The sequence below is a fragment of the Grus americana genome, chromosome 3 (assembly GCF_028858705.1).
Source record: "Grus americana isolate bGruAme1 chromosome 3, bGruAme1.mat, whole genome shotgun sequence".
Classification (NCBI taxonomy): domain Eukaryota; kingdom Metazoa; phylum Chordata; class Aves; order Gruiformes; family Gruidae; genus Grus; species Grus americana.
This window is the reverse complement of record NC_072854.1, coordinates 35,845,115-36,133,472: the sequence shown is the minus strand read 5'-3', so window position 1 is coordinate 36,133,472 and position 288,358 is coordinate 35,845,115. Positions and strand designations below refer to the sequence as shown.

Below are 288,358 nucleotides of genomic sequence, written 5' to 3'. Positions count from 1 at the left end.
TTTCCACTCTTCATCTAACAGACTTCTCTTTGAAAAAGAAATTTAGAGGTGTGCTAGATTTTGAGCACAGGGAATCAAGAAGCCAATGTGAAGACATAAAACAGAATGCCTTTCCAAAAGATCAAGCACACATCAGTGAAATACTGTATGAAGCTCTACACCTTGTGTTCTGCCATAAGTCACACCAGATGATCATGAGGGTCCCTTTTATTCCCAAACAACTGCGGATTTATTGTCACTATAACAAGGCCTCTTCACACTACTCAGGCAGTGTAAAGTGCCTTTTAAGTGTGCATAAATTACATTTACTCTCACTTAAAGGACACTTTATCCTGCCACAACTGTGTTAAAGATCTGTGATTTATGTTAAAACCAGCCCCTTAAATATTCTAGTTCTAGGTTCATAGATTTTAGGTCCAGGAGGGATGGATAATGTTCTCCAGTCTGATATCCTACACAATACAGACCACATAATTTAATTCAAATAATTCCTCCTTCAGCTTTGGTTAGGCAAATCACTTATACTTCAAAGAAACATCCCAAATTGAGATTTATTGAGACCAAGGATATTCACCATATCTCTTATGGAGCTGTTGCAGCAGCTACCTGCCTACAAACCTAAACCTTAATTTACAAACCTGAACCTTAATTTTAAGCTGAATTTATCCAGCATCAACTCATAACCAGAGAATTTTATCATAACATTGCTAGATAAAAGAGCTCTTTACCATCAAAAACCTCCCTGTGTAGATAACTACTGACTTCCTTTTTAACTGTCTCTTTCTGTTAAATAGATTGTGCTGCTTTAGAGTCTTTATGCAGTGCAAGTTTCCAAGGTCTTGAATAATTTTTTTAAACACTTCCTAATTTTCAACATCTGTTTATAAGGTGAACACAACAGAAATAACTAGACACAATAATAGGAAAATAATGTCTTCTACGTAATGTTACCTCTCACTTCTTCTGCCTAGTTCACCCGACTTTTGTGTTCCAGCACTGTTATAACCAGCATCTAACCAAAATCCAAGCTTTAATGGACAGGAATGTGAAAAAAGGAAATGCTTTGCTCTCTGTTCAAAGTACCCCACTCTTTATTATAATATCCATGCCAAGAACAGAAAAGATCGTTGTGTTGGGTTTGCGTGGCAGGATTTTGGTGGCGGGGGGGCTACAGGGGTGGCTTCTGTGAGAAGCTGCTAGAAGCTCCCCCTGTGTCTGATAGAGCCAATGCCAGCCGGCTCTAAGACGGGCCCGCCGCTGGCCAAGGCCAAGCCAATCAGCGCCTCTGTGATAACATATTTAAGAAGTAGAAAAACACTTAGAGAGAGAGAGCTTTTGCAGCCGGAGAGAGGAGTGAGAAGATGTAAGAAACTCTGCAGACACCAAGGTCAGTGCAGATGGAGGGGGAGGGGGAGCTCCAGGCGCCGGAGCAGAGATCCCCCTGCAGCCCGTGGTGAAGGCCATGGTGAAGCAGGCTGTCCCCCTGCAGCCCATGGAGGAAGGATGAGGGGGTGTAGAGATTCCACCTGCAGCCCGTGGAGGACCCCACGCCGGAGCAGGTGGAGGCACCTGAAGGAGGCTGCGGCCCGTGGGAAGCCCACGCTGGAGCAAGTTCCTGGCCGGACCGGTGGACCCGTGAAGAGGGGAGCCCACGCCAGGGCAGGTTTGCTGGCAGGACTTGTGACCCCGTGGGGGACCCCACACTGGAGCAGTTTGCTCCTGAAGGTCTGCACCCCGTGAGAGGGACTCCATGCTGGAGCAGGGGAACGATGAGAGGAGTCCTCCCCCTGAGGAGGAAGAAGCGGCAGAAACACCGTGAGATGAACTGACCGTAACCCCCACTCCCCGTCCCCCTGTGCCGCTGAGGGGGGGAAGGTTGAAGCCGGGAGTGAAGTTGAGCCCGGGAAGATGGGAGGGGTGGGGGGAAGTGTTTTAAGAGTTGATTTTATTTTCTCATTGCTCTACTCTGTTTTGCTTGGTAATAAATCAGATGAATTCCCTCTCTAAGTTTGGTCTGTTTTGCTCGTGACAACAATTAGAGAGTGATCTCTCCCTGTCCTTATCTCGACCTACAAGCATTTCGTTATGCCTTTTCTCCCCTGTTTAGTGAATGAGGGGAGTGAGAGAGCGGCTCTGGTGGGCACCTGGCCCCCAGCCAGGCTCAACCCACCACAATCGTCCTGCAGGATGTATTCCAAGTGCTTAATTCCACTTCCAGGAGAGAAATCTCGTGCTTTTCAAAGAGCAGATTAAGTAAATACTCCTTATTGTTCTTTAATTTTTATTTATATTTTGGGTGATACAATTATTACCCAATATAGTAGAATTACTACCATAAAACAACAAAAGCTCTATTTTTACTGTATTGAGCACTGACAAAATGCTTAATAAGGAGGTGTGATTCCATGTCCTGGGCAGGTGATTGGTTTTGACACCTCAGATCACATTTCAGAAATGTTGGAAAATTCTTCTGCCCTATACCACTGGGAGCATTAGAAACATCCCTGAAGGATTTTGAAGGATTCATTTTTACTGAGACTAAGTGAAAAAGACAGGGTGGCACCACACAGGGCTATTGAGACAGCCAAGGTGAAAGAAACAATTAAGCAAGTAAAATTTAATAAATCCCCAGGTGAGGCAGCAAATTTCTGCTGACTTTTTTTTTTTTTAAAGAAATTTATTCTCTGTTTCCATACCCTCCACATATCTCTAAAAACAATACCAGTATCACTTATCTCCAGTCTATGCTGGAGATGTCAGCCACTCCAACACATCACTGAAAGAAAGAATCCGATGAATTGCATCTCGCAAAGACTAACTGTACTATTACAGCATAAATCTACATGTTTTTACCGGAGTGCTAGTGGCAAATCAGGCAGTAAAGATCCTCAATTATAAAATGTCTTTGGGAAACACTGATTTCTCATTGTTCATCACCATCTGTCAGAGTTGCAATGGGTATCATCAAAAGCAGCTGCTGTCTTTTCCATTTCAGGCTCAGAGTATATTAAGAAGTCTAGAGATGTTCATTGTCTTGGCACTGAAAATGGAGAATTTAACTTGTGTGTTTGATACTTAAGTTTTTGAACCATTCCATACACAACATTAATGCACAAGTGCTGTCTACTCCAAGTTACACCACCAATGAAAATTTATGATTACATACAGAGGAGCTCAGAAAAAAGGGAACATTTTGAAATGAAAACATGTGCCTTAATTTCTGACACATCTGGATGATTTGAAATATTCTGAGTGGTGCTAATAACTTGCTCTACTCTTCCTTACTGCCATTTAAAGCTATAAAGCACCATCTAGATATGGCTATACTCCTTCTGCCTCTTTGTCCTCATTTTCATTACACAGCCAATGTTTGAAGGAATGCTTTGTATTCCTTTAGGAATGTCTTTGCAGCCAGGAGTAGTTGTATTTTATAGTTCTGATGGGAGAATCACAAGACGATTTTTCCACTTTTACTCGAGGGAAGCAAGAAGGAAAGAAGAGAGTCAATATTCATTGACCACTGTTAAGGGATGCTGTTGTTCAACCTTCAATCTCGGATTAACTCCATCTCCACACAGTGTTTCCTAACAAAGTAATTTGGGACACTGCCCCAAAGTGATCTAATCCAAGTTTTGAAGTAACTTTTCTCAACAAATTAGCAAATGTTCTCTGCTTCTTTTGGGCACACTTTAGTTTACGGTCTGGGTCTTAAACTGTGCCTTCCATTGAAGCACGTTTGTGCGAGAAACTCTACCTTAGATATCACTGTGATGGTCACAGAATAAGATTTTTGATAGATACAGAGAAAAATTGGCAAAAATAAGGGCAAGGCTCAGGAAGACTGCCTGTAATTAGGCCAGAAAACAAATGCAAAGAAAAAAATAGAAAGAAAAAGCTACTGAGCAAAAATAAACAAGATTTCTCTGTGTTATTTACACCTCGTTATTTATTTGCTGTAATATTTTAACTAAACTATTTTTAACAGTATGCTGAGCCTCTCCAGAGCATAGACCCTGCTGAGACATACAGCTCCTGGGTGGCTACAGATGAACTACTGCAGGTGGGACACAGCAATAGCTCTACGTGGTGAAGATCCTGCATATTTTCACTGCTGGAAGATTGTGCTTTGACCAGGTGATGTTAATTAAACAATGTTTTTTTCCTAACACCCATAAGCATTTTGGAAAGTCATAGACAAAGTGGGATTTTAAAAAAGATTTTATTATTTCCTTCTCCAGGGAAATTGAATTTGTAACAGAAAGTCCATGAGGGAATCTTGTTACAGACCATTATTTTTAAATATTGTGGTTTCTCCAGTTTGTACAACCCAATGAATGTACACAGTGCAATCTAACTGAAATTTACACTTAAGGAACAGGTAGGATCATTTTGTTTTCTTTGATGGTTTGTACTTGTCACAGACAACTCTATAATAACCCAGTTAAAACTGGTATAAGGCATTTAGAAGCTAGGAATACAATCCGATCTACAGACATAGGTGATTGATTATTTTTTAATCTCAGCTTTACATAGAGGAAAAAAGTGTTGTCATGCACAGAAAAGGCAAATAATTTTCACTGGCTCTGGTGCAACTTGACACTCATATTGCTGGATATACTGAAGTGGTCACTGACCTGGGGCCCAAGGTAGAACAAAGATGAGAAAAAATGATGCAATCAAGTCTGCAGGTATTACTTTTTACTCTGTAAGGCTATATTCTCACATCTTTTCATAGCAGTCAGGCTAATGATTTACAAATCTGATTAGATATGCATGTTAAGTTACCTGTCTTTAAATTACTGTATAGACAGAGTAGCTTAACATGATTTGGATTTTGTAGGCAAACTGGTAATGCTAATACAGCAATGGATTGTTACAGGCAGGGGTCTCTGACTTCGCAGTGTTTACAATGACCATTTAATCTGTGGGCCAGAACCACATCCAGCTTTCTCTCACTAACTTCACATGTTACACTGGAGAAGCTCTTACAGCAGTCCACCTGCCACGTCTGAGCTGGTTTTACTGAGACAAGAGCATAGAAAAGCAACATATCACTCAAGGAATGCAAGTCCCAAATATTAACTGTTAAAACAAAATCACAGAGATTTCCACCATGACATGTTTGAAACATTCTGTTGAACTATTTTCTCTTCCTGTTCATCTAGTTAAATTGGATTTTGTCAGAGTTCCTGTGACAGAAATAGCCTCAAAAAGACTTTGTATTACAGAGTCAGATAAATGGAGAAAAAAAGTATAGACAGCAGATAGAGACAAGGAAGACTGCCATTAGAACTGAATACAGGAAAACTTCTTTGCTTTCTGCAGCGTGTCTTTCTTCCAGCCTCTTGATGGTATCAGCAATACACAAGATAAAGAGATCCAAATTGTGCAGACGAGACAGGGGACTCAATGGCAGAGTATCTGCAAAGGCAGCAGGAAACACAAAGCAAATTGCTTTGTCCTTTCACTCCCAAATTGCTGAGCAGGCACATTATGAAGTCTATTTTATACTAGTTTCAGATTATGCAATAAGAGGTATGGTTATTATGAATGGGCATAATGAGAGCGATAATAATAATAATAGTGACTTAACTGTAGAGGAAAAAAAACAAGTTAAGAAAATACAAGGTAGACTTTTAGCTCAGCTCATCATTTGCCTGAAGGCCCTCATCTAGTTTACTGGCAAGCACAACGCTCTGTCAAGGATTATACTACCAGTGCAATGGTAACCACCCATATATGATAGTCTTATATCAATATCACAGCAAGTGCATAAAAAGGTAAACACCCTTTAAAATTCCTCAGTATTTTGATAAGAAATATCTGAAGTGAAACAACAATGACAGTTTGCTAGAATCCAGATGTTTCTTCTGCAAGTATAAACACACGTTAAAATACAGAGACAACAGCATGGTATTTTTCGTGACATCTGCAAAACACTAGGATTGGTTTCTCATTTGCGAGCTTTTCCTAAAACTTTTAAGCTATTCAAAGATTTCAAGAATTATGTATTTTTTCCAAAACTTGTCTTGTACATGCCTACCCCTATCAGCACATCTAATTAACTCTCTAAAGTGATTTGTTGCAGTGAAAATACTTTGTATGTTGTATAAAACTAATTAGGCCCAACAGGAAATGAAATGCCACCAGAAGTTTGAATGAAGCTGAATTTTAGGTTGAAAATTTGCATACCGAACTGTTCATTTTATTAATAGCTTTCTCCACAAATGTTTCCTCATATCCCTTTAAAACACCATCATATGTTCCACGTTACTGATGTCTCCATCTGCTCTGAGGTGCTGATGTATTCTAGGAAGCTGCAAGACCCCAAAGTTAAGAAAAGAGATCTATAAAACAGGAAACCTTATCATAACAGGATTTTCTATGAGTTCAGATCAACCCTACTGGTTTTAGCACAGCTGAAGATACAGACTATCAATCTGCTGGCATCCATCAGTCACTGTCTTAGGGGCTGCCTGGTCTGTAGAGGAGCTCATGCTGGAGCAGGTTTTCTGGCAGGACTTGTGACCCCGTGGGGTAGCAAATACATTTCAGTCTCACTTTGTGGCATTTTTATAAATTTATTATCTGTAAAAGGTTATCATCACAGACAATTTCTGAGAGGTCTTAAAAAGCTCCAAAGAAAGCTGAGTGGAATCAAGCGATATAATTACACTCTTCAGGTAAATTGCTATATGAACTATGCACTATGGATATTCACAAAACCTGTGCAATAATTTTAAAAGAGGTACTTCTGTCCTGTGTACAATAGGCATTTGCTTGACTATTATACTTCACAGGGTCTAAAAATGTTTGGATGACACAGCCTAAACACAAGATATGTTTTTAAGTTTGTGCAAAAATATAACTTGAACTTCATTGCTCCCCATAGCCATATCTGACTTCATCTGCACAGCTAGCCAAAACTGTTGTCAGTAAGGTTCAATAAGGAGAACCTCATCCACATTCAGTCATCAAGGAGATGCAAACACTGGCTCCAGAGTGAAGACCTAGGTGAGTCAGAGTCTCATATTGTCTACTTCAGGGGACTTCCTCTTCAGAACTGTCCCTTCACTGATCTTTTTTTATGCAACACATGAAAGTAAAAAATAATTGGAATTTTATTGTTTTAAATCTCAAAAGTATAATGGAAATTGCTTTTTTTTTTTGTGGCATAGAGATATGTGTGTATGAAAGATACTCTTCTAAACAAAGATACTCTTCTAAACAGAGTTTTTGAAGCTGCACAAGTCTTATTTACAACTTAAGATTAAATTAAGTGAAGCATGTCTTGAACAAAAATAAAAATATCTACATATTTATGAAATACATTAGATTGTACTCAAGGTGACACCAAAAATAACTAGGAAGGTAACAGCTAAGATATTCAAGGTAGACCAAGGTGGTTATGTCTCAGGCTTAGGCATATGACGTTTCCTGGGAGCTGCTGGAACAGCCATCCCAGACCCATGCCACTATATAGGTAAAGTCCAAAAGTGCATAAAGGACCAGCGAGAGCAGGACTGTGGTAACCATGCTTGCCCTAAAATGATGGTGGATTGAATGTCACCTGAGCAAACACCTGAAATAGGCAGGGATCAGCAATCTATCATGTTTTATTAGTCACTGGCACTCACTGTGAAAGATACTGATATGCATTTTCTTCCCCCTGTGCCATTTCTTGATCATCAGTGTTGTCATACATCTTTGCAAAGAGGGCAACTTCTGCGTACAGGCCCCCCCACGGGTGCCCTAACCGTCTGCAGAAGGTGCTGAGGGCTGACCATGCATGTGGAGGGTGCTGGGTCCATTCACGCTCAGGGACCATCACTCAGCTCTCCGACAACTGAGCACACAAACCCTGCGGCAGGCAGCAAGAAGAGGGAGAGCTTGGGCGTGTGTCCTGCTGCTGGCTGGAGCCACAGACAAACTGGACATTGTTTCTCCTCCCCCTGGATCCTCACTAGGGGTCTATGAATTTGCCTTGGTGGTCCACAAGATCCATGAATTTGCCCAAACTGCCCTGGTCTCAGGAAGTACGCTGGAGCATGGCACCCATACACAGTGTCCACGCAGTGCGGGGACCCCTGAAGTTCACTGTCCCAGAGGATCTCGTTGATATCTCCCAAAAGAAGAACTGTTGGAGGATGGCTTCTGAAACTCCTTCACCACTTTGTTCTCAGTGTGCTTGCTCTCCTAAAAAATCATTATGCAGCAATGACTAGGTGCTGAGGTCTGCAAGACTTCATAGGATGATGGTCATTCATTTGTGTTTAGAGGTGGTCCCCAAAGTCGCATTCACTGAGAGCTGAATCACAATACAAGCTCTTCACAGAGGGCTCACACATTCACAAATTTTGCACCCATTGCTGGCCATCCCACAGACAATGCAATTTCTACCTTGCCCTCTTTCTGAGCTCATCTGCTGCATCCAGAACTTCATGTGAATGGGGATAAAAGCAGTCATAGCAGAGAAGACTATCAGAACCTCACGGCACATGTCTTCTTCCCTAAGAAAAGGACAGCCAGGAAAGGCAGAATGTGTTCGTCCAGGATGTCTCTGTGGAGCAGTTGCCTGGGTGCAGAAGCAAGGCTGTCATTCCTTCAAACTCTGTGCACCACGGGCATGCTTGGGCCAGCAAACCTGGCTAACTCTAGTAAAAATTAAACCATCACAGAGGATATAGAGTAGATGAAGGGTCCTCCACACCAAATGCCTCATATTCTGATCCACTCCTATTGCACTGTACCACTTGCTAAGGTAGATGTAGCCTAACTTAAGGAACTAATCACTTCCCCTCAGAGAGCAGAGATTAGGCACTGGAAAATTCAGCCCATCTAAGCTTCAAATTGTCCTCTGCAGAGGCCATGGCATCAACTGAGTTCCTAAAAAAGGTAATGCAGTTTGGTCTTTGTTAAGTGTTACAAAACTAGGGCTTTCTAGGAAAAGTCATGGAGTGGATTGAAAGAAAATTAAGGTGCTCAGCTTTTTGAGCTGCAGTGGAGATGTGTTTGTCAGGGATGAAGTCAAAAGGTGGTAAAAACAGCTTAAGTCTCCCTACAACTCAGTAATGGATGTTTTAAGAGATCCCCTGCAGTCCATTTTCTGATTAACATCATCACCAACACATGCGATACGCATCGAGCCTCACTCTGATTTTGAAGCCACAAATGGCTGCAGCTCAGCCTACACTATAAGCACTGTCAATTGAAAATATGGCTTTAAAAAGAAGTATTTTTATTAAACAGCAGAGTCAGGACTGGGTCAGTTTGGTCCTGTGCAGTTGAAACCCATCCCCAGCAAGAGTTTTGCATCCTACTGCTGTGATCTAGGAGTTGTGTTCCCCCTGCTCAGGGAACGACCTCACTTCCCCCAGCCAAGGAACCTCCATCTATGTCACTGTTCCTGTGCTCCCTCACTCTGCACCCAAATCCGGCAGCGTGTTCCCCAAATAAAGCAAGGTAGGGGAAAAGAACTCTTTTTTTTTTTTTTCCTTCCCATAAGAGAAGTTTCCTGTGTATTTGTAGTGCTACTTGAGCTTCCTTCTGTTGAAGCTGGGATACTGCCGATGATGAGAGGACGTTTTATTTACCTCAGATCACAAATCTTAGCGATGACCAATTTATTCCTGCACGTGCTTGGAGACCACTGGATCTCTGAACTACAGATCAGTACAGAATTGATGTGCAGCTGTCAGGAAACTCTCAGGAGTTCCCCTATTATTGCATAGAGGATTATCTGGTTTCAATTCTGCACTCAGTGCAGCTGAGCTGGCAAAACCTTTTCTAAAACCCAAACTTTAAAGCAAGACTGTAAGCATTGGTTTTGTGCCAGCTAATGCAAGCTTACCTTGCAAGTAAGAATCTGGCACATGGAACAGTTCCTTAGGAAATTACAACTCCAGCAATAAATTAGGCTCAGAGATTAATAAACAACAATAGCATGCAATATATAGAGCGGTGTGTACAGCTAAGGACATATCATAGACCCATAGTAAGACAGAGAAGGCAGGGAATTAAACATGCCAACAAATTCGATCTGCTCCATCCCAAACTAGGACTAACTACACCTCAGATAATACTGGTGGGAGATGTTTATTCAACATAAGAAATTCAACTTTATTCAACTTTAAGAAATTCATTGGTGGATTCAAGTAAGAAACTGCCCACAACCCATGTTATGGAGAAAAGTACGTATTTGCACTGATATCTATCTCACAGCTGGGCAAAAAGCAATCTACACTTACCCTTTCTTTGAACTGTGTAAAGGACTGATTGAATTTACTGAAGGTATCAGCAAGGGAACTGAAGTATTTTAAAGATTAGCATGAGTATGTATTTTAGAGAGGGGACTATCCAGCATAAATCACTGCTGTACCCCAGCAGACAGTCTCTCAGGGGAAAGAGATGCAACAGGGAAATTTCTACCCCCTACTCCAACATGACTGATAAACACTCCAAACTTACAACTGTCTCATGCTGGAAAGATGCCGCAAATATAAAAGTCGCCTTTATATTTTTAAGTAACCCATATTGCCATGCATTGGCACTGAAGTTTTGAGAATTTGAGCTTTGAGAATTTTCCTAATCCTCTGCAGAGACTTTTTAGCTACTTCTAGCTTTTATGGATATTGTTATTGTTCTAATCGTTCCTTCATAAATGCTTAGAAGAGGAAAGAGTCTTCTCCTGAGAACACTCTAATAGTTTGAGATTCAATACATTTTTTAATTAGGACCGTGGGCACTAGGGCAGCTTAAACAAACCCCAGAGTTAGAATAAAATTCAGAGGGCTTTGCCAAAATATCTTGGAAAATCTTAAACATTAAAAATTATCACCAGTGTTTAAAAGTTGTTCCGCATGAAAATGTCTTTGACAATAAATGATAGGAAAGACTGAATCTCAAGTATATATCAAAAGTTCTGCTATCAGAAAGTAACACAGAGTACTACTGAAAGAGCAAAGAGTTAATTTATGTGCTATTTATGCTAATTAGAACCTTTCTTACTTTCTTTACTGGGTTTTATGAAGATACTTACCTGAACATATGCAGATTAATATCAGTGATTCTTAAAAACATAGGCATTATCATATAAAATAAAACCTGATGCTTTCTGAATCCAGTGCCTCGTAACACCTGAGACAGGTGCCAGAGGCATATAACTGGCAGGCCTAGACATAACTAGAAAGTTTATGATTCTAAAAAGTGCATAAAGGTGTTTCATTTCTGCAGATTACATCTAGATATCAAAATTCCACCATCAATTGCACCTATTTCTATATAGGTTATCTATTGGCGTAACTGATTTATACAGGTGGAATTGAATTTTATTATTGGTTTAACTGAGAGCAGAACATGACCCGTCAATATTCATAAATCAAAAAAAAAAAAACCTTTAATATAACAGGTGCTCAGCACAAATAAAGAGAAAAGTCTATGTGGAAACCAATCTGTTACCTAAATAGAAATCACTAACTGACCTCAATGGGTAACAATAAAAACAATTTGATTTACTGTAGCAGGCTGATTCCACATTGTCAGCCCTCTGGTTTCTAGATACTACCAGGCTCAGCTTTTCTACTTCCCTCCCTGAGGTTTGAATTTGCAACCAGTCTTTCCTAAGCTGCCTCTCAGAAATTCCCAACAGATTTCTGTGTTGGCAATGCTGAAACTGAGAAGGGACAAGCTTTGATCTGCATACCAAGAATCAAATGTTTTGACATTTCTTATTATAAACAGTCAATAAGTTAAGTTTAATAAGTTTAATAATTTGAGTTTTAATGACACTAGGGTTTTTTCTCCCTTTGCTGCTGTATATAGAAGAATTAACTTAGCAGCTATTTGCCTCTTGCAAAGAGCTAAATTTTGGGAGTACAGATGCTTTCTCCTGTTCATCTTTGTTTTCTTCCTCCTACATGGGACTTGTTCTAGGAGGAGAAGGAACCCAAGTTGTAGCCTGTTCAGCTTTGACCTGTAGTTTCGTACTATTTTTGATGTCCCCATCCTTTTGCTGTAGGAAAAGGGTATCGTTTTACCAGAATGAGGGATAGACAATTTAACTTTCAACTTCCTGTGACTACCTTGTGAAAAATCCCAAGTAAGGCACCACTTTAAAAATAGAAAGCCCCGGTTATACTTGCAGTTCGTGTAGACTGAGATGTGTTCCTCTGTCCCCACTGGAAAAAGCTGGGACAGTGCTAGTACCAGAGAGGAAAACAGAAGTTGATGTTTTTAAGGGTTTATCAATGTTCAAAGAATATGATTAAACTTCTTGAAAATCATTTGTTACTAGAGTATGGGGATTCCTGTGGCATCCTGAGGAAATTTCAAGCTGTAGAAATGTGCTGATAAATATTGTATCTCATTGCTTATTTAAATCCTGGATTTTGTTAGGTTACCATTCCATAAAATACATTGAGTGAATTCCTAAGGTAACACAATATATTCGCCTTTTGATGTGCCTGAATCTTTACCTTCACTTGACAAATATTCAGAACAGCAGGTTGAAAAAACAAATTTGTTCATCACAGAAGCTTTCCTAAGGCCTCTTGTGCACTATAACAAAATGTTCCAGTTTTAACCAGCATTATCTTGCAGTCAATTAATGAATAAATCTATGAATGTTCTCAGTTAATTCAAGCATTTAAATCAATTCCGATGATTACTAACACATTGTAGTAAACGTGTTCACATTGTGAAATATGATTTCTAGTATCCGTAATGAATAAGCAGGATGATGACACACTCACACAGCCCTCTCCTTTACTGCCCAAAGGAGAGGGAAAAAACCAAGCAAAACAGTCATATGTATGACAAATTGATTACTTGCATTACATTTCTCTTATTATGAAGTGTTTTGATACAACCAACTTATAATTCAATTGGATTGTTTGCACTGAGGTCCACTGCCTGAAAGCAATAAGGATATGAAAACACTTTTGAAGTTTAATTAAAATAGGATATAACATAGTATTTTCACAGTTTCCTCTTAAGATGTGTGGGAAACAAGACAAATAGATGAACTTGAGGAAAAACGATGGTCAATTATTTTGGTAGCCATAATAAAATATCTAACGTTCAAGACTTACCTAAAAATAAATTGTGCTGTGTTGCTTTTCAAATTATACCATCAACTTTGCATACAGATTAAAATGTGTATGCTATGAGAGTATTGATCTAAGGGGGAAATCAATATATTTCAAATGAATATTCTGTAACTGAATCAAACAACCATATTCCTCCTTCAGATTGCAGTGGATATAGACACCAGTTGAAATATAACAGTAAATTATCTCTATAACCTTCCATTCACCTAAGAAAAAATTTTAGGCCAGAACTGGATCTAATGTTATTTTGGAAGAGGGGAATTTAATACAATATTTTTAGTGTGTCCTATAGATAGATCATATAAGAAGTAAGAACTCATCACAACAGTGTATTAAGGAAGGATAGGACAAGCAATGTAGAGATTTTTACCAAAGAACTTAGGAGAAAAAAGTTTTTTTAATCTACCCAGTGAAGAACTCCCTCAAAAAAAATTCTAATCAATAAATTTTCAGAACTAAAAGAACAAACTCATGAATGAATTTGACATAATAGAACAGTGTAGACTAGAAAATGTGTGTGGGGGGGGAAATCACATATTTCTTGAAAGATAATGGGATATGCTTAGAGCTTTACATTTGGTGTATTAGGAGGGTTATGTGTAATTCTCTTTGGAAATAATGTATTGCTCTTGTTTTATTTTAATGTGTAATATGCTGGAGCTTCTTGGTACTCCTGTAATTTCTGAAACCCAACTTTGCCTTTTACAGAGGACAAACAGGTAAGACACGAGCCCTTTGGAACACAAACTGTGTGTGTGTTTGGTTCTGTAACATAATTTCCAGAATGTAAGCCTATTTTCCACTGTATTTGGAGTTTTAAAAAGAACGAAAAAATCCTGTAGGAATGGATAGTAATTGATCTAACATTTTCTTCTTAGGAAATAAAATATATGTACAAAAGAATCAGAGCAAATTTGGGTTAAAAAGTCTTTCTCTTAAAATTGTTTATATTATTTAAATTATCCTTCGCTAGCAAGCATCTTATGTCACGAGTCTATTCCCAGTGTATTGTTCCAGTGTGCCATGGCACTGAAATGAACCAGGTGTATGGAGAGTGATTTTCTCAGACAAGTCTTATCTATGCGATTCTGGATTCAGATGTTGTTGCAAGGCAGTTTTATATATGAGCATCCCACTTTTTTGGACCTAATATCTTTGATCGACAGCCCCCTGCTGTCATACTGCTATAAAAGTTATATCAACATCTAGAGTCCTTTTTGAAATGAGGAAGAATCTGAAAATCTACATGCATAATGATATATCCACCCACGGTTATACATTCATTGCCCTACGTGGAACCCAGACCCTGTGGAGCCCATAGCAGAGGTTAGTTAGTCTAGATATTGTGTGTGAATGGGTATCACCTGCAAAGGTGCCTTTTATTTCTGTCTTTGAGCTGGCAGAGACTTAAGGGGGTCTAATACTCTGCTCTGTAGGGGAAGGAACTCACATATTTGAGTGCTGGACTTACAGATGTTCAGTTAAGTACTCTTCTTAGGAGTGATTTATAATCTTAAAATAAAGGATTTGTTATACCAGAGGTGTAATAGAAACAGTACAAAGCATTCCCAGTGAAGACTGATGAAAAAGACTTAATTCAAATAAGGAAACTAATGTTGTTTTTGAAGCTTCCATTGGCTCATGGATCAGCTTTAGCCCAGAGTCGTTGCTAGACTTCTAATGCTCAGATTTCTGCTCTAAAACAGACTGTGCTCGTACTCCTGCCCAGTAAGAATAAAACTCAGCTGCCAGCCTGGAACAAAAAGATAAGAACTTCCCACTTGTCTCAGCATTTTGACAAAACACTGATGTAGTTTGTGCTGACCATTTGGCATTTCTGATAGGCAGCTTAAGGAGGCTCTTTCTCAGACTGTTGAGCAGTGCTAGCAAATACCAATAGCTAAAGCATACTTAAAAATGGCTTATGGATATTCAGGGACTTTAAGTGATTTGCTTTTAATACTGAGAGAAGAATGCAGTTTCATTTCTGTGCTTTCTGACATGAACAACAACTCAAGGGTCCCTGCTCCATCATTGAGCCTCTTATGTTCAATGGTCAAATTGTTGGGTTTTGTTTGTATTGTAATTGCATCCAAAGGCAGTAATCAGGCCTGTGCTCTTGCTGTCTCAAGAACAATGTCAACAGGTAGGAAGAAATGGCCTGGGAATAATTAGTTTAGTCTAATCTAGTTACAACGCAGCGCTGTACTATAGCTTACACAGTAGGCGCAGTGTAGGTATAATTTTCTGGCTGTGATGTCCAAACTCCTCAAGTGAATACTGTGGACTGCACTCACCCAGTTAGGTCCTGTACACTTAGGTGAAGCACCTAAATACAGTAGGGTCTTTCTCTGGAGGACTAGAGTCACTTCTCTCCCTGAGAACTTAAGACATCTCTTTTAGAAGAACCTCATTTAGATCTTAAGAGCTAGGACTAGTGATGTGCTTAGATCAGGTGAGCTGACTCCCAGTGTATTTCTGATGTATCTTATTTAAAAATGATGCATTCATGTGTCTTAATGAACCATAGTTTATTCCATCTTTACACTGAAGTAAAATTCTCTGTCCACATGGGGTTAATACATCACAGCTGGTGCACTGTGAATCCACATTGTTGTGGCTAAGCACTTGTTACTGCCCAGGAAAGCAAATCCTTATGGTAACAAAGAACAGGAATGAAGGAAAGGGAAAAAAAATGTTTACTGTCTGTGTGAGCAAGATAACACAGCCTAGGAGAGTGAGATTCAGTTCAAGATTAACACACCCAACTCCACATCTAGGTGTTTACAGGCACATTAGGGTTGGTGAATGAACATTCACAAGAGTGCTTCTGCTAGCTCCAAAGCAGATAGCTGGCCAGTTGAATCCCTTCCTAGGCTGACCAAACCCCCCACTGACTGTCACAGTAACTTACGCACACAACATGTGATCATCTCAGTTCAGATGCTGTAGTCCTGAATTGAATCCCACCTGGAGGATCATCATGTTGCTGATAAAATTGTTCAGGTGAAATCTGCAAAACAGTTTCATGGAGGTCCCAGGATCTTACAGATGTACACCTGTGCCTCGAATTGCCATTCAGGTTAAAAAAAAAAAAACATATCAGTACAGTCCTTGTCAGTATTTGATTTTTATTTTTTTTTTCCTGCTTCCTCCTCACACTGCTAGAAGAGAAGAGGTTGACTTCCTCTTTGCTGCCAGAACAACACCTGCCCTGTTTTCTAGTTTTCTTTCTAGGGACATACTTGTGTAATCATAATAGATGCACAAAAATTGAGAAACTGGTAATTCTCCTTCCCATCATGAGTGAACCTTAAATGAATAACTTGCCTGCTATTAGAAGCATTAAACAAAATAGAAGCAGCTGCCCAGTCCCTGGAGATGGAGAGGACATGAGTCCTTTCATATTATTTCCATTTATTCATGACATTAATTAAAAATGTTTTGTGAATGTGAGAAAAATTTTCCCAGTGGGAGCAGACCTCTCTTTTCTTTTTTTCTTTCTTCTTTCTTCTCTCTTCTCTCTTGTCTCTTCTCTTCTCTTCTCTTCTCTTCTCTTCTCTTCTCTTCTCTTCTCTTCTCTTCTCTTCTCTTCTCTTCTCTTCTCTTCTCTTCTCTCCCATTGATCTTGGTAACAAGACCAGCAAGACAAAGGATGTGAAGGATGGTCCCCTCCTTTGCCCTGGAGTGCTTGGAGAGAAACAAAGAATTATGGTCATATTCAGTGCCCCAACCACATAATGCGATGGATATCCACGCCTTTGCTGATTTAACTGAAGTATCTAATTGGAGTAACAGCCTGCTTCCAGTTCTAGTTTCTGAAGACTTTTTTTCAGCAGTCATTCAGAAATTCTTCAGCCAGCCAGTTTTGTGGTTGGGGAAGGAAAGAGGGAAAAGGACAAAACAGTCTTCTTACTATAAAGACAAAATTGTTAAAATGTGTGATATTAAAGTAATTTTAAGTTTCAAAATGTCACTTCTCTGGAGTCACATTTTTATCTAGTGTTATCTGTTAATTCTGTTTCAAATGTTAAAATAAGTCACTGTCTCTTCACATCTGAACAGGTACTGCTGTACTATTATGCTGTTGAGTGTCTGAAATATTCCATGTGATGCAGTCAGGATAAGTTGCAAACTGCTATTTAGCACTAGGCATTAAGCACTGGACTGCTTTCTTATTTACTGCTTTACTAACAGCTTTTCCAATATTAGGACACACTGAACAATTTTCAAATACATACGTGTTTGTAGAGAAAGACCATATCATTCTGGAGGTAGCACAATACAAGAAGGACCTGAGAAAGGGAAGAGGATTTTCTAAACAATAGCAATTCCAAAAGATGGATTTTTACTATTTCCCTTTTAATTGATTTCTTACCTTCGAATTAGTACCTGGGACTCATTCAGAGTTTTGTTTACACTTTTCTCAATACCTCAGTCTTCCTAACAATGATGCTCGTCTTTTGGATTACCTTTAGGTCTTTTGTATTGCTTGATGTTGTTCCTCTCTGCTATTCACACTCTTAAACATGTACTAGTTTGAGAACTGGGGCTTATAAAAAAGTCAAAAAATCCCCAGATAGCCATATACTTAGGACCCAGTGATGGGTTTCATAGAGTAAGCACGGGTAAATGGAGTTTATTGACTTCTAATTCAGGCAATATAGAATTCAGCTGTTTCTAATAGCCTGGTCTGGGAATATCAAACAGGCTTGTTTCCCAACCATTTTACCTGCTTCTGTTAGGAACTTATCCTTAAATGGAAGGAATAAAACAGCATCTACTTTATTTAGCTGACAGCAGCTTTCTTTCTTTTCTTTTTTTTTTTTTAATTTTGTAAATAACTTCTTCCAAATCTCCTGTTTTGCAGGCATCTTTTTCCTCACCAGTGTCCTCCTGTATTTACTGTCCATTTCTGATGGCATCTGCATTCATTATTTTTATTTTTTCCACTTCTTTTATGCTCTTTAATCTCTGCTCTATTGGATTTCCTGCACCATTCTTCTCCCGAAAATCCCTTTTTTATTTGCTTCAGTAATCGCTGCCTCTCACACGTACCCTTTTACATTCCCAAATTACTTTTCCTTGCTCACACCTTTCCCAAGGGCCTTTGTCTCCTCCACGCGCTCCCCTCATTTATGTGGTCTACACTGAAACAATGCTCAGACTAACATCTAGGAGATCTCATCCTCTAGCAATGCAATGGGTGGGGAAGTCTCTTCTCCAAAGCAAAAATTAGATGAGAAGCTCTCCTCCTAAGAGACTGTTTAAGTAGTGAACAATACCAGCAGAAATGAATTTACAGTACATTTTCTACTTTGACTAACACCCACCTGTGTCAGATACTTATCTTTGGAGAGGATGAATCATCCCCTGGAGAGTCTCTTTGCTCTCTGCTGTCTGTAGGTGGGAAACCAGATGATTAGCTTAGAATAGCTGCCTCACAGAAGAAAAGGAAAAAACCAGCAGGCAAAGCCCAACCAATGCCAGAGGTTAGAAGTTCCTTGGCCAAGTTGAAGCTCATAACTCCCAACTTTGTTCTTAGGGAGAACAGGCCACTCCAGAGGTACAGTTTGTCTCACCTATCATAACCATCATCCAAGGATGAGAGAAATTGCCTTCTGAAGGAGTATTGTATTTGGCTACAGAGGGTGGGTAAGATGCTTAGCTTAGGTCCGTAAGACTAACTTTTAAACACCTGGGTTGGTCAGGGTATAAATGTTGAAACAGGTACGTCACCACACAGTATGCGTGAGGGTGAAAATATGAGTAGCAATTCTGCATTCTGTTGCACACCCAAAGTGCTAGCAAATTGGAGTACTGCAAGTTCCCCTGAGGGTTTCAGTGACAGCACAGTGACTTCATTTTGGGACTAGCATCTGACCAGTCTTCGTTGCAGGCAGCTCCAGAGTCAGGATGATCTCCTTAGAGCTCTCAACCACTTAACTACTGCTTGTATTACTTATGCTCAAATTCAGGACCTGTCAAAATTCAGACAATGATGACACACAACCAATCCATTGATGAAGTTTATTCTTTTTTTTAAAAACATGATGTTAAAGATAAGAATTATTTATGATGAGCATGCATGCAAATCGGTAAGGAAGCATGTTGCCCTCATGAGTGACTGAAGTGACAAAGATGAACTTTGAAATATGTTTGAAATGTTGTATGCTGTTACTGCACATTTTCACCACGCTCAAAATAAGAGGTCAATTGCAGACAGGCCAGAAAATAATGAGATAGCATCGCCATTTACAAACATAACGTGCAACGTGAACTTCTGACTACCTTTCACTGACAGCTGTAATATGGTAAATGAGTATGACAACTGAATCAGTAATATGCTATTTCACTCTGAATCCTCTACAAGGTCTTTCTCTTACAGCTTATGATCATTTTCTACTCTCTAGAAGAGAATATGGAGTCTTCATCCAAAGGAAGCATTATAATATATTCCAATAAGCAGAAATCAGTGTTAGAAGATCAGAAAGCAGACTTCTCTTCTCTTTGAACATGAAGATATGTTTGGGACTCAGGCCAACAAACTGCCCATGTAAATGTCATCACTGTCTCAAAAGCAATGACTTTGCTACACAGGATACATAAGAGGCTGGAAAAAAACTCCAGCTTCAAGCATCAAAACTTCTCGTGATGTCAGTGATTGATTCTTCTACATCTTGCCCTTATTTCTGAATGATGCACTACTTTTTTATTGGATAGCAGTTTATAGACAGAGTTCTTCCACCATTTTGATTAGAGAGTCTCCTCAAACATGGTAGTCTGGGCTTATGATTCACTGTGACAGATAGCTAAACCCTAAGAATTTTCTATTTTCACTAAGGAAAAAAGGCACAAAACACTTGGTTACAGTTAATTCATCATTTGTGTAATGTAAATGTTTACATCATCCTAGCAATAGCATGAACAACCAAACCATGCCTAATTTAGAAGTCAGTTCCACATGTTTTTCAAATCAAACATATTATGAAGAAAACTAGAAGTGAAAAAAGATAATTGTTCTTATGTCTAACATGCATTTGAATGACAAAAGTACTTCAGACAGAAAATCTGTTATCAGAGACAGTTTTTACTATCTGCATAGGCATGACCTTGATTAAATGAGCATGGAATGATATGTATCATGTGAAGTGTCAAAACACAAGGTGGATATCTAGTAAGTGTTTAATGTTGCTAAAGTTTTGGCAAAGACAACTTCTTTGAATCTGTTTAAAGAATGAGACAGTGAGACAAATCCTAACAGCAAAAAGGACCAAATATTTCTCCTTTATTCAAGCCTATAGGAGCTTGGCTTTTGCACATGACCCATAATGAAAACAATACAGCTTTTTGATTAATATCTATTGGTGTTGCAATAACACTGACCGTCTTCAACTATCACGGGGGCCTTTCAAAACCAAAAATGCTTAGTAATAATATAGTTGTTGTCATATAAAGGGATAAAAAAAACCCCAAAAGGGATTCAAGTCATATTTTCTCTTATTCTGCATAGAGGAATTAAGTTACCCAAGCAAGTCAGTAAGTGTTGCAAATACAGCCCATGAATGGAAGCTTCATCTCTTCCTAACTCTGACCCAGAACCAAGCTCCAGAGGAAAAAATGTCCCCCCTCGAGGCCTTCAAAACACTTAAGCATGGTTCACTGACTGTTTAAGGAAAGAGCATTCAGCTGAAGGAAGAGTGCAAAAACATAGCTTTAAGGTAGGTGTCTCAGCAGACTAAATCTACGCCATGGTATCTTAATGAAAAGACTGATGAAATGCGCCGCTGCTAGATGTGGGCAGGATGGATGTGATTGTCTCTATTGATAGGAAGATGATCTAGGCCATCCTGTCAAGGCAATCTGCATTCTTTCTCATGGTAGGGCATGCTGCAGCACCCAAATCCTCCCTTTATCTCCCGCTGGACACGTACACACAGACTGCTCGGCAGAGACGTGTGCCCGTGCCCCGTGTCACAGGCGACACCTGTCCCTGAGGCAGGGCTTGTTGCACTTGGCCGATAGCTGCCCTGGGCACCTTTCCTTGGATTCTGCAGATTATTCTGTTCTTTGGTATGGTTTAAAATGCTTCCTGAAATACAGATACATTATGATTTTCACCCATGCTGATTTCTTTTGCAGTATATGCAAAAATAGTCAAACAAATTTCTGAAGCTTGGGCTTCCAGTGATGTATCTGCGCTAACTAGTTTTTATTAAATTATAGATTTTTTTTTGAGCTCTCCTGTCTAACAGATGACTGAAATCAGACTTTCAACATTACATTCAGTGGCAGTTTGGGTTTTTGTTGTTCTTCTCTTCTGTCTTACACTTGGGAACTTCATTTGCAGTTTTATTTCCTGTTGTACTGTCCTTCATGTTGAAGGAGTTATCAAAGTACTCCTCAATGGTATTTAAATTCCCTCAGTGCTTCTTTCTACGTAACCACTGAGATTCACAACCTTGCAAAAATATATTTTTCTCTACTAATTGATTGTGATGTCTTTGGACTTCAGCATTTATTCAATATTAAATTGCAGCACTATGTTCTGCTACAAATTAGGGAAAACGAATTTATGTTGCAATAGAGTAGCTCATTTGTGTTTTGTTATGCTCAGTTACTAAGTAAAGGAAAAGAACAGTACTCCCAACTTAGGAAACTGAGTCATGAATTGCAAAACATAAAATGCAAAAAAACATTTCACTGTATGAAGAGGTTGAGCCTATGGGATTTGATACTGTTTAGCAACTTTGTGTCTGCCCTACTTGTGGTCTCTAGAAATGCTTTTCATGTCATGGGGACCTGTGCTCCTTCCTCTCTTTCTACTGTCAAAAAATAAGCGTAACAAGATTAATTTGAAACAACCACTTTAGATGACACATGTTAATCTGAAATGTGACCTTTATTAACCACCACCTCTACCAGGCTGGAGAGAGTGGAAGTGGAAAGACAAGAGTGCCAGAGATGAAGCATATGCAACCGAGCTCCAGACACTGGTGTTGAGGCATCACATGCGGTGATTCACAGAATCTCAGCTGGGGGGTTTTCCCCCCACGCTCACTCCCCCTCAGCCCGTTAGCAGGGCTGCACCAGCCCTGCTTTGCTGCACAGCCCACTGCATGGCAACGGGAAGAGTTCAAGCCGTAACAGCTCATACCAGGGAGGTCTCAGTAGGACGTAAAAAAAGTTGTTTACTTTTAATTTGTAAGGATGTGGTATTAATTGTAAGATCAATTTCCTTTTAGAGCAGCTAAGCAGACTGTTACCTCTTATCTTAAGGACTCTGTCCACATAAAAATTATTTTCAAGTTTTACACAGTAATTTTTAAATTTTTTTATTATTATTCTTTTTGCTATAGTTTTCTCCTATTTTCTGTCATCTATCTTTTTATTCAACTAAATGGCATGGAATTATTTACACTTACTACCTGGACAAAGAAAGAGTTCTCTGTACAAAGAAAAAGCCTATAATGTTTCCTTTGAACAGCGCTAGCTTTTTATCATGCCAGAGTGGATACAGAGAGTTTCTCTGGTCAATTACTCACTCACCAGCAGCAACCACCACAATTGTGCTCTTTCTGAAACACATGAAGCTAAGATCTTCTGGATAATAGAAAATGGATTTCCTTGTTCTGAAAAATGACCATAATGAATTTGAAATCTTAGTAGAATGGATAGCCTGTGGACAGCACTTTCAACTAACCACTGGAAGAAGTATTATAAAAACAATAATAATCAGAGATCATTTCTACAGGAACCAACCAAACCTGTCGCTTAGGGACATATGTGCCAGGCTGCCAAATACACAGGATAATAAGTTACTTTTTCCAGACCCTGTCTTTATACACCACTGAAAGTCCTTTTATGACCTGTTTATAGTGAATCACCTTTTCTTCAGTATTTATTTCAATATCTTTTTCTGCTATTGCATTCATTATGATACCCTGGAGAACACATAGTGTGTCAGGGTGATTCAAGAGGTCCATCATCTCAGGAAAATCCACTGCTCAGAGCTCCCAGAGTCCAATATGCTTCTTAAAGAGGTGCTGACAATTATTAGTGACCGCCGAAGGCTACACTTCCATTAGGATACGTCAGTGGTATCCGTTGCCTCTGCTTCTTGAGTTTTCCCTAAAGACTGCAATAAAAAAAAAAAAAAAATCATTTATCTTTGCATATATGTGAGTAACAAGACATAGATCTATCTGTTGAACTAGGATCAGAAAAGGGCATGCAAGGACATCTACTTCAGTGCATGGCCAATGACCTGCTTTAACATTTTGATTGCTTGTGCCTCTGTGATATGTTTAGCATCTGTAAATTAATATATGCTACTACCTTAAAACAGAGATACAAAGCTTAATATTTCTGGGAAAACCTTACAATATTTTTTATGGAAAGAGTAAAGGGAGTTTGAGATGTTATAACTAGGATAATAAGTTAGAAATATACATGTGACTTAGAAATGGCTGTACTAGAGTAACTTTTTAAAAGGAGTGTTCCTTTTTTAAAGTATTAATGTTTTTTAAACATTGTTTACACTGAAACAATTGTCAGTCATGTTCATGTAGCACAGTCATTAAGCATGGCAGAGTGTAGGAATGCTTAAAAGAATATGATAAAGATAATGATTCAGGAAGCCTATTTAAAAAAAGAAGTTAGACATTTGAACTGATGCGAATCACTTGAGTGAACTGTTGATAAGACATTAGATGAGCTAGCTGTTGGATTTGCAAGCTAATAAGCTTCATAACAAATACAATATACAAAATCATAAACAGAATGTTTATACCAAAACTTGAATTACCAGATTTTAGAGGCAAGTGAAAAGTGACATATATCATAAAGTCCTTTCATGTTAGTTTAATGTTAGTAAAATTCACATATAGGTACACACTCTGAAATTATTAGCAAAATAAAAATACACCTGAAGGCTCAGTGGAGGATAGGTGTTTCATCCCTTAATGTCAACACCCCAGGCAAAGACTGTGCGTTCTAACTTGCATTTTGCTAGAGGTACAGCTGGGAAAAATAGTTTTGCTCTTGGCAAATAAAGAAAGATGTTGAGGGAAAAAAATTAAAGGGAGAATGAAAAAAGATGGACTTATAAAGTGCTCAAAAAGAGGTTTTGAAAAACATCTCTGCTCAGTGGATGGGGACAAACAAGGGATTTGGCAGGTTGGTCAGCTTGCTGAGCTGGTCAGCCTGCCAAGAGCTGGCAGGGCATATTAGTCATTGCTGCTCTCTCATTCAGTAGAAATTACTCTCCAGAATAAATAATCAGATACATGATTTTGTAGCTCCCTCTGCGTGCTTAGTACCATAAAGGACACATACAACACACTGAGGGCCATGAGAAACAGTTTAGAAAGCAATGATCATGCTGCAAAGTACACAGCAGCTATCACAAAAGGAAGAGCTATCTAGAAGGCAGACCTGCTGCAGGCTTTGCACACAGAAAAGTAAGGGCTCAAGTATGATGTCTGGGGGGATGGACAAACACATAACTTTGTGTTCTCTCCTAGAAACTGACTGCAGCAAGAATGTGGAGACCGCCTCAAAGAAATGGAAGTGGTGGAAAACACTGTAAAGCCAGTTAAGCCTTAAGACTTTAATGGTGTGAAACCCGGCAGTTCACAGGCCCCCTTTGTGCCGTGACAAAATGCACTGAAGATGGAGGAAGCAATCAATTGGTTTTACTTACAGTGTAAGTGATGAATCTCTTCATGGCACAGCATGGGCTGACCTCCCAGTGCACCTCCCAAGGGACAGATCTGCTTCAAGATATCTGACCTTATACAGATAAAGGAGTGCTTTGGCTCATCTGTTTGATTGAGTGATACTAATTATTGTTTTGCCTAGGCCTATGATATAACAGACTTAAGCTTTAAACATACCCCCCAAAAAAAGCTTTTTTCTTGCCATTCAAGTTATGCATGATGCCATCATGCTGGAAATTAATTAAAAGTATGAGATGGATATGAAAAACAGCAAAACCAATAATAACAGCAAGTGTTAAAGACATGAAACACCATCTAACAACCATGGTGATGCAATTTACAAATATTTGTCATTCATGCAACCTACCCATTTTATTCCCAGAACAGCTGGGAACCCAGCTGATGACTAATAACAATTGACACAAAGAGACTGGGCATTGCTGTTGGCATTGAGTACAAAAGAGCATAAATGTCAGAAAATTATGAGAGGCCAGTTGTTACTAAACCATCATTTTGTTATACTTACATCTAACTTGATCATGTTCACCCATCAGAGACAAAAGTCAGTTTAATCTTAACTTCAGAGGAAAAAAGAGAAGTGATAAAATCAATATAAAGTACTAGAACTGTATATGCTGGAAGAGACTTCTGGTGGTCATCTAGTCCCAACCCCTCTCAAAGCAGGGCCGACTTCATTACGTCAGGTTGCTCAGGTCCCTGTCCAGATAGAAACCCCACAACCTCACTGAGAAACCTGTTCCAGTGCTTAGTGGGAATTCTAGCTGTGATTTTTTTTTTTTTCTTCCCTTATGTCTAGATGCAACCTGTGCCCACTGCCTCTTCTCTTTTTGTTGCACACCTCTGAAAAGCATCTGACTCTTTTTTTTCCCTGTTCCTCCCCTCTGAGTTGCTGAAGGCAGCAAGAACATCTGCCTCCAGATTAGTCCTTTCTTCTCCAGGATAAAGGAACACAGTTCTCTCAGCCTCCCCTTGCACATCATTTGTTCCAGCCCCTGACCATCTATTAAGAGACGACTCCTCCACTGATCTCACTCCTGTGCCATTCTCTCTCTTACTCTCATAGGCAGCATCTGGACAGGTTTTCAATCATCCCACCATCCCCCGTCCAGTCTGTATCTCCCTTTTCTGCCTTAATGGAAGCTGTGGGACTGTCAAAAATCAAAGTAGAACACATCTGCTCCTCTCGCTCTCTGAATCAATCATCTCATCACAGGAAGCACTCAGGCTGGCCAGGTATTATTTGCCATTGGTAAATATAAGCTGGCTGTTCCCAGTCACGTTCATGTGCTGGACATGTCTTCCTGGAGGACCTCCTCCACAGTCTTCCCACAAACAAAATTAGAGTGACCATCTAAAGTTCCATGGATCCCCCCCTTGTTGGACTTCTTAAAGATAGATATAAATTTGTCTTTTACCTGTTGTTGGAAACCCGCACGACCCATTTGCTATCAGTTTCAGAGATAGCAGAATGGCCTCACAATGACATCAGCCAGCTCCCTGAGTTTCCTCAGATGTGTTCTTTTGACTTCTGCATGTCCAGTTTACCCTACCTGGTCTCTAACACAATTGTCCCTGGCTCTGGTTAGTACCGCTCTCCCTCACAAAGCATGGAGACCTGCGTGGCATGAAAATAGATCTTGCCAGTAAAGACTGTGGCAAAGGCGACACTGAATACCTCAGCCCTTTCCAAATCCTTCATCAGTGCGTTGCTCACCCATTCGGCATTTTTCTTCTCCTGCTAACATACCTAGAGAAGATAGTTTTGTTGCTCAACAGCAAACCTGACTAGTTTCAACTCCAGCAAGCTTTCATTTTTGCAGTTTCATCCTTGCATACCTTTTGGGCAGCATATTCCTTCTTCCACCTATTGTGCTCTTTCCTGTGTTTGATTTCAGTCAGGAGTTCCTTGTCCTTTCTCTAGGTAGAAAAAATGTGTTTAAGGCTTTTCTGTCAACATCTCTGGGCTAATAAAATTCACCAAAATAAGCTTTGAAATGTGAATCCCCCTTTTTAATCCTTCTCTCTTATTTTGTTCTTGACTGGTGCAGAGATCAACCCTAATTTTTTATTTCCTGATTGCATGCCCTCCACTCAATTTTTTTGTCCTCATGTTTAAATTGGCTCCTCACAGCTGGATTATAGCTTGACTTTGCTGATTGTTTTGCATGACTTTTGTGTCAACACAAATACAATCCTCATCTCAGTTCTCAGCATGTCAGTCTTGATTACTGCAACACTGAATAAACATGATTATTTTTGGTCTTGACAAATCAGTCTTGCCTTGTTCATGTATTTTCAGCATGTTCATATTACTACTGAGATAATTTCTCAGCTTTGTTCTAACTGTGTTATGCTTTGCCTTGCCTTCCTGTCATGGTTTAACCCCAACTGTGCTTTCCTGGAAGAACCCCCATTTGTGATTTTTTTTCTTTGCAATTCACTTACCTGTGCCTCTAGAGTTGAGGTAGGTTTTCCATCCCACTTCCTCATGTCCTCTCCATGGTCATGCAGGTGAAACCACTGGGTACCTCATGGTATGTACCCTTTATATCCTCTCTCTTGAGCAGAGGAATGCTTACTTCTAATAGCTGAGATACTAGTCTATACAAGTGGGGAATTGGACATAACCTCCTGTTGTTGAGATGGCCCTGTTTCATCATCCATTACTAAACGAGTTGACTTTTGTATCCATTTCTTCTTATGTATAGGGGCGACTGATACCAGTATGGGTTGGTTCTCTGGTTCCGCTGCAGTGCTTATATCACCAGCATTTGAGTAGCCACAGTGCCTGTCACGGGGAATGGAGAAGCCACAATGCCTGTCACAGGGGTTGATCTCTGGCTAGTATTCTTAAATAGTTGTTTAACCCTAAACAAGACCTGAACTACATTCAGGAGACCTAGCAATAGAAGCATGCTTGCCTGAAAATCAACATTCTCAAGAGCTGTTGTAATTAGGCTGGAGAAGAAGAGGAAGGTGAAGGAAGGTGTCTCCCCCACATATTGGTTCTCTGAAGAGAAAAAGTAAAAAGTATAATTATTCGTAGCTTCTGACAGATGGCTTCCGAAGCATGCAGATGAAGCCGTCGCTTTGTTGCTGTTGAACACAGATTCAGCCACCGAGTACAAATACAAATACAAAACTGGTGTGACTATCAATGATTTCATCATACCATAAGCCAGTAGTACACTGAACAACAGAGCGATAACCTTAATCCAACACCCAGAGGTGACAAACTACACATAAACACTGATAACCAGTATATACGGCAAGTAAAGTGTTACATGACACAACTCTGAGAACAACTCTGTGAACAAATAAACCAATATTGTGACCAGTCGACCAGTGGCGATTAAACTAATATAATGAATGCTTATAACAAATTAGTTTTAACATGCTCTGGGCAGATCTGTCATTATCTCAACCCTTCAAGCCCCACAATGGGCACCAAAACAGACTGTCGTGGTTTAACCCCAGCCGGCAGCTGAACCACACAGCTGCTCGCTCACTCCTCCCAAGTGGGATGGGGGAGAGAATCGGAAGAGTAAAAGTGGGAAAACTTGTGGGTTGCGATAAAGACAGTTGAATAGATAAAGCAAAAGTCATGCACACAAGCAAAGCAAAACAAGGAATTCATTGGCTACTGCCCATGGGCAGGCAGGTGTTCAGCCACCTCCAGGAAAGCAGGGCTGCATCATGCGTAATGGTGACTTGGGAAGATAAACGTCATCACTCTAAACATCCACCCTTCCTTTTTCTTCTCCCAGCTTTATATGCGGAGCATGACATCATATGGTATGGAATATCCCTTTGGTCAGTTGGGGTCAGCTGTCCCGGCTGTGTCCCTTCCCAACTCCTTGCGCACCCCCAGCCTCCTCACTGGTGGGGTGGGGTGAGAAGCAGCAAAGGCCTTGGCTCTGTGTAAGCGCTGCTCAGCAGTAACAAAAACATCCCGGTGTTATCAACACTGGTTTCAGCACAAATTCAAAACATAGCCTCATACCAGCTACTATGAAGAAAAGTAACTCTATCCCAGCCAAACCAGCACAATTCCGCATTGATTACTTGTTTTCCAGAATAATAACTATTACCTGATAGTTTTTGTCCTTTTAAGCCTTTTTTTTTTTTCTACCACCAACTGCTCCAATTTTGCAATGGCAGCTACTACCATTAAGTAAGCTTATGTTGTGATACTCCAGACTCTACTTTTAATTTTTAATGGCATCTTAATGTCTATCATATGCCTCCTCTTACCCTTGGGAGTAAGACTTCATGTTACTTCACTGTTCTACCACCTTCAAATCCCTGCTTCAGAACTCCTCCATGGCATGTGTAAACTTCACAACTGTTTAGGTTGCTGATGCACTGACATTACTTCCTATCACTTTCAAGGATATTTTCCCTTGTTGTCCTTGTCAGCCTGTATATACCTATTTTCTTATACTTAGATTGCAATTTAATTGCATCAAGAGGTGTCTTCCAACATGGTGTTCTGATATATCATTGCCACACCTGGACTTCAGAGAAACACATACAGTTTAATTGTCAGTATAGGGAGTAGGAGGTGGAACAAACTGGTAAGTCACTCACCTGTTATCCATCCCTGGGTACTGCAACTTCAGGTATGTCTACACTTGATCAAGTATTTACATATAGGTGCATCCATGTTAGCTTCAAATTAGCTAGATGAAAAAGTGCCAGAGAACAGATAAACAAAGGCAGCAGATCTGCTATGCCACCTCAGTAGGTGTATAGATTTGCAGCAGGCTAACCTGCTGGGAGTTCATTGCTGCATCTAGCCAAGGAACTCTTCTTGAAATACGTATCATTTACAGCAAGCTTCATATGTCAATAGAAACTGTAGAACTGATAATAAAGACAGAGTGCTATGAATAAAATGAAGGTGATGAAGGAGTGTCCCACCTTTCATAAAGGTGCTCTTCACAACTTTTTACACCTATACCTATAAGGAACACTTGAAAACCAAACAACAACAAAACCTTAAATAATTCTGTCCTTTGCTGAATACTTTCCCTGGAACACATCTGTAGATGCAAATCATCTTCTCTTGCTTCATCTGAGAGAAGAACTGAATTTTTAAGCCTATGTTTACTAAAAGATACCAATAGAAAAGTTAGATTTGAGTTTCCTTTAAGAAAGTCATGTTCTCCATTACAGTGGAGCAATTCCTTGCAAACTGTATAATGGACTTCAAGAAGATAGATTTTGTTAAACGCAAAGAACTCATAGGCAAAAACTCATGGGAAGCAAATTAAGAGGAAAAAAAACCCGAGAGTTAAGTTTAAGGGCTGGCTATTTCTTTCAGTAATGACATTAAGGGTGCAAGCACAAATTATCCTAATGCAGGATACCATGTACAGTAAGAAGCTAATTTGTCTAAGCCATGAGCACTATTCCATTAATAGCAAGGGGGGGGGGGGGAGGGGAGGGGAGCGAGACAAAAAGGAGAAAGAAAGCAAAAGGATGCTGAGAAGACTGAAGTGGTTAATGCCCTTTTTGCATTTGCCTTGATTAAAAAGTCATTTTCAATAGATAGCTATCATCATAAATACCAAAGAGTAAAATCTCCATCTACTTTAGAGATCTACATAAGCTATATATAATTTGAAATTGTCTAAGACTGATGAGCTTCATTGTACAGCGTTTAGAGAACTGACTGAAACTATCTCAAACAAAAACTACCCACAATTTTTGGAGTTCACGGAGAACAGATGGGGTCCAAAAGACCAAAAATGAGCAAACATATTGGAAGTTTTAAAGAAAAAATAAAAGAAGTGCTACGGAGTTAGACACCAGCAAGGATGGAGTATCCAGAAACATATAGTAACAAATAATCAAACTAATTTATAGACACTTGGATGATGACAAGAAGATATAAACCAGCCAGTTTATAATTTGTAAATTTGATTGAAGGGCTCCATGGGAGAATAATAGGCTTTGTGGATAAAGGAGAAGCAGAAGATGTCATAGTCTTTAGCAATGTTTGACACTTTTATATGATATTCCTGAAAACAAGTTAGGAAAAAACTGTCAGACTCAGATTTTGATGAGAGAGTATAAAGCTATTAAGTATTAATTAATGGTTCTTTGTCAAAATGGAAGACATGCCAGTGGAATTTTGAGTACTACTCACTGTTTCTGTTAAGAACTTGTACAGCAGAATATATCTATGAAGTTTGCAGATGACGCTGAACTGGGAGGGGATGAAAGAACACAGAAGAACAGGATGAGAATTTAAGATGATCATATGAACTTAAGAAATAGTGCACTGTGTGTTCTTCAATAAAGTAATGTGAAAAGTATCACAGTATAGATAGGCAGGCTGCACGTGCAGGAGAAGGCTGGGTAATAGTTCTGCAGGAAAAGATTTGAATTTGAGAAGATTTAATCTTAAGTTGAAAACTAATGAATCTAGTCATGCTATTGGGAAAAACAGACAAGCACTCTACTAGAATATGCACACACTTATATACATATATGTATACAGACAAGAATATAACCTACCAAACACTGCAGGCTGTTCTCTGGGTTTTTTCCTGCCTCAGCCTTCATTGAGTAGTGCACCCAGTTTCAGGTAGTAATAAATATGCTCCCAAAAAATGTGCATCAACTGTAAAGGGTTCAAAGTAAAAATCTGCACCCTGCGGTGAAAGGTTGAATGATTTGAGATAGCTTACTCTAGAGCAAAAGAATGTAGAGAACATATATCAAACCATAACAACAAAAATAATAATCAGTTCCCCATGTCTTTGAGTGGGTATGCAATTAAGCAAGGAGCGTGACTGAAGCCTGGGGTGCATTAAGAAGAGCGTGGCCAGCAGGTCGAGGGAGGTTGTCCTCCTCTCTCTACTCTTCCCTGGTGAGGCCACATCTGGAGTACTGTGTCCAGTTCTGGGCTCCTCAGTTCAAGAAAGACAGGGAACTACTGGATAGAGTCCAGCAGAGGGCTACAAGGATGATTAGGGGACTGGAGCATCTCTCCTGTGAGGAAAGGCTGAGAGAGCTGAGTCTGTTTAGCCTGGAGAAGAGAAGACTGAGATGGGATCTCATCAATTCTTATAAATATGTAAAGGGTGGATGTCTAGAGGATGGGGCCAGACTCTTCTCAGTGGTGCCCAGTGACAGGACAAGGGTCAACGGGCACAAACTGGAACACAGGAAGTTCCACCTCAACATGAGGAAAAACTTCTTCACTTTGAGGGTGACAGAGGACTGGAACAGGCTGCCCAGAGAGGTTGTGGAGTCTCCTTCTCTGGAGATATTCAAAACCCACCTGGATGTGATCCTGTGCAACCTGCTCTGGGTGATCCTGCTTTAGCAGGGGGGTTGGATTAGATGATATCTAGAGGTCCTTTCCAACCCCTACCATTCTGTGATTCTGTGATTCAGAAAATCTCATAGGATGAATAATGAAGCATAGGAATAGGCTTGGAAAGGCTATGAGAGACACATGTCTGAAAGTCTCTGAGAATAATAGGTTAGACAAATACTGATCAAGAATAATATGGGCATATAATATAAATATATAAATATATAATATAAAATATATAGTCATATAATATATATAAAATATATATAGGCATATAATAAAAAATATATAAAACTATAACATATAAAATATATAGGCATATAATACATAATATAAACACCCTGGGGAAGGAGATGGATGAGTTAACATCCAAAGGCATCATGCTGCCTAGTTTTGCCTTAAAGACTGAGGAAACCAAAAATTAATGAGGCATCTATCATGTTCAAAGTATTTCAGACTATTACATATTATTTTTCTGAAGTTTATTATGGTGTTACTGCTCAATGTTTACTACACTGAATTAACAGAATAAAGTACTAGTAAATAAGAACCTAAGTCTGGTTTCAGCCAGAGCACAGAGAGGCAGGACTCTGTAACGAGACAGTTTGAACTTTCCCTTACAGGAAAATGATCTGGTATCTCATAATGAGTAATTTACTATAAAAGGTCTATCCATTTCTTGAGTGTAGTAGCTAGTACATAACATTTGAGCTCATATTTTCCTGTCTGACATGTATTCCTTTCATGCATAGAGCACAGCTGTGGATGTAAGATCAGCTCCACACCCCAGCATATGCTGCCATCTGGTAGCAGCAATCTAATCTGAGAACATACAGTTCTAGCTCGTGCTCCAACTAACAGTTTTTAGGACTAGGAGGAGTGGATGTCCAGTCCATAGAGGACCTGGATACAGAGGGAAGGGTCTTGAACTTCTCTCTCCATCATGGGTGACTGTTCTTGGTAAAATAGACTACTGGGCAAAAGTGGGACTGCAAGGCATCTTCTGTTTCCTGTTGTATCTATCTTTGTGGTGGTTTAGGGTAGCTACAGAACACCAATCATCAGAGCAAAACACATGGCTGGAAGAATCCCAGGTTTCCATACTCCTTTAAGGGTGTATATAAGCTAGATGTCAGGCCATAGTCAACACCAGCTGGGCAGAGGTGCTTCTGAGTGTGTTGAGACAGACCTGGGGTAATTAAGTTTTTCACATGAGATTTCAGGCACATTCAGAGCCCAAAAGAACAGTTTAGTGGCAGTACTGAGGATTCAGATTTCACACTTAGAATTATATCTGCTGAAATACTTTGGCAGCTATAGCCTTTGGTTGATTTTTCCAACTCCAGTTGTACCTTGATATATTTTATTCTCCTTTAAGTAACTATCCTGCAAGGATATTTCAATATCATTAATTCAGTGCAGGTTCTGAGAAATATCATACATAACAGATGATACAAAAAAAGGAATATTTTATATTCTGCACAGTTTTATTAGTTTATATTATTTGACCTTTAGGTATGACCTCATTCAAACTTCTTTAAATAACTGTACTTTAGCTATTATTAAATGAGAAGAAAAAAAAACCTCTTAAAAGAATACTATAAATGCTGAGAAGTGTTCAACAGATAGAAAATGGCAGGATTAAGGCTGCCTTTAGATACGTATTATGATATAGATAATAAGTACAGGATTACATTTTCTTTACAGGGGACCCCTTCCTACTTCAGCATGAGACATGATTTGTGTTTGTTTCATACACAGAATTTCAGTATTTTACAGTGTCTTCTCACCATGTATTCCATACAGTATTCAAACCTTTCTCTGAGGGCAGAGTTATAATTTTCCTCATGAGCTTTTCTGTGGTGCTTGTTTCAGTGTCTGAGGGCTTCATAAATTCTAGTCAGGCTTCTCAGCAATCTCTGACATGAGCACAACCTAGCAGAAAGACCAGAAACAAGGCACAAAGACTTTTAAAAATAGCAATATATTCTCTAGCTGTGGATATTATTGCAATAAGGTGGACTCATTGTAATGTCATTTTTCAGAGACCTCATTAAATAAAATCTCCTTTGTTCAAAGCAAGTCACCTGGGTCCAGTGGGTTTCAGCTGTTTCAATGAGTTCCCAGAACTTCTGCAAATGAGATCACAAGTTTTAACCAAAGACTTAAGGAATAGAACATCCAGATAAAAGTTTTTAAAAGAGTTATTTTATTTACTCCTGATACTCTTGGGAACTATGTTTACAGGCATGGACAGTAAATACTCCAGAACAGACCTGCTTTAACCATGACACCATCCTCCCATTCTCTCTGTCTATTCACTGTATCTTCCATTCCCTGCAAGACATGGGAGAGTAGTCCAACATCTCAGCTATTTGCCTCTCGTTTCATATTCCCAAAGACCTGATTCATGCAGTGAAAGACTGTGATCCAACACCCTACTTATTTAATCGCTGTTTAGTAGCTGTTCTGATACCCATCACAGGCTTGCAGACATACACGCACGATCAGCCTTTCACAGATCCCAGGATGATTCCTCCTCCCTAGACTTCTTGTTCCGACTTTCCTGGTGTCTGGCTTTTGCTTCTTCTGCCTTTGAGGATGTTTGTCTACCACTCTCCATGGCCATTATGGCACAGGATAGGCAATGACTGCCTAGGAAGGCACTCTGCAGAGAAGATCCTGAGGGTCCTGGAGCTGTACATGAGCCAGCAGTGTGCCCTTACAGCAGTGAAGGTCAACCATGTACTGGGCTGCATTAGCAAATGAGCATAGCCAGCAGGTCGAGGGAAAAGGTTATTCCCATCTATTCAACAGTTGTGAAGCCACATCTGGGGTATTGTGTCCTGGCTTGGGCCCTCCAGAACAAGAGGGAGACTGGCAAACAGATTGAGGCCAGTGAAGGGCTGCTAAAATGATTAGGGACTGGAGCACATGAGGTGTTAGGAGAGGCTGAGGTAACCAGATTTGTTTAGTATGGAGAAGAGAAGGCTAAGGCAGGGGCAGATCTAATCGCTATCTCCACTCAGGAAGATCTTGTCTTGCATTAGGAAGAGTATCACCAGCAGGTCGAGGGAGGTCTTCCTTCCCCTCTGTACTAGACAGAAACTTGAAAACTTCCATTCAAGTAATTGTCATTAGTCAGAAGTAGCTGAAAACAGGTGATTCTAATCAAAGTGTCAAGTAAGGAGGAATTTTTGTCCCAAATTACACCAAGAAACCAAACTCTCTGTCTTTTTACAAGTGTTTTCCTCTCCATCTCCATTTTCTGTGATCTTTGCATGTTCTTGCACACAAGTGCGAAGTCACTAGTCACAGGTTACTGAAGCAGGGACTGAGACGACCTGTGGTGCTCACATTCGTGCCACAGGCAGCTGCTGCTGGGCACTCCCAAAGAAGCAGACTAGTGAATGGGGTGGATATTGGCCCTGACGCAATCTATACCTGTTAGGTTTATATAAATTGTGATCATGCTTTGTGACAGCTTTCTGTCATGTCTAAAGCATTAATAGAGAAAAGAAAAAGAAAAAACCCTGAATCTTCTGCAAACAAGGAAATGGCATGTGCAGTCACATTTCTGAATCTAGTGATTCCTTAGTCAAAGTCACAAGCACTGGCAGTGAAAAGCTGCAGAATGCATAAAACCCTACTGAATTTCAAACTTTCAATCTCAGTGAGCCCTTAGACATCCTCATGTTTTCACTGAGGGATTTTTTTTTTTCAGGAAATAACTATGGAAAACCATGATTGTCCTGTGTGCACTGGCATGGAAAACTCTAAAGCGCATGTGTGGGAAGTCTGGATGCTACCTTTGCGTTTTCTGTGCATGAACAAACCCACACGTAACAGCACATTTTTTTCTGCCAAGATCTATTTTCCTTCCACTGATAGACAAGGGGACTTAAGCCAGTGCTGTCAGTGAGAGAAGCACATGAATTTTGTGCCATCTCCTCCAAAACTTCTGTTCCATCCACCGCCCTAAATAATCCTGTTGTATTCAGAAGTATTTCTCATCTTAGAGCCTTGTGTTGTATAATTGTGTAGTAAATCTTGAGCAGGATATTTGTAGCTCTGCCTTGGGCAAAATTCCTGGAGCACTGAGATGACTTAACCTGGACTCCTGAATAGAGTGATGTCTCATTAACAATACTACAGTATTAGCGCTTTATATGGATTAATGAGCTCCAGATTTATTTACACTCTTCAGAGTGTTGTTTTGGATTGTTTATAAACAGCATCAGTAATATTCAATCCACTCTTGCAAGACAGTTCTCACCATCCCATGGACTAGAAAAAAATGGAGATTTTGCAAACGTGGATGTCACATAAATCAAATAAATATTGCAGTGAGCAGGGTCCATGGCTGTACACATGATTTCTTTGTACAAGCGAAAAACTGATGCTTCAACACTTCTGAAATTTCTATCCAAGGAAGAGTATTTATGATGAGGAAAGGGTGAAGCCTCTGTAAAATTGATACTTCCTGAAAGTACAAGGTACAGTCCCACTAGGGACTGAAAAAAAGAACCTACAATACAGACTTCAGGCCACTAGCAAGTATAATGTTATATATTCTCAGTGGCCTATTTTGTTTAGGACTAGGATCCTAAATCTAGCATAGTCCAGTGTTTCCAAGCACTGTTATACTCAAGCCACAAGGAGGTGATCAGAAATATAGATATAACATTTGCATGGAAATAGTAAGCCTTTGCTCGACTCTTCTTCTCAAATGAAAGTCAATATTCCTTGCACTATTTCTACCCTTGTGCATTGTTCCTCCCAGCATGGCCAGTACTGCAGTGGCAATTCATGGCTATTTCTACTTTGGTTGTTAGGAATTTGCAAGGCAGATGATGTGTCTCATGGTAAAACCTACATGGAGAATTAGAGTCAGTGGATCAAAATATTGCAAAAAGGCAATAAGGATACATAGCTTTAAAATCAATGAACGTATCAACAAATTATTATATTATTATAATTGTAGTGCATAGTACTATGTCTCAACTAAAGGATAACAAAAGATTTTTCCATTACTTTCCAGCATACTAGAAGAGGAATTCCTCAGGGTACTATCAGAGAAAAGGTTCATTGAACTTTTTATCATTCCAGTGAAGACTTCTCATTTTTTAAAAAAAATCTTTCTTATACACTGGCAGTAAACATACATATGAAACTCTTACAGCCTTTAAAACACACTTATTGGAAACTGACTATCTAATAAAGAGATGTCAAGTCTTTTATGAGAATTACCTCAATATAGAAAAATAGTGTTAGTATAATAAAAACTTTAAGAAGATTGTGCAGTGTTTGAACTACACAGCAATCTGGTCATTAAACTTTTATTCAGAAGAATGAAAAATTCACTGTGCCTTGTTTCTGCTATTCAATTTCTCTTTGACAATATGGAATTTGGCTCATGTAGTAAAAACCAGGCTCAAATTATGTAAAGTTTACAAATGGCAGGTGCAAGTATAGGGTGCAAAAATATCAACGTAAAGTGAATTCCTGGACAAGGATTATGCTACAAAACTGTAAAGGTAAAAAGTACAGTTGAAAGATATGTTTTAGTTATCCACAGACACACAGAAGTAACAACAGAACACCCAAGATCATTTTGCAGCTTTTTCATACTGTCAGATTTCCTCTTTTTTCCCCCACACATTGTACTAAGAGGAATACTAATAAGTTTAGACTTGGTCTTGCAATGCTTTACTATGGCATTTTTCAATCTAAGCTTAACTCTCAGTTTCCTAGGTTTAGAATACTTGCTTTGGGAATAATGTTGTTGTGACTATGAAGTTATTTGCCCTAAATTAGACTAACGGTGCACTTGGCAATAATGTACTTTTAAATTATGCATAGTTTAACTTTGGTGTAAAAATCAAGCTAATAAAGAAAAATCATTATTTCTTAGATGAATAGTAAACAATAAACCAAAAGGAACCATTACTGTGGGATTTTTCTTATTCTTTGATGATGTGAAGTCTCAGACCTCATTTGGTTGTGATTTTTTTCCCATTGTTTCTCTCCCACTTTTGCTTTTTTTCAACTTTGTGGACAGAAGTTCTGTCTTCTGCCTGAAACAATGACCAGCATAAGACAGAAAGTTCATATTGCTCAGGAAAACAGAGCTTACTGCCTGGCAATAGACACCAGATTCTCCTTGTCAACATATTCCTGGGTATATACCTCAAGCCCCCTTCTTCTACACATTTAATTTCTCTCTCTCTTTATAAACACACATACGGGTAACCCACATGTCCCAGTCTCATGCCCTCTCCTATTCCCTGTGAATAGGCCTTATAAAATAAATAAGGTTTTGTTTTTTTTTTTTTTTCTAGTAGATTTATGCTAAAGCTTGTGACACATATGTTCATCCTAAGGAAAGCCAGATTGAAGGGCTTATAGTTTGTCCTCTACACACCCTTAACTGAGAGAAAACCTTTGGCTATAGAGAAATGGAGCTGGGATCTGAGTAAGAAACCACTTTGGGAAACACAAAGGATCCATTTATGTGTATAAATATGTCCATGTCTTTGTCTCTACAACCACCATCATACCACGTGCTATAAAAGGATAAAGGATTAAATCAGGACTGGGTAATTTTACATATCTGCAGATAAAACAGAAAAGTAGGTACGAGTAAGTGCAAGTAACTGGAATTTGATTTTGTTGGGTTTTTTTGTAGCAAGGGGGGAGTGTAGTTGGCAGATGAACTGAAAAAAGGAATAAAGGACAAAAGGAATAAAGGACACAAGGACAAAAGAACAAAAGGAAAAAAGGAACAAAAGAGGAAGAAGAGGAGGTAGATTTTGATCTAAAGAAACCTTTTCTTTCATTTTAAATACATTTGAAATAAACAACAAGCAAATGAAGATCCAGAAAGGTGTCTGTTGTCCCTCTTTCTTCCCCAACACACACACATTTCCTAGCACTAAGGTACGTACCCCATTCATAAGGCAGAGGCTGAACCTCTGCTCTGATTCAGACAGAGCGGACTGCAATCAGCAGGCACCTCCCAGCACTGTCTGCAAAGACATGGAATCCGTCTCTCTCGTTTGCTCACATTTGGTCACTGTATCATCCAGTAAAACAAGAGAAGGTGCCAACACACCCTCCCAGTCCTTACCGTCCTGCAGGTAGAACCATTCTCTCCATACCAAGCCAAATGTTTTTCCAAGCATGGGAAAGATCTGAAAAAGGTCACACAAAAACCCCAAAACCTAGTGTTGAATGCCCCCTGAAACCCTGGTTTGGCTGCAAGGGTTTTACAGCGAACACGATAGGAGGATCTAAACCTTCATATCCCTGACCTTTTTCGTAAGTGAGAATAATTAAATTTTTCATAAGGGGGGGGAAAGCTTTAAAAAGAAAACCAAAAGGATCAAATAATTTTCGTTTGCGATTTCAGCTTGAAATGTTTGCTAAATTCAGGATAGATCTGAAACTAGTTGTAGCAGTTGTGAAATTAGGGGAGGAGGACAAAATATTCCCGGGTACGTATCACATCACGTGGCTCCACCTTCTCTTCAACGTTAGTGTGAGGGCATTTCTGGGGTCTGTCGATGTTACTTATATCTTGACAAAACAATCAAAAGTTGATTATATAAAAGTTAGGATGATTTGATTATATTTGTAACTCAAAGTTATAATGTAGCTATAGAATCAGATTGGGAAAATTAGTTGGTAACCAAGGTAATAAATAATAAAGCTAACTGACCATGACAAGGTACAATGCTGCTATGTTCCTTGTACAGTCCCTACCCAACCGGACAATAGGCCCGGGAATATTAATCTTATGAAGTAAGTTGTTATGGCCGGGTGCATCCACAGCAAGGATACTGCGCGTGCCTGCACGAAGAGGGTCATCCAGCGGACACAGGTGCAAGACCACTGACGACCACCAGAGACCTTTGAGGACCGCCGACTCAAATCACTGAGCATGCGTGACAAGGAGGAGATTATGGAAATGATTTCCCAGAAATGATTATCATAGGACTGCCTTTTCTTGGAAATATAATGAATATGTGTGTTTTGATCCTACATAACCTGCGTGTTGATGATCACCTGGCATGCACGTTGGGTGGAGCTATCCCCCGTGCATCCAGCGCTGCAATAAAGAATGCCTGCCTTTTAACACTACATTGGTGTTACGAGGTTTATTCCCGGATTTCGGTGACATCGATGCCCGTGATACAGAATGACAAGCTTCAGCGGTCTTGAAATCACTGCTTGCACAGAGTGAACCCGGGAGCGCACAGATAGAGGCAGCGACCACAGACCTGCCCTGGGGGGACTACTCCCTGGATGGGACAGCCGGGGACAACTGATTGCACCCCAATCACTGGACCTGCAGCAAGGCACGTTGTTACCTGGCATGCAATTCTGGGATTTGTATCAAACAGCCTACACACAGCCCTTTTCTTCTTTATGCTCCTATTTTCCCTGTATTACATTTTGCAGATGTGAAGGACTTGCTCTGCAGCTTCAAACTCATAGGCTGCCAGACAGCTGCTGGGGAGCACGGGTGGGCTAAAAACTAGAAAACTATTCTAAAAGTGTGATAAATTCTCATATGGGACTTGCAATGCTGAGTCTGCCTCCTGGAAAAAGTGGTATCAGAAGATAAAAAGACGTCAGAGGCACATTTTTGTGGGAGTAAAGAGTCTGACCCAAAGTCTTCAGAAGTAGAAAGAAGAAATCTGCTCATATAATCAAGGTTTTCATATTAAACAGCTGAGGGACCAATACATCTAAACAGATACTGTCCACTTATTTTTGTCTAGAAAACAGGAATTTGTTAATTGCTACTCCCTGTTCAAACGGAAAATATGTATTTACTCTCATTATAAAATGAGAACATGTTTAAACTCAGGCAGTTTTCTGAGGTGGTCTAGATTTTTTTTAAGGAAACTTGAGACAGCTCTGCTGTTCTCCAAGAGTATCTGGAAGTGCATTATAGCATTGCAAAAAGTATTTTTAACAGAAAATAAAGTGGATGTTTAAATCGCATGAAATGGAATAACATTGTTCCTTATGAAATTATAGGAAACAATTATCTGAGACTGTCTAGCATGCAGTAAAAATGCTTTTCAGTATACTTTTACTTATCTTGGCGCTGCTGAGATGTTTACATACACAGTAGTTTGTCTTTATAGGAGGCCTCAATTATCCGGTGCCTACTGGTTCATATATATTATTTTGCTTCCTGAAAAACCGACAAAGATAACCACCTGGGAAGTTGAAAATAAATTTCAAATGTAAGATGATATGTTTAAAGAGGTAGACATTTTAAAAAATTTGCCTCTAGTTGAGTAACTGCAATTTTGAACGCAATTATTTTTCCCTGAGATCACACTTGCAGATACGAGCTACAAGAAGCCTCTTTTAAAAGTCTTGTTTTGAATATGGATGAGTGAGAATCGTTTATACAACTTGTATCTGAAGGTCATTTAATTTTTTTCAGAATTAACCCATAACTCCTGGGAAATGACACTGCATTCTAAATTAACGTCAAACACCCTACAGTATTACCGAGAGAAGATTCAGCTCTGGCCATAGAGGCTGTATGGTATTATTACATTTCAGAAACCATTTTCTGTTATAGCACAGGAACACGGCAGGAAGAAATACTAGCAGAGTTCTATATGTATGTAAATGTATATGGGAATGACATCAGTTACAACTAAAACACTCCATCTGAATGCTTCTTTATTAATCAGATTTTAATATTGCTAAACTAGTGAGTCTACTCGACTTGTATAACTCATGGGCTATTGAAAGTTTGAGTTGATTTCCCTTTATGTATCAACATTATATTTACATAAAAATCGCTAATAAGCCAGACTGCAGCTTCTGCTCTTTGAGTTCTGTTTGGATAGCTAAACATGCGTTCCAGTTGTGCACTGCAGTGCATTTTTTTCTGGCTGAGAAAACTTAGAGAAAACTACATTAATCTATGTTTCAAAATTAACAACAACAAAAGCAAACAAACAGCTCTAAAAACCCTGTGGAGATGCATCCATCTGCTTGGGGTAAGAATAATCATGGAAAATATAAAACCGAAGCTATTTTGCAGAATCACCGTAACATGTAACAGAACAAAGAGGTAAATGAAGTAACTCATTGAACCCAGATGTTTTCTGCTTCCTCTCACTACATATATTCATTGCAGCTTAATATTTTTCCTGAGGTATTCTTCATTTCAAATTGTTAACAACTTGAATTGTTTTGCAAAAGCAGATGCTGAATGATATATTCTGAATTATTAGGAATCACAAGGACAGGTAAGATTGGATCTGAGCTTTCATTTCACTTCATAATAATGCTGGGTGGTAGCAGTGAGGACATGGGTCACTGAAGAGCTTTGCTGAGTATTTTAGAGGACTGTATCAGTAACACCCTTTACCCGGGGCTGGTTGGAGACTTAAGCCAAGCAGGGAGGTATCTAGTGCAGTAACAGCAAAAGAGCTCCAAGAAAGAAGATTTTTTACCAGGCAGCCTTGGACCTAACGCACTGTCCTAAGGCTGCTATGCTTAAAAACAGTTTATCTTCCCATGCTGCCAGCGGCGTTGCCTGTCACAGCAGCAGCAGGCAGTGGTGCTCTCCCTGACTTTGGAGTGTGAGGTGACACCTTCTTGTTCCAAGTTTTCCCCTGCCACCACCCCCCATGGCACCTCCTCCCCTCCCATCACCCTCCCCACTGGCCTGCTGAGGCAGCACGGACACTTACACAGCACCCCCCCCCCCAAGGCAATTTAAGAGCAAACTGGTTGGTAATGGGCTTGAATGCACTGTGTGAAGGCCCCATTTCTTTTCAATCAAAACATTTTATTCCTTCAGGGGTCTGCATTTAACGTGATAGGGAGTTCAGTTACTCTGCAGCTAATAAATGTATACTACTACTCACTGCTGTCCTGGAAAAACATACTTTGGTTGTTTTACATTTCAAGGCACACAGCACTTATTTTCCCAAGCCTGTTCTATATTCATTACATACTTACATGTCCCCTGCTTCTCTGCATTGTAGGGATGCTTGCCATAAAATACATTTCCTTGGATTCCAGTATCTTCAAAACACCTCAGGTATATTCACAAAATCCATTTTATTTTCTTCCTAGTGAAGTTTATTAAAATATCCACTGCTACAGGCTGTAGTACATGGAATGAAGCTGTAACTCATACTTAACTACCTTTTTCCAGTCATGCTTCTGATAGCCGAATAAATTTAAACTCTCTTTTTGACTCTGCTGATTTTTGGACATGATGTTTCCCTTACTAACCAGGGTCATTTCTTTAATGGCCATCAGTATTCTTACAGGACAGGTGATTAACGATCACTTTTAGCCTGTCACAATCATATAATTATTAGTGCCTTTTAGGTAGCAGCAACTGTGCTTCTGAAATACAAAGTACTTTTCTATTAAATTGTCCAACACTTTAATTACTCCCATTTTGTCTATTCTATTTTCCCATTACTTACCAACTCAGCAAAGCGCGACCTAAGGTACTTGGCAACTACCATAAGGACTTCCATCCAGGGTTAATTAATCCATAACTCTGGGCATCACTTCTGAGCTGCACTTCTTGCCTCTCCTGCAGTGAAAGAGCTATGAACCACACACCGCACACGTGCCTCGCAGGGATATAGTCAGTTGGTTTTCTGTTTCCCAAAGCCTGTGATTAACCAGTCTGGGTTTTGTGACCTCTTCCCTCCACCCCCTGCTCTGCACCCACGCACCGTGTGGCTCTCACTGTATTTCCACCCGCCTTCTCGGTGCTGAATACCTCTGTGTCAGCTTCACGCTCTGCATTTCACCCCCTGGCCGTGCTTCAGAGGGCAGTCGGCTCAGTCCAGAATAGAGAAGCATGAGAGACCACTTGATTACCATCACAGAAATAAAATAATATTATATTAAAGATGCTAATCTCCTAAGAGAATAAAAGAGCATAGGAAAAAACAATACCCAGACTAGACAAATTTCAACTGAAATCTCTGTATGTTTTTTAAACAGAAAGGGTAACTTACAGATGATTGCTCCATCCCTAGATGCCTCCACATCACTAGTGGATGCCTTCTGAAAGACTACTTTAAATCAGACTATTAGTGTGTGGCCAAGCAAAAAAATTGGTTTTTTTAAAGAAATAAGTAGTGACAACAAGGAAATAAAATTGCCAGTTTCTTTCCTGCTTACTGATTGTGAGGACCTGGCAAGAGGAAACTGTAGAACCTGTGTAACTGGAAAAGTTGAACAATGCTTTTCCCTTGCTATATTTGAAAATATTTATCAGAATTATTTTGAGGACAGCACTAAAATAAGCAAGAAACAGAAGTGAAATTAAGAACATAGTTTAAGCACCTCAAATTGCGCTTTTGCTTTGTTGTTTTCTGTTACTTGTATTGACTACATTTTTCGTTAATGTGAAATAGTAGTAGCTAGGACACCTCTTGAAGACTGTTCAGGGGATCTTTTAACTTCTGTTTACAAGGACAGAAAATTGAAGCAAATGAAATATGATTTGTATGAGAGACGGTCTGGATGGAAATAAACACATATCGTATTCCCTGTACCTATGTGACTCGGTTACATTACAAGGTACAGAGAAAAGAGATCCATAAGGCAAGGAAATGAGAAACAAAAGCCAATGGGGAAAAAAGAAAGAGAAATAACATCAAAATCTGATATTGTTCCATGCCTACCATCAGTTTATTTAGCTTTGCAAATTATAGGTTTGACCTGATTGTTAACTTTCCCAAACAATTTGAAATGTGTGTCATCTTTTTTCTGTTGTTGTATAAACTGCCAATGAATCAAGAAACTATGTCAAGGCAAATCACTGCATTTGTATTAGGTATTTTATTTCTCTTGCTTTAGTCCAAATACCTTTGGAGTATACAGATATCCAATATTCAAACATGCAATATAAATTTAATTTATAGTCTCTTGCATTTCCAATGCATGGGAGATTTTAAACAGAGTGCAACAGTTTTAAATATTTATAAAAACTCATAGGATTGTAAAGCTATTGAATATTATAATTTGCTTCATACATAAACATGACAGTAAAAAGACAGGAAAAAAACAGTAAAAGAGTTCTACCTCATGGCTTTATTATTAAAGGTTGTCTGAAAACAGTTTTAATATTAAACAAAAAAGAGTTTATCAGAAAGGCACTTGGAAGTTCTCGGAAGTGGGGACGTGCAGGCAATAAAAGCTGTCTGCAGGGACTCCACGTGATGGCTCAGACTCACAGCTTGCAGCTGGGCAACTGAGAGTCTCCTGATGAGGAGGAGTGAGCTCTGGGCATCCACTCTGCAGAGAGCAGGGATCTGGGACATGAAGCTGTACCTCAAGCTCTGCTCATTGCCAAAAGCAGGACAACTAAAGTGGCCGTGTTTTGTTCGTGCCCTGTAAACCAAACCACTCCTCACTGTCCACCTGGAACAGTGCTAGAGATTTCCCCAGACAGAGGAAGTCAGAACGATGGGTGGGTGATCGTGGCTGTCCTCCTTGGCTCTGACTAACTTCTCTTTGAGCTTTGCCAAGCGGCATTAAAAAGGTCAGCCTTCCGTCTGAACTATTGAATAGTTTTATATCAACTGTGCTATACGCAGTTTCTAGCTGTAATCACAGCCCTGGAGTGGGTATGATGCTTTGTTTTCTTCTTCTGACTTATTTAGATATAAAGTATGTTTGTGTGTATATTTACATACAATAATTTGCATGTGTATATAGTTAATGACTTCTGGATAGCTTTGCTGTGAAACCACCTTGAGGCATCTTGTTCCCAGCTGCCTGGTGAAGAAGACCTGCTTCTGCTGAGGTGGGCTTTTTGGAAAATGGTGGTGGCTTTTGATCTCAGCAGTCTCCTGGGATGCTCTGCATCAGTATTCAAAGTAGGCAAAAAGTCAGTTTAAAGAATAGGAAACTGCAGTGAACCACATGGGTGGAGATTTTGCTTTCTCTCCGCCTGAGAGGCAAGGTTAGGACAGGCACGGGTGGAAATGGGCACTTTCCTCAGGAGCCAGTACTGCTGTGATCTCAGGAGCAGACCTGTTACCTGAGGTCCTGGGGAAATATTAAAGCTGAAGGAATGTTTTTTTCTCCCTTTGTGCTAGAATCTGCAAACAGTAAGACCTAAACAGTACATTCTTAGGGAAAATAAGCTGTTTTGTTTAGAGTTGAATATACCTCCAGAATCTGAGCCTAGTCAAATCACACAGACTGATTACTTTTTTTTTTTTTCTTTTTTGTTTTCTTGGTAGTACAGGCACTGAGACAATCCCAAACTTTTAAGTACACTCGCTATATTATTAATTTGAGTAGTAATAACATTTTCTCCAGTTGTAGGGTGATCTTGTCTGGGAAATGTTGGAGAAGCAGGCTACCGGACATCCTTCTGATCTTTTTAGTGGAAAGCAATTCTTGCTTCCTTTAAATCTTTTGGAAGAACAAAATCGCAATTCCCCTGGCTCCCTTCTTTGAAAGAAGAGAGGCAGTTTGTGGCACCAAGGATGAAACAACACCATGCAGCCTAATAGCAATGGGAGGCGGAACAGGGTATGATAGGGTCCTTTTTCAGCATCTAAACCACAGGCTGAACTCGGTGAATAGATGTCAGTATAGACCAGTGAGATACTCATGCATCCTACTAAGGTCTGATAATTTACCTGGTTCTTATGCTTTGTCTAATGCTCTGTGATTTCAGGAGCTAGTGAAAAAACAACAAAAGTAAAAAAGAGAGTTCACACTTCTACCCTTACTTAGAAATAATAACACAAGAGTGACTGCACTGAATCAGATCAATGGTGCATCTAGTCCAGTACTCAAAAGGAAATGTCACTTCAACTATATAAGACCAAAGCAGGAGTACAGTTATAACTTCTTTATGTACCGGGATACCAAAATGAAATTTAGCAAAAAGAATGGCTAAAGATGATTCAAACTTCTGTTCTGCATCTCACCTTAAAGTTCAGTGTTGCCAGTGTGTAAGTGCAGTGAGGCCACAGACAAAAAACCCAAGTGCAAATCAAATATGACTTAGGAAATGGATTGAAACAGACAGGAGAAATAGGCCTGTAACTAGGAATAAAAAGCAAATCAGTGCTCCCCTCCAAAACAAACAAAAAAACCCCTGCAAACAGAAAAGGTCATTTATATAATAAATCCAGACGATAATTGGAATTTCTTACAACCAGGACTCCCATCAATATTGTACTGCTAGGACATGAGTTCTGTAGACTTCTTGCCAAAATGAACAGCAAGAGAAGAAGAAAAGTTTTAAGAGTCTGTTTTCTTCTCCATGAGACAATTATCAATTGTTTTATTCAGCTCTTAAATTACCTAATACGGTTAAACATGATGTAAGAGTACACAAGATATTGCATTACCCAGGAACATGTCTCAGGATGAGGAGGAGGAAAGGAGGGAGACACTCGGAACTACATTTTCCCCCAGCAGACCTCGTAGTTCAACTACAACTGGGAATCCCATGTCCTATAATATTACTTGTGAACAAAGAAGAAAAATAGTAAAAGGCAAGATCGTGTTTACCACTGCTTCATTAGTGAGCAGCAGCATTGGTTACACACTGCCTGACCGGGCCCAAGGCAACAGAAAAAGAATTAATCATTTTGTTCAAAACCAGAGTACGGCCGATGCAGGCTGGGGCCAGGGGTCTGCACAGGGTAGGGATGAAACACTCCACAATCACTCCAGGGAAGCTCTAGATCTCAGAGTTTCCATCTCATCCACGAAGGCTTTTGTTAACTTGGATAACTTTAAATACAATGCCTAGAAAAATACAGGCAAACTGATATTTTATTTTTTCCCGGCAGTTGTATGGCAACTGACCCAGCAGTTCCATAAAAAGTTAGCTAAATAAACTGAAATGCTGCTGCCAGTCTAACATGTTTAGAGATTTTAATTGCAAGTGAAAGAACACAATATAAAACATTGCATGAACAGTGGAGTTTGGCTGACAGAATAAAAGGGAAACTTAACACCTGTCATAATATTTAAAGGAGGACATAGATAACAAAGTGTCTTCCTTAATATCCTTTACCACCACATCATTGATCTCTTCAGAAAATACAGAACAATATGAATCTTTTACAATATCCTCACTGTGGCTTCTTGATTAGTGGTAATCCAACGTGAAGTTTGTGAAGAGAAACCAATATATGAACTGAAGCAGTCCTGTGCTTTGCCATTTTTATTAGTCTTCACAAACAGACCTTTTAGACTCTAGCAATGGGAAGTATCACTCAGAAACCCAGTTTATCTTTCATCAAATATAAATCATACAGATGAACACAATGCAGTAGTCAGTCTACATCGTAAAGTGGAATCACTGCAGTCCTGCACAATATAAAATTCTTCTGGAATGATTCAAAGTAAAGAGAAAAAATTGACTATATCTGGAAAGCAGGGGCAGAGACTGGACCACCCCACATTCCAACTGGGCAGGAAAATGATAGATTATACTCTCATGATAAGATTTAAAATATATGCAAGAAGTTCAGAGATACTTCCATAGACTCACCTTTTTCTTTTTTGATACGATCCTCTTGCATTTAGTTCAAAAATACATAACCTTTAGTTGAAAAAAACATGATAAAGAAGAAGTAAGAAATGCAATAGACCACTGCCTTATGATAAGAGCAATCACATATGAGAGAAAGACACTTCACAGACTAGAAAATCAAGAACCTAAACCCATGAGGAAGCCTCCAGTTAAATAATTTTGTTTGCATTTTGTGTTGGGTTTGTGTGGCAAGGTTTTGGTAGCGGGGGGGCTACAGGGGTGGCTTCTGTGAGAAGCTGCTAGAAGCTCCCCCTGTGTCTGACAGAGCCAATGCCAGCCGGCTCCAAGATGGACCCGCCTCTGGCCAAGGCCAAGCCAATCAGCGCCTCTGTGATAACATATATAAGAAGGAAAAAAAAACAGTTAGAGAGAGAGAGCTTCTGCAGCTGGAGAGAGGAGTGAGAAGATGTAAGAAACTCTGCAGACACCAAGGTCAGTGCAGATGGAGGGGGAGGAGGAGCTCCAGGCGCCGGAGCAGAGATCCCCCTGCAGCCTGTGGTGAAGGCCATGGTGAAGCAGGCTGTCCCTCTGCAGCCCATGGAGGAAGGATGAGGGGGTGTAGAGATTCCACCTGCAGCCTGTGGAGGACCCCACGCCGGAGCAGGTGGAGGCACCTGAAGGAGGCTGCGGCCCGTGGGAAGCCCACGCTGGAGCAAGTTCCTGGCAGGACCAGTGGCCCCGTGCAGAGGGGAGCCCACGCCAGGGCAGGTTTGCTGGCAGGACTTGTGACCCCGTGGGGGACCCACACTGGAGCAGTTTGCTCCTGAAGGTCTGCACCCCGTGAGAGGGACTCCATGCTGGAGCAGGGGAACGATGAGAGGAGTCCTCCCCCTGAGGATGAAGAAGCAGCAGAATCACCGTGAGATGAACTGACCGTAACCCCCATTCCCCGTCCCCCTGTGCCGCTGAGGGGGGGTGAAGGTTGAAGCCGGGAGTGAAGTTGAGCCCGGGAAGATGGGAGGGGTGGGGGGAGGTGTTTTAAGAGTTGATTTTATTTTCTCATTCCTCTACTCTGTTTTGCCTAGTAATAAATTAGATGAATTCCCTCTCTGAGTTCAGTCTGTTTTGCTCGTGACGATAATTAGTGAGTGATCTCTCCCTGTCCTTATCTCGACCTACAAGCATTTTGTTATGCCTTTTCTCCCCTGTTTAGGGAATGAGGGGAGTGAGAGAGCGGCTCTGGTGGGCACCTGGCCTCCAGCCAGGGTCAACCCACCACACATTTATAATAATTTGTCCTTCATTTGCTCCATCTGTCTATGGGACAGGATTCAGGATTTTTGGCTTGTCCATATGGACTAGAACAACACTGAGATACTTGTTAAAAAATAATTAGGAGAAATCAAGTTTGGGTTAATAAAATAAAAAATTTGAATTTATAAAGTTCACTTCTAGTTAAATGCAAACTCTCTACCACATTGCTCTGTCTCTAAAGTTGCTGCTAGAGCTATTTCTGCACAGTGCTATGGCACTCCAGGCCCATTTAAGCAAATGCAGCAAGCGCAGCAGTCCTCAGGTTACGTCACTGAGCACCCCTGTGTTTTCCTGCCAAGAAAAATCTCACTTGCGAGGGCCATGTAGTTTGGCACTACAAATTTGAGTAGCTGCTGATGGGCAGCAGGATGACGCCAGCGACACGTTTTTCTTGGAAAAGCAATGGGTTTCCCGGGACATGTGAACTCAGAAAACACAATTGTTATGACCCCTGGCTTTTCATCTCTTGCAGATGAACAGCATCTCACCGCTGCAGACCTACTAATCAAGGGAAATGTGACTTTTAAGCAACTTGGTGCCTTGTACAGTTCATATGGTGCTTGGGTGCCTTGCACACTGCAAGACCTGGTCAGAGATTTCTTGCAATTTGGGCAGATCACTTCTTTGGCTACAAAGTCGCTAAAGCTGCTTTCTCTTCACACCAATCCATTCCCTTTTAAAAACGTGATGCCTTGGGAGATGTGCGAGCTCGTATTCGGAGTTTTTTCCATACTTCCTCCCGCAGAACGGATTATTTTCAGTTCCTTTTGCATTTTTAATTCTCATCTGTCTCTGATTTTTCTGTCTGATGGTTTTGTAGGCATATGTAACTACAGAAGAAGAAGTCAATAGCTGATTTTTTAGGAAGACTGAAGTCATCCACAAGCCAGTACAGATGAAGCATATGATTTTTCATTTATTCCCCTTACTGGTCATTCAAAGTTTCCTTTGGAAACAGGTGCTTTGGCTGTGGCCTTATAAAATTCTCCTGGGCTTCTGGAGGCTCCTGTGGTGCCTCTGGCATTGACAGAAGTGTCCTTCAGTGCTTCCTCTCCAGGTTTGTTTCCCATCCTTTGATGCAAATCAGCACGGTTCAATTCAATTTTAAACAGAGCAATTGGTTAACATCAGATGAGAATCCGCCGTACTCCAGTTTAACTTCCTGGAAAACAGCTAGTAATTCAAGTCTTTCTTGCCTAGCAATCAGCAGACAGCCATATAAGCACTTCTTCAATTAGATGCAAGCACACGATCAAATGTTAAAGGTCCACTGAAAAAAATGACTATAAAAGCAGACTTCAGAATGGTAATCCTTATGCTAAAGTACATAATGCTGTATATGTATTCAAAGATCACTCCTGCGTAAGAACAATAGCTACTCAAACTCCCAGGGTAGAAAATGAATTGGACAAGATTTTATTACCAGGCAGTAGCAATTCTTTTTCTTTTCTTTTCTCTCTTAAATAGCATATACTGGCTATCATTGCCATTAAAAACATGCATTTTTAAAAGCCCTTAAGCCACTGTTTCTAGTTACTCTCCTTGAAGATGTACTAGCTGGTAACATGGGAACTTTCATCATATATCAATTAGTTAGTGAAAGAGAACTACTGCACATGCTAATTTACTGTTTTCATTAAATGGAGCTGAACAGCATTAACACTGATGAACTTAATGAAATGAATATTACATCTCAGTGGATACTCTGACTCAAAGGCAAAAAAATACCTGCAGCTACAGGAATTTTCCACACTGAATTTTGAAAGAAAACAGCAGTTCATACGCCTCATGCACTCACACATACAAATCCACAGAAAATTTCCATTTAAAAAATATTTAATTCCTTAAATGAATTTATGTTTTTGGAGGGATACAATTTGGTTTATCAAATAGAATAAAAATGCTGTGTTTCTGCTAAATTTTTTGTTGACTGCTTTATATCACTTATCCCAGAGCCTTGCAGTCACAGGGCTTCAAGTGTCCATTCCCACTGCCCCTGGCTGTCGGACTGCTGTTAGCAGCCATCCACAGGAACACAAAATAATGTCACAAGACATGAAAACTGTATGAACTTCCAAGCAAAGGGAAATAGGAGGGACAAATATGTTTCTCGTTGGTTATCGTCACTTTTGCTTCCAGTTTGCATGAATTAAACAGCGATGTCTGCAAAAGGGCTTGAGAGCTTCAGCCAGTGTTTAAGTGGGACTTGCATACTTGTCACCCAAATGGTGACTCCCCAGTGCTGTAGACTCACCTCTTGGGTTCCTGAAGGCCAACTGCTGTCTGTGTGTTCAGAATAATACAACAATAAGGAATTTCTTCAACCTTTATTACCTACTCAAAATTCAAATCATGAAAATTTATTTTCTTTTGTCAGTTTAAAAGGCAGAGTGATATCAGGTGGAAATATATGCAGATAAGGTAAATAGCACCTGACTCCTTCTTAGCAGGTGGCCTTACAAGAAAATTTGAGTCAAGCAAGTGAGACAGGGAGGGAAAGAGTGTTAAAAGATGCATAAAAGCTAAGAAAAACCTCCCCACTGCCTAACAATCAAGAGGCAAGAGGTGAATACCAGAGAGGATGGAGTGGGTCCCCAGCTAGATTTGGAGTAACACGTGATTCTTAATTGCACATGAGAAATTCCAAGCAGTCATGAAAAAATGCAAACCCCTTGTCCTAAAGGCAAAGGTAAAAATGGAGCAGCTTTGCCTAAGCCTAGCAAAAGCCAGTCCAGGAAAAAGTATGGGAATTCAAGCTTTTACTTACGACTAATTCTTGCCTATCAGTGATCTTCAGTGGAGGCATGATTCAGACTGTTTCTGACCTATCCGAGGCATGTGCTGGAAGCTGTCAGGGCTGCACATCGTCACCAGTGTCTCTCCTTATCTGCCTGAAGGAGATCTGCAGAGGAGTCTGTATGAGAGACAGCAGCTCTGCTTCTTAACTAATGTAAATTAGTATAGCTTCATTATCTTTATAGAGCTGTGACAAATGTATATCAGCTGAAGATCTGGCTTATTCTGCCTTGTTCTGCTTCAAGCGAATACACTGTTTATCTCCATTTTAATGCAAAACACCCTATTAAAGCCTTCATTTTGACACAAGTGGGCTGCATGAGTGAGAGAGAAATCTGATAAGGTTCCCAACAGTTGGCAACAAGATCCTCAACTAATGAGTAAAAAATCTGAATCACGGTCCTGCTCTTCTGATGATGAATATTTCCAGTCATTGATGAGTGTAACGCAGGTCTCCTCAGAGAGCAGCTGGTTTGGGTAGGAGGTGTTGTGCTGCAGGAAGGACTTACAGACTGTGAGCCCATCTCTGAATGTCCATACAAGGAGACTCAAGCATTTACGTCAAAGCTTTGACCTGGACTGACATGAGCTGCACGGCTACACCAGTTTAATACAGTGCTGTTCATTGCTGCATAGTCACATTATCAATCCATCCTCCTCCTGACCCCCACACCTCTTCCCAAAAAGCAGGATGCCTTGCCACAAGCTAAGCTAAGAGGAAGGGCTTGGGCAACGTGCTCCCAAGTGGGGCCCATGTGGCCTCATAGCAACTGTGTTGGGTTTGCGTGGCAAGGTTTTGGTAGCAGGGGGGCTACAGGGGGGCTACAGGGGAGGCTTCTGTGAGAAGCTGCTAGAAGCTCCCCCTGTGTCTGATGTAGAGCCAATGCCAGCCAGCTCTAAGACGGGCCCGCTGCTGGCCAAGGCCAAGCCAATCAGCGCCTCTGTGATAACATATTTAAGAAGAAAAAACACTTAGAGAGAGAGAGCTTTTTGTAGCCGGAGAGAGGAGTGAGAAGATGTAAGAAACTCTGCAGACACCAAGGTCAGTGCAGATGGAGGGGGAGGAGGTGCTCCAGGCGCCGGAGCAGAGATCCCCCTGCAGCCCATGGTGAAGGCCATGGTGAAGCAGGCTGTCCCCCTGCAGCCCATGGAGGAAGGATGAGGGGGTGTAGAGATTCCACCTGCAGCCCATGGAGGACCCCACGCCGGAGCAGGTGGAGGCACCTGAAGGAGGCTGCGGCTCCGTGGGAAGCCCACGTTGGAGCAAGTTCCAGGCCGGACCGGTGGCCCCGTGCAGAGGGGAGCCCACGCCAGGGCAGGTTTGCTGGCAGGACTTGTGACCTCGTGGGGGACCCCACGCTGGAGCAGTTTGCTCCTGAAGGTCTGCACCCCGTGAGAGGGACTCCATGCTGGAGCAGGGGAACGATGAGAGGAGTCCTCCCCCTGAGGATGAAGAAGCAGCAGAAACACCGTGAGATGAACTGACCACAACCCCCATTCCCCGTCCCCCTGTGCTGCTGAGGGGGGTGAAGGCTGAAGCCGGGAGTGAAGTTGAGCCCGGGAAGATGGGAGGGGTGGGGGGAGGTGTTTTAAGAGTTGATTTTGTTTTCTCATTCCTCTACTCTGTTTTGCCTAGTAATAAATTAGATGAATTCCTTCTCTAAGTTTGGTCTGTTTTGCTCGTGACGATAATTAGTGAGTGATCTCTCCCTGTCCTTATCTCGACCTACAAGCATTTCGTTATGCCTTTTCTCCCCTGTTTCGTGAATGAGGGGAGTGAGAGAGCGGCTCTGGTGGGCACCTGGCCTCCAGCCAGGGTCAACCCACCACAGCAACCATCAGAAAGCTTTGAACTGATAACACAACACATCAAGCTCAGTCCCCTGGAAATCCAATGAGAAGAGCTGTGTGGTAAGGGGTCCCCCCCGAGGCAGTTAATTTGCCTGTGAGCCATATAAAATACACAGATATCCCATCCCACATTCAGTGTTCCGTTGTAGGGATCAGGCTGGGCCGTTACTCACTGAACTAACATGTCAGGTGCCCTGGGTAAACACCAAATATTTCCTTACATCTTCAGATTCCTAAACACCTTTCAAATCTGGGCTCCAAATCCTCTTCGCTTTTGAAGGAAGGACTTTCTAAATTCTCATCTAAGAACAGCTGTCTCAGACCTTTCTTCTTGGAAGAGGTAATCTGCAGCACTGACAGCTCACCTTGCAGTCCATCCTGGTCATGAGTAAATATTTGCTGAGCCTACAGTACCATCACACTAATTGCCTGATGGGCATGGAGAAGACAAAACAGATCTAAGAGGCAGCCTTCCCTCTTTCCAGTTTCAACAAACATTTGTTGTCCAGTCTGTTGTTCAATGTAAAAAAAATAAAAATAATTTATAGCAAGAGTCACTTCAGGTTTACATTCTCTTCTGGAATAGTGTCAGGGACGGTATTCCCGATGAGGCACAAGTAAATATTCAGCTGCCTCAGGTGGTCCTAAATGCCTGGTGCTGCCCCTCTTGTTGGGTCTGCCCTAACTTCTAGCACCAGACCTGGCAAAGCACAGGAGGCAACCAGCTCTTCCACCACCACAGAAAGACAGGCAGTGATTGCTAATGCAGCGCTGACGTTGACTGAAAACTGTGTAAGTTTTCAGATGAGTAAAGTCTATGCTAGGATTTCAAGCATCCCACACTGTGGAAGGATCCAGGAATCCTGCAAAAATGACACCACCCAACTGATTTTTTTCAGCTATTTTTGAACTCCCTTCCTTTCCTTATCACCATTTTAAAGGCCAATTTCTTTGTTAACATGTAAACGAGGATTTGCAAAGGTCTCGTATCTATGTCCTATATGAGAAAACAGCTAGTGGTTTGCATGACTGATTCAGAGGTTGCTGCCATCTGCAATAATATTCCAAATACCATGTCTCATTTCAGAAGAGATATAAGAGTCATAAATATGTGACTAAGCGACATGAGAAATTTGACACCTAAGGAGCAGCATTTTCTGCATGATCTCAAACTTGATAGAAATAAAGTATACATTTTTAGTGCTAAAAAAGATTAATTTCAGCATTCTGCAGAAATGGGGCCCATTGAAATTTACCTGAGAGAAAATTACAAACAAATTCCACATGTGAAGAAAATAAGTACATATTCACTTCAGGCATTACTAATGATCTAAAATTAGGCTGGAATCTAATTGAATTAGAATTGGAACCAGAAAATACTTCCAGTAAGCCCAAAATACTTTTTGAGATAGCCAATATGTGCAATAGGAGTTTTCCTTCCAAGAAAGTAGCTTACTAGAAAAAACGCAAGAGAAATTTTCACAAGAAGTCTTTGTAATCAGAAGAAAAAAAAAAATTTGCTTTCTAATAACAAAAGGGAGTCCTATCAGATAGAGGATTACCCTCACATCTGTTGGAATTCAGAATTCTCTGGTATGACCCCTTAAAATGGATGACAGTATTCATTAAGAATATATCTGCATTTGCTGAAGAAACTACCACAACAAAAACAACAAAGCAGAAATAACAGTGAGTGTAGCCAATACACATATATATTTGATTTCGTTGTTCACAAACACCATCTGGAAAAGCCTCATCCACAAAAATGAAAGAATGGGAAAAAAAGTGTTTTCTTCCCCGTATTGCATTAACATCTGAACTTTGTAAGGAGATGGGTCAAACTGAATGGCAAGTTAAATTTTACAGCAATAACACAAAGCATAAACACCAACAAAACTAATCACATATGCTTGTATTATATCATCTCATGCGCTTTGGTCTTGTTCAGAAAAGACCGGAGAAGTATGGCTGGTTGGGAACACAAATGGGCATCTGCCTGCCCTGTGGCTACTCTGGAGAGATGCTTTTCCAGCCTGTTCAGAAACATTTCCACTTGGTGAGACATGCAGCCCTTCAGGCAACTTGTTCTAGTGGTTCACTACATCCACAGTCTGTTCACCACCTTGCGCTCATAGAATACATTCTTCTCTTTTTTGAAGCCACCTCACATACTCAGAGACCATTATCACATGTCCTACAGTCCTTCCGTCCTCCGACTAAACAGTCTTCAGTTCTTCTGGTCTGTCCTTACAGACTCTTTCACTAGATCTCTTACTGTTCCTACGGCTCTTCTTTGAACATGAGTTAGTCGATATCTTTCATGGAAATGATGATTAAAACCTGACCAAAGACTGCAGCAGGGGTCTTGACATTACTAAGCAGAACCCAAGGATTGTTTCGCGTGCTGGTTGCACTTGTAGATTTATACATCCCAGAACGGTGTTTCCCTTTTTTCAGTACCATGGACAGCTCCAAAGCCATTATACTGCCTAGATACTCACTGGAGAACTGATCTGTAGAACAGAATAAAAATATTTCAGCTGGAAGGGACCTACAATGATTATCTAGTCCAACTGCCTGACCACTTCAGGGCTGACCAAAAATTAGAGCATGTTATTAAGGGCATCATCCAAATGCCTCTTAAACACTGACAGGCTTGGGGCATTGACCCCTTAGGAAGCCTGTTCCAGTGTTTGACCACCTCTCGGTAAAGAAATTATTCCTAATGTCAAGTCTAAACCTCTCTTGTTGCAGCTTTGAACCATTCCCATGCATCCTATCACTGGATCCCAGGGAGAAGAGCTCAGCACCTCCCTCTCCCCCTCCTCAGGAAGCTGTAGAGAGCAATGAGGTCGCCCCTCTGCCTCCTTCTCTCCAAACTAGATGAACACAAAGTCCTCAGCCGCTCCTCACAGGACATTCCTTCCAGCCCTTTCACCAGCTTTGTTGCCCTCCTCTGGATGCACTGAAGGACCTTCACATCCTTCTTAAATGGTGGGGCCCAGAACGGCACACAGGACTCAAGGTGAGGCTGCACCAGCACTGAATACAGCAGGACAATCACCTCTCTTCACCGGCTGATTATGCTGTGTCTGATGCACCCCAGGATGCGGTTTGCCCTCTTGGCTGCCAGGGCACGCTGCTGACTCATATTGAGCTGCTGTCAACCAGCAGCCCCAGGTGCCTTTTTGCAGGGCTGTTCTCCAGCCACTCCTCTCCCAGTTTATACTTGTGTCTGGTGTTACTCCATCCCAGGTGCAGAATCCAGCATTTGTTCTTGTTAAATTTCATGCCATTAATGATTGCCCAATGCCCCAATCTATCTAGATTGGAGACTGGAGTCTGGTGGTACCCATTCACTATTAGTTCACTTGATTATTCCTGCCTATGTGTAGCACTTTGCCTTTGTCTTTATTGAATGTGCAGATTTTTTTCTGATTATTTCTCCATTTTCAATTCTTTTCTGCCTTGCAGCATAACTGTAGTACTTGTCTTTTTTAGTATAAGCACCCTATCTATTCCTTCACCCAGATCGCTAGTGAAAACAGACTAGAACAGAATGAAGACAAAGCCCTGCAGAGCTGCATAAATATATCTTCCCCTTTTGTGAAGAAACCGCTGAAACTTATTTCTTGAGCATGATTTTGCTTGCAGGATAGGGTTCTTTCATCTAAACTATGATTCTGTAGCTGGCTTGCGAATATCATGTTAAACATTGTGAAAAGCCTTACTGAGAACCAAGGTATAAAATATTCATGGCTTCCATTCTACCTACAAATGCCAATATCCCACTGTAAAGAGAGTTACCTGGATTTGCCAAGAACAAGTTACAAGAGAAGAGAATTGGTGGCAACTCATGTCATTATAGTTTTCCAGTTACTTATGGATAGGTTGCTGAATTATTTGTTCCAGAGCTTTTTGAGTATTAAATTTATGCTGAGTGGTACATAGCTCCCTTGCTTCTCTTCTCACTCTTGTTCCCCCCTAAAGAAAGGAGGAAAAGCAACGATGTTGTCAATTTATGGCACTTCATCCATCCTTTGTGAATTCCCAGAGGTGGCTCTGAGACCTTTTTAGCCAGTGCTTTTTCTGTCAAAGAATGAATTTCATCATGTCCAGAAGAGCTAAAAATATCTTATTTATCTAAGTATCTTATTTACCTTTAACTAAGGCAGAGGATTTATTGCTAGTATTAACTTTGCTAATCTCTCCTTCTTGCTGACTGTTGTACTGAAGATTGAAAGGTAACACTGTCTACCTTGCTTAATAGTTATTTAGAAAAAAAAAAAAAACAAACCACCACCAACAAAAAAACCACCAAACCCAACAAACTGTGTACCACACTTTTTATCCTTTATAAAAAGTAGTGATGGCAAATATTTCCTCAAGTTCAATTAGAGATTCACTTTTCAAAAATTCAATACCACTCATAATTGCAAATGGTTCAGGCATGCAATAGAATGTATAATTGTCTATTGTATTTCCCTTAAATCCTGGTTAACCTCTCGCTGCTTCTAAATTAGAATAAAAGCAGAGACATGAAGAATGAGAGTAACTTCAGAATATCAATACAAGTTGTCTGAAATATGTTGCTGAGGATGTAACTTGCATGTTAAAATCAACACTTCAGTTGTGATACAGAACTTGAAAGAGGGAAATTAATTCAGTAATGATCATGAACTTTAATTTTCTTAAACTGTTATTAAATGTACTGTTATTAAATGTTATGTAAATCATTATTAATTATATCCAGAACTGAAAATACTGCTATGCAGATAATATTTCAGTGCCAATGAACATAGAAAAGACAAAATGATGGCTTTTTTTGCCATAGTTGTACTGGGAAAGGGAAACTTTGACACCCTTTGGTGAGTAGAAAGTTATTAAACCTGAGAGGAAAAGTCAGCCCTAGATAAAACAAGCTTTTTGATCCAGCAACTTCTAAAAGGCAATTTGCACTTGATCTGACTCACATATTAAATAAATACAGTAGATGATTAACTCAAAGAGTAATTAATTTTTTAAGTCTTATTTTTGAAAGAACTAACCCTCCCAGAACTAAATTAAAATGCACTTTTAGAACTATGCAAGTTGAAAATGCCATTAGCTTTAATATTTTAGGCCATGGTATCTTCCTTCCTTATTTTTTACCGAGATCCTTGTTTGTGGATCCAGAGAAAAATTTTAACTCAATTTCTAGGACGTTATTTTAGCCTCAATTCATAAAGGCATGTAAGCACATGCTCAGTTTTCTTTTAAATCAATGAGGGTTGACTGTTTTGGTTCAGGATAGGTCTGTGTTTACCTCCTTTCCTGAGTCATTCTCAGCCTTCAATAGTAAAAGAACCCTAGAAGTAACTATTTTGTATTTAACAGAAACAGGGAAAACAGGCTACAACTGTATAAACACATCATCTTTTTCTCTGAGGATTTGGGATGATTAGAGATAGCCAAAAGTTGTGTAGAACAGTTGAGGGGGAGAGAGAAAGAGAGAGCAGCTCCTGTTCCTCACTGTTTGAGGTGTGATGCAAACCAGTGAGGGATGAATTGCTGCAGTTACACACCTTATAAGATATTAGGTGTGAGGACTGTGGGTCTGCGCAGTGCTCTGCTGAGGCACCTGCAGGGCCTCTGCATCCATCTGGATGGGAATTAGCTACCAAATACTGTCCCCAGAAAACAAAGTGCTATCCTGCTACGTTACATTAGTCCTCCACTTAATACATCAAGAAGCAAAAACAATAAAGCATGACAAAGTGTAGCACTTTAGGGACAGTTGCAGTAGGAGGAGATATTGATAGTCAAGGTTAGGAAAGTAGAATAAAAACTTTTAAGGACACTTCACATATCCATTAAAGCTGGAAGGCTGGGGCTGCTCTGCTTGCAGCTCTTGTCAAAGCTTACACCAACTGCTCAGAATTGGAGTTGAAGGCCCCAGCTGAGGAGAGCACTCAGCCAAATTCTTAAGTGTTTTGTTGACGAGGGCTAGACTGAAGGATGTGCTTAATGTGCAGGTGCCAGTGCTCATAGAAACCCAATTGAAAATGCATATCCCACAAGGACTGCAATGCAAAGTTTCACATTTGCTTTCTGACAGCAGTTCTGCTGGTAGAACCTTCCTGCACACGGTTTGCAGAAAGGCAACACAAGCAGCAATGTGACAGTGACAGGAACAACGGTGTGTCATTTAAATAAATACATAAAACTACTTATCATTTGCTGTGCCTGCAACCCCAATCGAAAGATATTCAATGGAATACTGGCATCATGTGGCAAGATGAAAATGCTATAAGTTGACTCATCCTTTTTTTATCCTTGGATTAATACAGAGCATTCTGTAGGGCAAGAAAGTAATCCTTATGCTCAGTTTATAAATGAACTTGGATCATGACAAACAAATAGAAAATCTCCTGTTGGACATAAGAGACCTGGAAGAAAACCTGATGTTAACTACGCCTTAGAAGTACAAAAGCACGTGGGCCACCTTAGCATATACAAGGCTGTTTCAGTTTGCTTACCTTCTGTATGACACAAATTGACCCAAAGACACAACCAAGGAGATGTGCCCTTAGGATGCTTAACATGCACAGACAACAAAAGCATGCAATGCCCTCCTTAATAACGTAACATTTAAACTAGGGCTTCTAAATCGTCATTCCTCAATAGTCATTAGCTAAAATATAGAAAGGATCCAGGTTGCTGCAGCCACAGCAATGTCCCCACTGCTGTTTCAATACCTACCTCACTGTCAGCCACCCTACTGTCTTCTTGCTTCTCTTCTCTCTCTCTTACACACACACACACACACACACACACAGAGCAAGTCTTGCTCTCAGCATTGGTCCAGCCTCAACAAGACAAGTGCTCTCACCCAAGAGCTGGTGCTGCTCAGGATATTAAGCCACGCTCCTGGAAAGAAGGGAATTGTCTAGGGCAGAAAAAGTCAAATCAATGGAGTCCGACCCTTCATCGTGAAGAGGTGGGCCCATGCAAACCTCATGAAGTTCAGCAAGGCCAAGAGCAAGGTCCTGCACATGGGTCAGGACAATCCCAAGCACAAATACAGGCTGGGCAGACAGTGGATTGAGAGGAGTCCCGAGGAGAAGAACTTGGGGGTGCTGGCTGATGATAAGCTCAACATGACCCAACAATGTGTGCTTGCAGCCCAGAAAGCAGATCAGAGGGCTGGAACACCTCTCCTATGAAGACAGGCTGAGAGAGTTGGGGTTGTTCAGCCTGGAGAAGAGAAGGCTTCAAGGAGATCTTATAGAAGCCTGCCATTACCTAAAGGGGGCCTACAGGAAAGCTGGAGAGGGACTGTTTACAAGGGCATGTAGTGACAGGACAAGGGTTAATGGCTTTAAGATGAAGGAAGGTAGATTTAGATTAGATATTAGGAAGAAATTCTTTGCTGTGAGGGTAGTGAGGCACTGGAACAGGTTGCCCAGAGAGGTTGTGGATGCCCCCTCCCTGGAAGTGTTCAAGGCCAGGTTGGATGGGGCTTTGAGCAATGTGGTCTAGTGGAGGGTGTCCCTGCCCATGGCAGGGGGTTTGGAACTAGATGATCTCTAAGGTCCCTTCCAACCCAAACCATTCTATGATTCCATGACTCCAGCCATTTGTTTGTTTTGTAAAATATCAGCATCACACTACGCTTGTTCAGGTACCATGTGTGGGAAGATTGAAAAGGACTTTTGTAATGGAAATGTAAGATTAAGAGGCAATTTTTAGCCTACCCATTTGCAATATGAAGTTTTTCCAACTAAGTACCAGGATTATCAAGTTCCTTGAAGGAATTACTTTCAAGAAAGCAGCTGCCAGTAGAAGAAATCTAATAGGATAGTGCCTTAACTTGGAAGATGTCTTTCTGCACCTTAAGGGCAGTACAAGTGTTTTGAATTAATATTTTTGTACCCATTAATTTATCTTAGATCAAAGAAGTCTGCTAGTAATGTGCTAGTAATGTGCCCTTTGGTGCTATGCAATCATTTCTGTATCTTTCTACTATTAGATATGATGCTATACTTAGAAAAAATACATTACATACCCTACGGATGCTATAAACCTGGTGAGCCCTGATAAGAAGGTTTTTTTTTTTTTCCTTTTTTTGTCTTGAAAAGAATGAAAAGCCATTTTGCATTTCTTTCTTGAAGGAACATATTTACTTCAAATCTTGAAAATATCTACCAGTTCAGAAAGAAGTACATTTGCTTCTGGCTATCTTCTTTGGATCTGTGATGAGGTGATAAGGCAGAGACATAGAAGTTAATGTATTATTTGATTGCAATTAAGTCAGCATTAATTATTCAGCACTCTTATTTAGTGAGAGTACAGCTTCAGCCTTCACAACATGATGACTGTGAGGCAGTGATATAAACTCCCAGCAACTTATCTTTCAAGGGTTATCTGTGAGAAACTAAACTGAGGCAAAAGATCATGATATAGTTCCAAATTTCATCTCTCAGCTTTCAAATTTGGGTTGGGCATGGTTCTGTTATTTCTACAACTCAGTAGATCTTCACAGTAATCTCCAAAGAGCAAACATGCCAAATCACACACTATTACACAGCAGCGCTGCTGAGCCAAAGATACATGAATAAAAGGATGCAAAATAAAGTTGCCGAAGAGGTGTTGACTTCTTAGTTGTTACCGTGTTATCAATCTTCTACATAACAAATATAAATAGAACTAAAGAAAGTATGCCTTAGTGCCCCTTGTGAGGTGGGAGTATTTCTTATTCTTCCACTGCATTTTGTGATCTGATGAGCTAAATTCATGTCATGAGTTAGAGGTAAAGCAGACATGGTTCAGTTAGGGACTTTACAGCCTCTTTCTTACATTCCTGGTAAATAAATCATCATAGTGTCCAATCTTACCTCTTCCAAACAAAAGGTTTCTGGAGCTTTGCTTTTTCATGTAGAGACAATTCCAGTTTCATGGAAAGCCTTAAGTACACTTAAATGCCTTAAGTACAACAAAACCTGTGTGTGAAACTTCATTACTGGTACAAAACTGAACTGCTCTGAGATGCACTGTTGGCTGCAGCTACTATATTCAATCAAGCTAGTCTCATCTGAGAAAATGAGGATAAATACTGCCAAGAAAAAGGAAATGTGAACTGTATTTTGGCTGTTTGGTCAGTATTTAAAAGTGATCAACACATCCAGGGGGTTACATACAATAGGAAAGTAGTAAGAGTGGCTATAAAAGAAGAGTTGAAAAAGATACATATTCATCAACCTCAATCACCTTGAAAAGAAGATATGAAAGACAGAAAATCAAATTACATGCTAATTTTTGTTTTTACCCAGGTCTTCACCAGCCTGCCTGATTGAGCTTGTCCAGGGTACTGCTGCAGTTGGTTCAGGTTTACCTCAGCTGCTGCTGTCACCAGCACTAATTACAGAGATGTTCGTTTTGCTCCTACTCAGCAAAACCACAATGGAGTGTGGTCTAAGATATGTCTCTGCAACTGCAACCGCTCACGTTTTGCTACAGTTAAATTAACAGTAAGCTACAGCTGCTGTGAGCTGTAAGATGCCTTTATCACTATAAGTTTCTGATTAGATGGTCATGGATGATTAGCAAGGATAAAGTCTGAAATATCAGACAGGGAAGGCAGAGCAAAGACACTTCCTTGGGAGGTGTATTTGTGTCACTTTGTGTTAATAATTATATCCTCAGTATTTGCACACCTGGTTTATCTCTACAGCTTTTATCGAACCTTTCATCTCGATACTACTCACTTTCCAGCCTAAATTATACTTCTTCACCTGTGGAAGGTCGAATGAGGACAAGGACGCTGCAGGGCAGCTACTTGATTTGCTTATGGCAGTGTCCTCAAAGCTATCATTTGAGAAACAGCCTGGTTCTTTATGTGCCAAAAGTAGTTATTTGCCCCTTTTTGAAGGATCTGGAGATGCGCCAAAGATTTGTAGACATTCTGCTATAATGGTGGCATGGCTCTGTGGGCTATTATCAGAAAGAAGAGCAGCTTCCTGCAGCTGCTAACACACCTATTTGTAACAAAAAAATGTCCTTGCTTTCAGGTAAACCATACAGCATTGTACACTGGAAGTAAAGACAAACATGATGGACTTGTATAGAAGAAGAAGAAAAAGAAGAAGAAAAAAATGGAAGGGGTATTTACAGAGGCTGATTAAACTTGTTTTTTCTCCAAACACAAGAAAATAAGACAAACGTATCTTTTTTGGTAGACCTAGATCAAGAGACATCTCAGGCACCTCTCCCTGCTCTGCCTGCACCAGCATGCTGATCTCTGGGCTGAATTAACCAGGGCTTCAGCGAGAGGCTGCAGGAGGCAGGGATGGACCTTGACTGCTGCTCGTGCAGTGGGATGCAGCTGCCTGTGCTGCTACCCCCACTGTATGAATCTTCGTTGTGCACTGGGATGCAAAAGCAAAGCTCAGCCTCTTCATACCCAAGTTAACTGTGTGGCTAGAGCTAACCTAAGTGGTAACGGGGTAAGGCATTGCTACAGATCAGAAACTAGTGGAAAGGAAAATGTAAATGGAAACCAGGAAACACAGCAGGAACAACTAGACAGTATTCGATGTGGCAGTGATTGGGAGCAAGCTGAAGAAGTGTGTACTGCTGTTGAATAGGCACGTTCCCCCAAATCACCAAATTAACAGGGTACACAAGACTTGATGAATTTCAAAGGAATGGGAAAGGTGGCATGTCCTCGCTAGAAAGCCAACAAAGAGGCAGGCATGCCCTTTTCAGACACACACGCTTTTCTAGTGAAACTGTGGTGGTAAGTTTTTCCTTTTCCCACAAGGCTGAAATTTTAGAGAACGCAACCAGAATGCAAACTTACACACAATTCAGCTACAGAGAATTTTTTTATCAGTTCCAGCTCTAGCAGAAACATTTCAAAACACACCCACAAGGAAATGCACTGAGCAGTAAGAATCAAGGCTGTCATTCAAAAAATCCCCCACTGCCAACTCTGCCGAGTGTCTTCATGGGACAGGGAAAAAAACACCATGGGAGCTGCTAAGGACAGAGTGTTAGGAAAGACAAAGACCTTCATGAGAAGGTAGAGCAGATGGATGGACTTTAAAACATTCTTCCTTTCCCACTGCTGAGAAATATTACAACTTAAAAATAATTTCTCCCCCCCGCCCAAGGTTCTACTTTTGCTTTTCTACAGAATAAATAAATCTTAATGACTTCTGCAGTTAGTTTTATTCTGCTGTAGGTTAAAGGGTGAAATGCATGGGTGAAAAATGGTTAGGAGGGATAGTCTGAATCTTGACAGCTCTCAGGTAGATAGATATAAACCTGCCAGATCCTTTTAGGCAAATCATAAAAATCATCATAAAATACTTCAGGTTGCCTCAGGTTACCTCAGAAGCATCTAGTGTAGCCCCCCAGCTGAAAGCAAGGCTAACTTCAGTGTAAGATTGGGCTGTTCAAGGTCTTGTTGAGTTTGGAAAATCTCTGGAGGTGGAGGCTCCACAGTGTCCCTGAGCAATGTCCTCCAGTGTTTAGCCAACCTCTCTGTGAATTTTTCCCCCTTATATTTAGTTGGAATTTGGCTGGTTTTTCTCCTTTCTTTGTGAATCTCTGAATAAGACCTGGATCTGCAGGCCCATTTTCTGTAGAGCTTCTCCCCAACAAGCTAGTTCCTAGCCTGTACCATTGCATGGAGTTGTTCAGTCCCAAGAGGAGGATTTTGCTGAGCATCATGGGTTACCATTGACTTTGTCCTTCCTCTTGTTCAGATCCCTCTGAATCACAGCTCTGTCCTTCAGCATATTAACTATTTTCTGGGTTTGTTGTCATGCACCAAACAGATGAGGGTACACTCCTTTCTGCTGCTCGGGTCACTAATAAAGATGTTTAACAGTGCAACCTCCATGATTGACCCTTCAGGAATACTACTCCTAAAGCTATCCATTAGCTTTCAATCCCTTGACCACTACTCTCTGAGCTCAATGGTCCAAGAAGTTTTTCACGCAATTTGTAGTTCACTTGTCCAGCCCACATATCCTCAGTTTGGCTACAAATAAGCTATGGGAGACTATCAAAGCCTTGCTAAAGTACAGTAAAATGTCATTCTCTGCTTTTTCCTCATCCACTGTACTGGTCATTTCATTACTGATGGCATTACTGAGGTTAGTTAGATATAAATTGCCCTTGGCAGATCTGATCTGGCTGTTGCCAGAAATGGCTTTCAGAAGGATTTCCTCCATAATCTTCCCATGGACTAATGTGAGGCTGAGTGTTCTGTGGTTTCCTGGACTCTCACTTTCCCTTTTTGAAGGTGAACATAACAGTTGCCTTTTTCCACTCACTGGGGACATCTGATTGCCAAGATAAAAAGTAGTCTCTTGATGGCTGCTCCATAGCACCCGTGAATGCATCCTAACTGGTACTCTTCTTCTCTTGACTAAGATAAGCTCTCTGGCTAAAAGTGTTGTTGCCACACTGATTTCAGCGTTTCCTGACTCCACTGAACTTTCATAATAGTTTTCAGAATCTGGTACAGAAGCTTGCAAAATCCATCACTGCAAGAAAAAAAAATCCTGACTGGAACGTCAGATGCTGAACTAACAATTATTTTATGCATTCAGAGCAAGCTCAGGTATTGATTATCATCAACTACTGCTGAAGAAATCAGGATCTGAATCTCAGTCTTTGGTCTTTTGTTTTCCTTTGATGTGTCATAAATATAAAATTTAGGAAACCTAGTTCATAGAAGTAGGACACAAACGATAATAAGACTTACCTTAGAGACATACAGCAGCGGTACAAGCTGGAAACGTGGGTCAAAAGCAAAAGTTGCAGGAAAGTAATCTGATCATCTACCAAGACTTTATGCTGAGCAAGGAACATGTAGTGGTGGAAAATAAACAAAAAAATGGGAATGTACAAGGCCAAGTGTCAGTAAGGAGTTACCAATTTGGTAACAAGTCATCTGCTTCTACCTAGCCAGAACTAAGTTCATAGGTGAAACATAGTGGGAAATCTGTCCTGACCATACTTTATGTCTTTTTGGTTTTTAAGAACCTATTTAATCTCTTCAACATTATATTTACAAAACTATTCCAGTAAGCACACACTAATTCCGAAGAAAAAAGCAAGCAAGGTGGAGAAAAAAAATTCTTATTTTGTCAAGTGGCATTGAATCTTTGTCCAATTTGCCACGTGAACAGTTTGCTGGGCAGTGACTCTGGTATGAACTATGGTGGGAAATTTGAGCTATATAGTTTCTGTATCTAATTTCCACTTTTGGCACTGTTTTTTGGGTGGTTGGGTTTTTCTTCCTATTTAAAAAAACCAAGGGAGTCACATGGAGACTAATTTAACATTGCCATAGGTGATAACTTACAACCTAATAAGTAAAACATTTATTTTCCTCATTGCAAACAGAGTTTGATTTCTCAAGGGCACTGTGGAAGCGTTATGGAGGACTGTACCTGTTTTTTGCTGAGGGGAAATTCTTCAATTTGCAATGGGGCTTTCCAAATCCACTGCAGTCTTGCAGGTCAAGAAAAGACTTCTCCATCCCTGTGCACAACACAGCACATACAGGCTTTCTGGGGACAAGCTTGGGAAGAGCCTGGCTCAGCAGATCAGCCTGATGCACAGAAAGACACAACCTCTGCTCAGGCACAGGAGCTGAAGGGACAGCTATGAGACACTGAAGAGCATCCTCAGCCTTTCTGTGCTGTGTTTAGCCAAAGATCCTTACACAGTAACACAAGTTAATCCATTTGCCTGACCCTTACAGTCATCCAGATTCCCTTTTCTTTTGAAGCAGGATGATGCCAGCACAGCCTAAATAAATGAGTTCTTAACACTTTCCTAAAACAGAAGAGGAATTCAACCATTGCGGAAACAATAACTCGTAAGTTAGAGGAGACAATGAGCTTGATAGGAGAGCAACCCAAATGAAATCAACACTCAGTTCAGTCTTGTGAAAAGACAAACATATCACTGAGATATGCAGATCCAGGTTTAACTGATATCAGTCTTCTGCCTCTGATGGAAATTGCATACTTACAGCTCTGACTTGGGCCCAGAGTGTCTGTCAAACACGGGTGCAACAAACACAGAGGGTTTTGAACAACCAAGTCACAGAGCAGACAGCTCAAAACACCTTGGTCACCTCAGCACTTTGATGACATGCACAAAAGGACATTCAATACTTATTCCTCTCTTTTTATGGCTTGCTACAGAATAACAAAAATTGCTTTAGAACATAACACCCAAATAGCTTTGTGGGCTGATTAAATGCTTTATTACTGTGTCAGTTATTAAGTTATCTCAGGGTTACCCATGGCTTTATATGTTTCAAATCAATAGAGATTATCTCTTAAATAACCTTTAAGGAGAAGAGCAAGCAATGCAGCACTTGACTGAATGGCATACATAAACCTCCCAGGAAACAGTTTTATCCCTTATTAACCTAGCAAAATCAGGACAGGCTGTCAAGGTATGCAGAGGCAAGCTTTTTAAACCAGAAGGGGAGCATTGAGTATCTGAGGGCATTTTATTATGAGCAACACAGTGATAACTAACATCACCCCAGTGAATTCAAGAAAGGACACAGAAAATGAACGTCACAAAAGCAAAGGCATCCAGAAAGGTACCCTTCTCCCTCCACACCCACCGCCCAATATTAGCACTTTGTGCTGAGCCTTTCGTGCAAAAGCAAACACAGAGGCCAGTCATGGAGGGCCAGGGAAAGAAAAGGGACAGAGAATGAAGCCACTTCTGAACTGGGTGCACTCAGGATAAAGAAAATTTTGCAAGGAAATGGAAAGGAAGGAGGGGTTGCCAAGGTCTGTCCCAGTCTTGTACCCTTTGCAGTACCCACAATGGATATCTGGAACTGTTGCTCAGATAATGAAATGGTCTTGCAAGATCAATCAACCATCACATTTCCTTCACCCCAAAACAGCCCAGCTGTGGATGTTTAAAAAATATAATTCTAAGGAGAAAATAAGCCAGACTAATTAGTATACTTTTATGATAGTACATGTAATATGTACTGTTCCAAAATTTTCTGGACTTCCGTAGTGCTCCCATGATGTTAGTGCTGCACAGTTTTACAAGAGAGTTGCAGACAAGCAGTTATTTTAATACAATAACATGTAAGAGAACCTGTCTTCTCATCCTCTTCATCCTTTCCCATTTAGATCTGTTCTTGGTTTCTCATTTCCTACTCTAAATTCCCATGAGGTCTATATAAAACCACAGGATAATAGTCACAGATTCTGATTTTTGGAAGGAGGCAGCAAAAACAATAAGAGCCCAAAACAAGTGATCTTGACCAACTGGAAAAAAGGGATGGAAAAATGGGTAAAATTCTATAAGAATAATTTATTTAGATGAAAAAATCAACTACACGAACACATAACTGGCAAGGAAAATATATAGGAAGATCTGAAGGTTATTTTAGTACAGAAAAGAAGATCAAGGTGGGACAGTTTTTGAAGGTTATGCAAAGTACAGAAGAACAATTTGATCCTTCTGTCCACGGTGGCCAGATAAGAAGTAATGGCTTAATGTGCAGCAATAATGATTGGTTAAATATTGTGATGAACTTTAAATTGGTAAGGAGAGCAGATAACCTGAGGGGTTGGTGCAGCCTCCATCACTAGGTGGTTTTAAGAGCAGAAATAAGAAAGGACCTGCTTTGGGCAGTGGCAGAGGCTGGGTAACCTCCCCCCCACCACCCTGGCCCATCCCAGCCTACTTTCTTTGTGACTCTTAACCACCTGAAAGGACAAATTTCTCCTTAGGAATACAGTGCAGAAATAGAAGCTATTCCAAATGGAATATGAAAAAAAGACCCCCCAAAAGCAGAATATTCTGAGAGCATCAGTCAAGTGATTGAATCAGAGATAGAAGAGTGAAATTTAAATAAATAAATAAATAAAGTAAGGAGTTTTTATATCTTTACCTAAATGATTGTCAGGTTTGAGGGGGTACTGCTTCAAGAGTCAGTATTTCCGAAAATGGTGAAGAAGCACATTTGTCATAACTGATTTCATCCACCGCTTCTATGGACAGTAGTAAAGGCCTTAACAAAGAATCTCAAATAATTTTTCATTGTTAAAGATGCCTCAGACATGTTCAGCTTTCAAAATTTCAACCTGTTTATACCAAATTTGCACACAAAACCACACTATTAGAAAAAGCATGAGAGGAGAAGCGGTCTGGGTACATGAGAGAAAGGACAAAAATGACGGGAGTGACAATTTAGGAGTGTTCAGTGAGAAATAAGTCAGGCTGCCAGACTTAATATGTCCTGTCCTCTGTGCATGCATGTGTGCACATGAACATGAGGCCTGGGGCTTGTGGGGGAAGGCTTTCCTCTAAGAATTTGTGTGTGTGTGCGCGCGCGCTAACATAATAGCTAAGACACTTAGATAGCAGCCTGTGAATGATTCATCTTGTTTCTAATTGTTGACACCTTCAATCACATATTTTGCTATTATTTAACATAATATTTGCTAATAGTTAGTGCCCAGTTCTTGCTTTGTTTTCTGAGCATAGGCAACCTCAGGTACTTCAGCTCCTCAGCACACCAGAGCAGTCAGTCTGATGCTTTTTCACCCTCAGCTCCTTATGAGTACACCTGAAATATCAATAGTCATTGCAAATATTCACTCTTAATTAGATGGATAAAGAGTGTCAAGCTCAAAAGCATTAGATGGAGACAGGATGATTTAGGTGCCCCTCTCTTATTTAGGAACCACTTCAAGGAAAGAGGACTCTATGTGCTCAGAGTTAACTACATCTCTGTAAGCAGGGTTTAAAGCATGACAGAAACCATAAGACCACTGTGCTGGGGTTTGTTCAAAGCTACAGCTCATTTCCTCAAAGGAAAAAAAAAAGCATTTTCCAGGTGTGCAGCTTCTTTGCTATTTCATTAGCATTGGCCACTCAAAACATTTTAGGAAGAACAACTTTAGTGCTGTACTGCTTTCCTCTGAATGTATTGCAGCTTGGGACTGACATTTCAGCTCTCTGCAGAGTTTGCAAAGACGACCTGAAGTAGACTGCATTTCATCTGCTTAGGTATTTCTTACGAGTAGACATCCTTATGTCAATCTGAATAGTTTTACTTGAGTTGAAATGTCCTTTTGAAATGAAGCTTTACATAATGGAAGCAGTAGACAACCTTGAGATGAACACCTTTCCTTCCCACACCACTTAGTCATTCTCTCCTGGCATGGAGGTATTAACAGATGTGCTCAATTGTGCTGCCCCACGTGATGTTAATGCTTCAAGGCAAGAACCAAAGACAACGTGCCTGGAAAAGAGATGGCAACTGTGACTGTTAAGGACTTCTGAAAAGGAAATTTGCTGCACAGACTTTCACTGGTATGAAGCAGTGTCTTGCATACTGGTTGTTTGCCAGTTGTGAAGGAAGCAATTGCATATGTTCTCGGGTATCAGAACAGATATTGCTGACATTTACACTAGTGACCACGATTTGCTGAATTTTTTTATAGATATAGATGAATAACAAAATCCAAGAGTTTAAGTACATCTGAGTCACTTTCTATAGTCACATTATATAGTCATCGCATCCCATGAAAGATATAGTCCCCTGTCATATAGCTATACATACTAAAGCTAAAAAACTGGCAGCTCACAGCCTTGATCAAACTATTCAAGAGTCTCTGCTCTTACATACACATTCACTAGATGGGGGCACAGAGGCCAGTGCAATAAACCTACTGAATGTCTTCCTGTGGTGTGCCAAAGCAGTAAAACGAAAGGTGCAGCTGTAGGACTTCAGCACAAATCACAACAGCAGTAAATACAGGGTGGCAATGGACTTCAACATTGACATAAATATACAGGAGGTACTAAACTAGGCACCAGTCAGTCTTCTGGACTGGCTGATACTTGCCCCAGAGCTCTGGAGGGTTTCAAATGTGAAATTGCAGGGCCAATGTGTAATCTGTCATACAAACAACCATCACGCCAGAGAACGGATGACACAACTTGCATCTATGGAAAGGACTATTTGGGGTTGTTCAGCCTGGAGAAAAGGCGGCTCCGGGGAGATCTAATTGTGGCTTACCAGTATCTGAAGGGGGCCTACAGGAAAGATGGTGAGGGACTGTTTATCAGGGAGTGTAGTGACAGGACAAGGGGTAATGGGTTCAAGCTGAAGGAGGGTGGATTTAGATTAGATGTTAGAAAGAAATTCTTTACTGTGAGAGTGGTGAGGCACTGGAACAGGTTGCCCAGAGAAGTTGTGGAGGCCCCATCCCTGGAAGTGTTTAAGACCAGGTTGGATGGGGCTTTGGGCAACCTGGTCTAGTGGAGGCTGTCCCTGCCCATAGCAGGGGTGTTGGAACTAGATGATCTTTGAGGTCCCTTCCAACCCTAACCATTCTATGATTCTATGATTCTATGACTCTGCCGGGGCCCCTGGGCACCACAGACTCTTGAGATTGACTTTCAGTTCTGGTGAGACAGTAGAGCCTGTAATGAAGAACAAGAACATGAAGCACATGGATAGAGACAGTCTGCTGGGAAGGAGCCAGTGTGGTGTCTGTACCTGCTGCACTAATGAGCTGATGCTTGAGTAGGGTATCATGAGTCTGTAGATAAAGGTGATCCAGCAGATGCAATATATCTGTATTCTCTAAAACTCTCTGACAAAGTTCTTAAAGAAAAATTATTACTGGAACTAATATGACTGAAGGAAAGATCCTTTTAAGGATTTTATGTTCCTATTGTTTTAGCAACCAAGCTTCCCACAGCCCCCCAAAAACCTGTCCCCTCAAATCTGCTGCTCTGTACAACACAGTGGAGACACAAGTGCCACTACTCACCTTTGGAGCACCTAGAAAACAGCCCTAAAAAACTCCGCAAGTCTTTTATCAGCAAAGCCAAGGACCTGCAAAGTAAAGAAACACCAGCTGGAATCTCCACTCTGAATTTCTGAAAAATTTAAATACCTTCCCTGGGTGCCTGTAATAAGCCATGTTTTCACATTTCCATTTCTGTAAACCGTGAGCCTACATGAGAACTCAGCATCAACTTGGGGAAAATAAGGCATTACTCTAAATGGTAAAATCAAACTTTCCTCTTGTTAATGCTGACAGTAAGTAGTCCACCTCTCCAGTTCTCCACACAGCAGTAAATGTACTTGATAAGCAAATATTCTTTTACTGCACATTTTCCTTTCTTCTCTCCAACCCATATCCCATTCACTCACAGCTTTGGTGTTGGTGGGTATTGCCCTACCTACCTTGTTTTGCATTTCTCCTGAGAAACTATCTGATCTTATGACTTCACTAATTCAGCTGTAGCAACCTCAGTTTATACAGCTGCTTAGTAGACAGATGCTTACTAGGACTCAGCCCTGCTGCCATCACCCATAGCTTTAGCAAGCCTTATTTACCACACTGGGATTGTCTATGAGTATTTAGCTCCAGACATAACCCTTTACCACCTTTCCAAACCCTTTGCAGAAACACAGTGGGAGAGGGGAACAGGGGCATACAGGAGTGTCGAGTTTCCTTCTCAGCCCCTGAGACTGTATAGTTATAGCAACTTCAAATGATGAATAGAAAAAATACAGTAAAATCCCTTGTAATCTGCACTGTTCAGCAATAGATGGTACCACAGAGCTCTTTCTATGCCCATCCTGGTTAAATCCAGTTCCACAGTGGCCTCCCTATTCCAAGAATCAAGAGAGGAGCTCACAGCAAGGAGGATGTGTAATTTCCCATCTCTTCCCAGAAACCCAGCACTATTCAAAGGGGAGGAGGTGAAAACCAGAGGTGCAGGATCAGCCCCATATCTCAGGCCTAGTTTCCTCCATTCACAGCCTGCCTGGAGACAACAAAACCTCTCCTTTGCTCTTACTCATTCTTTCTTCCCCTTTTCTCAGGCCTAATATGACAGATGGTGGCAGCCAGGGCAGGTGCTGGGGCTAAGGGAGCCACATGTGAGTACATGGAGAGCAGGGGCAGAGCTGGTTTGGGAAGTGGGGGGACCCAGAGACATGTGAGGGTCTGTCAGCAATGATGTAACAGTAACAGAGATGGATTCATCTTGAAACTACTGTTTCAACATGAGAGCTCTGGCAGCCTTCAATACTTTAAGAAGATTGTTTGACAGCATGACTAATATTGACTTTCTTCTGCCTTTCACAAGCAAATACATGCTATTTTCAACTTATTACTCTCTCTTCGTTGCTCTTCTAAAATCTATTTTAAAATAAAAATATGGCATTTTTTCTTAGTGAATTAAGAACTCAAACACTCATGTTATTTCAGCAAAAAGAAACCTACCACGAAAATCTTATTTGCAGGAGTTATAGTTCTGAGAAACTAACAGTGAATCTTGCCACAACAGGTTTTGTTTTGGTTTTTTTTTTTTTTTTTTGAGAAGTGAGTGTTCAGTTATCACCAGGCCATTGTGATGTGCCAGAAATCTACCAACAAATAAAAGGAAAACTGGGTTCCCATCCACACAGGCATAAATCCCTTAACAAATAACAGAAACTAGGCAAGCATTTCAGGTGGAATCCATTTTACCTAACTGAGGCACTCCAATTAGCAGGTACATAAGACTATGCCAGCAGTTCCATCCTTTGCAGTCAGTGGAATAAAATAACAAGTGAAAACACCTGTAAAATACACTTGACAAATTGCCTTCTAGAGGTGCTCGTTACCTTGTCATTTACAAAACACAGACTGACCAGGAAACTAAATGTTGTCTCAAGCTATGAATACTAGCCATAAAGGAGAAAACAACCCCTGAGCAGTGCACTCAAGTTATAGTGATCTTCTGTTTGTTGCATGCTTGAGGCTGCTCTTCATCTTTGTATTTGTGAGACCTGAGCAGCAAAGGGAAGGAGGTTTCAACATCCTTCATGGCTAGGATCTTAGAGAGTGTGTGGGGCTGCAATGGAAATGAAGATTATTTCAGACAATCAGAGATCTATTCTGGAGCTAGTGGCACTCAGTGGTAAGTTGGGTTTTTTTGGAGGTGAATGGCAAAATCAGGCTTTTGCTGTTGCAGAGAGGCAGGCACATTCCCTTGCCTACACTCTGCTCCTTGTACATGTTTGTCAAGCAAAAGATATAAAAAATAGTGTCCCCTGAAGACAATGAATTTGTGCTAGAAGATAAGAAATCTCACCTATAGAGCTACCTTTATGAGACAGAGCAGGGACAGAATAGCTGAAAGTCCCAAGAGGTCTGCCCTGGGCATTGCTCATACTGAGAGATGGCAGTCATGTCTCCAGGGCAGCACCACAGTCATGCTGACCCCCATCAGAAACGTGGAGGGGACTTGTCTCACAGGTACAACTTCTGACACAGGAGACAAGACGTTCACCAGGGGATAGACACTTTCTAAAGTAGCTCATTTCTGCTCCTGATCTTCAAAAAGCGATAAGCAAGATCATCCTCTGAAGTAAGACAGTCTCTGAAGTCTGTGGGCTTCCAGCTCCCTCCAGGCTGGTGAGGGCTGACATTTAGGATGACTTTCACACAACCACATAGCCTCAGAAGGTCAAAATATTGTTCAGACCAAGCCTTGAATGAGAGCTATTTACTGTCCCACAGGGAGATACAGGCTGGTCTTTCCCACTGGAACTTAAACACTGGTGAGCAGTGACATTTTTGTGCACTTCATGTCCAGAACCCACTGACAGCTAAGATCGCATCCCACCCCCAGAATTAACACACAAAGTGCAAACTGTGTTCGATCCCCAGAAATATCACACAAAGTAATCCTCCAGCCATACAGCAGCTTCAGCAGCTGCTATTACAGTACTCGCTTCCCTGAGCTCTGCAGTTTCCTCCTGCCTCTCCTCACTCCTGGCTTGCCCTGGCCATTATTTCCCTCTGCAGAAGGCTGACAAGCAGTAACAAGATTAGTGCTGTTTGATTAGAGTGTGACTATAGAGATAAAGGATTATTTCACTCGTCAGTGGGCTGTAATATAGAAACAAAGCTAGTAACGTGGGAAAAAACCCAACAAAACAAAACCAAAACCTCAATATACGGTGCTAACACATTTGTTTCATATGCTCTTTTGCTATTAAGCATATTAATTTATTATAAAGTTACCACTTAAAAGCCGGGCTTTCAGACTGACCAAATTACATTCAAATTAAATAAATTAGCCCAGGAAAAAGATACCACACACACTTATATCCAAATTATCGGTATGGTTTTTATGTCATCAAAGATACAAAGGATAAGAAAATAGCTAATTTTTTTAAAGCCTCATAATAAATCCTTAAGCTTTACACACATATGATTTTACAAGAGCAGATCCTGCTATTAAATTTTCAATTTCAACAAGTGCCACTTCTGTGTCTAGATGACCCCAGCAACTTGTTTACAATCCTTACTTTAAAGTGAATATTTTAACTGGTATTCAGAAAAATGTCTGAGTTATAACGGTTGATTGCTTTCTTCAGTTTTGCAGAAATCTTATTAATCACATCACATTAAGCATTTCCAGTTTGTTACTTTTTTATTCTTTAACAAAACATGGACAGGTCCACCGGTGCCACCACGAAACCATCTGGAAAGGTTTTCCATTGGTTGCTACAGGGAATACAGACTTAGATCAGAAACCAAAGCCTAAAACAAAACTGCAAACCATTTTGAATAATAAGAATACCAAACTGCTACAGTTCTACTCCAACGTACAAACTGTATTGGCCATTCAACACAGTTTTGCCTCTAACACAGTAGCTAAGCCACAAGACCAGTTGGTTATAAAACCCAACAATTGCAATGTAATCCAATTTCAGGAAATATGAAGCAATTTCTCTCCAGCCAAGAAGCCCATCACATGCCCCACCTCAAGCTGTGCTTATGAGATCCCTGGAAATAGAATTTAGCCTGGGGCGTATCTGCATCCAAAGCTCTGTGCAGACACCTGAAGCTCAGTGGTAGAGGCGTGCTGTCCCAGTGGGGTTCAGCCGTTATACAGACTAAAACGGGGCTGTTAAGCCTGCCTGTCACGTGCAGTGGAATGACTTACAGTACAACACAGGCGCGTTTTGAGTGCCTCAATTGTGAGAAAGCGCTGACTTGTATTACTTCTTCTTATGGACAGGGAATAGTTGTAAGTTCTTCAGCTCAAAGTAGTTGCTGTCATCTAGGAAGTCCTTCATTGCCAACAAGAACAAATGATTTCCTAAATTTCTGCTAAAAATACCTTTTTTTTCTTATCCAGGGATTTCATCTATTTGATTTATTAATTCGATATACAGAAGTAAGCACTTGTTTGTGGTGAACAAAGATGACAGAATACAATTTTTATCTAATAATGCTAAAGTGAAAGGACTTACACGTTTTTGCAGCTGAAATATTTACTAAAATATTTATAGTCCAAAAATTTTCATGAATTCAATGTTGCTGTTTCAGTATATTGCTTGCTTTTTTTAAGATAGAATAGGTCCATATAATAAAGCTCAGAAGATTTTTTTAGGAACAGGCTAGAGGAATACTCAACATAAAATATCTGCTGCACTTGCACCAGTGTCATCACTTGGGGAATTCTTTCCACGCTACATCTGTTTATGAATGTACTTTGGAATTTGGCACATTGTAAGAAATTCTTCTAGCCCTTGCAAAAGATATAGGTTACTATAATCAATAAAACTATATTAAAGCAAGGTAGGCCAGAATATTACAAGAGAACGAAACCAAGAAACATGACCTATTAAAAAAATAGAATTGGATTAACAGCAGGGAGACACTTGAATTAATAAAATTATTTTGCTTTTCCTTCTAGGAAGACTGGAATAATTGAAATGTAAATTCCTTAAATATGTCAGACAGCAAGAGGGAAAAAAAAGAAAAGCAAACAAAATGCACGAGGTTTCTAGGAAGCTACTACAACCTTCATAATCTAAAAGTAGAGTGCAGTCCTGCAGTTCTTTTTTTGTATATAGCTTGTCATCTCATGTTTCTTTTCAGTTGTGCTTTAATTCACCTCTACTTTGTGGATACATCCCTCCAAGAAGGACTCAGACTACCTTAGTGCATTTCCCTGGACCCCTGCCTGATCTTCTCAACCTCTTCTAGATCTTCAGGACAAAACCCCTATATATTAGTACTAATTCTGGTCCACAACCTGTCTATAGTCTATAATGTGAGTTTCAATTAGATGAATTATGAATTAACCTTTAGGCAGCTTCTCCATGTTCAGGCAGCAGAGCTTTGATCTCAGACAATAGATAACTGAAACAAACAAACCCCAGTCTTGATTTCTTTACGGTTTATTTTTTAGACTTTTACATCCTTACTGGAGGACAGAAAAGTAGTTCTTCAAAATGACACACTGGCTATGGATTTCATCAGGGACACAAGATGTCTTGTGAATCTCCACAAGCAAAGATGGTTCAGAATCACAAGTCTTGGGTCATGATTTTTAAAATTTTATTTAGAGCTTCTTGATGAACAATGTTGTAAAGTTGGTACATTAATCACTGATGACAAGCATAAGCAATGTCCACGTTTAGATACAGCTAGAAAAGACGCATCCTCTGTATGATACTTTCAATGATGTCTTGCAATAGTTGAGCACAACTTGCAACATGAGAACACCTCTATATTGTCATTTATTCCCTCTTGCATGTGTCACAGTAACACGCTTTAAAATAACTCCCTGTCACCGGTTATTAGGGAACTAAGTGACAGAGTCCAATTGTCCGTATTTATCAAGATCAGAATAAAACATCTTACCTGTAAGTTGTTCGATAAGAAAATTGAGATCAGAACGAGCAACTGATAATCACAAATAAAAAAATAAATAGGCAACCAAGCTGGCCAAAAAAAAAAAAAAAAAAAATTACAAAGGAAGGAAGGTGGAAACATGCCTTAATGACAGTCCTTCACATAAACACTACCTGGTTTGACCGAGACCCTCTGGGTTGCTCTCTGCCATGTGTAAGGCAAATTATCCTTACATCTCCCTAATCATCACTTCATTCCTCTTCATGTCAAAACATTAAATATTTGTTAAGCCTCATGTTTTTCAAGTCTTGTTAGATGATTTTTTGGTCCACAAAATCCTTTGTAGCCTGTATAAACTCCACGTGCAAGGAAACTTCAGAGTCCTGATAACGCCAGCACTAGCAGGAACTGGAGTCTACCTGCTGCGATACAATACATGCTCATCTTCTTCCTTACAAACAGACATTCAGAACTGTCTGCACTTTGCATCATAGCTTCTTTCATGAATTTGGATGATAAACACTGCCAAATGATGCATTTCAATATTACATTGATTGCTTCATTTAAAAGGATACTTGCTCCTCACCTGGTGCAACTCACCGTACCACGTGGCCCATGGGTAACAAGCCCTAGGACATAGTGTACAAACCTCGACAACAATATAAATAAACAGTGCATGTGTGCATATAAAATGTACACAACTCACTTTTTAATGTAGTATTTTAAATAAGCCACATTTTTTTTTACTGACTCAATCTAGTTGAAAGCCCTAACAATGAGAAAGCACTTTTAATACTTTTGTGAATATCTATGACAAAGGCTGACATTCAATATTAAACAAAGACTCATTCCTTGCTGCTATTTTATTTCATTCTTTTTCCTCTTGATAACACACATGCTAGATTACAGGGAAAAACAAGATTAAGGGTAAAACAAGTAATCCATAGCTCTGCTGCCCAGAAGTTCCCACTTCTAACCCTATCTCCTTTTTATTAAATATTCCTCTTTTAAAAGATATTTAACAGCTGATATTATTCTAGCTTGATTATAATGCATTATCTGAAAATGCTGATTCATATGTTACAGGTTGAACTGTCAGAGACAGGGTATAGCTGGTGTTTGATCACTTTAATCAAGGAGGCGCCTACTCCAATTCAAGAGCAAAAATTTATGTACCAAAAGCAGAAGCACTTGCAATTTTAATTAGCACTATGTAACACTTATACCAGTATTCACAACAAAATCATTCTGAATTCATCAAGTAAATTAGTCTTTTTGCTAGTGTCCATTCCTGCTATACACTGACTTGCCTGTTAGCTGATCTTATTTTTTAGAGAAATGATATTGTACAAAGAATATAATAATTTTCTTCTATCAACCTATCTCTACTAATGTGAATAACCAATGACAACTGATTATACTCCATACAGGAAACATGGATTGTATTGTATTTGCCTGGACTCCTTGTAGCAGCACAGTGCAGGTGCTCCTTTAGAGTTACCCAGCTGTGGCTGGTACAGGGTCAGATGCTGCTTGTTTGGTATCATCAGTATTAACACACACAGCTGGTATTCCTCCTATTCTGTAATGCATTTTTTGATGTATACCATATGCCAATTAACATCTCATAAATTACCTTGTTACCAGCAATCTGTATTCACCATTTTGACTTAATTTTTCAATTTGATACACGCCCAGCAAAGAGGGTTTGTGTTGGCAGAATTGCTCTGCTGTGATTGACCCTGATGGACCCTGCAGAATGGTGCTGCTCCCAGAAAAAGATGACTGCCTTGGCTACCATGATAGCCATTGCAGTGCCAGGCAATGAATTTCCTACTCCTTCTGGTTTTAAAAAAGTTTAAAATGTGCCCCTCTGCCCTGTCTTCTGTAACCTCTAATTGGTGGTTACGATAATCTTGAAGGACTACAGCAAGGAATATGGGGGCTAAGAAGAATATTGAACTTCTTTCTTTGAATATTTGACTTTTTGAATGTACATAAGAAGTAGGCAACACCACCAAATAGCTATCCTTTCAAAGAAAAGGGTGAGCCTTGCCCTGTTGTTAATGAATAATCATAGACACATGCCCTGAGGAGATGGCTACACACAGTGTTACCAGACTAGACAGAAGGGCCTCCAGCTAGGTATTTGTAAGGAGCCTGCTCTGGAATATCAAGGTGGGACTTGAACCTACAACCCTCTTCCCAGCCTTTTGGGATAGCCAGTTTTAAACAACCCCTTGCTCAGTGTTTTATCCATTTGGATCTCATTCTGACATGCCAGACGGTCCTCATACAATGGTTATCATAACTGTGCTTTGGATTCCTTTGTCAGGAACAAAATCCAAATTACAGTATTACAATATCTCAATATAGCACATCAATATTTAAGTCCTTTATTTGGTCTGTTCCTAATTTAGAGACATCTGGCTTAAAGGGAGCTGATTCTACTTCTGGTATAATGCTATCGGCTTCCACAGAGAGCAGCTGTTCCATTTTATACCAGTCATATCCAAATTTTTCCTAAATAGCTGTCCAGTTCCTAGATCCTTTTGTCATCTCATCTCAGATGTTCATGAATGAAGAAACAGCTGGGATAGCTGAGTGCCTTTGCATTTAGCACCTACTCCAGACATGTGGAGAAAACACTCTCTTTAACATGCAAGGCAAATATAATACAAATTACTAGTGCTGCTGAGGCTGCAAAAACTCTTAGCAACTAGTACACTGGACAGCGGCAGTAAAAGGGATTGGATGAATGAAACATCCTGGGGGAAAATCTGGATTCGTGTTCTATCCCAATTATTCTGCATGAAACCTCAAAGAGAAGAAGGAACCCTCAAACTCCACGTACAATTGAGACAGAAGTTATTGGCAAAAGGTTGCCCAGTGTTTTGCAAGCGCTGGTATATAACAGCTACCACACAGCTAAGGGGTCTCTTCTCGGTTTTTTAAAAAATGGGAATATAGGTTCAAGACAGTGTTCAAGCCATGGATCCCAAAGCGATGAATGAGTCAGGAGGGCTGGGCTTTCAGACTTTTATCTGCAACATTTCCCTGTTCATTTTACGTACCTGTGCTCTCCTCCAACTCTTGGTGACTGCACACCTCACCTGCCTCAATTTAAAAACTGCGTTCCTATTGCACTGCATATGGGATCTAACTATCTAAATCTAGGTCTATTTTGACCTAGATTGGTGAGATATTGGTGAGAACTTACAGGAAACAATAGCGTTTTAATTTTATCTTTTACAGGCTGATGTACTCTGTTATGTCCTTCCCCACTAAACTTTGCTCTTGTTTATGCATCTTGGCTGGGTAAGCTAAAGGGCTAGTCAATCAGAGGATACTATTATTATTTTCTGCTGAGCACCTTGATTAGGCTCTGAATCTCAGACTCTGACTTTGTTCTTAGAGTCCAATTATTAGGAAAGCCTTGAGAGGCCTTGATAGCTAACAAATGCTTTTCCTTCATATCATTTTTACAATGAGGAAGCCTATCCCCACCCTTGAAACCTTACTGCAATTCATTCCTGCATTCCCCTTGTCTGCTTTAACTGTCTTCTTGTACACTTTCAGACTTGAAGTGCTTCTCATCTCGACTGTTGCTCATCCTCTCTTAAAGCCTTCCCAGTAAGTACACCTCATGTCAAGTGGCATGTATTCTGTAATCCAGAAACTGCACCTTATCAATCAGTTTGCTTAGCCTTTGTGGTATTTCTAAATCAAATTAAAACTTTTCCTCCTTCTCTGGACTCTTTGACCTCTCTTCTACACTCTCCTCCATGCTTATTCTACACCTCTGATCTTGCCCTCCCCTCCATCTCCTCTATTTGCACCATACTGTATATCCTGAAGACTTTCTCCCTGTCTGAACCTCTGTTTTATATTAGAAACCTGCTTTACTGTTTAGCCTTTGACACTGAAACACATTTTACTTTCCCTTTTGTCTCTCATCATGCAGGTCCCCTTTCACTAGCTCATTCGTGAGAGTTTAGACTGCTAACTCAGAAGTTGTTAAAATTCCATCCTACTATTCTGCTCCTTGCTGTATCCATATATTGCCAGAACATTTTTGCTGGCATATGACTCCTACACAGCGCCCTAATATATGTTGCTGTATGTGTACAACACCAGGGCATAACAAAACACATGCTATTTTTTTTTTGCTCAGATAATTTTGTTTTATTTTCTCTTCTGCATTTGCCAGAGTGAAAATCATAGCATGGGATCATAAATCCTCCTACTATGGCTACCAGAATGATGTGAATAAATCATCAAGCTGGAACACGTGATATTCACATGGCAAACCTGTATGAATTCTACACACTTCTGCAGAAAGAAAGAGCTACATTGTTTTCAGACCAGGAAAATGTATTTTTCTGTGGCAACCCTTCAATTTTACAGAAATGCAAACTCTGTTTACTTTACTAGACTTCCATGATACGCTATACGGTGTACCCAGTATTATTTTAAAACTCACCAGAGAGCCAATGCAAAAGTCCTTTGGGTCCAATGGTTATTTCTTAACCCATTTCCCCCTTCATTGAGAGTTTTAGTCAGAGTTTGGAATATGCAATAAACATAAAGGGGGTCTTTTACAATACAGTGGTTTTGCACCTTAAAAATCTGACAGTGAACTGAAACATAATTAGGTGAGTTCTTGTGCATCTACATTTTGCTGTAACTTGCACGCATGCTTCATCGTTGAATCTCAGTTTTCATTACCAGATAGGGCAATATTTCTGTTATTAAACTATGTCTTTTTATGATTTAGAATACAAAATAAGCACCATTTATATATTTATTGACTTCTGTGCAGACACAATTAGAATAAAAAGCAGAGATAATAATACTCAAGGAAACTGAATTGCAAAATAATCCTGTTGGGGAAAGCATTCCAGTTTTAAGATCTGTGTTTTAAAAGGACAAATAGATTTTAGTAGCATTTTTAAAAATAAAATTGGTTATCCTGTGGGAAAGGAAAGTTCTTTTTTTTGGTTGTTTCTCCTTTGATTTTGTTTTAAGGATGAAATAGGAATTGTGAGACATAATTACTGACCAATAGCTCTGCTTTTGTGAAATTATTATCTGATTGTATTTCTCTCTCCGGTGTCGATTCCCTAATGTGTCACATAGGGACAAAATTCCTCAGCTCAGAGGAACATTGGACTCATTTAAGCCACGTACAATTCAACTACCTCCTGTAACTAATTAGTAGGCTTTGGAGACGTTTTCTAGAACAGTCTATTCAGAGCCATTGCAAAGCCTGCATAATCACAGATTAGAAAAATCAGCATCACCTTTCTCGCCAGTACCAGCAGATGCCAGGTAGGGCAGGGCAGCCGAATTCAAGGGGTGCTGCCAGACGAGCTCTTGCTGACTGAGCAGCGGGGGTTCAAGACGAAGCCGGCAGGCCGAGCTGCCCACGGCCCTCCTCTGCCAGAAGCAACCCAGCTCATAGCAGGAGCAGCAGAAGGTCCGTCAAATTAGCACACAACAGCCTGCGACCTCTTTTTCCTCTACCATCATTAAACAGCTGGTTCTGTACATCTTCTTCTTGACTCAGAAGGCGGTAACTAGCTGTGGTGATTTGCTGCAGCTTGTGGCGCTTGACAAGGCGTGGAAGAGGAGTTTGCAGTCAGATGTGAGAGCTGCGGCCTCCTCAGGTTCAATATAGGCCGCAGCCACCTCCATTTTTCTTTTCCTACAGATTTGCTGCAGCACTAACACCTCCGCTACCTCCAAAATCATCCCTTCTCCTTAATTTTCAAACCACAACTTGTACAGAGGCATTAATGATAACAGAGGAACAGAAAAAGAAATATGTGCTGACTCAATGGCACTAAGTCACAGACAAAACAAAGACTTAGCTAAAAGGTAGTATTTAAAAGTTGAGAATACAGATACCTGGTGCATGCAGTCACTAGAAAACTAAGACTATTGAACTAGGTTTTCAATAACCATGAACCCTTAAAGAATCCTGCTAAAAGTTTTGAAACAAAGAAGTAATGCTTATTTGCTTTCCTCTGTAAGGCTGATCATATTTTATCTTTTCCATTCTATATTAGACATCTTACATCAAAAAGGCAAAATGATACAGTTTCCTGTGATGAGGCAGAAAGGGTAAATGAAATTAAATGAATAAACAAGTTTCCCTGTTGAAAATCTCATAATTAACTTAATGGAAATAATGAAGTACATGGATTTTTTTCAATTATAGCACACCATTAGAATGTAACAAAGGCAGAAATATATAGAAGTAACACTGAGATTCTGCATTGTATGGAAAGATTTGGGGGGTTTTGTTTGTTTTTAATACTTTCCCCTCTTCCCATGTTATTCAACCTATTTACTCAACAGCAAGACAGTTTTCTAGGTGACAAGCATACTAGGTACGTACTTACTATAGGAGTGCAGATGGTATTGTCATTAATTGTGAATTCATTTCTGAAGTAATAAAAGTTATTAAGCTACTCATCAGATATGAGCCTGTCCAAGTCTGAACTCCTGAGTTACTGCAGTTTATGACATCAGTCACAAAATCCATGTGGCTCTTGCAGGGGACATAAAGAAAAGCTTTATCAATATTTTTGTTTTGCACTGTTTCCTAATGTTCACATTTACATGAAGTGTAATTTAAGGGTTTCGTGCTTTTTGTCTTTTATTATAATGCATTCACCAACAGAATGGTTTCCCTGTAAAATGCAACCAGTTTGGCAAACATTCTAAAGCACTTCATGCGTAACATTGTATAGAACAATTAGAAAAGCCTATTTGTTCTTCTACAAAACCTTTTTACTGCAGAAAGAAGGCAAATTGGTTAAGCTTTTGTGATTTCTGCCATTAAACTTGCTCCTATCAAAGTCTGCTAAATAAAATATGTCAGCCTTTCAATGCAAATGAGTTTTGCTCCAATAATCACAACACATCCCAGGTGGCACATGCTGGAAATGTTTGGAACCAAAAATTACCCAAACCTTTTGAAGATTACTATTTTCTCTAGGTTTACTGCATAAAAGATTAAGAAGTAAGACTGTTAGGTGTATTTTTCTAAGAAGAAAAAAGTTTTTGAGAGAAAGAAACTTTTCCTACTTCAGACTGAATTTTCTGAATCTATTTCAATATTATCAAGAAAAAAAATCCCACTGCTTAGCTAGGGCAGGATCTGGTCCCTAGCAATGACAACAGGAGAGATTTAGAATTTAGAAATGAACACAAGTTGATTACTACTGGTACATCAATAATCTTTAAAACTTACATTTAGATCCTGTTTTTAAATTCATTCGTTAGTTTTGGGACCTGAAGGAAAACAAAATTAAATTATCTTTGTTTTGTGAGTTTAACCACATAAAGTTATTTCAAACCCAGTCTAGTAGGAAAAAATTTATGCAATTTAAATACAGTTTAAACCATATAATCTATTGCAAGTTTTTGAAGTAATATTGTATGTTTATGTAAAAATTATTCCAAATCTCCCAACTATCACACTATTAGAGAAACTTGATGCTTTACAATGTCTCCAGGGAACACTTAATTATTCCCGCCAAGTAAATAACTGTACTTATTCTTACAGAATACCCTGTACCAGAACACTCCTTCCTTTCCCAGGGCATAAGTTTTGGTCTCAGCCTGCTGGAGATCTTTGTCTTCAATCAGATGGGCACTTGTGGTCTTTACTATTATTTTTTTTTTTTCTTTTCTGAGGCCGTTGAGGAGTTGCAGTGTTGCGTGTTTCCTCTGTATGCACATCCTGCTGACTGGTAGTGAGAAAGGCAGGGTTGCCCCTTCTTAACGTTAATGATCAGAGCTCTGCTTAAAATACATCATCATCAGATGATAAGAGGAGACAAGATGTGCTTCTCATTTCTTATTTGACATAGAACATGAAATATGTTCTTAATATATTTTTAATTGCATGCCCTCCTATAACAGGTTTACAACCCACTAAATATAACACCTACTAAAAAGTCTCAGTACTTTAAATTCCCATACTTTTTCATAAACACATTGGAGCATGGTTGAAATATTAAGAAGAAAATACCAGGGCTGAAAAAGAGTATACAATTGATACAAGAGTAAAAGATCAAAGCGCACATTAAAATAAAATTAAAATTGTGATCTCTCATACCAAAATGCTATTGCATGCATAATTTCATGAAAATCCTATTTAATTTCACTGCATTTTTATGCATTCAGTAAATCTACCATGGAAAGGCAATAAATCAGAACATTTTACCTGAATGTTTCCAATAAACTTGTCATATAAAGTCAGGAATAATATGCCTGGAGAACATCACAGAATTGTTTCAGTGCTCAATATTGTGTCAGGCCAGGTCTCCAGATTTATTTGTTTTTTCAGAGGAAAAAATATATATAATTCAGGATTTCTCAAAAAGCAGAAACAAGCAAATGTGCTTGCATAATAATAAGAAAAATGTAGCTAGTGTATTAATGAGTTTGGGCTCCCATGATGTTTCTTTAAAGTAAAGCCACACTGGCAGTGGCTATTTCCAAATTAGCACTGTTGCAAAATGGTAATTAGGAACAGTATTATCTTTTTTGAATCACATATAGTAAAAGAAGCATAGTTACGCGCAATCCAAATAAGCCATCAACAGTTGGGTAGAAGAAAATTATAGCAGGTTGGACTAAAAGGACAGAAGAGAATTTCCAGTAAAGCTTGCTTTCTGGACCAATCTTATTTAAGAATATAAGTATTTTCCGTAGATAATGAGAGATTATAATGAAATCAGTGGACAACAGACACAAAGTTGGGAAGTGCAGTCAAACAGAAGAATGTAGCAAAATAAGTAGAACAGAGGAGGCTATACACTTGGAAATAATGTGTTAAAAACGCAGCTAACCAGCTGAAAATCACAGAGGAGGGGTACGTTAAAGGAGTTTGGATCCATCATAGGATAAATGAACCACCAATGGGACATTGTTCTGAAAAAGCAAACATGTATCAGGGAAAGTATTGCTAAAAGAATATAGCAGCATAAATTTCCAAGACGACCCTGGTGAAACATATGTGCTGTGTACATATCAAGACTATGTTCAAGATGAGCTCCAGCTACATAAATAAAAATAAAGGCTGTCAGGGTAACAGGAGGGAAGAGAGCTCTCCTGAAAGAACTCAATATCTGTGCTATTCTAGGATTATCTGAAGGGATCAAAAAAAAAAAAAAAAACCCAACAACAAAAAAAGCACATTTTGCACTTAGATCAAAGGGTAGTGATGTTTTCTGACAGTCACTAGCTCTACTGAGTATATTGATCTTGAATTAACCTCTGAGAAACCCCTATTTCCGGCACACAGAGAGCTCCTTGCTGCCCAAGGTAAGTCATGGGGTTGCTCAGAGGCTTAGGATGAAGTTTAGATAGGTTGAGCCCAGGACATCCATAGGTGTTGGCTTTCATGCTAAATTTGGAGGACAGCCCAAATGTTGAGTATCTTACTTTCACAGCCTGCTCAAGAGACCCCACACATTATCCCATGCCACTCGGAGGGCACTGGAAGACCCTGACTGACACCAAGCCATGGTCTCCCTGTATTTAACAAAGCTATATTTTCCCCTCAAAACACATGACACTTTCTTATTTGCTTTTCATTACTGACTTTATAGTTCATTTTGGGGGGACAAAAGTAGTAATTTAGAAGAATGGCTTAAGTAACTGAAATTATTTGCTAAGTTCTTGACAATCATAGAGTTAATGACGTAATTTGAAAGATCAATTCTCTGCTTTGGGTAGGGGTTATGATTAAAGAAGTGAATAACAATAACAATGACTGGGCTAAATAACTCTAAAGTTTTCAGATAATTAAAAATAAATAATGAATATATCAAATCAAAGACTGAGTGAATCAACCAATTAATCAATAATAATTTGCTCCTGAAATTTGAAATTATCAAGTCACTGAATTAATACAGAGAATAAATCATGAGATTGACATAAGAAAAAAAGTCTTTTTTTTTAAAAAAAACAAACAACAAAACAAGAACAAAAAAACCCCCCAAAGCAACAACCCTTATGCATAGAGATACTGCCAGAAGATGTATTACATCCAATACTTCAGAAAACACAAAAGCAAAAAAACCTGTCCATCCATCTCCTTCTTACCCAATAACTAATGCCCTGTCTGCCACTATGGCCTTGACTTAACAGTTGAAAAATCTGAATGTCCATTCTTAGTGTAGCTCTTTGACTCAGGGAGCTCACGCAAAAGGGCAGTGAGATAAATTTTGCTAATTGCAGAGAAATAATGAGATTAAAGCAGTTGGCCTTCATTCAATTCCTAAAATCTCACTGCGGCTAAAATGAGTTTTTCCTCATGCTTCTCTCACGGAAATTAACAGATGACTTAAAAATAGAGGTAACTATTGAAAAATTAACAAATCCAGCAACATTTCTTTCATCTAAACTACACTTATTTAGATAATAGTCTAAATTGAAAAAAAAAAAAGAAAGAAAAAAGGGGGTGGGGGGACCAGTCAGGACAAGTAGATGTTTAAGGTCTAAGACTTTGAACAGCATTGTTCTTGATCGGAGTTGTTAGGCACAGACAGGAGGAAGACTTTGAGGCCAGGCCAGGAGTGGAGCCAGAAGAGGCACAGAACACAGGACCTGTATGGTCAAGCACAAGCCAAAGCCAAGGAAATAAGAAAAGAAGCCACCAGCCTAAGGCCCAAGACAAAAGAGGATTCAGAGGCTGAGATGAAGGTTGGTCAACTTTCTACCAATCTATATACTAGGAAAGAGGTTAGGCCAAAAAATAGACATGACTGCTGGAGCAGGACCCAGGGACACACTGTCTAAAATAGCATCAGACAGCTTCATAGATGCGGGTAGTAAATTTCCTGAGAAATTTACTGTGATTATTGCTCAGGGATTGCCACTGCAAAATATAGCCTCATTCAGACTGCATTCTATCAGTCTATCAAAATTGTTGCTCCCATAAATCAGACTCAAGAAATGTGTTACTAGTAGAGCAGTCCATAGAGATGCATGTGCCTGTGGCCCCACCCTGAGCGCACTAACGCTCATTCAAAAGCAATTTGGTTTTTAATTTTGTAGTATCTGTTAAGAAGAGCACAGAAGTGCATGTGAGCATGAATGTGCTGAGTAACCTTTTTGCTATACCTTTGAGTCATTGCCTGTAGGCACACATACACTGTGGATGACTCAAAACTTGTCCATGACATATGGGGCTCCGAGTCCGACCAAAAGAACCCCAGAAAGTACAGGCACAAATTAGCCAGTGCTTATTGGTCACCCAAGGCACTGAGATATAATACTTGATAAATTGCACTTGGGTGGAGGCAGCAGCTTGGGATGTGTCAGTAATGGAAACACTACTGACACCTCCTGTATCATCACCACCTATAGATGTCTCTTGATGGAGACAGAGCTTTTATTGAATTCCAGGGAGTGCTGAGGATAGTCTCCACCCCGGTAGTCTTATATTGGATCTTGACACAAGTCATTTATCCAGTTTAAGAATCTCTAGCAGGAGATAATCATAGCTTTCCCAATTACCAGTGGAAACAACCTTGGGGACTGTTTCCTGTGGTGAAAAGCAATGCCCTTTCGACAAGGAAAGTGTTGAAGAATGAGTCCATGCTTGGGATATGAAGTTCTTGGTGGAACACAGGTAGACTAGTTCTCTGAATTAGATAAATCTCACAAATTGCAGGGAACCTATACATACTGTGTCTTTGCAGACAAAGCATGAACAACAGAACTCAAATCTTTTTTCCCCTTCCTAGTGATACTATCAAAAGTAGAAAGACACTTAAAAAACAGATGCCATGATGACATTGCCAGGGGCTTGAAAAATGGGCTCTTAGTCTCCCTTATCTCTTGAAAAAAATCCCCAGAAAGGGGAAGGCTGTGAAACAGCAAAAGCAAAACATACCTAATGCAGCTTCAAGCCATGGGATTCATGAACTGATGAGACCCTGCAGAAAAAGCACTTGCTGCTGGGCTACCCAGAGAAACTGAAGGCTGGGATCTCCTGGTGCAAGGTCATTAAGGGAATGACATCTCAGGGGCTTTCAGAACTTGGAACTTTGCTGGTGCCCAAACGTATGACACATTCCAGACAAGTGCTGAAGACTTCCAGCCTCTAGCACTACACAGCCAGAGGACAACTCTAGGATCTGCTTGTGCAGCAAATTTTTAAGTTTAGTGTCATTTTCCTGAGATGTTCTTTGGCAAAACAGATATTTAATATGGTGACTGTGTTCAGCCACTAAAGATGGAGATTGGTGGTTGATGACAACATGACACACAAAAACCAATAACAAAAATAAAATTAATGAAACTTTCATGACCAAAGCAAACCAGTAAGTGATGAAAGGGAAGCAATATTGACAAGAACAGAAGTGCTAGATATAAAATGTTCCATCTATCTTGAGCCACTGCTCATAAAAGGAAATGAGAATCACCATACTTTTTTTATGATGTTCTTCCACAGAGCATTAAAGACAGGAATGTTTGAGAAATAACCTACAAATACCATGAATAAGAACAAGCCTTCAGTCTGGAACAGTTTTGCACACACATATCCAGAAATTCAATGAGCGTGGAGGGTCCACTTTGCCACTTTATATAATTTTGATATCAGAAAACTCCTGGAGGTTTTTTTTTTGTTTTTTTTTTTTTATTCTGAACATGGATTAATCCATCATATCTCCCCTCTGGACATTAACTCCTAAACTCAAAGCATTTTTGAGTTTTAAAATCTGCAACAATAAATTATTTTATTATTCTGACAACTGCTGTTATAACTGCTCTTCTCAAACTGGCTTACTGCTGTGTTACGTTTTATTTAAATTCAGAATTATTTATGGGAGGAGCTTATCTTTTTATTATTCTTAAATTCCATGTTCACCTGTAATGCAGTCTAGTAAGATATGGCAATACAATTGAGGAGAATGAATGGGCATCCTGAGTTGTGTAGAAGTCCATTACTGAAGTGAAGTATGTACTGACCTAGTTTTTCCTATTCTACTTCTATTCCATCTGCAGAGGTTAAAGCAGGAAGTGACCTGTTTCACCCCAAAAGGAAACAGTATCAGCCAAAATAGTAGACTATTCAGTTGAAGCCTGAAATGAGAAATTAAGCACACCTTCAATGTGGACACCTGGGAATCCAGTACACTGCTGCAGAGATTAATTACTTCTGTTTCTCTCCAGGAGTGATAGCAAGGACAAAAAAAAAAAAATTACACAAATGCTACCACTTTTGAACACCCTATAAAGTAAACAGAGAGGCCTCCTCTTCCTTCCTTCACTTTCTCCCGAAAACATGAGGATGCCTTGTGTGAATAAGTGTTTTGGATATTTACTCTTTGTTAAATAGACCTTATTCTCTTTCAATTTTTATATGTTCTCACACCTGTGGGTTAAACAGAATGAATACTTCAAACTAATTTGTGCTTGCTTCTTTTTTATTACAGCTGAAACCCCAAGATTCTGACAGAGAGCAAAGCATGACTTCATTCTGTCTGTACTTTAAATCAATCCTTTTTGAGCAGTCGTTCAGCTAGAGGATGCTCCATCTGACAACTCTGTTCTGCCATGTGGATTCATGCAAGTAACCTTTTAAACTTCAAAGTGTTACATATGAAGCAGAAATTCAGAATCAGATACAATATTTAAATACACCTTTTACATACCTGGAAGCTGCTATTAATGGCTCCCCTAAGTCTTCATTAGCCTAAACAATTTTAATTTTCTAGTGTTCCCCCAAAAGTCGAGGTTAGATGTCTACTCTTGAAGAAGTTTAAGACACAAACAACCCCACCACCAATTCTCTGCTAATGGTCCTTATTCTTCTTGGGGCCTTATCAGGATCAGGACATAGAGAAGAATGATTTCCTGTTTTGAAAGCTCACTCCTTTTATGCATACCAGTCCAATGTTTATCAGCTCAGGGCAATCCCAAGCACAAATACAGGCTAGGTGGAGAAAGGATTGAGAGCAGCCCTGAGGAGAAGGACTTGGGATTGTTGGTAGATGAGAAGTTCAACATGAGCCGGCAATGTGCACTTGCAGCCCAGAAAGCCAAACATATCCTGGACTGCATCAAAGGAAATGTGACCAGCAGGTCGAGGGACGTGATTCTCCCCCTCTGCTCTCATGAGACCCCACCTGGAGTACTGCATCCAGCTCTGGGGTCCCCAGTACAAGAAAGACATGGAGCTGTTGGAGCGAGTCAGAGGAGGGCCACGAAGCTGATCAGAGGGCTGGAGCACCTCTCCTGTGAGGACAGGCTGAGAGAGTTGGGGTTGTTCAGCCTGGAGAAGACAAGGCTCTGGGGAGACCTTATAGCAACCTGCCAGTACCTAAAGGGGGCCTACAGGAAAGCTGGAGAGGGACTGTTTACAAGGGCACATAGTGATGAGGGGTAATGGTTTTAAACTAAAGGAAGGTAGATTTAGATTAGATGTTAGGAAGAAATTCTTTACTGTTAGAGTGGTGAGGCACTGGAACAGGTTGTCGAGAGTAGTTGTGGATGTTCCCACCCTGGAAGTGTTGGATGGGGCTTTGAGCAACTTGGTCTGGTGGAGGGTGTCTGTGCCTATGGCAGGGAGATTGGAACTAGATGATCTTTAATATCCCTTCCAAACCAAAACCACTCTATGGTTCTATGACTTTAGTAAAGCCTTTGACACCACTTCCCCACAGCATTCTCTTGGAGAAACTGGCTGCTCATGGCTTTGATGGGCGTACTCTTCACTGAGTAAAAAAACAGCTGGATGTCTGGGCCCAAAGAGTTGTGGTGAATGGAGTTAAATCCAGTTGGTGGCTGGTCACAAGTGGTGTTCTCCAGGGCTCAGTACTGGGCCCAGTTCCCTTCAATATCTTTATCAATGATCTGGACGAGGGGATCGAATGCACCCCCAGTAAGTTTGCAGATGACACCAAATTGGGTGGGAGTGTTGATCTGCTTGAGGGCAGGAACATCCCCACAGAGGGATCTGGACAGGCTGGACTGATGGGCTGAGGCCAGCTGTATGAGGTACAACAAGGCTCAGTGCCAGGTCCTGCACTTGGGTCACAACAACCCCATGCAATGCTACAGGCTTGGGGAAGAGTGGCTGGAAAGCTGCCCAGCAGAAAAGGACCTGGGGATGTTGGTCGACAGCCGGCTGAACATGAGCCGGCAGTGTGCCCAGGTGGCCAAGAAGGCCAACAGCATCCTGGCTTGTATCAGGAATAGTGTGGCCAGCAGCAGTAGGGCAGTGATTGTGCCCCTGTACTCGGCACTGGTGAGGCCGCACCTCGAGTACTGTGCTCAGTTTTGGGCCTCTCACTATAACAAAGACATTAAGGTGATGGAGCGTGTCCAGAGAAGGGCAACAAAGCTGGTGAAGGTTCTAGAGCACAAGTCTAATGAGGAGCGGCTGAGGGAACGGGGGTTTTTAGTCTGGAGAAAAGGAGGCTGAGGGGAGACCTTATTGCTCTCTGCAGCTACCTGAAAGGAGGTTGTAGCTGGGTGGGTGTTGATCTCTTCTCTAGAGTAACAAGTTGCACCAGGGGAGGTTTACATTGGATATTAGGAAAAAGTTCTTCACTGAAAGGGTTGTCAATCATTGGAACAGACTTCCCAGGGAAGTGGTTCAGTCACCATCCCTGGAGGTATTTAAAAGACATGTAGATGCGGTGCTTAGGGACATGGTTTAGTGGTGGACTTGGCAGCGTTAGGTTAATGGTTGGACTTGATGATCTTAAAGGTCTTTTCCAACCTAAATAATTCTATGATTCCATGACTAGACCTTTTGAGGTCCTTTCCAACCTGAAGTTTCCTACAGTTCTAAAAACCATACAGACACCTCTCAGAGATTGACTAAAACTCTGAAAAAACCCAGGGGAAAGTCACAAGATAGTATTGAACACACAAGTTCAGCACATAGTACTTTTTTATTTAACTATAACCTACTATATTTACTACTTATGCATGAAGTTGCATTTAAAACTGTCAGCCAAGTATATGGGCTTCAATAGGTTTTCTAAGCTCTTATTCTTATTCCAGGGAAGGCTAGAAAAACAGAAGCTGAGCACACAAAAAAGCCCTGCTCATAAAGAACTCTTTGGACATCTTATTTGTCCCTTAATCTGCCCTTTATTGCTTGCCAGTTGCATTTTTCTTTACGTTTAACAAGCTCTACTTGCAAGGGTAAACAAGTTTCCTCCTAATGATTTTCTGATGGAAGAAACATAATTGCACACCATAAAAATCTTAGTAGCTATTTTAATTGCTCCACAAATTATCTTTAAGTGCTGTGCATGATTTATAGTAGCAAACAGTTCCCCCTCCTCCAGCAGCTAAGTAGAGCTGACTGGGAACTTTCAAGAAAACATTTTTTTCGGTAGAAAAATATCCACCTGAAAGATCAGCCTTTTTTCAGGGAAGTTTTAATTAAAAAATAAATTTTGCTGGGAAAGGTTTCTTAAATTTGGGTAGAAGTTTTAATCAGATTTAAAATACCAAGTTAATTAGATCTTGATCACAGCAAGAATACCAGTTGTGAGAGACAGCAACAGTCAATTTGTAAGCTAAGGCAGATAAGGTGACAAAAACAGGTTCAAGATCTTGCCTCATCCAGATTGCAGAAGAATTGAAAGCTTGAACTTGGGTCTAAGTGAGAGATCTATCCTGGTTGAAGCTTTATCTTTTCTACTGTACTGGAAGGAATTTAATGTAAAAAACTTAAAAGAATTCAGTAAATGAAATTTTTGTTTGCTGATGAGCCCTATCATATAAAATTTAGGCAGCTGTGAGACAATAAGTAAATACATATACTTGCATAATTACAGTAATTTCCAAACCCCTCATCACCTTGGCGTTTTATAACAGTAAATGAAGTGGCAAGTTTGATGCAGAGCAGCATCATTTTCAGATCGACTACTGCTGAAAGTAGAAATATGACAACATTAACATTTTAGAAAGTGAAAGCTGTTTCTCTACAACAAAGCTCTACACTAATTAGGCCATAATTTATTGAGCAGGAAATAGAAATCAGTGAGGCATTAGAACTTTTAGAAAGAGACAAACTTTGTAGCTGTTCCATCAGAGGATTATATTCTGATATAATTACAGTTTATTTGTTCAAAGACTTGTATATTAATGGGTTCCAACTCATTAATGAATAACATTTGTTTCTATAGAATTAATTGTTGACATGTCTAAACAACTTTGAGCTGTACTTAATGGAATCTGATCTGCTGAATGAAATCCTTAATTATTAGTACTGTATTGAGCCACTTGTAGTCTAAAGCTTTTTTTGAATACAAGTACTGAAACAATCTTGCTCTATATTTAAGTTGGATATAATTATTTTCTGAATGACACAACTTGACTGGGATGTAAAAAACGCCTACAGATTTTCAGCTGAAAATATATACAAATGCTAAAACAAAACAGAGAGATAATAGGCAATACAAAATCCAGTAATTCAAGTAACCTATGCAAACTTCAAGAATGCGAGAATAAAGATGTAAGGACACAAGATCAGTAGTAAGTACTACTCAAAAATCAAACTTGGATACTTATTTTGCTGTTCTGTGCCACAGACCTCACTTTGGAGACACTGACTTCAGAAACCCTTCAAGTTTCAAACTGGAGGCACCAAAACCAAAATGACAACCCATTTCAAGCACAACTGGACAACAGCTGCTTGTAAGATTTAAAGCAAATATAAAAATAACAATTCAAATAATAGAAGTTTCAGTTGCTATGGCATATCAATAGCAAAGTATGTTTGCATAATTTATGTACAAAATTATGGCATGTAAAAGAAATAAGTAAAAAATCAAAGTAAATATACAAGTAAAATGTAAATAAAATATAAAGTATATGTATATATATACATATATATTAAAAACAGAAATAAAACAAATATGTAATAAAAAAGTGAAGATCTGAAGTAAGATTCCCATAGCGAAAAAGAGAAACTGCAAATTTGCAGAAATTATATTTCATACAAAATAAATATTAGAATTTCATTATAACTCTGAATTAAAGGAAATTTTGATATGTCAGCACTTTCAATTCACTCCATATTCATCTTATGCTTTACATATTTTCTTTGAAATGATTCATAAGTTAAGTTAGTGGGTTCATGCTTTTTGTCTTTATAAGTTATAGAGTTTCTGTGCTAGAGGAGGATTGTCCCTAAACCTCTGGGCAATCTGAAGCTTTCAATGTGTAAAAATTGGTACTGGCTACAGCTGGCCTTGATTTTTAGATATTAAAATGAAAGTTTCAAAATCCACTTGCTTATAAATATTAAGAATCTTACAAAATTAGTGAGTTTTGACAAGAAAAAAACACTCATAAAAATAGATAAAAATAGAAATTGAATGACTAATAATGAAGTTCTAATAAAAGTACAGAATACAGTAGCTTCATTACAAGAAATATAGAATACTAACTCTAATGTAGCAACTTTACACTCAACATTTGTAAATGAGAATTTCCCTCTCCTGATTTCATGCTAAGATATCAGCACTGTAAAAGTTAATCTTTGAAGTGCTGTGAACAGAAATCTACAATAACATAAAATTCACAGTAATCACAGTTTTAACATAATTGCTGATCAGCTTATTAAAACTCAAGAATTCAATATTACTTGTGATACTTTCTTTTTTGTATTATGTTTATTTACTTTCTGGATTTCTTGCACACTACTGAGTGAATCCATTTTCACTTTCAGCTTCTCCCTTCTTTAATATTTCAGCTGCAACTATTTCAGGAGAGAGTCTTTATTGAAAAACTAGTATCTTCTATTGTAACTTTTTAAATTATCGTAGATTTTATAAAAGTTTCTTTCTTCCATAGTATACTTTGAAGCCCTATTCCCAGTAAAGCTGTCCTTTTGAAGGTCAAAACAAGATTCTCTTCTTTTTCTGAGTGATTCACCTTCCCCTGAGTCTTAATTCCTTTACCATCAGCTGCTCCCACTTACAGTTACTATTTCCTTCAGGATGATAAACACCAGAGTTGATGTAAGGATAAGATCAGTGGTGCTATCAAAGATTTAAACAGGTGCTGGAGATGGAATCTGAATAGATAACAGGACCCCTAGCTTTGATGATCCCTTCTCCAAGCATGGCTCATTTTCCTCTACCTTGGGGACCTTATGCTGACTGTCATTTAAACTTCCCCTTGGAAGTTTCCCCTGGGCTCATACCTGCTACAACTTGAGTAAATTAAAAACTGATGAAAGCAGCATTAGCCAAAAGTAACGATAAATGTTGGTGAATTGACTGCAGAGAGCTATCCTGGTGTGTTGTGCAGAAGATGGTGTTAAGACTGACAATCTTTGATACTGTCATAAGTGATCTGCAAGGAGGAGTAAAGATTATATTAGTGACACTCTCAAACATATGCAGGGCATAAGGAGAGAACTTAAAAATCACATGCAAGGCAAAGGAATCAACAGGAAAGATTAATGAGACAAATAAATAAAACACAGAATTTTTCAGTTAACAGAAAAAATAAAATTAATGCCTCCAGGAAGAAAATAATCTCGAATATACTTGAGGTTTCAGCCCAAGATGATCTCCTGCTTCCAGCTGCTGATTTGTGCTCTAGCTCTCACATGCTATGTACTTTGGAAGCACAGGCACCACCTCTACTTTTCAGGAACCCTTTTACTACAAATTCCCTTTTTTCTCCTTCATGGGAGTTCAGCCCTCGTGGCTAATCACCCATCTAAAGCTCTGCTCCCCTGCTTCCTCTAGGACTTTCCCTGACACCCTCTCCAGGCCTTCTGAGAATCTCTGGTGACATCTCCTTCTGGGCAGAATGACATTTAAAGGAAAGGACACAAACCTCGTAATGGAATTTGTAAACACACACATAAGCAGACGTTAGGCAAAGCCTAACACACATACGCAAATTTCTGGCGACAGGCACGTCTGTGCAAAAACCTATTTCAATCTCTGCATGACCTTAGAAACCCGAAGGCCTTTGCCTGCACCACTGAATTAGAGTGTCAGGGCAGAGAAGTTAAATCACCTGTCGCTGAAATGTCAGAACATCCCCGGTACTCTTTTGGCACTGGTCCTCTAGCACATCCCCATGTGATTCCCTATAACCCAGCCCAGGTGCTGTATTCCTGTTTATCAACACTTGGTAGCACATTACCAAGACAACATGTGAAATGATCATCAGTCTGGAAATCAGTAAGATATTTGTTCACTTATTTATAACTTCTAATCTTCCTTTAAAGTGCTGCTGACATGAATTCTGTCACTGAGCCTAAAAGTAGATTTGATGGTTTGGTTATGATAACTACTTTTTTTATTTTTTATTTTTTAAAATAATCCATCCAGAAAAAGTATAGAACAAAAAAGGAAAACTACACAGGCTTCTTCATCAGTGTCATCTATAAGGTTTTTGTCTTTTCTGTTCTTTGGGGCAAGAGTGCTATGAGAGCTGAGGACTCATGCCTCTGCTTTGCTGTTAATTCCTGTATCATGTGTGCCTCCTGAAGTTAAACTAAATTAAAAAATCAGAAACAGGAAAAAAAAAAAACCATCCTAAGTTACCCTGAGTAAGGAATGTAAAATCTAACTTAGTTATGTCTGTGTGCTTGCAGCAACCAAAAATAAAGGTGAAACATCTTGCAAAAATAAAATAGATAAGAAAGCCTCGGGAATGTTTCATTTTAAAGGTGATCACACAATTTCAGTACTTGACCCAAACAGATGCAGATAAACTCTGACTGTACAGTCTGCCTAAACCAAGGCTGAAGACATGCGGGAAGATGTTAACAGTAAGCGTAGATGTGATATCTGTGTGCAGTCTAGTCACAGAATGCAACAAAGCCTTTCAGCCGTCAACATTTTCCCCTGTTAAAAATGAAAACTCTTAGCTTATTTCAAAATAACCATAAGGGCACTTTGTGTGGAACAGGATCATTAACTTAGCAATGAAATGACTTGAGTGTAACCTGCCTCTAGTACCCTTTTCAACTTTACTAGAAAATAATGAGTGAAGAACCAGAAAGTATCAAAAATAATTCCAGTGATATACATGACTGGCATGTATTTCGTTAACTTATTTGTTTCAATTATTGCCTCAAGTGATTTTCATACTACAGCATAAATTATTTTAAGTAGATTTTCTTTCTCATTTGGAGCAAAAAAATTAGAAATGCCAAACAGAATCCTAAAGTTCGTTGTCAGTTTACTTCTTGCAGTTTTGGATGTCACTTTTGGTTTATATAATCATTAGGAGGAAAAAAGGAAAGTAGAGGATGCTGCTTGAGAACATACATTAATATTACACAGAAATGCTTGCAAAAATAGCTTAGTGCAACAAGGAATTTGGAGTCAAGTGGTATCCATGTGGAACAGGCTTCCTTTGTGCTTCTATTAGCTTCTAATATATGAGTCGACTTTTAAAGGATCAAATAGTACAATCTGTTTTCTGAATAGTAGAACAAACTGCCACACCAAAAACCTGCAAAAGAATCTATTCCCTTAAATTCTAATGGTGGCAGACTAACATTTAAAGTGTTGCATAATTTCTTATAAATTCTCTCTACTCAAAAAAGCCTTTTATACAAACACAAATGAGAAAAACAAGGTCTCCTTTGAAATAAAGGGTTTGTTTGTTTGCCTTAAAAAGTAGGTGATAATTAACAGGAAAAATTAACACCAAGTGGGATTTTAGCACTCTTCATTGCCCAGTTATTGGGGTTCCTTCAATTTTATTTTTTTTTTTTACAAAAACATATGAAAAACTGCAACTGGCTCTATTTAGGAAGCAGACTATGCTTAGTTTTTTTAAGACAACCTGTAGTGAACTGCCCTGCTAAGGGTCTGGGTGCCTGCCCCGGTGATCCAAACCAGTTAGTGCTGCAGATCCCAGAGGTGCGCAGTGCCGAGGACGCTCCACTGGGTTGTGGGAACATCTTTCCCACTGCTCGTGCCAGCTCCAGGCTAATGGCAAGGACCCCGCAAGGCTTCATTAGTTGATTTGGTCATGCTGCCTGGACCCTTGGACACTTTCTGAGAGATCTCAGCAGGGTTTGTCTTTTTCTTCCTTTGTTTTTCTCATCTGTCTTTTTTTTCTTTGTACTGTGAGGATAAGACAGCCTCAGAGTAAGGTCAATGCGGAATTGGAACTGTTTTTATGAATGGCAACTAAAATAAATTGAAAGTTTAGCTGAAAGACTCTCTGTATCTGTAAGGCCTGAAGAATCTTGATCTTGATAGGACTCTTTACCAGATGAGTAACGAGTACCAGTGAGGTACCAGCGAGGCATGCTGATAAAACTCGGAGCCTGAAAACAGGTACTGAGAGTCCCCCTGTGGAAAGAGTTAATCCTCCCCCTCTGTCCAAAAAGAAAAGGAGGGGTTCAAAGTAGTAAGTCACTAAGAAAGATAGTAAGCTACAAGATTAATCTTTCATTCTTTCTTTTTCTGGCCTAAGACATATTTCCTCATCTGCGGTATGAAAGACAAAGCCCAGAATACTTAATGGCCCAAAGTAACAACTTTCCAGAGGAAGACACAGTGAAGGGCTGTGAAGGTCAGAGATGTCCCTGTATCTCCCTCAAGTAACAAAAGGAGTAGTATATAAGTGTGTTCAAAGCCTTTTGTGCATGTAAACCCTTCTTGTTAATTCCATATGTCGAAAAGATAACAGAAAATTAGGCTGAAATAGTTTTCACTTGCATTCAGCAGAAAAATGAAGTAAATGCTTCACTAAATCAATGGACCTCCTTTATGTTAAATGAAAACAAATTAGGCACTCTCTTTCCCTTGTAATAATACCTTTGCTTTCAATGTTTTATCTTCTTTCTGTACAACATAGTAATTTACAGGAGTTTCAATTTCTGTTGTTCTCTCCAGAGTTTTTACTTCATAATATTCCTCTGGCTGTGCAAACTTGGCTGAATGTATCGGAGCGTATACTTATGAAATTCATAGGTGTCATCATGCCAGGGCCAGGGGACGACAATTACGTTGGAGGACAGAGTTGAATTGCAATCTTCATAGGCTGGAAAGAAGGTCTTCAAAAAACATAACTAAATTCAATAATGATAACTGCAAAAGGCTATGTTTTGACAGAAGAAACACCAGTAACAGCAGCTGACAGGAGAAGGCAAGAAATCACTGAAACTTCTTGGAGGAGTAACCAACATGAGTGCTAAAATCTGCAGTGTAGTTTCTCATGCTGTTGTCATGGAGAAGATGCTGATGAATGCATGTGTGCTGCTTTTTAAGCCTCACATGCTGAAGAGTTGTATTCTGTTAGGTGCCAGGACTGGCCTTCATCAAGTCATGTGAATCTCTTGCAAGTACAGGAATAAGAAAAGAAAGAAGACTGCCCTTTTGAACAACTCCAAACGAAGATCTTGTCTTGGAACTATTTCTGTTCACTGGAGGATTTTCCTGGCTGGCAGAGACTGTTTCCTCAAGAATAATTTGAAAGAGTTTGTCTCAAACATGAACTCAAGCCTGGTAAGCAGGTGATGTGCAAACAGTGCTCTTCTCGAGGATGAGCCTCTCTTTAGTATAACTATTTTAATGGTGGGCATAACACCAAATAATTCGGGACAAATTTGAAATCAGCAAGTTTAGAAGAAACCATGTTGAAGGAATGGCATAATTAAAGCAAGGATGAAAACTAACTTAACTTGTTCAATTAAAGAAGCAGGTGCAGACTAAGTAAATTTACTTATAAAAGGGAAAACTAAAGAGAAGCACAATTAAGGAGGGTGAAACAATTTATATAAGAGGGAGGTGATATAAAGAAGGTCTCAGTGAGGTACACCATCTGGATGAAGTTGCAGAAACTCAAATCAAGGCAATTAAGAACTGCAGAGCAGAAAAAGACCCTTTCTGGCATGCGATAGGAGAAAAAGCACAAACCAGGAAAGCTACAAGTACGTAGCTGGGCAAAACTTCTCTGAGCTCTAAAGGGAAACGTACCTATAAGGACAGCTGCTCAGAGAATGAAAACAAACACTGAGGGAAAAACTCTACAAGTTCATCCTTTGCTTTTCCTGATTTTGTACTTAGCATTATGAATAATTAAAAATATTTTAAAATTTGCCCTTTTCTCACTATTAAACTGAAGCAGAGTAAGATGCTAATGTTAATGTAGTCCTTTGATTATTACCTGACCGTAGTTCTTAACTACTCCTCTCTCAAGCTGGTCACTGAAATCTGTGCAGGGACAGAATTGAAGGAGCTGAAACTGAAGTCAGATTTGTGTCTGTGAGGGAGTGAGGTGACAATATCTTAGCTCAAAACCAATCTAATTTTGCCCTTGTCTTTTCCCTCTTTTCCGTGAAAAGGTTAAATGATGTTTTTTTACAGTACTGATGTCCCTGCACATTGTGGCTTTTTGTCATCCAGCCATATGATATTCGCACACTCCTCATCCCACCCAGCACCCCCAGCAGTGTCAAAAGTTCCTGCTCATCTGTACCTCCCTCCTCACTCTTCTCCCCAGCCTATTTTTTAGGTCGAGCTGCTTCTCCCCTTGTCGCTGGATGCTGAACCTAGCTAAAGGAATTATTATTGTGCAAGAGCTACAAGAGGTTCTGCATGTAAATACTGTGCTTTTAATACCCTTACTCAGAAGTCCCTGCTATTTTACCTCGCAGACAAGGAGCACTGCAGCATTCCCTTGCAGTCAGGAATTTTGGAGAACGCCCTGCACTTCCACGGTGTAAAACAAGTTATGAGTAGGGCTTTCCACCTCTGAGAAGTAAACTTTGTTTTGGTCCACTTAGTTGTCCCTGCAGGCCAAGCATGCTCATGGGTTGTGGAACTAAAAAAAAAAAGCAGCAGCTGTAAGATTTTTTTTTGGTCTGAAGAAACAATCATTCTGAGTCCTCTGTTCCCATACCAGCAAGAGATCTAAAGACTAAATTCCCTTGTCCAGATCAATAAAATATGAACATATATTAATCACTCCCAAACCCATGGCTTTTTAAAACAGGCTAAGCTGAACTGAATTTCAGATTAAATATTTTATACAAATCTGATGTTAATTCTGAAATTTCGAAGCTAGATCCTTTGGAAATACAAAGATAAACATAATTACATTACTGACGACTTTCAAAGTGATTTACATCATGGTGTTTCACAGATGGCTTTCAATCAAATTAAGGATTTAAAAAGCATGAAACTTTTAGTGATGGCAGACACAGATAAGGCTGAGGAACTTGATACTTTCTTTCCCTCAGTCTTCAACAAGGTCTCCTAGGCCCTTCTGCTTAGTAGAAGTGTTCAAGGAGAGAAACTATTAGGAGTAGCTGAAGATTAAGTTAGATTTTTTCTTTGTGAGATTTCAGCCCATATAAGTGCATGGAATCAGGTGGTCTACATCCATGGGTGCTAATAGAACTGGCCAACGTCCTTGCAAGGCAAGGATACGATGTGCCTGGATGGGTGAAAAACCACATGGGTAAAAAATTATTTACTGGTCAAGCTCACACTGTAGTGGTTGTACTTTACCTGGATGTCTCTGGTAAGTGGAGTATCACAGGGAGCTATCCTGGGATGTGTCCTGTTTAATGTCTTTATCAGTGACCTGGAGGATGTCATGGAGTGCACTCACATCAAATTTGCAGATGACACCAAACTGGGGGTCCTGGTCGATATGCTTGAGGGAGGGCTGTCCTTAGAGGGATTGATGCAAGCTGGAAGAATGGGCTGACAGAGACTATGAAATTCAGGAAGGACAAGTGCAAAGTGTCCAGCCTGGGAAGGAAGAGCTCCTTGCAGTGACACAGGCTGGGAACACCTGGCTGGGGAGCAGCTCTGCGGGCAAAGGCCTCGGGGGCCCTGATAAGCAGCGTGCTGAATGTCAGCCTGCACTGGCCCTGGCAGCGACGAGGGCCACCAACATCCCGGGCTGTGTCAGCAGGAGCACAGATCTAGGGAAGGGATTACTCCCCTCTACTCAGCCCTTGTTATTCTGCATCTAGGCTACTGCTGCCCATTTGGGGCCTCTGGTAAAAAAATGTTGATAAACTGAAGTGTGTTCAACGGAGGGGCACCGAGATGGCTGGGGCTAGAGCATCTGTGCTGGGAGGTGGGTTAAGGGAGCTGGGCTTGTTCAGCCTGGGAAGGAGATGGTTTCAGGGGGACCTCTAACAGCAGCCTCTGGTGCCTGTGGGGAAGGTATCAAGGGGACAAGAGGCAGGCTCTGGGTGGTGGGAAGACTAAAGACACTGAGCATGAAACGAAACAGAGTTTCAGACTGTATATAAGGAAAAAATTTTCACCATGAAGACATTCAAGCAGAAGAGTAGGTTATTCAGAGAAGCTGTGCAGTGGCTGTCCTCGAAGGTTTTCAACACCTCACTGAATACTGAACCAGCAACAGATAACTCGGTTTGACCCCACAGCTAACCTTGCTTTGAGCAGGAGGTTGGACTGGAGACCTCCTGAGTGCCCCTCCAACCTGAATTCTCCTATGATCGTGTGAATCTCAGCTGAATGTTGTGCCATGGTAAACTATAAAGTGTTACTCGGTATCAGCTAGTAATGCATAGGTAACTGAAAGAAAAAAATAAATACTATTACAGGTACAATTTCATTTCCACTATTACCAACACATACAAGCAATAACTACCTCAAAAAAAAAAAAATCAGTAAATCGCAAACATTTTAAAAAGATTCCAGATTAAGTTTACAAAAATATCCTGAGACAGTTCACTTCAAAATCCCACCCACTGCTGTCATTAGTAGGCATGTAAAATTCTTGAGTGAATAGAACAGTCAATGGAGCAGCACTAGAATAAAAATTTATTTACCTTGTCTCATAATTTTTCCACTCTCATAAAAAGAGACACTCTACCATGAAATTCTTTTTAAAACAGATGGAGACAGGTATAAAACGTAGTCACCTGGGAAGCTAAGAATGTGGCAAAGTAACAAATTACAAAATCATAAACTGCTATTAGGCTACTAATTAATAAGCACTGCTAATTCAACCATGTAATTCAACCATATCTGTGTGTTTGTGTATATACATATATATATATAAAAGCCTGAACAATTTGCATTTGTAGAAAATTAGCATTTTGCCAAATTCTAAAATATGTACATTTACAAAAAAAGAAATCAGCAAGACAAAGGAAATATCCTGGAACTGTTACTTCTAAAACTTTAAGGGTAACTCAGGTGAAACACTCCAGGGAGTGATGATAGGTTAGGCCAAGTTCTTTTTTTAGTGTTTCCTATTCTTTAGTTCTATGACTTGTTATGGGACTTTGAGATTATTCTTTTGAGACATTTAATAGTCTCCACTCAGTAAAGACCACAGGTTACTTTCTCTGGATTTGAGATTCCTCTTTGGAGGCCAGATATGTAAAAGTTGGATGCCAACATACCTATTTAGTAAGTACTTTAAAAGTCCCAGCTGCAGGAAGGTTTCTTCACAAATCCTCACCCGTGACAGCTAACTCCAGGGACTGGCCTGGTCATCTTGTTTTGTTTCAAAACTAAAGAGAATGATGTTTACTCAAGTTACATCTAACAGTCACTGGACAAGAGTAGAAACTGTCTGAAAAGCACGGACTTAGGCCTAGGATTTCCTACACTTAAAACCAGGTATCACACAGGTGGGATTTAGTTCTCACATTAAGATGCTTAAATCATGTTTGTGTCAGTGAACTACATATATCAGCTCATGCTATCATCACTGCTCGATTCTGTTGCCTAAGCAGAAACATTTAGTGGCAGTGCCACTAAAGATGCTCCAGGCTATCAGAGGCATCTACATGGAGAGAGAAAACGTGACACAGGACTTACAGAAGACCTGCAGTCCTTTGTGTAGCAGCTGGAGACCCAGCCCAGTACCATTAGGGTACTTTGTGTTTCATAGCTTACACATCCCAACCTCACGGAGAAATCTAAATGCACAAGTCTACCTTTGTGCATCTTCATCTTGAGGCGAATCCCATCTTGGTGAAAAATCTCTTCAAGAAACATGAGACAACAATCCATCTAATAACTATTCTGGTTGCAGAGGTTATTGCTGCAACCAAAGCTGAGAGATGCTCACTACCGTGGTTTAAGTGCACTCTTTAATTTTGCACTGAGACAGTTAAGGAGAGCCCAGGTTACCAGTGAATAGCACTTTTGCAGAGGCTGGTGTGTATCTAAATTGCTACTATGGCGTTACAACCAGCGACAGTGGGAACTCACTCTGTCCCAACACTTTCAAAGCTGCATAACAAACTGTTTCAAATCCTTGTCAGAGTGTAAATGCCATGTAGTGATTCCATCTCTGGACACAAACCCCCCTCTTTTTACACTGTGCAAAAGATTTTAAAAATAATGTCTCAAGTCAGCAGTTACTACAAAACTTATCAAGGATGCATGTATTTACCAAAATATTAATTGCTCTTCCAGTGGCCTATAAAGCTTGCTGGTGAGAAAACGCTGCAATCTGCAAAGAAGAAAGTATGTGTCCCTTTGTGTCGGAGCTGCTTTACTAATAACAAAAATATTTTTTGCTAATAGATCAGCAAATATGTAGTGGTGTGAAACCTAGTGTTGAAACTGTTCTTTAGAACAGCAGTCTGGAAACAATACACATTTTGCTATTATACAGATTCCAGTATCCTCCTGTGTTTTCTGTCTTTTCTTTACAAAATACTTTTGAATGAAGCTTTTTCAAAAAATGAAAATTACTATATCAATTAGATACCAGTTCCTTTTGTTTATTTCTTTCCTTGCGCTTTTTGTAATCATACTTTCAGTGGTGTGGAGTGAGGTAGAACTGATCCTCTACCTAACGAAACAAACAGAAGTAAAGCAGTAACAAAAAGGGCACAGTAGTTTCTGAGTGGCTACCAAACGTTCATACTTCTTTATTTTCTTTAATTTGGCTAAACTTATCTGATTTTCTAATGTGAACATTCAGGAACACTTGTTTTGCAACTGAAGCAGATTTCTGTTAAAAGTTAGTTTGCTAAAAGGAAGCATTAAACAAATGTTACCATATAACACATCAAATACGAAGTTTAAGAAACAGAACAGTGGCCAGTGTCTACACAAGTATAAGAATCACTCTTTGGGGAGCCAATTCAACATCAAAGTAACATGTTTTGTAAATATTCATATATTTTGCATATATAGGAAACAAAGGTTTATTATCTGAAATAAATGCATTCAAATTAACAAGATAAATTATTTACAGTATTAAAATAAGTGGTGTTTCAGAGGATTCTTCTGACAAAAATGGATCTGAAGAAACCAGAAGGACTAATGCTAAAAATGTTTTATATTTATGGTGGATATGCACTACTAGGAGACATAATAAAACTAAAATGTTATTTATCTGTTAGAAAAAAAATGCTGTTCATCATAATAGTTGCCCTCTAAATTTATTGAAGACTCTGGATCAGTTAAGGTATTGTTGAACTCATATTTGAAAGGCCTTCTATGTTTAGATGATTTCTGTTAAAATATTAATTATTATTATGAATAAAATTCCATCACACAGAAATAAAATTTTATAAATCAGACAATACATAAATATACAAAGGGAATTTAATCAATATTCATTAATTTTGAACATAAAAGTTTAAAGTAATCATTAAAGGAGTGAAATTTATTCAGATTATACCTTTGAAATCATTAGTCAACTCGGAGTGAATTAGGCCTACTGTGCCTATATTTGTGCATACACAAGTAAAGCCAAGCAGTCAGTATACAATGAATGTAAGAAAGCTGTAAAACTAAGCACCAGATTTTAATTTGCTCAGATAACGGCTTTTGATTCAATGAGAAACTAAGTCTGTCCTAGAAGAATTCGTAGTGATGTTACCAAGTTTAAAAATAAATGTTTTTATTTCTGCCAACCAGCCGTTGTCTCTAAAGCACACAGAAGCTACACAACTCTTAAAAGACAGGCATTATTTGCCTACATGGGAAGCTCTACACACAAGTTGTGTCTTGACTTTAAAATTCATAGTGCTTATTGTAAACAGCAGATGAAACAACTTTCTTTGTTGCCATTTTCACTGTGTATGCAAACACCAACACATTGTTTTCCATTATGAGAGAAGGCATTTATTCAAAATGGCACCTGGATTACTACATTTTTTCAAATTTAAAATTGGAAATAAATTGTCATTTAAAGTAAATGTTTTCCAATAATGGCAATTTTCTTGTCTGGCTCTAAAACTTTTCAATGCACAACAAATGCACTGTTAAAAAGTAGGCTGCTTGTTTTAATCAATTTGCATCTGAGCTGAGTTCAAAAGAACACTCACTCTCCATAAATATAAAGAAAACAAAGGGAATTCATCTGAGAGGTGAAGAATAATTTGATCAAGGTTCTTCAGAAATTTGATTTTTTCTTCTCCATCATAGTCTGAGCTTGAAACGTTACTTTCTTCTGTCTCATTTTGAAGAAGTTGTTCCAGAATCATGCACAAAGAAAAAATATTCTCATACTGGGTAATGTCATACATGGCCTGCATCTGGGAATAAAGAAAAATCGATACGTAAGCACAGTGTGAAAATGCTTCTGCAGCCCACCATCTCAGATGACAGTTTAAGGAATAATGTTATAATCCGCAGTAGTATTTATATAATCAGAACAGTTATATGCTCAGTATGATTACTTCTAGAAACGTTTTCCTTTTTGTGATAACAGCCAAACAACTAAGTCTCCATCATACCACCAAATGAAAAGTCAACATAACCTCCTGTTTATGAGTCAGAGAGGGTTTTCTCTACCAAATTATCCACAGGCTGTGACATACAATAATGCTCTACAGATAAACAACAGCAAAAGCTTTGTTTGTTTTAGGCATATCATTAAAATTGGCTGATTTCTGGTTTCTGAGAAATAAAATGACAAGTAAAAATTTTTTTTACTCTCAAATACAGACAATCATCCATTCAAGTGATGCCTCTAGAAAGCAAATAAAAAGTCCAAATTCTCAATAGAAAATACACAAACCAGTACTACATATCTGAGTCACTTGCAAAGTGGAAGAGTCAGTTTGCCAAATAAGCTCACTGACCAAACCATGAATTCATTAAAAGCCTTACAGCTTTATCTAATATAAATTTACCTGTCCTGTATTTGGAAACCGCAATTTCAAACCAAAGCTTTCAGAATCTCTGCCGTACATAGGGAATAACTGGTAAGATAAAAACTTAAACCTTGGGGAGTTGTCTCTCTGGAATGAAATTCTGTGTCCTCCTTAACAGCAAAATCTACTGATAATATGAAATGACCTTGTTCTGAAAAAGGCTGCAATTACAGCAGCTAGATGATCAGAACTGAAAGGTAAAAATCAGGGCTGCTAGAAAATTAATTATATAGTTTAGAAAATGGATCAACAGCTCTAGCAAGCCTAAACAACTGTTTAGGCCTGTGATACAAAGCAAGATGGGTCTAGGCTTCAACATGGGTCTATGAATCAGTATCAAATAATTTACCCACCCTAAACTGCATACTGCTAGACTTTCCAAAGTGTGGAATTTATTATATAATAGTTGTTTTTACAAACAATGTCAGCCATTTTTGATTCCACTAGAATCTAACAAAAAAGACAGCTCTGCCTTCCTCAGGTAAGGCTGCTCCTAGCTACCTCTGCAGTAGATGGTGGCTCAGGGATTGCTCACCGTCCTTCTGAGATGGTAGTTCTTAAATCTAAAATCTGTGTTGAAGCTCCCTAGGGTAATGGCTTCCACGTAACCTCCCACCTCAGGGACAGCTCGAAGACACCGTAGCCATCCTGTTGCAAAGCCTCAATGTAACAAAGTAATTTTGCTGAGTTTTCTAGACATCTTGAAAATTAGGTTAATTGCTTAAAAATTATTAGCCCTGGTCTTACATGGTCCAGTTCCGTCTCTCTGGAACCTGGTAACAAAAACCTGCAGTTCAAAACCTGCTGCCAGAATTCAATATCGACATTCTTATCACAACAGACAACAAAAAATATAAAAGGAAAAAATTAAGTATTTGCATACTTTTAAAGTCCAATTAAATCAAATTGTATAATTAGGGAAAATCTTCTTCTAAAGCAGAGGTAACAAGACAGTCTTGTTTCTTCAAATACCAAGCACCTGACTCCAGCACAACCATGCCTATACACTGATTGTTTTGACTACTAACTAATACCAGTAAGATAAATGTGGGGTTTTTTTGCTTATTTGACTAAATTACAGCTTTCTAAGTTGAGAAAATAACTGGTATTAGTGATTTCCTGAATTTCTAGAGAAAAGATGATTCTAAAGGCCTACAAAGTCTGCTCTTCAGACTTTCAGTGTAGGAGTCATCTGACCAAATGTAGGCATCAAGCAGCTGAGAGACTTATCCTTGGTCCCTGCTTTAGCCAACAGAGGGAAGCAGGGGGTGGGACTCGGTTGCTTGAATGTAGAATCTACTGCCATTTCGGCTGTCCAAGGGTATCCAAGGCATGTGCATGAGTAGAGCTTTACATAAGAGTCAGCAGCTGTAAGCCAGGAGGAGTACCTTAGGGCATCCAGAATGGTATTAAATGTCTGAGTTTTGGCAGCTGAGTAGTTCTCAGGGTCTTTCAGGACGTAATTCATCCCATTCTAAACTAGAATCCTCAGATGTACCATGTCCTGAAACTCTTTGCAGTGATAAAGTATGATTGTGCCCAGAAAAATGACTATGTAGAAACATAAATTGAAGTTCTATGCTTTTAGCTCCTGGAATTTGGGTATTAGAAGTAAAATGTTACAAGCAAACCCCTTTGTTTGTTTCTTAAGTGTTGGCCTTGTAAATTCACTCATATCTTCCTTTCGCATGAGGAATCAATAGAAAATGTTTCAGTAGGCAAATTATGTCACTTCACTTATCCCCATAACCTCAGGCTCTTCCAAGCAGTTAAGCAATTGTGTTACTTTCAGTGGGTCTTGAAAAGTGCAACTAATTGCAACTTAGTAAACTACCTAATTGATTATGGATAATAGAAACCACAAGCTAACTAATTCTCTTTCCTCTGCAAATACTACTGCACTAAAGGCAAATGATTTTAGCCACACAGAACTGACTTTGAACAGAAAGGGTAAGTCTGATGGCAAGGAGGAAGCATTTTTTTGAGGTAATTGCTTTTCAGGGCACAAATGCACTTTGAAATATTGTTTTATAAAACCAGGAAAAAAGAATCATTTTCTGGCTCAAGGCTTATTAACCTTTCCAATCCATTTAATAATCTGAACAAAACGTGTCTCCATTTCTTTCGTTAGATGTCTTTTGTAGCACTAATTGATGCAATTACTACCAATGCACATTTATGCTACAGGATTTGTAGAGGAATACCTTTACTGTTAGCTAACGGTGCAGAGTCAGATAACAGACCTATTCATCTTGCTCACCAACGTGTGTAAGTGGGTAGTGGCGTAGGTACATAGACGCACACACAGCTAGTCCATCCAGAAAGTTCAGAAGGTATGTCTGTAAAGCAAACCTTATATATAGGCTACAATCCCAGAATATATTAATATCAAGTTTAAATAACTTTAACACTAACTCTGTTTTTCAGAAAGAATTTTAAGATAATCTCTCTTTATACAGATCAGATGGGTATGTGATATGGGTTTTGGACACTATTTTGCTTGTGAGATCAGTCCTTGATGATTTTTCCTCACCAAGTATTTGGAAATGTGTTTCTTAGCAGTAAGATGCATTTTGCACACATCTCAGTTCTGAATTTAACTTTTGAAATTATTTTCTTATTATGATTTCTCAATCCAAACAAACTTTTCAAATTTAATGAATTTTATAAAAATGATTAATTAATATTCAGTTTTACATAAGATGGAAACAAGGGGTACAAGGATCTCCTGGCTGGATTTGATGATGTGCTAATCAGAATTCATATATTTACATCACCAAGCTCAAAACGCAGGAAGTGTCAAAGCTTTTGGCTGAAATAAATTCTCCAAGCTCCTCCTACATTATAGGGTGACCACCTGGAATAGCACACATATTTACTACATAATGTGAAAGCAGGGAAGAAGTTCTCTAACCTGTCCTCTTTACAATGCTATCATAAAAACCGGTACTAAGACATTAACAAACTGCTCAAAAATGTAGGCAGCGATGACAGAATGCTAAAAAGCCATGTGCATTCTAGGTCCCTGGGCCTTTATTATACCTCCTCTTTGCAAAGCAACAGATCAGATGGTCCTGGATCAAATTCCAAGCCACTGCTCTCTTATCGGACAGATTTGGAGTTGGGGTCTTCAGCAAAATTTTGGACAAAAAGTAGGGATCTGAAAGCACAGAATTAATTGAAGGAACCATCACAGAATGGTGGATGTAATTTCTGAGGGTTATTCACAACCAGATTCAGAAAAAATCCCAAGTGATATTCTAAGTGCAATTTCTGTTTTCATTTCTTAGTCGTTCATGCACATTTATATAATTTATTCAAATGCCCTCAACAACAGCAATATAAAACAAGAAAAGGAGAATAAATATTAGCTTTGAAGAAATTCTCTACAATTCTTAAGCCATTTACCAGACACAACTTGTATTTCTAGTGATGCAGCCTGATGAGGCTGGAATTTTCACATGCAGAAGACTGATACTACCTTCTGAGTACAGGCAAATAACATTTATTCCTTTTATGTCTCAAAGGGCCTATAGAATGAGGACAATACTTTACCAGTGCAAATACAAAACAGATTAAAAGAAAGAGCTTATGTTCATGGCAACTAGTATTTGCTTCCATGCAACTCAGATACTTACATAGGCTACGGATGAAGTGTCAGCAGCACCTGTATGCTTTCCAGAATAAGTCAGAAACAGGTCTAACTTGGGAAAACTTATTTTTGGTTTAGAATGGAATGTTGAAATGCTGAAATTTCTCACAAAACAATTAAAATTAATCTAGAAGCACCATTATCTTTGATTAATGACAAAAAGCTTTCCTCCTTTTCTATCCTTATAGTTTAGTCAAAACCTGTTTAGCCTTTTTTTTAGTCCTATGAAGATACCAAGTTTAAATGTATATTGCAACAAATAATTATACACAACATAATGCTCTATAAAATACTGACATAGTGATACAAATTCAAATTAAACTGGAAAGATGAGTGTTTATACACCTTTGCTGTTTAGAAAATCATAAAATTGACACTTCTAGAAGATGGCTATTTTAGCAGAAAAGTGTTCTGCCCAAATTTCCTCAATCCATTGTATTCTAACAGGTTTGCTTGTTGCTATTTTTTTCTTGCAACTTTTTCCATGTCCATTTCTTGGCAAACTTTTACTGTTCAGCAGGGATATAACTTTTATGCTACCAAGGTGTCTCTTCTATGTCCCAAGAAATTCTATTTCAAATTTCACTGAAACATCAGGTGTTAAAAGTTGGTATTTCTCTTCTTTTACATGCATACTTTTCAGAGAAGCATAAAGGCTAGACTGAAATAAATAACAGGAACTGCTAAAGCCTGGCTCATATTGCCCTTCAACCAAAGCAGAGGCAGCAGGAACTGCAGCACCGCCAGCTGCTGGGCTGCGATCACTTAGGTAGTTAAGGAGGATGGAGGACAGAACAGAACCAAATCTTTCATCTAGCCATTTCCAGCAAAAATCCCCCATCTCATCCTCAGGCCCGTCTCATCCTCAGGGAAGCAAATGGGGGCCAAAGCTCCTAGAAATTCTTTAGAGCAGGTAGAAGCAGGCAAAGAGCGTATATCTACCTTGAAATAGTCTATCACCAACCAACGCATCATCTCAGCAACCAGTCCCAGTACCCCTTGCTTCCTTGCAGAAGGCTGCTGGTACAGGCAGGTACACGTGCACACTGAATTCTTGGCAAGAAAATGAAGATTCATGGGCCACAGAACAAGTGTGAGCTGATGTCCCATGTAACACAGAACACGGGACTTACTTACCCAATCTACTTCAAACTATTTGAAGTGGAGCATGCCTGTTAGAAAATGTCTAAACTTGATTTACATGTTCCTAGAGATACACAATCCTGGGTATGCTGCTTTATGGTCAGTTACCCCAACGTATTTTATTTTATTTTATTTTATTTTATTTTATTTTATTTTATTTTATTTTATTTTATTTCCTGCCTTGACTTTCTGGAAGTAGGAGGGGTTGCTCCATCTGGAACTAAGAGGAAGGAGGATCTGGGACTAAACAACAAGGCAGAGACAAACTAAATACAGCCATTGATGTCCACAGAGATTAAAAAAATATTTCTGTGCTCACTATGCCTGCATACAGGAGGGATATTTCTCTGAAATTGTCTTCAGTATTTTAACATTACAGTTGTCCTAACAAGCATATCATTAAAAAAACAAGTCCCCAAATGAAGGACTGAGAGAGTTGGGGTTGTTCAGCCTGGAGAAGAGAAGGCTCCAGGGAGACCTTATAGCAGCCTGCCAGTACCTGAAGGGGCCTACAGGAAAGCTGGAGAGGGACTGTTTATAAGAGCATGTAGTGACAGGACAAGGGGTCATGGCTTTATGCTAAAAGAGGGTAGATTTAGTTTAGACAATAGGAAGAAATTCTTCACTGTGTGGGTGGTGAGGCATTGGAACAGGTTGTCCAGAGAGATTGGAGATGCCCCCTCCCTGGAATTGTTCAGGTCCAGGTTGGATGGGGCTTTGGGCAACCTGATGTAGTGAAAGATGTCCTTGCCCGTGGCAGGGTGTTTGGAACCAGATGATCTTTAAGTTCCCTTTCAACTCAAACCATTCTATGATTCTATGAAATGGGGAGATATTGACAGCATCACTTTCTAGGAAAAAAGTTTCTAAATCATCCTAATGAAAAATAAGAAAGAAGTGACTGGCTGGAAACACAATCAACAACTGATCAGCATATAGTAAATTTTGTGTTTGCTAAGGTAATGCTGACAAACCTGAGTTTTCAGTAGAATCAACACTGTTCTAGTCTACCCAACCAGTCTGAGTTGGAGGTTAATGCAAATATATTTCAAGAATAACTGAATTGTTTCCTCAAGTGGAAATACATTCTCATTTTATGAACAAAGATTAATTCTCACATGGAATTTTGTTCTTGACCCTTCATTTTTCCTTTGAGAAATCCCTATTCAGGCTACTCATCGCTGTGTTCAAGTCCTAAACACAAACCAAACATTTTCTGGAGTGCAGCATGTATGTTTGGATCATAGACATTTTACTTCAAAACAACACGGAAAGTCTTTTAACTGAATGTTCCACAAGCATGTAAATAACCTCTACCTGGATCATTAAAATTTACAAACCCAACAATATCCATGGTATAAAAAAAGCACACAGCAGGATAAAAGAGTTTATCTCTAATTGCTGTTTAGTGTTTAATAACATGCTGATAAGCATCTCTGAAATATTTAAGACAGGCATGCATGAAAGACTTACTAGAAATCTTTTTGTTCTGACTTTAATACTATTGTATTTGGTTAAAAGGTATTTATTTACCTTACAATTTGCCATGACTCAGGATTCAGTTTTTAGTTGATTAGCATTCCTCTTTAATTGCTTTTTGTTTTGTGATTTGAAACACCTATTTCCCTAACATCCCTCCCAGTAACCATAATCCTCATTAACCACGTCAATATTCATCTGCCAAGAAAGTTCAAACTGATTTACACCCTCTTTCAGTATCTACACCAAAATTCACATCACCTAGAATTCCTTATCTAAATTTATACTAACCAACCCCCCCCCCCCAACCTTTCAAAGTATTTTGATCTTTTATTCAATGGGATCTGAATTTCTAGAATTTCTAGTTGTGTGGTCTTTATTCACACTATCACTTTCTTCTCAAGTAGCTATCTAAGATTCAGGAATTCTGCTTACAGATCAAGACCAAATGTGCCTGCAGACAGGGCCAAGGAATTACTAACATTTGTGAAAGTTAAATTCCAGAGGAGGGACTATCAGCTAAACTCTTGGAACAAATGAATCTACAGCGTGTGCAGTGACTACAGTCCTGAGCAGCATATTGTCAGCAACACTTTAGATGTCCCAGCCAGCCTCAAGCTAGGGAGGGTTCAGAAGCAACAGTAAGAATCTTGTGGAAATGATGTCTGCCCAGACATAATTTGTCATACCTTGGAAAATACTTCTGATATAGCAAAGAGAACAAGCACTTTAAATTCTATCACCCAAGGGGAAGATGCTTATCCCTGAGACATCTATGCATTGTGCCTCTTCCACATATCATTTAGGAGGGTCATCTGTTACTAGCCCTTAATATGAAACACTGAATTACAAGAAATTCCCAAGTCATCTTAAGCAATATTATTCTTACCTAGTAATATGATTTCCACAACATATTGTAAAAAATAAAATATACCAGCAGTAGAGCATTCAAGCTTCCATTTTGGAGTAAGAATCATAACAATTGCCTTCCAAGTAACATAACAAAGACACAGAAAGCTTTAAAAAGTAAATTCTAATCCCCGCTATCCTGTTAAAGAAAGCTAAAATATGAGCCACTAAGAAATCTCAAGATATAGAGAGAACAATGAAAAAAATGAACATATGAAACTTCTTGGGATAATGGGAATTTATAAACCTATTTTACTCCAATCTGCAAAGCATAAACCTCAACTGTTACTTCTGTCATATATATTATTTTTGAAATCTGCTCTAGAATTAAAAAAAATCAATTCTTGACAAGCTGAAACATGAAATATGTTGAATTTTTATTATGTTTTCAGAAAAGAATCTGAAATAAAGATTGTGCAAGTATCTATCACAGTATGGGTCCTGCCAAATCAAATGGCCTACTTAAGCATATTTCTAATTTTTAAAAAAAGTAAAGTTGTAGACCAGTCAGTTGCATGCAAAGTCACAACCAGGGAAAAAAGAGAAAGAAACCGACAAAAATAATTTAATGAAATTTCTCAGTTATGAATACTTCAGTATCAGAGAAAAGTTTTTGTTGGGGTTGTTTGTGGGTTTTTTTTTTTTGTTGTTTTTTTTTTTCCTGTTTGAAGAGGAGGAATTGCTTCCTTTCCTGTAAACTCACAGGAAAACAGAACTGTGGGAAAGTGGAGGAAAGAGACTTGTCAATTCAACTATAGAGCAAAAAACTATTTTTAGCTCCCTCAGATATATGCTTCCCTCCAAAAAGGAGCCTTAATACAATTTACGTTGACTTTCAACTCCAATCAGGCATCAATAACTGACAACAGACTGTACCACATTGTTCTGCCTCATCTTCCACCCCATCTTCAAAGTCCCATTTGGGATTTCTCTTTCTCTATCCATGTTCTGTTTATCTTTCAGGGAGTCAAAGGATGGAAGACAGATGATAATTTAGATGTGGTTATGAATAAGCTGCTAATTACTAGTGGAAACTGAGAAAATTACAAAGACGGAGGCCTTAGTACATAAGCATCCAGATTTTATAACTGGAAGGTCAAGTATCATACCAAAGTTATTCTAACATATCAGAAAAACAACCTAACAGAGCAGGAAGATTACAAGCTGTCAACCCATCAGTTTCCCCATTTAGTAGCTACTGCCCTTAAGAAAAGCAAGGAGTAGGACAGAAAAGAGCTCTTATATTTTTTCTTCTTTTCAAGTGTTCTTAAAAGTGGTGAGGAAGCAACTCCTGACCAGAAACCCTACAGTGCCTTCATTGCAGCTGATGTTTGAACTGGCCTTCCCAGACAGAACTGTGTTCTGTTCACAGGCAGACTTGTCTCTCCTTAAAAATTTCCACTCAGTTCCCTGGATCAACCTTATACATATCAAGCTTCTGTTTTTAGCAGAAAGGCGAGAGGTAACATGTTCACAACGTCCCTTCATCGTCTGATGTGCATTTCTTTCATTTACCACAAGCAAGTGTAGGAGTAACATATGCAATAACCATATCAATAAAATAACAGACATTGTTGACATAAGAAATTATATTCTCATCCTACAGGAAATGTCATAAAGTATACAACAATGCTAGTAATCTAAGCAAGTCTTGAATGTAAACATCATATATATAACATTTTTATAGGTAAAGAATGACACTAAGGTAATAACATTAAGTTTTGAATAACAACAACAACAAAAAGTCTTGTATTAATTAAAATCACATCAGAAAACAATGGATTGCTGAAAAATATAGCTATATTAGTTTCAAAATATTTGTCAGAAGTTCACATATCTTTAGAAAACGCACAGAAGTACTGAAAATAAACAACAATCACTTTGCTTTAGTGGCTCTAACAAACACAATCCTGACAGTAATGCAAGATACACGCTTACTAGTACTTAATCATAATTAATTTATTTTTGAAAAGAAGCTTTTGAACATGCTTTTCATCTCACAAGGCTTTTTTTTTGGTTTTTTTTAAAAGCATGATAACCTTGCCTCACATTCAGCTTGACTTACTAAAATCATCTCTTCCAATATTAGGGATGGAAAGTATCAAACGAAACTAGTAAGTGGCAAATGGCTGGTCGAAAACAAATCAAAGTAGTAGGTTATCACACAACGTGCATTTAAACTGCTTGCCGCAGGATACTGTGAAAGCTGAAAGCTTGCATGGCGTGAAAGTCAACAGCTGTATGATAGCGAAATCCACTGATACTTACGTAAAAAGAGTCACCCCCCACCTTAGATAGCCCAAATTGCTGGATACTGGGAGAATGTTCCTGGAAACATTTCCAAACTCTTCCCTGAATGTCTACTATAACCACTGTCAGAAGCAGAATATTTGATCTCTGGTCTGACAGCATGGTCATTCTTGTGTTCTATGTCCCAGTCTACTTAGCTGCCCTACCCAGTACCGACATTAAGTTACTTCAGAGAAGAAAATCCCCTTCCCTTTCCCAGGCAAAGTAAAGCTTGTTTTCAGCTCAGGAAGCTTGCAACCCATGGCTCTATATGCACCACAAACAACTTCTGTTTCAGTGAGTTCAGTCTTTCCTCCAAAGCCAGAGATGGAATCTACCACGCAGGTTCAGAATCGCACAGAAAAAAGGCCTGAACAGAAGCAAATCTAGCGGGTTTTGGGCTAACTGAAAACGCAATATGTACTCGAAGCTTGTATTTATCTGCTGCAAAAGAAAATAGAAAAGCCATGAAAAACAAAACACCTAATAAAGAGCAAGAGGAGTGATTCTAGGCACTGCTCTACATGAGGAAAAGGGCAAAGCTGGTTGGAACCCAAGCCTAAGATCTGTAAGAAAAAAAGTGACATCTGCTTTCTGAATCACTTTGATCCAATGAATCAAGGTCTCCGTATACTTTTCATAAATAAAAAAGGATAATGCTAAAGACAACAGGTTTCCTTCTGATTATGCAGTTATTTTTTCTCTTCCATATTTAGAGGCTGGATATTGTATGACTATTCAAGGCAATGTTCAACTAAGTCAACCTTTGTCTTTGTTTTAGGAAGAACTATTTTATTTATCTACTTATCCTTTGTCTTGTTTTGGAAAGAATCTTATGTTTTCTTGTACAGAAAATAATCTTTAGGAAAATATTTATATTCCATATAAATACAGCATTTTCACAAACTAGTTACCTAAAATGGATGAATATTTCCCTTAGATATGTCTATGAAACAAGACAACAAAATAAGGTGTTTCAATGATTCTAGCATCTGCCTAAACCACCAGCTTTCACTACAATTACGTCATCAAATCCCATAACCTCCTCCCAACTTTCAGAGAATACCATCACCAGACTCTTCCAAATTTTAACTGGAAGACTCAAGAGGCACAGCAGGACATCACAATTTCATGAAAAGTAGACAGGATAGACAAGCAGTGCTACTTTCTTCTTTAATGTATTTAAAGTATGTGGAATATGTATGTAGAATAAATCTTGAACTGATTAATAGAATTTAACGATATAAAAATCATGTTGCTTATTCAGCTTAAATATGTGAAAAATTACAGAAGCAAAATATTTAGTTGAAAATCATACAAAATATATCATGAAATCATGAGTACACTACAGTGTATCTAAAAGTTTATATACATGCTGTAAAGCTTAATTTTACAAGCAATTACTCCTTTGACTAAAACATGACAAAACAGAAAACAGAACAGATTGCTTCCTACAATCTTTTTTGGCTTTACAGAAACTAAATGGATATGACTGTGAGCAAATATGGTTTCTCTTTCAAATTTTACTTCGCCATTAATTTTCCATTATACTCTTTTGGAAAACCCCAAACCAGTAGTTTTCTAGACATTTTCACATTTTTAATTTGTTTGTTTGGTTTTTTCAAATGCTACAGCAGCACAGTAATGTAAAAGGCAGGGTTTTAAGAGCTTCAGAGCAGCAGTTTAGAACTTGTGAGTGTCACAGTGAAACTGGTGCTGGAAAGCAGTGATATGCAGTTCAAGATTGGGCCTCTAAAATTCAGCATGCCAGGAGTAACTCTGAAGACCGTTACAGTTAGAAAGATCCTTTTGAAACCAAAAATCTTCTGCACCTTGTGTGAAAATTGCAGCATCCTAACAGAACACAAAAAAGCAACGTAAACCTGAAAGAGATTAAACTATAAATTGTCCATCAGTTTTTCAATTTCTGAAGCAGAAAAAAGTGTAAAAAATATACAGGAAGGATTACAGACCGGAAAATGCTTCTAATTCAAAAATTTATGATATCATGCAATAATTACTGAAGATAGATCTGTAGTCTGAGCATTATATGATGATGATGATGATGATGATGATGATGATGATGATTGTGGTGGGTTGACCCTGGCTGGAGGCCAGGTGCCCACCAGAGTCGCTCTCTCACTCCCCTCATTCACTAAACAGGGGAGAAAAGGCATAACGAAATGCTTGTAGGTCGAGATAAGGACAGGGAGAGATCACTCACTAATTATCATCATGAGCAAAACAGACTGAACTTAGAGAGGAAATTCATCTAATTTATTACTAAGCAAAACAGAGTAGAGCAATGAGAAATAAAATCAACTCTTAAAACACCTCCCCCCACCCCTCCCATCTTCCCGGGCTCAACTTCACTCCCGGCTTCAACCTTCCCTCCCCAGCGGCACAAGGGGACGGGGAATGGGGGTTACGGTCAGTTCATCTCACGGTGTTTCTGCTGCTTCTTCATCCTCAGGGGGAGGACTCCTCTCATCGTTCCCCTGCTCCAGCATGGAGTCCCTCTCATGGGAGACAGTCCTTCACGAACTTCTCCAACGTGAGTCTCTCCCACGGGGTGCAGACCTTCAGGAGCAGACTGCTCCAGCGTGGGGTCCCCCACGGGGTCACAAGTCCTGCCAGCAAACCTGCTCTGGTGTGGGCTCCCCTCTGCACGGGGCCACAGGTCCTGCCAGGAACTTCCTCCAGCATGGGCTTCCCATGGGGTCACAGCCTTCTTCAGGTGCCTCCACCTGCTCCGGCGTGGGGTCCTCCACGGGCTGCAGGTGGAATCTCTGCACCCCCTCATCCTTCCTCCATGGGCTGCAGGGGGACAGCCTGCTTCACCATGGTCTTCACCACAGGCTGCAGGGGGATCTCTGCTCTGGTGCCTGGAGCACCTCCTCCCCCTCCATCTGCACTGACCTTGGTATCTGCAGAGTTTCTTACATCTTCTCACTCCTCTCTCCAGCTGCAAAAGCTCTCTCTAACTGGTTTTTTTTTTTTTCCTTCTTAAATATGTTATCACAGAGGCGCTGATTGGCTTGGCCTTGGCCAGCAGCGGGTCTGTCTTGGAGCCGGCTGGCATTGGCTCTGTGAGACACAGGGGAAGCTTCTAGCAGCTTCTCACAGAAGCCACCCCTGTAGCCCCCCCGCTACCAAAACCTTGCCATGCAAACCCAACACAATGATGTAAAAGATACCAGGTCATACCAAGTCAACCTATGTCCAAGGGCTTTCTATACCTAAATCTGGAATAGCTTGACTCCCATTCAAGGTAGTTTGGGGAAAGTTCTCTGCTATGCAAGTCACAGTTTGTGCGTAGCCAAACCTGCCATCTAGATTGTTCTAAAAATGTCAAATGTGTCAGTTGGCAATGGCACAACTGGCCTTAACTAAAGGAAAAGATTCTGGAGACTGTAAAGTTAAGCCAAAATCTGGTTGTATAGCACCACCATTTTCAGCAAGCACAGAGTCATTTACAGCAGGCCTCATTCCTTGTGCTAGCAGGATGCCATTGAGAAATGATGAATCTGGGTATGCCAGGATTTGAAATGACCTGAAGAAAGCTGAAGAAAATTTAGGAAGATTTACATATGGCAAGAGAAGCACATGATTTTTCATTGTTTAGTAACATTTCTTATGCCAAAGCTTCAACAGAGCTCAGTAAGATAACCTAGCATTGACTAGTTGTGGAGAGGTACTGACTCTTTAACCTTCACAGAATCCGTTTGAAGGACAATGTTCTGCAGTTGCATTAGATATCTAAGAGATGAGTACCCTAGAAAAAGTACAAATGATTTTATTAAATGGCTGTGCTAAGCCAAAGACCTAAGAACAAGAAAGCTAAAAATGACCAGAAGTACACTCAATTGCACTGAGTCCCCCAAGAGGAGGCTACTGCACCCAAATTACAGAGGTATCATAGAAGTTTAAAGCAATTAAGTTTGAAACAGAAACATTAATTCAAGAAATAATTAGAAACAGCCCAGCTGAAGCTCACAGTATGTTCAAAGTCACAAAAGATCTGAACAATGCCCAGTGAAACAGCACCTGCATGAAGAAACCTAAAAGATAGTGTTTTAGGCAAATGACTGAGGTGTCTGGTAGACCTGTTACAGAATGCTGACATAAATGTACCCATAGGGGCCCATATGGGACCCCGATAACAGCTAGCAAGATTAAGTTTCCAGAAACAGATTATCATTCACGTGAACGTGGTACGATAGCTGCATAAAAGAAACGTCATGGTATCAAACAAAGCAGTCAGAGAATAACATAAACAACTGCAGCAACAGAGCAGTGTGTCAGTCCGTGACAACACTGGAAGTCAAGAACACACTTGCACTTCATGAATTTTGTAGAAAAAGAGTTCAAGTCCACCTTTTAGATAAAGTTGTGATGTCCTCTAATGGCCTGAACCAGCCACAATATTAGGTGAATTACATCTGAAAACCTGTCCTCAGTCCTTAGCAGTTACAACCTGTCCTGCCATTTCTTTCCCTGCTGTAGCCCCATCTCCATCCTTTTGACTCTTTATCTTTTCCTTCCCTCAACTCAGGAAAACAGAAGGTAAGATAAAATGTCCCACTGGCATGACCATGTTCTGGGCCATGAGTGGAACCACATGAATCCGAAATACACAGAAGGTTGTATTTCATCAATCACCACAAACTCTTTTGCTCTTAATGTCTATGAATTCTAAATCTGAACAAAAGAATTTATTTTTTTTATTTTATTTTAACTTCCCACAAGAACATGGTCTTGGGGAAAAAAATTAAAAATAAAATCAAAGAGTAGGAAATAATCAAATCTGAAATCTGAAAAAAAGATACAAATCTCTTTACATTAACTTCAAAACTGTGGGCGTTTTGAAGGGGACTGGACTAGCAGAATAATTAGCACTATTTAAAACACTGCATGCTGCTTCTATAGAAAGTAGAGTTTAAAAATGCCATCAGAATATGGTACTTACTTACCTAAACAACTTCTGAGCTTAATACAGTTTCAAGGTTACAGAAAACAGTCCCTAGTCCTCACCACCATTAAGGCTGCACATGACCTTTTGTGTCAAACAACAAGCAGCACCGTACTAGAAGACTTAAGGTAACTGACAGTCAGAGCCGATTCTCCGAGATGATTCTGTTCTTTCTTGCAGAGGCCACAGTATTTGCCAATTACTAAATGAGCACACAGTAGGGGAAATGCAATGCTAATGTCAGATTTACTGCGCAATCAGTATACAATGTTAGGTATAGCATAATATTTATTAAGAATTTGTACTGAAAAGATGAGAAAAATTCCAACATTTCAGAGTATGACTAGCCTTTCAAAAGGATAGCTGAGCTTCAGTTTGAGTCAGATATATATTTTTTTAAAATTAAATGGTCTGGAACAAGAAATAAAGCATTTTCTGAACTGTGGACCAGATGTAGTAATTCAAAATACCTGCTACTTCATTGTATGCGCAAAGCTATTTACAATCAGCTAATTCTAGTTAATAATTACCGGTAGGCAATACATACAGGAACTTAGCAATGCTTCTTTAAATGCCTTTAGTAACACAATAGCATCCCTCTTTTCTCTTTGCTATTTTAAACAGATATAATGCTGTAAATTTAATGCAATTTAACATAATTGCTTAATTTATTAGGCAGGATTAAAACAACTGTGAAAGAGATTAAAAGATCGTATTAACAAATCATACTAAATACACAGGCCACCTAGCTCTTCAAAATGATTTCAGATGACTGCAGGAAATACATTAACAAAAATATGACAGGAAATCATTATGGATTGACTCACTAAAAGAAGAGAGAAGAAGCAAAATCAAATCCTATTAAAATTAAGGTGCATAGATCACCTTTGTTAGGCTGTAACTGACGCCTAGCAAATTTCCAGTTATTAGAAGGTCTAGCCTACCTGGCATAGGAATCATAACATTACTAACCAGTGAAAGACATCAGCTGCAACATCAAGAAAACTTCCTATTTTAATGCTCAAACTTACTTAATTAGAAGAAAGTCACTATCCTGAATCTGAGCTTTTGTACATTCCCTTGCTATCAGTGCTCTTGTAGAGAATATGGATGCTACAGTAGAGGGAAAATTTCTGGGATAATACAGCGCTTTGCAGACTGTGAACAACCAAGAGACTATTGCTACATTTTAGTGGCTTTAAGGTAGCCATGCAATACATTCCTTCAAGTTTTCCTCATGACAGCAAATTAGCCAAGAAGGAACTCATGCTGTGACTGTTTCTGCTACTGAACTTAACTCATTTAAATCAAATTCCATATTGGCATACAGCCGTTGATTCAGAAAAGTTTTTAAGCGTTCCAGTCTGTGACCTCTTAAAAATTTCCCATTTGGCTTTGTCACAGGTCCATCTCTCTTCCTTAATACTGTGTATTTTATATTCCCTACTGAAGATGGAGGAGATGGGATTATCACCATGTAGAATTATGGTTCATTTAATGTTCTTTTCAGTTCTCAATCCTCTGGCCAATAAGAATGGAAAGACTTTGACTTCCTTAATCCTAAAGGGTTAATTAGACTTCTTCCACCTACTGTTCCTTCAGTGGGATCTCAGGCTAGTGTTCAGAACTGTACAAGGTCAGCCTTGGGCCATTACCAACCACTCTGTATGTTGCTTTACCTTCCCACAAAACTTTCCTGAGAGCTATAATCTCTTTCCAGCATAAAACACGCCCCTGATTTGTTCCAAACCTTTTTGTCCCCAGGTGACACAAGGATTTAGCAACAAGCAGGAAATCAGTTTATATATATTCTCCCCCATCATAGACGCACCCCCCCCCCCAACTCTTGAGTGTCTGAGATTATATCAAAGTTATCAAGTCAAAAGCTCATGTGTAGATGAAGGAACTTAGTGTCTGGGTTCTAGACTGATTTTAATTCCACTCCTTTTTGTGGAAAAAAAAGAAAAAACCCAAGAACTTACGAGCTGCAGAGCCTTCCTTCCTTTAACAGGAAACTGCTCTTGTTTTCAGGATCAGAAGAAAACTTAACCTGTTGTGAAAGATCTTCATGAGCATCATCCTTGAAAAAGGGCTGAGTTAACAGCAGTTCAAGAAGACAATAAAGAAAACTAAATGGAACAACTTCTGGCTATGGCAATACAAATGTACGCACACAGATATAGAGTAAATGCACTTCTCAAGAAGGTATTATAGCCAAAACTGGAAAAAGCAATACATAACAGGAGGGATGTATCAGGCCTCTCGGGTATGTCTACAATGTGAGGGCCAAACTACGCCCTCATCTGGGTGATGCTAATGTCATTATTGCAGTGGATCCAACTCCGTCTGTACTTGTGGAACAGCCAAGAGGCACGGCCTCTCTAAGGTCTGGAGGAACTGGATTCCTCTGAAAAGTGATTGTCATTAAGCCAAGGGATCTTAATATGGTTCTAAAATCTCCAATGAAAAGAAAGACCTCATCCACTCTCTATCATTAGAAAGAATTAAGTTACCAATAGGTAGATGACCACAGAGAAAGGCATTTCTCTAGGTAAGTGTACGAACTTGAACTAGGAGGTGTTCCTCGTGAAAACTGTGCAACATCTTGCTTGATAGGGAATATCAACACAACCACTGCTGCCTGTAACAACCTTGTGATGAATGAATAAGCCTTGGACGGAAAATTCTTCTTGAGGTCAGTACAAAACCACTGGTGAGGGAAGGCAGTTTATGCAGAACTTTGAATTTGTATAGGCAGCTTGATAATTAGCTGGAGAAGCTGATGATGCAAATAAGTGTAACCTTCTCAATTCCATTGTCAATGCTTCTGGGTCTTATCTCTGGATCTTAATTGTTTTATATTGTCATCCATCAACCAGTTCCCATGCGGCCACAACAAACCCCTCTCACCCAAACCAAATGAAAAATCAACCAATCTACATTGGTATCTTTTTTTTTAATCTATCTGTTCATTAGATAGATTGAAACTGGAGACCTATACATACTATATATAAGACTTTGCCAGATTCCAAATGCCGTTGTTAACAGAGAGATATTCTGGCCAACATCTTATGACAAAGGATGCATTCTCCAAAAGGATGTACAGGGATTTCATGATCAAACCAACCAGACTGAATGACTGGCTAAAAGACTTCAGGACTCAACATGGGAAAAAAATGCTTCCTCCCAGAAGCATACAGAGTATACACATGCTCAACTGTGAGCATAACTCCCTGTTATGACCTTCATGAAGATGACGACTAACTTTCTAGAAGGAATTGTGGCAGACTTTGTTGAGTCTCTAACGAGTGTTTGAAGTGTGCTGCTTCTCCTATGCACAGACTTAGCAAACAACTGAAAAGAGGAGGGATGTTTCAGAGAGTAAGAGGTAGAATCCCCATGCTTGTGGGAAGGCAGAACTCACAAAAGCAAGTCAGTTGTGGTATCCTGAGGAGCATCACAAGTCTGAAGACAAAGAAGCTTCTAAATACTGCCAAAACCACACACCAACTGGTCTAAAATGAGGTGGGCTGAAAGAATTCAAGCAATTCCCAGGGTAATTCTCCCAATATACCATGATTTTTGAGTAGCAGGAATGAAAGTGATGCCAGATACAGTATATGCATCTTCTGCTGGTGTTGAAACATGAGACCAAAGACTTCCTTCTGGATAAAGTCAATGGCCTTTGCTGCTTTTCTTTGGCTTTATTACTGTTAATAAGAAAGTTACTAACAGCAGCAATTGTACAAAGCTTTGTAAATTTCTTCTTAATGCTGAAAAAAGGTAGTAGAATCTGAAATGTCAGCTTTCTGCCTTCTTCTCTCAGCAGTTGGAAATTGTCACTGTTTGGAACAAACATCTTTCATTTCACAGCTCTACTTAAACACTAGGTTCATACTGCCTGACTTAAACCACAGCCTTATTATCAAGCAAAAGTGGACAACAGCAAAAAAGGAGAAATATATTCGACCATCAGCAGGATTGTAATAACAGGGAGAGTCAAATACGCAATACAACATTCTTCCTGAACCAATGCTCTTTCTCACCACATTTGTACCAGATCAGGTGGGTAGCACTTAAAATATTTTTATGGAAGTAACCCACATGCACTGTTCCTAAAAGCAACCACCATTTGAAGGTGGAAGACTATCGTGACAAGGAAATAGTTTTTCCACTCATACCTGGTCTTCCCATCCTGGCCATTTGCCACCCCATTTTCCTTCTGAAAAATTAAAACAGCTTTGGAAACATGCAGAAACCATAAGTGAAGGTTTTCAAGGAGTAACTTTGATTTTTTAATTCTTTAGCACATTTAGAACTTCTTGTATAAATTGCACCATGTTCTAACAACATTTTCCAAGAACAAGATGAAGGTTAGAAGCAGAGCACTTCCTGAATCTATTCTTACTCACCCTTTAGGACCCATTAGAAGTGGATCCTCAGAGAAGCACAAAGTATTGGCTGAACATTTCAGCCCTTAGAGAGAAAAACATCTGAAGTGATATCAGTAGTGCAAATATAAAAGGTAAAACAGAGAAGAAATAAAGATTACAGAGAATTAGCTCATATGACAGAATTTTCATGGAATATCCACACAAAGCAACTAGAAAGTTCTTGCACAGGATCTGAAGATCGGGAAAGAAAATATACTAGATATTACCTTTGAACAATGGTGTCTTTCTCATATGCAAGGTTTTTTTACCTTCAAATTTCAATGCCATCTAGTTCTTCCATAATGATAAAGGACACAAAAATACTCAGTTTATCTTCTTTACACCATACTCTGATTTATATACTTCTGTTGTAATCCTCATTTGTTTCCTCTTTAAATCACAATCTTTCTTTCTTTCAGAACAGATGACTTTACAGGTCTCTGAATCTGTTGGTTTTATCCAAACTCTTTCTATTCTGTTTGCTGAGAAGACATTATCACATAACCAAGTCTGCTAAAACTCATCATCTATATCTTTACCAGTTTATCTCATAATCCCAATAATATTTTACAACAGTCACTCTGCATGGAAATAATAGTTAAGAACCTGGTTTCTGTACTTGGTAAATGACATGAAATGAAATTTAAACTCAGTTTTAAGGGTTAAACAAAACAATCATTCATTAGTTGTGAGTAAAAATTACACTAACTGCAATCTCCAAAATTTAGATCTACAACAGCTAGCACCACCTTGCTTCACTAACTGATGAAAGAATAATGACAAAATACTCTGAGTGGTTTTTAATTTGCTGCTCTTGCATGCAGTATGATTTATTTTAGGATTTAAAACTGTGCTTAATTGCATATTAAGAGATGGCAATATGTGCAACAAGATTTTATTAATACCACTCTATGTTGTATTTCATATTGAAAACAATCTACACTGGCTCACCTGTAAAATGAACTCTTAACAAAGGCCTCCTTCATGCAAAGTAGCACATTAATATTCTACACAGACTGTAATTGCCATTCTACTGTTTTTTATAATATTCATATTTGTAAGCAGTTTTGAATAGCAGTCAATTACTTGTTCTTTTGGAATGCTCCCTTTGCATTTATATTACAAGCCTTTGAGAAGACAGTCACTGACTGCTGGGAATAATTTTGCAGGAACATAGATACATTTTTTAGGTTTATTTTGACTTTGTGCAAGTCTGGAAGTATTTCTCTTGCCTTTGTTTTTGAAAAAGTTAACTAATTCAAGTACAGCGATTATGTCAGTAGCTGCACTATTCACTATAGACAGACAATTGGGTCCTGAATTGCTTTAGGAAGATGCAGCGTGACAGAAACACTGTTAGAACATACTGACACAGATGCTTAAAAGACTAATGCAAATTTGATAGCCTATTTTCAGAAGGAACCCTGAATGTTAACGATGTATAAGTAAATAAATGGCAAGAGGAGTTAATGCAATAGAAATATGAATGACCTGTAAGAAGATTAGCATAAGGGTAATACTTAAGGGTAGTTTTGATGTGAAACCGAGAGTTAGCAAGACTGGAAAAATGTAATGTGTCAGATGAGTCATCCCGTGCTGCTAACCCCTGCACATTGTCCAAGTGTTGTGGAAAGTGATGCAAGAAACAAGTGTTTTCTATGAATGACATTTCCTGTTTAGTCCCAGACTGGTTTTGCTGTGCTTGTTAATCAAATGTGACTATTATATAACTGGTATTTCAAGTAGTATGGTAGAGAATTTAGGAAGCTGCAAAGAACAGCGCAATCTGTTAGTCTAAATCACTGATTAGGCTGTATACATCTATCGTTTCCTAAGAAAGTAAATTTCTGTAAGAAAATGGGACATCAGAAGCACTGGTACACACTGACTTCATCTGAAAGGATGTATGCAACTCTCCTCCTTCCCATTTCCAACTTGAAATAAAAAATTCAGATGCCTCAACTAAGGGCTTTGGGTTTATAAACTGCAAGCCTACAGGTGAGTTGCACAGAAAAACCAAAATTTAAGAAACATCAATTTCTTTAACTTTTCTTAATTATTAGAATAGCTGTCTCCCACTCATTGTACCTACTGCTATTCTGAAATAGCACTCCTTCCCAGTACTGTACCAGGAGCTTACTAAAAGATTTCACACTGGGAACTAGGCACACACAAGTGGAAGACTGTGGGGTTTTTTTCAGTTATGTCCCTCTGTGATTTAGCACTTAGTCTTACAGTACAAAGAATTTCTGTTGTTTTTTAAAATCAAGAAACATACAAGATAAAAATATAAATATTTAATTAAAATAAGATTAATGGCAGTTTAGCTTTAAACATAGTCAACCAAAACTGAGAAGTTCTGAAACTAGGAAATTCGACAGCCTTAGAGCAAATCATGCAGTGAAATGACAGGGAACAATTATTAAAAATGCAAAGTTGACAGAGCTGCAAAGCACTGTGAGAAAGGCAGCAAAACCTGGCTGATACCAAAAGGCCAAACAGACAGTGATGGTGACTCACTAGCCCACTCTGAGAACTACACCCTAACTAGAAAATCACATCTATTGCTCAGTCTCAAATATTAGCTACAAGCAGGCACTCAAATTAAGAACCAGAAGCAACAGTACGATGATAAGTAATCCGCTATTTTAGAATTTAGAACTAGACAGTCTTTGTTTGCATATTATGTGTAGCATTTCCTTAAGTTTGTGACAGGCATTATTATTTCTATTTTGTGTGTGTGTATCAGACTGTAGAAGGCTGAAATTCTACACAGTCTATAAAAACAAAACAAAAAAGTACTCCTTTGCTGCTGCTTTGCTTACTTAGAAATCAGTTCTCAAAGGTTTTTATTCTTGCCGCTGCTGCTCTTGTGTCTAATGACACAGTTACTTTACCCTTCCTAATTCCAAATCCATAACCATTCAGTGGCATTTCTACAGCGTAACTGCCCTTGAAGGAAAAAGCATGTAAAAAACCCCTAAGTAAACAAGCTCATATTTTTCAGAACAAATATTTTGACTCAAAGTTCTTACAGTAAGGAAATGTAGGCAAAATCAGAGTATTAACCCTGCCTCTTTTTAAAAATAATTCCAAGTTCTTGATGATCACGTATCTGAAAATATTAAATAATGTAGTATGATGTTTTTACATAGCTTTCAATTTTAAATCTAGAAGGGACCACAAAGACCACACTTCTTGATCTGAAAGTTCAAGGGAAAAAATCACATCTTTTTTCCCAGAAAATAAATTTAAACATCTTTCAGAAATATGTATAGCTTTATCTTAAAGATGATAAACTACGGAAGTCACTATTTTTTGTTGTAAGCTGCCAGTATGTAAGCTGAATTTTCGAAGTATCAACATTAGAAAGTATGCTGATGTAAAAATGAACCCATTAAAAGAAAATGTGAAAGCACCGATAAAACATTGAATAATCTATATGTAGGGAATAGAAGAGGAGGCAATTAATGGCACTGAAGGTAAGGTAAAACTTTATAATGCAAGTAACTGATGAGAGAAGCTAAAGGGATCACAGAACATCAGTAAGTAGTAGAGTTAAAAACAAAAAACCTAACCAAATGTAAGAACTTTAAAGCACGTTAGGAATAAAAGTAAAACCACAGATAAAAACAAAGTTACTCTACTAAATGCAAGTAGGAAACTTATAAGTAGCTATGCAAAAAAGCAGAAATAGTCAAGAGCGGTTTCTCCTCCAATTCTGAAGTGGAAGAAGAAAAGGACATTTCTATTCCACATGATATTGTGGAGAGAACTGGAAAAGTGGAGATATGAAACATCATCTGCAACAGCCTAACACTTTATTAAGAGATGCTCTCAAGTTCCTTCCAGAGCACCTTTGTAGTATTTCTCACAATAAATATTTGTCAAGACCCACATCAAAACATCAAACACATTTGTATATTAAGCCTTAGATCACTGTTTGGAAGATCTATTTAAACAGGATATTGCATTTGCCAAAAGGGCAGTGGGGCCTGTCTGCTAAGGAATTTCCTTCATGCTAGTACAGATGTGAATTAACTGGAGCACAGTTCTGTCCCCTATGTTCATGCTGAATATTACAAAAATAGAAAGTTTCCTGTGCAAAAAGTGTTATGTTCAACACAAACATAATATTTCATGGTTTGGGCTGCAAATAGAGAGTATCAAAGGAAGCAGACCTTTCTTCTACGCCAGAAAGATCTTGGCACTAGCAGATATTTGATTAAATCACAAAATAATAGTTTACTTTTATGCAGTTAATTAATTTTAAAATAGCATGAAGAAGTGAAAAAGTAAAATTTATTATTATGGCTAATCATTTCAGGGACTATAATTATTTCTCAAATAGTATTTGTAAGATACCAATTTATTTTAAGTATCACAGTTCACTGCTTGTGTTCATGGATACAATTGGCAGCTAATAAAACCCATCTATGTTTTATTTATTAACTTAGCAGACAAACGTGCACTTACAAGATTTCACATTAATTGCTAGTATTTCCCCACAGCAAGGAAGCCCTGAAGGTCTTGTTAGAAAGATGTCAACTGCAACTGGATGCAACTGGATCTGAGTTTGTTTTTCAGATGCAATACTTTTACACTTAACTATTTAGGCTTCTGGAAAAAAAAAAAAGTTTTTCATTTGCCAATGATAGAAACAGTTATAATCTGAGAAGCGAATTGTTCATTGCTGCTCCTGCAGACCCTTATTATACCACAAGGGCAATTAAGTCAATATGCCTCAATTTCAACATAATTATATAAAAAAAAATCACAGACTGTGCTGTCAACTTAGTTTTATAACTCCATTGATAGCTAAATATTCCTGAAAATACTGCTATTCCACATGATGCATTTGACTGCAAATCCTGACTCTCCTTAAACTTCCTACTGAAGGAAACAGGTTCCTTAGAAATAAATTGGTCTTTTAGACTCTTGGCTTTAGATTACTTTTTTAAGTCTTCTTTGGAATTTGGAAGTTAACACAGGCTGATATTTTACAAATAAAGATATTACTGATCAAATGACTACAAGCATCTCATCTTTGTGAGTGAAATTTTAGAAATCTGTCTCCTGCTGAGTCAAATGCAATAAAGAAAAATATCAGTGCCTTGTGCACAACTTAAAATAAAATTTGCCGTGTTTATGTTATACCAGTTCTTGCATGTGCAGAAATCCACTGGGAGCCATCACTTCTGCATGCATAAACCACCCTCAGTTGCTCACAGTGAATTCAGGTCTGTATGCTGATACAGATTGAGGAAAAAAAAAAAAAAGGTGTCTTCTTTCCTAATACTGCTTATTAGAAGAAAGAAGTGGGCATGAGGAATGCATCTTTAAAGACAATGCAACAAATAAAATTGAGATCTGGGTGGAGGGGTGGTGTTGTATGTAGAGTTAAAAGCAATGTTGTATGCTATCTGCTATTCCGACAGAATTTCTCATCCCTGCATAGTGACAGTAAAGTGTCTTTAAGGCTGCCAGCAAGGATATTTAAAATGCCCTGCTTTGATTCCTCTGCCCTCACTTTTCAGGCAGAAAAATCAATCAGGAAGCACCTCAGGATGACAAAAGAAGTACCAAGGTGCCAAGTCAGCAAATGGTCTTTTGGCTCTAAAGGGAGAACTGCTGCTTGCAGGCTTGGTGGCAAGCTGTCTGGGGTGCTGTCCCACAGGATCGAGACTGATGGGGTACCAAGGTCATATGGAAAAGCAAGAGCCCTCCCAGTTGCTTCGCCTCTCACTGGAAAGAAGAAAAGCTTTGCCATGGCAACTATGCTATGTATTTTTCATCTTTGCTATGTTTAGTACAGCTGATTTTGGCTATATCTTTTGGGGGTTTGCATTAAAACCATAACATTTCTTCCCCATTCCAACACAGTTAAGACGAAGTAAGACTGACTTGCTGGAGCAATCTCAAATACCTTATTTTTTGTATCCTGACATCCACTCAAAATCTCCACTCAACTTCTTCTTTGAATAACTTACCCTGCAATTTAAAGCTATTCATACAAGAGGAATAAGAGAAAGAAAATATGGATGACTTGAAAATGATCACAAAATAGTACAGACAACTTACACTATTAAGTTGTTCTGTACACTATTTGTTCTCTCTTTAAACTAGACATTTGCATTTGATACTGAATATATACAACTGTAACTGTTGCTTTCTAAAAGGAATCATAACAGAAGTGGCCGGTAAGAAGTTTGAAAGTGCAAACAGAGTATTTGAGGTTTGATAAATGTGGTACCCTCTGAATAAGGAGACAGATATAGAGAATCCTGTTTCAGAGCATCAGGTAGGAGAGACAACCAAAGCAGACATCACTGATAAGTGCAAGTAGCATTATTTAAGAGCTTATATTTCATAAACATCAAAAAATGATGAAATCATGCCTTAGATAGGGTCATAATAAAAATTACTGATACAAAGTAAGGGTTATGTGAAGCAGAAGAAAAAAATATAAATTCCTAGATAAAAGGAAACTCAATTATACTTACATGAACAAAATCTCAATTTTTATTTTAAAAATAATAAATAATTACTTAAAAGTACTCAAACTTGGCAATTGTATAATGCTATCATAAATCCAAATATTTAATGCAATTTGACTGAAAAATGGAGTCCTCTAGTGATTTCAACAGGCTCTGGATCCAGTCTTTAACTTTTGAATTAACAGGACTAGCAGCATACAGAATGCGATTAGACCACAAAATAGCCAGGACTGGATCGTTCCCAACTATCTTAACTGATGCTGAAAATGCTGGAGTATACTAAGCATTTGAGTGCTTCTTTCAAATGAGTTCTAGTAAAAATTTTGTTTCCACTAGCTGGATTTCTTTCTCAAATAAATATTTTAACAAATAGATAATAAATAACAAACCAGATCAATATTTGGTTAATACTACCGATTCAAGTTGATTCAACATAAAACTGTTTGGATAATTGGTTACGCTTAATTCATAATTTATCTAGCTTACTATACAACATTATATATAGCACTATGTAACTTTATGCAGCTGTAATACTATTTCAGCATATTCCAACAATCTTGATCAGGGCTTTTTAAAAACTGTTTCTTAATTATAGGCAAAAAAATTCAGATAGAGAAAGCCAAAACTCATAAGCTACTATTAAAGAATGAGGAGAATAATAACTGTAAACAATGAACAGAATCAATAACAACTTTCAGATTAGATGTATCAATAACACATTCTTAAATTCAGCTTCTGGAAATATCTATTGCCTGTATAGAAAGGAGTTTGGACTAAATGACTCCCCCTGACCTCAGAATCCATGAATCAATAATATAATTTAACTTTCAAATGCATTTAAAATTGTTTGCAAGGAAGTTAAGATGTATGTTCTGAAATTGAAATGTATGCTAAAATACATTTTGAAGAACAGCTCTTATGATAAATAGAAATATTTAAAAATTAGCAAAAAGGCTCTTGACTATTATTAATTTTGTCATTTGCATAAACCAACCCAGAACAGTACATATTATTTGAAATGCTATCCAAGTGAACACAGCTGTAAGCTACTCATTATTCAGATCCTTATGCGTACATATAGCATCACAGTAACTGAGCACAACTCTGTAAGGTCTTGATCAATGGTGCAGTCCAGTCTTCAGCTACATTTTTCTCCCAGTGTCCAAGACCTCTCAAAATTACTGTTTTCTCCATCTTTATAGATAAAATATATTACACACAGGGTTACAGTAAGTATAAGCAGGGACATCAAAAGTAATCTGCCTGAGAAATACAAAATTCACAGGACTCCAATATGAAAACCCCAAGAGGCTTCCTCTGACGCAAACCAGTCACTTCTGCAAAAAAATCACCTGTTTAAAATCCCTGCCAGGACACATCTAATCTACATCCTGAATTGTTATTACTGCCTGAAGGAGAGAGTTTTAACCTCCCACACTTTGAAATCCTGATTGTGGGATGTGTTAGTGATTTTCTAAAATGAGTCAAAATTTGTAAATTTTCTGTAAAACCTCTATCCTGACCTACTAGCATTAATTATTAAGTCCTCATTATACCAATCCCCCCAAAACTAGCATCCACACATTTAATTAGATTAGTACTTCAATTTGTTCCAAAACTCAGGAGCAGAGGAAATCTGCAGTGGACTTTTGCCTCCTTCCCCCTCCCTTGCAACTGATTCAAATGTTGACCATAATTATCAATGTTACTATAATATATAAATAGGAGTGCAGAGTTCAGATTTATAGCTGAAAGGGTCCTCAAGTGTTGTAGTCCCAACCGTCACCCTGAGACAGGTTCAAGTATACTTAGATCACCCCCAAAAGATGCTCATCACGAAAATACTTAAATACCTTCAGTAGAAGTTTTATATTTGACCTTAATCACCAAGTATGTTTCCTCTTGTTCAGTCCAGAATTCAAATGTATAGCAACTTTTCGCTTTCTGGAAGAGTACCACAACTGCTCTTCCCCTCAGTCCTCTCTTTTCTAGATTATTTTATGGAAAGTCACATTTTGTCGACAGTATCTTAAAATACATTAAACATGCACACAAAGAACCTCATGTAAATTCCCCATCAAACATGAAAATGCCCTATCCTATTTAAAAATACAGTAAATCATAGATCAAAAATTTTAAAAACTAAACCAAAACACAAATTACCAATAATCATTATTTTTAGTAAACCGAATATATTCTTGACATTTTGATCAACTGGTTCTGTATATCACAACTTGCTTAGTTATATACTAGCACAATTGTAATGAAAGCTGGGCAACATTCCACACTCCTCATCGTAAAGCACCTTTTACAGTTTGGCCTATTTAGCAACATGATCTATGGAAAACAGATTAATTTTGAGCAAAATATTAGTAAGTCTTCCATAATTTCAAAAGTTACACTATAAAGGTGACTAGCAATGCTGTATAGAAAATAACACAATAGCATTAAGTAAAAAAGAGAATTCTGTAAAAAGGTTAATCTCCACGTGCCTCTTCTAAAACCACTATGGGAGTAGAAATCCTCTTCCTTTTCATTAGTCTTAAATCATGCATAACGAAAGTTTCAGCAGTTCTATACTTTCCCTGAAAGCTAACTTCCTCTACTTTTTCTACAGCAGTATCTACACTCAGAGAAACAGACAGGCATAGTTTAGAAGGAGCTGTCTTTCATATGATAATTAATTTTAAGGATCTGTGACCATGGAAAACTGTATCTTAAAAAAACACACAACAAGGAACCAGCTCCTATGCTACAGACAGAAAATATAGGTATAAACTGCTAATTCATTAAACTCAGACACTAATCAAAGCATACCTTCCTCTAAGCTAAGTAGAGCTGAGTGATTCTTGAGCAACCACCGTGTACAATGAACTAGCGGGACATATTCCAAAGGTTGGTCAAAGGATTCATTAGCAGACTCATGAAACATTGAGGAAATTAAGGTCTATGATTCAGACTACATTCTTTAATATCGCAAATTAATTCTCTCATTTATTTTATATGGTTTCTTAATGTACTACTAGCTACCTGCTTTTTATTAGGAATGGCAATTTTAAATCAATACAATGAGATCACAAGTCTAATTTAACTCTCTTATGCCTACAGTTCTAATTATGTGATCACTTACTGTTGGGTTGTGGGGGTTTTTTGGTTTTTTTGCAAGGCCAGCTTCTGTTACTATAGAGGATGGATGAAACTCTATTAGAAGAAATACTATTCAGTACTTTTTCTGTCCTTGTTACATGCATGGGCATAAAATGTGTAGCATTCAGTCTGCTCTAAATACAGAATTATTTATTTTTTTTTAACGACAATCATTGCTGTAATTCCATGCATACCACAAATATTACTTTAACTTCACAACTGCTCTTAGAAAGAGAGGTAATGCTTTTGTCCTTTTACAAAAGAGTATTTTAAATACTTAAAGTAGCCACTAATGCCAATCCTGGCTGACTAGGACATGATTTTACAATGCCTGCCATTACACAGAAGTGGAGGAATTCCAGGGCTGACAGAAATAAGAGGACGATAATTGTGATGGGGTTTAGGTGACTGGAAGGAAGGTGTGATAACATCAATGATGTAGCAGTAGTATAACGGTACCAGACAGAAATGACTAGGCAATGAGAATTCAAGATATTTGGATGGACACAGAAGCAAGGTTAATCACAGTGAAGGAATAACCATGTTGATGACACTCTTGCTAGTGGCAAACACTGCTCTAGACATAATACGAGTTCCCAGTAAACCTTGGTGGTTTCCCCATTCCCTGTGCATTGCTGAAACAGCAGTACTATACCTCCCCGAGAAGCAGAAAGAATGTATGTTCTCTGAGTGGACACAAAGGTTTGTCAAGCTGCAAGCTGCCCAACTAATCTACACATCCTGACGAAAAACATAACAGCTCCTAAAAGATCCAAGTACTAAGGTTTCTAGAGAAATAATTTTGCTTTCTTGCTTGCTCAAGTTATTCAAGGCCCTTGCCAAAATCAGACAAGTTCTAAATTATACCAAATAGTTTTTAGGAAAGAAACACATTAGCTTCTCTGTTTCCTTCATTAAAATAATAAAAAACCCCAACAACAGCAAAGATATGGAACATGCTTGAATATACTTTGTTCTAGCTGTTATTTAAGATCCCTCTGAAATGTCTTTTAGCCCTGGAAGACTAAAGGCTAACTTAGTGGGTAATGTGCTGTCCTCCAGAACAGATCCCAGCCTCTGTCTCACCTTCTCAGGTATACTCAAAGATTTCTAGAGGGTGCTCAAGAAAAAGGAGGAGTTTCAGAGCATGTCTCAACACTCCCCTTACGATTCCACAAACTCAGTGGGCTTCATTATGAATGACTGCCTTCATATAATAATGATAATAATAATCTTCACTCACTCATTACTCTGAGAGCATTACTGAAGCTCCTATAAGCTTTCCTGAAGAGGATTACTCTTGGTAGGTAGAAAAGTGACTTGCCTCTATATGACTTAACACTTCTCTTAGGAACTCAACTAATTTGCAAGTATAATCTCACCTGTTGCTTGAAAATTTATCAAAACCAAAGAGCCAGACTGCCACCCTGGGCATCAGGAGAGCAGACTTGGGCCTCTTCAGGAATCTGTTTGGAAAAATCCACCATGCTACGAAGCTGGATAGAAGAGGTTTCAAGGATCACCTCCTTCAAGCTCAAGAATGGTTTACCTGATGTATAGGAAAACAAAGGTGGCAGGAGGCCTGCATGGATGAACAAGGACCTCCTGACACAAATAAAAAGGAAGCATACAACGGAGCCAGGTGAAAAGACACTATCTGAGTGTGCAGGGAAATGGCTAGGAAAGCCAAAGCACATCTCAAGTTGAATCTCGCAAGGAAGGTGACGTGCATTAAAAAAGATTTCCACAGGTACCTCAGCAGCAAAATGAAGATGAGAAAAAATGTGGCAGGGAAACTGGTTGACAAAAGACACAGTGCTCTCTTTGCCTTTATCTTTACTGGTAAAACCAGCCTTCAGGAATTCCACATCTGTGAGACCAGCGGGAAAGTCTGAAGCAAGAAACACTTAATTGCAGTGGAAAAGAATCAGGTTAGGGAACATTTAAGGAAACTGGACATACACAAGTCCATGGGACCTGGCAGCATGCACCTGTGATTGCTGAGGGAGCTGGCCAATGTCACTGCAGGGCCCCTCAATTATCTCTGGACAGTCATGGCAATCAGGGGAGGTTCCTGAGGACTGGAAAAAAGCAAATGTCACTTCTGTCTTCAAGAAGGAGCATACAGGGAAACACAGGCCGGTCAGCCTCACGTTGATTCCTGGGCAGGTGATGGAGCAAATAATCCTTGAAATCATTTCCAAGCATATGATGGACAAAATGGTGATTGAGAGTAGTCAGCATAGATTTACAGGCTTGGTAAGTAGACACAGATGTGGGACTGAAATCTGCCTGAACTGCCATTCTCAGAGGGTTGTGATCAGAGGCATAAAATCCAGCTGGAGGCCACTCACTAGTGGTGCACCCCAAGGGCTGGCACTGGCATGAGTACTGTTTAACATCTTCATGAACAACCTGGACAATGGGACTTTTGTATCATCTCCAAACTCAGCAAGTTTGGAGATGATACAAAACCAGAAGGAGTGATGAACATGTCAGAGGGTTGTGCTATCGTTCAGAAGGACCTCAACAGGCTGTAGAAACTGGTCAAGAGGAATCTTGAGTTGCCACAAAGGGAAGTGCAAAACCTTATCCCTGGGGAGGAATAAACCCATGCATAGTACAGGTTGGTGATAGCTGCAAAGCAGCCTGGCAAAGAAGAACCTGAGGGCCCTGGCAGATAAGTTGAACATGGGCCAACACTGAGTCCTTGTGGCAAAGGTGGCCAACTGTGTCCTGGGCTGCATGAGGGAAAGTGTTGCCAGCAAGTTGAGGGAAGCGATCCCTCTCATCTGCTCAGCACTGGTGAGACACACCTGGAGTGCTGGGTACAGTTCTGGACTCCTCAGCACAAAGGAGACCTGGATATATTGGAGTGGAACCAGTGAAGAGTCACAAAAATGATGAAGGGACAAAAACATACAAGGAGAGGCTGAGAGCACTGGAACTGTTCCGCCTGGAGAAAAGAAAGTTCAGGCGGGATCTCATCAATGTGTATAGATACCTAGTGGGGTGAGGGGTAAGGGAGACAGAGCCAGACTCTTCTCAGTGGTATCCAGTGACAGGACAGAAGTCAATGGGTAAAAACTGAAATACAGGAAATTCCATTTAAACATAAGAAATATTTTTTTTTTTTTATGATAAAAGTGATCAACACTGGAACAGGCTGCCCAGAGAGGCTGTGTAGTCTCCATCCTTGGAATGGAGAGCACCCTACCTGGAGTACTGTGTCCAGCTCTGGGGTCCCCAGCACAAGAAGGACATGGAGCTGTTGGAGCGAGTCCAGAGGAGGGCCACAAAGATGATCAGAGGGCTGGAGCACCTCTCCTGTGAGGACAGGCTGAGAGAGTTGGGGTTGTTCAGCCTGGAGAAGAGAAGGCTCCAGGGAGCCCCCAGTACCAGGAAAGCTGGAGAGGGACTGTTTACAAGGGCATGGAGTGACAGGACAAGGAGTAATGGGTTTAAGCTGAAGGAGATCAGATTTAGATTAGATATAAGGAGGAATTTTTTTACAAGGAAGGTGGGGAGGCACTGGAACAGGTTGCCCAGAGAAGCTGTGGATGCCTCATGCCTGGAAGTGTCCAAGGCCAGGCTGGATGGGGCTTTGGGCAACCTGGCCTAGTGGAGGGTGTCCCTGCCCAAGGCAGGGGGGTTGGAACTAGATGATCTTTAAAAGCCCTTCCAACCCAAACCATTCTATGATTCTGTGGAAAATTCAAAACTTGGTGAGACGCAGCCCTGAGAAACCTGCTCTAGCTGAGCTTGCTTTGAGCAGGGGGGTTTGTACTAGATCATCTCCAGAAGTCATTTTGATGAATTTACTCTAAGTTAGTCAACAGGATTGAATTACAGTTCACATAATCAAATTGTGTAGGAAGAACTCAAAATGAATAACTAAGTTAACCTAACTAAGCTCTGTTTATCATATATTCCTATAGGCAGAAATACTACTCAGATTTTTATCTCTATCTATTACCACACTCTCTCATATTTATCATACACAATTCCCTACAGTATTGTGTATTAAGTAGCTAGGGTTCGTAAAAGAGCTTTGATTAAACGATAAGGCTACACGAAACAGAGTTCATTAAAACAGCAATTTCAGCTAGAAGTTTAATACTCTGAAAACTCAGAGAGACTAGGAGTAACTTTTAATGAAAGAATTAATTATAAGGATGAAATAGAGCCAAAACTATCTTGTTTCAACACAATACACCTAGAGGTTTAATTGTTCTTTGCCAATTTAATTCGGGGATTGACAGATGCGAGGAAATTCAAAACATTCAAGCTAAATCTTCAAAGGCTACACTGTATTCATGCAACCTGGGATGCCATCATTTAGAAAAAAATTTTCCCACTTTCTTGCTCTATGCATTTGACTCAATTTATTTCTCCCTATGTGAATTGTTGTTGGAATCAAGCGAAAATAATCCACTTATATAATAGGAAGTTAAACTGCAGTGGATTCAAGAACGTTATTTCCTAAAACTAGTTTTAATTCTGTAATGTTAGTGCTACATGCATTTCAAATGTATACTTCAGCAGGAAAGAAATAATTCTAGAAGATATGCAATACAGATTGTGCTGCCATAAATTATTCTGTGACTCTGTGTGTACACACGCACACGTTTACAATTGTGATTCAGCCCAGCAAAGGTATCTGGTTGCCTGTATTTCATCCAAGTCCAAGACTGCAACCAACAATGTCTTAATCCTAAATCTAATCAAGCCATGTAAATCATATCCTGCCCAAGCATACTTAAACTTCTTTTTCTGGAATACCTCAAACTATAGCAAAGCATTCTCTGCTGCACAAATCCTGGACATCCAAGCCTTGCTCTCTATCTTAACACCAATCCAGCAACTCATGTCACTAACACTCAGATCTAAACACACTCAGCTGCTGCTCCCTTTCTGCCTCACCATAAACCTAGCCCAGTATCCCATTCCTGTGTCTCCAAAGCCCCTATGAGTCCCAAAGACATTAATAAGCTCACTTCTCACTCTTACACTTACCCAAGCCCATGTCCACCAAATTAGTTGTGGATTGAGAAGGCTACATCATCAGTGCCTACCTAAAACTAAAACCCCAGACTTCTAAGCCCTCAGGACGACAACCCTAAATCTAGCTCTGTGATACCTTGTGGTGGGTTGATCCCCAGGCTGGAGACCAGGTGCTCACCAAAGCCGCTCTGTCACCCCCTTCCTCAGCTGGACAGAGGACAGAAAATATAATGAAAGGCTCATGGGTCAAGGTAAGAACAGGGAGAGATCACTCATCAATTACCATCATGGGCAAAACAGACTCAACTCAGGGGAATGAATTTAACTTATTACCAATCAAATCTAAGTAGGATAATGAGAAATAAAACCAAATCTTAAAACACCTCCTCCCCACCCCAACCTTCTTCCCAGGCTCAATTTCACTCCCGATTTCTCTACCTCCTCCCCCCACAGTGGCACAGGGGGACGGGGAATGGGGGTTGTGGTCAGTTCATCACACGTCTCTGCCACTCCTTCCTCCTCAGGGGGAGGACTCCTCACACTCTTCCCCTTCTCCAGCGTGGGGTCCCTCCCACAGGAGACAGTCCTCCACCAGCTTCTCCAATGTGAGTCCTTCCCATGGGCTGCAGTTCTTCACAAACTGCTCCAGTGTGGGTCCCCCATGGGGTCACAGGTCCTGCCAGGAGCCTGCTCCAGTGTGGGCTTCCCACAAGGTCACAGCCTCCTCCAGGGCACACCCACCTGCTCTGGTGTGGGGTCCTCCACGGGATGTAGGTGGATATTTGCTCCACCATGGACCTCCATGGGCTGCAGGGGGACACCCTGTCTCACCATGGCCTTCTTCATGGGCTGCAGGGGAATCTCTGCTCCGGTGCCTGGAGCACCTCCTCCCCCTCCTTCTGCACTGACCTTGGTTCCTCTCACATATTCTCACTCCTCTCTGGCTGCAAAAACTAATCCTAAGTTTGAGGGTTTTTTTTCTTCTTAAATACGTTATCCCAGAAGCGCTACCACTGTCGCTGATGGACTCGGCCTTGGCCAGTGGCAGGTCTGTCTTGGAGCTGGCTGGCATTGGCTCTATTGGACATGGGGGAAGCTTCTAGCAGCTTCTCGCAGAAGCCACCCCTGTAGCCCCCCTTGATACCAAAACCTTGCCACGCAAACCCAATACAACCAGTCAGGCCAAGTGCTGCCACTCAAAATCTAGACTAAGTTTAAGATAAGCTACAGAAACAGATTTAACCTGCCACACATCTCAGCCATGCAAACCATAATTCCAACCTTAGCTACAAAACAAACTCCAGGTAGCAAATCTCTTTCATCCCAGACATAAACCTACTTTATTAATGACTTGTACATCAGTTAAGACCTAGCAAGCAGAATTCTGCTTGTTTTGGAGCCAAACCTGGGACAGCAGCTCCTTCTGGATGTGGTGGCATTCAATGCAGCTCATAAGCGTATGTGCACAAATCTGTGCCACCACCACAACTGCAGCCTACAATAGTTTCAATGGAGGACTTAATCAGGGAGTTTGTTCTAACACCAACTCTAACCTGATTAACAGCGAGCTAGCAGAACAAGTGTAGTCTGGTTACTCATGACAAACAATCATAAGCACAGCCTTTCAAGCATTTCCCTCTGTGGTGAGGATATTATTTTGCCATCCTATATCTAAATCCCATTCTAACCCTAAACCTAACTCTAAACGCACTACAGCCATTGTTCCCAACTAACAACCTGAGCTAAGCCATATGAAAATCCAGAATTCAATCCAAGCACAAACAGAAGGTAAAACAAAACCGCTGCTTATCAAAAAAGAACGTGCAAGGAACAGAAGCAATTTTTCTATGCTCGATGGCATACCACAGTACACTGCAGAAGATCTGCCACTGTGCACATGTTTAGTGGTTATAAGGTCTCACAGTGAGCTACATAATGAGTTTTTAAAAGCACTTAAACATTTTAGAAAGCACTGAATAAACATCAGTTAATCTTCCTGCTATTGTGATTTAAAGTAATGATGGTTATGAGTCAACTCTATAGGTAGATAAACACAGCTTCAAAGGTATTTTTAGCAAAAAAAACCCAAAACCAATAAATGAGGTCCCAATGGGGCAAGCTGATGTTCTAATTCATTATGTACAGAACTGTCTCACATGTTTAGAGAGAAGCAAGTGTTTGCAAAGCTAAGAAATCCAAAGACATCAATAAGTTCTGTAAAATGAATGTTTTGAAAGAAAGATGAAGTGATGATTACACTAGTATCCACTATCATTCCATAGTTTACATTTTACTATATTTAACTAGGATCTTATTTAAGAACAGTTTTAATTATCAACTGTAATTACTCTTCCAAACAAAAATCCATTATATCAGTAATTTCTAGTTAGAAATTCTAGAGTTACGACTCTTCCCTTTTCCATTTTATAAGGATATGAAATAATAAAGCAGCAAATAAACTGCAAAGCCATTGACACAGGAACTGTGCATTTATACTGTATCCTGAAAAGCATTTAGTGAAGCTGTGTTAAAAGTACATAGTAATGAAGACTAAACAATTCTCCAAAAGAAAAAAAAAATCAGAAGGTAAATCTGTAACAAAATGTTACCTTGCCTGTAAAGTGATCTTTTAAGAGAACATATGGTATGTTGTTAATTCACATAGACAACTCCAATATCCAAAAGCATTAAGGAAGTGGTGCTTAATTTTCTGTAACATCATTCCATTTTGCAAATCACTGTCAGTAAGTGAGAATGCTCCATGAAGAAAGGAGGTTAAAAGGAGCATTAAAACTACCTATTTGGAGATGCAGATTAAGTAATAATCAAATGGTCTTCCAGACTAGTGGGTATACCACATCTGCCACAAAAATCAGATGCTTCTTCCTTATTCACATTCTGCTTTCAAGCATGCTAAAGGATTAACAGAGCTGTAAAGAAAGGAATAGCAAAAGGACAGAATTAATGGTAATAATAAGGAAGTAAAAGCAGCATCAAACCAGATAAGCTTTCATTGCACTTTTTTTTTTTTTTTTTTTACTGTACCAAGAATTCGAATAGGTCAATTTATAATCATGTTATTTTGATTTTTTAAAAGCCTGGATTTTGTGCATGATTTGAAAAAAGATTTCCAGGTATATTACTTATTGACCTGTTGAGGTATGATATATTCTGATTTCTGTAATTAAGCATTTTTCCTTTTCCAATATTATGTTTCCATGAATGAGATGATTCACGAATATTAAGACTAATAATTCTCTAGTCAACAGTAATACAAAGTTCTCATGTAACTGATATTTGCTGCTTCTATTCCCAAACACACCTGAGATTTTCTCATTACACGTCATCCTCAATTTTGTCAAGCACCTAAGTGCAGTCAAAGCCTTGCTACCTTTTAGCTGTGTAAGAATACTTCTAAACTCCTTTCTACTTAGCGCTATCATTTTATTATAGTATGAAGGGAAGAGAGAAACTGCATGAAAAATTTGTCATTTTCTAGTTCTGTCTGACACACAAGCATCTTAAAATCTAATCTGTAATAGGGGATGACATATGCAGGAGAAGCGGGTATACACTTCAAAGGTGTATGGCACTCTTCTGATACATACTGAGTCTCTACTGCTTCTTTCACTCCTATCTTTCAGGGGAGAGATTTATGTTTTCACAAGTCTGTATCTCCAAACTAAGTATATGTCTATGAAACAAAATGCAGATCCACTGATTATTCTATTCAGCTGTTATTTCTTTTATTACCAGTAGCATCAGCAGTCACATGGAATAAAAAATAATCCTACATTTACCCAGAACATTATTTTGCAGCATCTTTAACCATTCACAATTTGAAATATGTTACAACCCGTGCTTACCAGCATAATAAGGAAAGAAATGACATCTTAAAAAGGACGAACAGATGTCCACGTGCAAGTCTAATTATTTTTGTGAGGTTTACATGGCACCAATCTCTTTTCTTTTTTTCTAACTCATATAAAAGTTCTATTACAACATATATGAACTTATAGCTGAAGAGATTAAACATACTGCATAAACGATGTAGACTTCTTGGAAAGAGGAGCTTATCTGTAGAATTCTCTACATCACATCAGACACACTCGCATTTGAAATAAAGCATGTGGTGGGTACCACACCTGCCCAGACCATCCACTGTATACAGAATGGCTGCATGGAGAAAGGCTTATGAAGACAAGCCCTGACATTAATAGCTCAGTTCTTAGCACTTTAAACCTTTCTGTTATCTAGCTGAACACAGCTCCAGGCAAACTCCATTTTCCCCAATGGATTGATTGCCAACGGAGCCAGTCGATCTTGACATTTGCAATGTCTCTAATTTGCAGGCCTGCCAGAAAAAAATGGCTCTCCAGCCACAGAAATATTTTACCCCTTTATTTGCTTCCACATAGAGCTGTTGGCGTGTAGTTTGACATTTCAGTGACACGTCTGTTTGCTACACAGTGCTGAACGGCAACAAAAATATCAGAAAATGCTCAAAATCATACTGCATCCATGTTCCTCCTTGTTCTTTTTCTTCCTAAATATGCTCCCTGCATATACTGTTAGTTTAACAGAGCTTCCTATTTACAGGCATATGCATCAGACACACCATAGCTGAATGCATGTTACAAGAAACTCCCATACATGTATCCTGCACCCTAGTTCATCATCAATCTCTTCCAATGATGCGTACACTTAAAGAATTTGAATTCTGGGAACTAAGTTAACTCATTACTTATCCTAACTGAAATATAACTTGTTACAAACATGTAATAAGGTGACTTACATCATAAGTTTGTCAGTGTTCAGATGGAAGTCACGCTTTGCATGACTACCTGTTACAACTGTTCTGTAGGATCAGGCCTTTCCTGGCATGACAGCTCTGGCCCAGATCACCCAAAAGAGATCTTCAGGGAGATAGGATGGGATTTTCCTCCCTTAACTTTAGATGTCTACAACATAAATATCTACATTTCAGCTGATCAACTTAAGTTTCATTCCTCAGGGCCAGAAGAGATAAGCAGAGATCTCTGGGGCCAATTATCATAATTACGTTACATTCAAAATAGGTTGGACAAGAAATGCCTCTTTCCCTCCCTTGACTATAAAGGGAAACTAAAGTAAGCAAACATCATAGAAACCTGAAGTTAAGTGAGACAAATCCCACGATGTGTCTAACTGCTTTGGCTCATTTGAATCAAAGCTATTCTGTCGTAATGAGCCTGATTCTCAAGAATTTATATAACACTCAACAAAGCCTTGCATGACTATCTATCTTCACACTGGCAAATTTTTCAGTTAACCTTAGCTGCTTGGTTGACATCTGTGAGAAGCAGACAACAGAGTCTACTACTATTTAAATAGGATGAATCCCACCCTGTATTCTGTGTCAAAGTCTAACTGCACCATTCATTTCAGGAGAAAAGTTAGCACCCATGTTTGGCTTTGGACTTAATGCTTCATATAACATTAAGAATTACATATAGCTTGGTGTTTTGATTTAAAAAAACACCACGCATAAGTATTCACTGTACAGTTTTTGTGATAGAAATATTTTAAAGTTTAAAAATGGATAAATAGTGTACAAAAAGTAATGCGATACAAAAATGTAATGCTAGACAAGCTATGTACCAGCAATCACTGAACAACAGGGCTTTCCAAAACCTCACAGTACGTCTTCCTTTTTCTGTTTTCAAATCTATTTTCTGGTTTTTAATTTTCTTTTTCAGAGTTCTTGGAATTAACACCTGGAGGGTTAGAAATATGCACTGAACAAATATGTGCTTTCCATTTCTGGTTCTCTGTCTTTGAAACAGTTATCATAAAGGAAGATCTGCTATCATGGTGAGGAGCTCAACATTTGAAAAATAATCCATCTTCCACAGTATCGTTCTGAAACCTTAGTATCTTAAAATTATATCTGCTCTGCAGTAGGAATCCAATTGGGGATCAGATTTCTATTCCATAGGAAGATAAGGTTCAGTTACTGTATTCTTATAAACCATATTTATGAAGCATGAAAGGTTCCTATTACAGATAAAAATGAAAAGTACGTATCGAGCATCAGTAAAAATTAAGGGATCCAATTGAGTTTATATTAATATGTTTTTGCTTAGAAGTCAGTGTCCTGGTGTCAGTGAAGCGCTGAAGGAAGCTCATCTTCACTTTAAGCACATGATGAAGTACTTTAATGAATTAAAGCAAACTACTAATTTGCTTGAGAGTTTACTACCATAAAATTCATCTTAACTGGGTGAAAAATCAGGATAACTATACTGTTTTACATGCTCCTTAGTTACCTCTATTGTCTATATTAACATGTGGGAATATTGGTCCAAAGTACTGAACAGAACTCTATTATTCACATATTTCACATTAATTTGTCATATCCTAAGATTAATGGATTTGGCCAATTAGGGAACAATATAAAAACATGCAGAGTAATCTCTGTACTTTTCTGGTGTAGTTCATTAGATACACTCTCCTACAGTCAATCTATTTCTTTAATTTGCAAAGCTAGGGGCACAGATAGCTCTTTAAAACTGTGGGTCATAGACAGATAAGCTTGTTCCAAGAGGACACAGATATGAACTCACTAAAATCAGTCAGAATTTTAAAAGTAAAAAACTTTCAATATTTATCACAGGACATACCCACAAACCTACCTGAGCTGAGCATACTTCCTATTGAAGAAATGATTGAATATAAAGTTGCATATTCTGGAATGCAAATATTTTACAAACTATTTGCAGCTTAGGTCAAGTCTTAATGAGGAAGTTAAAAATGTTGAGATATCTAGGTGATTCATTTAGAAAAATTAAAAGGAATATTCTTATGAATCCAAGTCAGCATTGGAAAACATCTTCATTAAAAAAAATAGAATTATACAAAAATAAAACATAGAAATTTGCTTCCATGATGTCCTGCTATCAGCTGAGACAGAGTTAATTCTCTTTCCAGTAGCGGGTATAGTGCTGTGTATTGGATTTAGTATGAGAATAATGTTGATAACACCCTGATGTTTTTAGTTGTTGCTAGGTACTTGTAGTGTCTACACTAAGTCAAGGACTTTTCGGCTTCCCATGCCCTGCCAGGTGCACAAGAAGCTGGGAGAGCACAGCCAGGACAGCTGACCCAAACTGGCCAAAGGGATATTCCCTACCATATAACGTCATGTTCCATATATAACTGGGGAAGCTAGCTGCGAGGCAGGATTGCTGCTCAGAAACAGACTGGGCATCAGGTTGTTTGTTTTTTTTTTTCTTTTTGCATGTGGTGAGCAATTGCATTTGTGCATCATTAGTTTTATATATATTATTATTATTGTTGTTGTTGTTGATGTTAGTATATTAGTATTAATATTATCATCTTCCTTTGTTACCCTACTAAACTGTCTTTATCTCAACCCACAAGGCAGGGTTTATTTCCATTCTTCTCCCCATCCCCTTGGGGAGGGAGGGATGAGCATCGTGCTTAGTTACCAGCTGCATTTAAACCACGACAGATGAATAAACTATTTTTTCAATTTCTGTTTTTCACAAAGTGTTTAAAAGTTAATTGCAAGCTAACCTGAATACGTCTCAGATGATTTCTTTATTTCTCCTATCTGCCAACAACAAAAAAAGAAAGAAACAGCAAAACAAAAAGAAAACAGGTATTTGCACACCCTTAATCATAACTAAAATTCAGAGTCTCTAATTTGATTGTCTTAAGTGGAAGACATGAAAGTAACAGCAGTTTTACTTAAGTAACAAAACAGGATTAGGATATTTGTCAGCTAATGAAGTTTGATTACATACAGTATTATCCTTCTGCAAATTCTAATTTAAGTATTTATGAAGATTTTTTTTTAAAGCTGTCATTTGGTATATTTCAAACTGATACTATACTGTTAGTTTTGATTATGAAACAAGAAAAAAAAATTTTAATCCTTTTTAGAATCATGCATACCAAAAGTAATGCTATACAAAGTTAGAAACATTCAGAAGCATGTATGTAAATCAGGCTGTCAGAAATACTAGAGTTCAGTGTCCTATTGGGATAAGTAGAAGTGTTTTTGTTAAGCAGTATTTCCAGAAATAATTATCACATGCAGAACATATAAGAGTTTGTAAACGAACACAATACATCTATCTGGACTAAATGCAAGAATGCATAAACTTTAACGACACTGACTTCACAGCAAGCTAAGCAAATCAGAACTTCAGTAACTTTCCCTACATGAACTGCAGCTTTTCAAAATCTTACAGTCCTACAAAGCATCAGCCACAGGTAGACCACAGCTCCTGCGGCTTCAAATTCAGCCACCTTGAACCTTCCACTATTCCCAGAAAAAGTCCAAACACTGTGTTGGGGGGTGAACACATCAAGACTACTTTGTCATTGTAAAATTAGTCAGTGGAGTCTCTACCTAAGTGCCTGAAGCTCACTTACTCTTCCGATGCTCATTTAAGTGCAAAGTGTTTTAAAAAGACTCAAAAGAAAGCCCCATAAGCTGTGGTAAAATTATATGAAAGACCTATTCCAGACCAGTTTGTTGTTGTTGTTTGATCCAAGATGCATTAATCTTCCAAGAAATGCTTATAATGCTGGATGAGGAAAATATAAATAAATAAACTACCGTAACAGTTAAAAAAAAAAGAGAGGGTCTACCACATTTCAGTAGCAGAAGGCAGATTGACAACTTACAGGAGGAAGAAGCAGCAGAGCAGGGCTCTAAATTCTTGAATATGAGAGAATGAAATTATTTCTCTGGATGAACAGAAAGGGCTGTTTAAAGAAAAAAAAAGGGTGAAAGAGAACCTTATAAAGTGTTTTGTCAGAAAAATCTTTCTATGTTTCCCATTGCACAAAAATAAACATACATTTCCTCACTTGTAAAAGTGGGAGGCATTTCTAGGCTCTTGGTGGTAGAAAGTCTGAAAATCGGTACTGTGGATTGATAATGGCTAAGATTTGCAGCAAGCACAAATGCAAGGTAATTAAAATGAGACAGATGGAGGGCTGCAAGTAGCAAAGACTGAACCTGGAAAAGGATTTTGTCCTGAAGCTGAAAAGGTCAAGTAACAAACGCATTTTACTGTCCCAAATTTCAGTCCACATATACAAAGTATGAAGAAACAGAATAAATTTACAAGATCAAAAACATCTTTAGTTTTTCTTTTCAATAAATGAGTACAAGTCTGTGTCCCTGCAGAAATTGTCTCCCACTCCACAGGCACCTTCCCTTCAGTTCTAGATACATCTTTTTCTTCAGTTGCTCCAGGAAATACAGCTGCAGGTTTCCATTTCTGGACGGGGCTGGGGGTAAGGGAAGAATCAAGCAGAGTGATAGCTTTCCCAGAGGTGAAAAAAAAAAGGAAAACTGCTGTACCATCAACTAGGGGTATCAAGCAACCCTAGTGAGACTGGCATTTAAGTAGTTTATTATACCAGCTGCAGTATATAAGAACTGTTCAGGGATTATATTACCTACTTCTCTATATTTATATATGAATCAAATCTTCCACTATCTTCCCATAAATAAATAAATAAATTACATTGTCAGTAATAAAATAATTTGTCATTAGAAAAACCAAAATCACTTGTGGAATTAAAGAGAATCTTTCAAGGTTAAAATCACAGGGTACTAATTTACTTCCATTTCCCAATTGCAAGTTACAGAGGTTTGTAATCCCTTTTATTATGATATTAGAATCAAATATATGATTGTTTTCAACATAAAGTTAAGCCAAAGAGGAGCCAAACTTATTTTAGAAAGTTTTAGAAATAAATTTTATGTACCAAATATGAAAGTAATACTTAATTACAGTATGGCAAGGTTATGTAGTACCATAGTAACTAACTCAGCAAAGTGCAACGCGCAATGTAAGCTTTTCATCAGTGTGGAACACTGGAGAGTTCTGTGTTGCCACTGGCAAAAACTTTGCTGAAAGGAGGGATGACTAATTCTGTTAAACAGGTGAGATTTAATAATGTTAAAGATGAGCAACTTGTTTAAACTTAAAAAACATTTTTTTTTATTTTTAATTACATGCTTCCCTACCCTTACATTTATTTAAAGTCTGTCCACTTTTAGTTGCCATCAATAACTCTGGTATGCTACTAGTGACTTAACAGAAGACACAGCGCATTGTCCAATTCTTTCAAAACTGGCCTTTCTGAAGCCTTTTCAGAATATAATTCAAACACGCTAGAAATCTGGATTGGAAATTACATGTTCCCTTTCCAGCAGTCAGAACTTACTCCCATATCATATCCTAGACAGAAAAAGAAAAAATTAAGACTGCTTGAGCAACACTTACAACACTGTTGAACTGGACCACCACTAGATATATGTATAATGAATGTTTTCTATATATATCAATAACTTTATTTGCCATCAAATAAAAAGCTGCATGCTTTCTTTTTATTGACCCTTCTAGGATAGCATAGAATCAAGTCATAATCTGAAGTGAAACAGAACAGTTTGCATTAAATAAATATCACCACACTCAAATACATCAGAAATCTATGACAACACAATTTATTTCATACATCTCTTCTCCAAATGTTAAAGGAACACCCACTTACTGTCTTTCTCTTTTTTTAAACTCTATAGTTTACTGGGAAAAAATTAACCTAAGAATAAAATTTACGAAAAATATTATCCCCATTCTATTCTGTTCTTCATCTCCTACTCAATGTAATGAACTAAATATAATTTTAAGTGTTGGATAAGTTTTGTGTCATGAAACACATGAAACATGAAATATAATTCTGAAATAAAATGATGCAACTTTCTTTCCAGTTTTACATGAGCTAGAGATAGACATAATTCTTTGTGGGTCCGGCTGGATACCTAAGTTGTATTGTCTGCATAGCCAACAATTTTCACGTTGCAATAACTGTTTTAACTAATTATTTCAAATATTTTCCAAATTGTATAGCATGATCTTAAACCCTACACACTCTATTTATTATATAGTCTGACAATTTTACTTTTGCTCATAAGGAAATTTTCTTTTACTTGATATCTCTTTTTTTTAATCTGCTGTTAAAGTTAGATGCTAGCATTTTCTGGGTTCTTAAACCTGCATATTATATAGAATGATCCATTTATTACATTTTATGAAACAAATAGATAAAGACAAAACACTCCCCAACACCACTCTTCGGCCCTTCTCCAAAAGAAAAGATGACAGTACCTGGTGAGCTTGCAATAGCTGCTCAGCAAACTGACGTACTTCTGACAGTAGAAGAGATATTAAAGAATTTCTTAGCATGTTGTTCCTTGCTAGCAAAACCAGCGTGTGTGATACAGCATGCAGTGCCTGAAACTAAAGAGAAGTAACAGTAAATTTAATCTTTAAAATGTCTCTGTCTTTTTTACCCCAAACAATTGCCTTAAATAGAAATACATTTACATATTAAAATTTTAAAAGAAAAAAGTCAAATTAAAAATTTAAGAGAGTTTAAAACTCTATTAATTACATACATATGAGATCTATGAGGAACCCTCACCCATCACCTAGAAACTTTCCTTTCTCAAAAGATTAGCACTACAGGAAACCGTCACGTGAACAAACTCCTCCAAAAGTCTGAATTCCCCAGGAGGTAGCTTTTCAGAATTAGCTGTCGTCATGCCCATTTGCTTTCATAGAAAGTGGGTGACTACCCTGCACATACAGTAATTCTGTTTGTCACAGGTAGACAAATGAACAAACAAATTCATTGAAATTCAAACACATAAGCAAGCTAAGAGCTATACTGGAGCTTTCTGTCAATAGTTATCAGGAATAAACTTGATTAAATGCTAACCAACAGAAGATAAACTATATTTTCAAATTCAAACAATTCACTTTCATATTGTTGTTTAACAAGCTGTAACCAAGGCATTTCTCCTGAACTACAGGAGGAGTGATGTGAACTTAAGTGAGAATTATATTAGTAATTATTTTTTTTGCCATGGTCTTTTCTATTTAAAAAAATAATAACCTGTTTTCTTTGTTCCCCGAAATGGAAATGTATACCTATTATGTAAAACATACTTCTCTATCAAGTAAACATGACATTATTTCATAAAACACTATTAACTTATCATTTATATATATAAATGTATTGGAGTTCTTTCAAAGAAAAAATAATATACATAAAATATTACTATAATTTATTTTTTATTTAAATGCATATCCCTACAACATTAATATTCAGTATCTCTTTGTAAATGAGTATTTTTGACTGACAAAAGGATACTCTGACCCAAATTTGTATGTGTAAGAATAGCTACCATGTCTTAACCACTCAAAAGCAGACCATCACATGCTATTAACAATCTAGTTTATTCCTCTAGACAGCTCACGTGTGTATACACACGCACACATATATGAATAAAATACCTGCCCATCATTTACAAGTTTGCATAGGATGAATCCTCCTGTAAATCACTTCCAAACACACGAAGGTAGGAAGGCAATCCAGTAGCAGTCAGCATAGATTTATTAAGGGGAAACCGTATTTAACCAACCTGATAGGTTTCTACAGTGAGATGACCAGCTGAATGGATGAGGGGAAAGCAGTGAGTATCCTTTACCTTGACTTTAATATGGTTTTCAACACTGTCTCCTGTAAATTCAGTACTGTCAAAATTTTGGGCGAGGTAAGCGGACAGTAAGGCAGACTGAAAACTTTTGCTATAAAAAACATTAATTTACAGTTACTGCTTGTCTGCCTGATCAGATGGTCAAACTGCCCTGCCAGTTAATGTAATGCCTATTTACCTGCCTCTTACAGCTGAGGAGTTTGATCTGTTCAGTTATCATCTGCCCAATATCAGACAATCTCCTATGCACAGTCATAACAATAAAACTTTAGTAAATCTTTGCTGTTAATCATCTCGCTTTAGCAAGCAATCCCAAAACAAATATAAAAAGATAACTACAAGACAGACATGTCATGTTCAGAATCAAATCTGCAGAGATACAAACTCCTCATATTACAGAGAATTAATAAATTGCACACATATAGGTTTGAAAATCTGTGAGATTAAAATCATTCATAAATGTATACACCAAAGAATCTATAAAGATGAAATGTGAATGATGGTGAGATAAAAATAGGTTTCTGAACAATTAAGATGATATGAAAAGATAATGTAATGCATGCACCTACATGTGCTTTGAGGATACATGAATTAAAATCAGACTTCTACAGACTGGAAATGCACACCCTTCCAAACAAGATGATGACGCCTCTTCCTAAAATTAATCTAGACATTTACAGTTTTGAAAGATCTTCCACAGTATCTACTAAAACTATTATGACAAAGTTTGCAATATCTGGATAGTTCTGCCTTGACAGAATCCATGTTGCAAAAAGGTACAACTGCTTCAAATCATTACTCAAGGTTTAAACAATGCTAAAAACCAGCACATTTTTCATTAAAGTCCCCAATAATTTTTACTTCTTTTTATAAGGATGGATACATATTTTATAGGTCTGTATTTTCAGAGTGTAACATTGAGTATACTTGCTAATTTGCCTTTGTTAAGCAAGCGAACTAAACAATCCAGAGTATTTTTTCAATGCTCCCTCTCTCAAAGAATGTATACAAATGTATACATTTACTCACAAACATGATTAGAATTGTTCTTTTTAAGCTCTCTTCTATGTCCTTCAAGATTTTTAGGCATAGTGAAACAAAGAAAATTTTTAAATTTTTTGTAGTTATTAATGCTAGCAGCTGAGATTTAACTAAAATAGGGTCTTTCACAAAATTACTGTATCCTTTCTGGTTTGGCAAGAGTTACCATTTTCTAGTTGGAATTTTTTAGGACTAGATAACAGGGGATCTTCAAATTTAAAGCCTGAGCCTCTACTAAGGGAAGTAGATAGGGATTTTCTAATGATGGTACTTAGGGTACTTGAGATATGTGTATCAACGCCACTGAAAAATCCCACCTGCTAACTGATTTATTGAAGAGTATGGATTTAATATTTTATTTTAGTGGATTTCTTAGTATGTTTTAAGAAAATAAGGAGACAACAAAGAATTAAGGTTAAAATAATGCTCACAATGTATGCATTAAATCTACACAGAAGAGATTTATAGCACATAAGCCATGAATCTGTAAATAGTGAACAAAAGTAAGACTTTGTGTTTCAGAGCAATGCTCATGTATTGCTAACTAAACCCTGGAAACATTCAAAGTGATAATAGTTCAAGTAGCGTGCAGTTTCATTAAAAATAAAAGCATATCTTCAGCTCTCAAATCTATCAAACATTAAAAAGGGGACAGAAAGCCCCTTGGGCTTGCTTAATGGTATAGATAAAATGGTATAGATAAAATGGTATAGATAAAATAAAACCTATGCTCTTCAGGGATTCTCAGGTAAAAGTAGAAAATTATATTGTAAAAAACATATGATCAGAAACAAGAAAATAATAGAGCCTGGTTCATTGTTCAGAAGCTGCATCATCTATCCCTAACCCTCCTCCCACACCCTGGGTTCTGCTCTTCCCACGTTCCTCAGGATACAGAGCAAGAGAGAGCTATGCTGTGCCAGAAGCTGGGAAGGATGTATGGATTATTGACCTGGCTGTTGCTAAAATGAACATATAATGTTAATGTTCTACTTGCCTCAAGCATACCAATTTGGTCTGTCCTCCATCCAGCCACCAATTTTAAAGCCTATTGGAAGGTATTTTTGACCTTCTGCTTCTTTCCAATTGATTTTAAACTGGCTATCAGTTTCAAAAGTTACTACTAGAGAAAAAGACTGACAAGCAAAACAAACAGCACGCTCCTGTGAACCTTGCTTCCCCAAGAAACCAGGATAAAAATCTTTAGTCGTGAATTATTTGTTTAGAATTCATTTATCAGCAAGTGTTAGACTTTTCTTTAATAACAGTTATCCAAAACTCGTGAGTTTAATCCCTTCAGGAGTTGTGCGATTCACTACACCTGGCAACTATAAACACTGCATATTAGTTTCTGTTTCACTGGTTTACAGCTTTCATGCCAAGTAACAGTTCTCTTCCCCAAGCAACTGGCATATTTGGGAATAGATGACTAAGGCAAATAATTATTACAGGTATCCTCAAGCTGTGATGTGTTAAAAACAAACCAGTATTTTTGCCTTTGAATTCACATCACCCTTGCCCTCTGTCCTTTTAGTCTAACCTGACTTCCACTCCTAACTCATCAAAGTCAACTGAAAAGTTTTACTTTTATACAGAGAGCATTAGTACTCCTTTTCTTATCTTACTGTCATGTTGCTTCCTTTGTTAATTTGATGGTTGTCATTTATCTCTCCTCCTGTTCATGCTGCACTATTTCTATTATCTTCAAGTCTTGGGATTTGAAACATATTATTCCAGTTCTCTGCTCTGTAAGCCTTATCTCCAGCCCTTGCTCTGCCCTTACCCTTTCATAATCTTGTTCATGCTTCTCTCCACCCTTCTAAACCCGATGTTCTCTGCTAGGACCATCAGTTAGCTTCACTGCTGCAAGCTGCCTTTTATATTATATTACTTCTTTGCAGAGCTTTAGCTGAAAAGCATTCTGACAGACAGCGTGACACACAATAGAGGCAGGTCTATTTGCAACATGTTTGACTGCATGCACCAAACAAGCTAAAATGCAAAAGGGATGAACAACAGGGTTTTAAAATTATTTTTTTAAGAAAAAGATTTAGAAAAGGTAAAAAAAATAATGAAAATTAAACCAAGATATTTCAATATCTGGGAAAGAATTACTAGAATACAGCACCTGCATGCCATGCAGAGGATGGAGATGGAGAAACAAATAACCTGCAGTCAGCCTACTAACTATCCTGAAAACCAGAACACTTTGGTGAATGATGCTGGAAAAGCCAGAAATGCCAGCAGTAATGTCGTGGTTTAACCCAGCAGGCAGCTAAAACAACCACACAGCTGTTTGCTTACACCTCCCCCCCACCCCAGTGGGACAGGGGAGAGAATCGGAAGAAAAAAAAAAAAGTAAAACTCGTGGGTTGAGATAAAGTCAGTTTAACAGGACAGAAAAGGGAGATGATAATAATAATAATAATAAAAGAATATACAAAGCAAGTGATGCACAGCACAATTGTTCACCACCCACAAACCACTGATGCCCATCTAGTTCCCGAGCTGTGGTCCAGCCCCGAGTCAGCTTCCTCCAAGTTATATACGAAGCATGATATGATATGGTATGGAATATCCCTTTGGCCAGTTTGGGTCAGCGGTCCTGGCCGTGTCCTCTCCCAGCTTCTTGTGCACCCCCAGCCTACTTGCTAGTGGGGCACTATGAGAAGCTGAAAAGTCCTTGACTTGGTGTAAACATTGCCTAGCAACAATGAACATATCAGTGTGTTATCAACATTATTCTCATCCTAAATCCAAAACACAGCACTATACCAGCTACCAGAATGAAAATTAACTCTATCCTAGCTGAAACCAGGACAATATCCACCCCTTATTCCATACCATCTACATCATGCCCAGGTCCCATGCTTCCTAATACATTCCAAATAATCACCCCCACCTTTCCTGTCTTTTGCTATATAAACACAGATATCATTCCCTCAGTCCATGGGCCATCCCTCTGAAGTGCCCCTTGACTTTGATCTTCATCTGTCATAACAGTCTCTCAGGGCTGAGACATGGTGTGTGCTGTTGGATTGTCACATGCTGCATCCGGAGCTCACAGCTGGTGTATCCGGTGCAGCCCATGCTCACGGTCTGTGGGTTGAAGATGTTGATTTTGAGGAAGTTACAGGGTGCCAGTTGGTGAAGTCAGTTCTAGTTCCATCATCACTGCACTTTGCTCGGTTTCAAAGTTCATCCTTCATTAATTTGGGTGATTCTTACTGTAATACTATTGATCCAGCATATAGCAATTCTAGTAGTGATGACATACAATGGCAGGGTTATTGAGCAATTAATATAATCTAATTTAAATCACTGACTATTCTCACCCAAAATCAAATCCTCTTGAGGTACGCATTGGACTTCCCCATCCTTCACATCACCCACCAAGTGCAGCCGGGTCCTTGAGCAAAAGCAATGCCACGGATGGGTTTGCCTTTGTTTGAAGCAGAGCTAACCCAGACTGTCTTCCCTAACATATTCTTCATATGTACTACGTGGACTTTATCTCCTTCTACAGCACAAGGCAGTTTTGATTGGGCAGGGCCAGCTCGATTGGTAGACCCCCTAGAGTTATCTAACCAGCTGGCCTTTGCTAAATGTGCATCCCAATGTCTGAGGGTCCCACCAGCCATTGCTCTCAGCAAAGTCTTTAGCAGTCCAAAGTATTGTTCGATTTTCCCAGAGGCTGGTGCATGACAGGGGATGTGATACCCCCACTCCATGCCATGCTCTTTGGCCCAGGTGTCTATGAGGTTATTATGGAAATGAGTCCTGTTGTCTGACTCAGTTCCTTCTGGGGTGCCATGCTGCCACAAGACTTGCTTTTCAAGGCCCAGGATAGCGTTCTGGGCAGTGGCATGGGACACAGGACATGTTTCCAGCCATCTGGTGGTTGCTTCCACCTGTAAGCACATGGCGCTTGCCTTGGTGGGTTTGTGGGAGTGTGATGTAATTGATCTGCCAGGCCTCCCCGTATTTATATTTCAGCCATCATCCTCCATACCAGAGAGGCTTTAACCGCTTGGCTTGCTTGATTGCAGTGCATGTTTCACATTCATGGATAACCTGTGAGATAGTGTCCATGGTCAAGTCCACCCCTCGATCACAGGCCAATCTATACGTTGCATCTCTTCCTTGATGCCCTGAGGTGTCATGGGTCCATCAAGCTATAAATAATTCACCCCTATGTTGCCAGTCCAAATCCACCCGAGCCATTTCAATCTCAGCAGCCTCATCCACTGCTAGTTGTTTTGATGTTCCTCAGTGGCCCAACTCTTGGGTACATGGGCATCTACATAATGTACTTTTACAATGAGGTTCTCTAGCTGGGCAGCAATATCTTGCCATAATTCAGCAGCTTAGATGGGTTGCTCTGCTTCCATTGCTGTAACCACCCCCACAGGGCAGTTGTCACCATCCACGAGTCAGTATAGAGGTAGAGCACTGGCCGCTTTTTTCATTTAGCAATATCTAAAGCCAGCTGGATGGCTTTCACTTCTGCAAACTGGCTTGATTCACATTCAGCAGCTTCTGCCACTCACCATGTAGGACTCCATACAGCAGCCTTCCACCTCTGATGCTTTCCCACAATGCATCAAGACCCATCAATGAACAGGACATATTGCTTCTCATTTTCTGGCAGTTTGTTATACAGTGGAGCCTCTTCAGCATGCATTACTTCCACCTCTGGCGACATTCTGAAATCTTTGCTTTCTGGCCAGTTCATGATCACTTCCAAGATTCCTGGGCCCCTGGGGTTTCCCATTCAAGCCCGTTGTGTGATCAGTGTGACCCACTTACTCCACGTAGTGTCAGCTGCATGATGTGTAGAGAGGACCCTCCCTTTGAACATCCAGCCCAGCATCGCAGTCAGGGTGCCAAGAGGAGCTGTGCCTCAGTACCAACTGGTATCTACCAAGCAGGTATTATGGTACTCACTGAAACAAACGTGCAACCTACTGGCTTAAGTACAGCTTTGTTGTATGTGAGGAGGGAAGATCTCCAAGGTAGAGTACTACATGAACTCCTTCCAGTCACCTTTGCTGATCATGAAGCTTGTATGTCAGACTGGGAGCGTGAAGGTGCAATTTCTTCTGTTCACAGTTTGAAAATATCTTTCTTAGGTTTATTTCTTCATGGCTGCCTAAAAGTCACTCTCTGATTCACTGATCAGCAGGGTCCCTCTGGCTCCATATATGCTTTTATCCAACCCAATACGAGTTCCCTAGCGAAGCGGGCAGTAATTAGCACATCTGCTTTCTCCTGTCCACAGACTAAACTAAGCCAAGTCGGCTGCTGCTGCCACATCAGCAAGGAGAAGGAGAGATGAGAGACCACAGAAACTGCTGTGAAGGAGAGACACGCTTGCAGCCACCTTCCTATTCCCCCCCACCCCCTTACTGCTTCTTCACACCACCAAGCCCTATGGCAGAAGCAAATTTCCCAGACTATCTCCTGGGTGTTTACCCTCTCCTTCCCTGGAGGAGGGAAGGCTGTTACCGCAGAAGTAAGGTGGACAGACTCAGATCAGACCCAGTGCACCAGCAGAGACTAGACTACCCTTAGGTAGTATATCCTCTGATTGACTGACACACACAAACCTTTCCCAACCTCTTCCTGTCAAGTGTAAACAGTACATAGCACAATTTGCTGCTACTTCTCTAGCTGCTTTCTTATCAAATTACAAAAGATTAAAGCATTAAAGAACATATTTTTCAGTTTCATTAATATTTTTTCTAGTATGAGTTCCATAACAAATGCTTTATGGAACACCAGATAGATAAAAGCTACTAAATCTCCCATCTCTAAAACATGGTTTATTTTACAAAGAATGCTTTTACGTTGTTCTGCCACAGTTTACCTCTGGCAAACTCATGTTGCATTTTATATAATTTATGTCTAAATCTTTAATTACTTTTTTCTTTTAACTTCATTATAAAACTTTGTATGTTATTGAGATAAACTGCTACCCAGGTAACTTCCTCTTAACCTTTACTTTCAAACACAGAGCATGCTATATTAGAAATTCTACAGTTACAACAATACCATCCCTAAGTCTTTGATTCTAAACTTATTTCTCTTTTTTTTCTTTCAGTTTCATAGGATAAAGACTTGTCTTTCCCATTTTGAGCACTTTACATTCTCTTGAGTTGGATAATATATATAAAACAATGACACCTAGCTGATGGGATAAAATACATACAACAGACTCTGTTGTGAATTTCTGTGTTTTTTTTTTTTTTTTTTAAAAAAAAGCAAAACAACCAACTAAAAAAGCTGAACCCAAAACTAAAGCACAACCTGTACATCCTTAGAGGAATTTAGGGCTGCAAATCACTGTCATGTCTAATCTAGTGTCTACCTTGAAATCGTAATATCCCTTTCCATGCACTAAAACCAAGCACCTTGCTTATACCACCTAATCCCAATCACCTTCACAGAAAAGGTAAGACTTTCCTTGAAGGCATGCAAACATACAAGTCATCAGTTCATCTGAAGACTAAGGACAAGAAGCTGATGTATAAAGAAATCCAGCTAACCAGGGAAGACACTCGGGATCCTGCTGGCATCAGTTTTCACCAATAAATTTACTTTGAGCAACGCTATCTTGGCAGAGATCAAGAACGTCTACATCTTCTTGGGATTCATGAATTAGGCGTCTAAATTTCTAATTCATCCAAGAGGCTGGATCCAGTAAATATTGTCAACAGGAAGACAGTATCAATCCCAGTTAAACAAACAGCATTCGCAACAGCTGCCACTCATACAACTCTGACATTACTGCTGCCCATTTTTTCAATACCTACTGTAAATATTCTATTGATTTTCAAGAAGCAGCTCTAGATACAAAGTCTTCCCTGCCTGAGAGATTAAAATTTATATTACTCTCGATTCCTCTTTCTTAACTAGTTCTGGTCAGAAGCCTAGAGGAGTGAAGAACTGTCTACCTGCCTGCTGATGCTGAGTTGCCAAGCCATGTTAACGGATGCAGAAAACACTAAGCAACAAGTGTGAGCTCACTCAGAGCAGAAGAGTTATGGATTCAAATTTTTAATCTGAGGACTGCTTAGGAAAAGTCAGTGGATTAATTACAGAAAACAGGTATTCTTTAGCTTTTAGGTTTTCAAACTAAAGAGGGAGCTGGTCATCCTTAAAGAAATTCAGGGACGTGAATCAATGTCTCATTTAAGTGTCTAAGATTTACAGAGAGTCCCTGCAAATGAAAATGGATTTCAGATGTTTATTTCCCAATCCTCCCCTCTTCCTCCCTCACCCACAGTGCATGAGCTACTTTGAATATCACTTAAAGATGCCAAGACTCTGGCATTCATACCTAGGAAGAACAGAGGTACCTTGTTTAGGGTTGTAGATTTCACCGCAAGAGTTGAGCACTAAAATGTTAGGCAAGGAATACTCAGCTGTTTTTGCAACTGGCTGTAGATAACAGGTTCTACAGTGCTTACTTTTCATTTCTATCCTATCACCATAACATAAACATGTTTTGGGCACACAAAAATATTTCCTAGAGAAGCATGACAAATTTAAGCTATGAGAAAAGGTTCATTAGTAAACAGGCAAAAGGACAGAGAAACCCAAAGATTCTCATTCTGAAAGTATGTACACACATTTTAAGCAATGGTTGAGGACTACCACCAAAAACCCCTTGCGATATACAGCCACCTTCAAAAACTAGAGGATGTCTTTCTGTGAAGAGAAAGACAATCCTTACAGCAGGAACAGCCCTAGACCTCCATCTGGAAGTGGCCAGAATGGAACTAAAGAGCTGGGGCAAGTAACAATGTGATGGAGCTATGGTGGTCCTATCATCCCTTTGAATAACCACCTACTATGGTACCCCGAGACCAAAAAACCAGAACAATTTTAGGTCCTTTTGTTCAATAACATGGATAGAATAACAGAAAACAAGGCCTAGATAGAATTCAAATGCTTTTACACAGGCACGACAAGTGAAGGCCTAGATAGAATTCAAATGCTTTTACACAGGCATGACAAGTGAAGGACTAAGGGATGGGCTTTGATGTTGCCGTTCCACACGGTCTCAGCTGCAAATATCACAGAAATGCCAAAGAAGTAAAATGACACTGACAATGTGATGCTACAGAAAGTTAAGACAGCTTTGACAGAAAGCATTCTGGGGGCAGAGGAAAGAAACAAACAAACAGCTTTTGATATATATATATTTCCTATCATATTCAACAAAACCAAGAACTTCCTGTATTCCTGCGTTAAGGGGCCCCATATATTTAATTTGCAAATCAAGAGAACAGCAAAGGCCTATTCCATCCCTTTTTTCTCCTCCGAGTGGAAATAAACTGAAATACCCTGAATACTAGTTAATTACTGGGATAAAAACAGGCAATGACAGCATTTGTTATTAGGAAAAGAGACAGTCCTGACAAAATAGTATGAATAAAACTGTTTTGCCCTAATGGTAAAAAAAATCCTGGTAACTTCATCCTCGAACTCTTCAGTAATTGTAGCTTTAGTGCATGATGTATATCAGCTGAGGTTGGCTGAGGAGAGAAGGTGGACAAAAGTCTGAGGCAGACAAAATTTTCTTTCATTCATTCCTGTCTAGTTACTCACATGATCCACTTTACTGAAGTAAATGAGAGCCAGTCAGTTTGGTGATTGCTTTAGACTGTAGCAATTTACAAGAAAATGGATTTTGATTACCATTTGACTTAAATAGCTCTCTACACAGGACAACAGATTGCGGAGAAAATTTAATTCAACAATCAAGAGATTCAAACGTTGACTCTTACCAGACCATAAAATCCTGGCAACACATTTTAATATTCATATGAATTAACTGCTCTTCCACTATATAAGCAAAATTCTTTGGCTGATGAAAATGCACCATGCCTCAAGAGCCATGATATCCCCCTTTGGGACTCAATTAATTTAGGAAAACTGAAGCCCACTGGTTTTGTACTTGGGAACCACTGGTGACATGAATAACTATAGTCAAATCTTATTTGTCCCTGAGTAGGCAAGACTCTTGTAAACTGAGTTAAGTACAGTCCTGGCAGTTGCTGACAAAAGATACTGCAAACTATACATGACTGGGGGAATTTACTGTCACCCACAACTAGTCAGAGTATGTATTAAATACATACTGTTGCATGTATTAAAACCATCAGAGTTTATGACTACTCTCTTCCAGGCAATTTCAGTCATTAATGAATCATACAAATTGTATCCTAGGTAAGAAAAGATTCAAAACCATGGTTCTGATTAATGTGTACTTTTCCAATTGCACAGGCACGCTTACATATATTTCATTATATAATTGCCAATGAGATTCAAACATTTCTCTCTTTCTGCTTTTCACTGTACTACATTTCAACTCGTTATTTTCATGAAGAACTGGGAATCCCTTCTCACACAAACATCCAGTAAAGGCATTAAACTACTACTCAGAATTCCTGTGTTTGCTTTTCTGCTAAATATATCAACAGTAATACTTGAGCATTTGCAAAACTCTACATAAAGGCTTTTAGATGGAATGTAAGAGAGAGAAAAATGAAAACAGGGAGTAAAGTCCCAAATAGGGTAAGAAAAGTTCCTAGAGACTATGTTCATATCTCAGTATCCATTCAGATACTGTTAACACAAAACAACTTCAAAACAGCCACCCTCAAGGTAGGGTAGCCAATTTCCAAAGGGGAAAAGGGTTAAAAAAAGGAAGGAAATCACACAACGGTTTGTTGGGGTTTTTTTTCTGCTTTGTTTGAATGGAGCAGGCAATTCATGACTCTTGACAGCACCTTCAAAACCAGTATTGATGTTTTAAACATAGCATGAAAAGAAGCAAACAACCACAGTTCACTGAAACACATTTGTTTTCCTTCTGGGGCTTGTTTGAAAGAGATAATGAGTGAGGTGGGGCAGATGGATGAGGTATGTATTGAACAGGGACAAGGCACCAGAAAGTTGTCTCTTCTGAGAGCCCTACACAGCTTGACTTTACTCTAGAATCCTGAAGGCAATGTACCATTGTCTTTTATTTTAGTGTTTTGATTAACCCCTTAAAACAAGAGGTCCAAGAAACAGATACAGATCTCTGCACAGAACCCAGGGGTGTAGGCAGGATCTTCTGGCACATAATTGATGCATTAGCCATGCTCCAAATTACAGTATCATCTGCACCTAAAAAGTACAACCAGTGAACTGAACTTCTGTCAACAATGCTGATAAACTAGTGTGACATCACTAGGGATCACATCACATAAATCCTATGTAATGCAGCACCCTGTGACTGTATTTGGCCATGACAGCTTTGAATACAGCTGAACTGCACTGAGAGAAGCCAGATATAAAAGTATTTTTCTTCTATCTCCAAAGTAACAAACAAGACTTTGAATTCCTTAACAATAATTGTTTTGAAGTTTTACACAGCTGGATATACGAGAGATGTAAATAAGACATGAAGTATCTTAATTTCTGTTATAGGGATTTGATTTCTAAAGCTAATTCCATGTACTATTAAACTACAGCCAGCCCAAGTTCACCACAGCAGGTTTCCAGGCAGGCTCCAGGATGCTGCCCATGTAAACGGAATTATAGTGTCTTCTCTGAAGTGCCCTACTGCAATGAGCTGTGCAAAACTTTCACCAGAAACATAAAACACATGCTATTTTGAACAGCACAGGAGCTGGGAATCCCCAGTGCCTCTGACTGTTGCATTTTTCTGATAGAGGAGAAATGATCCCTTGTTCCAATATATCCTGGACAACAGAGACAAACATCAACAGAACAGGCACATCTCAGTGTCAGTGAGTGATGCATCTAGGAGCAGGAGATGCACATTCGCTACGTCGCTGAGGAGGTGGATGGAGATAGCTGTTGTCAAAGCTCAAACGGGTAGATTAAGGAAAAAAATGCTCCTGTGCTTCCCTTCTGAAGGAGAAGAGACAATTTCTACTCCACTGGAGCTGTAATTACATACCATACCTCCTGCGGAAGTTTTCCATGGGAAATGTTTTCCCATATTTTGTCAGGTAGTAGAGAACAGTCCATTTGAAAAGTAGAGCCAGCAGCTCCACAAACTGAATAGTCTCACAGAATTTTCTTATAATACACTTTTGTCTGCTTGAAAGCAGGACTTTGTAAAGAACCTGACTAAATAAGATAGTGGTTCTGCTGACAGCGGAGTGACTCAACATGAATGAACAATTTGCACATCAAAAGGCAATGCACCAACAGCAACACACCCATACAAACCTCCAAGAGTCTCAGTGCTGAGGACTCAAAAACTGGTGCCAAGCAAAGTGATTGCTCCATAGATTAGCAGCAACTATCATAGATTTTGCAACATGACGGCTCATCTGTACCAGAATTACAAACGGGATCCTCACAAGCTTTTCTGTGGCAGCCATACAGGGGTGTAAGCCCATGCCAGCAGAAGGTGCAGAGACGGGCCTTTGAACAGATGATTTAACCTCACAGCATTCACGCTTCACCCTTAGCAGCTGTGACTTGTGGCTCCTTCTAGATCTTTCCAGAAGGCTTCTTCCAAAAGATTTGTGTCTGACAGCTGTGTGCAGACTTCTGAGCTGCTCTCCAAATGTGGAGGGAGAGGAGAAAAATGAAAAAGGGAAATTCAGGAGGCTACTTTTATTTGTAGTTTTTTTATTTAAATGGTTTTATATTTTAAGTAATATTTCCTTTTATTTTAACTCTCATATCTTAAATGATAGATTTTTTTTTTCCTTTTGATACTCATGTCAATTTGGAGTTTCAGGTCAAAAATTCTACCTAAAGTGCACAGCTTTAGCCAACTGAATCCAGGCAGAAAAGCTCTGAGTACATGTCTCTGCTGGTTCCTACAGCTTTCAGTGCTTTATAATTAGAAACATCTTGAATAGTAGGACTCAACAGTTAGAGCAAGTAATTCTGCTGCTGTTTTTCTTCCGTTACATCTAATGTAGAGATAATTATCTCTTTTCCAATTCTCAAAGGTTTTTTCACTTATTTAATTTGCTCTGCAAAATGCTGGAATTGCTTTTGAAGATGAGGGTTTAAGTGTAATCCACAGTCATTTCTGTCTTTGTTCACTTTTAGAAGGTGTTTCTCACAGCCCTTTGTCCTCCTTGACAGCTCCTGACAGTTTTATAGGTGAGGATGGCAAAGGGAAAGTTGTGTCAAATACTATAGCTGCATCGGGGCTGTCTGTACAAATGCTTTTTGACAGTTGGTAAGGTTAGATACAACAAAATTCCTAATGTTTTTATACTGGAGGGATTTAAGCATCCTCCTGGAACTAAAATTCATACAGTTTGCCACTCTTTCCAGATGACAGCCTTGTAATTAATGGTAATTTTATTTTAAACCTATAATCTTGACATTTCAATCACCTCTTGAGTAAACAGTGATGATATTAAAACTGAAGCATAAAGTGTCCCTGGGAGATATCTGGTACACAGTACATGAAGAATTAGTTATACAATTTTCACTACTAATTCTGAATTCTACATACTTATTTTCATATTCAATTCAGTTTAAAGAAAATCAAACCTCTAAAAAGGATTTTTCAATACATCTTTATAAACATTGCAATTACTACACACAACATTTTCCCTTTTTCCCTAGAAACCTGGAAACTACCACAATTACCCCTTAATAATTGGTTTATACAATTCTTAAATTCTTTGAATCTGTTTCATTGAAGTAATGGCTGTCGATAGGAATGACTGTTAAGTCAATATTTTGGTGGAAGCAAAATATAAAACATGTCATAAAAAGCCATCTGTTTCAGTGAAGTTATTCAGAGAAAAGATGCCACTTGCAAATTATGTGGACATACTCCATCCTTCCTGAACGATTTACAAAAGCACTTTGCAGACTTGAAACATCCCTGATCTATCAGGATATTTTCTCTCATTTAAGATGTGATGCCTCTCACTTAAGCTTTGCCAGGTTCCTCCAATCAACAAGTAATTGCTCTCTGGATAACCTATTGGTTGCTCTCCTACAATTAACATAATTTTAATTATTTATTAACTTCCCATTTGGGTAGAGGAGCGGAAGAGCTGGAAACACTGGACATCATAGAATGGTTAGGGTTGGAAGGGACCTCAAAGATCATCTAGTTCCAAGCCCCCTGCCATGGGCAGGGACACCCTCCACTAGACCACGTTGCCCAAAGCCCCATCCAACCTGGCCTTGAACACTTCCAGGGATGGGACATCCACAACCTCTCTGGGCAACCTGTTCCAGTGCCTCACCACTCTCACAGTAAAGAATTTCTAACATCTAATCTAAATCGACCCTCCTTCAGCTTAAACCCATTACCCCTTGTCCCATCACTACACTCCCTGACAAACAATCCCTCTCCAGCTTTTCTGTAGGCCACTGCAGGTACTGGAAGGCTGGTACATTATCAACTATGAAGTCCTTAATGAATGCCTGCTCAAGTTTTCTTCATTGTATATCCTGTAACCACATACACACACACACACAAATAATAAAAGGAGTCACATCTGCATGACTCTATTCCTGATACCACACAAATGGTATGTATGCTCATATTCTTTCAAAACACTGGCCAGGGACACCTCTCATTAAAAACTAAATATCACACCATGGAGACACAGAAATAGAAAGCCCCCTGGTATTAGGGACACAAGGCTCTAGTCCTGGAAAAGCTTCAGTATATGAAGATTTCCTTCTGAATGCTTTCTAACAAAAATACAGACATATCTGCCTCCCCCCCAATTTAGTTTGGTCATAATATTTGTTTGATATTTACATTCTGGGATAAATACTTAATACACAGTGAGCGGGACTCGTTTTGAATGAAGACAAATGGGTACATCTGTCCACAGGTGTAGCATATGTCTAAGCTCTCATTTTGCTAAAGGCAACTTTAGAGCTCATCCTAAAATAGGGAACTAGCACCTGGTCAGAATTCTTTAGGGTCCACAGATTACGGGGATACAATCTTCATTTACTATAACGGCAATGTAGTTACATACATGTGGACACTAAACTGGTCGTCTAAGTCTCAAAGAATTCCACCAATGTGTCTGTTCCAAGTTACTCTAAAAGACAGAATGAAAAACAAAAATCCTAAGACAGACAATGGAATTCATTACTTACGGGAAGTCTTGTGAAAACAGACTAGGGATATTTCAGTTGAATGAGGAAACTAACAAGATGATGCATGGAACAATGCAGAATGATGAATACAGACAAAATGCAATTCAGTCCTATTTGCTGTTTGTGCCAGGGACGTGCTATTTCTGAATTCTTCACTCATTTGCTGAAGTATTTTTAAAACACAAATTTGCAAATGTCTAGAAAGTGATAGAGATCTTTGGAAGCAAACCAACTTATTTAATCTAGGTACACTTGAAAGAATAAAAAAAATTGTATAGTCATTATTTTGTGAATATCTACAATATATCTTCACATAGCAAGAGAAACAATGTGTTTTTCTCATATTTTCTATAAAGTTGTTTTGATCTGCCTTTTTAACAGTCTTAAAAAGTCCTGTACTCAGGAATAGACTAGAAGAACTTGCATGCATGAGCAAGAATTTTTTCGAATGCTTTAAAGCATTTATTGTCCATATCACAAAAAAGAACAATCACAAAAATCTCTGAGAAGTACTCTTCGAAATATAATAAGACAACCTAATATTTTGAAAAAGTGCATAAAACCAGGAGAATATTTCAGTATACTGAAATGGTATAGAAAAGATAGAAGGTGTTTTAAACTTACCCTATTGACACTGCTGTTTCTTAAAATACTCTGAATTAGATTTTTCTTAAATTCTTCCAGCTTCTTAAAACACTTCTTCAAAACATGATTAGATAATTTAGTATCAGTTATTAAACGGATCAAAACACAAACCGCTTCAGTAAGAAAATTCGAAACTGGAAATTTAGGACTGTTGTAAAAAACAGTCAGTCCATCAAGCAACTGAGACACTGAATTGCATACGGTGAAAGAATCATTCTCAAGCTCTGTGAAGTCTGCTTGAACAATTCCTCCTTCTGACAGTTGTCTTATTTCAAGCAGATGTTGCAAAAACTGCACTGGAGCAGTCAGAGATTCCTCCTTGCTAGTACAGCAAAGACTCAATGGGGGAATTCTTTCCAACCAACATTTAGAAGTGTCAACATTATGCTCAGATTGGTGAAAATCAGAAGCTATGCCTAAAGAATCGAATGCATAGTCATTAGAGACATCACATCCAGAGTCTTCTAGCTGGCTTGAGTAACTCATAGGATTTACACATTCCTGATCCAGAAGAGTTTCAGCAGTGGCATCTGGTTTTCCTGAAACACAAATGTGAAAGTTACAGTTGTGTAATATTTAAATACATGCTTATAGAAAGCGTTGTATATCCTTTCTCCTTTTGCTTCCATGCAAAAATCACATAATAAATATGCGTTTGCTCCCCAAGAACTTCCCACAACTAGAATTTAGCTGTGGAAGGTGGTGACATTTTTAAATTAAAGCCAAAACTTTCAGAAGGTAGTGTCTATTTGTGAACAAGATGTTTTATGCTCACAGTAATATGAACAATAATTCTGAGTTTAAAATTCCTGATGGTTTTAAGTTTTTACATATATAACTTAAGTGGACACCATACAAACAATTTCAGTGGACATCTATACTCCCATTAATTCCCGGGGAAGGAAATGCATGTAAATTTCTGACACACACCCTGCCACTTTCACTGCTTTTATTCTCAAGAACCCAGACTGCTTTTAAAAGACAGTGAAGGTCTGTTACTATAACTGCATGAATTAAGATCTTCTCCTTTACGTGCACTCTTTCTCCCCCGGTCAGGTAAGGAATTCTAACAGAGTCAAAGTTGAACAGAACATTACACTTGAGTGTTTTATTATTTAACAAAGAAAAACATTCTGAATAAAAAATTTCTCCAGTCACCACCATCTCTTACCATCTTCTTCAAAGACACACTAAATTACAGAAGGTATGCATTCCATTCACACTATTATATTATTTTCGTACACCATTGTAGAATCTCTTTCATCTGATTTCACACATTAGATACATTTAAATCAGTGCCTCTGGGTGTAAACTCAGTACTAGGTGAGAACAGATTTCATCTGTGCTACATGCTACCTATGCCAAAAGATTACAGTCAAAACAAGCAAGAGACATTAGAGCAGTGAAGTGGAAGACCAACACACGTAAAGATCTCAGTGCTGCGAGGCAAAGCTAGAACCCCATCTGACCAACTCCTGGCTATGCCCAGCTTACTGGAGCATAGCCACAAACTGCTTCTCCTCTCACTCTTAAAAATATGCATATACTGTTCATATTTTCCACAAGGATCCAAAGCAATACCATACTCCTCTATGTTTGTATTCTTAAATGAATAAGAAGATTTTATAGATGGTTTGGCCTGACAGGAAATGAATGTTCTATTTCATGGCAAGGTAATAAAAGCATTTTTAACACAGAAAACATCTCTAGCCAGTAATCTAAAGTGTTCTGTACACTAACAAAACACTACTCAAAAAAGTTTATACAGACTTTATTAAATATGTAATTTCAAATTGAATTCTGACCATTATTTCAGTCTCTGAAAACATACCAGATCATTCAATGAGGGCATTAATACTGAGATCAAAACCGGAAATGTGGTTTATTTGTTGCTGAGTTTCATGCCTTTAGCATTCAGACTTACTCAAAATTGAACAAGATTGGTACCAATTGATTCTCAATGAAAGGGCTAACTGTAGGTAAATCAACCAACATTTCTAGGAGGTAGGAAAAGCGGAGTGTCCTGGTTTTGGCTGAGATAGAGTTAATTTTCTTTCTAGTAGCGGGTATAGTGCTGTGTTTTGAATTTAGCATGAGAATAACATTGATAACACATTAATGATTTTAGATGTTGCTAGGTAGTTGTAGTGTCAGTGTAGACAAAGGACTTTTCAGCTTCTCACGCCCTGCCAGGTGCACAAGAAGCTGGAGAGCGCAGCCAGGACAGCTGACCCAGATTGGCCAAAGGGATATTCCCTACCATATGGCATCATGCTCCGTATATAGCTGGGGAAGCTGCTGGGAGGTGGCATTGCTGCTCAGAAACAGACTGGGCATTGGGTTGTTTTTCCCTTTCGCATGTGGTGAGCAATTGCATTTGTGCATAACTTGTTTCATATATATTATTAATATTATTATTATTATTCTCTTCCTTTGTTATCCTATTAAACTGTCTTCATCTTCATCTCAACCCATGAGTTCTTTTATTGTGGGGGTTGTTTTTCCATTCTTCTCCCCATACCCTTGACGGGGGCAGGGGAGGGGGGGCGGCAGCAGGGGGGGCAGTGAGAGAGCAGCTGCGTGGTGCTTAGTTACAGGCTGGGGTTAAACCACGACAGAGGGCTTGTAAGGCCAGCCTAGCATTTCGTGTATTAACACTGTTCCCAAATGCCCTGCATACCCAAACTTGGAAAGCAAGCAAAGCAGCAAAGCACACTTCCCATGGTCTGACTAATAAAAACAGGCATCAATCTTTCATGTCTTCTCTCCCTAGGGTTTTGAGCAAAAGACATTCCAGAAGAAAACAATTGAAAGTTGTTTTTGGTGGTGTTTAAGGAAAATAAGCCCTTCTAGGGAATTCATCTACTGTGAGTTTCACCACATGGATATTTTGTTCCTGTTCTTAATCCCACAGGGCAACCTGAAAAATGCTCGTGAGGATGTAACGCCAGGAGTCAAAAGAAGCAAAGCAAGAACTATGTGCAAAAAACATACGTATGTCTGCTGATTCTCTTGTTGAAGGAAAAAAATTAGCAGAGGTGAAAGAAAGGAGAAGAGAAGAAAAAGGGAAGAAAAGAATAATACAGAAATATCCATAGGAACCAAACTTAAGACTGTACCCAAATAAAAGAGATAGCATATTCAAGGAAACACTCCTGCCAGTAGGAGACAATGTTGCATTTATGCTTAGGTTCCTACTCACTGAGATTTCAAACTCCTGTCCCATGATGAGCTTCCAGGAAACCCTGTTATAGTAAGTCCCCAATAGCACCATATTTCCAGTTCAACAAATAATACAAAACTCTTTAAAAATGTTCAGTCATTTTTCTGTTCTAGTCATTTGGGGTGGAGGTGAAAGTTATGGGGATATAAATCACCCACCAGGAAATACTCGTTATTTTCCTCAAAATGTCTAGAAACAGCTTATCATTTATTTCTTGAAAGAAGGTAAACTAAACACTCTGTACTTACCTACTATTTAAAAGAGAAAGCAGTCTTGATGTTCACACTATGTGGTTATCAAGTACAAAAAAAAAAAAAGGAAAAAAAAGAAAAAAAAAGGAAAAAAGCAACAGCATTAAGGCTGCCTCACACTAACAATAATCTTTAAACAGTAATTTCAAGAACATTTGATTATAAATATACCGGAACAAGAAACACAAAAATTTAGTGTGCATGATAAACTAACCACAAAATTTTACAATGCCTTTATCTAGGTAATGAAATATCTGGTCATGAGTGATTTTACAGCCTCCTTACATATGTCACATCAGATTCAGGAAATACTTAAACTCTTAATTCCTATTTAGGACTTCAGCTCCTTACTACATTAAGATCCTGAGCTGAAAGTCAGAATTGGGTGCTCCCCAAACAAAGCAAGATATGGTCACAAGAACAGCCTTGGGGTGCAAAGGCTGAAGAACCGACATGCCTCTACACATACCGCCACTGCAGAAAGTGTCTGGCCTGAAAACCAGCAGTCATTCAAGGGACAAGGGAGTGACTTCATAGTGTGTATAGTATGTAAGCAAGGTTGGTAGGCACTTCTGTGAAGCATAAGAACTCAAATGCACATACTGCTGTGGGACCACAGAACACAGAGGCTTTTATCAGCGGGGCGAGATGCCCATCAGTCTTATGATTAGTGTGGAGTCTTCAGCTAGTCCTGAGGGAGTAGAGCTCTGGCAAACAGCAAAGTCCACCCCATCTCCCAAATTAATTTTGTCACTTCTGAACAGTCACCTCAATACAGACACCAAGACTCAGTTCAGGGACAAGAAAGGGAAGAGGAAGAGCCAGTTGCTTCATCAGGACAGGAAAACGCTTTTTGTTGCCAGCAGTGTAGTCATAAGGATTCTCAGAGCTGTGAAGAGACAAGGGAATGACCCAGCTCCTGGTCCTACCCAACACGGAGTAAGAGAGGCAGGATCTGTAATATCCACGTAGCGGGAGTAGGGGTGGCGGAAGATGCTTTCTCAGACACCTGCACTACTGGCTGCCACAGACCAGACAGTGTTTGAGTAAGGAAGGCCACATGTTATATGTAGTTCAAAATTTAAAAACTGAAGAAGGGTCCCCAGCTGATGAAATTGCCGTGGAATCGTAAAACAGCCTTCAAGTCTTTTGAAAAATTTAATATACCTGCAGTTACACCACCAACAGGGATTATAGAACAGAAAACGGGCTTGAAGGTGGTAGATGTAAGAAACAAAAATGAAGAGATGATTTGAATTCTGCAAAGAAAAAATTACTTCCATTTCAAGCATTAGGCATTGTTTATATTCTCTCACTTTGTGAGCACATGCATGGATTTTCAGTTGAAAATCAAAACCAATGACATTAGACATGTAAAGCTCTCTTAAAACTCAGTTACAGTTGATAGGCTCAGTTCCACTTCTAAAAGGAAAAAAAAAAAACACAATTAAAAATGAGACAATCTCAGAAACCTCTTTGATGATACTGCATTCTGCTTCCCAAGTAGGTGTTCAGTCAATAACTTCTAAAAGGAAATGAAAACATATGTGAAATTACTCATATTTTTCCTATTGTGTTCACTTCTCCACTTCTGCATTTTTCAGGACTCTCTGTTATTCTTCATTTAATCTTCATTGATTGGTTTGTTCCAAGTGCACTTTCCATTAAAGATGAATCAAGTTTATCCTTTTCTTAAAAAAAAATCTACTCACACATATTAACTGTTTTCTTTACCTTTCTTCATGTCTAAACCTGTCTCTTTTCTGCTGTTTTCATTACTAACCAAGCTGGCTGGTTGAGAAAAACCAACACTCTCTCCTCCCTCATGAGCTCCTATATGTTTAGCACACCATTGTTGTCCTGACCTGGAACCAATCCAAACTTCTGTATATATCAAAGCAAAGAAATATTGCCTCAAATATTTAAACATTTTGAACAAATAATGAAAAAATAATAAAAAGCTTCCTGGATTCTCTGAATGAAGAAATTTTAGAAGCCATGTATTCCACACTTTGCTTCTGCATTTCCATGGGTTTTTTTATAACAGCTTGGAAAAGAAAGCTCTTCTGTTTAAAGCCAAGGTATTTCATGCTGACGTACTTTGTCCCATCCAGGAATAATTTCACCAAAATGAATATAGGACTGAGTGTAGAAAATTCTCAAATTAATCGTTCAATGTCAGGATTTAAATGCTTCTCGGAAGGCTTAGAAGCATATACTTCAATTTGTTAGGGATTTCGCTTACAGAAAGCATCTAAATGTTTAAAATTCAGTAAGAACTGAGAAGGATTTTGAGGATATAAACATTCATTTTTAGGGGATTTCTGTGGAAGACAGCACAAATCTTTTGTAGTTCAAGTCAAATAAAGAATATTTGCAGTACAGACATGGAGAGACAGATAATCAGGTGATGAACATAGATTTCAGTCAGTTAATGCTCATCGAGCAGCTTTCACGACAAAAGATCTAACATATGCTTTACAAAATTGACCATCTCAATGAGATGACTGAAATTTGAGTTCTAAGCTAGATAGGGGATATTTCAAGATATTAAGTGAATTAATGTTACCTGTGAAGACTACCTGTCTGAACTGGCAGTACTGAACTGAAAGTACTATGTCTTATTAAAAATGCTTTGCATCGTCAGAGAAACTGAGCTTCACTAAGAGATAAGAGCAGACAGTAATGATCTGGGTGCAACTGTAACGAGCTGAAGGCTGAAATGAGGTGGGCTCCCTAAGAAATCATGTAGGGTATGCATTCCTAAAACCACCTCTTTTCTTGAATACAACTTATTATAAATATTTGGGGTTTTTGTTTAAATATCCAGAAGCCCACAAACAAAGATCTGCTTGAGGAACTCAAATCTAAGTTTGAGTTAGGTTAAGGTTGCCCAAAGAGGTTGTGAAATCTCCATTCTTAAGAGATACTCAGAAGCTGTCTTGACACAGTCCTGCACAACTGGCTCTAGGTGGCCCTGCTTGACAAGGGGGTTGGACAAGATGACCTCCAGTGGTCCCTTCCAACCTCAACCATTCTGTGATTCTGTATTTCCAGAGAAAAAATTGACAAATCCTTAGCTCCCCACAGTAGACTTATAGGCAAAAAGATCCTAATTGCCATGGTCACTCTTCTTAACCTGTTTTTACCATATATGTTCAATTTTCACCAAAACTATCATTCTGTTACCCAGAAAAAAGCAAATGAATCTACACTAAATTATGAATCCCACTTGCTTTTACGAACCTTATACCTAAAAATCACCATGCATCTTTATCAGGAACTTGATCTATACAGGAAATTTATAAAAAAGTAACAAACTCCTCCTCTTGCTGGGACAGCTGGGTTGTTTTTGCCTGTGAATGGGTTCCTTATACAGAAACCTGGAAAGAAAAGGATGCTTCTTGGGTCCCTTTGCCCCAAGTATGTGCTTAGAACAGCTGTAGCAATACCATCTGAAAAGACAGACAGCATCTGCTTTCAAAGGGAGAAAGTTTCCACAACGAAAACAGACCTGTTATCCATGGAAGGAGCAATACTCTGAGATTTCAATGAATCATTACACTCCAGCTGGTGCTTCTTCCAGATTGCAAATTAACTTAATTAATTATCCTGAAAAGGCCTCAGCTTTCATAAAGTTCCCCATTGTGTCACTACCATTATGGGGAACAGATTTATCTCATCATCATATTCCAAGAGCCATATTCCCATAAATCTGTGCTAAATACATTTTAATTTCATTTTTGTCATCTCGCATATCTGTTCTCAATTCCCTGCTCCCCTCCAAAAAAAATAAAATACTTTTTAGGTTGTAAGACATTACTTGCAATACTGCCTGCTTGCATCAGCACCACTGGTAGAAGCATGGGACTACACTAGTACACTGAACATATCAAATGACAGCTCATTTTTGAAGTACTGTCTGACACCATCTACTTTCCAGAAAATGCTGAGATGACACTTAGACTGGGCTGCCCTTATGGATCTGTATGGAGAGAAGGACACCTTTGGAGGAGGGGGGCGCGGGACACAGGGAGGGAGGAAGAATCTCTTTATGCAGAAACATCACATCTCGAAGCACCAGACAGAAATAATCAGATTTCTTCCACTGTGACATCAAACTAAGCGTTGACTGTTGCCCAGTGGAGAATCCTCTAACCTTAGAAAAAGGAAGCTAGAAAAAGAAAGAAGCCAAAGATACCCCTCGGAGGGTGACAGTTCCTCTGCAACTGTCATTCTTTTGCATTCCTTGCTTCCTGTCAAATACCAGTGGGGAAAAAGTGATGACAGGACACAGCAATCTGTAACAGCAGCTCGTTCAAACATACTGAGCTGAAGAAATAGTTTTTACATAAACATACTGTGGTAACTTGAACATTCTAGTCTATATTCTTCTACCTTACTACCATGCCATATGAACAAAAATCTTCGCTAAGTGCTACTCAGGGCAGCTGTAAACTTTTCATACCATTTCATCTTCTTTCTGGGGGGGGAATTAATTTCTTCTAATAGATTAATACGTTTTTATCATTATTATTCAGTCTGATTTGGACTGCTGCTCCTTCCACTAATGAGGAAGATTGCCTTATGAGGCTGCAGATAACATATTCATTGGGTGTATGTTTTGGTCTGATCTTTCTGAATTCATCTCATTGGTTTCACTTTGACAATGAGCTTAAAAAAAAAAAAAAAATCTATTATCAATTATGTTCTCCCACCACTCCTTTTAATGTAAGGAGGCAGAGGACATATCACAAGTTAAGTTTTTTAAGTCACTGTGGAGAGTTTTGCCCTTTCAAAAGTTTGAAATCAAACTATTCAGAAAAGATTTTGACTACCTATCACTCTTCCTGTTCTCATCAAAGCAGGACTTACCTGATCCCTTCTTTGCCTATCAAGGAAATGCTGGGGCTTTAAGCTGAGCACCCAGCATTTCTGCCTCTCCCTATTGAGCAAGAAACACACAAGCCATGACTTACAGGGAAGTAGAAAGGGAAAAGGTGGCTGAATTCTGTGGTCCAAAACAAAGCTGCTGGTAAACTAGAGATACGTATTGTTTATAACCGGTTTTACTTGAGTTGATGAGGTGGTTGGTTCCAATTCCATATGCCTCTGGTTTTGCAGCAAGTCTGAGCTTCCAGCAAGAAGAAAGCAGATTGAAGTGTCTTCATTCATACTAATCCATGAAGGAAACTGCTCCCTTTTTCCACATGTACAACTAAATGCCTCAAGAAACACACCAAGTTAAGGAGTGAAGCAGGAGATACAATATTCTTTCTGACACAGTTAAAAATCAGACATTCACATTAATCACATTCTGACTCAGAGTTCAGCATTTCCCTAAACACACAGATGCACTATGGTAGGGTGGGCTGGCACCCATATGCTACTGTGGAGGCTAAGAACAGCGGAGGGGACTTCAGGGCATGACAGATGAAGTTCTACTGTAAATGATCTATAAAAGGAAGAATAAACTAATTCTAAAAAAAAGGGAGGGGGAGAATCTGTTTTTTTGTCTTTTTTAATTAGAGGAGCAAGCAGTTAGTAAATTCCTATCCACTACAAAAGAAGGGAATAATATGAACCAAGATTGAAGGTGAAGCTAAGGAATAGAAAATACATAATTGATACAAGTTTTGCTAAAAATATGCCTTGTATAACTTCTTTGAAACCCTTGGAACCCTTCAAGAGTATCAGCCTACAGCAACCAAGGCAATAAATATCTATCCTCTAAATTATCATTCCTAAAATACATGCTTGGCAAAAAAAGGGTAGAGTATTGCATTTATGCCTTCTTAGGTTGGAGTAACAGCTGCAGGCTTTTCAGATCTCTTTAACAGAGGCTGCCAAAAAACAATATGATTGTTGATTTGATGAGCTGATAACAGCTAAGGAATTTGTCTTAGAAGACAGGTGCTTCAATCCACGAATCTATCAATTCATCAATGCTTTGTAAGAGCTTCTGTCTTTTCATGTAGCTCCAAAGCAAAGTGATAACAGAATGCACAAATATTTTATATTCTTATTCTTGGAATAACACCAATGAGTTTCTCTCCTTTCTCTGAAATTTCAATCTGAATCAAAGAAAGGCAAGAAACTTTGATTAATAAGAAATTTGATTTTTTTTCATGGGCATAGTTGTCAGGACAATATTGGCAAGGTGAAAAACAATGAACAATTACAAAAAGATTTGCGTCTCCTTGTCCTTGGATGGCTGGTACAGCCAAAAGCACCACCATGTAAAAGTAATGCTAGTGCCCTTCTATTCAGAAAGACAGCTGCACATTAAATCAAATAAAGAACTTCCAGATACAGCCCAGTCAGTGAATACATAGCAGAGCAATTTTATAAACAGCACATTAAACTGTAACAACCCATACTACCAAACAGTTTGCCTGAAGCAAAGCATTGCTGCTCCCCTTTAGCAAGCAACTCCAAACTTTTTTAGGGTCTCTGAGGGCAAAGAACTAGTCAGGCAGGACAAAAATAATTTAGACAACATATCTTTAAAAATGGATACTTTATTCTTTCTCCTTCATGTACTTGTGCATCTATACTGTGTGCAACTTTATGTGGAGAAGGAAAACAGGCATCACAGCTTCAAAGAGCTCACAAATTTCTCACATCAGGAAAATAAAACTCCATGGGCAGTCTCTAATCATTCCTGAAGCCTCTGAAAGACCTACTATTATTATTACAAACAGCAGGTGGGAGAGGAAAGCTCTCACACTCAGAATGCAGAGCAGGGAAGATACAGCTGCAAACTGAACCTTGGCTGAAGGACTCGAACCCTTCAGCTCTCAATAGGCAGAAGCAGACACAAGCACAGTATCTGATCCTTACTGCATGAGATTTTCTGGTGGTGGATTTTGTGAAACCTTGGCATTCCTGCACCTATAGAAGTGTTAGGCAGAACACAAGAAAGGCAAAGAAAAGCTGAGGGTTTGAATTCTTGTAAGAGGTTGCATTGTTTTAAGCAGAACACCATCTCCAAAAACGAGGCTGGAGAGGAGTGGAGTGGACGAGGAAAGGATCCACGGTATCTGTAGATTAACTGGCCCTAAGAACAAGCCCAGTTATCCTCAACCCTAAAGAGAACTTCCCTGGTGTGATATTAGGTAGTAAACAATCAACAACAAACCACAACAATGGCTTGAGATGGATCTATAGTAGCCTTCAGGTGAACAGGATGGAGCACCACTTATACCACTTTTCCTCTCAAATTAGATTCAAGCTCCCTGTGCCTTCCTATCTCAGCAGTAGCCATAGAATCACAGAACAGTTTGGGTTGGAAGGGACCTCAGGGATCACCTAGTTCCAACCCCCCTGCCATGGGTCGGGACACCCTCCACTAGACCACATTGCCCAAAGCCCCATCCAACCTGGCCTTGAACACTTCCAGGGAGGGGGCCTCCACAGCTTCTCTGGGCAACCTGTTCCAGTGCCTCACCACCTTCATAGTAAAGAATTTTTTCCTTATATCTAATCTAAATCTGCCCTCTTTTAGTTTAAAGCCATTACCCCTTGTCCTACCGCTACAGGCCCTGCTAAAATGTTTATCTTCATCTTTCTTATAAGCCCCCTTTAAGTACTGGCAGGCTGCTATAAGATCTCTCTGGAGCCTTGTCTTCTCCAGGCTGAACAACCCCAACCCTCTCAGCCTGTCCTCATAGTTGAGGTGCTCCAGCCCTCTGATCATCTTTGTGGCCCTCCTCTGGATGCACTTCAACAGAGGTCTATGTCTTTCTTGTACTGGGGGCCCCAGACCCACCCTTTAGCTTCTAATCTCAATGGGCTTGAAAAATCTCAAAACTGGCACAACACACAAGAAAGATTTTTTTTTTTCCCAGAGCAGATGACGTCAGTGGTAGAGTGGCCCCTCTTTCTAGTAGGTTTTGCTTCTACAATCATCTCACTTTAAATGTCAACCACAGGTGTTCTGCTATTAATGTACATTGCTAACTTGATCACCAGAAAAGTACACAGTTGTCACCAACAGGTATCGGTAATGATCTTTACTCAGAAGCAAAAGACTGACCATTTGTCTCCAATGTAACTGTAACCATGAATGTTCACTCAGCATTACAACTGTCTGATGAAGAACATCTTCTTTCCAAAAATAACATACGGCTCAAATCCATTATCTGAAGAGTTCACATGCCATACCAAGGTTTATGAAGGAGGGGAGGGAAAAGAAAAAAAAAAAAAAAGAAACATCTCGAAAGAAAGAAATATCACAAAAAAGGGCATCTCAAAGTTAGACTCCAAGAGCTCAAAAGTGTCCTTTCAATGTCAAGTAAAACACGTATAAAGAAACAGAACTGATAATTTTCCACACATTCCACAAATGTCAAAAGGTTTTCTGTCAAAGAGTGAAATCATAAATACAAAAAAACATTTGAAGGGAAAAGCAGCTACACACTAATCCTTCGAATTAGTAGGGTGTTGGTTTTGTACCCTGGAGAAACTGAAGGAATATAAAAGGATTATAGTTACCACATACTCATCTCTACTATTTACGATTCTGTTACCTAAACATAGACTGAAATTAAAGTTTGGCTTCACTGAAAAATGAGACTTGGTCAGTGTATTTGGTTTGCATGGCAAGGTTTTGGTAGTGGGGGGGGGGGGGCGGGGGGCGACAGGGGTGGCTTCTGTGAGAAGCTGCTAGAAGCTCCCCCTGTGTCTGACAGAGCCAATGCCAGCCGGCTCTGAGACAGGCCCGCCACTGGCCAAGGCCAAGCCAATCAGCACCTCTGTGATAACATATTTAGGAAGGGAAAAAAAACAAGTTAGAGACAGCTTTTGCAGCCGGAGAGAGGAGTGAGAAGATGTAAGAAACTCTGCAGACACCAAGGTCAATGAAGAAGGAGGGGGAGGAGGTGCTCCAGGCACCAGAGCAGAGATCCCCCTGCAGCCCGTGGTGAAGACCATGGTGAAGCAGGCTGTCCCCCTGCAGCCCATGGAGGAAGGATGAGGGGGTGTAGAGATTCCACCTGCAGCCCGTGGAGGACCCCACGCCGGAGCAGGTGGAGGCACCTGAAGGAGGCTGCGGCCCGTGGGAAGCCCATGCTGGAGCGAGTTCCTGGCAGGACCTGTGGCCCCGTGCAGAGGGGAGCCCACGCCAGGGCAGGTTTGCTGGCAGGACTTGTGACCCCGTGAGGGACCCATGCTGGAGCAGTCTGCTCCTGAAGGTCTGCACCCCATGGAAGAGACCATGCTGGAGCCGTTTGTGAAGGACTGTAGCCCATGGGAAGGACTCAGTTGGAGAAGTTCACGGACTGTCTCCTGTGAGAGAGACTCCATGCTGGAGCAGGGGAACGATGAGAGGAGTCCTCCCCCTGAGGATGAAGAAGTGGCAGAAACACCGTGAGATGAACTGACCGTAACCCCCACTCCCCGTCCCCCTGTGCCGCTGAGGGGACGGAGGTTGAAGCTGGGAGTGAAGTTGAGCCCGGGAAGATGGGAGGGGTGGGGGGAGGTGTTTCAAGATTTGATTTTATTTCTCATTCCTCTACTCTGTTTTGCTTAGTAATAAATTAGATGAATTCCCTCTCTGAGTTCAGTCTGTTTTGCTCGTGATGATAATTAGTGAGTGATCTCTCCCTGTCCTTATCTCGACCTACAAGCATTTCGTTATGCCTTTTCTCCCCTGTTTCGTGAATGAGGGGAGTGAGAGAGCGGCTCTGGTGGGCACCTGGCCTCCAGCCAGGGTCAACCCACCACAGTCAGCTACCCAATGTATGTTTGAACAGGCTGCTGAAAACATCAAAAATAAAAAGTGCTATCTATGAAGAGCAGCTCATTGAAGTGATTTGGGAATCATGGGACTTCTTCTAAGCCAGTCAGTCTATTGCAAGCAGAATGGAGAGGGACATCTTTTGTGGACAATTCACCATATCCCTATTAGTGAATATTATAATGGCTCAAGTGAACCATAAACTGTAGAGTAAGCATGCTATTTCCCTGTACATATAACGAAGAAGGCACAGAAAATTTAGTGTAACTGTATACATCTAAAATTAGACAAGATTTATCACATTTTATGTCTGTGAACAAACTTCACTGTGACTAGGGCAAGAATTAACATCATTTGGAAGAGGTGTTATTTGCCAGGGACAGTCGCTTTTCTCTGCCTATCTCACAACTAAAAGAGCTTACTTTAGTAAGTGATGTATCAGTATTGCTCAGTCCAACAGCTTGGGGTAAAGAATCTGTAAAAAGTTAGAATTAGAACACAAAAGTTGCAGATGAATCGATTTTGTTTCTAGTGTTTCCTATGGTCTGCTTAATCCACAATTACAAAATCCTCTCCAGACATTAGACGTTAATAAATCTCTCCTGATCATATGCATCATACACAATCAGTTGTTCTCAAGACACCTGTTGCAAACAGCATCTTGAAAGTTACTTTTACTCTTAAATAAACTTCATGTTTGGAACAGGTTGCAGAGAACAGACACACAAAGAATAACTAAGCATGAACAGCCATTAAATCACTTCTCTGAGAGACAGGTCTACTATTAAAAAAAAAAAAATCCCCAAAACCAAGCTCAAGTCTAATACATCCCCCTCTCAGACAAATTTAGAATCCAGAAATCTTTCCACAAGGCAATGAAGAAGCTACTGTTTCAGTACAAAAGCATTCCAGTAAAGCCTCATCAAGTTTTCTATCAGGCAACCTTCTAGGAATCTCAAGTCATACAGCAACTAGCTATACATTTTGATTTTAGAGATCCCCTCAATGGTGAGCTGTCTCTCTCCTTCAGGCCAGAGTGTTTTGACCTCCATCTCCTGTGCAAATATCTCCCCAGAGTCTGGAGATATCCTCCACTACCTGATTTCCAAGCTCATCCTGTACCACTGATCTCTCAGAGTGAGAACAATTCACTCCCCATGCACAAGGCAGAGAAACATGTCACAATAAACATTCACAGTATCCACAGTCTAATTACATTAACAGAAATAGCAGACATGCAGTCCTTTGCCTGCCCAACCTTCCGATTACACATACTAGGGATTCATGCTTTATAAACATTAGATTTACATTCTGATTTTACGCATCGTTAGAGTGGTAAAAAAAAATGCAATATGTCTTTAAGACATGTTCCAAATGTAAATAGGGTACATCAATATTCTTACAAACCAGTATCTCTGAGGTTACAGAATATCAATTTGTAGTGACAATTTTGTCTGGAATTATTCTGTATGATACATATTTATTCTAAAGGTTAAAAATGTAAGTTCTGAGTAAGCATCAAATGCTCAAGCTCAATCCCATTACGAATTAATTAAGTGTTCCACTACTTCAGAGCTTTGGGAAAAACAGAAAGCTGTACACTGAAGACTCTTGTGTCTAGGTACAAGAAATAGTGCAGGCAACATGAAAGCTCTTTGTTTCCTTACTACTGCAACATAGTTAGAAATTATTTCAGAAACTTACTATTTTCCAAGCAGAATCTTGGACAGATCTTGTTCAAAAGAAGTTCCTGACGTAATCGAAGAACTTCAGCTTCCAGTGCTTCAACTTTCGATTTCCATCCAAAATCTTGTTCGGATACAGTTTTGGCAAGGTGCTCAGTGTATTCTTTGGAACTCTTCCCTGGTGGTTTTGAGTGGATAATTGCAAAAGCCAATGCTAGTTTTGATATTTTCAAATACCAAACTTGATTTTCTCTTCCACCTTTGATTTCTATTAGTTAGAAAAACAGAAAACAAAAAAGTAGCTCTACTATGACTCTATTAAGGAAATTATGCATAGTATTGTCTTGGCTTTGAAAACTGTTCAACGGTGAGACCAATTATTTTATTTCTAGTGCACTCCTAAATCATCAAGGAAAAGAGGAGAAATATAAGCATCTGTGCGCAATGTGAGAATAAAACATACATGAGCTGCATGCCAGCTATGACAATAAAATTCAGAGAGTGTTTGAGAACAATTGTGGAAATAGCAAGCACTTCAAATAGGCTTATCCTAGCAAAATTTTAAATGCAAATGTTATCTCCACTAAAACAAAGATGAAAACACTGAAAATACTAACCTCAAAAAAAACCTCTGTCACCCCTCCCCCAAAAAATCCTAAGCCCATGACTGAAGAACTATACTACCTATACCCACCACCTAAAGCAATTATGCATTAAATAGATGGTACTTTCTGCAAAATTTCTTACTTGTAAAAAATCTATTGCACACAACCTTTCCATTCATATCTAAGAATTCCAGTGAAAAGCAGAAGTTAATTCTCTCAGCCTCAACGGATCAGTACCTCTGTGAGACAACAAACTGATAAGACTCTTGTTTGTCTTATACATCAAAGGAAATGCTTTACAAATACAGAACCATGTAAGTAATTCAACTACCTTCAAAGCTGTGAATTAAATGAAATACATGGAACCATACTGAAAGAAGAGTAAGTAGGAACAGTAAGGTATCCAAAATATTTGGCTTTGAACCTGAAAGGCGCTCCCCAGATTATCTCATCTTCTTAACAGAAGTTTCATTCAGATATTTCTCAATCAGTGTCTGCCAAGCCCCATTCTTACAAAGTTCCTTTGCAGAGCAGAGCCACAAATTAAGGCAGGCAGAAAGATGTCTTACAAATGGCTTTCACTGATGGTTTTATCATTTTGATATCTCTGGAGATTACTTTGTAAAAGCTTTCTGATTCACATTCCTTTTAAAAAAGGACAAATAAAGATTTGCTTTGTGCTTTATAACATGCTCTGTCAGTACTAGCATTTTCCTTTAAATTACATTCAGGGAAGCTGCAGAAGTACCAACATTCCATCATAGGTCAGGGGACAGTATTTAATTTCAGCATTTCATGAATGTTCAGATGCCTTTTATCATTACAGAGTCACCACCAATACCTTCATTTCTATCATGCTCTGTTTATTTCTACTCACAACATACAAAGAAACATCAAAGTTAGCTGCTTGACCACTGATACTTTTTTGCCACTATGCACTTGACACATCTCAGCCCATAACTCTAAATCCAGTAATTTAGAGTCAAAAAAAATCCCCAATAAAAATAATTGATTAAGTAGACAAGTATGACAAGGACCTGGAATGGGAAGAGTTGAGACTGAATTTCTACAGTTCAAGGAAATTCAGAAGTGTGAAATGCTACTTTAGTAGTACTTTTTCACCACTTATTACCAAACTAAAGAGAGTCACTTTTATACTTTGTTTTAAAGGGGACTACTATATTTTAAGCAGAGCAAAAACCTTAGTGCACATGCTAATAATACAAGACAGACAAACAAAAGGTTCTTTCACCTTCAACATGCCAAAATACTGTTTTTTAAAGGAGACATATCCCTAATACATCACATAAACCATGGTATCTTACCTAATTTTGCTTTAAATCACAATCATTAAAATCTTAAATAGCATTCCACCTTAATAGTTAGGACATACAGTTAAGTAATGAAATCTGGATTTTGAGGCAGGCCTTTTCCTCTTTAAAGACAGACTCACTTCTACAGTAAGAGTGCCTTACACTGAACGAGTTTAATGAGGTACTTTTACTGTGGAGAAAAAGAATCACTCCTCTTCTGGTATAATTACTTGTAAAGATGCTGTTTAAAAAAAAAAAAAAAAAAGGCAAATAGTGATAATAGCGATATACCCGCATGTACTTCCAGAAACAGTGGATTTCATAAAGACTTTATAGAGAACATACTGCTCTTTCACCTCCTTCCTATTACTGTCACTATCACCATCTCTCTTTTCCTCTTTCATGATCATGACAAGAGAAGTTTGTGGAACAAAAAGCAGGAGTTCTAAGAGTTAATTCCAGTTTTCCACAGTTCCCTAAAGGGACAACTGCTCTCACAGAAACCACTGTAAAAATCCTCTAGAAAATAACTCACTGGATTACACTGTTAGAAATATGGGGATGCTGGCCAACTGTGCATTAGCAAAAATTGCACAACAATCTGTTGCTCTCAGGAAGTGCTGCACTGAAGACCACCAAATGTGAATGCATTCCACTAAAAGCATATTGGCAGCTACAGAGTTTTATCAATAATATTTTTGCTCCTATCAGCACAGAAATGACACCAATGATTAGGTAGAAAAAAAGCTTTAGAACCAAACCAGAAGTTTTCCTTGATTGGGAATAGTACCAGGCCAAGAGCAGAATGAAGTCACCAGTCTAATCCTAACTGCTAATGCCAAAATACGTCCGACAGGAACTGAAAGGACCCACAGCCCTGCCAAAGTCCTGGCCGTGGAAGTCTGCTGAGTAATTCTTCAGCTGCTGAAATGACTACAAAAGAAGTCATGAACTGTCGTGTATAGCTCTGTGTTAGATAACCAAGGGGACCTAAAAGACGGTGTAAGATCCTCTGTGGACCTTAGATGTAAACAGGGTAACAGAAAGAACCAAGATAAATGTTTCATAAGCACTACCCTACTCCACCAAATTGCCAGTCCCACTGTTTTGCAACTGCATTTGATGCAGCAGCTCATATTACAATATTAACTACAGCAAGATACCTTTCTGGTAAGTCTCACCTTGTTTTTGACACTGTCTCAACATGTGAAGATGAAATAATTCCAACTAATCAGGAAAAAAAACCCCACTAGTTTCAAATTATCACCTTTTTAGTTTGTTTTCTTCTCAGAACTTCACATATTTAAGTCCATTCCCAAGGTCAAAGGTTTTATATTAGTGGTTAAAAACCCTAAACAATTGAAATCATTCATTGTTATTAAAAAACTGAAAACATCCATTAAAGCCATGAAACTTGCAGCTAGACTTAAACCATTCATTAAAGTCATTTTAACAAGCTATAAAAACTCCTATTTCCAAAAAACCTGCAACCCCACAAAAGGGCTGTTTATGGATCTTGCTAGTTAGTGGTCCCCACTTTCATACCAATAACAAGTTGTCAAAGTCTGGAAGTTGAGGTCAAACACATGACATCTTCAAAAAAACAAAGACAACTCCCTGAGCCCACTACTGGCACAAAAGCATCCCTTCCTCCTCTAGCACTCTCTTAGCTGTCAGAAGATGCTTTTCTTAACTCTTCAGTTGTGTGTAGTTAACAGTGAAAAAAGAAACAATGAACAGCCCAGTCCCTGAATGCACAGCAGTTGTTTTCACTGCTGCACACAACACCAAATTAAGTCTCAAGAGGAAAAAATACTCCTGGATGCTGTTTGGGTTTTTCTGCCTCATGCCAGAATTGCACTAGTGTCAACACAGGCTGACAGGGATAACAATACTTTTCAGTCTTTAACAGAAGCGCAGGGATGATGTCTTCACTGCTTTTTTACATTAGTGCATGTGAACTAGAGTAATCGGCCTCCCAAACAGGATTAACCTAGAGAGGGGTTAAGTCTGCAGTCAGATCAAAATGGATTGCTCTCTGAGGAAAAACCCCAGTGACCTTGGGACGAGTCTCCCTCAACTCCTGGGCCCAGATCCATCGTCTCTCTGAACCAGCTCTGGGTTCCTCTGCCCAGAGGAACAGCAGCGTGTGCTGCACCCAGCCATCAAGGTTTGCACAGGTGAATCCTCAGCTCTAGAGCTTTTAAGAAGTCTTTTGGGGGTGTTTATGGGTAAGGGAGGTGAATAATTTTAGATAATTTACCTTTCTGAGTGCTACATACAGTTTTCTGACTGACCTTGGAAACAGGGAAGTCATAGAGCAATGCTGGGGGGGAAGGTGACTAAGATATATTGCAATTTAAAATTATAAGGCACCTCAAAATAAAACTAAAATCTAAACTTGTTTGAAATAATTCAACATTTGAGTAATACTCATTTATGTCACAGAATTGCACACCTTAGACATGATCTCTAAGTTTGCCCATGAAATTAATGGCTAATAATGGAAAAAACTTCTGCAAATGTCATAGACAAATTTTATTGCTTACAACAGGACATTTATTTGTTATTCAGATCATTATCATCCAAGATTGAACATTTTAAAAATTAATAGAGTAAGACACAAAATAGACTGTAACTCATTTGACTTCCAGACCATTCAAGGGCTCAGTTTTCTTCACATTTGAAATAGATGGGACATATAAAAGGATTTCATAGAAACATAGAATGGTTTGGGTTGGAAGGGACCTCAAAGATCATCTAGTTCCAACCCCCCTGCCATGGGCAGGGACACCCTCCACTAGACCACGTTGCCCAAAGCCCCATCCAACCTGGCCTTGAACACTTCCAGGGAGGGGGCCTCCACAACCCTTTGTCAGGACAGAAACAAATTGCCATTCAACACTGCTAAACAACTAAAAATCTTCAGACAGTCCTGAAGAATATTACATAACAAATATAAAAAAAAAAAAGTGGGTTTCCTTCTAAATTTAAGTGTATGGTCTATCTTTAAAGGCACAAACATAATAGGAAAAACTGTTCTGTTGCCATGAAAAACTGTTTTGTTGCCATGTTTTTTACTCTAACTAGTCTGTCAATTACACACTGCAGATAAAGGTGAAAAAATTACCCACATCTTTGTAACCTCATTCTGCATTACACAATAGGAACATTGACTCATTATAATGGAGCACAACATGGAGCACAAAATGCTGCGAGTGCTCTAGCAGAACTGAGCTGAGCTGCAGACACATAAGGCCATAACGTTAAGCAACAATAAAATAAACTTGATTTAATTGGCATGCCTAACACAATATTGTCTTTCATGTATATAATAAATAATGATAATGGCACAGCTGCATAATCAAGATGAACTAAAGTATGCCTTGTGTTCCAATTAAGCAGCTTTTATTGTAAAAATTTATATTAAACCAAGGCTACTCTACAGTGTCATTTTTAAACAACCTATACTGTTAATACACAAAGATATGTATGTGGACATACTTAATGAGGGAAAAACTCGGTTTTACTACCACAAGCCTAAAAAAAAATGCTGGACATATTGTTTAAATGGACTCAAGATGCTAAAATGATACTGAAAATAAAAAAAATTATAATATGTTATGTCAAAAGCACAAGGAAACTTGATTAAAATTTAACATGATTTATTTTTTCAAACAATTTAACTTTTAAATAATTTTAGCTTCTAAAATCAAGTCATATAAATTCTCCAAAACCAAATAACACAAATGAACTGAAAAAATATTTTAGAGCTTTTTAACATTCGCTAATAATAATAATTTCATAGCACTTAAGAACACAAGCAAGCATAATCCCTCAGGATTTCAGTAATATTTTACAGGTACGATCTATCTCCTCTTAACTACAGAAATCTACAGTTCAGAAGGCTACAGCCGAGCTACTTGTCTACACTTCCTTTTTTATCAATGGGCAGAAACAGAGATTTCTAATGTTCAAAATAAGCCAAGTGATTTGTACATCTACTTTGTGATGAAATTAAGTCATGACCCAGTAACACTGGTTTCCCTTCCTGGAGCACAAAGAGAGTTAAGATGACTAGATCAGATGCACATACGTGTATTGTGCACAGTAAACTTCAGTGAAATGAGTTGATGCACCACAGGCAGCTAAAGCTGAGACCTTCAAAAACTATTTAAGTGCCTAACTAACAGGAGAAATAAAATCAGCATCTTTTAAAATAAGTTTGTAATCCTATATGTTTTGAATATGTCTGGGGGGTGTGTGAAGCTTTCTAGAAGAAAATCCAAAAATCATGGAAAAATTTTGTGAGAATAACTTTGTGAACATTTAAACATTGTCCATGCACAAACAAAATAGCATATAATTGCAAAGTAAAACACATGGGAAGCATGAAATACACCCAGAATTAAATGAGCATAAAACAATCAGTTTGGCCCCTCATATAGTTACTGTGCATCACTCTTCGGTGAGATCATGTGAGGAAATTATTTCCTCCCATTTGAAAATGCGCAAACTCCCAATTTAAGATACCACGAGTATATCAATACTCCCACAACTATATGCTTAGATTAACTCTTTCCAGGTTTGGACTGTTTTGGCATTTTGCTTTCTGAGCAGAATCATTTGACAGGGTTTTTTAACTGTCTTTTTTCTAACATGCTGTTGTAGTGACACATCTAGAAGAGAAATATCGTATTAGATTTAACATACAAGAATTCCAAGTCACTCAAGAGTTCAACTCTGTCAATCTTGTTAAAGAAACATTACAAATTATTGACAGCAAGGACAGCTTATGCACCACAGAAGCCTTAAAGAAATGAAAGGATTCACTTGTGCTCTATTCCCATTAGAATAGGCCATGTAAAAAAAAAAAACAAAGTAAGTCTGAGATTTCTGGTCATTTTAAAGTATGTATATGTTCTCCTTACAAGCTGAGAGTTCTTCCTTTTGCACTCTTTTCTCCTCCAACAGGCTTTTTTTGCTGTGCCACTTGCAATGTCACCACCATGTCTCTCATTACTGTTCTCACTACCAAAGACATGCATATCTTTGCACAAAAGGGAGTTTATTCTATGGAGCCTGCTGTTCAGAAATTGAAGTGTAACTCGATGGTGTAAATTTATCTATTCTTATGTGGCATAAGATTTCTTCCCCTACCAAAACAAAATTTTGATCACTTAATCAGCTGGGTGTAAATCCATTTGGTTTGGAAATTGAGGATATACTTTTCATTACAGCTTTATGAGATAGATCATGAAACTCAGACCCTTATTCATTTACAAAATTTTGTATGTGCTAATAATAATTACATAAAGTGCAACTTTACAGTTGGCATTTTTGACTATGGAAAACAATCGCGGTCTTTATATACTGCCAAGTTACAAGAAGAAAGCAGCCATATCTCCCAAGTTTTACCTACTGCAATGACTGCATTAGATCTTGAATGTAGAATTTCAAAGCAGAGTTTTAAAAAAGGCAATCATAGAAGAGTTTGAAGGATTATACAGGGATTATTCTGCATCTCTCCTCTTCCATGTTAAAGTATATTGACTGAAATATCACCACAATTTCCTTTTCAATTTCACAGTTTCAGCCTTTACCTGAATAGTTTCATTTCTACAGATTTTTAAATCTGCAAGGTCAGTATCTTTCAGTGAACAAGTTTCCTTCAGGTAAGTTACTAGAAAGCATCCATTGTATTTTAAAAACCTTGTTCTTGGTTTTCTTACAAAAATTTGATATTGGCAGAATGAAAGATAAGGTTGTTCAAAAGGAAGCAAATGGTTGTAGTACAAGACAAGGAAAAGAGAGAATAGTAGGGATACTAGGAATCTAGTACTCTAAAAAGCACACAGCTTATACCACATTTAAATACGTAGTGCCTGAATATTAGTTTATGAAGCACTGGAAGTTGTAAAAGACAGTGAACCACAGAAGTGACTTGCCAAGCATTTGCAGCTAAGTCCATAGGCAAGTATTTTTTACACTTTAATTTAGCTCAATTACTAGTTTATTCAAATTAACAAAACAACCGGGAACAAAATTAATTACTCTCCTACATTTTTCTCAATGACTGATGGAAGAGACTGAGTACTACGATTTCTAAATTTCCAAGGACAGGGTGATTAGAAACAATCACTTCAATTGACTAACATTAGAAATAATCAGTTTCAGGTAAAAATATTGATAAGTCTTTTCTCTTGTATCTGCATATTTAACGCAACCTTATTTTAACAAGCAGAGCACTAACAACAGTAATTGAATTCCAGCACCTATCCAATAAAACTTAGCAAGAATACAGCATTCTTGTGACTTGGGTGAAATGAGCAGGGAAAAAACCTTCAGATTTGTAACATATCAGAAAAAAACCCCTAAGAATCTGAATAAATAGACACAGAAGTCATTCATGACTGAACTTGTTCATTAATAATAAAAAAAGTGGTGCAACTTTCGTGTAAAGGCTGCCATTTCCTTCCAAAGAAACCAAATAAACTGCCCCTTCCTCCAGGAAACCACTCCTGAAACACCCGAGGCTGCCCACGCGAGGCCTCCCCCACGCTGCCGCAACAGAACCAGCCACGGCGGCCTGACCCAGCCGGCCCGGCTGAGGCGTCCGCTCCTCTCCCCGGACCCACCTCTGCAGTCCCAGGCAACCCCCGGACCTCCACCTAAAGACGCGGGGTTTACAAACAGAAGGACGGCCCCAAACGCAGCAACAGCCGCGGCCGGAGGAAGCAGCCACCGCCGCCCCGCGACGGCGTCGGGGTGGGGGCACCTCCTCAGGCCGCTGCTTCCCGCCCGCCCGGAGCCCTCGCCCAGCCTCCCCTTACCGCCTCCCCGGCAGCAGGGAGGCCGAGGCGCCTGGGAAGCCCTGACGGCCTCGGGCCCCAGCCCACCTGCAGCGGCCGCCCCATCGCGGGGGCTCCCCGACTCCATGGCGAGAGGCAGCGCCCGGCGGCCGACAGGCGCCCCGCGCGGTTCCGCGCTGCCTGTGGCGGGCAGGGGATCGGCCCGGGGCTGAGGGGACCGCGCCCGGTTGTGGGGTCGGAACACGAGCTCACCGCCCGTGCCGGGCCCCGCCGGCCCCTCGCGTAGGCCTTGCCTCAGCCCCGACGGACTTTGGTGGGAGCCCTTTGGTACAGGCCGTCCTCGTCCCACTCGTCTTTATCTCGGTAAACACGGGTATCTCCTACGGGTGACATGAGCCAGCAGTGTGCCCTGGTGTCCAAGAAGGCCAGTGGTTCCTGGGGTGCATTCAGAAGAGCGTGGCCAGCAGGTTGAGGGAGGTTGTCCTCCTCCTCCAGTCTGCCCTGGTGAGGCCACATCTGGAGTACTGTGTCCAGTTCTGGGCTCCCCAGTTCAAGAAAGACAGGGAACTACTGGAGAGAGTTCAGCAGAGGGCTACAAGGATGATTAGGGGACTGGAGCATCTTTCCTGTCAGGAAAGGCTGAGAGAGCTGAGTCTGTTTAGCCTGGAGAAGACTGAGAGGGGATCTCATCAGTTCTTATAAATATCTACAGGGTGGATGTCTAGAGGATGGGGCCAGACTCTTCTCAGTGGTGCCCAGTGACAGGACAAGGGTCAACGGGCACAAACTGGAACACAGGAAGCTCCATCTGAATATGAGGAAAAACTTCTTCACTTTGAGGGTGACAGAGCCCTGGAACAGGCTGCCCAGAGAGGCTGTAGAATCTCTTTCTCTGGAGATATTCAAAACCCGCCTGGATGCGATCCTGTGCAACCTGCTCTAGGTGATCCTGCTTTAGCGGGGGGGTTGCACTAGATGATCTCCAGAGGTCCCTTCCAGCCCCTACCGTTCTGTGGTTCTGTGATTCTGTGGTGTTGCCTTTCCTCCCACTCACAGGGCTGGGGCGAGTCATGGGACGAGAGGGAAGGACAAAGGCCACCTCGCTGCAAAGGCAAAGACCGCCTTAGTGGGGAAGGTGAAGGAAGGGGGAAGCAGGGGAGCTTCCCGGGGGGTGTCCAAATGAGCAAGGCCGAACGGGAGGGGAGCGCAGCTGTGGGCACACGTTGGGCAAGCGGGGCCCTGTGGGGGTGCGGGCGCAGCCCCTGGGCACCTGGCCATACGCTTGGTTTTCCTGCTCAGCCTGCTGAGGGTTGGGGTGGTGGAGCTCAGCATCACCTCAGCCACCTGAAAGGACCCCCAAGCTTTTACACTGATCTATGTATGGTCTCAAATCTGTTGCATTTTACTGCTATAAATTGCATGAAGTTCTCTTGAGCTATTTTGTTCTCCTTACACATTTCTTACGTTCGAATATCCTAAGAGGAAATTACATCTTAAAACTTCAAAACAGTATTTCTTTAACAGTAGATTGGAAATAGAAGCTGCCTTATAGCTGAAACGCTGTGATGAGAGCTCACCAGCTAACTTAAGAAATTAGTTTTGTATGTAAAATTATATTCTTTACACAAAATGTGCTGAAAAGGCTGTGTTAAGACCTTCTTGGCCAGCAGTGGAGTCTCTTCAGTTGAGGAGGGTGGGGAGGGAGGACAGGGGAAGAGATAAGAAATTAGTAACGAAGTCAGATGCATTAGGTGCAGTTAGGCTTATCACAATGTATCAAGTTCTTAAGTAGAGGGGGATTGATGTTTCTAAACACAGAAGTATTCAGATGTGACAAACAAGATACGTTTTTTAAAATTCTCATCACCATATTTTGTTCTCAGATAATCTAAACAGCTTTATTTTTAACACTTTAAATGAATCTATTAAAAAACCTACTTTTATCAAGTGGTAGACTTGTGAGCTAATGTACTTTTTTTTAAAATTTGAAAAATAAATTTGCCATCCCAACTACAGAAAACTTAACACATTGGAACTTTCATTTTAGACTTCAAATGATAAAAATAAATTAGACTGAATAATTTAGAGACTATTTTCATTCTGACAGAATTACTTATTTCTTAGTGAAACCCAGGGGAGAAAACCACAAAACATTCTCCAGCCTTTTATTACAGTGACATATCAGCAGCTACACCTTGTTTATCATTTTCATGCATTTTTTGTGCATGCAAGTGATGTAGGTGCTTTGCAAAGTGGACAGTCATCATGTAGATTGGAAAGTCCATGTTCTTACATAATCTTTTCAACTGTGACTAAAATACAAGATTCAGAGACAACAATGCTTCTACATGCAAACCTCGGGTTTATATACAGAAAGCAGAATCTAAAAAGCAGAATTAGGCAGAGGCAACTTTATTACTGTTCTGAAAAAGAAAGTGGCTCTGCTTTTTATGAGTACTGGTACTACTCAATTGTAGGCTTACGGAGAGGCACCTAACAATCCTGAGACCTTCTACCATTAAACGGCTGCCTGGAGGGTTGTTTTTCACTTAACTGTTTTGTACTTAAACATCTAAGAGCTGCATAAATTTAGGTTTAGATACACAGCCCCCCTTTTTTTTTTATTTGGAGGTAGTAGTTAAAAGGAATGTGTCAAACTTACTGTATGCAACTTTCAGAATACTAACCAAGGTACACCTTTTCACAGTTTTTAGGTTTGCCTTTAAAATAAACTGAAGCATCGCAATATTTTCAAGGTGGAAAAAACCTGATATCCCCCCTGCGCCCATTAACAGAGCATCTCTAAGGACTTTTTTATTCATCCGAAAGCAGCAAAATCTGGGCACAATCAATTGCAGATTCACTGAGATATGTGATCCTGTTCTGTTGAAGAATGTTTTTAAAAAATAATTGTAGAAGTTGTATTAACTTTATGCACTGATTATTCCCAATGATTACATAATCTAACATTACTTTTTTCATAAATGAACATTTATGTGCGTGTGCATTCATGCACGTGTGCCAAATAATGTTATATCAAATAAATAAAAAATAAGATACAATTCCCATTTTGATATCCAAACCTGGGATGATTAGCACTGTATGTAATCTCAAGTGAACCAACAGTAAAATCAAGCTTTGATTTGAAATAAGCAGTTTGTAGGCCGTGAAGGAAGCTGATTCTACTAGCTGTAGATAAATTCTTTTGATCTCTGTTTCTGAAGATGCCTTTTGATCTTAAGAACAGTCAAAGGATATATTTGTGGCAAAAGGTCATAAAAATAATTAGCTGCTTTCATTAATAATTAAACATAAAAGCAATGCAGGTGTTTAATCACATTAGAGGTCATGAATTCCCAGTATTTAACCAATCCACATGCTGAATAATTACAGAGAAGTCAGTGATCAACTCAGAACACATTCCAAAAGCACAAACTTCAATCAATTGTTAAAAGTGAATAGATTACATTCCTGTTGAACATGCAGGCCGTGCTCTTACTGGATGCCTACAGTATCAACAACAATTTGAGCAAACATGAAAGAATAACTTTTTCTTTGGAGAACTATCATCTGTCAGAATTCATCAGGCATCTGTATATTTTAATGCCTCTCAATTTACCCGAAAGCTGGAAGTGTTTGAAAACATGTGTGAAATATGCTGTCTCATCTGTTGTAGTTTGCAGGTTTGCTTAGCTGATGTGGGGCAAAGCATCGAGCAGCTTGAGAAGAGTGTGTGGTAATCACAAGCAGGAATGTTGTGTGCTCTCATTTGAGCTTTCATTCTTCTGTGTTGCAGCACTATATTTAATTAAAAATACGAATTTTGGCATCACGATTCTTCATTACTCAGCATCACGCTCTTTTCAAAATAGATTATAATATGTTTGTGATGGCTCTGTTTTGTATGTAATTTTGATGACAGAAATATGGTTCAAGCAGTTCCTTTGATCATCATCTGCAATTCTAAACAAATCATCTGATTCAGGATGTTCAGGGAGTTATGCAATGACTTCTTTGTTACTGTTCAGAAATAAAGCATTACCATCAGGAAAAAAGGATAAGACCTCAGCATCTGATGCAATGAAAACCTCCTTCTACAAAAGCAATATAAAAAGTTAGACATAATATGAGAACAGGGAAACAAACAAAATTTGCTGTCATTAAGAGGCAACATACCATCAGCGATGATGGTATGCTCTGTTATGAATAGATACTTTACAGTGCTTTATTTAAATGTTATCACTTATATAACACTGTAAAATTAGATGTACACACAAGATAATGACAACAGATTCAATTCTTTTGTATACAGTATCTACTAAAGAAAGAGAAAACCTTTCCCTCAAACAATTTCACCAACTGGAAATCAATACTAAAATATTCCCACAGCACCGGATAAGAAAATGGGTAAAAGCATGTTAGCAAGTAATCAGAATAATGGTCAGACTTTAGTGTAGAGATGTTTAAAAATGAATGTGAAAATGTAGCAGACAATTTTCTGCATGTGCATTTCATTATTGATCTAAGACTAACAAAACACTTTGTGAGAGATTTTTTTCCATTTTCCTTGTATAGGATAACAGATAGCTGGGAAGAAAGAAAAATAAAAGCAAGAACATATAAAAAGAGTTTTCATTTAGTTTAGTACTTTTTATTGTAATTCCACAAGGTTTTCTTTATGAAGTTTATAAAAAAGCAGAGAGAGGAAGAGGTAATTGCTATCAAATAGCTGTTCTAGGATACACAAAATTCAGATTGCACTTCTACACATGGGATTAGAATCAAAGAGCATCTGAGCAGTTCCTCCCTAACTGCCTTGTAATATAGAAAACTAAGTGCATTAAAATATCCACATTGTTCTGATTTAATCCTGAGACATTTTGATTGGCATTCCTCTGTGCAAACATTGGGTTTAAGCTGAATCATGAGTTACAATATCCATTTCTTTCTATTGAATTGAATGGATCTGGCATAAGTTTTGATGAAATTTATTTCACTTCTTGGAACATACTGAATCACACTTCACACACAAAAAATGCCAGATGCTAGCCTGCTTAAGACAGAGAGGTTGTGCTAGTGCTCCTAGCACCTCACCTGTCTTACCAGTAGCTTATGGTTCAGAGTTTGATGGATACAGAGTAAATTCTTTTCTCTGGGAGGAATTTGCATGTTGTTTCCCACAGAAGCATTGGACCCAGCAATCACAGTGGTGTTCTGGAAGAGGTTTGTTTCAATTCCTTTTGCTAAAAATACTCTGCTTTGGATAGAAGAATGAAATAATCCTTAGGCTACGGGGAGCTTTAATATGGTGAAAGAGCAACTACCTGGCAGGAAGATGATGGCTCCAGTTTTGATCTCCGCTCCAGGTAATGTGTATTTTTCTGCAGCAAGAACTGGAACTTGCCCTACTTTCAGGCAAGAAACCAGATTACCTTTATGTGAAGGGTCATATATGATGCCATGTAATATGGTGTCTAGGCTATGGATTCATTCCTCTGATAGAAGAGCTGTAATAACAATGTTGGTCTTGGTGATACTCCTACCTGACGTGGGACATAGGACTGACTAGACAACCTCCAGAAGTGCCTTCAAACCAAAAGCAAAGCAGAGTGCTCTGCCCCTACCTGCTCCCCAACCACCTGAAAATAGCCTGTAATCTGGTGAATAGGGCTGCAAGGTGACAGAGGTGGGCTTGAACACTGACTCAAAAGTGAGTGGAGTATGTGTGCCACATTGTAGGTGAGCCCTCTGGCCACTGAGTTATTGGGCAGAAACTGGTTAAAGTAGCTACTATCTGTATTTAGTAAATATTTGACTATTCCAGACCTAAAATCAGGAGAGGTTTTGGAGGCTGTGACCTGTATGTGGACATACACACTCTGGTCTACGCTGGGGGAAATTGCATACAGTCTGGTGGTCTTACACGTGTAAGAATTTTGACTCCCTCTGGAAGCTCCTTGCTCGGCACCTGCCTTTGTCAGTCTCATTCTTCTCATTAATTGTATCAGGATCCTTTGTAGTAGCGCTGAGAAGTCTCCTACTAAAAAATATCCACAGTCTTTGCACTGTGTAGCAACACGGAAGTTGTGTTCTGGACTCAACAGCATATCCGTGCTATGTTGTGGCACTTCATGAGACCTAGAGGAGGTGCAGGTCATGCACTGTGCAATATCAGGCTGGCTGTGCCACACAGCTGACGTCAAGCACAAAGAAGCCCTGTGCCTTAGGAAATCCACACCGATTGACCAGGCACCAAAGTACTCTTCCTCCTTCGGTCCACAAAGGACAACGTAGACATTTTCTCATTTTGTGGAAGCTTATATTGTTTGCAGACGCTCCTTTGCACACAGGGGCACACATAACTAGTGATTAACAGAGATATTCTTACAGACTAATGTCATGCTTTAGTCCCAGCCAGCAACTAGGCACCACTTGGCCGCTCACTCACTCCTCCCCCCACCCCCTCAGTGGGATGGGGAGGAGAATCAGAAGGAAAAGGTAAAACTTGTGGGTTGGGATACAGACAGTTTACTAGGACAGCAAAGGAAGAGGAAAATAACAACAACAATGCTAATAAAAGAATATACAAAGTGGGCGATAGACAATGCGATTTGCTCACCGCCTGGAACCCAATGCCAAGCCTGTCCCTGAGCAGCGACTCCTCCTCCCCGGCCAGCTCCTGCCCTTATATACTGAGCATGACATCATACGGTATGGAATATCCCTTTGGCTAGTTTGGGTCAGCTCTCCTGGCTGCGTCCCCTCCCAGCTTCTTGTGAAAGTTAACTCTATCCCAGCAGAAAACCAGGACAACTAAGGAGTCTGGTTTAGTCTTCAAACTTAGGGTAACTGCTGCCCTCAAAAGGACTGTACTGTACTGCTCAGGTAGGTGGGGGGGGGGCCATCTATGGCCCAGCTCTGATAGCTCGGCTATGTAAGTTGTCACCATTTCATTCACTTAAAAGGAGTTTTGTCAGTTTGCTCTAATTGTAAATGTGTCCTACTGAGTTTAACAAGCTTAAACCATTAATTCATTTGTTTTACCTGGTGTGAAATGTAGGCTTCGGGTTAAATTATTAAAAATGTAGATTCTAGGAGCCCAGAATCACTTGTATCTAGCAAATATGGAAAGGAGATTGGAGAAAGAAGAAACAATCCGCAGAAAAACTTAAACATTTTAGACTAGTAAAACTAATTTCTAATGCAATATGTTATATAAATAGAATAGGTCATATATACAGGTATACACACATAAATATATATGCACATTTAGACAGAGAGAGATAGAAGTGACAAAGTGAAACATGTTGTGGTAAAGATGCACAAGAAGTAATTTTTGTTATCTGACTAATATGTTTCAACTACAGCAACTGACTTCCAAAGATAAAACACTTTGTCCCCTCCACATGCAACTTTCCTTCCCTCAGAAAAATCACATCACATGTTCTAGTTCAGTGGCTACTGAGCTTTACAGCTGAAGGGCTGCACATAATTTTGGCTGCAATCGATACTGTATCTGCTTTGAAATATTATCCTGTGCTTCCTGGGGCTCCTGGAGCCCATCAGGGAAGGGCAGTGGACCTGGCATCAATCCTTTCTTCCTGCAGCTGAGGTGTTGCTGCAGAGAAAAAGAGCATCTGCGTACAGCATGAGGAGGTCACATTACCATGGTTCCCATGCCTGAAGTAAAATGGTGGTGATAGACGAATGTGTGCCTCAGTAGCTACAAATGAAGCTGCCATTTAAAACTTGCATGGCGTGACTCAGGTGACTCAATTTCAGATTAAAATAAAATCCATACAAGTTATGTCCTGTTGCAGCTGTCCAGAAATCTGAAGGTCCATACATGAGCTTCAGGCCACCGATTAGAACCGCAAATGCTGGGCTGTGCATATTTTAAGGGGTGAAAATTGCATGTCCCATAAGTCTCCACAAATATCCATTCCATAGGAGTGGATATTCCATATCCATCTGCCAAAACGTGCATAGTGTCTTTAATCATGTTTCTGCTGAAAGAGGAAAAAACATCAGAAGAAAATACAAAAAAATTAACAAGATTGTCAACTGTGTTTCTCAAGTAATAATTAAGAAACCAAATGTTTAGGAGGAATCGGCAGCAATGAAAGTGAACTTAAATTTTATGATGTGTGTAATTTTGGAACTAGACCAAGTTGTGTGACTTAGGACATCACTAAAACCCCCATTAGAGGGGAGGACACTTCATTTAAATCCATGAAAACTACTGTATAAGTGTAGTTTATAAAATGAACTAAATTCATTTCTAACTAAATAAATTTTACTTAGTTTAGTTCTAAGTAAATTCTAGACTTTTGCTGAAATAATTCATTGGTTTTTTTTCAGTTTTGATATGTAAAATCCATGCACAGTTTTTCATTTCAACTGTAACATTTGGTTGCTCTTTGCTATAAGCTTGATTGATTGCATAACTCAAGGTCTCAAGGATTTGAGGAACAATGAAAGAAAAAGCAGCAAGTCAGCAGAGTGAAATTCTTATGTAGCTTACTTGGATAACTCATATCTGAGAATAAAGAAATCTGAGTTCAGTGGAGTACATATGGTACTTGATATCCATGCTTTATATATAATTTTTTTAAGGTCGATAAGAAAGTTAAGCTGAAGTTTAATCAGAAGTTTTGCTCCCCACTGATGTGAGAACCTAGGGTGAAATTGGACCAAGAAATTTATTTATGGAGATAATCCTCTTGTATTCCCATGCATCTTGCATTTGAAGGGGAGCTATTTTCCAATAGCTTTTATAATTTTCATTCCTTCTTCAACTCGTCTGTTTTATTTATGCTTTATGGCCACATTCTACACACAGATATGTGCATGGCTTCATTGAGAGTCATGCACATATGCACATATTTCTCTCAAGGGAAAATGTGGCCTTTAATAAATATGCAATGTGGCACAGTTGTGATTGAGGTAGGCAGGTTTAAGATGCATAGCTTGATTATTTCAAAAAAACAGATTTCTTCAAACATGCCGAAGGCAGGTATATGTCAAGCTAAAAGTTACGTGAATTGGAATGTAAAAGGACAACCTAAATATTTTTCAAATTATGCAGAAGTGTGTTTGCTCATATTCTATAACTCAGAACCAGCCACACTGGATTTTTACCACACTTTCATAATAATTCATATTTGGGTAGTGAACAAACATGAACAATATTAGCACAACAGATCATGTTCTTAAACCTCTAAATGTCATAATAGAAGTACCATCTCAACCATAATTATTGTCACTGCAAGTGAGATGCTATAAAAGTAAAAAAAAAAAAAAGTTTTCCTCTTTGTTTTCTCATTTCAAATGTTTATTTAGGTAGCCCTCAGAACACTACTCCTTGCTATTAAGTGTCTCCAAGAACTAATACTTTAAATGCTCCAGACTGCTCAGAGTTTTGAAGTACTGTCAAAGTTCAAAGAAACCTATGTTGCCACTGGTGGTTACTCATATGCTAAGAATCTCTCCCTTCCTCAGAAGTAATTACTTCTACACTTGCTTTCAGGGCTAGAAAATGTTTTGCCAATATTCATGAAGGCCAGCTTGTCCTCACTATTTTTATTTTATTTGTGGAAAACAGATAGACTGTCTCAGTGTTCCAGGAGTTTAGTTCAGTTAAAAGTCAATATTGAGCCAAAGAGATGATCCCAGTGTCCCACAGATCATTCCTTAGACTGTCAGTCGACACGATTTCACCTGAGTCTCTGTATCTGGTAAGTCCAGTAGCAAGTAACACCAGGGATGGACGCATACATCAGTTGAAAACGTAAGAAATGCCGCAATGGGTGAGACCAAGGATTCATCTAGCCCAGTTTTCTCTCTCCTACAGCAGCAGTGGGAAAGGGTGTTAGAATATTATTTAGAGGTTGCTCACTGGCATCTGTTTTCTCCATCGTGCGTTGTTTCGACTCTTAGATCCTGTTGAGTCCTTCATCGCTGCTGTAGCTGAGCATCCTGTTTTCCTCGGCATCTTCGTGGTGAGAAAGTGCCATGGCTTAAACTTTATTGAACAGAGTGACACAGTGAATCAACCACAGAGTGAGAAATTAAACTTTTGGCTCCAGCTGCTTTACTAGCACCCTATCTATTAAAGGCAGTTATCCTATTTGACCCACACGATTAACAAAGTTATTAATTAGCTACTAACTTGGACAGAAGTCTTGCCAACTCTGTTTAACCTAGCTACCTTCATAGATGTTCATTTGTTTATCCTTCCTCAGTGCATATTTATTTGTTTCCAAGATCAGCCATTTTCTTATTTGCTATGTTCAAAGTAGAAATGCAAATTATACAGATAGTGTTCTTACTCTTCTAGGTAATGGTTTTTAACCAGAGCTTGTTTCAAGCTTTAGTGATCATATTTAAGATGACTTCAGCTAATCTTCCATAGGAAATAGGTCACCTGTTAGCCGTCAGACACTCCATTAGCAGTTGAAATAGGTCAATAGGAGAAGACAGCAAACCTCTTTAAATTTAGATAGTAAGATGAAGAAACTGTCTTCAATAAAGCATAAGGGAGGAGTTTAGCAAAGCTGACAGAGAACTTGAAGCAACAAAGCATGTGGAGGCATCAAGGGGAAGTTGGTTTCCACTAATTTGCCTTTCTCAAAAGTGGCTCCATTCCATTTATATTGCCCTCACAGCTCGTTAGCTTTAGTTCGAATTTTACAGGGCCTTACTTCACTCTTTTCCTGGCAGACTTATTTCAATGGGCTGAAATTACGCAGTGTTTTTTTCTCCTTCTTTGGTGAAATGACAGCTGTAAGTCAGGTTATGGCCAGATACAACATCACTATTTATATTTTTCAAAGACACTAATGCAACAGAGATGTTAATTCAGTTTTCAAAAACTGGGTGCTTAGATAAGTTGATTATAAATTAAATAGAGTAGGTTTTAACATGTGTCCAAACCACTGTTCCACAGTCCTAAACTCTCTGCACATTTGCAGGACAGAGTATTTACATTTTTGTAAGAGAACTCTCAAATAAAGATACTACACCTTTTGTAACTCAAAAAATCACCATTGAGTACTGTGTCAAATGTCATCCCATTCTGATTTTCTATGCTTAAATTGCAGTTTCAGGAGTTATATGCAGTAAGCTTGCACCACAAGGCTAAGAAAGCCCCTGTGAAATATCTAAGTAGTTCACAGAAACCTTGCAAAATCCTGTCAAATATAGGAAACCCTAAAAGGATGTCCCTGAAGGAATTCAAAGATGATGTAAATGTCCTTGAAAATAAAACTTTATAATTGAAAGTCTGACAGGCCCTTCACTATAAAATCATCAATGCAACTCAAATCAGACTTTTACAACAGCTTAGCCAGGGAGTTTTCAAAGCAGATCCTTGAAAGCAAATGTTGAGTTATTAATATCAGAATATTATGAACAATGGATTCTTAGGTGACTAAAACAGTTCAAGCCAAAAGAAAAATTATAAAAATGTGGATTTATATTTTCAATTTGAAACAATGAAATGAAAAGATCTTAAAATAATCTTGAGCCTCCACTCACAGGGAATACTTTTGCATTGGAAATTTTTCCATCTTCTTCATTATTTTTCCCCATATGATGGAGGCTAATGGTTAGTGTCAATTTTTAATTTCTAGAATTACTTCTTAGAAGCTAAAGTGTCTTACATGGTGATTAGATGCTGCTTTTTGGTGGGAACACATTAAAAGATCTGCTGAAAATTTCAAGGAGATAAAAAAATAAAACAGTATTCTGCCTAGTAGCCAACTCTCCAGTACCTTAGTTGTAAATACTACAAAAGCTACAGTGTTGCAAAAGTTATAGAGGTAAATACACCTTTGATTCTGAAAGATGTTAAAAATATTTGGTAGCATCTCATTTGAAAGTATGTTTTTACATCTTTTCAAACAGGTCGTTGTCTTCTGATGTCTAATGTGAAAAAAACCCCAAAGCCTCATAATAAAGTGTCGTCTTGTTTAAATAGTCACTCGTAATAATAACAGCTGAAACTAACACCAAGACTCAGAAACTGGATAGAAGGAATTGTAGAAACTTTCTGCATAGGAACTAGAAACAAGAGCCAAGAATTATTACTGATTTTTTTATTAGTTTTCTTGATGCAGTCTCTACACAGTATGTTTAAGTACAAAAATATGCTACTCAGGTGTGATTGAACTGATTTAAAAAACCAACAAATCTTGATATAAATTTTTAAGATCAAAGCAAGGGTCCTTTCCAAAAATAAAATTGCTGCTGCAAAGACATACACCTAAATAACCAGTGAGGTGAAAAACAGCTGAACCTGCTTTTTTGATACCATCTTCTAGGAGGGTGATCTTCAATCACTTCAATTGTGGGCCAATGAATAAAAAGGAGGCAGGTAATTTCACTGGCGATGAGTACCTGCCATCTTCACTTGTTTGCCCTAGCCTGCTGCCAGTCTCACTGAGACTGAAATGTAATCCCGAAGCAGCGCAGGTGACACAGAGTGGTTTCGACTTCATTTCTTTCTGGGTTTGGACCCACAAATGTTGGCAGATGGAGGACAGGTCTTAGGGCTCCTCAGTTACTCTATAGTTAGCATGAGCAAGATACTGCTGGCCATCTTCATTAAACTCCCCTTGAAGAAATTCCTTGCAAAATCTTCATGACAAGGATCAGCCAGGAATCTCCTGTGAAATTAGCAGAGAAGAGGAGGAGGGGGGATACAGAAATCTGAAAAGTAATATGAAACTTGGGATGTTTTTACTGGTATTTTGGAGACAATCCAAACTTCTCATTTGGATTCCTGTTTGCACAGTTTAGTTTGTCAGCCTTCCTTTTACATCCTTTAAAAGAAGACATTAATGGGAAAAACAAGGACACAGAACGGTTACAAGAGTGCTTAAGCTGACAATCCAAGTGTCATGCAGGTCGACTCCCCCAGGCAGTAACTCCCTACTCCTGCAATACTCCAATGTGTGGGTACCCTCTCTGCCCCCAAAGAGCCTGGGGAGAGTCACAGGATGCTTTGGATCCAGGACAACCTGTTTCATACCTTTGTCTGCTGGAAGAGAGCAGTAATGTGCATTGAAAGCAACCTTTGTGGGTGGATTGGATAAATGATACTAGTGAAATAAACTGAATTTAAATGTACAAATACCGTACCTCTTTTTAATAAGTGGAGGTAGGAACTTCACAGCTAAACGCAGCAGGCCAAGTTCTGGGGTTCCTGAAGTGCTAAAGCTTCTGCCAGATTTAGTTAGAGTTTTGTATAAACTCTAAAACACACGCTGAAGAAAGACTTCGAGATTTGATTCATTGTACCTGTTAATATCCCGCACCCTTTCCTCTTGCACCGCTCTCCCTATGAACAAAAACTTGCAAGTTCAAGTCAAGTTTTCTGACAATTACCTTTCTGAGGACAAACCATCAACGAGCCGTGCAGAGGCTTTCAGGAAGTCATTTAAGAGCTTGAAATTCTGCCTGAAAGGAGTTTTCCCTTTCTCATTGAACTGATTGCTTCTTCCTTTGGTATCTCCTCCTCTGCTCTGCAAATGAAACATCCAGTCGTGTCTTGCTGGAGAGAGTTGACGGATGAAACTGTTTCATACTGGAAATGATCTCTACACTGCTAGTCAAGCTCTTTTTGTCCCAAATGGATTCTGCATATGGCTGATTTTCCCCATACAGAATAAGAAGTAAACAGAGACTGATAGATATTGGCTTTCCATCATCTGAAATGTCAGCTGCTGTACACGAAGAAGTTATCTATGCCTTTAATTGTGAGTAGGAGAGGGATTTAGAGCTTGCAGGAGCGTAATTGTTTCACAGTAAATCTACTGATATGCCCCTCTTCCTTACTGCCTACACACAGTTCCACTGACTTTAAAATATTAAATTGTCCCTTTCCCTTCAAAAGCTGGTGCCTAACTCAAGATCTATTATCCTGAAGCCTTCTTTGTAGCTTAGGCTCTAATGAGATGTCGATATTGCAAACCAATAACCAAAATGAGGAAATATTAAAATGAAGCATAAGGCTGCCTTTATTACTGCCATATTTCTTTACTGCATTAATTTTGAAACATGTTTCTATGTTCTGTCTAATCCCAGTCTTAGTGTCAAAAGTTTTGATAACTGACAAGCTGCTTTCTCCTGTGATGTGTTCCTGGAGACAAGGTGTAAGCATGTGGGGGAGGGCAAGGGAAAGGAGGATTTTTATCTTTTAATGTGCCAGAGACTAAGAATTTTTCCTTTCAAATGACTTAATCAGACAAAACAGGCTTATATTGATGTCTAAATTTCAAAGTTTGGTAAATTGCTTATTCCTTGTTACAGATGGGCTTGAATTCAAGTGAGAAAATAGCTTAAGAATATCAAGTAAATGGTCCTGTGATTAAATAAATACCTGCAGTTCCCCTGGGGTTGGTTTCTTTTGGGCTCCAGCAATCTTGTCTTGTTCGTGGGGTGAGGATACAAGAATATGTGCTTATTTAGCAAAAAGTACTATGTAAATGAGCTAATGAACAGTCCCAATTGCTTGTATTCCCCAGCCTCCCTAAGAAGACAAGTGATCTTCCTTATTGATATTATTAATGAGAGGAATACACACCAGAAAAATGTCTCTCTTTATCCATCCTCTGTTCACTGACTGTAATTTACACTACAGTAACATTTCTCACAGATGTAATATAAAGTGATGTCTCATTTAGGGTGAGTCTAATTGCATTGTTTGAATCAGTGGGGGGATGCAAGGGATTCATGATATAAAAGAGACAAACACTGCTTGCACCAGCCCCAGGTAGGACATGGTGTTCCTGTCCCACCTCTCTAACCAGGCAGGACCAGTCGCATCCTGCCGGTCACATCCTCAGAGGTTTCATGTGACAAGAGTGACCAGGTCAGAGGACACAGAGATGTGGGTGGAACTGCAGCTCATCGCCAGCTGGGCTTCCTGCTGCAAGGACCCTATAAGCCTGGGTATCGCTAATGAAAGCTGGGAGTTTCTGAATGAGCTAATGCCTCCTCTATGCCCTTTGTCACACAAAGCAGCCGATTATCCCAGTGTCAAGGATATTTGGCATTTTTGCAGAGAGATACATGACTGTAGATAGTTTATTTTTGCCTTGGCTTCCATTTTTTATTCCTACTGTCCTCTTTCTTTCCATTCATTTCATGAAAAAAATCTCTTAACACATACAAAGAGGCATACTGAAAAATAAAATGTCATGAATTATAGGAATAAAACATTTTGACATTGTGCAACTTCTTTTAAAACAAGAGGGTGCAGTAACAGCATTTGGCTTGGTATTTTCTCCAACAAAGAGGTAATCTACTTCCACAGCTACCTTACAGGACAGGACGATGTTAAAGGAATATTTAATAATTTGTGGGATTTTTTGTACTTGACATCTGTCTTTCCATTTTACTTGAGTTAATAGAATTTTCTTTTGTGTTCTGTGTGTATTTCAATAACCATTTAGTACTAAAATGTTCAGGTAGAAGTTCAAATAGCTCAGAGTAGCATTTTTTATGCTGAACAACGATGAATGGAAAATACAATTCTCTTTCTTTTCCCTTCTTATTTTTCTAAGATGATGAAGTGGAGTGTATACTGTTACAAAACCAGCAGAAATGACAAAGTCAGGATGTGATCCCAGTATTCTTTATGAACGACGCGGTCATGTAACTCAATGAATGTACCAACCTAAGCAGAAAAATGAGAAGACTTTGACAATAGCACTGAGATTGACTTGACTCCATATTTACTGGCCTCTGAATCCAAGCAATTTTTGTATGCTTAAGCAAGTATTTATAATGACACTACATTTTAAAGAGAATAGTATTCATATTATTCTGTGGGTACTTGGCTACAAGGAGCAAAAATATATCTACACAGTGAGAAAACAGGCAAATGGAAGTTCAATAAAGCGTTAAATGATATTGCTAATGGCAACCACAAAATAAGATGGTGGAAAAAGAAGGGAACTGACCACTGACATTGTTCAACAACCCATAACAGTATAATATTAATCTTGAAACACTGACTTGTGGACTAGCCAGTAAATTGCATAAATTACTTAAGGGCCTTTAACATTAAAGGGTTTAATGATTGATGTCATTTGCAATACGTGGCATGTCACATCCTATTGCAATACTCAATATGTTATGTGTAACCATCTATCCAGGCTGTTGTTGCTAAATTTTCCTAGGTACTGGTTGGTATGTGAGAGAATAAAATTCCATCTCCTCACATAATTTAAGGAAACAAAACGAAAATTTAAAGCTACACGGAAGCCATTTGTTATTTTCATGTTGAAATTTCTCCTCTAAGAATCTATCAAGAGCCAAGAGTTTTCCCAATCAGACACCAGGGCCGTTGGTTACAACTGGTCGTCAAGAAGCGGACTAACAAAAAAGCAGATAGTTTCTGATAGCTATTAACTTTATTCACTTAGCTTATTATTAACTTAGCTTAATAGCTTTTCAGTTTTATTGAGCACTGCCAAGTTAGTTAATTGAGAAAAAAGCCTTTGAGAAGAAATCCAGTCTTCTAAGAATTTGGGGAGTTTTGGACATTTCAATGACTTTCTTTGCTGATGCTTAATTTGTTTGTATGTATCAGTAATATTACTGTACCTTGATTCTTGCCACTGATCTCAAAATGCTTATAAGCAGATGAAAGAAAATCTTCAGATTCTTTGATATTTTCCTCACGAGTAAATGAAATCTGAGCTGATAAAGCTGGCTGCTTACTGAAGTGGTATGTAGCTATGGAACTTCACGCCTCCAAGACTTTGCTTTAAATCTAATTTTCACCTACAGCAATTAAAAAAATAATTGATGATAGGTAGGAGAGCTATGTAACTTATGTCGCTGGTTGCGGTAAGGGGAACATTTTTACAAAAATATATCCTCACCTTTTCAGCTCAATATGGGCTTTTACATGTTCTTGTGTCAAACAGTCCCTCTTTTTAATTTTGGGTGTGGATATTTGACTGATGTGTAGGTATCAGAGCACATGTGTGTGGATACGTGTGTGTGTCTGTGTGTGTATGAACATTCACACTCAGAAAACTCGTTTTGCATCTTCTGGGATGGATGGAGTGTAAGAAAGGCATTTTGTATCAACTAACAGTAACTTTCTACAATAAAAATACAGAAAAGTTACTGGAACAGAAACAACTAGGGACAAGTTTTGCAACATGCTGAAAACTTTACTCTGATACATGAGACTGGGGGTCTGCTTAGAGTTGTATATGTCTGGCACGAGTTTGCTGAGCTAGAGCTGGAAACTCCATTTTGCAGGATCAAGCAGATGCCAGTGAGATTTTGCCAACAAAGATTTGACTCTTACATAAAACTGATAATATATACTCTGAAATCTTTGTCAGTTGAACATTTTTACAGCAATAATCTTCTTGCAACAGGAATCAACATAGTCACATTGTCTCAGAAGACAGTACCGATTAACCTCTGGAAAAGGAAAGGATGTGGAAGTATTTGGCCTAGAGAGCTACTTTTCCTCATTTCAATAAATGGTCCTTATGCTAACCCACCTCAGTCACCAATCAGCTCAAAACCCTCCATCACAAAACACAGAGAGGGAGGCAGAGTTGGTCTTCTGAGGATTTTAAGGAGAAACTTTGGGGTTTTTTATTCTCTCCACCCCCCCCCCCCCTTCTCTTCTGTCCCAGAGAAAGAACCCATCTTCTCCCTCCACTCCTGAGTTCTTTGTTCAGCAGCAGAAGAAAAGGTTGATCTAAACATACTGAGAGACGTGCTTCTAGATTTATTTCAGCTTTAAGAAGAAAAAGCAATGGCTGATCAAGGTTTCCACTTCAGTGAAACAGAGGTTTTTCATTGACTTTTAAAACTGTGAGATCAGTCAAAACAGCTCCCTCACAAAAAAAATTAGGTACAGAAAGTGTATTTGTAAAAAGTAAATGCTAGTGCTAGAAAGCAAGCGAGTATTTTTTTTTTTTTCTCAAAGAAAAAAAAAAAGATCTTAAAAGTCATTCACTGTACTGAAGGGCTTCACAATCACATCCTGGTACCAGACGTGCCATTTGATGAAATGTATTTAATCAAATTTCAAATTATTTCTTATTTGCAAATGAAAGATATGACTTTGGCTTTGCAAATGGAAGGTATGACATTGGCTTTCTATTGAGATACATCTTTAACATAAAGAATCAAAGAGTAGTGACGTGAGAAAAAATGTTTGAGGAAGTTTAATTTGACACTAAACAAGAACTTTATATTGAATACTGACAGATTCAGCTGATGTTTTTTGTCCCACTGATTACCTTTATCTTCTGTGCAGGTTATGAATCAGATGGATTCACGCAGTGGTTCACTTATTTATTATGAAGCACTTCATGTAATGAGAGCATTGTTCTTCTATGTTATATGGCTTTTAAGTGGATCAATACTCAATAAAATTACTTATGTAATATTGCTTTAAATGTGCTGATTTATGAATAATGTCACTTTCAACTTCCCCTTTCTACTTATAGACATAAATGTAGTTCCAGCAATAATCTTTGAGAAATGCAAATAATCTGCTTCTACTTTTCTTAGCACATTTAATTTTGCTGAAATAATGTTAGTGTGGTTTTATTTATTTTATTAATTTCCAAAAATCAGTCTTTATAGTCCTTTTGAGTCTGGGCTTGGGCTATTAGCCAACTGGTGTAAAATGCTTCAGAAAGCTATTTCATTAGCTTCTAACAACAATATTTCTTCATCATAGAGAATATTTTTTGTTTGTATTGCTCTTGCATCTTACAATCTGCAAAAGAAATTGGAAATGTTAGGACCAGATGTGCAGTTCTTTCCTTACGTAGAGCAACTTGCTTGCTGAAAAATGTTCTGTTAATGCTAAAATCATTTTGGTGCGCATTAAGGTCAAGCTCTGTCTGTGCAAACTCTCGGGACCTGGCAATGCCACGTACAGTTAGTGTTAAGCAATTGATGTCTCTGTAGGTGGAGGACAGACACCTTTGGAGAGCGGTGAGGTCCACCCAGAGCTTCGGCTCTGAGCACAGCTGTTCCTGTCTCCTTCCATTAGCTGGGAAGGGAACAGACCAGCGTCTAGATCTCTAACCTTTAGAAAGCTGGGCTTAGGTGAGAGGAATTGCAACCTCAGTGGCCTAATGCATTCCTGCAGACCTTGCCCCGCCGGGGTACAGGTATGTCCGACGGTGCGGTGGTACCTCGGAGCAGCCGCTGCAGAGGTGCTGACCTGAGCATTTGCATGGAAGGGGCAGGTGGTGATCACGAGGCTGGCTCACCGCCACACACCACGACACTGTGGGTGTCCCAAACTGTCCTGACATCAGCTCCCGTGCAAGGTGTCAGGGCATGGGAGGACGCGCACTTCCAGCATGAGCTGCTGGCAGCGCGTGTCCAGGCTCCGGCGTGCTGGCTGAGCATGGGGCGGGTGTGATGGCACAGAAGGGCTTGGGGTGAACATGGCAGGTGGGTGAAGGGATGCGGCTGGGTCACTGTTAGGGATGCTGGGGAGAGAGCTGGGGAGACGGATTGTGTATCGGCATGAATGATCTTAATTGGGGGGTGGCAAAGGAAAGGACAGTAACACAATTTTCCTGCACACAGGCACGGCCAGACAGAGCGCCAGGAATTGCTGTTATCAGCACCTAAGCTACCTCCAAACACAACTTAGCAAATTAAGTTTGAAATGCCCTGCTATAATATTTTCCCAGTGCCTCTTGCTCCCAGAGCATGTTAGGACCAAAGTTCATTTTCTCTCACTGAAAAATCCTGTCACATATGGGATAAAGTACTTCTTACTAGGATTTCATTAAATAACTAACAATTCACTGTCAGAGCTGAAGTTATTATCCAAGATTTGTGCTTTCATGAAAAGGCTTTTTTGTCATATTTAAATCTTCTTTTAATGATGTGTTTTTCATTCAGTTTGTTGTAAGGAAATTACTTGAGTTGTCTCAATAAAAGTTTAAGCAGTCTTTATTCTGTAACTAAACAGATGCACAAGAACAAATAATTTCAAAGATATATATATCAAATGTATGCAAATTCTACAGAATCATCTCTTTTGAAGCAAATTTGTAAAACCATTTAAAATCATTGTGTTGGGTTTGCGTGGCAAGGTTTTGGTGGCAGGGGGGCTACAGGGGTGGCTTCTGTGAGAAGCTGCTAGAAGCTCCCCCTGTGTCTGATAGAGCCAATGCCAGCCGGCTCCAAGACGGGCCCGCCGCTGGCCAAGGCCAAGCCAATCAGCGCCTCTGAGATAACATATTTAAGAAGAAGAAAAACACTTAGAGAGAGAGAGCTTTTGCAGCCGGAGAGAGGAGTGAGAAGATGTAAGAAACTCTGCAGACACCAAGGTCAGTGCAGAAGGAGGGGCAGGAGGTGCTCCAGGCACCGGAGCAGAGATCCCCCTGCAGCCCATGATGAAGACCATGGTGAAGCAGGCTGTCCCCCTGCAGCCCATGGAGGAAGGATGAGGGGGTGTAGAGATTCCACCTGCAGCCCGTGGAGGACCCCACGCCTGAGCAGGTGGAGGCACCTGAAGGAGGCTGCGGCCCGTGGGAAGCCCACGCTGGAGCAAGTTCCTGGCCGGACCGGTGGACCCGTGCAGAGGGGAGCCCACGCCAGGGCAGGTTTGCTGGCAGGACTTGTGACCCCGTGGGGGACCCCACGCTGGAGCAGTTTGCTCCTGAAGGTCTGCACCCCGTGAGAGGGACTCCATGCTGGAGCAGGGGAACGATGAGAGGAGTCCTCCCCCTGAGGATGAAGAAGCGGCAGAAACACCGTGAGATGAACTGACCGTAACCCCCACTCCCCGTCCCCCTGTGCCGCTGAGGGGGGTGAAGGTTGAAGCCGGGAGTGAAGTTGAGCCCAGGAGGATGCGAGGGGTGGGGGGAAGTGTTTTAAGAGTTGATTTTATTTTCTCATTCCTCTACTCTGTTTTGCTCGTGACGATAATTAGTGAGTGATCTCTCCCTGTCCTTATCTCGACCTACAAGCATTTTGTTATGCCTTTTCTCCCCTGTCTAGTGAAGGAGGGGAGTGAGAGAGCGGCTCTGGTGGGCACCTGGCCTCCAGCCAGGGTCAACCCACCACAATCATATAGAGAGACATATGTATTATAAAAGAAACAGGTAAAATGAATTTTAAACATGCAGAATGAATTTAATTTGTGCTGGTTTGCGAACATTTATTACTAAGAGATATTAAAACAGAATGAGTAATATTTACAACTGGCTCACTCACTCTCCTCTTACCACTTGCAGCATTTCTGTAACAGAGACAAATTTATTATTGTTTTGTAATGAGCTGTACGAGTATAGAGAAAAAAGTGGTTCCTCTGTTCACTCGGTTGTAGCATGGAGAGCAGGATGGCCATCTCTATTTAGGCTCACCTTACCAGGGCCTACGTAGAAATGCTGGCCAACCCTAGCATTATAGCTAGGTCTGTAGTTCCCAAAATAAGCTCACGCGTATGTTCTCTGCAATATAGCTCTGAGGAGATGGTCAGGGCTCCCTGCTGTGGAGGAAAATCTTCACATAAACTCAGAGTAATCCAGCCCAGCAAAGCCTGAGTACCAGATATTTCACTGGCAAAGTGAAAATAGGCAAAGAAGAGACTTTTCGAGTTTTTATTGCCTGATAGGGCTTAACTTGTTAGGTTTAGCCCAATGTATAGCACAAACCATAATGCTTTACCAGATACGCTGTGTTAAAGCCTGGAGGCTTTTGCTGTGCTGAAGCATGAGAGCTGTCAGGAAATTAAATTGTGCACCAGACAGAAAACAGAAGAAACCATAAGTGTCAGCGGTGCACAGGCCAGTGCAATAGCAAAGGAGCGGGTACGTGTGCCGGGCAGCACCCTTCCTCTGCTCCCGTTCTGCAGGTGAGCAAGGGGCAGTCCAGTGTCTTGCTGCGCTAAAAGTGCTTTTGAATTCTGGACCAAGTTGCACCTGGAAGTAGATGGGCACGCAGAGCATCTACAGAGAGCATGTGGAGCAGGCTCTCCAGCCATCCCTGCTTGTAGCCCCTGTGTTGAAATAGTCCTCAGCTGCCACATCAAACCAATGTGGCTCACGAGCAATGGATAAGTCACCTCCAGCCTGAATAAATCTCTCCAGCTGTGGCAGATACATAGCTAACCCCAAGACTTGAATTCTCTTAAAAAAGAGAATGGCCTCCTCCCCTGTGCACCCAGCACTGTCTGTCGTGTCTCCGTGGCCTCGGACATTTCTGTGACGTTGGCTGTGCTGCACAGGCGGCCAGCTGCCCTGTGTGCCATCCCCGTCCCTGCACATGGCGGCAGTTCAGACAGCTCCGTGTCGTTGTAAGGTGAACTTCTGTCTCAGGTACGACTGTCTTCTGCACGAAAAAGGATATGGAGGCAGGAGTTTAATCTCTTTGTATTAAAAAACTAGGACAGGTATAGGTGATCTGTTAGGTGCTACCAGGAGGTGAACAAATTAAAATGCAAGAATCCTGACCGTGTCAGACTTTCTAGTCTAATTCTTGCCTTGAGCCAACATGTGAGCGATAATTATACTCTCTGGTGAACTGGTCTATGGACATGAGTAATTATAATCCCCGATACACAAAAATGTGTATCTCTCATTATAATGAAGCACAGAAGTAAACAAAAATAAAAGGACTAGAACTAAATGTTCAGAATGTCATTTATATGCTTGGCTTTAGTCAGTCAGCTCAAGTTTTACATAACAAGGAAGTCTGCATGTGGAAATCTGGAGTTTGTGTGAAGAGTAGTCATTAGAGATATTTGTCCAATACCTGAAAAGAAAACGGTTATGCAGTTTGAATATTTCATTAGGTAGTAATCAGAGTGAGAAGTTTGCAGAGACACACTGCTTCTAAAGTTAAAATACAATTCTGTGCTCACATTTCCGTGGTAACTAGTTCAGTAACATTAACTGGTTCAATATTATAGCCCTACTTCATTAAAATCCTTAAGTACTTGCCAAAAAATAAGTATAAAATTATAAAATTCACATGACTAAATCTAGTTAATTACTGTAGAATCCTCTTAGAGTCAGTGCAGATCTAGGGAGCAACTCAGTTCATCCTAGAGCAGATGTCTTAAATATACTGTAGATATGTGTATTTAATCAAAAGAATCTACCCTAGCAATATAAAAAGTTTAGACTGAGAAATCTGATCTCCATGCATTCAGATTTCATTAAAATAAATCTGATATACCAAACTTTCTAGGTATCCACAAAACATATAGAGTTTACCAAGTAAAAAGCTGCAATGGAAACCCGTGCTGGCCAGCCAACTATCGAGACAGATTTGGAGATCAGTCAGTCAGTTCAGTCTGATTTTTCTATTTTTGTAGGGAAATTGACTACATGGCTGCATAAATTCACATCATTTCCACATTTCCATGTTTCCTTACCTGAAAGAACATGGCACTGGAAGATGTACATGGTGGAAACCCCGGTTCCACTGATGTCAAAGGGAATGTTTCCTTGATTTCAGAAATGCCAGGATTTCACCCAAGGACAAGGATGGTTGTGCCATGTCATCACAGATCTGCACAGGGAATGAAGATAATCCCCCAGACTTGAAAACAAATCCACCACCCCACCCCTGCCTTGTCTGGCAGCCTCCTAATTTCATGTTCCATCAAGGCATCTGCAGGCAACTCTGTCGTAGGGAACAGCGTGTCTTGTGCTTGAAATGTGAACAAAGAAACGAGTGCTGGAGTTCAGCGATGACTCACATCTGGCAGCGCATATTCCTGTCACTTCTGAGTGGCACTGCCCTGCTCTGCTCCACGGAAACATTTGAAATGATGTGGGAGATGTTTTATATGGAGAAACAAAGCAATCTGTACGTGACTCACAAAGATCTCGTTATTATTTTATCCCTTATTCAAATTACTCTTTAGATCAAGATTGTATTAATACTCATAATTAATTTGGCCTTCCATAATGCTTTTAATCCAAGTATCTCACAACACTTCTTGAGCATTATCTAATTAAGCTAGTCACAATACCTCTGTGATGTAGTCAAGGAGTCTGTGCGGCTTGGCTTGTTTCATCCACCACCAAGAAGCAGTCACCTCTGGGGTCAAGTAAGGCAGCTGTGCAATAATGCATAGCCGCATTGCGCCACACTTTGGGAGAGGAAGTGAGAAATAGCATCCCTAATTGGAACTACAGAGGGATTAAGGGAGGAAAATGTAATTATCTCTAATTTCAGATTTAAAAGTGATAACTCATCTTCTCCTCTGAAGATTGTCAAAGGTTCTTTAATGTCCAGTTGGTGTTTTTTTTTAGCTTGTGGTACAGATCTCTCATAAAATACCACAAGTCCTCTGGTACTTTCTAGCCAGAGCCTGAAAGGAGTGCCTTACCATGTCATGATTTCATGAGCTATTTTATTTTGAAATTCTGTGTCTACGCATACTTGCCCAAAGTAAATAGCTAGTGTGATTCTTTGATCGAAACCTGTAAGCAACTGCCAATAGTTAACATTTCTCCCTCCAAGGCTTATTTCAAGTAGTGTTATTATCCTCACTGTACAGACACAAACTGAAGCACTGGGAAAATAAATGATCTTCCTGTACATACTGAGAAAACCAGTGATTAAAAGGTCATCAAATCTTATTTTCCAGGCCTCTATTAGTTTGCTAAGCTCTCACTCATCCCTCTTTCTGCCTGTTAAAATATCCCTAATGTTCAGTCTGTATGACAAACTCTTTAGGCATTTTTGATGCCCTTGCTAAAAAGACAGCTCGAACACAGAGTCTAAAATACTCTGCCTAACAGGAGACCTTTCACATATCCATTCTTGTTTGTTCCTCTACTAAAACAAGATTTAAAGAAAAAAAGCTACTAACCCCACTGATGCAGAAGCTCCCCCAGTGTCTTTCGGACAATTGCTCCCCAAAGCAGGAGCACCCCGTTTGTGCCTACTGCTGCTTCGGGCCAGACCCATCCCCGTGGGGAAATGCAATCGGCACCAGTCCCCCAGGCTGTTCAGGGCTTCACAGGCTGAGGCATGCGGGACGCGGGGCTTCGGGAGTCTGCCGGGGGCACAAGTGATGTCACATGCAACTCCCTCTTCTCGGGAAGGGGCAGGAGGAGCAATCCCATGGACAGGATAGTCACTGAAAACAGCGCTAAACTTCTCACAGGTTCTTGCAGCCAGATCAGCTGTGGTGATCTCCTGTAAGCTCCTCTGTAGCATGGAAATCACTCTCTAGCAGGTATCACTAAGGATGTTTCGCATAAGATAAAAATCCTGATCTTAATTTAGATTCTGAGAGACAAAGGGTCCTCTGTGTCTCTAGGTAAACTACTGGAATGGAAAATTACTCTCACCACTGAAGAGCAGAGACTTTACTGAATTTCTGTCCACTCATCTTCAATTATAAAAAAACATGTCACTTGTAGGTATTTATAAATAAGTTTGCTGACACTGGAGAGGAGCCTGAGGAGCCCGGATATTTTCACCAGCGCCTAGGAAAGCCAAGAGGGCCAGAGAATTCACCTTTCTCCATCTTGCTCATAGTGTAGTCATTTTTTCAGACCTTGGCTTTCATGAGCATATCTTTTTCTTTCAGTTCCTGTGTAATAGAATGTAGATTTTTGTGAAGCAAGAAAATGAAGAACAATTATAAGGAACATGCTAATGATTCCTGATGATTATTACATTTTGAGAAAGCACAGCCACTACTGTAGCACCTGGAAGATACAGGTTTTAAAACATATAGAAAATTATATTTTATATAAAACCATCCATAAACCCAGTATTTTTACTATGTAGTAATGATATAATCTGCAGTGATTTACAGCATCCTCCATTTTATGCAAACTGTGAGAACTGATGTACATTATTATCGTCAAAGCAGCCGACAGCTGACATGACCATTCCCAAGATGAAAACACCTTTGCAAGATGACTCTTTAAATAGAGCTCCTATAAGGAGGAAAATTCCAGTTCTTGGATGATTTAATTTTTCCCCAAATCCTGATGCTTTCAAATACTTTATGAAAGAAGCATTCTAGAAAAAAAAAATACATCAAAGTTGATTTTTCCAGTTTTCTGATTATAGAATAATTACAATTTTGAAACAAAGTAATTCCTGAAGGGAAAAAATACAAGGAAATATTTCAGTCTGTAAAAGTATTGTAACAAAAAGTTCTGACATGCTCAATCTATCTCTATGTTATTTGGGTAAAATTAACAGAGTGTCACATTTCGCTAGAGGAGAACATCTGTCAAAGTTTTAATAGCTTTTGTTCTTTAAGCAACTTCACTCACTTGAAGTAAAAAAAAAAAACCACAACCAACAAAAAACCCTCAACCAATTCTTTATTTCAGAGAGAATTCTTTAAAAAGGGAGTTAAATTCTCTTGCCCTTTACACCCAAAATATCCACATCTCCTTCACAGTAGATAATAAATTCCAAATGACTCTATTAATTGTGTTCACTATGGTGTGCATCATGAACAGCTGGAGCTTCACAGTCACAGTGGCTGCATTTATATTTTCTTTGTAAAAAAATGCGTGCCCTTTCTCCTCAGGAAAGAGGAAGAACATCTCTAGAGTCAGCTACTAATAGCTGAAAAATGCTGAGTTCATCACATTGCAGGCCAGGGAAACAGACATTGGGGGGGTGAAGATAACTTCAGGGGGCTAAAAGTTAGAGAAGTCAAGGTTGAGCTCTTCATAGTGAAGAGGGATGTGGGCTCCTAGGTGATTCATCTCACTCCAAATTAGGTACCTAATTACACACCTTCCCTAAGTCAGGGAAAATAATTGCAAGTTGGATATTCCTGTTATTCTCTGCTGACACTAAAGGGAGTGAAAAGTAACTAATTCACTCTTTGATAACCAACTTTGTCTAAATTTTGGTGAGATGATCCTACCCTAAGTGCCTACAATTGTCTTCAAATACTATTTTTAAACTGCTTATGGATTTTTATAACCATTCCTAAAACCAACAGGAAGCCATCCAGCCTGGGCAAGTGCCAGGGACTACATGTCTAAGGGTGATGCTAGAGCAGTGACTTTAGCAGTGCTCAGTGTGCAACGACAGTGTATTATAAACTCATATTTCAAGTTTAGTTCTTCATACAATATTGCATTTGAGTGAATGAATGAATGAACGCATTGTTTGAATATCGCTATAACTGTACCCGCTGCTGTATATAAAGTGGATGAAACATGAAAGCCATATATATATGGCCATATATATGTATATATAATAATATATAAGCTGTGTATATAATGAAACACAGTGCCGTAACCAAAGCAGAATGCCTAGATGGCTTGGCTTGGCACAGATTTGTGATTAGTTTGCTATGTGCAGAGTATCTAAGACCTTTGATCTTATTTGCATGAATTTATACAAGAAGTGAAAGTATTATTAAGAACCAGGCTTAGGTTTGAAATGTGTGTGCGCTAGTGCAAAAATCTAGCTGAAGCAATCAGTTGTTGTTAGAAACGTTAAATGAAAGTATTGCTGCGTGTCATTGCTCTGTTAGGATTTAGAGGCACTTAGGGGGAAAAGCGTACACAAACAGCTGCGCTGATACAAAGGGACTGAACGCTCCTCTTAACAGTAGTGACACATCATGGCTGTCAGAATAGCAGAAATACCTAGATTAAAAGTTAATTTGGGATTCTCCACATTGCGTGGCAGTCTGACATATTCAAAGCTGCCTTCAGTGGGACTGCACAGATGTTGCAGAGAAGACAGTCAGCCAGTTCTCATAACTTTACAGCATATGTTTTGCTGTACTGCTCAGATCTGCTTGGCTTTAACAGCCAAATACAAAATGCACGAAACGTCAGTGATTTCTCTCTAGTTGTAACCATTTACTCCATGGCAAAATTAGATCACTGGTAGAAAGGGAAAAAAAACAGGTGATGGGGGAATGTAAACAAGAGAAAAACAATGGAGATTCTCCTAGAAAAATGTTCAAGAGAGTTATTTGCACTGAAACAACAAAGCGTGTCTCAAATGCTAAGCAGTTCAACATCCTACCCAATAAACCATACTTCACCGACTATCCAAATTAAGACCATTATAAATAAATTCATCCCTCACCCCCATACAGTGCTAATCAAATATAGAATCAAGACAGACAGAAACCCGAGTACAAAAGGAAACATCTCATTTCTCAGTCATACTGAGTCAACCAGGAGAACAGATGGCCCTTAACAGCATGCCTCGAAACGTCTAATTACATGAGAAACTCTGTATATTTTTTCTGGACTTTTAATTGGTCCCCCAACTGTGTGTGAAGAGAGCCAAATTCTTTAACAGATTAAATAATAAATATCAAGATAGACTGTAATACAACATGTACAAGACCTTGCTGGGTTATTGCTAATGTGGGTTTAAAAAATATGGCAGTGCAGGGAGGGATTCAGCCCTGCGAGTCCAGACTGTCATGCAGACAAGCTATATTCATGTCTTTGGAAGTCTTCCTCGTAACAAGTTGGGTACCTTGCCACCCCACAAAATAGAAACAACAAGGTGTGTATGATAACAGATTTAGGGTCACTAAGAATTTAGCCTACATAAATGACATGAGAGGAGCAATGGTCAGTAACTATAGCAACTCATAAAACCCTAAGAGGAGAGAAGAATGGACATTACACATCAGCATACCAAATGGACATGTAACAGTAAAACTAAAAGATTAACAATATACTGTGGAGATCAAATCTGATAAAATAATGTTTTATTTATATTCTTAAAAGAATTAATGTATATTTAATGACTGAAATGTAGTTAAGTATTTAAACAGTAGCAAACCAACATATAATCAAGTTCACAAACTCTTGTTAACAAACAACAGACACAGATGCATAGTTATGCATTAAGTGAGGCAAGAGAAAATCAGCAACATCAAAAGTGCTTTTCAGTGGCACTGAATTCAGAAACTTATCTAGAGATATAGGATCTATACCTCTATTGCCCAAAACCTTGTATAATGTTTCTCTCTAGTAATATAGGCCATAGGAAAGCATCAGAGTTCTGCTGTTTTGGTCAATCACATCATTTAATCCAGGTTGTGATCATGCTGTTTAACCACATTACATTTTGTGCTGCAATTAAAAAAGCTGTTCCAAAATGTTGTTGTTCTGCTGCTTAGAAACCAGCATTTATTTTCAGGATAAATTTATTAATGACCAGTTTATACCCATTTGCTCTTGTGCCAGCAGTGGCTATTATCTGGTGTATTAACACACAATGTTATAGAGACACAACATTTTGTTAGGCTGTGAAAACCAAGTTCTTCTCAGAAGACAGAATCATAGAATGGTTTTAGGTTGGAAGGGACCTCAAAGATCATCTAGTTCCAAAACCCCTGCCACAGGCAGGGACACTCTCCACTAGACAACGTTGACCAAAGCCCCATCCAACCTGGCCTTGAACACTTCCAGGCAGGGGGCATCCACAACCTCTCTGGGCAACCTGTTCCAGTGCCTCACCACCCTCATAGAGGGGAATTTCCTCCTTATATCTAGTCTAAATTGACCCTCCTTCAGCTTAAACCCATTACCCCTTGTCCCATCACTACACTCCCTGATAAACAGTCCCTCTCCATCTTTCCTGTAGGCCCCTTCAGGCTGCCATAAGGTCTCCCCGGAGCCGCCTTTTCTCCAGGCTGAAAAACCCCAACTCTCTCAGCCTGTCCTCATAGGAGAGGTGCTCCAGCCCTCTGATCATTTGATAACTTTTCTTTCCCCTAATTATATTAGAAGCCTTTCCTGCTTTTCAGCATGTTTAATTCACTTGTGTAGCCAACTATAGTTGTACATTACAGCCCAGGTAAACTCTTGCTAGAGTACTGTTTAGTACTTCCTTATTCCTGAGGATGTGTTTTCTTTTTATATGGCTGCATCACATCAGTCTATCACAGGTTTGCTACCAGCTATCAATTTATGGCAGTTTTTTTTGTCTGTTGTTCCAACAGGTGAGCTAATTTACTGCAGAGACTCTAGAATCTACCCCTTTATCCTTGCCCTTGTGTTTTGTGCTACTGAATGTTGTCCCATTTCTATTAACTCACTCATCAACTTGACTCATCATGGTGTGGAAACCTATATCCCAGTTGTGGCTGTTATTCCATTATGCTTGTTATTCCTGTACATGTGGCTATGTCATAATAACTGAGGCCTATTGTTACTATTAATACATGTCCTCCATCATACACCTGGAAAATTGTAACCCCAGTAATAAGAATTTACTAGAAATATAGAGCCCTCTATTCACCTGTCTTCAGGATCTGTGGTAGCACTTCAAGTACTGCCTGAGTGAAATCTCTTTTGCAATCCTTCCAGAACACAACTGACCAAAATCCTTTCTGTTTTCATCCATCTAACCTTTATTTCACTGCTAGTTACTACCATGGTGATTCTCAGCTGCACCATTTTAATCTTATCTTTCCTGGACAGCACGCACCTATTTTCCACTGATGATTTTAATTTCGTTATGCTTCTTATTGCTGTATAGTAAAGAATCAGGTGATTTAAAAAGATCCAGGCCCATCAGCAGTATTTTACACATATTCCCAAGAATGCAGGATACAGGAAATTAAAGACAATGGAGGACCACGGCCATAAGGTCTATTGTGCTAAACTGACAGCAAATCCTGCTGTGCACAGGTGCAAAGTGTTACTGAGGTGAAATAACCATGTAGAAGGTAAAATGCCTACTGTGACAGTGCTTCCCCTTTTGGTTTGTAAAGTTAGCCAGCGTGACACACCTTGTTAGCTATCTTGGCTATCATCTCCTTATCTCTGTTTGCAGGGGAATCTGGCTGAATCTCTGTTTACAGTGGTCCAAAAAGGTGGAGTTTTTTCCTCTTAATCAGAGTAAAAATCTTACGGAGTGAGAAAATTTACAGTGCTAGGCCTGTTCCCAGCCAGCAGTTAACCCAAGAGCTCCCTCTCTGGGTAGTACTACAGATGTTTTCTGAACCATCTGTGGTGGTTTGTCCCCGAGGTTCCCAGAGCACATTGCCCAAGTACTGGCACTCTCTATAAAGTCCACTCCCTGCCCTTTCATGCAGATCCTAGCTGCTACTTGTATATGGATTCTAACTTTGCAAAAGGCCTGGCTTTTGGGCACTGCACCCTCACACCCATTTCAGGCACTTCTACCATGAAAGAGCTAAAGTGCATTTGATGAGGTTGTCAGACCCCGCTCCCCTACCCCTCCATGGGGCTTCTGTCTGCCTGCAGTTCTGCAATGCATGCCCAAGCACTCAGTAGACAAAATCGTCATGTCTATACCAGTCCCAAGGTCCACTCACTAATCCCCAGGCCAGCTGGCTTTGACTGGCTGTGCCCATACTGTTCATTTTGCTCAGCCTCCAAAATGAGGTGGCCACTTCCAGACTGCCTGTTGTGAATGGACCCTGGCACGGGCCAGCCTGTGCTGTGAAGCTGCTCAGGAGGTTATGAGTTTGCTCAGATCAAAATGTGCCAGGGACCGGTTTAACAATTCATCAGTGCATACGTTTGACCACATCAGTTTAAATTATAATTGAATATGGCCCAATGATGCTCATACTCTATTTCAGTTACAGCACCCATATGCATGTATGTTCCTTTGTGCTCCTGAGAAATACCCCTTCTCAGCTTTGGTAATAGAAGTAGTGCCAAAATCTTTATTTGCAGCTATTAGAAGGTCTAAGAGTTCAAGAACTTCTAAGATTATAGCTCCTGAAGTACTGAGATTTACGCCTAGCAATTAGCATTTTTGAGTCCCCAGATGTCTCCTTTCACTGGCGTACAGGAACCTGCTTGTGGTGCAGAGGCCTGTGGGATCTATCCCTTTGTGTAATGATTTCCAGAACCCGGAAAAGTTTCCTCGTATTTCAAAAAATCTACAAAGAAGTACAACAAAGATAGCTTCATTTAAAAGTTTAAAGAGCTAAAAAGTAACTCCTGTACTCTTTAAGTATCATGGCAACTGCACTGCTTAGAGGCAGAGCTGTACTATTGGAAGTCTTCCAGGGTGGATAAATAGGATAAGAAATAGGGTAAGAGAAGCAGCATTAGAGAATCACAAAGCCCCATAGTACTCACAGGATGCTTGCTCTGCAAGATGTCCAAAGGAGAGAAGATTGCTAAAGTGATGGCAAAAGGAGGAGGTAGAGGAAAGCTGCGCTTGGAGGAAAGAAAACTAGTATCAGCAATTCCAGGAGCTTCAGAATACTCAGATATATTGTCCAAGTTTTCCTGTTCTTATGCTGAAGGGAGAATCAGACCATGGGAATTCAAATAAGGACATTTTGAAGCAGTCAGGGCCATGAAAAAGCAAATTATAGATAAGAAAAGAAGAAAGTTATTTGGAAATACTATTTTGCATGATAATGGACAAGCCAAATAACATTCTGGATGAAATCACCTTGCACAAATAGGGAAGGTGAAACACAACAGCTCTATAATTGAATACAGTGCTAACTAAGATGTCAACTTCTGATAAGTATTCAGCACACAGTATTGCAAGTTCATAAAAAAAAGCCAAGAGAAAGCATACCCCAGAGACACCTGAATGTGTGTTCACTGTTTAACCAATCAAGCAGATGATCAGATCAAGTGAAGATTAAGTGTATTCAAATTCTTAGCATTAAATTAGGAAAAAAAAAACCAAAACCAAAACCAAAAAAACCCTTGTTTGCAAGAGAATAGATCTATTCCTTTAGAATGAGAAATATGGTGTCTTCTTTGTAAAACTGTGAAAACAGTTCTTAACTAGCAATAAATAATGTAGTTTTGCAGGTGGTTATTGTACGTTTAAATTGGATTAAAGTTAAAAGTTGCTATCAAAACAGGATAAGCCATCTGGGAAGTGTGACAATTTGTTTGCTATTTCCTATCTAGTTGTGTATTTACCGTGTTTTAGTTTTCATTTTGAATCTCTATAACTCTTGCCTTCTTCAAAACAGAAATAGGTAGATTGAGGCAGAGGTATTGTTTACTGGGCGCTTATTACAGGTTGGCTGTTAAACAAACTGATTAGAGTTTCAGAAACCATAACATAACTAATCTAGATCAAGGCACAAGGTCACATAGTCAGATTAAACCTTGTTTCCTGTGGTTTTCAATGGTTAACTCTGAGCTTTCAAATTAGACTAGACAGGGAATCCCGTTATTACAAGCCTGTCACATCACAGATAGATATTATCTTAATTGACGTACCTGTCCACTGAAAGGCACTTTATGCATTAGAATAATGCATTCCAGACCTTCACATTCTGAAAGATACCATTTCTTCTCTATAGAAAGATTGAAAATATATTATTTCAGCCTGAGATCTTGGTAACAGAGGTTCCAAGAACATAGTTTTATATGCAATAAATTGGAGTCTAGCGTAAATTGATATTGTGAAAGCAGAAGAAAACATAAAAAAATCTAAGGTCAGATTGTCAACACATTGAAAGAAAGGGTTATAGCAAAAGATTTTTTAATTATTTTTCTATATTTCCCCAGGCTTAAGCAGAGTTATTGTGGGCAACATAGTATTCACAACATTTTATACACAATTAATAATGTCATTATATAGTGATTATAGAGTTCTAGACACTTGGAATGGAAAATGTCACAAATACCATGACTACTTGACATAATGTCAGTGTAAAAATGCATTATGTAGTAGCTTCAGAATATTCGCTCATGGCCATGGAACAGTTATGAAATCCCCTGCTCTGGGCTTAGGATGGAGAAAGATAGTTATATATGTCTATCTGTGTGCACACACACAATGAGAAAATGGGATGTTCTTTGGGATGTTCTCATTTAGCTGTTAATCAGAAGTAAACAGTAACACACGAGTCATGTAGACTCTTATAGAAACTATTAGTGTTTGAAGAAAAGAGTAAGCATGCATAATAAAAAGGTGGTGTAACAGTCATGAAATTATCAACTAGAAAATATGTTTGGACATGATAGAATTTCACTGTAATTATGGAAAGAAAAGAAAATTAGTATAGAAGTAAAACAGAGTCCTAAAGAGAAAGACATACTATTGCACAATTTCAATATTCAAATTTTGAAAAAAGGCAGAAAGAAAACAAACAGAAAAATATTTAATCTAAGAATTTCCTCTATATTCTTCATTATAAATTCAAATTTTCTTTTTTAAAAGAAGAAAAGGAATGGATACCCTTTTTAAAAAGAAAAATAATGGATACCAAAAATATTCCTTTGTACTTAGATTAGGAAGCTTTTAATATCCCAGACATACGTCTCTTAAGTATTTGACCCTGGTTAAAACTGGAGAAACGCAAAAGTATAAATCATCTCAACTGCCTGGCTAAAATAAGTATGACTTTTAGCTCGCTTTGAATCAATTCCGACTAAAGAATTAGAATCTCAACCTGCGAATAAACAAACAAGTAACAAAATGTGATGACCCAAGATTATTTGTGCCTTTCCCACAGTACCAAGGAACCGTTTTGGGTGACCCTGCCCAGCTCTCAAGAGTGGTATTTGTGGTAAGTGGAAGTGACCGTATAAAGCTAGTGGGAGAGACAGGAAATGCTGTGGAGGAGGAGATAAGGAGAGAGCACCAATGGGGAAACAGGGAGTCAGAATCCAAAAATAACACAGCTTTTCCAGGAATTAAAGTAGGTTTCTAGCTACAGAAGGGCACTCAACATAATAGGGTAGTACTGAAATGTAAGGTGTCCGTTAGATACCTAAGAGCAGATCCATGTTCATAACTTAGTACTTTACAAAGACAATGCTATTACAGTGAAACAGGAAAGAAAAAATCTGCAGGTCAACAAACTTTCTTAGGATGTTTGGAGATTTTTCCCAAGTTTCTGGATGATCTAAGACTAAGTCCAAATCAGGAAAGCAGCCCGTGGGAGAAGACATAAATCAGTCCCAACCATCGTGCCCCATAGTGCCAGATTAAAAAAATACAGTGACTATTAAATAGCTTGAGGGTTTTCTTCCTTGGGAACTTCTGGCTTAAATTAAGCCCAGCATTTTTATAAATGATGTGTAGAGTTGATTGGGAATTTTTCAGAATTACACCCCGAACCAGACAACAACCTCCAAACCCAAAAGCGGAGGCTGAAATATTTTGGCTTGCTACTGGGAGATGAAATACTTTGTTTGGGGCTGGGTTACGCAGCACTGAGATGGTTAAGTTTCACAAGTTGAGTTAAAATATAGTGGAGGCACAAGGACCAGCTCTTCAGGAGTCAGTGCAGCAGCTCAAAATCCAGAGTAAATTGGAGGAAGATGAAACTAAAGGCTTCAGTTAAGCTCACAGCAAACCCACTATCTGGAAATGTCAAGAAGTGTTGTTTAGCTTAGAACGACAAAACAAAACAAAAGAATGGGGTGTCATGAAATTTTACTTCCATGTAAAAAATGTCTCAATATTTCTTTTGTCTGACACAGCACAAATTTTGAAACCTCGGCATTTTCACAAGATATAAGTATTAATTTACAGCCAATTCTGATTAATTCAAATGCTGCATACTGTTAAGCAGAGGATGTGTGTGCAATGGTGTGAGAGGACAGCCAGGTAAAACTCTGAGATGCATGTCTTGACCCTTGCCTTAAGGTGCAGAACAGAAGACCAAAAAGCTCTTGCAACTCAAAGCCATATTTTATTAAAATTAAAACCAAAATCATTAACCTTTTAAAGAGAGAAAACTTAGAGTTACTAAATAAGACAGAGCAGAAATAAAACAGTACATAAACAAATCTCCTCCATCCATCATATACTTACGGGCGAGTTCTTGCTCCTCTGCTTGGTTACTGCGATCACAGTAGGTTTTGATTTGCAGCCAGCTCCCTCTCATCCCTAAAAAGTTTCTCTCTGCCACTTTGGAAGTTGAGTTATGGGTGAGTCAGGTCCCTGCTCTTTCAGCACTATGTCCATGGGCTGCAGCTCCTGCCTCCTTGCCATGACTCCCTCACCCACAGACATTTTTCCCCCCCTGAGGCTGGTGACCATCTCCCAGGCCTCTGGAGGCACCACCTGAGCCCACCACTCTCTGCTGAAAGGCACATCACGTTACAGGCAATCTGAGAACAAACTGTCCAGCACATGTGCCACAATCTGTTTTTATTTAGTTTTAGAATCTGGTATTTGGACCACATAGCTACACTGTTTGGCAAGATGACAGTTTTCTGATTTAGTGAGAAAAGTATCATTTATTTGACTGTATGAGAGGAATGTTGTTTTCTCTTTGTGAATCCATTGCCAATATTAATTAGCTTTTTCTCTGTATGAGGTTATTTTTCTCCCTCTAAGAAACTCTTCTGATAAAGTCTTTCAGAAGTTTAAAGACTTTATTTAAGCTGTGTTCAAAGTATTTAACAGCTTTTACATCAGCATGATAAATTTTGACTTTTTAGTAGGTACCATTTTTATAGCAGCAAATCAAGGAAAAAGTTTAAGAGCTGTCACCTCCAAAGGAGAAACAATTTCAATTTTATTCAAAATAGCACAAAGAAAGTTGCCTGAACTGAGAAAAATAATACGGATGTATACTGATGATCATACTGGCAACTTGGAGGTGATGAGAGCAACGATGAGCACCAATATTCTGCTCATGGAAGGAGGCACTGAACAAAAGACTCAAAGACAGAGAGGGGCCCCCAGAGTAAAGACTGACTACATGCTAAATCCAGGAAGATGTACTGAATCAATGTGATCTAGACCCAGTTCAGGCCACTTAACTACAAATAGTTAATTACAATAAAACCTGCAATTTTTGCTGAAGAAATTGGTTACACATATTAAAAACATTTTCTTGCTATTGTAGATTATTTCAGCAATTAAGTGTAACTCTTGTTCACTACACAGACTAGAGCCAATAGCATTGTGTATAGACATCCTTAGTGAGACATTGTACATGCTGTAAGTTTAAATTTACAAAAAGAAAGAAGAATGTTTCGATGACATTCACATAAGTAAATTTAAACATCTGAGTGGAAAATACAGTCCCAAATTAAGAACATACTTGTGCAGTCACCAAAATTACTTGCAAAATCAAGTTTTCATTCACAGAGATTTCCATTATAAAGGAAAATTATGGTATTTCTATACAGAAACAAGCTCACTTAAATTTGGTGTCTGATGATGAGATTTGCATATCTAAAAGCAGGAATGTGATAGATGCAGAACTCAGTCTTCGTTAATGTCTTGCTCAATGAATGGACAACCCTTTTGTGTTTTCTGAGAATATCTCTGGAGTTTCTAAGAGGATACAGCATTAGTGGGATAAGGTACCAGAGTTACTTTTAAATAGATTATGAAAAAAGATATTAGAGTATGAAACCAACCATGAATTGTAACAATTTGGTTATTCCACTGTTTTGTGGAGTCATTCAAAAAGAAAATGTTGCGTAGCAAGTCTAAGTAATTAAAATGTATGTAAAATGGACACATGGTGCTAAAACCTCCAGATAAATATAGATAAGAGATCCAGGAAGAAAATATTCAAAAAAATAATTGAAAAAGAGCTATCTGTACAGCCATCTGGTTAAACTCATTAGTCATGCTTAGACTACATCCAGCATTGGCTTGAGCAAACAGCTAACCTATGCTCTAGAGAGAAAACAAGGCAAGTATGTTGTAATTGAGTAAAATGGCACATGAGGGTAGATTAGAGAAACTTCCACTTTTGTTGCACCTACTCCTGTCAAGAGATCCATGATGAAAGTAACGTTTAATAAACAAGTAGCAGCATTAACTTACTAAAAGTCATGTTCTTTGCTGGATTTTCTTCTAGTGGCCTTCCATCAAGAACACCTGCTTTACTTCAGGAAGTCTTCTGAATATTTATTCAGAGCGGTACTCTGTTAGAATAAAAAATGAAAGTTGGTTTAAATTGCCTTTCTATACATACACAGAAAATCTATAAATTCAAGTAGAAAGTATTTCATTAATAAAAGACGGAAATTAACCCACAGACTAAAAAAAATAAAAAAATCTGTAATCAGTTAAAACTTCAAAATCCTTACATTCCTAGAGAAATTTTATTCTCTCCTTAATTCTCTGTTTTAATAATTTTAAAGCCAGAAGGTTGCCTTTAGACTTTCTAGTATCACCATATCATCCCAGGCCTTATGTGAGACATTGGTGTTTCTGTGGACGGTGTCAAAACGAAAATACATCCACATTCCTGGCTGGTTCTGAGCCTGGCCTTGCCATCTGCACCTGACATTTGCCTATGCTTTTATGGGCACATCTACTCAACGCAGTGTATTGCCATAGAAAGATCACCAGGCACTTCTGAATACCGGTGTCAAGTGGAGATGCTGGTTCAGATCCTGTGACCAGCCACATTGGTGCTTTTTCAGAAGGACTGATTCATGCGGGTGGAGTGGCCACTGTGGTCCTGCTTACAGGCTAAGCTCAGGTGTCTGTGTATCACTGCACTGGGCAGTGTAGACGTATTGTTTACTTTCCACAGTCAATGGGAAGAGATAGGTGCTTCCCCAAGGCAAGGCATGTTATGTCTTCACGGTTATCTCAAGATTGGTTGAATCACCCTCTCAAAGACTATGCTGCACTCTGGATCCTCCAGGACCTTTCCAAAGCTTAGGAAAGCTTATGCCATTTGAAATGAAGGGAAAATTGCTCATTGCTTAGAATGAGTTGGAGTACAGCTCTTTGTAAAAAACGTGCTCTGGCAATTCATAACGGGACAAAATGGTGATTGGACAGAAACACAGCAGGGACCTACAGAGATGAGCATACTGGGATGACACATTTTGACCAGTTGAATGAGGAATATGGATAATTGTTACCACTCGTAAAAATGACATAGGATTCCAGGGGGAAACTGAAGGAAAAGTGTGATCTAATGTTTTAATTTACTACTAAATAATTTGATTTTTATTTAATCAGACAATCCATTCTATTAGTCTTTAAGACTGTTCAAACTGATGGCTTATAATCATTAATGAAACTTTGTGTAAATGAATAAATATGTCAAAGTATTTTAATGCCAAACCAACACTAAAGCAGAAAGAGTCATTTTTTATAGGGTTTCTGATATATACCAGTGTGCTGATAAATGAAGAAAAATGAGAGGCCCATGTAACAATTGAGGGGTCTCGAAGAAAATCTCACCTAAATGTCAGTAGTATTTTTCTGCCAAACAAGATTGCTGTAACTGAAAACATCAGTAGTACTGAGATCTCCCATATGGATATCTTGTTCTAAAAGATCAACATAACACCATGTGGCCTCCCCTCCTAATGACTGCACAAATGATTTGCAGAGAGGGGAAGCTTATCCTCTGAATGCAGTAAGCTTCTACAAAGCCTACATTTTTTGGTATTCAGAAATAAATCAAAAGCCTTAAATTTTCAAAAGCAGTTATTCAAATACAATGTTCATGTCTGATATAGATATATTTTTAATCAGAAAAATTGTAATCTCTTGAATTTGTACTTTGTGAATTGGTTATGGAGATAATTATAAACATAATTACATGTCCTCTACAGCCTCATGACCTTAGGATTCAGTGAGAGTGAGTATGCTAGAAGGGAGATCATGTCTTCTTACCTATTTAGCAGTCTTTCAAAATGCCAGAAAAATATTATATAGGAGAAGGAAAATTAATTGGCATTATTTATTTAGATTTTGCAACTGCCTTTGACAAAATCCTGCACATCGAATGGATAAAGAAATTCAGCAGGATCCAGGTGAGAGACAATTTGTTGCTATGGACTAGAAACTGGCTAAGAATGAAAAAAAGGTGACTGCTGAGATACAGCAAATATATTCATAAGGTTTGTGCAGTTATGTGTGTGTAGCAGTGTTCTGGGGAGGGTGATAAACAGCAAGACAGCAAAATTATATAGGTCAAGCAAACCCAGGCAAAACTAGGACTAACATGGGGAAATAGGCAATGTAGTGAGGTGGCAATATGAAATTCAATGCTACGGTAAACGTGGATGCTGTCCTAAATTACTAATCACAGCTCTCTGAGGACCAGTGCTCAACAGAGATGAAAATCAGAAACCAAATGTTAGGCTACAAAAGGCTGGTGTGAAGAATAAAAAGAAAAATATCATAAGGCCATTTATAAATCAAGATACATCTGCTGTGCTAGGAATACTGTCCTCAGGTTAGCCTATCTAAAAATATAGTCTTCCTAAGGGTGCAGATGGGAGTAATAAGAAAGATTAGGAAGAGACTGAAAAGTCTGTGTGAAGAAAGATGAGAACTAGAACTCTGTGCTTTACAGAGACCTCCTAACCTACCTTGTCTTATCTAAGTGAAGACTAGCGGTTAGGAAGATAAGAGGAATTTAATCTTACAAATGAGTGTGCTTCTCCCCTTCAGGCTTCTGATACAGATTTTGGAGGAGGAATATGTTTTTTAAACAAGAAAAAAAAAAGTGAGGATCTATAAATATTAAATCCAGGCTCATAAGGAAATCGGAATTGTTTGATATAGAAGGTGACATTTTTCCTTCTGAAGTACACTTAATCATTGTCCCTGTAGTAGTGAGCACCACGCAGAAGCAGTGTCAAGTGTAAAATGCAATGAGTCCACATTAGGACTTGCTTATTGCCCATTTGGGAAATTCCCTGAAGGTGAAGAGGGTGAAGAAACCAAAGGTGGACCATGCAGAATTATCAAGGCAAGGACTCCGTTGCACTCCACCACTTTTACACAGAACTGATCTTGTATATTTTGGCTAGATCTTGTGTCCCCCATGAACTTTCTTATACTGACAGACACACTGCCCCTAGGTCATATCTCTGTCAGCATCCCATAGAGAGTGTGATCAGCTGAAAACCTCTTGAAGAAACATACAGGGCTGCTTTCCTTTTTAATTTCTCTCCTTTAAACCTCACCAATTCACTCCAGTTTAGTTTATCCTCACACTTGCTCATTAAAAAAAAAAACCAAAACCAAACAAAACAACAAAACAAAAACCCCCCGAACAAACAAAAAACAAAAACAAAAACAAAAAACCAAACCAAACCACAGCTCAGTGTTTATTTCACTTGACCTCTTCTTGTTTGTTGCCTCCCAGCTAGCATAAAGGTCAGGATGAGGTGAAGTCTTTTTATACAGATGGTCATATTCCTTGCATGATTGAAATGCAAGTGTTCTTGGGGAAGGCAGGTGGGGTTAGGGTTCCTACCCTAGATGTTATGAGCTGGAATGGCACACCAATGGCTGAAAATTGCTTTGGTTGCTATGGTATGATATCTTGACACCTAACTCCTCAATTTAGGAGGAACAAGTCCAGGTTTTAGTCCTTATTTTCTGTCCCAAGCATCATATAATTCTTCAGTGGAAGAATTATAAAAACAAACTCAGATGCATTTGTGAAGAACTTCAGGATCATTCTAAACTAAAGGTGCTTACCCGCATCTTGTTCATTTTACACTCATTTTATAGTGCAAGGAAAGGCAAATGAAACACATTCCTTTTCCCAGACAAATTTTCCCAGCCTTCCTTCTCCCCATTTGCATTATTTCTGCTTTAGTTCTCTTTCCTTTTCCAGTACAGCAGTTCTCCCCAGCCTGAGTCCTCAGATTCAGATTACAAAATTAACTGGGAAGATGATGGTGTAAATGACATGGAAAATATAGTAAGTGCATTAATGCTAGGATGAGCTAGAAAACTAGTGACATCTTTATGCTACATCCTTCTGTGCTTCATTTTCCACTGCTGCTTTCTGCTGCTAACCTTTGTCCTGTGCTGCTGAGAAAGTGCCCATATTATCTGAGCAAGGCTCTGAGCCTTTATAATTTAGCTTATTGGTTTGAGCTGGCACAAAATGTGGCAGAACTGATGGCAGAAATAAGACCAAAATAGATTTGATGGAATTAATGGAGCACTTGTGGGCAGAAGTTGGCTTAACACATTAAAGATTTTTTTTTCCTAGCTTGACAGTGAAATGCAGGACTGTATCTTCAGGGGATGGAGTTAACAGGGACTGATAAATCAATGTAATGCAATAGCTAAAACCACAGCTACATGGGGAAGAGCCCGGAGAGAGCCAGGACTGTATAACACTTGGGCAGTGCTGCTGGAGGTGCTCTGCTTAGGGAGGGTGATGAAACAGCAGAGGCAAATGTGCCCATAAGCAGCCATTTGCTGCAAGCCACTAAAAACATGTTCTTTTATTCCCACTGGAGCACGGGACAGAACAGGACTGAGCTACCCATCCCCTGCCCCTCGGATGGACTGCCCCATAGGTGTGGTGCATGCAGCATTTGCCTTTCTGTGAGCAACAGCTGCAAGGGGCCTGAGGACAAGGGTGAGCCTCAGGTTTCTGAAGCTCCCACGTGGAATTAGTGATCTCAGGCGTCGTATTGCCACATGCAAATGTAGGGAAGGCCTCCGGATCTGTCAGATTTTGCTTGTGATCAAGGCAGGAGCAACACATGACTCTTGCTCCCTTTGGGAGAAATTTTTTTGAGAAGGAGAGGGCTGACTTCATTTCTGAGGGAAGGGCCAGGTTGTCTTGTGGGAACTCCTAAACACAAGGTTGCCCTGTCTGAGTCCAACTTGATGTCCAGGTTGCAAGTTAAGCCAAATAAACCCAAAACTTTTCTGTTCCTACATAGTTTTATAAGTGAACCTGTGTGAACCTGTCCCACATGCAGATTATGCTCCAGAGAGATTTCCCTCTTACCTTCTTCCCTGGGGTAGCAGAAGCAAGAAACAGTATTTCTAGCTTTAAGGAGCTGCAACGCATTTCACTAATTTCAACTGTGACGTCCTAAGCTTCTGCTCCAGGATGGCCAGTACCCAGCCTCCAACCTCTGGGTGACTGTGCAGCTTTGGAGCAATACCAAAGAGACTCAGATGTTTTTCAGGGAACAGTGAAATCCTCCTACACGCGAGCAGTGAGCTAAGAGAAGAAAGGTGGGCTTTGAAGGAGTGAGTTCTGTAGATCTACCTCTTCATAAATCATGCTATCAACATCTCTTATTCATCATAACTATCAAAGTCAAAAGGAAAGAGAATCATATAATAATCTGGCCTTCAGACTGAGCATCTTGAACAAATTCACCTTGGTAAAATGCCCCATCCACGCTGTGGCACAATGCATCAGCAGGCTGGCTAGAAGATTGTGGTGGGTTGACCCTGGCTGGGGGCCAGGTGCCCACCAGAGCCGCTCTATCACTCCCCTCTTCAGTAAGGCAGGGAGGGGAGAAAGGAGGATGGAAAAAAAAACAACCCCAAACTCGTGGGTCGAGATAAAGGCAGTTTAATGTAGCTAAAGCAAAAAAAAGCCGCGCGCGGAAGCAAAGCAAAAAGCAAAAGATTATTCTCTACTTCCCATCAGCAGGCGATGTCCGGCCACTTCCTGGGAAGTAGGGCTTCAGTATGCATACCCCTTACTCTGGAAGACAAACATTGTAAAAAAAAATCCAACGAATGCCCCTGCCCTGTTCCTCCCCCTATTCTCAGTTTCTTATTGCTGAGCAGATGTCATATGGTATGGAATATCCCTTTGGTCAGTTTGGGTCAGCTGTCCTAGCTGTGTCCCCTCCCAAGATCTTGCCCACCCCCAGCCTGCTGCTGGGGAAAAAGAAATGTTGGAAAGACAGCCTTGATGTGTGCTGGCGCTACTCAGTAGTAGCCAAAACACTGGTGTGTTATCAACAGTTTGCTAGCTACCAATACACAGCACAGCACCATGAGGGCTGCTGTGGGGAGAATTAACTCCATCTCAGCCAGACCCAACACAAAGATCTGGCCAGTATGGCTGAACACGCAGTTTGAAACCCAGAACACCGAGTGCCCTCCGTTTTGCTGCTCTTGAGTACCCTTGTCTTATTTTCTTTGCTAAGCAACAGTTATGCAGCTCTGACTAAACACCATGGAAACTATTTTCCTGAGGTTTCCCCCAGTGTTTGGAACAGTTTGTTGTACAACACGCTATCTCTAATTGCTGGCAAGCAAAATTACTTTAAGCAACAAAAAAAAAAAAACAAACCACACCAAATCAAATTTGAGAGGGCAATTAAAAAGGTCAGAATACTCAAGAGAAAACCTTCCTTTTTATTCTAATTTTTGGTGGAGATAGAAAGTAGGGAAGAGATTCTCCTATCTATTTTAATTATGAAATAATAAGCGAGACCTGAAAGAATGCTGCTTAAAAAAAAAAAAAAGAAAAGAAAAGAAAGCAGATTTAAAAAGTAAAGATGTTTTGTTTTGTTAGCAGAAACCAAAACTACAAAATGCAAAACTTCCGCTACAGAAAAGCTGGACTGATGGACTGATGATACCTGGAGGAAGCAGTGGTTTAATTGCTTCATTTCTATAATGAAGGTAGATCTTTTGTATTTACCTATTCCTACTGAGAAAATATTGTCCATCAAAAGATGCAATTGCATATAGATAAAAACATGGCACAAACATGAGAGGTGTTTAAGGGATCAAGATTTGTTTTCTGAGGAAAGGGTGAGTGTGAAGAGGTTCTGCTTCTCAATGATAATGCAGGTCACCACCTACACAGAAGAAAGAGAAGTAGCGTATTTTTATGCCAAAATTGTTGAATGCTGCCTAAATCAAGGCATTCTGAGGATCAAAAATGCCTATGGCAAACAACATTCATTGTGAGTACTCAATGCCTGTGCAAATTAGGATAATTTTTCAGCAACTGAATACCTAATATAGATTTAAGTACACACACTTAGAAAAGATCACCAGTCTACATTTATGTAGAACCTAATTCTGCTACTCTTAGCGATGAGAGGTAGTAGCTGAATACATGAGTGATCTTATTAAGTAAATTTTGCTTTCAGTGTGAGTTATACTCTTAGGATCAGGTCCAAAGATATTACAAAAGAAGTATCAACAAATATTTATTAAAGCAGAAAAGCATACAGAGGAGCATCCAAAGCTTGTTATGTATTTGTAAACTGACATGGAAAGGCAAATGAAAATAAATCTAATCCAAGCCCAAAGGCAAAACTGGCTTTGTTATTGATACAACAAAAGCAATGACTAACAAGCTGCTACTCTGGTCTTGCATTTCTAGAACATATATTTCTGAAAGCTTGGCATCACTGAATTGCTCACAAAACACCGAAAACCAGAACTTGCCAAGCAACAGTTTGCTGGAGTGAATTTGGGGTTGGTTTTGGTTTTTGGTTATTGTTTGGGGTTTTTTTTTGGGGGGGGGGTGGTTTTTTTTTTTTCTTTTCTATATTACTGATTAAATAAGCCTACATCAATGACCCTGCTATATTGTAATCCTAGATGTGTTACCAGGCAACCATTATATGTAACAGCACCTGCCTTGCTCCCCTCTAAAAATAATCAAAACCTCCCAAATCCTTCCATTCCATGCACTAATGAAAGTGGCATCTTTCTACTGCTAAATGCTTACTCATGTATTTTCCTTAAAAATTTCAGAGTGACAAAATGCTGGTTATCTTTTCCTGAACATGCCGCTCTTCAGTTCACAATGTGATTAGTTAACAGGCTCTAACTGCATATGCTTATATTTTCATTCAACTATATACTTCAAATGAGGCTGTATTTGTGTCCTGGTTTCAGATAGGATAGGGTTAATTTTCTTCCTAGCAGCTGGTACAGTGCTGTGTTTTGGATTTAAGATGAGAATAATGTTGATAACACACTGATATTTTTAGTTGTTGCCAAGCAGTCAAGTATTTTTAAGCTTCTCATACTGCCCTGCCACTGAGAAGGTGGGCACCCAAGAAGCTGGCAGGGGACACAGCCAGGACAGCTGACCCAAACAGACCAAAGGGATGTTCCACACCATGTGACGTCATGCTCCATATATAGCTGGGGGCTTGGCTGGGAGGCAGCATGGCTCAGGAACTAGCTGAGCATAGGTGGTGAGCAATTGTGCCGTGCATCACTTGTTTTGTATATTCTTCTATTATTATTGTTATTGTTATTATTAATAATAATATTATCATTATTCTCTTCCTTTTCTGTCCTATTAAACTGTCTTTATCTCAACCCATGAGTTTTACTTTTTTCTTTTCAATTCTCTCCCCCATCCAGCTGCGGGGTGGGGGGGAGTGTGCAAAAGGCTGTGTGGTTGTTTTGGCTGCCTGCTGGGTTAAACTATGACAATTTGGAAACTAAAGTCAATTATTTAGAAGCTAATAACAATGCCAACAAATGTAGTCTGAGTCAAAAATGTATGATCTGGATAACTATACCAAAAAATTTATCACAAACCAAATATACTTCTGTATCTTCAACGCTATACAACTCTGAAACAGTAAATTAGAATCATAGAATGGTCTGGGTTTAAGGGACCTTTAAAGGTCATCTAGTCCTGCAATGAGCAGGGACATCTTTCACCAGACCAGGTTGCTCAAAGCCCCATCCCATCCGGCCTTGAACACTTCCAGGGATGGGGCATCCACAGCTTCTCTGGGCAACCTGTTCCAGTGCCTCACCACCCTCATCATAGAAAATTTCTGCCTTATGTCTAATCTAAATCTACCATCTTTCAATTTAAAACAGTTACCCCTTGTCCTATCACTACTGACCCTGGTAAAAGTCTCTCTCCATCTTTCTCACAAGCCCCCTCTAAGAATTGAAAGGCTGGAATAAGGTGCACCCAGAGACTTCCCTTCTCCAGGCTGAGCAACCCCAAGTCTCTCAGCTTTTCTTCATAGGAGAGGTGCTCCAGCCCTCTGATCATTATTGTAGCTTTCCTGAGGTATCACCAAATGATGCATGTTTAGCATTTAGATAATGAAGAATGAAAGACTAATGTTTTCTGTACATTTTCTTAAGGCAGACATCAAGTACCAATGAACTCTTGAATTTGGTGGATCGAGACCAAGAATAAGCTGAAGATACTGCAAAAGTGTAACTAATGATGTTAGAATAAATAGTGATTAAATTGTAGGGGGTCACACATAAAAGGAGAACTTTCCAGCAAAATCAAAGTCCTGCAGTTAATCACACATCATCCTAAGTTTCTACAGATAAGCTCTAAAATTTAATGCAGAGGGCAAAATACTCCCTCCAATTGGGCTTGACTGTGAGGAGACTTTAGCTAGATTGGAAGATGAGGTGAAAGAGACTTCTGTGTATAATATCCATCAAAACCTGACAAGCTGAAACCACTGTGCAATTAGCAGCTACCAGCACAGTCTTTCTGATTGATTCCCAGCTAGTGATAAATCCAGCACAAGCAGAGAAACTGCCACCTTTACTGGGCAAAAGATTTTGTAAGAGGAGAGCAGCACTGCCATACATCATGTCTTTTGCACCCTGAGTTGAGCCTTTTCCATGGAAAAGTCTCTGGTTTCTATGCCACTAGGAACTCTTTACCAGCTTGATTTAGGATTAGCAACCAGAAGTTTTTAAACTAGGTATGAATATGGATCTTCACACAGTTATACAAGTCTGAACAGGGTGTCCTATCACACTACAGAATGGTCTCAATGCTTGATCAGTCACTCCTCTTGAGTCTCTCCCTGACTGATGCCTAAAAGAATCAGTGGAATTTTACCAAGCCAGAGATGTTTAAAGCAACAAATGTCTAGCAGCAGCAGCAGCTAGGGCATGAAAATGCACTCCGGAGTGAGGAACAGCAATGCAATAAACAGAGTACTTACACAAGCTTAACAAAAATCTTCATGAGAGCTAGCAATGATACTTCAGAGGCAGGTAAACATGCCAGCCGAATGGCAAGAGGGAGATAAATGAATGACACCGTACACTTGGAAGCCGATCTCATTTACAGTATGTTTAAACTCCAAGGTAGATTAACCAACAAAGAACAAAACTTTTGTTCCCTGAAGAAATTACACAGAAAAAAACCAAGAGGAATCATTAAGCACTCAAAGCTGCCATTTTTTAACCTGTCAGCATAGTTCCGTTTTTTTCATCATTAGCACATCTTAACTGGAAGGGCTTCTCACATGGCCATAGACATGAGCAAAACAGGATGTTCACAGGCTGGATTCAGCTTGGGGGGTAAAAGGATGCTCTGAGAAGCAGAGCTCTGCTGTGACTTTGAGGTACCCTGAAAGATTACAGCCAGCTAGAAGGGAAAAAATAGTTTTGACTGGAACAGCCTGGCATCTGGAAAAACACTGCATCCACTGTGTAGCCCAGGAAGTGGAAAAAAATAAACAATTAGAAAAGATGTTCTTCTGTAGAACAAAAAACCCCCCACAACTAAAAACATATTTTAAATGAATAATTTTTCAACACCAGGAATTATATTTCCTAAGATGTGTAGTCACTGAACTCAGTGACAGCTCCTGATTCTGTTTAAATGACTAAATGACCCCATGAAGGACTTTCCCGCTCTGATTTTCTATGAATCTATGATAATATTAGTGATGACTAGCAAGGCCAGTTCTAAGTCTTTTAAAATTGGTTAGTCTTTCTATCAGCTTAAAATGTCTTCAGTCAAGCCCTTTTGTCCTGAATTTTGAGATAATAAATCATTGAAATTATATAATCATGAAGACAACAGCAGGGAGATATGTTCCTGATGGGTTTTATTCATGATGATACCTTCCTAAAAATTTGAATTATGCCAATTGTTATTAATGCAATCTCTTATAAAACAGAATTATTTAATTGGCTAACAGGAATACATTTATAAGATCTAATTGATACAATGGTAGACCTGTTCACAGTGACATTTTAATCTATGATAAAACTCAGAAACTTAATTTTAAGTGTATTCGTGGCTGAACTGGAGTCATAGAACTATATGAACCAGAGGCATAAAATCTTATATGCAATTATCCATTAAGTTTGTCCATGGTAACACATGGAAAGACAAGGCATTTACAATACTATCACAGATAATGTCAGACCACAGTAACAGTTATCACACTGCAATTTAAGTAGTGTAGCTAAGAGAACAGCTGGGCAATGAAGACAGCGTTGCATCAGGTTGAACTGAACTTTCTTAGTCTATTACATGTGTGCTTTACAGTAAACCCAGGAAGCACAATTCGATGTTGGTCCCACATAGCTAAATACCAAACTATATTCCAGCTATATTCAAGATCAAACAGTGCCCTGCTTTGTAAAGGCGTGGCCCAACCAGTTCTAGAAGACAGTGCAAAATATGTTGTTCCTTGTACCATTGTGTACCACAGTCTGGATTTCCCCCTGTGAGAGAAGGAGTATAGATGATTTCTATAATGGAAAAGCTCTTGTATCCTTCATCAGACAATCTGATATACTGCCTCTGAGAACAGTAACTAATTTATAGTTTGAAGAAACTAAGTGCATGGTATGTAAGAGTGCATGCGTGTGCGCATACATACACACAAAACATGTGCCATCGATACCTCTTTGCTGATCTAATGTCTACCCAATTAATGGGTTGAAGATCATCAGCATTGTCGCAAGAATATATGTTCACTGGCTTAGTAAAGCTGCCATCTAATTGTCACAGTTTATCTAATTTATAAATTTATAATATTATTTAGACTAACTCAAAGACTATATTGTTTGTATGACATGACAAAATTGTAAGGTTTGGCTTACTGAAAGGTAACACTACTTTGTCGCTGTCCAAGGTATTAAAAAAGCAATGTATTTGAGAATCTGCATGGTTTTTTGAAAAGTCTCATCTCTCCCTGACACTACAGATCTGTGTCTGATTTTTGGGTATATCTCAGCCATCGTCTCTTATTATGCCTCAGTAGCTGCACCTTATGCAATTGACTCTTCTGTTCATAGTAAACAACAAAGAGAAGAATTCACTTTTCTCTCTTGTTTGAATTAACTCTGAATATTGCTCGAGGAACTGCTATGTGTATAGATGTTATAGCAACTCTATTTTCCTTCTTTCTGTCCTTTATTAATGCTGAAACATAGGGCAGATTTTTGTCTCTACAAAACTCTTCCTAAAGCATTAGATGCAGTCTGAGTCTCAAGACTTCTGCACATAACACTCTGATAAATAGGTTTTAATAGTTTCCAGTCAACTTTCAGTTCTTACAGCAAATAGTGTAAATTGTAAAAAGCGTATAAATGGAATCCTGTAAATCACTGTGAATGTTATGGAAGACTGCGGATAAATTTTAAATAAAAGCTATTATACAGTAAACCTGCTGATGTTCCTCACACAGAATCTCTAGTTTGTTGCTGTGATACATGTTTAAATGCAAAAGTTTCAGCATTTATGCCTTTATATCTAGCACATGTACATAAACACATTCTTCTCTTGTCTTCTTCCAAATAAAATGTCTCAGTATTTATAACCCTATATAATTTGTAATGTGTGTTTATATTGCTTCTTTTTGTCACTGTAAATCCAGTCTTTTTTATGAAAATTTTGCTTTCTAGTGAAATACACAACTGGAGCTTGTTAAAACAAAGGCATGGTTTAACTATGCTGAGCTACTCTGCAAAGACACGGCAGATGCTGAGGAGAGACCACGCCAGCTCAGAAGCAAAAGCCACACAGAAGTGTCAATACAATGTGTGGCCCTTGCTAACAAGTCTACATAGATTTGGAGACTGAACAGCTCGCTCTACTAAATGTTTTGCTTTCTGTTAGGCTGTATTTTGGTGTGGGCATACTCTAAAAAAACTTGTTTGTCCTTAGCTAAAAGACAAAATAGCTCAATTAAGCAGTGGCCCCCATAAGGGACAAAGGAATAAAACTCCCCAGATCCATCACAAGTTTTGTACTTTCAACATGTAAGCCATCAACTAGACCCAACAGACTGATAGTCTGGTATTTGTTAGATGCCCTGTATTATTCCGAAAGGAGAAATACTACCAGAGAGTGCAAAAATATGCACTTCTGAAATACCATGCAGACATTAGGTCACATTTTGCCCTGGAGCAATCGCACTGGTTTTGCTAGCAGGGAATTTGGTTCCCCAAATAATTCTCCCAGAGTCTCTCTATAAAAGACAACACTAAACATACCTGTCTGCTTTCCGGAGATGAGGGAATCTCTGGCACTGACATATAAAGAGGCACCCATAAATGGAAAGCCACATTCTCCTCCCTTCCAGGCCCATAGTCCTTCTGTGAGGGCACACAGATTGATAAAGTTTAATTTATTAATGATAATTGTCCAAAAATAGACATATGACAAACTTTTTAATCTTTGAAAACCACAATGTGCCATGAGCAGAAGGAAGGAAAAAAATAATAAAGAAAGCGAGGGCAAGGAACTGGGCATAAGGAGTGGCCAGGTTCAGTGTTTTTAAAAGATCAGACTGTAAATTGAGAAAAAAGAAAGGGTCCCATTAGTGGGTCAAAGAACAAAAGTCTAGCAGTAAATTAAAGAGATGACAAAGAAGTGAAAAATGGCAGTGGTGTTAATCATGTGCAGCTATGTGAGATTGTATGAACCTGAGCGAGTGAAAATGATTAGTGAAGTGGAACAAACTGAGAAATCCTGCAGGACTCATGGGAGGAACCTGGGGCTGGTAAAATATACAAAAGAACAGGTTTTGCTGTTGATTTAATATCTTTTATTGCACAGGTACTGGTTACAAATGAATACAGTTAGCTTGTCCATATCAAATTGATTAGAAGTGCTTTGCTGATCTTTTCCTCTCTAACCTCAGACTGCTTAACCTTGTACTTAAAAATTGTTAACTAATGCTACCTCCTGACTTCCTCTTCCTGGCAAGGTCCAAGTTAGATCAACTCATGCGCCATGCTTGGCTTCGGTGTTGCAGAGTTCAAAAAATTGTAATCAGAAATGCAATAAATATCACAATGGGATAAAAATGTCCATCTTAAGAGGGGCAAAATTTCAGGAGACCAGAGATCTGGCACTGGCTGTGGCTTCTATTCTGAAACACAGTCGGATACGCAGATGGGATCTATATGTTCTCCGCTATGTTAATAACAGACATCAATCTTTTGCACAGCTGTCACACTGTTAAAAGCAGGGAGCATTCCACAAAGTAGCATATCAAGAGCCCTTAGAAATGTAGATGATGAAGTTTAGGACAAACACACAGCTATGAAATTGCTTTTCACTTTCAGACTCCGATAACTAAATACAATCTTTCTAAACAGGTCCAGATTGCATAACAAACATTCAATTTCAAACCAATGTTTGAACCTGTTGTTCCTCTTTTCTCCCTATATGGGCTAGTTTCTCTAACTGTTCATGCACCAGCCTTGGACCTTGTACAAATAAAAACCTCCCCCCAAAACAACAAGCAAACAAAAAGACTTTTCCCTTGCCCATTTCTCCTATTTTTCCAATGAAGTTTGAGCTTTCAGCAGATGTGGAGAAGTTGACTCTGTACAATACACCAGCTATAAGCTCTGATAAGGAACAAGACAGACAGTTTTTAAAGGAGGCACAAGCCAGGAAAACAGCAGTGAGAAAACTCTGTGCACCTGTTCCTAAACCTATCAAATGGACCAGCTTTGTTTCAAGCCAGTTCAGCGTATTCCAGCAGGGCAAACATCGGAGAGTGCTTCTCAAAGCCTGGAGATTTGACAGCCCCACGTGAGCTATCGAGTGTCCTAGAAAACAGTCTCAGCACAATGAACGTTGCTGAATATGGATGAGGTGACTCTGCCTGGTGCATTTCTCAGAGGGCCCAGAGAGGCCGTGGTCCTCTGACCCAGGTGCTGATGGCTTCATCAAGGAGCAGGGCCAAAGGAGCACTTCGCAGAGCAGTTTGGGAAGGTGTTCAACATTGTCGTTCTGAGAAATGGTGAAAACATATGTGCTTTCCTGATTCTGCCAAAGGGCAACATATGTGAGAAGATCAGCTTTCTTGGTAGCCTGTTGGAAAATATTCCTATGCTCTGGCCTGCAGTTTCTTAATGCTCTACCTGAGGGGGACAGGAGGAAGAACCAACAGCCTGTAAGAAAAAGTAAAAGGAAAGAAAAAGATATGCAGAAATGCACCTACCTGAGACTCCTTCCTTTTTTTTCAGTGGGTCTTGTCTCATGGCTTGTGCTGTTTGCCTTGGGTCAGAGAGCTCAGATTGCTGTCTCCAGGATGTCTGTGTCCCCCTCATACCCTTTCTTAACAAGGATATCACAGAGCTGATGCCTTTCCTCCCTCTCCAAGGTCTTCAGGATGTTCCCTGTCTTTCACAACATGGATATGTAACCTTGCCCAGTCTGGCATCACATCCCAAACAATACCACCAAATGTGGACAGACCCTCAGGTCCTCTGAAGGCTTCCTATGGCCATGGCAAAGCTGCCTTAATTGTTTCTTTTCCTTTATCTCCTTTCAATGTTTTCACCCAGAGGCAATTGTGTTGGTGGACTTTCTGAGAAAGACAGGCAGATAGTGGATACCAAGAAACGTTTCCCAAATAAGGCGACCATTTAAGACTGCAGTAAGATGCTCCTATTTTTGCATTTGTATTCTCACAAAGCTGGGGGAGGAATATCTCGGAACAGGCCAGGGATGGAAGCAGTCATAGGAACATAAGAGATGCCCTCCTTGGACAGACCAGTGGTCTGTTTATTCCTATTTTTGTTTCTGACAGTGGCAACAGGAAAGGTTGTCTAAGAAGAGCATGAGATCTCGACCCCTTTCTGTAGTCCATTCCTGTGTATGCTCAGGGGCACCTTCACATACTTCTAATCCAAGTAAAAGACAGGCTTGAGGTCAGTGTTATCTCAAGGGAACGAAATTCAAAATTGCGAGCAAAGCGCCATGGCACAGCTGTGGGCCAGGGGCCTGGTGGAGTTCCCAGTGTCTCTGACCTCAGAGCTGTACCATAAATTCTCACCTGACACCATGACAGTGACATGTCCTGCCCTGCCCCCAGCCTCTTCTCAATAAATGCTTCTTCTAAACAAGCATAACCGATTCTACAGAGGTGGAAAATATGGCGTAAAACAGCTGTTGCCTTGTTTCCAACCACACAGCCCAGGCGGGTGCCCTGAGAGACGTGCACTGTGGGTAGGCATGCACATCCCCCCTGCAGCATTTGGCAGCAGACCTGTCCCAGGGAGCTGGAGAGGACAGCCAGGCACCCACTACTCACCCTTCGGCTGTGTGCAGCAGACATCTGTTTCTGCCTCCACTTGCAGTATTACATGGTGTTTGTAAGCCATGGTTAATCAGCCATCAGTGTGGCAAACATAAATAAGGCTGTATAACAGCATGGCCATGTTCCAGTGGTTTCCCAGTGCAGCTGAGAGAGAGTGAGTGAAGAAGGAAACATTTTTCTCTAGACACAGCCCTGAAAAGTCTGTCAAGTCTTTCATGTAGGTTACCACTCACGGATGTAGCTAACTAGCTACCCTGGCTGAGCTGGAGGGTGCTCAAGGGATACAAATTTGTTTAAGGCTGCAAAGGACCATGTATCTCTACTACAACAAAGAATCTGTTTTTACCTAGCCAGAAATAAGGGTGATGCTACGTGCATCCAGAAACTGCTGACACATCTAAGAGGAATCACTTCCGAGGAGCTAGCTGTAGCCTTCCAGTACTTCAGGTTTGCTTTACGCTGATGAGCATCACTCAAAGCTCTCTCACAACCCACTCTGCTTCCCCATTTCTGGGGAAAGTGAATACCCAGACTGCAATAACCCAGGAGTTTCCTTCTCGTCTCCTGTATGGCAATCACCTCTCTGTTGGTATTGAATACTTTTGGCATACACTGGCCAGGTCTTTTCAGACCAAGGGACTGAAAAGCAGTATCATGCTTCTGACCTCTTGATATGGTCAAAGTGGTGTGAAGGAGCAAGGCTGCAGAAGGTGACTTTGGCTGCTGTTAGTTATAAACACCTTTATGCCATGCCCTTGTAAAGCTGACTCCAGCACATTGACTTGTTTGATTGAAATAGGAGCGTTTCCTTCCCAACCACAGACCCCTGGATTAGTCTAGGATTTATTGTCCATATCCTTCATCTGAAAAAAGGATCAGAATTCCTCTCTCAGACAACTGCCTTTTATCATGTCTGTTTTGCTCTATGCCATAACAAATGCGTGACCCTTAAGGCTTACAATGATAGCTATGTGTACAACTACCTCTGTTAGTTAAGAGACTGACCTGTGTTCTATTAATATTTATAGATTTAAATTTTTAATACACAACAATTCTGCATTATTGAATAGGTGACTTCCTGCATTTTAATGGTTATAGAGTAGGAGTGGGCTCTTTGTAGTTAACATTGCAATAAATTATTCATTATTAAATAAAAAGTTGTTACCTCTAGCCTCCTTAAACAAAATCCCCTTGGACAACATGTTGGTGCAATGGTGAAGAGTGGTCTTAAGAGATATATGATATTATATTTGTGGCAAATTTGCTTAGGGGATTTAGATTTATGGTACATAAGGATTTTCCATAGCTGGAAATATTTAATAAGTTTCTTTTTAAAATTGCTGAATTATTCAAACACCAATTTGGGATTACTTATTCAGTTTTGGAGACAACTGGATTCTTATTTGCAAAATTGATCTTCATGTTTTAAAGGGTGCATATTGACAAAATAAGAGATTCACAATGTTCACTTGAGTCAGCATCTTGGACTGGGACTGGGATGTAGATTCAGGCTTCCATTCATTTATTTTGAAATCAAGACCTTTGCTAAAGGCTTTAATAATAGCTGCATTGTAAAGAACTTGTATTTTGGAGGACAATGTGGGATTTCAAGACCTCTTAGGTGTTACATAAAAATATGAACCATTTGGCATAAGATGAAAGCAGGCCATTTCTTAGGAAAAAAACTGTGCATTTAGGCACTACAGTCACTGACATTTTTCTTCTTCTTGATCAATTGAATATTGTCAAGGTCTGGTTTGTGTGTTTATGTGGTAATAGCACCTTTAGTGGTGGCAGAACACATGAACAGTGAGGAAGAGTTTCTCTGGAATAACAAACCTGGTACTGTTTCATCTTCAGGTGGGTCAGGATCTTCACAGTGTCACTCATATGGGCCGTTATTTCATTAAGAAGTACTTTGCTCTTCAAATAACAGACTGAATCCAATGAATTTTCATTTAGGAAGGAAAGGATACTCAATGTATCACAATGGATACTCCATGGAATCACAATCTAGTCTAGTATCATCTAGTATAATTTTCTCAGATTGGCTTTTAATGTAAAATTTGTACTATATAAGACTTAGTCATGTCAAGGGTTTTGGTCTCAAAAATGTTAATATGACTTGAATTAGGGTTATTTGGATTATTTCAATGGTGCAATACTCCACTTGAAAAAGCTATACAAAACCCGTTTCCAAGATCTGCTTTCTTTAACATCTATTTTTCATTTGTAATTTTTGAGTAGAAGTAAATCCAGTTCATCTTTATTGTTTTTGGACTACAGTTATACCTGTGAGACAAGGATTCAGCTAATGGATTTGCCACCATAATTCTTCATTTGCAGATTATCATGGCTCTATTTACCCACAATGAATGTAAAGAAAGATATAATTCTTGCAATCTGCGCAGAAGAGTTGGTGTTGCTTTGACAGCATCTCACACTAATTGAAGAAAATTGGTGACATGTATGCTTATGAGGTATGTTTCAATATTCAGAATGGCCAAGAATGGTCAATAATTCATAACTGTATATTGTGAATTTGGATCATGGTACCATCACAGAAGGTGCATCACAGAAGATTTCTCCAGTTTTAGAGAAGAAGTGCTAACTGAAGAATTTGGAAATAGTGTAACCCAAGCAGTTTCATTATCTATTCTATGGTGTATCTACATCCCAGTGACAGTCAGATGAATGGACTTGCACACAGTGGCTGAAACAGCTAATAAACATTTCATGGCACTCGATGAAAGGGATTGTATTATTTTAGATTCCTTCCTGATGATATCCTCATGTTGACTTCACAGAAAGCAATGTTTGTCACTTGAGACAATTGAGAAATTAAATGTGTTCCTGAAGCAAAACAATAAATACCACTAGCCCAGGTATGCTATACTTAAAGCAATTATAGTTATTAATAAAATATTTAGGATGCAATGTTTCCTTTTGAGCTCTGATTTCTGAAATCCATCGCATTCTGTGAACCTCAATTTAATTTCATTTTTTATCTTCACTCGCAAATAAATATTTTGTTTTCCCTTTGAGCGTGAGTCAATTTAATAACCTAATCAAAGATCAGAGCTTTCGCTATATACGGGGTATAATAAATGTATGCCATTTTCCTGAAAAAGTGTGCCAAAACAGAGTAATACTTCAAGACAGGCACTGCTGTATTTCATATCTGGACACTGTATAGAATAGCAAGACGCCCACTCTCATTAGACAGTGCTGTAAAACAAATACCAAGCAATAACATTATTTCCTTGCATCTTCAAAAACGCAAGCTGGCAAGCTCTCCTGGGATGTGATTAACAGCTTGTCAGTTGAGGGTACCTACAAATGAAATTATTTCTTTAGCTATTAACCTTTGACGACATCAGTAATTCCCACATCTAGGACACAACAGGGTCTGGTAATGGACATGGATGAGGAACGCGCACTGACTCGCTGCAAGCAGCCACACCGAAACACAGACTTTCGGATGGGTTTAGCTTCCATGTCAACAGCTAAGCAAAAGCCAAGTTTTCAGGAGCAGTCAGTAGCTTGTGGGTCCCGCAGTCATGCTAAAGGGAGATTTTCAGAAATACTCAGGCACCAGCTCCTCTGAAAAATCTGCTTATTGCTTTAGGTGTTAGAAACAGCTGCAGTCTTCTAATGAGCTGCCCCTTACAGACATTTCTCAGCCTCGGGGAACAGCGTCTCAAAGGCACTGCCTTACCCTGCCATTCCTCTGCCATTATTTTCACTTACCCCTTCCCTCACAAGCCTTTGCTACCTATGTTTTACTGCTGTCACAGCTCCTTCCTATTTCAATGGTAAGTGTGGACTATTTTATTTTGTGCCTGCCCAGCAGAGTGGCATTCCCTTCCTGCTTGAATCCCTGGGCAGGGCTCCAGGACAAGGAACGTCTGTTTGCAAATTACGCTAGCACCAGGAGACAATGATATATGACCTTTCACCATATTGGGCAAGGTATTGATCAAAGTCATTGATCCCATTTTTGAGCGATTGTCTCACCCAGGAAGGCAAGTGAAATAAAAAAATCTGACAGTGTCTGCAAAAGCCCGTGTCTGCTCAGATATGTCAAAAGCTTTTTTATTTTTTTGCTGACCTTTTGGTCTGAACAGGGTTAACAGATACCATGTTGTTCACCTGTTTGTTTGGTTTTTTGTTTTTTTTTTTTTTAAAGAGCCTTCTTCTATGCAAATAACTTGTTTGTTGTCTGATTGCTTGTTTTGTTTTTTGGATAGACAAGAGACAATTGGATATCAGGAAACCCTTTACTTGTGTGAGCAGCCCACAATGACAGGGCCACCGCTCCCCCAGGCAGGAAATACTTTGCAGATGAGACAACAAGTACGTTTTTGGAAGGCTAGGTCTACACCTTACAGATATAGTTTTCTGTTTTGGAAGAAGCTTTTCTAGTTTTTAGATGGGTAACCACATATAGGAACCAGCTCTTCTTTCTTTGTGTTATTTTACTGGGACATCATTGGTGGCTTGTTTGCTTATCATTAACAGACAACTAAGACTGGCTCCCAAACAGCAAGAGATAAAAACATATCACCTTCTAAGTCAGCTTTTAATACTTGCAGACTCACAACTCTAACATATGGTGTTACCTGAAAAGAAATGTTCCATAAAAATGTTTTCATTTCTTTTCGAGCCATGCTGCATACGTGTACTGATAGTATTATGGCTGCTTAGGTGAGGTTATGTAATGACAACCTATTTCTGAAGGAGCACGTAGGCATATTTCTGCCAATGACATAGAGATAGCATGAATAATGGATTTAGCATGCATGCACAATAAAGCGGGGTAATGAAGATGCTGGTCTTGGCAGCTGAATTCATGTTAAAATGGAAAAATAACTCTGTATTTTATTTTTATAAATAAATAAGGGCACCTAATGATAGGACAAGGGGTAATGGTTTTAAACTGAAAGAGGGTAGATTTAGATATTGGGAAGAAATTCTTTACTGTGAGGGTGGTGAGGCACTGGAACAGGTTGCCCAGAGAGGTTGTGGAGGCCCCATCCCTGGAAGTGTTCAAGACCAGGTTGGATGGGGCTTTGGGCAACCTGGTCTAGTGGAGGGTGTCCCTGCCCATGGCAGGGGTTTTGGAACTAGATGATCTTTGAGGTCCCTTCCAACCCAAACCCAAACGTTTCTATGATTCTATGATCTGCAAAGCCAAACAGATCTCTGGTATCACCTGGGCAGGGAGATGTGCATCAGAACAGGTTGCTGGGAAGATGCAACAAAGTTTAAATAGATATTTTCAGATAGAGAACACAGCAATTAAGGAGATCACTGAGAAATTTAAGTATTGATTCTGAAAAAAAAGTGAATGTTAAGAAAATGTTTTCATACTGAAGCCAAACAAACCAACACTGATTCTGTGCAAGAGGTTTCCTGTGCAGGAGATGCTCAATTGCCCAATACACTCCATCTCCCAAAGGATAATTGTTTTCTCTCTCATTCCTGGTGCTTAGTGACACTTGCTATACTGCTTATGAGACATGCTGTGCAGCATTTCTCTATTAACAAATCAAAAGATACTACGTTTCACTTTCTATATTTTTCTTTAAAATTTAATTTACACATTTAGGATGGTATAAGAAATCCTTCTTTGTTGGGGTCAGCAACTCCACAGTCAGCCTTCATAAAACACTTCCCTTAGCCTTCCTGGATAACACTGTGCCTCGTTGTTCTCCTTGTTAATACTTCAGACTGCAAACCATCGCTCAGGTTACCTGAGGCAAACCAGTCCCCTCTTTGTGTCCACTCAGCATTTCCCTTTTAGCTTCATCCTTAGGCTCCCTGCTCATGATTATTCTTGATTAGTTGATAACTGACAAATTAAAACATTTTAAGGGCTGAAGCATCTCTCACTGGAGTCCTACTTTCTTTATAATTCTCCACCTTTAGAACAAAACCAAGCAAATCTCCCACTGCAGTCCCATTGTTTGAACATTCAAATGCGTGGAAGTAAGCCACGAACAAGCAGGGTCCATATAGAAATGTTATAATCCATATTCTCTCCCCTCTCCTGCTATTGCCCCCTAATGCTTGACAAAATAGGCACAACAGAAGTGAACAGTGAGTTAATCAAGTTTCTCTGGTTTACTAAATGCAGAGCCGCGTTTTACTTATCACCTAGTTACCAAAGTGTTAAAGAGAAATTTGGGACTCCCGTGTCCCTGAAATCCCTGATTTTTAGTCTTGTTGACAAAATAGAGAAACACAGCACAAGGCATAGTTCAAGCTGAGTGTCCCCAGCCAGGACATCTCCCAGGTGTCTCACCTGGGAGCTCTGGCTCCAGAGCAGAGCCTGGACTCACCCATCCTGCCACTTGCAACACTTAAGCAGCACCAGCACATGCAACCTGGGGACTTCTAAAAAAAACTGAGCACACTGGCAACCCATCCTGCTCGGGAGCGACTGCAAGGCTTCCACTCACCTCTGCTGAAGAAGGGAAGAGATTCCCTGTGTAGGCATCTCCACGGTCAATGAACTCATCCGGTCACCTCTCGCATCACTGTTAGGGAAATATGCTGGCACCAAACACATAGAAATGAAAGCAAAAGCGTTTCCCTGCTGGACCAATCAAGTCTGACAATTGTCTTGTGGTAGATGCCAAAGAGATTCTGAATATTTTGGCAGAAACGCCGGCTTTTTCTAGGTGAGAATCTGCCTACATAGGAGATATGAAAACATTTCCTCACTTGCTCTGTAACCACCCCTTCGCAGCTAAGCAGTTCAGCGTTATCTCCAGTTCTTTACATAGTTCTGAGTTTAAAATACTACCACTGCCTAAAATAAGAGGAATTTCAATTGCAGTGCTCTCTGAAATGAAAGAGGTGGAAGCCGGTTTGACAATAAGCTAATAGCTGAGATGATACTGCCTCGCCAGCATTTTTGGCACCTGGCCTAGGGAGGAAGTAACGAGAGGAAGGGAAGGGACAAAGAGAAAGAAGGAATAAAGGAGGGTGAGAGTGATCCAGTCCCCTTAATATAATGACAGATATTCCCTATAAAGGGAGCTTTATAGTCAGTGGAAGGAGAGATGTGCTTTTCAAATGCTACAGAGGGTATTGTCATCCACCAAATAGAGGCACCTCTTTCTCTTCATGGACAGCATAGGGGACTTAAATATTTTCAGGGAGTGATGCCCACTAAAATGTATTGCCTCTCTTCCTTGGAGAGTGCAAAGAGATAGTGAAAAATATCAGATACTTTCACTCAGGTGGAGTATGGTTCACCAGATGCTTTTCTGACAACGGGCACCCACTGAAACAGACAATACTGTTGAGGGATCACAAAACTTGACTTGGGAGGAGGAAGAAATTGGGTCCCAGATCAGAGTTGCAGGAAAGCACTGAAGGGGACACAGATTTACAACTACTCAGAACAGGCACTTCAGAGCCTGCATTAATAACAGGCTAAATTATTCAAAACCACCGGTCTATGAGAGTGGTTGGCAGGTCAGAAATTGGGGGCAATGGCAGTTACAAATAGGATTGTGAGACCAGAAGTGTGATGCTCAAGATAAAAAAAAAAAAAAGGAAAAAAACAGGAAAAAAAGAAAAAAAGGAACCAACCACCAACAACAACAACAAAAATACAGATCAGAGTCAGGGGGTCCCAGGTTGCAGCCCCGAGCTTCCAGCTGAAGCAACAACATTGCCAGCCACACTGGGAGCAGGTACAGCTGTACAGCTGATACAGCTGCACAGACAGAGAACATGATCAAAAGAATTATCTCTAGCATGATAAAAACAATTAAGCCTGCAGGTCAGAAATGTAATGAAGGATAGTACCTGCTGAGCCAGAAATGACTACCTTGGTTGGCGTTCAGTATAAAGGGTGGGTCAAAAGTCTGCATGCAGGCAAGGTAAAAGTCAGGTAGGAAAGAGGTATTTCTGCATCCACACCTGAACTGAAAGCACCAGTGTGTGCAAATTGATTCACCATCCAGCCAGGTATAAAAAATGCCTAAACAAAGAATTCCTGAGCCATCTGCAAGCACAAGATCAGGCGTACAAAAGAACATTAGCATCAGCAAACCATCTCTTGTGGGTGCAGGCACAAAATGCTGAATTAGGCACTGGAGAGAACTGTCTTGAGAAGCCCCAAAACATCAGCTCAAACTGAAGCAAAAGCTTCAGTTTTCAGACTGAAAGAAGTATTCTGCTGTAGGAGGGATATGCAGGGGTATCAAGCATTCAGAAAGATGCTAAGGCACAAAACTTGTGGGCATTGCTGGGCTGCCTAGGCATTACACGAAGGTAGTTGAAACAAGAACATTACAAAAGGTTGAGGTACGTGGAAGTATATGAAAGCCAGCACACTTCAAATCAGTATTTAGCTCACAGTTATATCAAATCTAGCAGCACGTTATGGAAAATCTAGAATGCCAGGCAGCATTACTGTTCACGGTAAGGAGACTTGCTTTATAACACTGGATGCGTCAAGCTCTCCCCTCGGTGCAAACAGCTCTGTGGAATCAAATGGGAAAGCAGCAAAATATTCCCAGGTAAGACCATATTTGTAAATGCATCAAGCAACAATTGTCTGAAGCCGAGGGAAACATTTTGCCACAGAACCCAAACTGGCCAATATAAAGAACTATTAATAACTGCAAACCATGTCATTTAGAAAGCAAAATAAGAATCACTTACGGATTATACTGTCAAGACTTACATATTCAGGGTCAAGACAGCAAACAGGAATTATTTGCAACTGATCTGCAGGATGATGGGGAAGGGCAGAGCCCCGTAGTAGTTCCGGATTTATTATCCTCTGTTGACATAGACTTCTCGTTTCCAATATGCAAGAATTAGAGATGGAGCAGAAGGCACTGAAGCTCCTTTGGCCAAGCTGTAAAGATTGCCAAGCACCAGCTGTGGTCTGGACATCCAGTTCTTTGAACAAATGGCTGCAGCTAATGCAGCAAGTTGTCCTGGTGTTCAGGGCTTTCTCTGTGACCAAGAGGTGATGTGTCCCTTCTGGAATTGAAACGGCCCAAAAGAAACTGGCCCATGAGAGAAAGGATCCATGTAATCTCTAAGGAAAGAGGTTTCGTTTATCAGCTACTTTAAATATAATGAATTGATAATAGGTATGTGATAACATATAGAGAATATCTTTCAAACCATCAGGTTTCTCCAGTAATGCTCTGGTTTCCCTCTGTGATATCAGACATGCTGCAGCTCCTGTGCAGGTGGTGTAATTGCACTCGATTGATGGAAACACCATGGGTAAATGCTTGACTCTTCTGTAATGGCTATGGCAGTCTCTCTCTGTTCTTCTCCCTCACATTTCTTGGGGATTAAGATCCTGGGAAATGTCTGTTTATTTAGTAGATACTGGTTAAAAAAGAAGTCTATATGCATGTTACATACCATGCACATCAGTGCCATAACAAAACAAACAAACAAAAAAAAATCACTGAACTTTAAAATGTAAACTCGGTGATGGCAAGCTGTCCACAGAAACGTGCCATGCCACTGCAGCCCTTGGTGCCTCTGCGGACTGGAGTAAACTACGCAGTTTGCAGTGACTTCCCCTGCTATCTTTGTCATTACTGTCTCTTCTGGTAATTTCTCTCTGACATTTTTAAAGAAGAATTAATCTCCCTGAGCACCTTCCCTTGTTTTTACAAATGCAGATCTTCAGATTCTGTTTAAGCAAGCTGTCTGTGCACTGTGCAGAAGACAGTTGATAAGTTCTGTATCGTTACCGTAATTTGAATCACTGTAGACTAGTGATTTAATATTTTAATGTAATCCTCTACACACCTACAATCAGAAAATGCACATTTAGAAATAAAAATTGTTTCAAAGTGCCACCAACTGTTGTTTTTGCAAACTGCAATTCAAAGATTGCATTTTTGAAATGCTTCTACTGAACGTTGTAACATTTTCTGGTGTAGCACACAACTGACAAGAACCAGCCTGCATACCCTTTTGCCAAGCTAGACAAGCAGGACATCCCATTACAATATCCCCCTACAGCTAGGTTTCAAAGGCAACATTAACACAGTATACCAGGCATTGCTTTTCTCCTGATTGTAAAATACATTTTTTCAGATTCCTGTGCTTTAATGACAAGCCGATTTCCCAAACTTTCAAGAAACCTCCAAAATTATCTGAGAGAACCAAGAGCTAAAAGTTTGCTTTGCATTTTTTGATATGTCTCCTATTTATGATGTGTGAGCTCCTAAGCATTAAGTAGTGCTGAAAACACCATGCTCCAGTGCTCTGCTTTCACCTCCTCCAAACTTTAATCTTCACTCTTCTCAAACTTCGCTTTCCTCAGTTCCCTCACCCCTTGCATTTTGATTTCTCCTGAATCAAGCTGGACTCCCCACAAGAAGAGACTCTTCTATGATCTGCTGACGGTGAGCAAATAAACAGGATCACAGTTTACCAGAAAGGCACAGCAGCACTGATCTGTTGGTGCCACGACCAGGGTAAATAATCACAGAAGTTTGTCAGTCTGCATTGCGCGTTTGTAATGCCGTGTGAGACGGTCTTCCAGGCAACCGAATGGTTACAACTCCTGGTGAGCTGATCTCCATAAATAGCAACTCTAAATCAATTCTGTTTGCTTGCTGTGATCATATGAAATGCATCAACTGTTAAATAAATCAATGTGACCCCAAAGATTCCTTGGCTTAACGTCTTATTATTTTGTGGCTATAGGCTGATTAGGCATTTAAATAATTTTCTGTGATAGCATCTGCATTATTTGAATATGCCAGATTGTGAACACAAACCTTTAGCTTTCTCCAGTGTTTTATTTGCCAGCAATAACAATAATTAAAATAACAACAGCCTTCCCTTGCTTTTGTTGATACCATTTAGTTTTTTCAAGAGAGGACAAAGTAGGCATTTTACTGGTTTGAAATGAAACATGTTCTGCAAGGTCTGTTATTCAGGTATCGACTGGTGGGAGCATTCATTTTGGAGAACAGTAAGTTACCCTAACGTTCTCACTCCACGTTGATCCAACAGAATGAGACCCCCTTTGAAGTCTGAATTCCTCCACAATTTTTCTTTCAAAACGGCAGCTCTGAACCCCCTGTAGATGCAGCGGGTAATCAGTGCTGATTGATTTCTGAGTGTGTGGATGGAAGAACAGGGAGAGAAACGACGCAGTGACAGGAGACGATGCAAAGTTCAAGAACATCGTAGGCATGTGCCAAGGAGACCTTTCACAAAAGCAATAGAGGGACTGCAAAAAAGCCAGTGAGGAAAAGGAATGGAAGATACATCTGAAAGGTGAAACAAGGAAATTGTAGCTCAGAGGAAACTGTTGGTGTAAGGACAGGAGGAGGGAGGTGTTTTCAGCAAAACAGCACATGGTTAAATGGGGGACGTGAAGGAGAAGAGGGTGAAGATTTGCAGAAGGTCCTAATCACATGGAAAAAAGTCTGCTCAGTTTTCTGTTCTGAGAGACAAGGATCCCAAGGCAGCACATATTGACAAAACACTAGACATCTGAGATGTGTGCCAGTTCCTTTTGCTTAAAAAAAGTTCCAAAAGAAACAAATTAATAGTTCGATTAAGGAGAGCACTGACTTGTAATACCCACAATTTTCCTTATAAGAGGAATTCTGATTTTTAAGATTATCTCAAAGATTTGAAATATTTTCTGTTTCAAATTAATAGAAATAACCAGACCCTCAAAGCTGCCACTGCCTTATTAATAACTGACTTTATCGCTGAACTTCCTGCTATAAGAAAAACAAACCAAAACGAAACACAGTAAGTAATACCTTTATTTCCATTCACTGTTTTACAAGTAACCATGTTATTATTGGCTAGATAAATCTCAAGTGCTGTGCAATATGACTTCCTACTTCTGACTGGTCTTACAGGAATTCTGACTACATAACATCCGTGATTGCTATTGCCACATAAAAATATTATGTTAAATAAAGATAAGGTTGGATTTTGCAACTGGCATTGCAAAAGCAATGGAGAACAGAATGACAATTGGTAAACAAAACTAACTCTTGAGAATTTGCAGGGTAAAATATCTAGTTTCTGTGGCCCACACTAGTGAGGTTGTGCAGTTTTGTTTTCCTTTCCAGTTTAGATCTAGGAAAACCTAATTATGATTCATTAAATGACTGTTCTGGTGTCGACTAATGTGACAACAAATAAAGAGTATATCCTTTTCCTTAATGAGGAGTAAATCTGAATTTTGTAGAGCTGCAGCCGAAGACAATTGCCCGTATTTAGCATCGGTTTATAAAAAACATATCTTTTCAGTTTTCCTTGTTTCCTAATCAATTGCTTCAGCATCCTTTCCCCACAGTGCTTTCAAGATGGATATGTCTCACCATTTCATTAACAGAGTGTTGAACAGCAGCGCTTTTGTAACAAATTAGCATTACTGCAGTGTGCAATATGGGTTTGAATCTCATTTACATTAGGATCCTTCATACCATTTTGACAAAAGAGACATTTTTAATAGGGAAAATCTAGTGTATGCTGCAAATACTTAGTTGCAGAGGCAACTAGGCTAAGGCAGCCTCCCTGTTTTTTGCTGCAGCAGAGACACGCGTAGCACCAAATCCTCTATCCTGCCCTGGCACAGGCTGTAACGCTGTTAACAGCACTCATCAGCACAGACCAGGCTCTCTGCGTGTATCCATGGCTGAATGTTGACCCCCAAATTCCTCTCATCAGAGAGAGATTGTGAGTCTTTTATTTTCACTAATGAGGGACTAGACAGAGTGAACAGGTTTGGGATTTCGCTGAGACTCCCATAGCACAAAAATGCATTTTGCACCATACGGTCACATCGCCTGTCAGAGAGGTGGTTATCAGGGAAAAGCTGAACTCAAATGTGTTAATACAGGCTAATTTCCAAACTTACTGAAGATTCTAATTCTAACTTGTCTGCAACAAATGAAGTAATTTCCCTATTCTTTACTTCATCACTCTGATTGTTACAAACCTACTTCTACTGAAGTGGTCTGGTGTCCTTTAAACCCAATATTAATCTCAAACTACAAACCTCTTCATTTAACATGAAGAGGAGAGAATAAATATCCTTCTGCTTTTCTCTGCAATTCAGCCTCTTATTAAATCTTTAGATTAGTAAGAGCTGTCCTGTCATACAAATACTCTATTACATGAAACAAACGTTAGAACAGAAGCCACCGAGTGTTCCTGCTAAATGAAAATTCTCATGAAGATCATAGAATTGTAGAATCATAGAATGGTTAGGGTTGGAAGGGACCTCAAAGATCATCTAGTTCCAACTCCACTGCCATGGGCAGGGACACCCAAGACCAGGTTGCCCAAAACCCCATCCAACCTGGTCTTAAACACTTCCAGGGATGGGGCATCCACAACTTCTTTGGGCAACCTGTTCCAGTGCCTCACCACCCTCACAGGGAAGAATTTCTTTCTAACATCTAATCTAAATCGACCCTCCTTCAGCTTGAACCCATTACCCCTTGTCCTGTCACTACAGTCCCTGATAAACAGTCCCTCACCAGCTTTCCTGTAGGCCCCTTCAGGTACTGGAAAGCCACAATTAGGTCTCCCCGGAGCCTTCTCTTCTCCAGGCTGAACAACCCCAACTCTCTCAGCCTGTCCTCATAGGAGAGGTGCTCCAGCCCTCCGATCAGCTTCGTGGCCCGCCTCTGGCCTCGCTCCAACAGCTCCATGTCTCTCCTGTACTGGGGCCCCCAGAGCTGGACGCAGCACTCCAGGTGGGGTCTCACAAGAGCGGAGTAGAGGGGATCATAGGATCCACAGGGTTTCCTAGGAATCTTTATCGAGTTGTACTGGATAACTAATAGGAACAACAATAATAGTAATTGAATTGTACCACTTTGCTTGCATACGTGCTAAGGCAAAATTTTGCCTTGATCAATAATCTAAACAGATTTGCTTTAGTCTATCAGTTTTGCTTTCTAACACATTGTATCCCCCCTTTAACTGCATTTGGACTGGTGAAACACTGCTGTTTCCTGTTCTCCGCCAGGCTCTTCCACATTCCTGGCAATCCCTCATATCTCTTTCTTACTTCATTAGTCTGATCCTCATTTTCTCTAATTCCTGTGATTTTACAGCAATTTATTCTGAAAGCCAAACAGCACACTGCCAGAATCAGGTCACCCTTATTTTGTTAACACGTGGTGCCGGCCAGTTGCACGACAAGGCAGGATCCAAATCTTGCTGGGATTTTAACCCAAATAGTGATTCTCCCCACTCCCACCCATCTACAATACTTAAGTGGCAACCCTGTATCAAGGTCAAAAAAAAATCTTCACTGCCTTGATAGCTAAAGCTACCTTTCCAAAATTCGGTCATTACTATTTATTAATCCCTCATGGCTATGTCCAGAAGTCCTATTGCATTAATGCAAAGACACATAGAACTGCTGGCTGGAGAAGGATCTTCTGGAAGTCATCCAGCCTGACCTCCCCCAGGGAGCAGCCCTGTGCCAGCACTGGATCAGGTCAGCCTGAGGCTTTGCCTCGCCAATGCAGCAGAGGTAGAGGCAGCTCCTCTTTCAAATTGCCCCTACCTTGCTTCTGCTGATTAGTTTATTAAATGGTAGAGTACATCTGCAATTTACTAGTGAACAGCTATGTTACATATGTAGATTTTTAAATAAAATGTGCAGCTCTGATTTTACACTAATTCTATTTTGTGTTTCTCCTAGAAGTAAGACAGCTTGAGAGCTTCACTATTCTCACAGTAAACAAGTTTTCCAAATGTGTTCTAAGAAACTTGCTGACTGCAATTTCCTATTACTTCTTATACTAGCCACCATAATCATGAACGATAGATTCTTCCCTTCCTTTTTTTGTGATTGTGTTTCACATATATTTATATATATCACACATACAAATATATACATGTATACATATTATACCATATATATGTATCAATATATATAAAAATCTGTACATAATTATGTATGTGTATATCATATATATCTGACATCTATCCATATACATCATTCAGTCTTACACCAACTTCAAGTAATGTAAGGTGAACAAATTAGGAGAATGGTGTAGGAAGAACCAATGAGACCATAAAATCAAATATCACAAAAAAAGGAGGAATAAGGATGTAAAGAGTTGAAGATGGCAAGTCTGTTTTACCTGTGGAAAGAGGTTAAGAAGGAAGCTTGATTGCAAGCTATTTGATTGCTGGCTACAGAGAACTATCTTGGCCGCAGTCATCTGATGCCAGGTACTCTTTAATTGAACAGACAAAAACATGCAAGGACCAACTGCTGAACACTGAAGTCATCCAAGTTCATGTTAAAAAGAAGATGGAAATTTTTATCAGAGGAAGCAATTTACCAGTGGAGTAGCTTAAAAAGGGATGTGGGAGGATGAGTTGGGATGGGTCAGCACGTCTCTCTTATGTCACTGAGGATCGATCTGTCTGCTTTTCTTCCAGCTGCCTCAGCTGGGCTGATAAAATATATTGCCTGTCTCCCTCCTCCATGGCCTGATTCTGACTCTAGCGACAAACTCTTGAGTCGGAGTAGGGCTGGTGAAATTGTGTAGCCTGTGGTTATGGTAGAAACTCCCAATACTCCTTGGGTCTTTAAAAATCTATTACTTTACTATGGGTTGCAAGAAGCCTCAAACACGTAGATGTATTTCCCCAACTTTTAGATTGTTTCTGTATATAGACAGCTCCTATTTCTTAGAACAGGTTGTAAACACACTCAGTCTGCCTCTCTGTTATATCATCCCCCTACATTAGCAATACATTGCTTTTCCCAGGACTCTTTGCCACTATGATTGTTCACTTCTCAACAAATTACATTTAATGCTTACTTTAATAATATTGCCTGCATCAGTCTCTGAATATTTTATAATCAAGAGAAGGATTCCCTCCTTGAAGAATCATGTTTACTTATGTGTTTGATTACTGCTATATAGTTATGGAAACATTTAACTATAGTGACCTTCGTATTATCAGAGTGAAGGAACTTACATCCCTAGCAGTGCCTCTATGCTTTCATCTCTGATTGTGGATAAATAGGGGAGGATGGTATCATAGGACTACCTAACAATTTTCTTTCTGCCGTGTATGAATTATGGTTATGGATAAATGTTAGATGTGTTGGTCAAGGACTTCATCTTTATCCAAACCTCTTCAAGCATAATTTCCACCAGCCTAATTATGTATGACCTCCAGTAGTAGTTCTTATTTTTTTCACATTACTTACATCAGTTCCTAACAATCCCAACCCACGTCGTGCCAAGTTCAGTTTGACTCCAGACTAAACAAAATAGTCTGTCAAGATATTGCCATTATCTCAAACTTTCTTCTGCTTGCAATAGGTGGATGCTCAAATTCTTTAACTGGTATCAAATATTCAGAAAATGCCATCCAGTATGTAAGTAGTGCAGGTGCAATTTAACTGCAAATCTACCTAGTTATATTACTTAAATGATAGCGAGGTTTGGTCCTTATCTTTTCAAAATTGGTTCTTGGTCTCTGAGATCATTTGCTATTCATTTTCTATACTTTCACATTCCCGGCTTTCAGAGTAACCCACACAAACTTTTCCTACAGAGATACATCCATTTGCAAATCACCTCCATCTGAATATTGTATAATTTAGTGAGGTTACTGCTTATATAATATACTATTGTCAAGATGCAGAGACTTAAATTATCTAAACAGTTCAATAAATGTCCTCAAATTCGTCTACAGCTTTCCTGGCATCTGACTGTGCCCACCAAGTGTTCTTTAAATTACAGAGGTAAAATTGTGCCCTTTAAGCTTCAAATATATCAAAATGTAGAAACTCGACCAAAAGAGCCCTACAACCATTTCATCCAGTCCTCCATTTTCAAGGTCACATTAAGCATGATTATGATTAGACCTCCAAGTAATTAGTTTCTTCATTTCTCTGGTTTTGTGTCTTTAGTAAATCTGATATAGGTAATTCAATGGAAACTGCCGATATGTCAATGAAAGTCAGAGGGGTTGAAAAGCAGCAGTCTGATCCTCGTAAATGAAAGCAGAATTGGGTCCAGAAAAAGGAGTGAAGTACCGAAAAGACAGCAGGTGATTTTAAAGTACGCTTAAAATCTCCAAAACAAGCTTAAAGGACTCCCTCCATGAAGGAAAGGAGGATATCTAAACATACTCTAATAATTTTCATGTAATATATCCAAGAAAGGGAGCACACACTATCGTCAGCTCCCAGGTATCTCTCTCCTCATACTGTTTCAGCCAGATAATATTAGGCTGTCAACATCTGACTGACCCATGTTTCACTGCTCCTCAGAGGACGATGTCTCAGAGGACTTTGTGTACTTAATGGCAACCAAAATGGCAAATACTGAACAATGCTACTAAAAAGCTGGTTTTTGAAAAGGGAACTGCTAAAATCTTACAGCTCTCTTTAAGAACAGGAAACTAAAACCTCTTTTTGCAGGAATAGACAAACTGTCCCTGACGTAGGAAATGAGCACTGCTGAGATCTTACCAGATTCATATGGAATTAAGTAGAAAAGGAACCTGCATTACTGGGTTTTCCACCACTGGTCCAAAGGCCATTGATAGGTCAGCACAGTGGAAGACAAGAGTAAATTAACATCTAATGTTACATATAGTGCTAAGCCAGTAAGAAAGTCTGCCTTGCTGAGGCAAGGAACACACCCCTAATGAAAGAGATTTCCTGGAATAAATACCAATATTTGCACTACAGCTGAAGGAGAGAGGAAGAGGCCTGGAAGGTCGCTGAGAACCGAGATCCTATCTGCCATGACCAGGTGCCTAAAGTTTTATTTTAAGAGTATCCACTTTAGGCAGAAGTTAGACAGAATCACTTCTTCACCAAAAGAGTTGTCAATCACTGGAACAGGCTGCCCAGGGAAGCGGTTGAGTCACCATCCCTGGAGGTATTTAAAAGATGTGTAGATGTGGTGCTCAGGGACATGGTTTAGTGGTGGACTTGGCAGTGTTAGGTCAACAGTTGGACTCAATGATCTTAAGGGTCTTTTCCAACCTAAATGATTCTGTGATTCTAAGATGAAATCTGCAGTTCTTATAATCAAACTTAAAGTGAGTCTGGGGAGACTTTGGAGAAACTGATCTCTCAGGACAGATAAGGAGCAGATGCGGAAGGGAAAGGGCAATCATGGTCTCTCCTTCCCAAACCCCAATCTTTGGGAACATCTCTTCTAGCAGGTTTGGGTTGTTGGTTTTGTTCCCTTTTATTTCTACAGCTCAAAATTCAAAGCTGCAATAGAAGTGAACAACAGCACACATTACACTTTAATAGTCTGCTCTTTTACTTTCTTTCATTTCTGGCTAGTTGCATAAAGGAAATAAGGGACAGTTCTTCTTATCTTTTCCAAAAAGCAAAACATTCCAGTTTTCCTCAAACAGAAAATGAGGAATTTTACATTTCGTAGGTTCTGGCTGATCTTATTTTGAACTCTCTGCTCCACTGATCATGTCAGTTTATGTGGATCAGTCATATCAGTCATTCGTTGCTAAGAGTATGCCTTGTATCGTTCCTGCATCACCGAGAGTGATTTCTGAACTGTACAGAAGAAAAACAACAAAAGAGAAGTTGTTGTTAATAGTTACTATTGATATAAAACCAGTTTATAGCAAGCCACTCAAAGCCCAGGATCAGGACCCTCAAAGCTATTTTCAAGGCTCTGCAAGCACTCGGAGCACAAACGTAGTCTCTGTTCTAAAGAATTGCAGTCTGAGATTAGTGCTAGCAGAGGCACACAGGTGGGAGAACATCGGCAAACAAAATACTACCAAGAAGAATAATAGGTAGCAGTCAGCTTAATCAACAGCCTGACTCTTGTCAAGTGTGTTTTGTAGGCATCACAGCAAAGGAGAATTTTTAGGTAAGATAATGAGGATATCTGTGCCTGTTACAGGAAGCTTCTCTCAAGCCTGAGAAGGCACGAAGATGTCTGATTGAAATCAAATAAGACTCTGGGAAGGGCCAGCATCAGAGGCAAGTGGGAGGCAGTAATTGACCTGAATATGTGATGAGAAGCGGATAAACTACCAAAGGCTTTGAAAGACATGTCAAGAAAATTTGCTTATTAGTGAGGTATTAGTGGAGGAGTGAGATAAGGGAAGGGATGTGCAAAGAAGGGATGAAGAGAGAAGGGGGTCATGGCCACAACAGCAGGCTATGGAAATGTGCGGTAGCATGTGGATAGGTATAGTGCAGCTTCCAAGGCTAGAAAAAAGTAACTGAAACATGATAGAAACTTGGCTGGTAGTTTTAGCTGCTAAACTACCCTAGCTCCACTCTTAAGCAGAAGCAGCTTAGAAGTGAGATAATTTCACCTGAGTTTTTTCCAGCATCTTACATGGGGCTTAGGGTTCTGAGGTGTCGAAATCCACCATGATTTAGTGCTCTGTTTTAAACCTGAGAGAGGCTGTGAGTCTTGGAGGGACATGCAAGGACGTTCTCCCTCCTCCTTCCCGGTGACAGGAGTGTAAGCAGGGTGGGGGAACAGAAGGTCGGGCTCCCATGCCAAGGTGTGCCCAGCTGCAGGAGCAAGACATAGAGAAGGCAGCTTGGATGTGAGAGGGGACGGAAAATTCGTGACTGGGATGAAAACTCATGAACTAAATGGATGTGGGGACAGATCTGGGCCAAGTCCAAAGAATGTTCAAGAGTGATGAGAAAGCCAAGGAAAAACCAGAAAGCGCTGCAGGTTGATTTTTTTTTTTTAATAATAGATGCATATTTTTCTTGTACTTGGTAAGAAGAAGACTGCTTGGGTTTGTAAGCCTTGGCTTGCTCTTAAAGAGATGAACTGTACACTTAATGTGCCTTTGCAGACCTCCTGGAGTACAGAGACAGGACTATGAGGAGATTAAGCATTGGAGAAGGGGTGTAACAAGATTTTCCCAAGGATGGAAAAGGAAACCCATGAAATTCGCAACTGAAATATAAAGCTATAAAATAAAATTGTCTGATTCTGCTTCCACAAACACAGACATGATCTTGCAAATGAGGGCAAGACCACGTCTCAATTTTTAAAAATCCATTAACATTTTAAAGGCTACACCCAGAAGCAAGGTATTTTGAAGTTCAGCTCAAAACCTTTATCTGGACATGTTCTACCTGAGACCTGACTCCTTTAAGACTGACTTCTTCCTGTAATGAAAAATAAAACTTACCTTTCTAAATAGAGATAACATCTAGGTTTTAAAGCTGAGTATTCCCTTCCCCAATGAACACAGATACACACTAGACATGAAGAAACACCGTTTTACAGGCTTCTCTGAGACCTGTCAGTTAAACAATCTCTGGATAATGAAAAGATTGGAAAATAAAAACAGGCCACATCCTTTGATGGCATTTTCTACAGCTTCCTTAAATCGTTGGTCTGATGCTGATCCGGCTCTGTAGTTTTGCTTGGTTACTTTTCTCAAAGTTAGATGAGATACAGGTCTGCTTCCAGCCGGCGGGACGTACCACTGGCTCATATTTGGCAGAAGCTTAAAGTAACACAATTTTATTTATCTACCTCTTCTGAGCCTGCTGTTTCTCAGAGTCTTTGTTTTCTTCCTAAAAGAAAGAGCTATACAAGAGTAGTGGCGATACTGATGGCCTTTGCTGGCTGGCTCATTCTCTAGTAGAGTGGTTTTCACACTTTGCAGCATCTAGACCAACAGTTTCATAACAGTCTCGCTCCAAGACCAGATTATGTTGGATTTAATTGGTTTGAAGAAACTCTCACTTGTCACCAGAACAAGATCTTCAGCTGTGCACTACCTTGCAAAGTGCTGCTAAGAGTAACTGCACGTACTCAGATTCCCTCAAAGGGCCTCCTGACCTTGCAAAGCTCTGGCATTTGGACGATGCCCTGGCCATTAGCTACTGCTTCAGTCTTGCTGCCCTACTCTGCTGATGAAAGTAGGCCTATGAGATCTTCGTGGCCTTCAAAATTTCCTCCTTTTCTGAATTTCAGCATGTTGTGCTTGTCTCTAAGCCTCTTGCTAAGCAGAATAGACAACTAAATTTTGCAGTTAAATCTCATACTGTAGAAGAAACTGTCAACTAGTAAACACTGACATCCTAAAAGGACTCAAATTAATGGATAATGTGTTTTATTAAATTAGCAGCCCAGATCTGCATGCCAGCAAAAGCTCCTAGCTTCTGATTACCTCCAGGAACAAAGACGACTAGAGCATGCTTATAAATAGTGGCAGTGGGCTTAGCATATGTTACCTTCTTTGCTAGATAAATATTAATTAGCCATGCAGAAGAACCAGATCCTTAGTAGGAAGAAATCTCTGTAGCTCCCCTTAAATCAATGTTGATGTGCTGATTTGACAAGGAAAAGATTTGATTCTTAATTTTCAGCAATTTTACTTTGCTGTGATTCACTGCATTGCACAAGTTTCCACAAAGCTTTCTGTGTTAGTAGCTTGTTGCTTTAAAATGTGTGCAGACTTCTTTTTTTTAAAACACAGAATTCAGTGTTTCATTTCTGCAAACTTGGTATTTGGGACCCGTTTGAAATCAACTCTGGATCCTGAAAGGAAACCCTTACAGATTTCATCCTCTAAAGCAGAAAGAAAGATCTGAACATACTGAAGTGGGCCAAAGCTTTAAACCTGATATAGATCCATATCTGAAAGTGAAGGATTTATCTTCTGCCAGGTCTGAGCACAGAACATGAGACTTTTTTCATTTGAATCCCTACCGAGTCTAAACACAGGGTCCTTTGCCTTCATGCTGAACAGGTGCTCTTCTTTTTTTTATTTTTATGTGACAGGCAGGAGTTAAAGGTTATGCCACCGACTTTCAGTCCTGGTAGACAGCTGTACCTCGTGTCGTACTGTCATGGCTATTTCCTATGGTTCATTCCCCAATAGAGCTACATGTATTTCATCACAGAAAGATCGCGGTGGGTAACAACCCCTTCAGGTGTACAGCTGGAGACTGCCTGAACTGTAGGGATGATTGTTCAGCTAGACCCTCTGGCAGCAAAACAGACATTTGCACTGATTTTAGTGTGAGTTAGAGGCTCCAGCAGCATCAGATGGAAATCACAATAACCAGGAGGCAACAGCCCTTTTCACACAAGCAGTCATTTCTTCTGCTTTGTAACGAAGCAGGAGAATAACGGGCAGTGGGGAAGGACAGGAGATGGGGCGGGATTGAAGCAGTTTCCTGTGGAGCATCTCCAGGAACATCATTAAAGGGCAAACCCCTTGTAACTGAATAAGGAACAGTCACCAAGCTCAACTGCTGCCTCCATGAACTGAAATGTGTCAGGACGGGTGCAGTGTCTGGAGATGAAATGGTAGAGACAGTTTAAGGGTGGACTGGAGTTTCTTTTTGCTTGACCTTACTCGCCTACTTAAAGAGTAATTGAATACTCTTCAGAGGGTATCTGAGCGCATTTTTGGGCAACTGCGCCTGACCAGTAAGAAGAATAAGGAGATAACTCGATTTGGCTTTATTCCCTTGGGTCGAGAAACTCTGTGTATATGTGTGCCTATTGAGCCCATGTGCTTATTTCTTTTTCTGGGTCCTTAGAGTCAAAATCAAAACCAGGCCCAGCTGTTCCTTATAATTAAATTTCTGTAACTCAAGCTGGGTGTTTTTATTTTGACTAGTGACTTAAAAGTGTTGGCATTTAAATGGCCTCAGCTATATTTCAAAGTTAACATTGAGAAACTTCACACATATATTAGCATTATTTGTCTGTTGGCAAACTCAACAAAATACCACTGCGTTGATTTACATAGTGAAGGTTATCTTTGCTAACGGAAGGACTCAGAATTTCATTATTTAAAATATGAGGATGAATCTCATCATAGTGCAGGAGGCTACAGATGGCATCACACACAACTTGCCATCTGAGTCAAGGGCAGAGGTGAAGTTTATATTGCGCACTGAGCCTTGTGTTCAAATATACTTAAAAGATCCAAAAGCCAAAACCCACACGACGTACAACGTTATCTGTGGCCAGGACAGATCTGACTGTAGGATGAGTACTTTTCCTTTCTGGTACTTAGGTTTGTTTCTATGTGTCTGTCTTCTCTCTCTAATTTATTTATAAGTCATTGATGACATTTATGCCATACATGGGCAGTTTGTGATGCAATAGACCAGTAATAGGCTCAGTTTTCATTGCAGTTTCTATATTTGGGTATTTTCGTACATCAAAATCTGGATATAAGAAGTATTAAGAGTCTTATGCCAGCAGAAAGAAATTAATTTTATGCCTGCCTCTGCACAGAAGCCAAAAGCTTCAGGAAATAGGATCTCTTCCCATAAGCATCTTTTCAGATCCAGTTAGGAGAGGGGAAGGTAAACAATGAAATGCAAGCTTCAGGGTGACAGCACAGCAGTGAGATATGTTCATGTGATAATACATATGATTCACAATATGTTTCTGACTGGCACTCCAAGACTCCAGTACTTATTGATGATCATGGTAGAACCTGGTTCCTGCTTTCATCAAGCCCTGGCCTGTGGGAGCCCAGCCATAGCACAGGGCTACGTGCAGCCTGGCTGGGCAGAGAGGAAGAGTAATTTTTAAAAACCTGAGCACTTCTTGCTCTGACACAACTCCTGGGAACCAGCATGCAACAGCCTAAAGAGAGCAGCAGTTCCAGTGCCTGGGTGGGGATGTGTCTTCTGCATGCCCCACCAGCAGTGGTGCACAGCACCAGGTCCATGACACAGAAACTATTAGGAAGCTGGCTTTACTTTCTTGCTGCAGCTATTCCTAACCCAAGAAGGAAGCCCCAGAGAGAAGCATGGGGAATGCTTACCGAACCTGCCCAGGAGGACCAGGTGATCCTTGTGGGAAGTCAAGTGAAGTCACCACAGCTAGACCTGGGATGCCCTGGGTAAATGTTTTCCTGACCACTGGCAGCAGTACTACATAACTGAGGAAGAAACAAGTGAGCACAACAAAAGAAAACAAACAAGGGAGAAGAAAAGCATCTTCTTGCCAAGACAGAGGGAAGCAATGAATGATGATTACTGATGAATAATAACCCAGAATTAATGGAGAAGGGCAACAGCAAAAGCTGTGCACAGAACACAAACAGTTTATAATAAGGGTAAACAGTGACATTGGTAGGGTGGCCAGAACTCATCACCCATTCACATAGTACTCGTCTGCCTTACACAGCATAGCTGATGGCAGTGGCTAGGGCTAAAACATTACCCTTGGAGGCTCTACAATTTTATCAGAAAAGCCTTTCCACAAGAGGAAAGCTGTTGTGAAACCGAATGAAGGACTAGGTTTTCCTTTTGTTATTATTGGTGCTTTAAATTTACATCAGTCTCAGATATGTAGCCCTATTTGGGAAGAATGTTGAGCTACAGAGGCTCGAGGGCAGCTGCGCAACTAAATTAAGCCAGAAATGTCGAGCAGAAGTGGAAGCAATAGCACACTGTATTAGAAACCAGGATTATAAAATCTCTGCCCATCAAAAAGACCAGAAGTATGTAGATAGCTCTATATTAGTATTTTTAATGCAGTAAAGCCTAGAGGCTCCAACCGATTACCAGGCTCCACTGAGCCCACGGAGGCACCACAAAATAAAAACATGGAAACAGACCAAACTCTATCCCAAGCTCTTTTGGGAAAACAAAAATGCTTATTGGCATTTTATCTTCCTATCAGTTCAGTGAATGTAGGCAAACCTTGACTACCACACTTTGATTGACCCAAGGCAATCCCCTCCCTACCTCACTTCTTGAGAGAGCCTAACTAAAGAGTGGATCTGGGACTGATTTTACAAAATCTTGAGCACTGTCACACGGGACCTGTGAGTGCTTAGCGCATCCCAAGACCAGGGCACCTTGCCCAGTACTGAAATAGGGAAGGAAAGGGCTGTCCTTGCAGGGCTCTAGCTTTCCCACACTGCTGTGCAGCCCTGGCTCTCCTTCAGTTCAATGCTTCTCTTCTTAGAGTTTCCTCATCCCTCTGGGCCACAATGGGTCCTCTCCAGCTTCCTCTTGCTGTCCTTCCTTGTTCTGCATCCTCTCAGGTGTGCCCTTGATCTCAGGTGTGCCAGTCCCTCTTGCTCACGGAGGTTTCTCACCCTGCCGAAAAGCTCAATGTCCCAGGATGAACAATGCAGTGCCTATCCCTGCGTGGTGCTGAGCATGGCCCAGGAAGAGCACAGGGGAACAGTTTACCTTCCTGCCAAAGAGGAAACCAACTGGCAGAAGACATCCGAGAGGGGAGTGCTGAGAGTTCGCAGGTAGCTTAGGCAGGTAGCAGCATGTGCCTGCAAACTTAAACCCTTGCCTCTTCTTTACTGCGTTTCTCTTTGGGAAATTTACTCGAGGGCTGAAGCACAGACATTTCACTGAGCTTGGAATTACCCTGACCCAGCAAAAAGCAAGCTCACGCATCCCTTTGTGTGCAAAACTTTCCTGCGGTTGCAGAGAACAAAAGCCCCGAGGAGCTGCAGGACCTGGACAAATGTGTGCTCCTAGTGCACCTCCTGCCCCCGCCTTCCGAGCCCTGAAGGATCCTGCAGGGCGCGTCAGGGCTGTTCAATCATGGATGTGCGTTTCCAAGCACACAGACCAAAAAAAAGAAAAAAAGAAAAAAGAGGAAAAAAAAAGAAACAAAAGGAAAAAAAAAGGTAAGAAAGCCCGAGCCCAGGAGGCGCTGGATTGCTTAAAGTTTAAGTGTAAAGCAGGCGATGTGATCCAGTGGGACGCGCAGCCCCCGCAGCAGCGTGACTCGCCGCGCTGCGGTGCAGAGCCCCTTGCCCGCCGGGCAGGGCGGGCGGACCCGAGCTGCGTGCCCGCTCCGGCTGCGCCCGTCCCGCACCGTCCTGCTCGCTGCAGCCCTTCTCCTCACGCCCGGCTCCGGCACAGAGCGGCACCTGCAACGCCGGCGTGGCACGGGGCGGCGGGGCAGCCACCCCCGCGCGGCCAGCGGGCTCCGTGGGGCGCCAGGCATCGCCCAGCCCCGGGGCGCGGCGGGCACGGTGCGAGAAGGGATGGGGCCAGGCGAAGGGCGAGGGGGGACCCGCATCCCCCAGTGCTGTGGCACCCCCCTGTCGGGCTCCAGGGAGGGGCCTGCCCCCCAAACGCGCTGCGGAGGGACTGGGTCGGAGGGCGAGCCCGGGCTCCTCCCGACGCCTGCGGGGGCAGGGGCAGGGGAACAGCGGTAGGGCGGTGCGCGGGGCCGGGGCGGGCCGGGCTCCCCCCGTCCGACCGCGGGTGGGTGCGGGAGGGAGGGAGGGACGAGGGAGGCGGCGGCTCCTCCTCCACGGCCAGGCGGGCAGCCCGCCCGGGAGCGGCACCGGTTGCTCGGTGCCGGCGGAGCCAAGCCGCGCCGCGCCGCCCGCTATATAAGGGGCGGCGGCTGCTCGCCGCTCCCTCACACCGGCCCCTGCCCGCGGCTGCCGGTGCTGGGCCGAGGCCGGGCCCCGACAGCATGGCCCGCGGCGGGGCGCCATGGGAGGTGGTCTCCCCCCCTGCCTCCCGCGGACCCTCCTCTTCTTCCTCCTCCTTCTGCTCCTCCCGCACCCGCGGCGGCGGCTGCAAAGTTGCTGCGGCGGGCTGCGTGTGAAGGCAGGGCCCGGCGGGGCGGCTCCGCTGCCCTCGCAGCCGCCGCGGCCGCGCCGTCGCGCCCGCAGCCGGGGGGGCGAGGCCGCCGCCCGCGGGCATGCGGCGCCGCCGCTGCACCCGTCGAGACGCGGTGCGGAGCCGCGGGCGGCGGGGCTGCGCCTAGGGGCGGCCGGGGCGGGAGCCTCATGCCCGGGGTTCGCCGCGCTCCGAGGGGAAGCGGCGGGGCAATGAGCTGGCGGGGCGAGCGGGCACACCTGGCCCCCGGTTTGCCCTGCTCCCTCGCCCGCGGGGAGTGAGGCTCCGCGGAGCCCGCTCGGTGCTCCCGGAAGGGCGGGCGGGCGGGCGGGAGGTGGTGCCGGCGCGGGGATGCTGCAGCCCTCCCCCGGCGCCGACGGGGTCCTGCCGGGGTAGCGGTCCCGCCGTGCCGTGCCGCGCCGCGCCGAGCCCCGCCGTCTGCGGGGGCGGCGGCCGCGGAGGGATGGAGCCGGCCGGCCCCTGCCAGGCTCCGCTGCTCCCCGCCAACGACTCTTACCACGGCCGAAACTGCACCGCCGAGGAAGGGATCTACCAAGATGCCACCCCCCTCTCCGGGAAGATCGTGCTCGCCGTCGTCCTGGCGCTCGTCACCCTGGCCACGGTGCTCTCCAACGCCTTTGTCATCGCCACGGTCTACCAGACGAGGAAACTCCACACGCCGGCCAACTATCTCATCGCCTCGCTGGCCGTCACTGACCTCCTCGTCTCCATCCTCGTCATGCCCATCAGCACCATGTACACTGTGACCGGCAAGTGGACGCTGGGCCAGATCGTCTGCGATATCTGGCTGTCCTCGGACATCACCTGTTGCACGGCGTCCATCCTGCACCTCTGTGTCATCGCCCTGGATCGCTACTGGGCGATCACCGACGCCGTCGAGTACTCCACGAAACGGACTCCCAAGCGGGCAGCGGGCATGATCGCTCTGGTATGGGTCTTCTCCATCTGCATCTCCATGCCCCCTTTGTTTTGGAGGCAGGCGAAGGCCGAGGAAGCCTCTCACTGTGTGGTGAACACGGACCACGTCCTCTACACCGTGTACTCCACTGTGGGAGCCTTCTACTTCCCCACTCTGCTGCTGATAGCCCTCTACGGGAGGATCTACGTGGAAGCCAGATCGCGGATTTTGAAGCAGACGCCAAAGAAAGCAGGTAAAAGACTAACACGGGCTCAGTTAATCACAGACTCCCCGGGGTCGTCCTCCTCCGTCACGTCCATAAACTCCAAGGCCCCCGAGGGATCCAGCGAAACGGGCTCTCCCGTGTACATGAACCAGGTGAAGGTGAAGGTCTCAGATGCCCTGCTGGAGAAAAAGAAGCTCACGGCCGCTAGAGAGCGGAAAGCTACAAAGACTTTAGGGATTATTTTAGGAGCCTTCATCGTCTGTTGGCTGCCCTTTTTCATCATCAGCCTGGTGTTGCCTATTTGCAAGAACGCTTGCTGGTTCCACATGGCCATCTTTGACTTTTTCACGTGGCTTGGATATCTCAACTCCCTCATCAACCCCATCATCTATACTATGTCTAACGAAGACTTCAAACAAGCTTTCCACAAACTCATACGTTTCCGATGCACAGGCTGAAAATTTTGAATGCGATGTGTTCTCCGGGGCTGCCCCCATGCACGCCCGTGCCCGACGCCACAGGTAGGTGCGTTCCCCCGCCGCGGCCAGCGGCGATGCTCGGGGCGGGAAGGCCTGGGGGGGAAGGAAGGGGGGTATCAGGGATGGGGGAAGGAGGTACGACCCCACAAATAGTTTTTCCATCCCGTCTCGGGCAGGACCGGCTGCTTTCTAGTGCGCTCGGAGGGGTGGGGGCGAGCCCCGCGGGCGAGAGGCGGGAGCGCCGTGCAAGGCTCCCTGCGAGCCGAGCCGTGCCGTGCCGTGTTTCGGGACGGCAAGGTACTCCCCTGTGGCTGGTGTTCAACCCCTTTGCAAGTAGCGGCGAACAGCGACGATGCTGCACGCTCCTGACATTTCTGTGCGTGTGTGTCGTCCTCCCCCCAGCTCGCAGGGAGTGACTCACGGCAATCTGCTCTTTATTCCACCTATTAAACCAATCTGCCGCCATTTCGTATGCTAATACCCGTATTTAGATCAATTAGCGCTAAACGGCACTTGCTTTCCAATCCGACTGCAGAGCTCCCCGGGGAGCGGCGGGCCAGGGCAGGGCAGGGCAGGGCAGGGCCGGGCCCCCCCGCCGCGGCGGCGTTCCCCGGTGCCGCCTCCCGGCCCCCGCCGGCAGCTGGAGGCATCGCTGGGCGGGCGGGGGATACAGGGAGTCGGATGCAACCTCGGTGCCAGCGTTGGGTTGGTTTGGGGTTTGGGGTTTGGTTTTTTTTTTTTGGAAAGGAAGGAAGGTGGGACGGGCCCCACATTAAGGCTGCTCGTAAAGTTCAGCCTACTTTTTGGCCTCCTTACGGCTCCGGCTGCTCCTGCTGGGAGCTGAGTCGGCTGGGAGCAGGCAGCCTGAGAGGAAAGCTGCCTTTCAGCCACCGTGACAGGAAGGACACCTTTGTGTTTCTCTTCACACGCGGAAAAGCTGTGCCTTTCTGCCCCTCTGACAAAAGTGGCTGCCAACTAATAGCTAAACTCAGCGCCACGTTCTGCAGAATACATACTTGCCTTTGTTGTGATACTTTAATAATTCTGCCAATCTTTTGCTTTTTGTCTGCAGAATCAAGTTGCTATTGTAAAGACCCACTGCTTGAAACTTCCCCAAGCCCAGTTGCCAGACTCATGATGCTGCAAAAACGTCAATACATACTGCCACCAAACTGCTCAGCTCTGCATTTCAGTGTAATGACTCTGGCAGAGATGCTGTTCCAATAGTCACGCAGATCAGTTGCAAAAAAAGAGGGCAGCCTCGAATCAAGGTCTATAATTCATCTGGACTGAAGAAAAAGTTTGAGAGTAAACTCCATTTATTTTGCAGGCTTAACTTCTTAATTTGTTCTCTGGCCGGTTGTAGGGGTGTGCACAAGAGCACAGTTGTCTCTGTCTGTGTTGGTAGCATAGTTGTACTTCTGCACACCTGTAATTTCTTTCTTTCAGTGGAAAGAGTTGCTTGCTTCCCTTATGAGGCCAAGAGGAGAAAACAAAGCAGCATTTAAAATAGGAACATCACAGTAAATTCTGTAAATGACTCCTTCAGCTGAACATGTGTGAGAAGTGACAGTGTGCAAAAGTTATATTTGTATTTCAAAACAATAGCAAATGCAAATGCTGTAGAAACAAGAGTTGTAGACCTGTTCAACTGTACTGCAAATCTATAGTCTGTCTTCATAGTTGCCTTTATAGAGTAAATACTTCTTGCTTCTACTCCGTAACTCAAGAGCAGAAAACAAGAAGTCCAATGACCTTTTCCATAAACCAGCTGGGAATAGAAGTAGCAGTTTGATGTTGTAACCATGTTTTCCATTTTGTGTCAGTTGCACACCCTTACCGCATGAACCACTGCGAAATTTAGAATTCTCTAAGTAATTACATTATTTAGTGTATTTTGTAAAGAAGTGAAGCAGTTTGCTCTTTCAGAAGAGCTATATCACCTGCAAAATAAATACCCATGAATCATGAATTAACTGATGTTAGTGAAATTGCTCTCCTCCCGACTTCCCCCCTACTTTTTTTCTTTTTTTTTTTTCCCCTAATCAGACCTTAAGACAGGTCTACACATATTCAGCAGTCAAAGTTTCAGGATACGGTCCACCTGCTGTGATAGAACTGCATTGATTGTTCCTCCTATGTGTAAATGAAAATGAGCATAAACAATAAAACGCTTTACTGTGTTCTCAAGAGTGTTTCGTAGCAATTGTGTGACTGAAAGGAGTATTTATTGGTTTACCTGGTTTCTCAATATTGACTTTTTAGGTAACACTGATTTGATGAGTCACTCAAGAAAGCAATTGATGAAGGCTGAAATTGCAAGCTTCAATCAGTGGTCAGATTTTTAACAGGCAGCTTTTCCTTCATCGTAACCAATACTGTTAGGTATAATTCTTACTATTTTCATACAATCGCAGATTAAATTTTTAGGTGTGTTTTTACACATATTTTTCTTACTCCATTAAAAGCAAACAAAACTTATTTTAGCACTTGGTGGATACTGTAATTAATGTCCTTTTAAAACTGTAAGTATGTATTCTAGATGGGGGCTGTTATGAAGACTGGAAAAATATTACATGATTTTTCTACCTCTTATTCTCAGAGAGTCATTGAAGTAATAAGGATTTATTTACCTAACTGACTAGTAAAGAAAGAACCTGACCCTCTGTGCCTCTGATACTGCCATTGACTGTAAAGAGGAAGATGTGGTCACGGGGAGGAAAGAAGTCTGAAAGATACAAATTAAAGTAGTGGAAAATAAACATTGTTACTAATTTGAAGAAATCCAGAAGACTTGCCTCAAAATTGCGTACTTCTAAAAAAGAGAACTACTATACTATGCTTCTAGAAAGTACCCTCTTAAATTATTAGACAAATGTGATTAGAGGAATTTTCTGAAACACTATTTTATTTGATTAAAGTGCTTATATTCCTTTTATTTTTTTTTTTTTTTTGCATACACAGGGTGATAAAAACAAGGAGGATAGCATCAAACAATGCTTAACCTATTCTCGTTTGTCATTTTCCAATCTTGTAGAATGAATTTTGTTTACCTCAAATTCTCAGTGTAATCACTAGGCTTCTTATACGTCTAAAAAATGCAAAATGAGACCGTAAAATGAATATTTTCAGCATTTCCACAGAGAGTTGAGTCTTTTGTCAGTTTTACAAAGTTACGTGACTTTGAGTGCATGAGGTTCAGGAATTGGACTTTCTTGGTCCTCACACTGCTGGAGTATACCTTCATCTGGCAGCAAATACTCCTGGCTCCCTGTTGCAATGTGAGGATTTTGCTGAGAAGTGGTGAAGCGAATTCTTCAAGAAATTATCCTTCTAAGTTTATACCGAGGCTCTGAACTTTCTGCACAAACATTTCAGATAACCACGTTCGCTGTTGGGAGGACAGTGCGAAAGCTGCGCTGAGTGACTTGAGGCCAGAGGAGAGGAAGGTAACTGGAACCCTCTGAGGTACCTGCTAGTTGAAGGCCTTGCACTAGCTGAGCAGCCTCATCTAGTTCAGGAAACTGTTCCTGCAGGGAGATAGGTGGAGTGAGGACATGCATCTGTTCGCAGTGAAAGAGAAGAAATGTAGGGCAAACATCTCTCAGTGCTGGAACATATAAATATGTAAAACACTTTCCAAGATTCATGTAGTGTGTTTTAGGACAGGAAGAGTGGTGGCCCACATGAGCTTCACTTCTTTGTGACTGGCAGAGTGTGTCCTGGTTAAACCTAGGTTTTAAAAGATGTTAGGGTTCAGGGATGTGATGGTAAAGTTTTGACTCTCTGAAGAGGTCTATCCTCCTGGTTCTCCACTCCCTTGCTTGTGCCTGATCACTTGTGCTCTGCCTCTGGAAGGCTGGAGCCTCTGACATCTTCAGTAGGAGAGGCTGTCCTTTCCATTCACTCCACCCAGTACTCCTATGGAACAAGCTGAGAGAACCCTGCCTCTTGGCATTATTTTGTCACGAGAGACTCTTCATGACCCTGCAGGTAAACTCCGAAGGTGCTTAAGCCCATGCTGTTTCAGTCTTTCATTACAGAAGCAGCATGCCTCCCCCTTATCTGTTTATTTGTTGCACTGGATTCAAACATTGTCAAATGATGTTGTCGAGACAAATCTCTGGTGGGACTAAGGTTTGAAGTTGATCACACATTTGCAAACCCCATGCTTCCCACATTTCATGGTAAGGGATATGTGCATGATAGTGTTGCTGACTGCAAGTGCTGTGAGACATATGACTGTACAAGAGTAGCTGCAGTTGTCAAAGCAGCTGTTTGCAGCCCCATAGCTGTACTATTTTCCTAGTATTTCTCATTTCTTTCTTAAGAGGCATTTCTCTTCCCATTAATAAAACACAGTTACAGAATATAGAAATTGAGAGGAGGAAATCCCTTGCAGTGAACCTTCATGCAGTTGTGCAGCAGCCTACCAAGTTGTACCTTTTCTGCATGCATGAGAACAAGAAAATGACTAATGTGCCAAGGCTCCACGGGACAAAAGGGATTTCAACTAATTTTCTGGACATTTATCCCATATTCATTGCCTCATCATTTAAGGAAGACAGCCTGGCCTTCAGCTTCCAGCAGGGCCATGTAGAGTAGGGATGCCAGTTAATACCCTGTTTGGAGCAGCCGATTTCCATCCTCTGCCCCTGCCTGCAAAAAGCCAATCTGCTTGCCATTAGCAGAGCACTCCCATGGCTTTCTGATTCACAGTTGCTGCTCCCCTGCTCTCTTGGTCAGAAAGGACTGGATATTGTCAGAGGTAAGCACTTCTACATGAAAATCCAGATCAGTCTAAAGCTATTCTTTCAGCATATAAAGTGAGAAAAAAAAAAAGAAGCAGTGGTAACATTGGAGAACAAGCATGATGATTTGTAGCGGCAAATAAGGCTGATCAGCGTGGCTGAAGGCAATTCTGTATTCAAATGGTGAAATCCCGTTCAAATTGAAATGCAGCAGAGATTGAAGAACAGGTTTCTCCACCAAAGAGAGCCTGTAGTAAGGAAAGAGGGCAAGGAAGTCTTCCAAAATCTCCAAGCCTTGACCCTGGGGGTAAGGAAAAGACCCCAGGGTTACTACTCTTGGGTCTCAGGACCCCAGCAGACAGGTGAGCAAACAGTTTCAGAGAGAAGACCCATACCCAGAGACATGTAGGAAAATTAGAGGTGTGCACTTATTCCATAAAGTAGATGCTAACTTCTTTTCATGAGTTGGGAACATTTTTGTCTTGAGGGGAACCACACATATTTGAGTATATCCTTAAAAAACTGTGTACATCAGGACAGAAAGGTTTGTAGTCTGTATTAAGAGGGTTTTTTACATATTTCAACAATTAGTACCTAAACCAAAACACAGATGCAGTTTAAGTGAACTCTCCTGCAGCAGTGAGTCTGGCTGATAATAATAATGTGCATGAAACATTTGAGCTTAGAATGACCATATAGAAAAGCAAGCAGAAAATGAAGCTTTTTAATCAATCACATATTAAGCTTGAAAGATGTAATATAACAGACAACTCAATAGGTGAGGTGAAGAGGAGATCCACAGGATATCAAATTTACAATGTAGAGATCAAAATCTCTTACTGAGTCATTTTCAAGAGCCGGAGAAAGAAAATCTTTGCTGTTCTTCTCAGAGATCAAACTCCTTGCAGTCATCCTTATAAAGGAACAAGACTCTTTTATTGTCTTTATACAAATAATACTTTGAAGGCTACAAAACAGACAGAGTTCATGGCCGCAGGGCTTTCACTGAGTAATCATATGTTCTGTCTTTTAGGCTGAATGGTCATAGAAAAATAGGAAAGACAGGAACAGGGAATGATTATGTAAAATAACCCCTTTTTGGCATTTCTTTCCTTATTCCGAACCAAGGTAAAAACTAGAATAACAGGAAAAAACGAGATCTGGAAAATTTTGGCGTTAATGAGGTTGCATTAGATTTCAGGAATATGTTTAGCGTAGAATGGGGCAAAAATAATAAACACAGTTCCAGAATTCAGAGAAATGGAAATTAAATTGGATGTTTCCTTCCATCCAGATACCTCAGTGGTCCCACTATCCTAATATTAGTTTCATAATATCATTTCTAAAAATTTCAGTATTCCCAGATAAGTTCAAATTAACATTCATTAATATATTCATACCTGCTTTTATATTAAGGCACATACTTCCCAAGCTCATTCACTCTTTTTCCTGTAGTTTTCAAATTTCAATTACTTTGTGCCATTTTCTACCTGCGTGCTGTATTTAGGACATGAATCTCATTTGGATCCAGCCCTCTAAAATCCAGTCCCTGAAATGATGAGAAACATTGTTTTCAAAAGCAATATTAAGATCGGTATATTTAAGAGAATTAGTGCAAAAGCAAGCAAGGTTCCTATTTCCTATGGACAGGAGAAGGCTGTCCTTCCATGAACTTGATTCCTAGATAAATCTGCTGTAGAGTTGAAGGACGCAGATCTAATGCAAGCTGGACCATAAACCAGTGCAGACATACAAAACAGCCAGGTGTTTGGGCAGCAGAAGGAAAGCATCAGTGCTAAGCTCATACAGGGATGGGTGTCTCTGACCCCCAAGGGACATCCCAAAAGTCTGCATTTAGTTGATTCCACAAAGATTCAAAGGATCTATCAGGAAGTGAAGGGTGGAGAGAGCTTCAGGGGTAATTAATAGGTAAGAGATGGTGAAGGAACCTGCGTGCCTATGGGCTATTTATCCCTCGGGGTTGGGTGGCCTTGGCTCAGGGCATCCACATGGCGGTAAATTCAGCGACTGGGAGGACTGCGTTAGGGGAGCCAAATCCAGTCGCCTGGTAGAGGTGAGGCTGCACAGCTCCATGCCCCAGGTCCAACCAGTAGTGAGCTGAGCAGGTATTCTCAGGCACGTGGGCAGCACATATACACACATTGCCAGCCACACAGATCCAACCAACACACACACACACACACTGCTCACACTAACACAAACAGCACCACTGGCCTCATAGTGCTCATCTCTCTGGCTAATCAGGATGGAGGTCCACTAGTAAGAATATGTATGTGTGTGTGCATATATATACAGCCCCCAATGCTGTAGCCCCACTCCAGCTGCTGGTACAGACCATCACGCACGCACACACACACACACACATGTGTGTGTGCATGTATGCACATATAGCCATTAAGGATGCCAGAATAGTGCATGGGCACGCACACCCCACCCCCCCCACACACATGCCCCTGGTTCCCAGGGCACTTCACCCACTCTCCAGCTACTCTGGCTTGATCTTTGTGAGTGATCACACACTTAGTCATGCTGGTCTCTCCAGTTTTTGCACCACCAACACACAGCCCCTCCCATCCATGATCTCACTGCAGTTACTGGCTCTTAGACCTCCAGCTTCACACAGGCACACAAAATAGAGACCCTCACCCAGGAAAAGAGTTAGAAACAGAGTTTAATAAGAAGACACAACAGACTGCACTGATCAGGCACAGGGTATGGCCAGGCAACCATTTATCCCTTTATCACTCCATCATGCTGTTTTTTTCCTACAGTTGTTCCTCCCCAAATGACCCAAATGACTCCCTTTCTCCACCTTTGGTTCCTCCACTACACATCCCACTGTAAGTCTTGTGTTATCCGCAAACGCTCTTCCTTTGCATCTCATAATGCATCCCATACCCCTAGGCAGTAATCCCCCTCAGTCTAAAAGGTGATCCTGTTGACTCATCGTGATGGGTTTCATACCTGGACACAGGGGCTGAAAGTCCTTTGGGAAGGACCCAGACAGGCTGTACGTTTCTCTGAGTCCTTAATTTGTGTCTCCTAGAACCACCTGCCATTGTGCCCCTGTTCTCTTCTGGGTGTATGGAGATGGGCCTTTGATGGCCCTTTGGCCCCTTCATGATGGGCCTGGGAGGAGCTGAGGGAGGGTATTACTCAGCTCCCCCCACCTGCCACTGTCTCTCTGTGCTCCTTTGTAGGCATGCAGATGAGCTTTTTAACATGTAACCTAACATTTTCTCTCTTTCAGGAAAAAATGAGAAGGGAAATAGCTGGCTGCCACTGTTCCAGATTATCAGAAGACTAAGTGTCTAATATAGGTTGAACTAATTAGAATGTAAGAAACTACCTACCAAAATATAGCAAGAGCATAAAAGAATCTGTTGTGAAGTTTAGATTGGCCACTAAGCAATCTTCAACAGCTCACAAACGATTATTTCAGAGCTATTCCCTGTTTCAGGCCCTTGAAGAATAACAGTCTTTGTGTGTCAGGTCAGAGCTAGATCTTGCATATCCCAAGTTTAGATCTTACATATCAGACAGCTAGATCTGAAGTGCCTTTGTGCAAGCTTTCTGCACTTTGATGAATTCCAGAATAACAGAAAAGATAATTGAAGGAGTCATCATGATAAGTTAATCAGTATCTTTCATTTGTATACTTGTGCTTTGGCTAAAATTTTAGCAGGAGCTACCATTAGTTCCTTATGAGATTGCCAATAAGGCACTGGACAAGTATTGGTGCCTGGGCAATGTATTCACACACTTAAATATACTTCTGAGCAGTATATTTTCATGCAACTAAATCAAGAGACCAATAACTTCATTTTTTTTCAAATAAAAGTAAGAAGTCATCTCTAAAGTCTGTGATGCGGGGCCTCACAGGAACCTTGGTGAGAGGCACTCTCCTCCTCTTGGGCAACAGCCAAGTCCCACAGATGTGTATGAGACATACACTGTTCAACATTTTCACTAGAGAGGCTGGAAAATCAGTGAGCAAAGACGAGTGATGCTGAGAAGGGCAAAATAATGTAACATGGGAAAAAATAATCCTGCCTATGAATGCACAGTGAAATCACAAAAAAGCTTCTTTTAGACACACTGGGGACACTGTTTCGTGAAAACAACTGCAGTCAAAAGAGCAGACAAAAGATTGCTTGTAGAAAATAAGGCGGAAGACAGCATTGTTTCACCTTGTAAATTCCTGTGTCCTGTATCCTGCCTACTACAAGAAGGTCAAACCTAGCTCAGAAATGATATAGTAGAACTAGAAAACATTCAGGAAAACAAAGAGTGTCATCAGGGTGTGTCTGATGGACACAAACAATCCTGCACTGTAGCTATCAAGATAGCTGAGACTGTGCTTGAGGCTCCCTCTTTGTCCCATGCAAGGACAACTCAACAGCAAGGCAAAGGAAAGCAGGCATGTTCAGAGTACAACCATTATAATGGGAAACAACACATTTTGAAATGCGGTTCTGCTCAGCCTGATTCCACTGTGCCTGAAAATCTGGAGGAAGCATTTCTGACATTTGTCTCTAGCTGTACCGAGGAATGCTGATTCCCCAGCCCAGCTTCTGCATTAGGCAGAGAGGAATTAAGACCCTTGGCTATTCTGCCAGTTTACCTGCCATGACTCGACTCCTCTATTAGGTGTTAAGTTGCAGCTAAAAATGGACACTGAATGGTACAATAAAGACTGAATTCAAAGGAAGCATCACCTTGGGTCTTTCAGACTGGGCATCCAGTGAACGAGATTTCTGGAGCTGGTAGACTGCTTTGAAAATTTAGGGACCAGTTCCTGATGCTCTGGGTTATTAAGTGGGTCTCCACACATACAGAAGAACTGAATATTTGAAAAAATAATAATCCTGCAGTTTCCCAGAACTGGGGACTCCAAGGTGTTATAAGGAAAGAAGGCTCATGCACACTTGTCTGTATTCTTCCTCAACTATAGACAATTAGAGGGCATTAGCTTTCATTTATGAGGGAAGGATTTTATCTCTTCTGTCTTTAAGTCACAGACCTTCTCACTAGTTCATAAATTGGCATTGCTATAGCTCAGCTCCCACAGAAAACTGTTGGATGTCAACATCCTGTAGGAAACTCTTGTCCAACTAGTCTCTTAAATGGCAGTGTTTATTTCAATTAAGTAAGAGTTGGTAGTACTGGGAGTTTTACATTTTGCTATAGGAACAGTGAATTGATTTCTGTCTGAATGACAGATTTCAGTCACACTTCAGTTACAGTACACAAAATATTCTGAGTTTTGTCAGCAGATATAATTGAGTTCCTTTAATCAGGCTTAGGGTAAGATCCTAAAGGGATTCCACCAGGCTTTTTCCAAGCTGCATGGTTACTAGTTCATTTAATAGACAGAAGTTCTTCAAATTCTTTCAACTTCCTTTACATATG

The 288,358-nt window shown here is 39.9% G+C and overlaps 2 protein-coding genes across 3 annotated transcripts; one reads left to right on the top strand and one right to left on the bottom strand.

The window, feature by feature from the left end:
* Positions 1-108,228: 108,228 nt before the first annotated feature.
* Positions 108,229-256,765, bottom strand: MEI4 (meiotic double-stranded break formation protein 4). Of its 2 annotated transcripts, XM_054821876.1 has the most exons (7): positions 256,431-256,765; positions 246,902-247,003; positions 233,759-233,859; positions 187,341-187,589; positions 172,403-172,962; positions 155,211-155,342; positions 108,528-109,869 (listed from the first exon to the last, which is right to left on the bottom strand). In XM_054821876.1, exons 3-7 carry the CDS (start codon positions 233,766-233,768, stop codon positions 109,618-109,620), a joined length of 1,203 nt encoding a protein of 400 aa, XP_054677851.1. In that variant the 5' UTR covers positions 233,769-233,859; positions 246,902-247,003; positions 256,431-256,765; the 3' UTR covers positions 108,528-109,617. The 2 variants fall into 2 exon arrangements, with proteins under 2 accessions (XP_054677850.1, XP_054677851.1); XM_054821875.1 differs by lacking the exon at positions 246,902-247,003 and having other exon boundaries at positions 108,229-109,869.
* A 19,463-nt stretch (positions 256,766-276,228) lies between these two features.
* HTR1B (5-hydroxytryptamine receptor 1B) lies at positions 276,229-280,364 on the top strand. The gene is made up of 2 exons (XM_054821877.1): positions 276,229-278,216; positions 279,247-280,364. Exon 1 carries the CDS (start codon positions 277,014-277,016, stop codon positions 278,151-278,153), a length of 1,140 nt encoding a protein of 379 aa, XP_054677852.1. The 5' UTR covers positions 276,229-277,013; the 3' UTR covers positions 278,154-278,216; positions 279,247-280,364.
* Positions 280,365-288,358: the final 7,994 nt, after the last annotated feature.

Excerpts from the sequence above, each read along its gene's own strand:
- MEI4 (XM_054821875.1), bottom strand. Across the intron at positions 155,343-172,402 it reads GAAACAGCAGTGTCAATAGG|TTTCAGGCACTGCATGCTGT; the intron begins GTAAGTTTAAAA and ends ACTTCTCTTTAG. Across the intron at positions 109,870-155,210 it reads AGCTATTGCAAGCTCACCAG|ATGCAGGCCATGTATGACAT; the intron begins GTACTGTCATCT and ends CTTTATTCCCAG.
- HTR1B (XM_054821877.1), top strand. The coding sequence starts at position 277,014 with ATGGAGCCGGCCGGCCCCTGCCAGGCTCCGCTGCTCCCCGCCAACGAC.